This window comes from Eumetopias jubatus, unplaced genomic scaffold, assembly GCF_037043125.1.
Source record: "Eumetopias jubatus isolate StellerSeaLion01/CBP00866 unplaced genomic scaffold, mEumJub1_p1.0 scaffold_9, whole genome shotgun sequence".
Lineage (NCBI taxonomy): Eukaryota > Metazoa > Chordata > Mammalia > Carnivora > Otariidae > Eumetopias > Eumetopias jubatus.
Genome location: NW_028274815.1, coordinates 25,552,405 through 25,810,009, shown reverse-complemented (window position 1 = coordinate 25,810,009; position 257,605 = coordinate 25,552,405). Strand labels below are relative to the sequence as shown.

Here is a 257,605-nt window from a genome sequence, read left to right as displayed (position 1 = left end):
TGACTCAGCTCTAGAAAATAAGAGAAACCAACAGATGAGGGTGGCTCATACAAGTGCAGAAGCAGACGGCTTGAGAGACACGTTAGAGGTAGATAAAGCTTAGATCCTAGGGCACAGAAATGAAAACTCAGTTCCTGTTCTTAAGGAGGTTGTGGTGTGGTTGGAGGAAAATGCAAGAAAGTCAGCCCAGAGCAGGTTATAAGGAACACATTGGGGAACAGACTAGCCTGGGAGCGTTGGAAGCATTCCTGGAGGACATGTACTTAGCGTGAATGCTCAGAGACGTACCCAGGGAGAGAAGGATGATCTAGGGAGGAGGAAGAGCATGGGACAGGACCAAGCATGAGAAAGCAGACTCCTCAGGAGAGGGACACTGGCTGTCAAGACAAGTGGCTGTAGCAGGATATAGCATGTTCTGGAGAAACTGTTCTAGTAGCTTAGCAGAGGACAGATTGGTAGAGGTAGAAATGGGAAGTTTGGAGAACCTAAGTGGCCTACCCAAGGTCTACAGGAAGTAGGAGGTTCTCATGACTTATCTCTTTCTGGACCCTCTGCCCTAGTTCTTAGAGCCCCGAAGGTCCTGACAGGTGCCTTTCCAGTCAGGTCTGCTGCCATCCTCCACCCTCATAGCTGAGGAATGAGCCCCTCTTGGGAAGGGAGGTGGGGCGAGGAGGCTGCCCCATCCCACCTCATGTCTCAGAGACCCAGACAAAGGCCAGGCTGAAAGCGTGATGGGGACAGGGCAGCTGTGGGACAGAGTATATAAGGGGGCCTCCCCAAGCCCTGCTGTCCTGCCCAGGCCATACTCTGTCAGGAGGGTCCCGAGGGACGTCGGGAAGAAAGGGGAGGAAGAAGAGGCTAACACATGATTTCACAGATGCTTCTCAGCTTTGGTTTTCCCCACTCAACCAGAAAGGTATTTCTGTCTAATCTACCTTTAAGATTTACTTATTTATTTTAGAGAGAGAGAAAGAGAGCGTGCGCGTGAGTGGGGGTAAGGGCATAGGGAGAGGAGAGAGAGAGAACCTTAAGCAGACTCCCTGCTGAGTGTGCAGCCCAACTCGGGGCTCACCTCTCACGACATTGAGATCATGATGAGCTGAAACCAAGAGCCAGATGCTCAACTGACTGAGCCACCTGGGTGCCCCTATGTTCCATCCATCCTGTGAGATGTGTAATAGACACAGCCCAAGAAGCAAACAGGGCATTCAGTGAATAAGACAAGGCATTTTCCACCTAGACTCGCACCAATAAGACCAGGCTTTCTGGACAGGAGCTTTTAAAATCACTTTTTACTACTATGGAATCTTACTGAACACTGGGGGGCTATTGAACACAAGACTTCCTTTCCAGGGGATGGGCTTTTGGAGGAAACCATCTTATCAAAGGAGCCACCTGGGCCCAATCAGGAGAGAGAAATGCACAGTACGGCAAACAGGAAAGCTTTCCTATAAAGACTTTGTAACAGGGGATTGGAGTGAGGAGAGATTGGGTGAGAAAGCATAATGAGAGCGCTAAACAATGCAACATCAGCAGGAATAAGGTCACGTGCTACCCCCCTAGGGCTGAGATAGGGTGGGCAAGGGAGAGCCCCCTTCCCCTCTCAGAGCTGATGCAGATTTTGATGAAGAGGGCACATCTGTGGCTCATGAATGCCAGAGAAGTCCCTGTGATGCCATATGGCAGAACCTGTGGAAATCGGAACCCGGGGACTTGCTGGAATCTGCCCTCTAGTGTGCCACGGAAAGCTATTCAGGTGAGGTGTCTCACTAGGGATACTCTGCTGCTCAACTCCCTTTAAGTGTACTTCCCTCACACAAAATATTGAAAAGGCATGAGTTCAAGGGTTGAGACTTAATCAAATTCGTCATTTTTATTGCTTCATCAAAGACATTCTTAAATGAAATTGGCATATTTTGTCCCCTTTTTTACTGCGAGTGTGGGCTGGGGAAGAACATGATAAGAGTATGTGGTTCAGTGACAACTGGAAAGATTGGCCCCAGGGCACCTGCTGTTTACCCACACTGCTTCTGCACCATTGGTGTACATGCCGACACAAGGCACAAGGACAAGAACAGCTTAGCACTATTACTCAAATAGTTTGACTCCCCTGGGCCCTGGAAGGGTCCACAAACCACCCTTGGAGATCTGCAGGGTTCAACAACTTGCCCAAGTTACAACCAGTAAGTAGAGTCAGGATTCAGACATTGGGCTCCTGGCTTCAAACCCTACGCTCTTTCCACCAAAGCTGTTGAGAGCCCCCAGTAAACAGCATACCTCTTCCTTGTCCAGATTCTCAGTAAGTTAAGAGATTAAAAAAAAAAAAAAAAAAAAAAAACTCGAGTCTGAGTGTCATTTTTATTACTGGTAGAGGCCAGGTTGGGGGACGTAGCATCAGGTCTGGGAACCAGGTGGGCTTGCTAACAGCAAGTGCACTCAGCCATGTGGCACCGGCCATGTGTTCGTGCAGGGTGGGGAGGGTGTGGGGAGCACTGCATCAGAGAGACAGGGCAAGACACACAGGCAGTCTGCAACTGCTCCCGCCCAGGAGGGAGAGGGCCTAGCTGAGCTGAGAGTGGCCAGTTATTCCCAAGTCTTGACTTTCCTAAGAGAGGGGAGAAACCCAGCCTTAGGACAGGATTCTCAGACACTTACAGCCTTCCTATTCCACAGGTGGGATGTCTTCCCTCCACGCCACGGCTGTGTCCTCATTCCATCCGGGTGAAGACAGTCTCCATGTAGCCAGTTGCCAGGATTTCTCGTCATTTCTTGGGTATGACTTTCAACGTTCTACATCATACACTAAGAACAATCAGATGCTTTTTAGACAGATGCAGCATGTCAGGAGTCCCCTTAAAGAGATGCAGTGGGAGGCTGGAGAGGAGAAGTGGGCTAGTCTCTAGCTGGGTCTCTCATGGCCTGTGGGACCTTCCCAGCTCAAGGTTCAGCGGGTTGGAAACCCCCAGGTCAGGGCACCCAGAAGTGACCGGTCTCTGGGAACCCATGTCCCCACCCGTCATGCTCACATACTTGTAACGTGTCCTGGGAATTCAATCTATCCACTGTCAACAGAGGATGTTCCTTTGGAGTGACCAGGTGGAGACACCCGCCCTCCAAAAAGGGCCGCCTCTGGGCACCTGGAAAAGCAAACAAATCATGACATGGCTAAACAGTGAGACGAGCCGGAGCCGCTGCAGCGGAGGTCTTGCTAGTGATTAAGTATTTGTGCTGCCAGCCGCGCACTCCCCTGTCCCCCCGGACGGCCCCTGCCCCAGCGGTGAGCTCTGCTCCCTGACTGCGTGCCATCAGCTGTCAGTTACTGTCATCCATCTGCTTGCGTGTGTGTGACACCGCCGTCCTCATGTGAGGTGAGCACACAGAGCTTTCGCGGCCATCCACGCTGTCCAACTTTCCAGGTGATTTTGTGTTGGTTTGCGTCGCTGAGTGTGCAGGGCGGGCCCTCTGGCACCCGTGGGTGCCCTCCCAGGCCCCTGTAGGCAGGGCATCCCCCTCAGGAGCGTGGGTCCCCCTTAGGCCCTCAGACTCTGTGACCTGGCCTGCGAGCTGCCTTTAGGTAAAGCACCACATGGGTGGGTTTATCTCACTAATGACCGCAGCCTTGAACATTGCTAGGAGCTCATGGGAGCTTATACAAACACCCTTTAAGCCAAGAGTTATAGAAAGTGTGCAGGGGTCTTAAGCAGAGCCAACCTTTGACATTAAGTTTGGGATTTTGAAACTGAAAGGTTTTTCTCCCTTACAAAGAATTAAAGAAAAAAAAAAGGTAAGCAAACAGTTGTCATTAATAAGCATTTAAAAGCTAATCTTTAGGAGAAACAAGTAACTTAAGCCCCAGGTCTGTATCTTCAAGTGTGAATCCCTCCTCGGAGCCCCAGATTTCTGAGGTTTCATTTGGGGATTGCCCATTTGTTCCCTGTGGCTTGGTCTCCTTGCTGGTTGTACGAACTCTCACTATGACGGCCCTGTAAGGAAAGGGGTCTGGAAAGCAGTCCGTTTGCTTCAAAACTAAGGCTCTTCGTGACTTCCTTGGTTTCAAACCATGAACCCCAGGGGCATGCGGGATTTACATGATGTGGGGTGCCTGGACACCTCCCTAGCGTGCCGACCGGTGGGGCCTTAAATCAGAACCCCATGGGGAGGTTTGAAACACACATTCCAGGGTTCTTCACTGTAGCACATGGCACTTTCTTCTCTTTTAAGATTTTTATTTATTTATTTGTCAGAGAGAGAGAGCACGCGCGCACAAGCAGGGGGAGCAGCAGACAAAGGGAGGAACAGATTCTCTGCTGAGCAGAGAGCCCAATGTGGGGCTCGATCCCAGGACCCCGGGATCATGTCCTGAGCTGAAGGCAGACGCTTAACTGACTGAGCCCCCCAGGCACCCCTACACATGGCACTTTCATGGCATGTTACGTTCTTCAAGTTTACAGATGACTCTGTATTGTTTTGTCTTAGGGGGGCTGCCTTCCCTGGGTGTGCAGGGAGGCACCTTCATTCACCACTTACATCTGAAATTCTGGGCAAAGATGTGAAAATCCAGGTTTTTCACGAAAGCTCCATTTTCATGAAAAATCACTAAAATGGTTCTGATGTATGCAGAGACCTGTGTTTCAGAACCTACCCACTTTTCTCTGTTAGCTTCCATATGTTCCATCCTCCTCCAAGAGAGGCTCCGGTCAGAGGTTTCCAGGACATACCAGACCCCTGCCAGATGGGCCCTGGCAACTCTCACCTCCTGGCATAATGGAAAACGTTGGTTTGTGCATTTCCTACCACCCCCCCCTCCCCCCCGGCTCATGTGCCGTGCTCTCAGACCCGCGCTTAGTCCAGAGCTCCCCAGTGCCAAGGACACCTGAAGACACTGAATCTGACCCTTCGGCAACTTGTTTGCTTCATCGAGGAGAGGGTGAGGAAATGAGTGTTTGGCTTACTGGAGCTGGTATACACACATTAATTTTAGGGTCTTCATCTGCTTTGGTAGATAAATCACAAACATTTCCATGAATAACCACGTCTGTTATGCAAATTGGTTTCCATCCGCTGATCTGTTGAGAATAATATTCCATAATTACAACAGTTATTTACTTATGGGTAAATCGGCTTTCTTACCACCTTCTCCATTTGAGAGAACCGTCCAGCTGCTCCCGGAGCCTGTGGGTCTGGCCCAGCTGACGGGCTCCGCCTCTGCGAGCCTGTGGTCTTAGTTTGCAGGTCCTGGGGCCGAGGAGGATCCAGATACATTCAACCAATGAGTGGAAATGAGGCCCCCTTTTGGCTTCTCTGTGCAATATGTCTAGGACACGTTCCTCAGGGGTTTTATAGCTAGTTGAAGAAGGAAGTCACATGGAACAAATGGAAGAGAATGAAGGCCTGAGATGTAGGATTCTACCTAGGATCGATGCAGTAAGTATCAACAAAGAAGAGATCCTGACCTGGCTTCCTGGAGGGGAACTCGCCCTGGGCTTTAGAAGACAGGAAGAGTTCCTGGAGGGGCCTCAGGTGGGAAGGCGTCCCAGGCCCCAAGCTGAGGCTGGAGGAAGGAGCTAACATAACATGGGGGGGCCTGTCTAGGGGGACCTTCCAGCCCGGAAGGAACAGACGTGTACTGAATGACTGCTCTCTGGCCCGAGTCTCATCAGATTCACTGAGTTTCTAACGGTGGTGAGGCAGGGAGGGGTAGCTCCAGACAGGGAAGCTGAAGCAGGGAGAAGTTAAGGCAGGTTGCCTGAGGTTACAAAGGCAGGAAAGGACAAGGTTGGAAAAGAAGGCAGGAGCAGAGGACTGCGGAAGTTCTAGAACCCCAGGGAGAGATCCTAGAACATGACTCTCTGGGATCTTGACGTTCAGTGAAACAACAAGAATGTTGGGGGGACAAATCAGAGTAGAGGGGTGGTAGAAGAGCAGGGACAATGATCTCGCTTTCTTTTCTGGATCTCTTGACTTCCCTTCCCAAATATCTTTTTTACCTTGGTTTTGTAAATTGAACCCAAAGAACGTTACCCATATATATATTTTTTTATATTCAGTATTTCACGGATAAGGAAAATGAGACCGAGAAAAAGTGCATCACTAGCCATTTGGGCTTGCTTTCCTAGTTAGCCACAGAGTGTTGACTCCTGGGATGTGATCTGTCCCCCTTAGTTATAATTAATAACGGTACTGATGTCATAGGAAATTCATTCCATACTTTCAATACTGCCAAGAGTGTCTGGTAGAGTATAGTTCTTGTCTTCAAACAGCTTCCATTCCAACAGGGAAACACTGAGTTTCTATTGAGCAGAGGCATAGAAGACCTCCAGGACCACATGCAGAAAAGCCCTCTTTGTTTCCCTGGATGCTCTCTTGGTGGGAACAGATCAGAAATCTCAAAGATTCAGTGTGCTAAAGAGTGTAAGTTCTGCAAAGAGGCTGCTGACGCATACAACTAAAAATCCAACCAGATCAACCAAATACAGGATTTTCCCCTCACTATCTGGCAGGTGGAGGGCAATTGAGAAGAGAAGGGGAGGCTTGTGAGAAAATCAGATCAGCTATGGAAAAATAAAGCAGTAACAGTTTTCTGCGCAGTAGTTACAATGTCAGTAACTCTGTGGCCCCTGCACATGTCACACGGAGTTTACAGAGGAAGCGATTTGTACCTTACTCATTCATACTTTTATTCCATGAGTGTTTATTGAGCACCTACTCCATGTCCAGAACTGTGGGAATAGAGATGAACAGACCTGGTCTGGTTCTCCTTGATTCACATTCTAGTTAAAGAGAGCCAAATACTCAGGTTTGTTAGGATCACTGTGGAGCTCTGAGAAGGGGTGAGTGCAAGGGGTTATGCAAGACCAAGGAGGGCTCATAATCCAGGATCAGGAAAGACTTCCAGGCAGAGGGGACATCTACTCACCATGCTGGAGCCACGCTGGTTTTCTTGCAGTTACAGGTTCCTCCCCACTCCAGGGCACCTTCGTTTACTGTTCCCTCAGCATCATATGCTGTTCCCTCTCATTTTGACTGTCTACTCCCGTACATCTTCAATTCTTGGCACAAACACCACTGTCTCAGAGAGGCTTCCCTGGGTAAACCTCCCAAACCTACATGATGATTCCTTTGTTGTTTTTCTTTTCTACTACTCTATTCCTTTCTCTTAGAACACAAATGTATTTGTGTCTATGTAAATATTTTTAAAAGATTTTATTTATTTATTTATTTATTTATTTCCGGAGAGCATGAGCAGAGGGGAGGGTCAGAGGGAGAAGCAGGCTCCCCGCTGAGCAGGGAGCCCGATGCGGGGCTGGATCCCAGGACCCTGGGATCAGGACCTGAGCCAAAGGCAGACACTTAACCGACTGAGCCACCCGGGCGCCCTCTATGTGAATCTTTAAATAATCATCTATTTTCTCCACTAGCCTGTAAGCTCCTCAAGGTAGACTTATCTCCGCTGTGTATACAATAGTGTCTGTGACACAGAGGACTCTCAATAAATATTGGTGGAACACATGCATGACCCTACCCAACAAAGGCAAGTCAAGTTTCTTCATCTGCAAAATGGGATTTACGGACCTACTTTCTAGGGTTTCTGCAGTGTGGTTGGCTGAGTAACGTCCCCCAGACACTTTCACATCCCTGGAAACTGAGAATATGTTACCTGATAAGGCAAAAGGGGCCTTGCAGATATGATCAAATTAAGGATTTTCAGATGGGGAGATTATCCTGGACTATCCAGATGGGTCTGATGTAATCACAGGAGTGCTTGCAAGAGGCAGGCAGGAGATCGGCAGGACAGGTGATGGGGTAACAGAGCAGGGAGAGACTTGAGGGTGTTATGTGGCTGGCCCTGAAGACGGAGGAAGGGGCCGCAGGCCAAGGACTGCAAGTTAGAAAGGGCAAGAAACAGATTCTCCCCTGGAGCCTTCAGAAGGGGCTCCCACCTGCTGACACATGATTTAGCTCTGGCAGGCTCATTTTGGATTTCTGACTTCCGGAACTGTAAGAGCAAAAAAATTGTGTTATTTTAAGCCTCTCAATTTATAGTAATTTGTTACAGCAGCAATAGGAAACTAATACACGTAGGGATCAAATAAGATAATGTGTGGGAAGACTCTTGGAAAAACAGAAAGCCGGGAATCATTATTAGTTTATGACGGCTCGCCCTTGTTTATTGCATTTCTGTGCGGTGCTTCTGTAAGTTCCAGCTACCATAATGGGGAGAGATGCTTGAATAATAGCCCTACACCCCAAGGAAGGGTATTTTTTCATAGTTTATAATTGCCATAGAGCTTGAAAATCTTCCAGGTCTTATAGTTCTTAATTATGCTCTCATGCATATGCATCAATTACCCACATGCTCCTACCTAGCTTGTTACTGCAAAGATATTTAAAAAATATATATATATTTGGAACAGTTTCCTCTGCTTGCATCTCCCTCTGAAAATATCCTATGAAATATTTCACCTCCACTGCAATAATCTGCTCCAGTTGGGACATGCTTGCCAATCTTCCCTGCTCGACAGAATTAAACCTCCACCCTCATCAGCAGGCTCGGTGCCTGTTTATTCTACCTAACAGTTCTCTCCTCCTAACTCCCGGTGGCTTAATTGCAGGTTTGGTCCTCTGGGTTTGTGTCTGCTTTGCTGGGTATGATCTGCAATCCAGGAGGGGCCGGGGAGTGCCTGACCCAGGTGGTTATATTTAAATGGCAGTGGAGGGGGAGGAGAGGGTGTTGGTGTTTTTGCTTGCTGTTTCTCCCTGTAGAAATGGCTCTGCCGGGAGTTCCGGTGCTCCAGAGGCCATTTTATCTGCAAGTAAATGACTTTGTCAAGTTATAGCATGTGCACTCCCCAAGTGGCCGTTCCGGTGATTTTCAGGCCCCCCGACTTGGTTTACCAACCCGTGAGTCAGTTTTGTTCTTCCCTGGCCCCCCTCTCTTCCTTCTGTTCCTTTCTCCCTGACTGTTCCCCCTGTGTGAGCAATGCCCATAGGAACTCTGCCTGTTTGTCTCTGTTGGGAAGATCATAGATCTTCATGGGGCATTTTCATCAAATGGACCAATGCCATTCTGTTGCTGAGATAAAAGGTGGTGGCCCGTCTCGATTTTTGACTGTTACACTGAGCTTTAAAAAATGTCGTTTGTGAGACAAGAGATCTCACCTTTGGAAACCTCCATTTTACAACGTCAGTCGTATCGTTAGGTAAATTCCTTAGCCTCTCTGCAGCTGTGTTTCCTTATCTGCATAATGGAGGTAACAATAATAGGGTTAAATTCACGGGGAGGGTTAAATTAATATGTAAAATGCTTGTCATGCACAGAGCACAGTCGTTTGGAGAATGCTTGTTTCCTCCTCTGCCCCCTCACCCCACTTTCACACTTGAGGTGCCTACACGCCCTCTGGTGAGGTGGCTTTAAAGGAAGGTTCTGTGGCCTCAGACCAGAGAGTCAGATTTGGTTGGTCTTGGGAGAGGCCTGGGAGTCTGCACTTTGAGCAAGCTGACCACGTGACATGGATGCAGGTGGTGTGCAGACTGCCTCAGACACTGTGCCGTGGGCTGTGAAGATGGTGAGCTTGGACCATAAGCATCCTAAGGGTAGCGCCTCTGTGATGTCAATTTGTGTATCATCACAATGCCTGTCACGGGGGAGACATCCAACACACACTGGCCAATGTTAAATGAATACCTCTGTGCTCTTTCAAGATAACCTGATTGACTTTTTCAAGTTTTACTCCTCACTGGGCAATTAGAAGGCTATGTATAAAGTATACTAGTGCAAGAACCCTAGTACAACAGCATGAACTCTGAGACATGTTCGTGGGGAACATCTGGGGTCCCCAGTCTCCCCCATTCCAGCGTGTCCATATCTAACCTTTATGTTCAATAAGCCTCAGTTCCGAGCTATGTTCTTTCTCCATGATGCCTTTCCTGGTTAGAGCTAGCACTACCCTCCCCTACTTCAACCAGTTTCTCTCTGTCATTTAAAATAGGTTAACTCGAAAAAATAAAATAGGTTAATTCCCACAGGGTATGCATGTATATTAGCTCTCTCAGCAGATTGCACAGCTTTTGATGGTGCTCCCCCCCCCCCCCCCCCCCCCCCCCCCCCCCCCCCCCGCTGAACATCTCTCAAATCCACGTGTTTCTCCCATCTGGGCATAACTGGCCCAGTTCCAGCTCCATCGTCTTGCTCGTATTTACCACATTGCTTCTTTGATCTATCTAAATCATTCTTTCCCCTTCCACATTGTTTTTCTCTTTGCAGCCAAAGGGAGTCTTGGAACACAGGAGTCTGATAATATCAGCCCTCTGCAACCCTTCCTCACCCACCTGCCACTTAAAATCTTCCCATGGCCCTTCTTCCTTGTGCTATTGGGATAAAGCCCACAGATCTGAACAGGACCTCAAAAGTTCTGTGGAGTTGAGCTGCCCCTTGCCTCTCTAGTCTCACTGGGAATTATCATCCCTTCACTCCGGGTGTCTTGTGCTTCCTTAAATGCGACATGCTGCCTTTGGCTACATGGCCTTTGCACATACCAGTCCCCCTCCTCCTCCTGGAGTACTCCTCTCATCCTTGTCCCCTGGCCTAGTTAACTTTGTTTTCAGCACTGAATGCAAATCTCACATCCTCAGGAAAGCCTTCGGTTCAGCCCCCTCCCCAGTCTCGATACAATTCCTATGTCCTATGATCTCCTCAAATTGTGTTCCTTCCCTCATTATCCTCATCTTACTTTATAACCATGTCAGTAGTATAGATACTTGATTAATGTATGTCTCCAGGAGAGCAGGGACTTGTCTGCTTTTGTTCACCTGGGTCTCCTTTGCCTAGAAGGTCAGACTTAACATATACCAGATGAATAGTTGGTAAATAAAGGAAGGAGTTAATGTGCAGCTTTTACTTTGAATGGGGGCTATTGTTTTGAACTCACTCAAAAAGCACCTGGTTTTCTTAAGTTCTAGGAATCAGAATTAAGCCCTTGGTCTCTAGAAAATAAGTTTGAATTAAAAAATTTGTGAAAACTGGTTTATGGCCTAACCTGGACTCAGGGACCATAGTGATCGATGTGTTATGACTATCTTCATTAAGTTTAAGTCCTCTAATTCTCAAAGGAAGTAGATTTTGCTGACTAAATGACTTACAGAATAGACTTGGGTAGACAGATGGCTATAGAGTACTGTGTCAACATGAGTTTTGGAGACAAATGTTTTCCAGTGAGCAGGAAGGAGGCTGTATGCTCAGGTAAGTGGTGTATGGGCAGGTGCGCACGGAGGTGGGAGATGTGGAATGTCTGGATGGAGATCCCATACCACCATACACCATATTGTTTATGGTACCTTCCATCCAAACATGAATCTCAGACTATCATGCGAGAGTAACTGTGTTTGAGGGGCGCCTGGGTGGCTCAGTTGGTTAAGCGTCTGATTCTTGATTTTGGCTCAGGTCATGATCCCAGGGTCCTGGGATTGAGCCCTGCATCGGGCTTCCCGCTCAAAGGCCAGTCTGCTTGTCTCCCTCTCCCTCTGCTCCTCCTCCTGCTTATGCTCTCTCTCTAAAATAAATAAATAATTTTTTCTTTAAAAGAGTAACTATAGTTGAGGGTAGGTGATGGGACCATAAAAGTCATGGTCAGACAAAGGATGCTCAAAAGGTATAAAGAAAATGTGGAAGAACAAAAAGAAGTATTGAATGACAGGCAGGAGCGCACAGAGACTTCAGGAAATAAAAAGGTTCAGGAGACTCCCTATTCCAGAAGCTGCAGTCAACATGGCTTGGAGTTCCTGCCCCGCCAAAGCTTCCTCCTTGGCCAGTTGCTCCCAGCCCAGATTGAGGATGTTGCCCAAGGCAATCATGACCGTAGCATGTGACTGCTCTTGCCCCTTACTCCTCATATAATTGTTTGGTCTAGAGGAGGTTCCTGAGGAGAGCTGAGTCAATAAGATCCCTCTCCCAAAATTTGGAAGTGGAATAGTGAAGGGACTAAGAGAGTTCTTTGTCATAACTTGGGCCCAACGTGTAGATAAAGATGGGGTCAGAGTCAGCTCCAGTGCAGGCCAAGGCTGAAATTATGAGCGCAGAAACTGTGCGTGACAAAGCAGAGAGAAGATAGAACAAGTCGGAGAGAGGCTGAGATGCAAGACTCTTTGTGTCAGAGAGAACAAGAGAGGGTCGCCACTTGGGCCCTGTGCCTTTCAATTACTTAGATCCTCTTTCAAAGAAGCCCAGGTGGGTCAGGTGACTGCAAGTTCTGTATCTTTTCAATAAACTCTCCTTTACGTGGGCTGGCTTAAATGGGTCTCTCTATTCTTTATTTTCAAAAGAAATGTGAGAAGCCATCAGTGATTGAGCACGTGATGGAGTAAACAGTTTCCACTCGAATTTGAGAAGTACCTGGCAGGACTCAACTTTCCTAAAGAGTAGAGCCACAAACACAGCCTCAGAAGAAACAAGCTGGAAAATTCACGCTCGTAACTAAGCTGGAAGCTAGTTCTTGTGTTTATGCATACATTTGGCAGTCTCTGTTATACTTGAGTGAGGGGGATTTTCCTGCCTGGACATCTGACCTAGCCTGAGTTGGGCTAAAGGGCTGCTATGGAGAAACCCCTGAGCCTGAGGTCCAAAGTGGAGAGTCTTCTTTGTTGCCTTGGGAGATGGTAGTGGGAATGACAGGCAGAAAGAATTGCTTTAGCTTTTGCCTCTTCTCCTCTAATCACCGCCTGGCCTACCAAAGTGCTTGTAGTCCCTTCCCTGCTCTTCTATATTATTTCTAAGGTCTTAGCACCGTGCTGATGCTCTTGTAAAATCACACTGGTTGCTATTCCCTTTGGATGGTGTCTCAGCCCCTAGCTCTAAATGCTTCAGATGTTCAAGGCAGCAGATTAAGCACCCTCCTCATTGGCCTTGGTGTTGTCAGCTAGTCAGCAAGTGTTTACTGAGCACCCCCTGGGTGCCCATCTCTGCACCAGGTGCTCCGTGCACTTGGCTTATATGTGTGAAGAAAACAGTTAATTGACTACTGGATGTGCTATTCTGTTGGAAGGGTTCTGACGCTTTGGTGAGCATTGCCAGGGCAACCAGACCAAGAGTCTCTTAATTAATTAATATGACAGTGATTGCACCCAACTCTAGCTAAAGAGAAGAAGAAGCTGGTTGGGATGATTTTCTTCCATGTGAGGGATGGATGAAAGAGAAACACGGAGTTTTACAGCATAGTAGGGGTTTTGTCTCGTTTTAAAGCTAGCTGGGGAAAGACCCTGAAAGAAGTGGCATGAGCGGGGGTGGGAAGAAGTTGTGGATGAAAATAGTTCAGCTCATAACCAAATGGATGACCAGCAGAAAAATAGCTGAAGGCCTTTTTGGGAGAGAAGGAAACCATCACTGAAGCATCTATCAGGAGAGAAGCTCAATTGCTGAGTTGTAAAGGCTTCCATGTAAAGGCTAGCCTTCTGATCAGGGTTCCTGAGAAGATCCTTTAAAAGGGCTCTCATGGAAGAAAGACCCATACACGTGTGTTTTGTGTATTTTTGTTTTGTTTTGTTTAATATCATATGTGTGTGTGTAATAACAAAAACCAATTAGTGATTGTCCAACTTCCCCAATGGGAGCACAAAATTAAATAAAACAAAGGCTGTGCACATGATGGTTTTTTATTATAGATGCAAATTTTTTCTTCCCACAGTTCTAGCTGCTTTTTTGTGCTTTGAGCTCCATTTTGCAACTAAAGGGGGGTGGGGACATAGAGTGGACTCCAAAGGAACTCATCTGTAGGATGAACTGACCCAATCAGATTCTTTCTCTCTTCAAGGATTTCACTAAGAAACAAAATTAGTCAATAATTAGGATCTTGAATGGGGGGCTCACGGGAGGTCACAGAGATGGGTGTTAGGCAGCCATTTTGTTCTATGAGCACCCAGAAGCAGAGAACAAGACTGGGAAGAGAAGGAGAATTCCCTCACTCACTCATTCTTTATTCATTTAAAACTATTCGATGAGCAACTTCTATGCATCATACTCTCTTCAGGGCACAGATGATGCAACATTGCCTAAACCAAAGTCCCTTTCCTCATAGAGTCTACATTCTAGTGGGGCAAGGGAGAGATATAGAATAAATAAACATGGCCTATATGCTCAGGCCATCAAAAGTGCTATGAAGGAAAAGAAAGCCCCTAAGGCCAGATTGATATTGATGGTTGTGAGGCTGCTATTTTTGACAAGGAAGAAGGAGAGGTAGAATAAGGGAACCATCCCTGTGGCTGTCCAGGGGGATATAATGAAGCGAGCCACTGAGAGGATTCACGGCAAAGCTTCATGTGGTCCTAGAGAAATGGAGAGAGAAATTCTTCTGAGGTCTGGCTGTCCTTACCGTCCTTACCGTCCTTGGGTTCTGGTAGACACTTGGTTACACATCCAAAGAATTCCCCTTTTTTCTTAAGCCAGTTTCTGTGGTTTTCCTTTCTTGCAGTTAACAAGTTTCAAAGTCATCTACAAATCTACAAGGTGAGTCTAAAGCAGTGATAAGCTCTCTAGAATTTCTGTTAAGGCTCCCTGGTTGGAGCACGTGGCTCTTTCTCATTACCTGATGATAGCCCTAAAGGGCAGGGGCCTTAACAACGGGGCAGAAACCAACCAGTCAGTGAGTAAAAGAGATGTCAAGAAGTAATAACTCTGCAACTGTTTCTTATTCCAGTTCAGCAAATCTTGAAAATACAAGAGAGCATCAATCTTGAAAATGCAAGAAAGCATCCATCTTGGAAATGCAAGAAAGCATCAATCTTGAAAGCATTAAAAGAGTATTTGTGCCAAGATCATTCCATTTCATCTGGGGGATCTGGGGAAACTTACATTAGCTGTGGGTTTTTTTTTTAAATGAGGGCCACCGTTGGTCCCCAACCTGGATTCATCTCATATAGATCACCGTTGATGGCTCTGAGGTATTAGACATATAAATGTGTACGGTTTATCTGACGTATAAATGTGTATGGGGTACAGTTTATTCCTGGCCTCGTGACCTCACTCTAGCTAGAGAACCAACCAATAAGATGGGATCACTCTAGAACTGTGTGGACCCCCAAGGCACACCAATACTCCAAAGTCAAAAAAGGAACATAAGGTAACAACGCAATGCTGTGCCTGGAGGCTGTGGCTGCCACTGGACTTAGGCTGTAGGAAAATAATATTTATTGAGTCCTCTGATGCCAGATGCTTGGCATAGATTAACTCCTTCTGTCCCTTAGGAATTAACCTCATTCTAAAGATGAGGAAACTGAGCTGCAGAGATTAAGTGCCTTGCTGGATCTGTCAAGTTTGGAAGCTACAGAAGATTACTGTGACTGATAGAGCAGAAGCAGAATATTGAGAGGAATTTGGGTGTAGCTTCCAGGGGTAAGTGGAGCATCGCACTGCAGAGCCGGTCGGCCAAGGACCGGATGCCAGTGTTCACCTGACGGCCATGTCCGGGCAGGTACGTGGCTCCACTGCTCCAGCCACTGTAGCCACCACCATGCCTCTTTTGCCCCCTGAAATTCAACCTTCCTGCTCTCATGACTCCCACCGCTCTCCTGTCTTATCAGCTCCCATGTAAAACTTTGCCAAGTGGCTTCTGAGCTCTTGCTGTAAGAGAGGCTGGGAAGGGAAGTGGCTGGTCTCTTCAACTCCCAAGACAGACCGGTTCAGTCCGTCATGGAGGTGGGGGAATTCGTCTAAAATTGAAAGTGGTTCAGATGTAGGCAGCCAGACACAGGTCACATGCCCACCAGAGCTGTCAATATGGCATATCCAGGGAGGGGTGGACTTGGTGCTCCATTTCCGGATCCCAGCACGTTTCCATACCCTAGGGCTGTCGATGGAGTAGAAGGAGAGGCTCGCTTTAAAAACTGTATTGAACAAACGTGGTGCTGAGTATTTTCATCACGTCACTAAGTGGTGAGGGTTGCAAAGGTGCAGAAGAGATGGTCCTTGCCCTCAAGGTGCCAGCCTATCTAGCCAGCATCACATGGTCATGAGCAGCAATGATGGATGACAAACATATTGATTACCTTCTGTACCAGGTGCTTCATATCCACTGTCCCTAAATCCTGACAACAACCTGCCAGGAGACATTCTTAACACCATTTTGTTTTTCACATGGTGACACCAACGTTCAGCGAGGCTACATAACATGCCCACATCACACAAATAAGAAACAGCAAGTCCCAGATGAGAACCAGAGGTTCTGTCTGACCAACTCCAACCTGGGGACACTGGGGGACAGAAGGATCAGTGGCTACAGCTGCTGCCTGAGCTGGGATTCAAACACAGGCCTCTGACTCGAACCCCAAAAGCTAAACCACCAAGTGAAACTGACTCCACATGAGCCACACTCACTACAGCGTGTATAGGCTGTTTTGCCCCTTTGCCTTCATTGGTCTGGATGCCTTTTATTCAGTCTTGAGGTTATAAAACTTGTCCTTTGCAGTTCCATGTCTTTGAGGGATGGTGACCACCAGCTGATTCTAGGACAGGGGCGTGTCCCTAAGCCAGACCACCCAAAGACCCTCCGAAGGCAGGCTAGAAAGAATCAGGGCACCGTCCAGCTGACCTTGAAGGTCACTTCCCCATCTGACTCTCCATGAAGAGGGCTCATTCCTGAAGTGTGTGACTCCTTTAGGACAGAAAGCTCTAGATTTTAACTCTCCTCTGTGAGACTGTGGGGCTTTCTGATCTCAGGCCAGCCACCCTGACTGCTGGCGAGTTCCTTTCCTAAAGGCTGAGGACAGGTTGCTAGTGGTGATTAAGTTCGTAATGACAGAAAAGGACCTTTGAAGAAGGAACATGCTCAGTGCCTCTGGTGGGGGTGTCGAGAGTGACATTATGAGGGCATGACTCCCAAGTGGACAGGTCTGGCAGTGCTGAGGGTAAGAAGAGCGGATATTCTGAGAGAGGTCATGAGAGGCTGAGAGAGACAGAGACACAGAGAATCAGGGGAATTGGTCCTTAATTCCATGTCTTTCTCCCATCTTGCACCATAGTTACCCAGCCTTAGCTTTCCTGTTGCTCTTCACGTGCACTAACGTGGTCTGTATATCTGTGCTCAAGCATTTCTGTTGTCCCGTTAGCATCATTAGGCCATTTCCATTCAGTTCCTGTAAATGGGAGCCCATACCACCTCCTCACCTCCAACGTACACACACAGGTGCACACACACACCACACCACATCCTCTACACACACTCCCATACCACACATATACCACACCACATCACCCACACCACACTGCCCTACATCCCCCCACACACCCCCCACTACACCCCCATGCACACCCCCCACACCACATGCATACCACCACACACATCACCTCCCCAGATCTCCCCACCACATGCACACACACCACAAACACACCAGCCACCACACCACATACATACATCATACCACACATACCATATCCCCCAACACCACACACATACCACTCACCACACCACACACAGCATACTCCCCACTGCACATACTGCACACACACACCCCACAGATACACCACCCTCCCACATCACACCCCACCCCCACCATATACACACACACACCACACCACACATACCACACCCCCCAACCACGTATCACACACACACACACACCCCACATACACACTACCTTCCCACATCACACCCCCACCCCCACCATATACACACACACACCACACCACACCACACATGCCACACCCCCAATCACATATCACACATACACACACACACACCCCACATACACAGCACCCTCCCACATCACACCCCCACCCCCACCATACACACACACACACAGACACACCACACATGCCACACCCCCAACCACATATCACACATACACACACACACACCCCACATACACAGCACCCTCCCACATCACACCCCCACCCCCACCATACACACACACACACACACACACACCACACATACCACACCCATATCACACACACCCCCCACATACACACCACCCTCCCACATCACACCCCACCCCCACCATATACACACACCACACCACACATACCACACCCCCCAACCACATATCACACACACACACCCCCCACATACACACCACCCTCCCACATCACACCCCTACCCCCATACACACACACACACCACACCACACCACACATACCACACCCCCAACCACATATCACACATACACACACACACACACACACCCCACATACATAGCACCCTCCCACATCACACCCCCACCCCCACCATATACACACACACACCACACCACACATACCACACCCCCCAACCACGTATCACACACACACACACACCCCACATACACACTACCTTCCCACATCACACCCCCACCCCCACCATATACACACACACACCACACCACACCACACATGCCACACCCCCAATCACATATCACACATACACACACACACACCCCACATACACAGCACCCTCCCACATCACACCCCCACCCCCACCATACACACACACACACAGACACACCACACATGCCACACCCCCAACCACATATCACACATACACACACACACACCCCACATACACAGCACCCTCCCACATCACACCCCCACCCCCACCATACACACACACACACACACACACACCACACATACCACACCCATATCACACACACCCCCCACATACACACCACCCTCCCACATCACACCCCACCCCCACCATATACACACACCACACCACACATACCACACCCCCCAACCACATATCACACACACACACACACACACACACACCCCACATACATAGCACCCTCCCACATCACACCCCCACCCCCACCATATACACACACCACACCACACATACCACACCCCCCAACCACATATCACACACACACACACACACACACACACCCCACATACATAGCACCCTCCCACATCACACCCCCACATACCACACCACACATACCACACCCCCCAACCACATATCACATACACCCCACATACACAGCACCCTCCCACATCACACCCCCACCCCCACCATACACACACACACACACACACACACACACACATACACACCACCCCTGCTCCCCACCCCCCACCCCACATCCTACCAATAAAAACCTCGGGGCCATTGCTGCACCCTGGAGATTGCTTTGTCTTTGAGAGTCTGAAAAGAAAACCCATCAGCCATCAAAGCTTTTAATTATTTATTTTTAATTACACAAGCAATGCATGAATATGTTCTACTTGTAAAAAATTCACACAATACATATAAAATTAAAGTCTCCCTCAAGTGAAGAATTTTAAATAGTTCTGGTCTTCACCTGTCAGACAGCAGGCTGCCGTGGACCAGCTCCGGGGAATGTTGGCGAGCCCAGAGGAGGTTTAAAGAAACATGGAGCCCGTGTTATACAGGCATGGGTGAGGACACTGGGGTCCCTCGTAAAGTGAAATGGGGGTCTCAAGCTGAATGGATCCTTTCTGTTTAGAAGCTGTTGACTTTGCCAGCAATACACGCTCAGATTTTTGTAGTTTGCTTTTAAAGGAACGAAGAAAAGGAGGCTCGGACTCCACAGAGATGTGCCCCTTTCTCTTGTATCTGTGAACTTAGGGCAGCCAGCACCACAAGAAAATGCCCAGCATCCTGGCCTGCTTCATTCTGCTCCAGGGGGCTGCCTTCCCAGCCCAGGCAGAAGAAAGAGAATTTTCCCTAACGCACCCTGTCCCATCTAATTCACTGAAGGGGTTTCTCAGTATTGGCTCACACCCTCCTTGAGCTTAAGGGACCTGGCTCTATTTGGCCATCACAAGTGGGAAAATTTTTGTCACATCCATCTCTTTCTCCACGGCATTCTATTAGTGGGTGTTTCCTGAGGACTCAAAAAACCCTCGTATACATTTGCTGCGGATCCCAATGGAGATGAATCAAAGGTTTTGAAAGAGGACTCAGAGATGCATTGAATTGAAGAAAGATAGAAGGAGAAAGAATCTTAGAGACCGTCAGTTTAGTTCTTCAATTTACAGGTGAAGACGCCAGAGAAGTGGGGTCCGATGCCCTGTGTCCCATAGACAGAGTGAGAACCAGGATTCCCAGTGTCAGACCCACTGCTCAGTGCTCTCTCTGTCCACTACACCAGACTAGGAATCCACGCCACCACTATGATCTACCCACAGGACCTGGCAAGTCACAGTGATTCTGGGCCCCATGTGCTTCATCACTTCTATCTACCTTAGAGTAGCCTTACAAAGAATATCAGATGAAACAACGACTGTTCAGTGCCATACGAATCGCCAAGCAATTTCCCAGTGCAAAAAGTGAACCGCAGCTCCGTGATTAGAAAGGCAAGCATTCTTAATTAGTCACCTACAACAGCGTTTCTCAGAGCACGATTGTCGCCCACCTGGATAAACATTTTTGGGAACCTGGACAGGAAAATTTGCTTTTTTGTTTTGGTTTATCTTTTTAAGTTCCCCCAGAAAATTTGGTTAGGGACTGAGTGTCCAGTGATCTTAGGAAATTATTTTTAATTACCTTAGGTGTGATAATGGTGTTGTGGTTATGCCCAGGATGTCGTTAATTTTCAGAAATGTGAGCTGAAGTATTTGTGGGTTATTCAGGGTTATTGTTTTGGTGTTATGTATCATGATGTCTGTAATTTATTTTTTAAGGGTTCAGGAACTGTGGGTGCATGCATGTGCGTGCCCACATATATATGGCAAAACGTTAACTACTTTTGAATCTAGGTGGTGGGTATGTTACAGGTGTGGCAGTTGAGTAGATATAGTCTTTCTGTATGTTTGAGAACTTCTATAATAAAATGACTGGTAAAACATTCTCCAGGTGATTCTGATTCTCTCTACTGGTTCGAGAACCATTATGGAGCTGCACTTAGCAATGACAGTGTATGTGTGAGTGGAAAAGTCTTTTTAATTGCCTCCTTGGTGTCTCATTAGAATTGGAGCCACTTTCCCCTAGCAATACTAGCAAGGTTTTATTTCCTTTTACTTTGTTTTGCCTGTCTGAGTCATCTGCAGAGCCAAAATATTGATCTAATAGGCCATCTTTCTCATTTCCAGGCAGGTCTAAAAGTGTAATGAACTCAATTGGATTTTATGGACTAGACCAGTGGTTCCCAAACTTGGGTGCCTAGAAACAGCACCTATGGAATTTCAGCAGGCTTAGGGTGAGACACAGCTATCTGATTTAACAGCGTTCAGAGGTAATTCTAATAATTTACATCTAGGTTTGAGACCCATATTTTAGATAATGAGCACAAAGCCAAGGTCGCAGGTTTGATTTCCAACTTAAGAGCTATTGAACTTTGCATGAAGAAAAGTGCCATTCCTTAATGACATCCTGCACACCTTACCTTGCTCTACCATTTTTAAATGAAGGTTTTGGTGGAAGAAATGAAAAAAAAGTTAATAAAGAAGGATAAGAAGGATATTTTTATTTACTGTTGCAAATACATATACTATTTCCCCCCTTCTTCTGAGGACCTGCTACATTCTGTTGTAGAGATGGCTGCATTTCATTGATGGGGTGAAAAGAGACCTTTATTTGTCATTCTCAGATTACCCCATGTATCAACTACTTCAGGGATTTTGGATGAAAAGGTAAAAATGTTTTGTCAGGATCAGTGAATTGTAATCAAAATGAATGAGGCTTTTAATGAAAAACACCTGATAAAAAGTTACCCAGCAAGTCTGAAAGGAGAAATTGAACCTCAGGAGACAGAAAAATTAACCACTTCCCCCCTCCCCCCAACCATCTTTATGGTGAACACTTGCTGGGGCTCCTCAGGCTGCCATGTAGGAAGATGGGAGCAGCCCTTCAGTGGAGCCCTGGTTCCTTCGGCACAACAGCAGCTTTCCGTGTTCTTACGTAAGACGTCTTTGCAGCTTAAACCTATAATTAACCAGAGATGTCATCAAGAAAAGTTTGCCAAGGAAGAGGATGCCTGGTTTAATTAAAAAGATCTTTAATAGTTATTAAGGAAATCAATTTGGAAGTTAGGCCCGAGAGCCGTGATGGGGGAAGAAATCGCTGAAAGGAACTTGGCCATCCCTCGGGGTAATGGATTTTAACCCTTGGATCCGCATTGCCTCAGAATCCCTGGGGCAGTGGTGCAGGGACAGAGAGGAATGCTTATCAGCACTCATCACTTTAGATTTGCATTCCAGATCCAAGAGGCAGGTCTGCCTTATGGACGAGAAGCCTAACCTTTCTGGAATGCAGTTATCCTGGCAATTGAAGGAAAAAGGAAACCTTTATAAATTGAAAATCTCCTACCTCATAAGTATAAGCTATTTTTTTTTCGAAGAGATGCATTATTTCTCCCTGAGGATTTGTGCTTGGACTGTACATCAGGCTTCTTTCCATTACCGTGCAAACCCGCCTTCTTCGTATCAAGCTAGAAAAAGGGATTTGGCTCTTTGGAGCACAAGAGAAATGTTATTTTCACTTGTCTCATGAAAATGATGACACAAAAGGTGAAATAGCCAGAGGATGGGCAAAATAAATTGTCTGTGTGGAGGAAAACTGCAAAAGGGAAGGAGTTTTTCTTTTAAAAAAATAGCATTTTGCCAACAGGGGGATGATATTAATACCATCCTCTGACACAGCCCAGTTGAGTTCAAATGCTAAAAGCACTTTTCAAATAGTCTATGTTTAATTAATATTTGTACAGCACTTAGAGAGAGAAACTGAAGACAGGTGCAGAGTACGGTTACAAAAATAATTTTCCTGTTGCAATGTAGCTATTTCTCTGGTGGGCCTAAGAGCCTGTACCTGGGACTCCTGTTATTACTCACTGGAAACTCAACAGAGAGGAGGAACCAGGTCTTTGAACACTCAAGCCTGCTCCCTAATGGCCAGCTTCCACTTTCTTGAAGAGCTGGACACAGGCCTTGTATTTGTATTCCTCACAGCAAATTGCCCAGAATCTGTGCTCATGAAGTGTTTGTTGATTGCTCTGCTGATTACCTGGAAACCTCTGGGCTTAGTAGCGCCCCCACCACCCAAGTGCCTTAGTTCCCTGTTTCACTCGAAGGACATCGCTTGGAGAATTGGGGGTCTGACTAGATACATGATAACCCAAACTTTAGTAATGAACTTATTTTCTCGCTGTAGCTAGATCATGTAGCTTCTTGGGGCTCCACTTTTCTTAATTACAAAATAAGGAGCATTGAACTAGATGTTCTCGAGGGCCCCTTATGACCCTAACATAGTGCCATCTATTATTTCCCCTTTGCCTGAATCAGGTATATCTGTTCTAAGTCAATGGAATGATGATGCATGGGAAATATCAGTGCTTATTAAAACATTTATGGCTCAAGGATGGGTTGTAAACCGGCCAGCACCAGGCTGGACGCCTGTTTAGTTTAGCCCCCCTGATTTTTTTTTTTTCCCCAAGGATGGGAATCAAATTAGTTACCAATAGTTAAAATCCAGGGGATGTGACATTGTTGTCTGGATTTCTGTTTCTGTTGAGAAGTTGGAAAACTCTGGCAATGATCTTCACTGGCCATGATCAGTTAGAACTGCTTCCCTGTGGGTCTTGTGCCCCCTCCCCCAACTGTGTCCTCAGAATGAAGGTTGAATGTCAGTTCCCTTGTTCCCACTGCACTTATGCTGTTGTCTCCCTGACTCTATCCTGTTGGACTCGTTCACGTTTCTTTCATGGCCTGTGTAGGTACAGGGGTGAAAGGAAGAGATGGTTGGAGGGATCATCAGGGTCTGATGTCAGGAACCCCTAACCTCTGAAAAGACATCTGTGCCAGAAACCTGGCTGCTTTCTGGGATGAGTGAGTGGCTAGGTGGGTAAAATGCTTTCAGTCAGTAAATGGGATCAGACACTGATGTGGGCAACAAAATTCTTCTCCATTTAAAGCTCGCTCAATTTGTCCACATGGCCTCATCTTTGGACAAAAGTCTTGAATATCATTTACTCAGAAAAGTGCCCCACATGAACTCTTAGATTATCCTGAGCTCAGCACACACACAAAAGAACTTTTAACAGCAAAGACCCGCATGTTTAGTCAATCTTGTGTTTGGCTCCTGTCCATTAGAGTAGTCATCTAATGTATTGTCTAAAATAGCAATTTCTTAACAAAGGGGGCACTATCAATAATTATGCTGGGAAAATAGGAATAAACCAGAACTTTCTTACACGACCTGGAACTGTGGTCACCCTGCTCAGTATGCCACATCCACTAATGACCTGATCACAGAATCTGCCATTGGCCCCTGGAAGTTGTCCTGGGAAGGAGGTTTGTCCCATTTCTACCCCTGGGGCATGCTTGGTTCCTCTCTTGTTAATGTTCCTGCCAGACTGCAAAGAACCCACACGGTTCTGTTCCTTCTGGGACTCCAGCTCTCTTGCTCCCTTCTACCTTTCACAGGTGCCTCTAAGTGTAAGCCTCCCAAGGACCATCTTTAATAGTCAGAGATGATGCAGGTAGCTGTCAGACCTGGCCGTCTGAAATTCTGGGGACCTGGGGAGTAAATGACAGCTGTCTTTGAATCCCTCCATTTCTTCTGCTTGTGTTCTCCTCTTTCAGAGACCCTTCTAGGTAATTCAGGTTAAAGAATTTGCCTCTCCTTTTCTTTAAGCTGATTGGGTTACCCCTTTATGCAATTAGAACTTTGCACTTTCTGGGGCGGGGTGGTGACTCATGGCTCAGGTCACGGCAGGACACTACCACTGAAGACCGAATCACTTTCTACAACCAGTGGAAGACATATCACTGGGGCAATAGTAAGTTCTCCACTTGGTATTTGGAGAGGGAACAATGAAAGTTTGGGGGCATTTCAAATAATGAAAGAAGAAGCAGGCTTTTGAAATACAAAGATATAAATCCCTTTCTAGGAAGCAAATTATACCTCAGGAAAAAAGGGAGGAGGGGTAGAGGGTAGTAGGATGGTGGAAGGAGTTGTTTAATGGATAGAGAAAGATCCAGAAAGGTGATCCTCAGATCTCTTACATAAAGCCACCCATCTACTCATTAAAGATGAGAGGAAAAGCCAGTTGGCTTTATTCTTCTGACAAAGATGCGCCAACGTGGCAGAGGGAGGAGGTAGGAAGGTTGGTAATGGCTCATGCTCACTTCCCATGCGGCCGAAAGAGTCCTATCTCTCTTTATCAAGAGGCCTTGTGGGAGACTTGGGGCGTATGGTTGTGACAGAATCTACAGCGGCAGGGAAAAGGGAGAAGAACACAGAGGAAAAGGGGCTGATGTATTATTTACAGCTGGAGAACTTGAACAGAGCAGACTGCAGGGGTCGGCCCGAAGACCTGTGTCTGTACGACTGTGGAATAAAGACATCTCTGAATTCTTGGTGTGCTCCTTCTGCTGCCAGGGCCCCCTGCCAGGGCAGGGCCGGCGTGCGTCTCCTCTCTCTGCCCTGTGGCAATCTGCCCTGCTACCCGTTACCTCTCCCCGGGGCCTGGAAGGGGTAAAGACCTCAACAGAAAGCCGCCTGGGCCTCTGTGGGTAGAAATCTCACTGCGTTGGCACAGAGGGCATCTCGCTGGTGGTGACAGGTCTAATAAGCATGCAGATGGAAGACCCGCATGCACGCACACTCTTTCCTTTAAGTCACACAGTGGGCAGAGAGGAAGGATGCAGAGAATACGATCCGAAAGGAGCAAAAGGCTGCCGGCTCTGCGCTGAGCTCAGTAAGAACGGCAGGACGGCTCAAGGAAACCAGAAGGAAAGTGGGAAAGCCCCAGGCCAAAGCTGCTGGAGAGCATGTGCCTTGGACTTCCCAGCTTCCTCTGGATTCCAGCTTACATTTGCTCCATATGCTGCTTTACACAGCTTTCCGGGGCCATAATGGGTTTCATTCCATAGTTTTTATACTAACATGAATGACTCACATCTGCTCCAATACCCAATTTCCCCTGTAATGTCTTCGGCTGTGAGGACAGAACAGCTTACACAGAACTTGCCAACGACAAGGTGTAGCAGAGAAGAGTCCTGATCCAGGGCCGAGGAAGGTTAGGACCCTCTGTGCGTGAGCCGGAAGGGCCTTTGAGAAGTCATGAGGTTACTGGTGGGGAAACTGAGACCCAGAGGAATGAGGAACTTGCTCAGGAATATCAAGACCAGGGAGGTAGATCCATTTTAGGGCACTGGGATATTCCTAATTCCTTATTCCTAATGAGTGTACTTGTTTAATTCCTCTTATTTCCTGCCATGTTAAATCTTTTGCTAGGAGCTTTTCCTTCCCATATAAGCTGTGATGAGAAAAAAGTAACTTGGATTAATCACCAATGATATCTAATCCCCCACTGGGATCAACTCTGTTCTGCATTACTTAAGCTGGTTATTAAGGTTTTAAATATCCGCCAGAGCGGGGGGGGGGGGGGGAACCCCGTGCTGGGTCCTGGGAGAGACCTACGGGGCTGGGTCCTGTGTGGGGACTCACCTGGCTTCCAGGTGTTCGAAGTCCCATCTGAAGTGGATTTCAATCCTGATCTTCTCCACTTGAGTAGAGGACAAAATAGTGATTCAAGAAGCAAACACCTGGGAAGGCAATCCCTGCTCTCCCAGGCATTGCAGGCTCTGCGTGGAGCTGCCCCGGGAAACCCAGGGCCTCAGTTTCCCCAGATGCCCAATGGAACGAAGCCCCTCAGTCCCTGGGCAGCAGGCAGTGTGGTGCCGCACCATCTCTAAAGCTCGGCGGTTGTGTAACTGTCGGCCATCTGTTACTCAGAAGCAGCATCACAAAGCGCTGAGCAATGGACTACGCCGTGGTGACAGCATCTCAGCGGCTTGCCTGGGGGTCCCCTGCAGAACCTGCCACAGCACGCTGTGCGGGCCCGAGTCTGCAGGTCCAGGATGAGTCCCCTGGAAGAGATCCAGGGAGCTCAAGATACTGCAGGGATGGGTTCTCTTTCTGCTCCCCTCACCCCTCCCATTACAGTGATCTACCTGGATTTTTGCCCAGCCAAAGCGGCGGCTGGGGAGCCTACCCTGGCCTTTCCGTGTACAGAGTTCTAATAAAGGCGAGTCCTGGACACCCTCCCACCCCAGGTTCTATGTGATGGTCTGAGAGTTCAGCTGAATCTTAAAATGGGCTGCCAAGAGTGCTCAGCATTTTCTGGGCTGTTTGATTGCCACCTCTGTTCCCAACCGGAAACTTGTTATCCACAGCCTGGTCAAGGACTCCCTGGGGCCGTGAGGCAGGACTGCCCTGTGGCTGAATGACAAGGCACCAAGCACAGGGGGCTTTCGGCAGATTCCTCCCTATCTGACTCCACCTCTTGGGGGCTCCACTTTACTGGAGAATGAATTCCAAAGCCCTCCCTGCTCCACACCTGTCCCACCTCCAGACAGGGTGCGGTGGCTTCCCCTCCGCCGAGCTCTGTGGGGAGAGGCAGGTGGATGGCCGCTATACAGTGGCAAGTACGTCATCCTCACCTTCCCCAGCAATTTGATGACATAAGCACCCCTCCAGCTAAGGCTGCGGACATTAAAATGGCACAGTCTGGCAGCCACTGTCCCCCCAGGCAGGACAGTATTTTTCATAGCCCTCTTAGAGGGATCAAATGATCAGAATAACACCAGCACTTCGAATTCAATTCTCACAACTATTAACTCATTGTCAAAGGAGGTATTACCATCCCCACCATTGTACAGATGAAGAATCTAAGGCTGGAGAAAGGTAAAGGACTTGCCCAATATTCGCACAGCCAGTAAGTCTGACCCAGGCTAGGAACCCCTAGTCCATAGCACCATGATTCCAGCCTAGCGGAGGCCTACATGGGAATCCAATCCATAATTTGCTCTGCCTCTCGACTCAAATAGTTTGAAATTTGCAAAAAGGAGGAGAATGCACTTTCCAAGGGCGTTTGGAAAAAGGGGCTTTCCCAGGGTCATTTTCCAAGTACCCCATGTGGTTGGCGCGACTTTGGACCCCTGCTTCCTTACAAGCACAGAGCCCTGGTGCTTATGGGGAGAGCAAACTCTTAAGGGAGACAATCGCGCCTTAATTTTTAAAAAGACTTCCACCAGCTCAGCGTTCTATTAAGCAGAAAAAGTTGCCAGGCACCTGCAGGCAGGCATAGAAACACCCTGGGGAGTTGGCTGAACTCGGCCTTGGGCCTCACCGGCCAGGAGAGTAAATCACGCTTGGGGCAAGAGCCCCGCCAGCGCCCGCGTGCCAAGGCCCCAGCGCCCCCGTGCCGCGGTCCCAGCGCCGGCTCCCGGAAGGCGGGTGCATTGGCGGCGGGCCCCGGGAGTGAGCGCCACGTGCAGCCCCCGCGGCGAGCGGGAAAGTCCTGCCTTGCCCGGCTCGGCCGGGCGCGGGCCGGCCCGAGGTCCCAGCGGGCAGCTGGGGTGACGGCGCTGCGGGGGCACGGTTCCTGCCGGGTCCCGCCCCAACCCAGGCCGGCCCGGGAGCTGCGTGCGTCCAGGGCTCGGCTCGGGCGGCCCCAGAGCAGCGCGGTGCGCCTCGGTCGGCGGGCGGCGGTAGCGCCCCCTCGCAGAACCCCGCTCGCTCCCGCCCGGGCTCCCTCGGAGTCGGTCTGTCGGGCCCACGCTCTAGCTTCGCTCCCTCCCCTCCCTCCTCCTTCGTGTTCCCCCCGGGGTGCCGGGCACAGCCGCGGATTCCTCCCTCCCCGCAGCTCGAGTCCGTTTCCCTCGCGGCGGCGGCGGCGGGCTAGGCGGCGGCGGCGGCGGCGGCGGCGCGGGGAGCATCTCGGCTGCCACTGAGCTTCTCCGGCGGGAGCGGGTGTCCAGCTTGGCTGCCCTTCGGTCCTTCCCTGCCGCTCTGCGCCCCGAGACCCCCGCCTCTGCTCGCTTCTCTCCGAGGCGGGCGGGGCGCCTAGCAGCTTCCCGCGGCCTCTGCACTCCGATCCCGGGGCCGCCGCTCTCCCGGACTCCTGCCCCTCCGACCCTCACCGCCAGGGGGTGCCCCAGGGGCGTAGCGTCGCGGAGAAGACGAGGCAAACGGGACCATGCGGCGCCTGACCCGCCGCCTGGCGCTGCCGATCTTCGGGGTGCTCTGGATCACCGTGCTCCTGTTCTTCTGGGTAACCAAGAAGAAGTTGGAGGTGCCGCCGGGACCTGAAGTGCCGACCCCCAAGGTACGGGCTTGGGCGGCGTGGTGGGCGCGGGGCACTGGTTTGCAGGAGTGCGCGCAGCCCGCGCGCCGGGCTTGCGGGCTCCCGGGAAGCCGGGGCGGGGGTCTGGGTGCCGCGAGGAGGTAACGGGGGCGCCGGATGCGGCCACAGGGTGATATTTCTGGATTTAGAGAAGCTCGGGGCACGTCGGGACCCGCGGAGTGTGGGAGTGGGTGTGGGTGGCGGGCGCGCGCTCGCGGACAGAGCGGGGCGCTGAACTTGGGCAGCGCGCGGGGGTCCCGGGGCGGAGGGGGCGCTGCAGACGAGCCGCCCAGGGGTGGCGGCCCGTGGACGCCGCGGGCGAGTCGCGGGCGGTGGGGTCGGGTGGCAGGGCCGGCGGGTGCTGGCGCCCGCGAGAAGTCTGGCCGCCGCGCTGACCTCCTTCCTTCCCGCAGCTGCCAGGCCCGACCAGGGGAGGCCGGAGGCCCGGGGTGCGCCGCGCGCGCGTGTGCATCGCGGGCGAGCGCCGTGCAGCCTCCCGCACGCCTGCTGCTGGGGCCCGCCGGCCTGTCGTCACCCCTGTTTTCTGATTGTCCCCGAGCTCTCCAGCTGCGTGGGAAGTTGAATGTGCCCTGAACGCCACTGAGGAGCCTGTAAAAGCAGACGCCTTGGTGTTGGTGGGGAGTTGGGGAAATGAGAATAATCGAAGTGGCTTTTTTAACTCCTGCCCAGTCGGTTCTTCCAAGCGCAGCCAGAAGGTTCTCCCTTCGGGCACACTCTTACCTGTCATTCAGAACCCCCATTCCTCTGTGTCCTCTTCCACACACCTGGTCGCGGGACACAGAAGGAGGCCTCTGGAGGTTCCTGGCCAGCCAGGCACCATTTATGAACGGGGTCCAGAGCAGTCCTTCAGGGACTGGGAAAAAGCCCTTGGAGGAGGTTATGGTCTGAAGCAGGGGGCTAAAAAAACGGGGGGGAGGGGGAAAGAGGGGAGTCTCCCCAGTAAGTACAGTACAGAGGACCCACCTTGTGCCAGGTACACAGTGGGTGCTTCTTCATAAGTAATTGTATAAGTTGGTGGTATCCTAATTTCAAAGATTAAGCAGGTTCAGTTTTTGTACCTTGCCTTAGGTCACTTTGATTTGAACTTAGCCTCGGATATTCAGAATCTTTCCACTATATCAAAGTGTCTCTCAGATCCCCTTTTAGCTAAGTCTTCTGGCACTTATGTACTGGAATGTTGCTAACGCCCAGTTGAGTTCCACAAGCGTTTATTGGTGGTGCGTTGTGTGCCAGGCTGTGTGCTAGGGACTATGGGTACAGAGGTGCAGAACTTGCTCTCTGGACATAGGGGATTCGCTCAGGAAGGGGCCAGGACCGTATTGTTCACTGAGGGCCAACAGAGCTCAGTGCACTGGGTGTCATGGGAGCCTGGGGACTTCCTGGAGGAGGAAGATAGAACAGAAATGAGTTGAGAAGGATGAACAATAGGTTTGCCAGGAGGTTGGGAGGGCGTTCCAGGTAGAGGTTAACTGTACCAAACAGGCTCAGAGGAATGACACAGCAGGTTGTGTGAGTTTGGCATAATTTGAGCATAAACTGTGTGGCTGAAGGCACGAATGAGGCTGAGGGCAGGTGTATAAGGGTCAGATTGGGTAGGACCTTGTGGGTGCTAGGAACCCTTGGAGGGGCAGTAAGCAGGAGAGTGTTGAGATCAGACTGGTGATTTCAAGCAGCCTTTGGAGCACTGGATCAATTTTCTCACCTCAAACCTGCCGGTAGATCTGAAGAGCTTTTCCTCTTTTTCCCCTGGGGTGGGTCTGCAGTTAATGATGCCTGCAGGGACATGAACTCTCTCTGTTTTGCGTTGGACCTCATTACCTTAAGCTTACATATTCTTAGTTTACACCAAGGAGCTGGGACAAGAAATCTCTATCTCTCTTTTGTGCACTTTGTCTTTCGTCCTTACCTGCCTCCTCTCATTCTGGTGTGTGCTGGGCACACAATTATTGAAGGCAGCTCTCTGCTGGGCTCTGTGCTGGCTTTGGAGGATACCGTGTCCCTGCCCCTTTGCAGGGAGGTGGGGAGGCTTTCACAAATTCCTGGCTGAGGCAGAATTACAAACAAATGAGTAGTGGGTGGGGTGGGGGGAGTGGTCTAATATTGGAATTCTGGGCATAGTGCTGTCCAAGCATAGAAGAGGGCGTCTTCTAGTTTTGACCCCTTGCTTTCTGTCTCAATAACGTATTTCCTCTTACTCCCATTTTCTGTATTCTTTAGAAACACAAATTCTATAGACTTTAAAAATCTTGATGCCTTTTATTATTAGGCACCCTTCTTAGTATATTACTCCTTTGTGTTTTTTCACCTGCTTGTATGACTTCGCGTGTCCACCTACATGTGTTGTGTTTGTGAGTGTATTTGTGTCTGGTGTTTGTATCTGAGGAAGGAGATGGAGAGACAAAGAGTCCTTAGCGCCAGAACAATTTTATTGCGGTGACTGATCTATTTAGGAAATGTGCACGTCCTGTCCAGGAGGAGTGCAGTTGGTTCCCAAACCTGACTGCGTGTCAGAATCCCCCGGTGAGCTCGTTTCACGTACAAGCTTTGGGGTTTATTGCAGTGATTATGATTCTGGGGGTTTGGGAGAAGGTCCTAGAATCACTGTCTTTACAAGTGTTCCATGTGAGTCGGAAGCAGCCTATTGATGGATAACGTTTGGAGCTAGATGAAGAATACTGAGTGTGTTGATTTTTTTGTAGTTTGCTTAGCCCCATGTAAATATGGCCGAATGATTTCATTCTTCTTGAGTTCCTCAAGGACCGAGCTTGTGTGAGCATGTGCACTCATGTAAAATAACAGTAGCTAGTATTTGTGTAGTGCTTTACAAATTCACAAACTCTATTTCATGCATATTAGCTCATTTAATCTCCACAACAACCGCATGGGGCAGGTAATACTTTTATGCAGACAAGACTGGTTGATGAAGTTATACAACTGGACCAAGATAATGAGGTTATTATTAAGTGGCAGCGTCAGGGTTAAGAATGGAATGGGGATCACTTTGGGAACTGCCCCCGCACAGACTCCTATGGCGCTATGCTGTGTGCACTGCCCGGGTCTCCACTTGTGGGTGATGGGGGGAGGTTAGGGATATTTATAGCCTGTGTTTCCCAACCTACTTTCCAACATTTCCACGGCTCAACCCTAGGCGCTTGCCTTTGGAGAGCTCCAGGGAGGGCAGAGGGGACTGGTGTAATTTGTGGGGGAACCACCTTGGAAGGGAAATCCTGCTCTGCCCTTGGAGGAGGCCAGCTGGGGCAGAGGAGGCTCCCTTGACGGGACAGAGTGCACTCTGGTGGGGAGGGTCCCATGGGAGGTTGCATCCAATGGTTGGAGCACCACTGGTTTAGGAATCATGGCCAGGATCGAGATCGTTTCCTCAATAGTAGGGATTCGGCTGGGACATTTGTCTATTGTAGGGAAAAAACTCAGTTTTGAGTGAGTGTAGTACCCTAGCTTTTCCTAGGAAATGTTCATTCATAGTCCTGGGGAGAGCTCTTGCCTTGGGCATGTGGAAGCCTTTCGGGAAGTTTTCATCCTACCTGGGCACCTTCCTGCCGTGGGAGAGGGTGTCAGCTTATTTTCCAAAGCACAGGCTGTGGACTCCCTTCCCTTAAAACTATTTGGAGATGTCAGGGGATTGGTGGAGGGACCGGAGACTGTGGCCGGGGCTTCTGGGCCGGGGACCCCTCTGTGTAGATTCCGTGTAGCAAGTTGCCTTCCCTGGGGTCTGGGACAAGCTCTAGTTCCCAGGCCCTTCCTTGTCTCCCCTCCCAGAGTTGGGAAGCATCCTCATTCACCTAGTGATGGGGTCTCCAAAGTGGGCCTGATAATAAAAGAAAACCTATGCCTTGTCACAAGCCAGCTGATGTGGAGAAGGCATGCTGCACTCCTAGTTTAAGGAAATTAATTGGATTTCTTTCTTTCTTTCTTTCTTTTTTTTAGTTCCAAGAAGGGCTGGTTCTATTAATAGCTCAGGTAAAGATTTCTTTAAGTTTGACTTTTTAATGTTGATTTGAATCTTTTGCCGGGCCCCCCACCCCCAAATTCTGCAGAACTCTAATTCCTAATTGAAAATCATATAACAAGTTGGATGTCTTAATTCAAACTGTATTTCAGTGATAAATACTGTACCATTAAAAATACTGAAAAACTGTTTTTATTTCTTCTCTCCCCTATCATTTGTTTGCCATTTGGAGAATTATACAGTAACTGACAGAATTAAAAGAAAAAAAAAAAACAGCAAATTTGTCTCTGACTTCCAAGAAACTAAATTTAGTCCAGGGGCTTAGGGCTTAGTAAAAGCAAAAGAATTTGAGGCCTGAGGTACTTTTTGAGGAAGGTACTGGAAATGTAAAGTCTTTGAATAAAGTGCCTCGGGCCCATGGAGATATATTTGTGCTCTACTAGAAATATAGCAAACACTATTAGAAAAGAGCTTGTCTTTCTGTAATATTTGCATACCACAAATGCTTTGAGTATATGACACTGCTATTTTATTCCCCATTTAGTAGATCATTTCTCCCATTAAAAAAATTATGAATTTTAGAGAGAGAGACCCTATTAATCTGCTGATACTCAGTGCATGTATATTGGACTCTGTCCAGGGAATTTTGACTCTGGCATGACCAGAAGTAGCCCACTGTCAGATGAATGTTCATCCTTTCATTCACTCCTGTGTGCTGGTGCCTGTGCCCTGTGCTGGGCTGTCTTCCCCTCTGCGGAGGTTCCTAGAGCAGATGGAGGGTAGTGTTGCCTTGTGGTCCAGCAGGTGTTGCTATAAGAGGATGGGAAATATGAAAAGTAGCAGGTTGGAATGTCAGGTGTCCAAGAAATGGCATATCTTTGCTTTGTAGGTATCAATAAGCTGCTTTAAAAACAAAACAAAACAAAAAACCCTGAGATCTCCCCCAGCCCCCAAATTCCAGGCCATTAGGCTGGTGGGAATCTTTCCACTTGGGGTTATTTTTGGCCTGCCCTGGGTTGTACCCACGTCCCAGCTTGCTTTCCCAGTGAGCCCTCCCCTCCAGGGCCCCGTGGGAGGCCCTGTCCTAGGGACTGATGGATCTGTTCTGAGGGACTCTCTTTGACTCAGTCTGGGGAGCTCTCTATTTCCCTAAACCCTTGTTCCCCTGAGTGGTCTCGTGCTTTTGGAAACAAAGACCAGGAATCCCTGTCTCAAATGTTCCTGGAGGTGTAGAATGATGCCTGCTCAAATCAGAGAAGGCAAAGGGGCAAAACCAAGAAGGAAAGAGAAATTAATGTCCCCGTCACCAGCCTCCCCAGCCTGTCTAGAGACTACCCTTTTTCCAGGTTGCTTTTGTGTGTCTGTATCATTTAAAAGTGTTAATTTCCACCCATCAGAGGCCATCTGTAAACTAAACAGGGACAGAATGAGGCTGCCGGGGCTGACGCCTGAAGCCCAGGGTTTCCACACAGCCTGGTTCTCAGCCATCTCGTCTACCTCCTTTGCTTGCATCCTCTCCCACAGCTTTCCATCCCAAATTTCCAAAACAGTCTTAGCCATTACCAGGCACATTTGAAGAAATGTGTTGCCGTGCCCTTGTTTAGGGTCTAACGTGTACAGTTTTGACACTCTTCCAGAGCATCTCAAAGTCCCTGTTGCATTTCTGGAAAAGCATCTAAATTAGAGAGCAGGGCCCCATCCTCCCTGCTCCTCTCTTCGGGGCAGTCTGTGAACCCTGCCATGGCTTTTGCACATTCCACCCCAGAGACCAACATCCTAGACCCACCATCTGCTGGGGAAGTGAGCGTGGCTGAGCCTGCTGCCCGCGCGGCTAGCTGCTGACCCTTCCCACGGCTGCAGCGCCCCGAGCGGGTAGTCACCCCCCCCGCTCCTCAGCAGCCTCGGAGCCTTGCACGCCCTGCTTGCTGGAGTCAGAAGACAGAGCCCCCACCCTCTCTTGGGAGCGCCTGTCCTGTAATCACGTGCCACTTCACCTTCTGGCTTTTCTTGTACGTGTGGCAGCCTGTTGGCAGGTGCCAGGGGTGACTCAGGTCCTTTCTCCTGGGCACAGTCTCCCCAGCTGTGAAATGAGGGTGGCGTGCTGTGGCCCGGGGCCTGTCCCCCACTTGCTCCACCAGCAGTCTCCTTGGATCCGGGTGACTTGCAAATAACTCCGAAGTGAGACCTCATGGCTATAAATAATTATGCCACAGATACTCCGTGTCTATTACTTATCTTTTAATTATTTTACCAGAAACACTAGATTAACCAAAAAAATAAATCAGTCTCCGAGTCCTCTGATGTTGAGCTGGTTAAGAAAGAACCCCTTTGGGATATGCAAGAACACACACGCGTACTCGGCTGCCCTGGGGAATTCTGCAGAAGCTCTGGAAATCTGCTGGCTCTGGTATTTTGGTATTTGAGAATAAATGGCCTGATGTGACCTTCTAGGGCAGCAACCTTTGCATTTGGCAGCAGCTGCTGCCATCAGGGGACCTAATGAACGCGAGGAAGTGGAGGGGCAGGGGGGCGGGGTGGAGGGGAAGAGGTCTCTGTGGTGTGAGCCGGGGGTCGGCAGTCCTGCTTCTCTTCCCTCCACCACGTTCTCCCTCTTCTTATTTGTGTCTCCTGGAGAGCTGGTGGGGTCCAGAGCACAGAGGCCCGGGTACTCGGCCAGGAGCCCCAGGAACAAGTCTGGAGGGACGGGAGCCCGGGACATCCCTTGCAGGCTCCAGCCAAGGTCAGGAGCAGCCTGCGTCCCTGCTGTTCTGGATATTCTTCATGAAGGAGGGGAGTGGCTGCCCTTGCCCTGGGCCGCCCTGGACCATTCTGCTCAGATGCCCTGAGCCCTTCCTGCAGGAACTGAGGAGCTGGCCGACCCACGGCCTCCTGGATGCTGCAGCTTCCAAGTATCACGTCTCTTCTGCATACCATTCCCAGAGACAAGATTAGGCACTTAAAAAATAATTAAATTCTCCTCATGTCACTTGTCTTCTTAACTGTAAGCACTACGGTGATCTTTCAAGGAAATGCAGGGGAGAGTGGCACACTCACATGTTCCTGCCATTGGATTTGAATTCCCAGATGAAGAGAACAGCCACCCAGCTGCCTCCTTCCTAATGATCCTGGCTGTTTAAACCTAATTTGCATCTCATTCCGGGCCAGGAGAGAGAGGGAAGCATGTACGGAACGGGTATGACCACCCCATCCTGACAAGCCCTCCCCAAAAGAAGCTCACTGTCTCTTTTCCATGTCTCACTGAGGTTTAGAAATTGGGTTTTCTTCCCCGTGGTCGGGACTGGAGATTTATGTAGCTTCTCTTGTTCCTCGGAGAACACTGTAGTCATTCATTACTTCCCTAACCTTCGCGCCCCCCCCCCCCCCGAGCCCCAAGCCACAGAGAGACTGGTCTAATCAATATTTATGGGCCCATCCTTCCCAGCTGCCACACACAGGCACTGTGCACACCAAATTCCTTGGTGGCCATCGAAAAATTAGCTGGCGCCTATATATCAGGCTCATTGTTTTCTAGGATCTCGGGGAGATCAGAGCACGTGGTGCACAGATTAATTAAGCTGCCCAGATAATTGGCTGTTAATAGATGGCCAATTGATGGCTGCCAGCTGGGTGCTGAAAAGACTGACATCCTCATGGTGGGCCTGGGGTCTTCATGGGCAGAGGAACTGGCTCAAAGACTTGCTTAATTAACGGTGAATCAGGAACAGGACTTTAAGTGGTAGCTCCTTTCCTCCACCACGTCCTGTGATGTTTTATGGTTTACACGGCGTTTGTATTCCCAGATGCCTCATTTGCTCTTTCCTGTCCCCACGTGAGGTAGACGTTATTATTACTCTCACTTTCTGAAGTGTGATGAAGCCGAGGTTGTAAGGGGGAGGACATTCTGGCAAGCACCCCCAACCAGTAAGTGGCCTTGAACTCACTCTTTTGACTTTAAAGCTCATGCTCTTTCCTTCGTAGCCATGCTCAGCTTCTGGTTAGCTTCCTTTTCCAGGGGGAAATGAACTCTATTTTATGTATGTGTATATTGTATGTATATTTCTTATGGATGAAAAGTTAATGCTCGTGCTGGGAAACGACTCCGGACCTCTAAAACACCAGCGTTGCTTTTCTGCATGCAGAAAGGAACTGAGAAGTGGATTTTAGGGTCACCAGAGAGCCCATCTCAGAAGGGCCACTGGAGGGCCAAGAGAACTTTGGGTGTTCTTCCAGGATGGGCCAAGTGTAACTTGCCTACGGGCCCTACAGGACCGTTCCACGGTCCTTCTGCTGTGGGAAGATGCTGGACCAGGGTGGCTCCGTCCTGGTGAGGGTGAGCCCACGCTTACCAGCCAGGTCCCTTCTGGGTTGGCAGGGGGGCTGACAGCAGGAAATGAGGCTCTGCTGTCATTCAGGAGGCTGCTCCTCTCACAAGTCAACAGGATTGTGCAATTAAGATAGACACCGTTGATTTGAATCCCTTTCATGATGAATGTGGTCCTTAAACAATCAGAAGCAATTCCCCTCTAAGAGGAAAAATGTCATTTGAAAGAACCTAATAGGTCCTGTTTGAAATGCACGGCGGGGGGCGGGGGTGGGGGGGGGATGACTCCAGGGAAGTGCCTTTAGGAGATAGGACGCATCACCTGAGCCAGACAGAGGGCTCCCTGCCTGTGTCGTGCTGTTTAACCTTGAGAACCGTTGATGACTGACGGCTCACTTCAGCCCTGGAGTTGGGCCCCTGGCTAGACCCAGCACAGGGCTCAGCTGCTTTGTGGCTACTTGGGAGGATGGGCGTGAGTTATACTTGCTGCCCCGTGTGCATGGTTCAGTATGAAAGCATAAAATCAGGAGCTGCTAATGTCTTCCTGGATATTCTGTTTGCACTTCCGATGACCTACTGGAGGGCTCCTGGTGATGCTTTTCTTATGTTGGCCTGAATGACAAAGTGAGTGTCTACTCCAAGATCCCAAGCAGAAACATGACTTTTTTTCTCCTGTCAATTTCCACGGAGTGTGGCAACATTAAAGGGAACTGTATTTTTAAAGCCAGTGCATGGAGTAAGAACAAAAAAAGTATAAACCTAGTAACTAATATTTTCCCTCTCCACTCGGAGGCCCTCATGATTTTCTAATCATATTTGCTCAATTCTGGATGAGATAACTCCCTGTAATTAAATTCTCCCTGCCTCTCTTAAAACTGACGTTATGGTTTCTGCTCCAGGTTTTAGCTTTTCCCTTAGAACTGAGGGTATATTTTTGGAAAGCTTCTTGGTAGTGTCTGCGAAAGCTGAGCATATGTATATACCTCTGCCCCTGCAGTTTCACTGCTAGCTGTAAGCCCAAGAAAAGTGAATTTGTATTTCATTGAACGTCATGTACCTGGATAGGAGTTGGCAAACTTTTTCTGGAAAGAGCCAGATAGTAAGTATTTTTGGTTTTTTAGGTTATACACTTTCTGCTCTATCTACTCAACAGTGCTATTGTAGAGTGACAGACAGTATATAAACAAATGAGTGTGGCTGTGTCCCAATAAAACTTTATTTATGGACACTGAAATTTGAATTCCATAGATCTGTCACATCTCATGAAGTATTCTCCTTTTAGGATTACGTATTTTCAAATATTTATACATGTGAACTGCTTTCTTAGTTTGCAGGATATGTTAAAACAGGTGGCGGGCCGCCAGATTTGACAATGGGATTCTATTTATAGTCAGTACGGAAACCAGCAAAGCTAATCTATGGTGTTAGAAGTCAGTTTCATGGGGACCCTTGGTTGGAGTCCGTGACAAGAAGGAGGCAGAGCAGGCGTGCCTGGGTGGCTCAGTTGGTGAAGCGTCTGCCTTCAGTTCAGGTCATGATCTCAGGGTCCTGGGATCAAGCCCCGGGTCAGGCTCCCTGCTCAGTGGAGAGTCTGCTTCTCCTTCTGCTGCTCCCCCTGCTCATGCACGTGCTCTCTCTCTCTCTCTCTCAAATAAATAAAATCCTAAAAAAAATAAGAAGGCAGGAGATAATTGGGGAGAACTGGTTCTGTTCAGTTTCTTGATCTGGTTGCTGGGTACTCAGGTGTGTTTACTTTGTGAAAATTCATTGAATGCACCTCTTTTCTGTGTGTGTATTTCACTTCAATAAAAAGTTAAAAAAAATCTGAACTGCGTGTGTGGCTTCTGACTCAGATTTTAGCACCTCATTTGGGGTCAGAGCATAGTCATTTTTGTTCTTTTGATAGCTATTGGTTCCTGTTTCCTGGATAAGACTGTCTCTGGAGAAAGGTCTTGATATGTCTTTCCAGTTTCCCAAATCTTATTTCCCTTTATAATCAGGGAGACGTTTAACAACTGGTGTGGTGGGGGCTCCAGCCAACCACAGTTTTCCTTTAGCCCAACTCATTCCTGACATGTAGGCTCAATCTTCTCAGTATTTGAGTTACTGGTTCAGCAGGAACCAGGAAAAACAGTAGTCAGAATGTTATTTAGCTGTATATTGTGTACACTCTTGTAAATACTGGTAAACAGTGGTCAATAAGTAGTTTTATATTCCTTTTAAAAAAAAAAGCAAAGTATGTGCTGAGTGTTAACCCCTTCATCACTGGATCACAGGAAGATGTGGAAGCTTCTAGGAGAATGGGTATGGTCGGAAGGCCTTCAGGACGGTGGGAATCGTGAGTAGGATGTTGGCTGGTGTTGCTGTCCCAAAGTGAATCCCATACTGCTTCCAGGACTTAGACACATCTTGTTTCGACCAGAAGCTATTAGATGCAGTATTTTTATGTCAGAAGCCAGCTTTTCCAGGACAAGTCATTTTATAACAATACTCAAGGAGAAAACTTTACAACCTTTTCAAAGAGAAATATATTGTGCTTTCGGCACCATTTGACATCCTTATGAACACTTCGCTCCTGCGGATGACTGGGAATGTTTCTGGTCCCAAGGATGGACTTGAAAAAAGGAAGTCTGCAAGGTATCACTTTCTTGCGAGCATTAAGGCGTGCTTCAGGACTGATCAGAGAGGGGACAGTGAGAATCGATCAACAGATGGGAAAATGCAGAGGCCGTAGTGGTTGGCTAACCACTCCCAACATCGTCCCTCGGAGAGGAGTCCCTTATCCAGCATAATAGCACCAATTATTTGGTTGGTTGTGCTGAGGAGTTGAAAGCTATCGTGTGCCGGGAAAGTACTCAGCATGGAGCAGTAATTACGGATCAGCTGATGATAAAGGATGCATTGGATTGACTGCTAATTAGATTATTAGCACCAAAAACAAATACCTGCTATTAATACCATAAATAAGCCACATTTATGATATTTTCTACTGTAAGTGCATATTCCTTTTTATGATGTGCGATTTCCTTTCTTCTCTTTTGGGGCCAAGACTTCCAGTTTTCCCTAGTCATACTAAGCATATTTGTTTATTGAGCTATAATCTGGTCATCTTCTTGTTTTCTTCCAGTCTCAAAGGGGGGTCGTGAGAGCTGGTATGTATTGAGTGCCACACGTCAGGCCCTGAAGTGTGTTAGATTCTTCCAGGGAAAAAGTGGGGCAATTCTAGAGCAGCATCCAGATCTTTCCCACAGGCACAGCATCATTGTGAGGGATAAGTGGGTGTTTCAGGCACCAGCACCCCCCTCCCCTCCCCACTGAGTCGGCCATATTTCTACAAGTAGGTTGATGGTGGGTGCCCAGCAGTGTGAGATTCTGGCTGTCTTCCCACCCAGGGTGGCTATGAGTTCCGTGGGTAGGACCATCTGAAAGAGCCCTCGGGAGCTTCCTGGGTTGCCTGGAGAGAGATGCCCACTCTGGCAAGAGCCAAGGGGCAGCTCTGGCCATGACCTTGGTAAGTGGTTCAAGTGACTGTCAGGTGTCCTACACAAAATGCTAGAGATGGAACTGGTTTGTGACCACTATTATGCCAGGAGTCTTTGCAGAAAGGAAAGTTTTCTGAGGGGAAAGGGGTACGTGACTGCCTGTTGGGAGAGATGCTAGGTGCTTTATCTGAGTTAAGTCCTTCATTCTTTATAACCACCCTATGAGGTCAGCAGGCTGAGATTTAGCTGGTGCTCGTCAGCACAGTCATGCTTTTGCCCTTCCGATTCCACGGTGCCTGAACCATACAGGTTGTTCACATGTTCTCTTATAAATAGTATCTCTGGATGACATTGATTAGCCTTATTTTACTGATGAGGAACTTGAGGTTCAAGTTCCAATAACTTGCCCAAATCATTAGAGCTAGTAAGTGGCAGAGCAAAGACAGGTCTGGGTGATTCTGGAGCCCATGTTGGAGTGCCATCAGGATGGTGCACAAGGGGGCAGTGAGCTCCTTGAAGGAGTTTCTCCTTCTGAGTGCCTTGCCAGTGTGGAGTGACAGAGTGGGCAAATTACCCTGTGCCTGGGTCACACGCATCCGTTCATCCTGCAAGACCCTGTCCCAGCCAGGTTCTGCCCTCCTTGCTCAGGGCAGATTTGGGGCAGTGGTGGAGTATGGAGCTGTGGCTGTCTGCTGGCCCCTGGCCACTCTTCTAGAACTGTCTCCCTCCTGGATTTTACATTATGTTGTGTATTACTGGAAGGCTACAACTGTGTCTCTAGGGTAGCTTTTTCACACTGAAAGGGACTGCGAGCTGAACAGGAATCTTTTCTCTCTTTTGAGTCAAAGTGGAACGTGAGGCCAAGCGGAGAGAGTCTTTATTCGGTTCATGGGATAAAGGTTTGAGAAGATTGCTTTGGAATTTACTAGTTGTTTTTGCAAGGTTGACTTTCTTCCCCTGATCATGTCACTCTTCTGTTAGCTCAGAAAACTCTAGTTGAAGGTCAATCTCATCCTGAAAAGCTGTTTCAGGATGAGCCTGTTATTCCTCAAGGCCCCTTATTAGAAGAAGAAGCATTTAGGGGGCAGTCTTTTAAAGTCCTTTCAGTGATTTTTGAAGAACTACATTTGCTTGGATCTACTCATCCCCAAAGTGTTTGCTGTTTGGAAAGCATAGCACTAATGTCAGGAGGACAGGAAAGGAACACCAACTTCAGGATAGAAAATGGGGTGACTGAGCAACCCGCTTTGATTAAATTTGTCAGGGATGCCTGTTGGGGTTCTGTACTTTTTGGGGCACCCAAGACTGGGGTCTGCCCATTGGCCACATCCAGTTCCTTCTTCCTGCTCTTTATGTATGGCCTGGGAACTGAGAATGGCTTTTTTTTTTTTAAATATTTTTTAATGGTTGGAAAAAAACTCAGAAGAAAAATAATATTTTGTGACACATGAAAATGATATGAGATTCAAATTTCAGTGTCCATAAATAAAGTTTTATGATAACATTCACGCTGGTTCCTTTATGTATTCTTTGTGGCAGCCTTCAACGGCAGTGGTGGAGCTGAATGGTGAGGGAGATGGGGTGGGTTACAAAGCCAGTATTTTACGGGGCCCTTGAGAGAAAAATTCGCTAATCCCTGCCCCAGACCTTTGCTTCTCAAAGTATGATTTCTGGGCAGGGATGTCGGTTCACCTGGAAGTTCGTTAGAAATGCCAAATCTCAGGCCACCCGTACTGATTTTATATCTGCATCTAAGCAGAACCCCTACGTGGTGTCTGTGCAATTCAAGTTTGTGAAATGCTGGGTTAGATGTCAGCTAACTCTTCCAAAAAGCTTGTGTAGGACAAAATGAGGTCTTGAGTCAGTGCCATTATTTTCCTATTTATTGTGAATTCCATTGGATTGGATTATTCAAGACTAAACTCCCATCCCCCTGGTTGGACTGGGAATTCTTCTACTTCTAACTGCACAAAGATGCAGGAGGTTTCCTCCCTGCCCTGGAACAGAAGAGGAGCCTTGAATCTTCCAGCGTTGTGGTCACGGCAGGAACATCATTAAGCAAGCCCTCATCATTGTGCTGCTCCCGGGCTGGTGGGTTCCTTGTGATGCCAGGGGCCCCCACACTCAGGGTCTTGCCTCCCTAGGGGCAGCAGCAAGCCATTTCTTTTGGATCCTGTTACCCTCTGGGCAGCCCCCCTCCCCCCTTAGGACTGGCTGCCTCCATTTTCTTTCCAAGTTGGAGGAATTCCCTTTTTCCATTATCCTCTGGGCTACTTCTTCTTTCAAGGACACTGGCTTTTGCATACCACCTCCCCAGAAGCAAGGGAGCATCAAGTCCTGGTTATGTGCTGAAATGAGGGGTTAGGTTAGGGCTGGGGTAGGAGTGAGTGGGTAGAATGCAGTGGAGAAGAAATATAACGAATGTCTCAGTAAATTATCCTACCACACCTGCAGTATATTAGGATGCAGTTGATGGGACAACCGATGTATCGAGGACAGTAGCAAATGTAGACTGTCTTCCTGTAGAAAAAGAGGCAACTCCTTCAGGAATTTAGAGGGAGACTGTGTGGGTGGCAGGGGCAAGGGAGGTCTTCTGAGGTGCTAGGACTCCAACAAGAGTGACCAGAGGTCAGTGGAAACCGGGAGCAGGCCAGGTGTGGAAGAGTTTGAAAATAAAGTCATTTGCTTATTTTTGTTCTAAGATGCATGTATGTCTGAAAGTAAACAGATATCCCCAGTTGGGAATATTATACCCTACTCACTGAGGACTTGGTTCAGTAAATGTTTTGGGTTTAAGGGTTTTAGCTGCTCAGAGTATGCTCATTGCTCTGAAAGTAGCAATTCTGTGAAATTTGAACTTAACGTTCCCTTTCTTTTACACTTTTGGCCTAAATGAGAGTCACTGTGTATGTTCTGCCTTTCTCACCAGAGTTGATTCTGGTTTTTCCTGACCAACTGTTTTCATCTTTAATTCATGTGGCTGCTCTTAAAGAAATGCTCCCTGGAAAATCCATCTCACCTGTCTACATTCCCTTGAATGAGGCCTTGGCAGGGCTGTGGCCAAAAGTTACCTAGAACAGTCATGTCCTCTGAAGGCTATGCCTGGGGTCCTGAGTCCTGAAGAACTTAGTCCATGCACATTAGTTGGAAGAATGGAGAAGTGACTACATCCTGGCTGGTGTTACTGGGAGGATGGATCACAATCAGGTTCTAGAAGCTTCCCTGCTTATATATACCAGGTAGCCCAAGACTGATGGCCTTTTTGCATTAATTGTGATATGTGGCCGATCCACTGTGCTTCTCTCCATATTACCTTCGTGGGAAGCTAGATTAGGAAAGGACCTAATGCAGTGGACATGGAAATAGGCTCATCATGTACTAAGTTAAACAAGAAAAAAGTAGGATTCAAAATTGTGTCCCTAGTAGGACCTTATTTTAACACAAGACGTATATTGAAAAAAAAAAACTTAGAACATCAAAATGGGTGATTTACCTAAATGGGATATTGTCTAGGCTGTATTTCTTATTGCTCCTTATTAATTAATTATTTGATTGATTGATTTTGGCTTATCTGCTCCCTATCTCCTTCCACTCCCTCCTCCCCCCTTTTACAGAAGCAATGTAGCAACCTGGATATGTAAACTTCAATATCGTTCTCTGTGCACCTGACATCAGTACAGAAATGTAGATAAGCATTTACAGATCTGTTACGGTCATTATTACAAAGGAGAGGAGAAATTGAACGTGTTGTATATGTCTTTGCATTTTACTCATCATTTAATCACATAGCCTAGAAATCCTCAAGTCAGCCAGCCTTTTTTTTAAAAGAATCATTTTATTTTTTATTTTTTTATTTTTTTGTTTTTTATTGTTATGTTAATTACCATACATTATATCATTAGTTTTTGATGTAGTGTTCCATGACTCATTGTTTGTGTATAACACCGAGTGCTCCACGCAGAACGTGCCCTCTTTAATACCCATCACCAGGCTAACCCATCCCCCCACCCCCTCCCCTCTAGAGCCCTCAGTTTGTTTTTCAGAGTCCATCATCTCTCATGGTTCGTCTCCCCCTCCGATTTACCCCTCTTCATTCTTCCCCTCCTGGTATCTTCTTCTTCTTTTTTTTTCTTAACATATAGTGCATTATTTGTTTCAGAGGTACAGATATGTGATTCAACAGTCTTGCACAATTCACAGCGCTCACCATAGCACATACCCTCCCCAATGTCTATCACCCAGCCACCCCATCCCTCCCACCCCCCACCACTCCAGCAACACTCAGTTTGTTTCCTGAGATTAAGAATTCCTCATATCAATGAGGTCATATGATACATGTCTTTCTCTGATTGACTTATTTCACTCAGCATAACACCCTCTAGTTCCATCCACGTTGTTGTAAATGGCAAGATCTTATTCCTTTTGATGGCTGCATAATATTCCATTGTATATATATACCACCTCTTCTTTATCCATTCATCTGTCAATGAACATCTTGGCTCTTTCCACAGTTTGGCTATTGTGGACATTGCTGCTATAAACATCGGGGTGCACATACCCCTTCAGATGCCTACATTTGTATCTTTGGGGTAAATACCCAGTAGTGCAATTGCTGGATTGTATGGTAGCTCTATTTTCAACTTTTTGAGGAACATTCATACTGTTTTCCAGAGTGGTTGCACCAGCTTGCATTCCTACCAACAGTGTAGGAGGGCTCCCCTTTCTCCGCATCCCCGCCAACATCTGTCGTTTCCTCACTTGTTAATTTTAGCCATTCTGACTGGCGTGAGGTGGTATCTCATTGAGGTTTTGATTTGGATTTCCCTGATGCCGAGCGATGTTGAGGACTTTTTCATGTGTCTGTTGGCCATTTGGATGTCTTCTTTGGAAAAATGTCTGTTCCTGTCTTCTGCCCATTTCTTGATTGGATTATTTGTTCTTTGGATGTTGAGTTTGATAAGTTCTTTATAGATTTTGGATACTAGCTCTTTATCTGATATGTCATTTGCAAATATCTTCTCCCATTCTGTCGTCTTTTGGTTTTGTTGACTGTTTCTTTTGCTGTGCAAAAGCTTTTTATCTTGATGAAATTCCAATAGTTCATTTTTGCCCTTGCCTCCCTTGCCTTTGGCAATGTTTCTAGGAAGAAGTTGCTGCAGCTGAGGTCAAAGAGGTTGCTGCCTGTGTTCTCCTTTAGGATTTTGATCGACTCCTATCTCACGTTTAGGTCTTTCAGCCATTTGGAGTCTATTTTTGTGTGTGGTGTAAGGAAATGGTCCAGTTTCTTCTGCATGTGGCTGTCCAATTTTCCCAACACCATTTGTTGAAGAGACTGTCTTTTTTCCATTGGACATTCTTTGCTGCTTTGTCAAAGATGAGTTGACCATAGAGTTGAGGGTGCATTTCTGGGCTCTCTATTCTGTTCCATTGATTTTTGTGTCTGTTTTTGTGTCAGTACCACACTGTCTTGATGATGACAGCTTTGTAATAGAGCTGGAAGTCCAGAATTGTGATGCCGCCAGCTTTGCTTTTCTTTTTCAACATTCCTCTGGCTATTCAGGGTCTTTTCTGGTTCTATACAAATTTTAGGACTATTCCATTTCTTTGAAAAAAGTGGATGGTATTTTGATGGGGATTGCATTGAGTGTGTAGATTGCTCTAGATAGCATTAATATCTTCACAATATTTGTTCTTCCAATCCATAAGCATGGAACGTTTTTTCCATTTCTTTGTGTCTTCCTCAGTTTCTTTCATGAGTATTTTATAGTTTTCTGAGTACAGATCCTTTGCCTCTTTGATTAGATTTATTCCTAGGTATCTTATGGTTTTGGGTGCAATTGTAAATGGGATCAACTCCTTAATTTCTCTCTCTTCTGTCTTGTTGTTGGTGTATAGGAATGTCACTGATTTCTGTGCATTGATTTTATATCCTGCCACTTGACTGAATTCCTGTATGAGTTCTAGCGGTTTTGGGGTGGAGTCTTTTGGGTTTTCCACATAAAGTATCATATCATCTGCAAACAGTGAGAGTTTGACTTTTTCTTTGCCGATTTGGATGCCTTTTATTTCTTTTTGTTGTCTGATTGCTGTGGCTAGGACTTCTAATACTTGAATAGCAGTGGTGAGAGTGGACATCCCTGCTGCGTTCCTGACCTTATGGGGAAAGCTCTCAGTTTTTCCATTAAGAATGATATTCACTGTAAGTTTTTCATAGATGGCTTTTATGATATTGAGGTATGTACCCTCTATCCCTATACTCTGAAGAGTTTTGATCAAGAAAGTATGCTGTACTTTGTAAAATGTTTTTTCTGCATCTATTGAGAGGATCATATGGTTCTTGTTCTTTTTTTTGTTAGTGTATTGTATCACATTTATTGATTTGCGGGTGTTGAACCAACCTTGCAGCCCAGGGATAAATCCCACTTGGTCATGGTGAATAATCCTTTTAATGTACTGTTGGATCCTATTGACTAGTATTTTGGTGAGAATTTTTGCATCCATGTTCATCAAGGATATTGGTCTGTAATTCTCCTTTTAGATGGGGTCTTTGTCTGGTTTGGGGATCAAGGTAATGGTGGCCTCATAAAAGGAGTTTGGAAGTTTTCCTTCAATTTCTGTTTTTTTGGAACAGTTTCAGAAGAATAGGTATTAATTCTCCTTTAAATGTTTGGTAGAATTCCCCTGGGAAGCCATCTGGCCCTGGACTTCTGTTTGTTGGGAGATTTTTGATGACTGTTTCAATTTCCTTAGTGGTTATAGGTCTGTTCAGGTTTTCTATTTCTTCATGGTTCAGTTTTGGTAGTTGATACATCTCTAGGAATGCATCCATTTCTTCCAGGTTATCTAATTTGCTGGCATAGAGTTGCTCATAATATGTTCTTATAATTGTTTGTATTTCTTTGGTGTTGGTTGTGATCTCTCCTCTTTCATTCATGATTTTGTTGATTTGGGTCCTTTCTCTTTTCTTTTTGATCAGTCTGGCCAGGGGTTTATCAATCTTGTTAATTCTTTCAAAGAACCAGCTCCTAGTTTCGTTGATCTGTTCTACTGTTCTTTTGGTTTCTATTTCATTGATTTCTGCTCTGATCTTCATTATTTCTCTTCTCCTGCTGGGTTTAGGCTTTATTTGCTGTTCTTTCTCCAGCTCCTTTAGGTGTAGGGTTAGCTTGTGTATTTGAGACCTTTCTTGTTTCTTGAGAAAGGCTTGTATTGCTCTATACTTTCCTCTTAGGACTGCCTTTGCTGCATCCCGAAGATTTTGAACAGTTCTGTTTTCATTTTCATTTGTTTCCATGAATTTTTTTAATTCTTCTTTAATTTCCTGGTTGACCCATTCATTCTTTAGTAGGATGCTCTTTAGCCTCCATGTATTTGAGTTCTTTCCAATTTTCCTCTTGTGATTGAGTTCTAGTTTCAAAGCACTGTGGTCTGAAAATATGCAGGGAATAATCCCAATCTTTTGGTACCAGTTGAGACCTGATTTGTGACCTAGGATGTGATCTATTCTGGAGAATGTTCCATGGGCACTAGAGAAGAATGTGTATTCCGTTGCTTTGGGATGGAATGTTCTGAATATGTCTGTGAAGTCCATTTGGTCCAGTGTGTCATTTAAAGTCTTTATTTCCTTGTTGATCTTTTGCTTAGATGATCTGTCCATTTCAGTGAGGGGGCTGTTAAAGTCCCCCACTGTTATTGTATTGTTGTCAATGTGTTTCTTTGCTTTTGTTATTAATTGCCTTATATAATTGGCTGCTCCCATGTTAGGGGCATAGATATTTACAATTGTTAGATCTTCTTGTTGGATAGACCCTTTAAGTAGGATATAGTGTCCTTCCTCATCTCTTATTACAGTCTCTGGTTTAAAATCTAGTTTGTCTGATATAAGGATTGCCACCCCAGCTTTCTTTTGGTGTCCATTAGCATGGTAAATGGTTTTCCACCCCCTCACTTTCAATGTGGGGGTGTCTTTGGGTCTAAAAAGAGTCTCTTGCAGACAGCATATCGATGGGTCTTCTTTTTTAATCCCATCTGATAGCCTGTGTCTTTTGATTGGGGCATTTAGCCCATTTACATTCAGGGTAACTATTGAAAGATATGAATTTAGTGCCATTGTATTGCCTGTAAGGTGACTGTGACTGTGTATTGTCTGTGTTCCTTTCTGATCTATGCTGCTTTTAGGCTCTCTCTTCGCTTAGAGGACCCCTTTCAATATTTCTTGGAGGGCTGGTTTCGTGTTTGCAAATTCCTTTAGTTTTTCTTTGTCCTGGAAGCTTTTTATCTCTCCTGTTTTAAATGATAGCCTAGCTGGATATAGTATTCTTGGCTGCATATTTTTCTCCTTTAGTGCTCTGAACATATCATGCCACTCCTTTCTGGCCTGCCAGGTCTCTGTGGATAGGTCTGTTGCCAATCTAGTGTTTCTACCATTATAAGTTATAGATCTCTTCTCCCGAGCTGCTTTCAGGATTTTCTCTTTGTGTCTGAGACTCGTAAGTTTTACTATTAGATGTCGGGGTGTTGACCAATTTTTATTGATTTTGAGAGGGGTTCTCTGTGCCTCCTGGATTTTGACGCCTGTTTCCTTCCCCACATTAGGGAAGTTCTCTGCTATAATTTCCTCCAATATACCTTCTGCCCCTCTCTCTTCTTCTTCTGGGATCCCAATTATTCTAATGTTGTTTCATGTTATGGTATCGCTTCTCTCTCGAATTCTGCCCTCGTGATCCTGTAGTTGTTTATCTCTCTTTTTCTCAGCTTCTTTATTTTCCATCATTTGTCTTCTATATCGCTGATTCTCTCTTCTGACTCATTTATCCTAGCAGTTAGTGCCCCCATTTTTGATTGCACCTCATTAATAGCCTTTTTGATTTCAACTTAGTTAGATTTTAGTTCTTTTATTTCTCCAGAAAGGGTTTCTGTAATAACTTCCATGCTTTTTTCAAGCCCAGCTAGTATCTTTAAAATCATGATTCTGAACTCTAGGTCTGACATCGTGCTAATGTCCGTATTGAGTAGGTCCCTGGCAGACGGTACTACCTCTTGTTCTTTTTGTTGAGGTGATTTTTTCCGTCCTGTCATTTTGTCCAGAGGATAATAGATGAATGAGAGAGCAAAATGCTAACAGGGTAACAACGTCCCCAGAAAATATACTCTAAACAAATCAGAAAAGACCTGAAACCAGGGGAAAAGAAAGGGAAAGAAAGAAAAAAGAGAAAAAAAAAAGAAGAAGAAAAAGATAGAAACAAACAAAAACAGAACAAAACAAAAAAAACAGAATATGATCAAATATGATCAGGCTGGTGCATAGATTAGTGCCACACACTAGATTTTGGGTGTATTTTTGTCTGTTAGAAGAAGAGTGCCTCCCCAAATTTTAAAGGAAGAAAGACATATATGTACAAAATAAGGGTTGATATGAACAGATGGAATATGAATGTAAAGATGAAAATTATAAAAAATGTTATAAAAGGAATTGATAAGTTGTTTGAAAAAAGGTAGAAGAGGATTCAAAACAAAAAGAAAGAAAAAAAAAAGAGGAGAGAATGTGATCAGGCAGGAGACTAGAACAAAGCCATACACTAGAGATTTAGGGTATATTTTGATCTGTTAAAAGAAACTGTATCTCAAAATTTTAAAGAGAGAACAACTTATATATATATATATATATATATATATATATATATATATATATATATATATGCCAAAAATAAGGGTAACTACTATGAAGGGATAAAATATGACTCTAAAAATGAAAAATAAAAATGTTTTTTTAAAAAAGGGATTGATAAAATGTTGGTTGAAAAAGGGAAAAAGAAAAATAAAAAATAAATACAGTTAAAAAAATTAACTTTGAAAGAATCATGGTAAAAAAGCCATGAATTCTATGTGCAGTATTTCCCTAGCGCTGGAGTTCTCCCGTTCTCATTGAGCAGTAAACTTGGTCTTGGCTGGCCGTTCTTGCTGATCTTTGGGGGGGAGGGGGCCTGTTGCCGTGGTTCTCAAATGCCTTTGCCGGAGGTGGAATTGCCCTGCCCTTGTCGGTCCAGGCTAAGTACTCTGCTAGGGTTTGCTCTCAGGAGCTTTTGTTCCCTGCAAGCTTTCGGTACAGCTTTGGAGGACCAGGGTGAAAATGGTGGCCTTCCAATCTCCGCCTGGAGGAGCCGAGAACTCGGGGCACCGCTCCTCAGTGCGCCCCCAGAGAAAAGCAGTCATTCCCATCTCCCCGGTCTCCGGCGGCACTCCGTACTCACCCGGCCTGTGACGGAGCGTTTCTATCTCTGGCACCCGACCCCGTGTGGAGTCTCCAAACCCAGCAGATCCCTGCCGTACGCTCTCGCGCCGCTCCTCCCGGGGGAGGAAGGGGAGTCTCCCCGGCTCTGCCGCTTGTTGGGTCCCTGCTGGAGGAGCAGTGACCCGACTGTGCCGCGGATCAGTTTATGGCAACCCCAAGCTGAGAGCCCGTGCCTCGGCTCCGTCTCTGCAGCCGGCTTCCCCACTCCGATACCTGGGAGCTCTGCCGCATTCAGGCACCCCCAGTCTTTCTGTGACCCTGAGGGTCCTGAGACCACACTGTCCCGCGAGGGTTCCACCCCCGCTTAGCCACTGCAGCGAGTCCCTCAGCGGAGCCAACTTCTAAAAGGTCCGATTTTGTGCTCCGAGGCTCTAGCACTTGCCAGAAGTGTCCGGCAGAGACCCCCTCCCCCGCCGTCTATCCTCCCGAATATCGCCTCGGATTCACTTCTCCGCACGTCCTACCTTCCAGAAAGTGGTCGCTTTTCCATTCAGAGAATTGTTGGTATTCTTCTCTTCGATTTCCTGTTGAGTTCGTAGGTGTTCAGAATGGTTTGATCCCTATCCAGCTGAATTCCTGAGACCAGATGAAATCCAGGTCTCCTACTCCTCCGCCATCTTGCTCCAAAAAGAGCCTGCTTGTTTTTAATGACTGTCTAATATTCTGTGGTATCATGTGCTTTATTTCATTGCCTTGTTTCTATTTGGTGAGTATCCACCTTGTCTCTTAGCTCTGTCACCGAACACGGTGTTGCAGTAACTATCTGTGTACACGTATTCTCACACATTGGGGCTTTTGCTTTTATGGGATGGATTTTGAGGAATGGGAATTCTGAATCAAAGGGAGTCTGATTTTTATGTTAATGGGTATATTAAGATTGCTTTTAGAAATGGTGTGCTCATCCACATTTCCACCAGCAAAGTGTGAGTACTCTTTTCCCAGTATCTCCTTTAGCATAAATGTTGTTCTTTTCCTTTTGCCGATTGAAAGGTTGGGAAACAGGATCCTATTTTAATGTTACATTCCTCTGACCACCAGAGGAGTTGGATATGTTCTTGTATGTTCATTGCCCTTAAGGATCTGCTCTTCTGTGATGTATCCTTTCATATCCTCGGCCCATTTTCCAGTGGGCTGTTTATCTTTTCCTTGTCAGTTATAAGAGCTCTTTGTATGTTGTAGACAACTTTTTATTGGTCATATGTATTAAAGATTTTTTTTTCTAATCAATTGTTATACTGTTGATTTTGTTTATGGTATATATTGCCATATAATTTTTTTGCTTGTTTTCATATATTTAAATATGCTTTTTTAATAGTAGCTAATGAGCATTCTGTCTTATTAAAAAGATCTTTGTGATGCCTTGGTTGAACATCCTTAATTTCCTCTTCTACATGACTTAAAACATTTTTAGATCTTAAGCCCATCTGGAATTAATTTTTATTTCTAGTTTGAGGTAGGGATTCAACTCTGTTTTCTTCTAAAAGGGTAGTCATTTGTGTCAATATCACTAATTAAAGAAAACATTATTTCTTCCAGTGACTGACATACTACTTTTGTCATATATTTGTTTCCCGTAACTATTGAGTTTTAGTTCTGGTAAACCCATTCTGTTCTATTGACCTGTATGTCTCTTACTATGCCAATATCATACTTTTATTGGAATTTTTAAATTAAATCCAGTGGTTACTTGAATAATCCATTGGGTTTCTTAAGTATAAAATCATATCATTATCAAAATGAGTTAAATTTATCTCTTTTTGAATATTTCTTGGTTATTTCTTTATCTTGTTTTGCATTCATGAGAACATTCACAATGCCATCCTATGCTAATATAGGACTTTTTCTTGATTTTGATGCAAATGGCTGTAGTGTTTCATTATTTACTTTATTTATTGTATTTTAGTCGTTTCCTTTTCCTATTTTACTTCGTTTTTTAATTAGAAATTATTTTTTAAATTTTTCATATTTTGATTGAATTATATAATTTTTCTTTTTTGATGCAGTGAATTATTTTGATTTCCTTTTTTAAACCATTCTTGCATTCCTGGAATAAACTCTATATAGTAATGGTTTATTTTTATTTATACTGCTGGATTTTATTTGTTGGTGTTTATTTGGAATTTTAACATTTGTATTCATGAATTAGATTGATTTGTGGTTTTTTGGTACTCTATCAGAGTCTATATTTAAGACTATACTGCTTCCCTAAAATGAATTAGGAAGATTTTTTTTCAAGATTTTATATTTTTATTTGACAGAGAGAGAGATAGTGAGAGCAGGAACACAAGCAGGGGGAGTGGGAGAGGGAGAAGCAGGCTTCCTGCTGAGCAGGGAGCCCAATGCGGGGCTGGATCCCAGGACCCTGGCATCACGACCTGAGCCAAAGGCAGACGCTTAAAGACTGAGCCACCCAGGTGCCCAGAAGATTTTTTTTAATTGTGGGGATAGTTAAATAATTTGGATGTATCTGTTCTTTAATGGACACATGAAACTCAGTTCTGAAATGATCTGGTCCTGTTGACTTCTCCAGTGGTATCCCTTGACTACCTTACATACCTATTTTTCTTAAGATTTTATTTATTTGAGAGAAAGTGAGCAAAAGAGAGAGAGCACGCACAAGTGGGGGGGAAGGGTAGAGGTAGAAGCAGACTCCCCACTGAGCAGGGAGCCCACAATGCAGGGCTTGATCCCAGGACCCTGAGATCACGATCTGAGCCAAAGGCAGACGCTTAACCAACTGAGCCACCCAGGCGCCCCCCCCACCCTTGCATACCTATTTTTATTTTTCAAACCAGTCTGGTAATGTTTGTATTTTAATAGGAATATTCAGCATATCATAATTCATGGAATAATTGATATATTGAATATTTACTATTTTATTTTTATCTTTCTCCTTTATATTATTTTCACTAGTTTGGCCAGTGACCATTTCAACTCCTCTGTCCTTTTTCCATTTGGACATCTTACTGTGCCTTCAATACCTACTGTTACCTTCCTTTTCAGGGCATTCAAATACCTATTGCTATGAAAACAAGGTATCAGCGAATTTTCCCTGCCAACATGTTTTCCTCACCCATTCATTATCAACCTGATGAGTTGAGCCTTTTAGGACAATTTTTACTTCTTTAAGCTTGCTTCCACGAAAGCAGGTGGAACTTCAGAAGGTTTTTACTCCCTTCATCTTCTACCACCCTAATTTCCAGGTTTTGCTGAGATAATTTAACACTTCTAGAACTAAATGTCAGGTTTTCTTTGCAGAATGCCTCTTTTTCAAGTACTCTTATTTGTGACTTACATTACATGTTCCAAGCACTTTATTACTACTTAGATGTAACAACTCACGAGGTTCACCACAAGATTTCGCCTACCTTGAGATTTCTGTTTGAATTCATTCATTTTTTGACCTGAGCATTTTCCTCAGATAGGGTGTGTGGCTTATCTTTTCTGTGATCCCTTGCATACCCACGAATATTCTGCAGATTGGACAGGTGGGTGACATCTGGCTTGGCTACCTGCCAGTCTGTGGATGGCTTCTGTCGTCCTGATTCTGGTTTTGCAAATAACAGGTATACTTGAAGCCTGATTACTTTTCCTTTGTAAGTTACCTGTTTTTTCTTATTGGGGCCTGGGGAGATTTTCTCCTTCTCCTTGGAACTTAGGAACACACCTCGGGATATGTCCTTTTCCATGACTCCAGTGAGCTCAGTACCATTTGTAGACTTGGGTCTTTCTTCAAGGGAAATTCTCTGCTTTTATTAATTTAATTCTGGTCTATTCTTTATGCATTCCTTTTTCTCCTTCTGGGATTACTGTTATCCACAAATTAGATCTTTGGGATGGATCTGTTCTAAAATCTTTTTGTCCCTGATTTTTAGGTCTTTGTGTTTTTGCTCTTGTGATATTTTTTTTCCATTTGATCTTCCAGGCCACTAATTCAGGTCTCTACAGCAATGATCCCTTTTGTCAACTCATCTGATGAGCTTTTTAATATGGAAATCATAATTTTTGTGCCAGAGAGTCTTTTTGTATGTGTGCGTTGTGATTGAATATCAGTAAGTGCTGTGATTTTTTTTTTTTGTTTGTGGTGTTCTTTGGCTCCTCCAGCTGGTCTGTTTCATCAACAGCCTCCCCTTCTAAGTGTTTTGCTCCTTCTTCCCTCTGGCTTCTGGTCCCCTCTGTGGGTGGTTCATTCCCTTTGTCTACTGGATGAGGCTTAGGACCAGCGGTTTGGCTGTCTTCAGGTAAGAGAAGCAGAGAGTGGTGATGGTGTTGTCGTCTTGACTTCTGTTCTTTGGGGTGGTTCCACTTGGTTGGTGTCAGTTCCCTGAGACAACAGAAGGAAGCTGAATCGCTCTCGCTCCAGGCTAGGGAGGACTTGGCAGCCTGTTCAGCTTCCAGCCCCTCCTCTGGGCCAGGGAGATGGAAGGTCCTCTCCAAGTGCTCATGCCAGGGAGAGCTGCCTTCCTCCCTGGGCTCCATCTCACTCTTGGCTGAGCTGTCCATGGGATTTGGGAGCTCTGCTCTTGCTCTGAACCTCTGTGCTCTTGTTCTCTCTGCTCTCTTTCAGTCCTGCCTCAGCTTTCTCCATCCAGCTCTGCAGGACCCTCGGTCCTTCTCACAGACTCCCCACCATACCTGCGTGCTGGCCTCAGGGCCTGTAGGCTCATGAAAGCTCCTTCCAGTTGGATTGGAGTTGAGAGAGACAGCTCCATATGTCAGAGAGCACACGTTCAAGACAGCACTGAACTGCTTCATCAGTTTCTGAATTTTCAACAGTGAATTTTCAGAAATTTCCAAGCAAATTCTGTTCTAAGATTTAGGTTTCTTTGAATGTAATTAAGTTCTGGTAGGAAAGTGAGGAGGTGGAGTCTTTCCATTAACTTTCGTATTCCACTACATTCTGGGAAAGGGGTTTTGCTTTAGTTTTCATTGGGAAATGTTACTGTGATTTTGTAGCAGCTGCGTATAAGAACACACTGGATAGGCCTAACTCATCTTGACTGAAATGGCTTCCTTATGGGGCCATTTGGGAACTTAATAGTTAATCCATCGCAAAGTAAGAGTTCCAGGAGGATATGGTGATGAGATTCTATAACCAGAGAAAGGAGGATTTGGTATAGTATGGGCATCAAAGTGAAGAATCAGGGGATGGCAAAAATGAGAAGATTTGAAGTAAAATCGGGGATAAACTCCATGGCGTTGTGGGCTGATGAGCATGGTATCAGATCCATAGAGTGGACAGAGTGCCAGGTGGACCCTGCATTGCTGGGAAATCAGTTGGCCAAGATGTTATCAGATGTCCTTTCAAGTGAGGAGAACTGGAATGAATGGCCATGAATAGGTCATGAATGTTGGCCATTTTTCTTTGAAGACTGGAGTATTACAAAGGTTAGCTCATGAAGAATTCAAGAGATCCTCACCCTTTTAAAAATGTATTAAACACTTCTTACATACAAAATAGTGTGCCCAGTACTGCCCCATACATCTCACTTGATCTCCACCCAATCCTCTATGTGAAGCCGTGTTTTCCCAGTTTACGTGAAGAATGAGACTGAGAAGTGAGTGACTTATTCAAGGTCATGTGTAAATAGATGCCTGTGGCATGGCTTTGTGAAGTGATCAGGGGGCCTGACTTGGATGGGACAGTGTTGTTGAAAAGCATAGGTTTTGGGGGCGCCTGGGTGGCTCAGTCAGTTAAGCATCTGCCTTCGCCTTAGGTCATGATCCCAGGGTTCTGGGATCGAGCCCCGCATCGGGCGTCCTGCTCAGCGGGGAGCCTGTTTCTCTCTTTCCCTCAGCACCTCCCCCGGCTTGTGCTAGCTCTCACTCTCAAATAAATAAATGAATAAAATCTTTAAAAGAAAAAAAGAAAAGCGTAGGTTTTGGTCCAGGATTTGTTCAAACAGTGCTCAGAGTAAGAAAGCAAGGGCGGTGTGTTTGTGCTCCTGCTCACTGCTCTTGGGAGGAACATTTCGGGGAACACTTCTGCTGAGTGGGCAGGAGTGAGACTGTTGGCCTTCTCTAAAGGGCAGTCTCTTAGGGCATTTGAGACCAGAATGGAAGCTCAGGTCCCCTGTGGAATAGGGAGGGATACAAAGAAGGAAAAGAAGCAAATACATAGAGCTCTAGGGTGAGGAGGCACCCAGCCCCGTGGTTGGAGGAGCTACCTTCTGTGGGACTGTTCCCTTGCTCATGGTGCTTCTGGTGGCCCTTTTGACCTAATGAAAGATAAAGAAGCTAGGAGGAAGAAGTAAAATAGATGGGGGGGGAGGGGGAGGGGGAGGAGGAAAGGATCAAATGGAAACTCATCTTGCCTAGAAAATGTGACTAAAACCGGGTGGGGACTTCCATTTGGAGCAAGGTTGTAAACAGGTCCCTGTTGACCTGTATCCTCTTGCTTCATGTGAGAAGGTGAAGGGCGCTCGTGGTGTACTCATACTCACGGTGATGCAGCCAGGATTCTCCGGAGGGCTGGGCCCACGGGTGAGCTTTGTGCAGCCTGTGGTATTTCATTACAGTTTACTTGCTGTTTGATGGAATGGAGTTTGAAGTCCTGGATAAAAGCCACACATGGGGTTCACACGAAAGATATCCCAGACACGTCAGTCTGGGAACAAGCAGACAGTCCTCCTTGCCCCGCCCCCCCCCCCCCCCCCCCCCGCCTTTGGCTTTCCTGCTGTGGATTCAGTGAACAAATTGAATTCTGCCCCTGATTAGTGAATCTCTATGGTGTGACCAGTGCTGAACTGGGAATAAAAGTGGGAATAAAATTATAAGCAGGCCCTTTGCCCTGGAGTCCTGTGGCGTCTTGCAGGGTGGCCACCCTGGGAGGCCTTGTGCTAGTGTCCTTGGAGCTTGCTAATGTGGAATCCCTGGGTCTGCATGCTGGGTGGCTCAGTCGTGGCATTTCCCCAGCCACAATCCAGAAGCTTCCCTGGGGCTTCAGAGCTGAAGTGAGAGGCAGCGTTGTGTTCTCTGCCTCGCTCTGGTTTGCCGTCTTTGAGGCTCTGGAGTGGGTGCCATTTAAAATTCTCTGGCTCTGCTGGAAGACTACAGGGGTGAGGGGTAGTTTGGCTAACTCTGTCTTACACATGGGGTGCACCCCTCTCAGTCGGTCAGGGATGTGGCGTTCTGGTCCAGGCTCCCACCTTTTCCCTTAATCCACCTGACTCAAGTTGAGTCCTATCTTTGGAAATCTGACTAAGAATGTTTTTCTGCGTGAAGCTAGTGCCTGTGCAAGTTGCTATAAGTCTCGCCAATTCAGTTTTTCCCACTCAGAGAAAAAGACCAATCAGCTTGACATTAATTCCCCTGAATTTGAGAACAGATGGTTTTCTGAGCACTTAGGAAAAAATGGAGTGATTGCCAGGGCTCGCCTGCCTCCTGCAAGAACATAGCATGCTTTCTTCCTTGTGGGGGTTCCCCTGGGAGGTCAGGGAAAGGACAGAGCAAGAGATGACCAACACCTAGCCCAGGGGCTGTCACGCCCTCCCCTGGCCGTCCGAGGAGACCACTCCAAACTGTCCCATGCCAGCATATGTCCAGTTTTCATGGAAGCCAGCACATGCCTGGCATCTCCTGCTATGCTGCGATTTTGCTTGTGGAAGATTGCCTTCTGGGTAAGAAACAGGGTTCCTTTTGTGACTTTTAAAATCCCTGGTCTATTCCATCTCCAAGATGCCTAGTGTTTGAGAGACCTGTCCCCTGCAATCACTACTCGTAGGACAACCTTTGACTTGACGAGCCAGGGAGCGGGGTGCCTAGAAATGGAACCGGGACGAATCTGTGTGCTTCTTGCATTTGTAGGGAACACAGGCATTTAGGAGGTAAGAAGGGGAGAAAGAAGGGTCTCGTCTGGCTCTTCAGAGACCTGGAATATTGTTTCAAAGAAAGACAATACAGAAATTAAACCTTTTTTTTTTTTTTTGAAAGATGGGACTCAAAGACAAGGAAAGAATGGATTTGTTTTTAACGATTTCAAGTCGAATTGAGGCTGTTCCTGCAATTGTTGGAAATAAAATTGGTTAGAAAATGATGTCAGCAGAGAGTGGGGACTGTGAACCAGGAAAATAAATGAGCTCTGAAATCACCTTCTATTTTATAAATATTGTTTCTGGAGCTGAGAAAATTGAGACAGATTATTCCTTTTTCTCTCTCCCAAGCTATGGGTGGAAGAAGCCCTGAGTATCCCATTTAGACCTTGCAAGGAGCATCTCATCTTGTCCTGGCGCGCGAAGTAGCTTTGTCTGCATTTAGACACACTCCATTTCCCCTTCAAGGACCACTATCAGCAGTAGCCAATTACAAACACACCTCATAACACATTATTGAGACACACTGCACGCAAATAAGCTGGAGAGATGTTTAATGATTGTACTGCATCGCGTCCATGACAATCTGTCCGCACTGCCGTAGGACAGAGGGGCCGGGTCCTGTGTGTGCGCATCTCTGTGTATGTGTGCTTATGAGCATTGCATTTTCAGTGCGTCCTAATTAGACATAATTCAAGCCAAACCGGTTTACACTTTCAAGGAAGGAGAAAGGGCATCATTTCACATTCTGACAGGCTCCCTTTGAAGCCTCAGATTCCTCGTCTTTGGTTTTCTAAAGCTATCAGTGCTATTAGCAGCCTGAATTCATCTCAGAACAAGGAGTGATGCATTTTCAGACTCAATGGGTGGCTTCTTTCTGTTATCTGTTTCTCGTGAAGAGGCCAGAGGTGGGCAATTTCGAGAAATGTTACTTAGACAGTCACTTCCTCCCCTCTTTCCTCTGCTGGCTTGGTTGTGCAGGGCGAGTCCGCTGGGTTTTATTTTCTCTGCCATTGACCATTGCTGTTGGTCTTGGAGTAATGACAGCGTTTTGCCATAGTGATAGCGGCATTCTGGGCCTGGGTGGGGTGGCAGCTGGTTCACAAAAGCACAAGACCTTCCCTTATGATGTGAAGGTGTGGGTTCTGGGAATGAGATCACAGTCAGGCTCAGGGGACAGACCAGAGTCTTCATTTGTTGAGGCAGGGAGCCCTTGAGTGTATCAGACCTGCATGCTCCCTGGGTCTGAGGATGTGGACCCTGGGGAAAGGAAGGGACTTCTCAGGAGTACCCAGCTGGTTCATGGCAGAACTCACCTGGCACCTGGCCTCTGGGCCCCTGCTCCAAATTCTTTGCATTCTGTCTGTTCCTAAGCTGGCTGCTTTTGTGTCATAAAATGCAAAGCTTAGTATGGAGCTGGGAGCTGCCGACAGGGATTCTGGGTGCCTGCTGGACCCTCCAGCTGTGAAAACCATCACAGAGCATGCAAGTGATTAACACTTGTCTGGTGCTTATTCCCTTGGGAAACACTTTCCTTTCCAAAGAGCTTTCTGAAGAAGGACATGTGATTTCAAAGGATTATTTTATCAAAGGATTGTTCTTATTCTCACTCTTTTGGAAAAACTGAATGCCCAATGTTCCTACCATTGTTGCCTTTCTTGAGTTTTGCTCTTGTAGTTCTGGGCCTTCTTTGAGGAGGTAGCAGAGGGAAAAGAGAGCTAGCCTTTGTGTTTGCCTTTAAGTCAGCCTGAAGTGTTTTCAGCCAGATGGAAAACTAGGTTGGGTCTTCCAGAGCCTGTTTGTATAGTTGAGGGGGTGACATGTCCAGCCTCCAAAACTTGGAAAAATTTACTGTTCACACTTCATTCATATGTTCCTTAGTCCTTGGCCAAGTGAATTGCTTTTGAAGAATTTATGTTCCCATCTGCCACTTCTATTAGTAAGGGTGGTATTTGTGACTGATGTGGTGATGGTGGAGTCCTGAGGCCCCAGTGATTGAATGTTGCCCATCCGCAGTCTGAAACTTTGGGGTTCATGTGGGGTCAGAGGCAGGAGTCTAGGTTTGGTATTTCCTGAAACACTGGCTGGCTGAGAGAGCCTGTGTTTGCTCACAGCCAGGCGGATGGTGCCAAGTAGTGGCACATTCCTACTGTTACTTTTGCAGCCAGCAAGAGAAATGAGACAGGGCAGCCAGCAAATTGGTATTTTGAAGAATCCGTTGTGTCTTTGGGTGTGAGTGGGGGTGTTGGTGGGGAGGCGGTGAGAGTCTGAGGCGGGGTACGAGTCTAGTCCTAAAGAACCAGCTGTTTCCTGGCTAATGGTTAGGAAAGAACAGATGCTAAAGGAGAAATTGGATGAGAGGTGAAATGATCAGCACCATGGAAAGCGCCGTGCTTCTCGCCTTCCTAGGTCAGCAGGGAGACTTGCTGTCTGTTCGCACCTTCCATTCGCTGTGTTGATCATCTTCAGAAGGGGGGGGGGGGACAACTGTTTCTTCTGTCAGTTCTGCTAATGGGAGATTGAGGCTTAAGGGACGACTGGTTTGAGATGTTGTGGTAAGCCGGTAGAACGGCACACAGGACTTGCAGCATGATACGGTTTGTGCAGGACAGCCTCTTTTGCTTTCGGCTCTTGGATATCATATCATACAAGAAAAACAAGAAGAACCATTAAAAAAAAAAAACCCAAATCTCATTTTCAGTGGAACTAGAGAGTAGAAAAAAATCTATGGAATCTGAAGTAGGTACGAGGGCTGTTTGGGAGGGACCACGGCAGGGGGGTGGGCGGTGATACATGGGTGTGAAGAGGAGAATAGTGGCAGGAGGGCCTCCGGGCAGCAGACGGTCGAGTGCCAGTGGAGTGTGTGACCTGGAGGTGCAAGGGCATCCTGATGAACCCCAGCCGTATCCCTTATTTGCAGACACTGGGCAGGGATTGGTGTGAGCACAATTGAAGAAAGGTACCTCCCCTCTTTTGCTTCAGAGAAGCAGAGGAGGTAGGTTAATACAAAGAATCCTCCAGAGAGGCCTATTTGCAGGAAGTGATGTCTGTGGCAGTAGGAAAAAAGTCATCTCTCCCTCCCTCCCTCCCTCCCTCCCTCCCTCCCTCCCTCCCTCCCTGCCTTCTTTCCTTAATATTTTTCTTGAGGTATAACATATATACATAAAGTATACAAATATTGTTTAGCTTGCCAGAATTTACACATGTGTGTCCTTGTGTAACTACCATCAAGATCAAGATCTAGAGCCTTTTCGGCACCCCAGAAGTCTCCCTGGGCTTCCTCCCAGTCATTAGAGAATTTTCTTTTAATAATGAAAGGCTGCCGTGGTCCTTCCTCTTATCCCACAGGAACTTCCTGCAAAAAAACTGGCCCAACAAAGTCCACCTTGCAAAGTAAGAAGAGAAATTGAGAGCATTGGTAAAATAGAAGCAAAGATATTATAGTGAAAATGTCAACAGTAGCCACAAAAATTAAGGAACTCACAAATAAGGAACATTCCCAGGAAAATGTTCTTAAGGAGCAGATGAAAATTGCAGTCAAGGATTTCATAATGAATTTAAAGACCTCAATGAAGCAATCATTTCTATGAAGAAAAACTACAAAGCAGAAACAAGAATTCTGGGAGAGATGACAGGATGGTAAGAGGTAGGGGAACGTGAACTGTCAGTACTAAAGGAGGAAAGAGAAAGAAAAAGGCAAATCTATCTCAGAAATGAAGATCAAATCTGAAGGGTCTCAAGGGAAAATAGACTGGAAAATACAGTGTGGGACATAGACAATAGAAATGAGAAAGGTGAATAAATGGAATTGAAATAAGGAAAGCATTCATGAAGATTAGAAAGAAAGTAATAGATATAGAAGACAAGCAGTGGAAATTCAGCATACATGTAATTTTAGTCCCTGAAGGAAAACACAAAATAATTAAATAGAACAAATATTTAAAATATAAATTGGGAAATCTTTCAGGATGTAAAAGAAGACTTAAATCTAAATGTTAAAGAACGCAAATTTGGGTGTTGGGGAAAATTACCCAGAACAGTTAACACCAGGATATAGCCTTGCAAAGTTTTGATAGGGAATCATTCTCTCCCTCCCCCTCTTCCCCCCTCCCTCCCTCCCTTCCTCCCTCCCTTCCTTCCTCACTCTCATCTTCCTTCCTTTCCCACCCCCCTTCCTTTCCCATCAGGGTAAAGGGTGAGTGTGGAGGTGGCATGCGTAGAAAGTGGCCAGAATGACTGGAAGATTAGTTATGGGGGCAAATAGATTAATTTATTGAGCAAGTAGATAAATACAGAGAAGATAGGAGGACCCATGTTTTTCACTGTTTGAGAAGAGAGTTATAAACATGTGAAGAAGGAAGGCTGGCAAGAACCTGGGGTGCTGGACTAGAATTAGAAGCATCGGTGTGTGTGAATATACATACATACATTTCCTAACTCATTGCATTGAAATGGTCTAGAAGCAGTGGAACTGCAGTAACCCTGAGTGCACACTAAGTACTTAGATCTGAGTTTTTAAATAATGTCCTCCACTAAAACTTACTGGGGCTCCTCAGAGAGGTGGCTGACTTATGGGGTGGGGCAGAGAAAGTATGAAATGAACCTGCAATGTTCTGTTTTGCCGAAAGTCAGGAAAAGATTAGAACATATCCAAAGGACACAGATGCCAGCTTGGAGTTTCCATAGGCCAAATTGAGGAATAAGAGCACGAGTGTCAGATTACAACCTACTGACTAGGAATCCATGAGTTCATACTGTTATCAATGAATGAGTGAATGAATGAATGACTATATAGATAGATAGATAAGTTAATAAACAAATAAGTAGGGGAGAAGAGAAAACTCTTCCCTAAGAGTAGAGTGGGAATACATTCTGATAAATGTAGAAGGAACAGTGGAAATATCTTGACAACTATCATAATGGTAGTTGAAACAGACAGGAGTTGTCAATGGATGCTAAGTCATGTGGGTGGAGGTGTCTTAGAAGGATCAGTCTATTGGTAAAATATTGGGATAGCCTCCCACAAAATTGTAATGAAACACAATGGAAAGATGGTGAATTGTCAGTGGTGAAACCTGGCAGACACCACTGGTCCAAATTAATGTCACTGGTGGTAGGATGGTTTGACCTGGGGTGCCCTGGATGGGATATACTAACACAGCATCATTTCTGTTGTATTTCTACCAAGAATGTATGCCTTCTGTCTGGTCATGAAGAAATGTAAGATGGGCCCGGACCCTACAGAATGAAACATCTGTAATTTGTTGGAGACCTTCAAGGACTTGCGTAGCAGAGAAGGACTGAGGAAGTGTTCCAGACTGGAGCACACTGATGGAACATGGCAGCTAACTGGGATGTGTGTTGGTGGATAGGATCCTGGACCAGAAAGGGAAGAGAGGTATTGTTCAAGCTGTTGGAGGAATTTGAATGGGTCTGTGGATGGGGCTGTGCTGGACTAGTGTTGGTATTTTGACTCAGAGGGCTGTGTGGTGGTCATATGGGAGAAGGGTTCCTGTCTTTGGGAGGCATATGTTGGAGGATTTAGAGTTGATAGACATCCTGCCAAAAGAAAAATCACTCTCTCTCCAAAAATGGGGAAAGTAGACGTAAAGGTCATCATCCTAGAGATGGCGTGAGGGAGTGTAAGCATTTGTATTGTTCTCGCAAAAAAAAATTTTTTTATGTTTGGAATTACTTCAAAATTAACAAAAAGACCGTGAAAAAGAATAGTAAATAAAAAGAAGGAATTCATTGGGAATTTGGGCAAAGAAATCAAGTTATTTGTGAGGAGAAAAATATCAGGTTGGTCCCAGTTTTCTTAGCAGCAACATCCAATGCCCCAGAGACAGTGAAACATCTGAAAGATAAGCAAAGAAAGAAAATGTGAGCCAAAATTTATATCCATCCTAGCCGTCTTTTAAGTATAAAGAGTTTTGAGCCTGTGATAACTCAGGGAATATTGTTCCCATGAGCCGTTCCTGAGCAAACTAGTAGAGGATGAACTTCAGCCAGCAAAGAGAAGACTGAGGGTGAATGCTGAGTATTTCCAACTGTCAGTCTACACTAAAACGAAGACAAAAACAAATATAAGCATTAGAGCAACAGAGGAGAATGTTCTGTGCCCTGATGATGATGAAATGACACAACCAACACATTTGGGAAGGCTGGGGGAGGGAGAGTAAATTCTCTGAATGCCAGGGACTCAAAGGATATAATTTAGAGCTGACAAAAGAAGTAACATAAGCATAATTATTTTTAACAATAAATGACAAACATTAAGAAAGATAATATTATTGCCTAAAATCAGGCGGTGGAAGAGAGGGGCAGCATAGCCAGAGTCAGTGGTATCCAGGGGCTCCGTCGTGTGTTTATTGTCTCCCTCCCCACGTGCAGCTGCCCCTGTGTTAACCTCTCCATGCTCTTTCCTAACTGCCATCCAGGGGCGTGTGTGTCTCTCTGTTCCCACTCCAGTGATGCCTTTGCTTTGCCTCTGCAGAAAGAAGTGAGGGGGAAGAAGAGAGAATAGACCAATTTTATCTTTGCTTGTAGTATAGGATTAATCAATCATGTCTAAAGACATAGGTTAAGATTGTTATGTAACATTGCAGTTTTGAATGCAACCACTACAATAAAACCATGAACCCTCCCAGAAGAACCACACAGGGGGAAACAATCATAGAAAGACTAAAAATAATGCCAAGAAACCAGAAAAGATGGTATAAAATCAGAGCCAGGAACAAACCTATTTGTCATGTTGCTAAATATAAATGCGTTTAACTCACCTTTAAAAAGATTTTCAGATTGGATCACAAATCACAACCCAATTGTATATTATCTGTAGAGATGCCCCAAAAGTAAAGTGATGCAGGAACGTTGGAAATACAGGAAGGATAAGTAAAGGAATGTGAGGGAAATACAGAAATAAAGAGTAGGAATGATGAGCTTGCATCAAATGAAGTAGAATTCAGGTTAAAATGCATTTAATGAAATAAAGGAACTTTATAATGCTAAAGTGTACATTTCACAAGGAAAAAAAAGCATAGCAGTAATACTGAAAGGACGAATTTCAGGAGATGCATGGAGCAATAGACGAAAGCACACTAGTAACAGATCACTTTAATTCACATGTTTCAATCTCCAGGTAACTAGACAAAGAATAAAAATCAATACTGAAGACCTAATTAACGTAATAAAGAAGACCCCATGGATAAATAGCAAACCCTGTAGACTAAGTGAAGAGAATACATCTTTCAGGGGCCCATGACACATTCACAAATATTAACCATCTATTAGGGGACAAAGATAACTTCAGAAAATCCCAAAAGGTAGGAAAAAAATAGAAGCAGTATTCTCTGATACAATTAAGCTAGAAATTAATACTAAATCAGAAAAGCAAAAGACCATTACACTGAATGTAAAATCAAATCAAATCAAAACAAAACATTTAATGCATGACTTAAAGAGGAAAATAAAAACTGAAGTTGCAGATTTTCTGGAAAACAATGATTAATGAAAACACTATCAGAACAGATGTGCTATAGCTAAAGCAGTACTCAGAGGAAAAATGATGGTCTTAAATATTTACACAAAAGAATGAAAACATATAAATAAATCATCTGAGTCAAGGAATTACAACAAAATAAAACAGATTATAGCAGAGGGAAAGCAGAAGGAAGACATAGATAAAAGTAAAATTAGCGAGTTAGAAAAGAAAGCAGTTGAAATAAATTTCAAAGCTGGTTTTGGGGAAAAGCAACATAAACTACTAGTTAATCTAATTGAGAGAATGTGGGAGCAAGTACAGATACATAAAATAAGAAATGATATGTGGGAAATAATCACATAAATAGGAAATTAAAGGAGTCACAAGAGACTGCTTGACTCAGCTCTATGCAAATACATTTTTAAAAAGATTTTATTTATTTGACAGAGAGAGAGAGAGAGCCAGAGAGTACAATCAGGGAGAGTGGCAGGCAGAGGGAGAAGGAGAAGCAGGCTCCCATCTGAGCAGGGAGCCTGATGTGGGGCTGATCCCAGGGTTAATACCTGAGCTGAAGGCAGTAGTTTGACCAGCTGAGCCACCCAGGTGCCATATGCAAATACATTTGAAAGCCTAAGTGAACTAGATTTTCTTCCAAGAAAATAAAATTTACTTAACTGACCCCAGAAAGGAATCCAAAGTATTCGAAGTGGAAATTAAAAAGTAAAAACACCCCCAAACTTTCAAACAACGTATACCCTACCCCAAAGAAGAAATCACCAGTCCAAAAGGTTTTACAGGGAAAATTCTATCAAGGAAAGACAATTCCAATATGTATGTTCCAGAGCATAGACAAAGAAAGAGAAACAGTTACAAGTCTGACAAAGAAGTCACAAAGAGAAAAACCAAAGACTAATCCCATTATGAATATCAATTCAGAATTCTAAAAAAAAAAATTTCAGCAAGACAACTTCAGCAATACATTTGAATACATATGTCATAATCAAGAGGGTTTTATTCCTAGAATGCAGATACAGTTCTACACTAGTGAACATTAGCAGAAAAAATATTCATGGTTATCTTCATAGATTCTGAAAAGGGCTTTGAGAAAGTTCAATGATCATGTTTTAATAAAAAATACACCCAAGACAACAGGACAGCTGGATACTTTCTTACCATGCTAAAAATACATCCACCGCAGACAAAAAGCCAGCATCAGGCTTCATGGGGAAACAACAAAGGAATTCTCACTAAAGTAAAGAACAGGGATTTACGCTGTTAGTATGATGATTCCTTTTGCATTGGTGATGCTTGCCAATGCACTAGACAGGAGAAATCAATTTGAAGAGAGAAGTGCAGAGGAGGTGAGCGTCACTCTATGTAGAGGTATTGTGGTTGTATGGTTGGAGAACATAAGAGAAATCTCTGGAAAATTATTCCAGACAATGAAAGAATCCCATAAAGTAACAAATTAATACCTTTCATATATACAGACATCAAACAATATACATAGGAGGAAAAGCCCTCAGTTACAATAACATCAAAAAACGTAAAACTGATGAGCTTGGCAGATGTCGGACATGTAAGAGTATTTATTTATTTATTAAAGATTTTATTTATTTATTTGACAGAGAGAGACACAGTGAGAGAGGGAACACAAGCAGGGGGAGTGGAAGAGGAAGAAGCAGGCTTCCCACTGAGCAGGGAGCCCGACACAGGGCTCGATCCCAGGACCCTGGGATCATGACCCGAACTGAAGGACTGAGCCACCCAGGTGCCCCCATGTAAGAGTATTTAAAAGCAGCACTGAAAGCTACAAAAGGAGCCTTGAGCAAATGGAACGATGTATCATGTTCGTGGATAGAAAAACAGTAGATGTCATTCTCTTTAATTGGTAAATATAATGCAATCTAAATGAAAGTACCAGATGTCCCTTTTTTCTTTAATCAGGTAAGTTTTAAAATTCACACATACACACACACACACACAAATAAGAATACTCAAAAAAATTCTGAAAAAGAAAAACAATGTGGGAGGACTGACCCTTCTGGATACTATAACTTATTTTTTAAATTCACATTTCTTTTTTTAAGATTTATTTATTATTTTAGAGAGAGAGAGAGAGTGCACACGTGGGGGAGGGGTAGAGGGAGAGAGAGAATCTCAAGCAGACTCCCTGCTGAGTGTGGAGTCCAATGCAGGGCTCATTCCCATGACCCTGAGATCATGACCTGAGCTGAAATCAAGAGGTGGACACTTAACCAACTGAGCCACCCAGGCGCCTGGATACTAGACGTTATTATAGTGCCTTATTTATTGAAGCAGAATGTTATAGGCACATACACAAATAGTTAAAAAGGAACAGGGTGAAAAATCTATAAATAGATCCAATTGCATATGATCATTTAGTGTTTGGTAAAGGTGGCATCTCAAATCACTGGAGGAAAAGTTTAAATATGTACTATTAGGGTAACTGGTTGTCCTATGGGGGAGAAACGAAATTGGATCCATACCTCACACCGTATATACACCAGGATAAAATTAAAAACAAAAATAAGATCTAAATGTTAAAACTATGAAAGTACCAGAAGATAGCCCAGAGGAGGCCTTTCTAACCAAGATTTAAATCCAGAATCCACAAAAGAAAAATCTGATAGATATATGACTGGATAAAAATGGAAAGAAAAAAACCCCAACAAAATCATCTGACTGGCAAAAATAATCTACATAAAGTAAACTGAAAAGACAAATGACAAAGGACTAATCAACTTAATAAAGAGCTCCAAAGAGTCAATAAGATAAAGCATTTCAATCTAATAGAAAAAAAATAGGCAAAGTATATAACCAGATAATTCATGGAAAAAGAAATATAAAGTGTCCTAAATCTGTTAAGAGATAATGCTCAACCTTACCTCATAAAAAATCTAATTAAATCTATATCTAAATACCATACTTCACCTATCGGATTGCCAGATGAAAAATAAGATGTAGAACAACGTGCATACAATATAATTTTATATGAAAGGTGGTGGAGTGGGAATGGGGCAGAATTAGAATGTATTTATATTTGCATCTGTATGCATAAGAAGTTCTGGAGGCATATACAACAAACTAAGAATGGTTTGCCTGTGGGGGTGGTGATGTGAACTAGGGATAGACCAGGGTAGAAGGGAAACTTTTCATTGCATGCCTTTTTTTTTTAAACCATGTAAATGCATTTTTTAAAAAGAGGATTATTACACTAACAGGAGTTGGACATATTCACTGATATATTTGTCACAAGATATGCATGCCCCCTTGTCTGCACGTACAGAAAAGGGTACGAATGCTTCGACTTTAACTACATGTAATTTGCTTGAATCCTTTCTCCTCCCTAGTAAGCCATGAAGGGTAGAGGCAGAGCTCCTCGGAGTCCGCCATGAGTTTTTCGGGTAAAATCAGGACCATCTAGAATCACTAACTTTTACTAGGCACTAGAGTGTTTGTTTGTTGAATGGAGTGCGTTTGCTGAGTGTGCAGTTTGCATCTCCCTTGACGATTTGGTATGGATCTGGATTGAGTGTGAGATGCTTGTTTTGCAGCTTTTTAATAGAAATGTAGGACGGTGATTGATGCCGGCTTGAGATTACTCAGCTCCTATTGTGATGTACGTCTGAGCAGCTCCTACAAATGGGAGCATAGGACATAACATGATGGAGTGAATGGGTCATAGAGATTGACTCATGAAACTCCCCCGGTTCACTGGTGAGGAAACACTCCAGCCCAGGTAGAAGGTACTCAGCTAGTCAGTGGTGAGCCAGAGCTAGAACCTGTGGTTCTGAGCTGGAACCTGCCAGTTCTGGGTTCTTTCCCGTCTGCCCATTTCCTGTGATTGCAGAGGTGTTGGCTTGGTCCGTGAGGTGTGGCCGTGTGGACAACGCAGTATGGGAAAGGCTCATGGGCCGGGGGGTGAACACCACTTGTGTTAGGAGGCTTGGCTGTGGCCAACAGGAAACCTGATCCAAATGGGCTTACATGGAGGAGGAATTAGCTAGCAAAGCAGAAAAGTCCAGTTAGCAGCACCCTTGGTGTCTCTCTGTAACAAAAACCCTATTTTATTTTCTCATAGACTGTAACACTCTTGAAAAGTGTCTTCTTAGGTCTGTTTGTTTGGTAATGGTCTTGTTTTATCCCCCCGAAGTAATAGATCTTAAAGATCTTCTTAGACTAAAGCCCTTGGTTTTAGAAGAAGGAACCAAAATGACAGGCGGTTTGGCCAGGGTCCTGTGCTTAGCTAGTACAGGAAACTGTTTCTCAGCCTGAGATAGTACTGTGGTAGGTAATATAATTCCCTCTCTCCCCCACGCTCTCACCCTTAAAAGATGTCCTCTGCTAATTCCCAGAAATTGTACATGTCCATTACATGACAAAGGGGAGTTGAGTTGCTAATCAGTTGACCCTAAAATAAGGAGAGGATCCTGGATTACCCAGGTGAGTCTGGTGTAATCACAAGAGTCTTTAAAGTGGAAGAAGGATGGGGCCCTTGGCTGGCTCAGTCGGTAGAGCAGGGGACTCTTGATCTCAGGGTTGTAAGTTTGAGCCCCATACTGGGTGTAGAGATTACTCAAAAAATAAAATCTTAAAAAAAAGTGGAAGAAGGAGGCAGAAGAGGGGGTCAGAGTGATTCAATGTGAGGACTGCACCCTCTGTTGCTGGCTTTGAAGGTGGAGAGGAAGGAAAGAGGCCAAGGAATACAGGCAGCTTCTAGAAGCTGGATGGGGGAAGGAAACCAGTTCTCCCGTAGAGCCTACGGAAGGAACACACCCTTGCTGACACCTTGATTTCAGCTTCACTGAGACTCGTGAGACTTCTAACCTACAGAACTGTAGGTATATACATTGGCATTGTCTTATGCTACTAAGCTTGTGGTAATTTGTTATAGCAACCCTAGGAAATGAATACAGGTACCATTTCTCCTATTTTACAAATGAGAAAACTAGGCAGAGAAAGGTAGAGACTTCTCCTAAGTCATAAATCTCAGCTGCTTTGGGAAATTTTTCTAGAGAAAGGAGTTGATGTGTTGAGTATATTTATATTTAATAACGGCTCTGAGAGATAGCCTGGAAGAGACTAGGATATTAAATAGATGGTCTTGGAAAGAAATCTTCCTCTCTTTCTAGCCAGCCGGCATTCTACCCATGGAGGGTCAAGAGTTTTAAAATCTATTATTTTTCAGTGACCTGGTGTAATCATTACTTGTCCTTATGAGTAGGCAGGTTGACTTTTTTTTTTTTTTTTTTTCGGACCGGAGAACATTTTAATGGGAGGGTAGAGAGTAGGAAGTTGGAGCAGAAACCATTTTTTGTATAATTGGAAATGGAGACTTTGGTGTACATCCTTTTTAAGGATGATTTCCCCTGTGCCCAGTTAGCACTGGGTAGGAAGGAGTAGCTTAATGCAGAGCCCATGCTGTGCAGATACTTTGCTTGCTGTTGTTCTGTTGTTGGGGCTGACGCATATTTGTGAGCACATCTGGAGCAAGGTTGCAATTCATAGACACTGAATGCTGGGTGGGATCCTGGTGGTCACCGTACCTAGTGGTATTTGTGTTGGTGGCATTAAGCTATTAAGGTGACACATCTCTACTGAAATTTTTTTTAAAGATTTCATTTGTTTATCTGACAGAGAGAGAGCCAGCGAGAGGGGGAGTGGGAGAGGGAGAAGCAGGCCTCCCGCTGAGCAGGGAGCCCGATGCGGGGCTCAATCCCAGGACCCTGGGATCATGACCCGAGCCGAAGGCAGATGCTTAACGACTGAGCCACCCAGGCGCCCCCACATCTCTACCAAAATTTAGTCACCTCTGTGTTGTCTCGACTCTTCCATTTATACCTCTTTAACTCAGCACGTTATTTGTACCCTTAGTGACTCAGCTAGAGTATGCTCATTGATCCCACTCCAGACTTGACATTTGCCTGGTGGTTCTTTTGTATCAGCTCTTGGCCTCTTCCTCATTTTGATCTTGATAGTCCTACCCCGTGGCTCTGACCTTGCTCCCAGTCCAGTCTGCTCACTGAAAGACAAACCACTAAGGCCAGAAAGGAGAAACGGCCTGCATGGGGCCCAGTATCTCCAGGGCAGCAATGTGGCCAGAGCCCAGTTTCTCCGACGCCCTTCCTTGCCCCCACCCAGCACATCCCCTACGGCCAGTCTGTGTAGGAACATCACTGCTGGACCGGACATGGCCTTCCAGTCTTCAAGCCAGCCTCATGTCCTTTGGGGAAACTGATCATGAATTTCTGTTCTCTCTATGCTAAATGCTGAGAGCAGAGAAGAAGCTGAGACATCTGGGAGATGGTGAAGTCTGTCTGGCATGTGGAATAAAATGGATCAAGGGAGACCCCCAAGTGCAGAGAGGGATTGAGGGCACCTGGCCACATGGTGCCAAATGTCCAGTTTCTATGGCTTTCTGATCACACAAAGAGCTTTGGCCTACAAATGGAGCCAGGTCAAAGCCCGCAGCTGAGTGGATCTTACTGTACCAAAACAAATGTGAATTACCTGCGTTCTGTGGGTTTCTAGTCAATCAACGTGCTTAAAAGGGGTTTCTCAAGTCCTGCTCAGGGTAGTTGAGCCCGGGCCATGGACTAACCTGGCAGCTTTACTGTTCTGTGCTCACGGATGTTTTTCTTTCTGAGAGGCTGCAAGCCTGCAGAAGTTTCTCGAGCCATTTGCATTCAACACCTGCTGGATGTGACGGAAATAAGATGGTGTATACATGATAGATAATAATAAGAGATGTACCACTTGTCATTTGTTAACAGTGCTATTCATTATTCTTTGCAGCAGCAGGGTGTGATAGACTCATGTTATCTCTTCTTGAAGAGGAGAGACACAAGCTGGGTGTGTGGGAATCACATATCATGTCTTTGCTCCCTGCGTGGGATGTGCGGTTCCAGACCCCCTCAGACACTGCCTAGAGAGGTGGCATTGGCCGCTCCTCTAGACTGGCTAATAGAATCTGAAGTCCCCCATTCTGACAGAGCCTGGCCAGGCCCTCCCTGAGTCTCCCCTTACGGTTGTTCGAGCTGTAAGTCAGAGAATCCACCCCAAGCTAGCTCCTGCAAAATGAGACTCTGAACCCGGGCCTCCTGAGGAGTTGGGAGCCCAGGACCCAAAGTCTTTGAGGAGCCCCCGAAATCGTTCCTCCTCTGTCTCCTCCCTGTCCTCTGTGTATCTGCTGTATTCCTCTTTCCCGGCAGACCAACCTTCTCGGCTCCTCAGCTCACATGGGGTGCAGAAGGGTTACCCTGCCAGCCACACAGAGCCCCCTAGTCCTCTCTCTCCTCCCTGAGCTGCTCTCAAGTTCTAAGGTAAAAGACCTCAGTGGGCCCAGCCCCAGACAGGAGTCATTCCTAGTCCCCTAAGCCCTGGCCAAGGCATGTTGCGCAAACACGGCATCCCAGGATGTCCTGCCCTGTGGATGCTCATGGGGTAGTTAAGGAGGTCTTGGTGAGATGAGTAATCTTCTAAAAGATGACCAGATACTGGTCACTGATCACTACATTTCATTCTCTTGACATTGTACATTCACTACCTCGAATATATGTAGTGATAGGGAACTGATAGCTTAAGACAGCTCAGACAGCCCGGATACTTCTTTGTACGGGGCTGAAATGGGTCTCCGACCCTGCGTTTACTCCTTGCAGCCAGAGCAGGATCCTTATCTTCTTTCCTCGTTGACAGGTCTTGGACAGTTGGAGGCACCCCCTTAATTAGCTCTCTAACTGTTCTTCCTCTGATACATACACGTCCGAACCCCGGCATATTCCTGTTTGCCTTCCTGAATATGATCCGTTTTGTCTGTAATCTCTCTTAAAGTGGAATTCCCAGTCCAGCATCAACCCCAGCTCATTCTAGATCTTTTTCTAGGAGTAGCCTTGGGGCAGGTAGAGAGATGGTCTATATCAGGAGTTGGCGGACTTTTTAACTAAAGGGCCAGTTAGTAAAGAATTTGGCTTTACAGGCCATACGGTCTTCGTTGCAGCTACTCTCCAATAGCTTTCTGGTGTAGCATGAAAGCAGCCTTAGACAGTGTGTAAACAAGTGAACGTGGCTGTGTTTCAGTCTTTATTTATGGATGTTCTAATTTGAATTTCATGTAACTTTCATGTGTCACGAAATACTCTTCTTTTGCCCTTTTTTTTCCCCATCCACTTAAAAATGTAAAAATCGCTCTTAGCTCATCTGTCATACAAAAACAGGTGGTAGGTTAGATCTGGGTGGTGGGCCACATTTTGCTGACCTCTAGTCTATGTTCTGTCAGTAAGGTCCCTCAGTCAAAGCAAAGACAGTTGCTTTCACCCAAGCTTAAAATATCACCACTGCTCAAGGAGGAAAACATTGCCCTCTGCGGAAAAGGAGAAGGGAGGTCAGAGGGACAGGTAATATAGTCTTTACAACTTTAGTATGAATTAGCCCTAATGACTTCCCTTTGTAAAAACACTTGCCAGTTTCTAAAACATGCATTATTTGATTCTGTCCTCACAGCACCTGTGAAGTAGATACTTTCATATCTACCTTCACAGATGAGGAGAAAGTCCTTTAAAGATTAAGTGACTATCTTGGGCTCCATATTTCAGGCAGAGTGGGGGGTTGGGTCACATTCTCTTCCTACAACAAACCATTTCTTGCGCACCCACTTGTGCCTGGCACACTGCTAGAGAAGGAAATACAGATGGGTAAGATACAACCCCAAACCCAGAGAGCTCAGAGCCTCGTGGGGGAAATATCTGATGACAGTTCAGCCCTTGGTTAGAAGCTAAGAGTCAGGTGCTCCTGGAAGCTCAGAAAAGGGGACCCTCCCCTAGCCTGGCTGTGGACTGGAGCACTTCTTGAGGGACACTTTGCTCCAACAGAGAAGGAGGGGTGGGCAGGCTTGCGATTCTGGAAATGATGGAAACTTGGGAGGATAGGTTGGAGGTCTTGAGAAGGCAGAAGGTGAGCACCCTTACATACCTCACGAGTTTACCTGTGGTGGCTCTGTTGCCAAGCAGGTGTTCTCTGGACCAAACCTGTTTTCTCCACACATAACTGGTGGTTGTTAAAGACGGCAGTGTGGGACCTTCTGAAACTGACAGGTTCCTTGAACCAGGGCTTCAAGGTTCACTAAGCCATGGGGCTGAGCCTGGGAAGGCCCTTGAGAGTGAGCTCCCTCTGTTCTCCTTCAGATAGAAATAAAATCCGCGTAGCTGGGATGGAGGGAGCATGCCGGCTGCTTGTTATTTCTGGGACCCCTTGCATGAAATACAGCTCCCTAGCATCGCCTGTCAGATCTGGCAGATTTTGTTTCATTAAAAATAAAACAGAAAGCCCTCTAAGCAATGGCATTAAAGAACATCTGGAAAATAACCCTCTGCTTTCCCAGGGAAGATGTCAGTACATCCAGGGCAGGATTGATGAAAGAATTTTTGAAGCAGTCAAGAAAAGAAAATGGATCAGGCTTCAGGGAAGTTGGCATAAGAAGTGAGGGGAGGAAAAAAAAAAACCAAACCAGAAAACATGTCTGTCTTCAAAAACAATAGTTCTGGTGGCTAACTCTTAACCAGCTGATCTTGCTTGATTTGTTTTGGTCCAAGCGGGCTGTCCTAGCAGACAGTAACAAATACCTTTTCTTCTTGAGCCAGTTAACAAGTAATTAAGCCTCCTTGGCATGACATCAGTGTGCCATTTGTATCGTGGGGGGTTCAGAAGAAGCAGACGGCATGACCCACATGGCTCATCAAGCTCGTGTCCAGGAGAGGGACGGGGTGAATAAGTCCTGCATCAGACAATGAGAAGGCTAATCAAGTGTTGGGCTGGGGTAGAGATTACAGATGCGGTAGGAAAAGGGAAGGGTCACGGTAGGCTAGAGTCCTTAGCAGATACTTTCAAGGAGAAGGTGGGACTTCATAGAATTTACATCAGTGGAGAAAATTAAAAGGACATTTAAAGAAGAGCAAATGGGATGACAAGGTGCCCCCTTCACCCCTCCCAACCACACTCCCCACACTTGACCTTGCCTCATCATTCCTTGAGAAGATTGAGTCCATTCAATCTGAGTTCATCTTTCCCCTCCCAGGCTTTTAGACCTTTTGGCATCTGCATCTGCCTTTCCCCCTCTGACACCAGTGGAGGTACATGCTCCTGCTGATCTAAGGCCGGCTCCTCCACCTGTCCTGAGGATCTCATTCCCTCCTGCTCTTCTCATTGATGTTGCCCTTCCAAAGCTAGCTCACCTCTCCCAGGCACCCAAATTCTCTTTCATTTCAATAGATCGTTTTCCCATTGGCCTATAAATATATCTGGCAACACATATTTTAAAAATAACCCTATCTGACTACACATTTCCCCCTGCCGTCAGTCAGCTCTGTCCTCCATAGTGCTGCGTAATAAAGAACCATGGTATCGCAGGCATACAAGAAGTATTTGGGTTTTCGCTTCTAGGCCTGTGGGCTGGCTAGGGCTCTGCAGATCTAGGCTGGGCTCCCGAGTTGTGGGTTGCATTCTAGTCTGTGCCACTTATCATTCATCCTCCATCATCCAGAAGCTCCCCAAAGTATGTTCTTCTCGTGGAAGAAGACAGGAGCCAAAAAGAGCAGGCCCAGTCAGGCAAGCACATCTCAAGCCCTTGTTGAGGGTATATCTGCACGTCTCGTTGGCCAAGTCACGTCAGATGGCCATGCCCAACATCAGTGGGCTGGGGAACACCCTCCTCTCATGGAGACTGAGAAGGGGAGCGAGTACTTGCTGAACAATAACAGACCGTGGTCTTTCCTCTTCAGTGCCTTTGTTCTGGCTCTCTGGATAGCCGAACATTTAAAAGGGGTTGCTCACGCACAATGCCCCAGTTCCTCCCGTCCCTTTTTCTCTTCATCTCACTCCAGTGGATCCGCCACAACCACCTCATCTGGGCCCATCTTCTCAAGGTCAGCAGCATCATCCATACTGAAAAGGCCAGTGGATGTGGTTCCATCTTTGTCTTAACTGCCTCCACCTAGTGGGTCACTCCCTCTTCCTTTCTCTTTTGGGTTTCGTGACTGGAGCAGCTCCTGGTTTTCCTCCTCCCTCCCTGACTCCTCGTCTGCCCCCAGCTCCGTGGCGGCATTTCTAATAACTTGGTCCAAAGCTCCTCTTCTCTTCCCTGTTTTCTCTAAACCCCATCGCTGTTCACTGAGTTTGAATACCTTCTCTCTGTCGGTGACTCCTGAATGTGTGTTTGTAACACAGGGATCTGATTTTTAGCCTCCTCTCCTATTCATCCACCTTGACATTGACATTTGGATGTCATGGTCACCCCCAAACTTAACACCTCCACGTGGAATTGTTTTCCTCTCTAATTTGCCCCTCGATGTCCTCACCCTCAGCTAAACAGACCATGTTGGCACCTGCCTCAGAGCCTTTGTGAAGGCTGTTTCTTATGCCTGCAATGCCTTTGGCTCTTCTCCCGATCCTTGCTCCCCTGCCCGTGACTGGTGTCTGGTCACCGTCCAGGTCCTGAAGACACATGTCACTACCCTGGAGAAGCCCTCCTTCTCCATTCAGTCCCCCACATGCTGCCTCATTTTTGTATGTGTCCTACCAGTTAGCATAATTGGTCATTCTTTTACTTGTTCTCTTGGATGTTTTCTGTCTCCCTAAGTAGGACGTACACTTCTAACTTAGCAGGCACTCAGTAAATATTTGTTGAATTAATGAATTCGAAAGGCCCTTGGAGACTGTCGAGTTTATTGTCTGCCAGCCTGCAGGCTGTGGACCCCCATAGGGCTGTGGAAATATGACCCTGGGTCTGAGGATCCATAGTACACCAGTCACTCCTTTGCTGTTGGATAACTAAGTAATAAATCTCACTCATAGGTGGATTACGGTTTCTCAAATGATGGCATTATCATGAATAAAGTACAGATTCGTTTGAAGGTATTCCTAAATTCATAGGGCTATTTTATCTCACCTGTGAACATAACTTGTATAACTTCTATCTTTATAACTGTAACCACAGCTGCGAAGGATGAAGGTACTTACTCAAGGTCACATTCTTCTGTAGTAGAAAGGCCTGGAGGGGGTTGGAAAGGAAAGGTCAAGGGGCTGGGGAGCTGTAGAGCCTGGTGATTAAGAGCACGGCTTTGAGGCAGATACTCTGAAGGTCCCTGCTTTGGCAGGGCGGTCCCATGCCCAGGGGCCTGAGCTGGTCTGTGTGGTTGAAAGGATGGGCCTGGGAGGGTAGTAGCAGGTGTCGGGGCGAAGAGCTAGCGACTCTGTGTCCTGAAAACCAAGGGCTAGCCTGGAGTAGAGTGTGGTCCCAGTCCAGTGAAGGCCGGATGGCCAGGGTCGGCTGTGGTGGTGGCAGAGCTGGTGTCACATGTGGGCCAGAACAGAGCGCTTCAATTAGAGGAGCATCAGAAAGGAGGAGAGAGCTGAAGGCTCACGGTAATGCACGGAGAGGAAAAGAAGTGGCTGCTAGTGAGCACAGGGAAAGGCGAGGGGCAGTGATGGCGTGGCCAAGGGGGAGGGTCGGGCAGAGGTGGCAGAGTCTCGTGTGGGCCTTGGGGTTCCGTGGTGAGCCCATGGGTGCCCAGGCCAGGGTGCGGCGGGGACCGACTTCCCTGCCTCACCTGCTGTACATCCTGCTCCATCGTGTTGCTGTCCGGTGGATAAGCCTCCCTCGTCTTTTGGCTTGGATTTGAACTCATCTGTAGCTGTTCTCGGGAGCATCTTTCCGAAGCTCTGAAGGTCATGCTTGAGCACTGGCTCCGTCCTTTCTCTAGAAGTCCTTGTCTTGATCCTGGACCGCCTTTCTGGGTGCCCAGAAGATGAGGAGCAAGGAATGGAGACTCCGAGTCAGGCTCCTGGTCCGACAAGTCAGTCTGGTCAAATGCCATCAGTGGGGGAGTGGGCTCTCTTCTGTTTGTCTTGTGGGCCTGACACCCTGGCAGGTCAGCAGATGTCTGCTTGAAGTGACGGTCCCCACATGTGGAGGGCCGCACTGCACCCCATGCAGTGCTAAGGGTGACACACGCTGTCTTGAATGCTCACACCAGCAGTGGCTGAGCCGGCTTATAGACGAAGTGGTGGAGGTTCCGCGAGGTTGAGTGACTTGCTTCAGGCACTAAGTTTTCAAGGAGCAGAGCTGTTATTCCTGTCCTGATGGGTAGGGCGTCCACACCCATGCTGCTCTTTCACCAGCCCGCCTGAGCAATGTTCCCAAGGAGGTCACCCCCCCACCTCTGTGACCCAGGCAAGCTGAGCTTCAGGTCAGAACATTGAAGCCCTTAATAAATGTGGAGGAGCTGTACATACCTCCTGAGGGGCTTCAAATGCCACACCGGACGGATGGCCCAAAGGGGACGCTCCTTCTGGCCCCGAGGTTTCTGCTTTCTTGCATCAGCCATCATTAGTTTGGTGCACGTTCCTGGTCCCCGTCCAGAGCCACACCTTCAGGGTTCCGGAATCAACTGTTTGAGCTTCAGCCAACACACCAAACCACCTAGCAGTTTCCTTGTCTTGAACAACTCTTCTCTTAGCCTCATCTTCCACTTCTCTGAGACTCTCTCACCAAGAAAAGGAGGGAGTATAGTTATGCTTATTTTGGAGTTTTGTGTTGAGGATAGAGGATGGAGGGTGAGCTGAGGCTGAATTGGAGGTTTGGACAGTGAACCCAGTGCACTTTCCCCTCTGCTGTGCGGTGTGCCGGCAGCCTGCAGAAACGGTGTGCCTCAGTCCATCGCCCAAGCCCCTCGGGGCACTAAGGGGGTCCCTGGCCGCTTCCCCGGCACCAGCCTGTCCCCAGGGTTTTCCAGGCCTTCTGTGTTCCCCCTGTCTGAAGATTCACCAGTAACAAGAGAGGAAGTAGGGACCCACAGCTGGGTGACTGCCCTACCCTTGGGTCACACAGAGGGCTCGGTGACAGGGTCGTGGGGAGGGCCTTGTCTCACAGCTGCCTGACACGGGGGTGCAGGGCTGCCCGCAGAACCACAGCATCCTGAGCTTGTTCGCAGCCAGGAGCCCAGGCCTTTTCCCAGAGGCACATCCAAGGAGGCAGCAGGTGGGCATCCCAGCCCCAGCACTGGGCTTGCTTATGTGGCGGGCGTGGGCAGGGGGCCCGTCACCTGCCAGCTCCCGTGGTGAGGCACGGGGCAGAGGTGAACACTCGGGGAAGGGTAGGGAGACCGGCTGAAAGTCCGTGACCCCAGGCACAGCCAGACCCCACGTCCTCACCATCCCCTCCTGCCTCCTGTTCTGTTCTCTTTAACTGGAACCGTCAGGAGGAAATGATTAGACCGGGCAGCTCGTTAACAGTTATCGATTCAGTACGTTCCCTTCACCAGGTGCCGTGAAGGGATAAGCTAGACGTGGTCCTCAAACAAGAAAATCCTGCTTTGCCTTTGAGAAGATGTGTGTACCTGGCTCCCTGACTCAACTGGCCATTGATCCCCACAGCTAAAGGCTTTTGGGACCACCTGCAGCTTCTGGCCCACCCCCAAGCTCTGTGATCAGTCTCAGGGAGAGAAGGACACACCATCCCGGTTTGTCTGGCTCTTTCTGGCTTTGGCACCAGATGCCCTGCATCTTAGGAAACCCGTCAGTCCTGGGCAAGCTGGACAGTTGGTTACACTAGCAGGGAAATAATTCACCACCACCCTCAGCAGCAATAATTAATACCGAGCACTTTCCATGAACCCAGCTGACCTGTGCCACACGTTCTAAATCTTTGGGAGGCCGATCGATACTCCTTTTTAGGAAGCTGAGACAGAAGTTGCAGCTCATTTATCTGACTAACTACCATTTCCCTGAACCCCTAGCTCGTGTGTTGAGCATCTGGTCAACTCGTGTGGGGCGCCTCTAATCTTCTTGTTCTAAAAACTGGTTTCCTCCTAGCTTCTGCCTTGTCCTGGTCTGTGGCCATCAGCCTCTCCTATGGCTGAGGTCCAGTGAGTACTACAGTCCCCTGTGACCGAGGTCAGCCTTGTTCCTGACTTCCATCCCAGAATTCTATAAGAGCCTTGAGTGTCACACATGAACTTCAGTCCCTATCCTTGGCCTTGACACCTGCACTCTGGATCCCACATGGCTGTCTTCACCTGTGCCTGCTCATTGACATCTCGTGTAATTTATGGAATATTGACCTGAAAGTGAAAAACAGAACGGTTGTCTGGGGGCGGGGGGCGGGGGGGTTGTAAGTCTATAGGTGGTTCACCCTCGTGGTCACGAGGCTGACCGGGAGCTGTGCTCGCTGCCGCTGCCCAGCATCACGAGAGTATTGTACTGCATATTACTAGCCCGAGAAAAGATCAGATTTCAAATTGTAAAGTATGTTTTCTGCTGAATGCATATTGCTTTGCGCCATGGCAAAGTCAAAGAGGTGCAAGTTAAACCATCGTAAATCAGGGACTGTCTGTAGTTGCTGCTTGGTTGGCCTTCCCAGGATTATCTGCTCCTTGTCCTGTTTGCATGGCATGGGGAACACGTCCTTTTCATATCAGCTTCAGCATCATGTAACTAGGCCAGTAGACCACTGAAAATAATATCATGCATTCCGGAGGCGCGTATAAATGACTTTTGGGTAGGGTGGGCTCGATTAAAATCGAATTGATTCAAATCATGATTTGAATCACTAGTCAGGAAGAGTCGATTAAATCAATATTTTCCCTTCAAAAATGCATTCACTTTTGATATAATTTTAATGCGTAGTCTTCACAACTCTGACAGAGATAGATGTGGTTTTCATTTTTAGAAGTTACATACCATGCATTTTTAAGCTGTGATTTATTTTGACATTTCGTTGAATCAATTTTGCAGCCACTTCTGAGTCTTGAGTGATGACTTGGTTATTTTATTTACCAAAGCTAATCAAACAAATGTGTATAATTTTCCCAACAAAATAAGCATGTGCACTTTTGAATGTTTTAACTGTTTTTTGTTGTAAATGTAAAAATGTGTCTTTGCTGAGATAAATTAGACTGTTTGAGGCAGATCCAACCCAAAATACTTATCTATTTTGGAGTTAACTCAGTCTTTACCTTTCCTTTTTGCTTATTTACATATTAGAAGAGAAAGGTGAGCTTTCATAGTTCCCAGATTATTTTTATTTTTATTTATTTTTTAAAAGATTTTATTTACTTATTTGAGAGAGAGAGTGCACACAAGCGGGAGGAAAGGGCAGAGGGAGAGGGAGAAGCAGACTCCCCACTGAGCAGGAAGCCTGACATGGGGCTCAATTCTAGGACCCTGAGATCATGACCTGAGCCGGAGGCAGATGCTTAACCAGCTAAGCCACCCAGGAGCCCCCAAATGATTTTTAAATTTAGAATGAATTTGTCTTCTTTGGAAGACATTCTTGGATGTGTAGAGAAGAAATAGTTGTGATCCCATGAACTTGATTGATATTCCTCTTCATCATTGTTGAGAATCCATGTGCTTGACTTCTGCCAGCCATTGGCATGGCCTTCCGGAAGCCTGACCAGATCTTTTGTGATTAATTGAGATTTACCCTATCTGAAACAAGTTCTCTTTACGAGCATCAGTGGATTTTATTTTAAGAAAGTATTTTCGCAGTAACAAATCATTTTTAAGGTACACATTTGGAGTCAGACACAGTCTTAGAAAGAGCTGTCTTCGGAAGGGCTATTTCTCTTCTATCATCATCAGAATGTTTGGGATGCATACAGCTTTAGAGGCCCAGATAATGTACTTGGGTTTATGAGTTTACCTCTGTCTTTTCTGATCCTGTTTCTGGCATTATCTCTTAGAACTCGGCCATATGTATTCTCTGCTGGCTGGAAAGTCAAGTGTTTGTTGTTACATGAATGGATAAAGAAAATGAGGTATTAAATATGTAGTGGAACATTATTTGGCCATAAAAAAGGAAATCCTGTCATTCGTGATAGTATGAATGAACGTGGAGGATGTTATGCTCAGTGAAATAAGCCAGACACAGGAAAAGAAATCTATGCGATCTTACTTATACTTGGAATCTGAAATAGTCAAACTCACAGAAGCAGAGAGTAGAATGGTGGCTGCCAGGGGCCGGGGAGAGGGAAATGGGGACATGCTTGCCAAAGGATACAAAGTTCCAGATATGAAGGGTGGATGAATTCTGGGCATGTAATGTAGGGCATGATGACTGTACTTAATAATGCTTTATTATATGCTTGGAATTTGTTAAGAGTAGATCTTAATTGTTCTCACGGGGGGGGCACAAAGGTAACTATGTGGCGTGATGGTACATTATGTTAAAAAAAGAAAAAAAGGACCTGTATTTTCCAAGCTCTGTAGTTTTTTTTTGTTTGTTTGGGTTTTTTTTTTTTAGGACTTGGAATATAAATGTGTTGTGTTTACCCTTTTCATATAGTCCTAATTGAATAGAATCATCATATTTTAGAGTTGGAAAGACGCAGTGATTTCCTAGTCCCTTCTTCAAACTAACTCTTTAATGTAAAAATTCAGTGTCTTACACAGGTGACAGGCCTGGGATGGAAAACCGTGTCCTCTGAGTCTCCCAGGAGAGGGTGATTCCTGTAACAAATCATGCCTGACTTGGATGATTTCTCCTCATAGTCTTCCTCTTCTGGAAAGAAATGATTTTTTAAAACTATTCTCCATAGACCAACATCAAACTTTTATTCCTTTACAGGTGTCCTTCGCTGGACTTTGTTAGAGCCACGCGCCGAGGCTAAGTGTGGAATGGTTTCTTAGTAGGGACGCCAGACTTAGCAAATAGGAATAGAGGACACCAGTTATATTTGAATTACAGCTAAACAATGAGTACTTTTTTAGGATAAGTATGTCCCAAATATCACATGGGACATACTTACACTAAAAACTGAACTGGGCATCCTGTATTTTATCTTGTGATCCTATTCTCCCTGTTATTTAGGGTAATGTGTTTTGTTTGGTTTCCTGTGATGTGTGTAAGGTGTCAGGTAACATACATAATCCACCTCACAGGTGGCTAGACATGTTTGAGTTATATTTTCACCATATACTCTACTCTTCTGTTGTTTCATTAAAAACAAAAACAAAACACTTTGGTCTGCTCTGGTTTTGCCCCCTGTGACATTTTCATGCATGTGCACCCCTGCATCCCTTTGAGAAGGGATCCTGATGCTTTCAGAGCCCATCTCCTGCCTAAAGCAGCCTGAGTGGCCCCAGGTTGGAGCGGACTGGAGGGTGCAGGACTGCTGGGGGCTGGAGTGGTACCCTGAGCATACAGCCTGGTCTTCCCTGGGTGCAGCAGGAGGTTCGGCATCAGGGTGACCACCAGAGGGAGGTGAGATGGGGGCTGAGTGACCTGAACCTCACTGTGCCCAGAATGGGAGATCGAGACCCCTGTGACTCAGGAAGCCTGTGCGCAAAGCTCATGGTGACACACTCCCTTGGCCAGTGGATGGGAACCTCACCAGGAAGCTGATTATCGTGAGATGCGTAGTTTTCTCATTGGAGGAGCACCTCTTGTCCGTCTGTCTTCCCTCCTGAGGTGGGGGCCTGGGCTGGGGCTCCGGGTTCAGAGAAGTTGTTTTCCCAAAGGTGTGGTCACCTCAGCCATAGATCCTGGTATGCATTTCCATTTCTTCTCTGTTTCCTCGAATTGAAAATGCTCTGCACCTGAGAGCTGGGCCCGACCATCTCACCCGGAAGTCACCCCAGCCCCCCTGGTGTAGCTCCCCTGCTCTCCTTCTGAGGCCCCGAGATGGGCTGGTGCAGCAGGGCACCCAAGGGGGCCTGAGTTTGCAGCCCTGTTCTCCTCTCGTCTGCGAGCGCCCCGTTCTCTCTCCACGGCCCAGTTCTTGCAGGCCTGAACGTGGTCCCTGGTCTTATTTTATGTGCCAGTGTCACTCCCTGCTGCTTATCTTGGTGGTCTCACTGTGCTGTCCAGCTTCTGGACCTTTGCCATGTGTGAAAAGCCTGCCCTGAGTGGGCAGTGTAGCCCCCAGGAGCTGGGGCCTGTGACCTCCCTGGCTGGGGCACGCTGCAGGGCTGGGCCCAGGGAAGCTCACGGCAACCAGGGCGGTGCTGGGTATGTGGGACTGATTTGATGGGGGCCCGGGGAGGTCAGATCCTTCCAGATGGCTTCGATGAGAACTTCAGGTGTAGGCTTTTAATTCTAAAGTCATCGAGTTGGCTTTGATTCTGGACACAATTTTGGGGGAACCTTTAAAATGATAGGTTTTTGTTTTGTTTTGTTTTGTTTTGTTTTTACCAATCTGCATTCCTTTAATGAGAGAAGGGCTGATTGAGACCAGAGTTAGGGGGCAGACCCAGTGAGCTTCTGACTGACTAATGTTATCAAACCTAATTACTATTTTCAAAGCCTTGCTGAACCTCGGAACGTTGTCGAGTAGGATCATTACTATGTGAGTTTTCTCTGCCCGAGCCCGCGCTTTCCCTGCCAGAGCCCTGCGCCTGGCACGTTCCGCCTGTTGCCCCTGTTGACTGCAGCACGTAATTGGTCCTGGCCTTTGTCCAACCTCTGCATCCCCAACCCAACCCCGTCTCCCCTGGAGCCAGGCTCCTCCACATTACCCCTGGCCCTTCCCATTTCCCTTCTTGTCACTTCGGCTGGGACGGAGCAACATCCCTAGCATCTTGCGGGCTGCCCCAGCCTCTGGGTGTGTGCTGGTCTGTCCCAGACCCAGGGCCCCCATGGGCCTGTTGTGATCACTCCTAGTCGGGTTCCCCGGCCAGGGCACTGCAGCCTCTGCCCCCGGGCTGTCCTTGGACCATGTGTGCAGTGGATGGGAGGCTGTGGGTGCGGCGGCCCTGCCAAATATGGGCAGAAACCCAGAGGTGAGGAAATGGAGTGAGATGTGTGTGTGGGTTTTGCTGGTACTTAGGGAAAAGCCGGTTTAATTAAAGGCAGATCAGGAGGTAAATAAGGATTTCTGGGGATCGTGGACGGAGACGTCTGGGCACTTTTGATGTCATTATTGGATGACAGAACTTTATTATTTTTAAGTTTATTTTACAACTTAGGCTTTCATTTGCCTTCATAGAGGAACTCTTAGACAGCAAATGAGATTAGCTGGTGTCTTTGGAGGTTTGTAACAGGAATGGAAATGGGGAAAAATATTTAAGGAGAAGGGAAAAGTCTATCCTGAGGTAATAGGGGAGAAGAGAGACAGATGTTGCAGAGGGAAGCAGATATTAAAATGGAGAGAAGGAAGCCACTCGAGATGGCAGGAGCTGAGCTGTGGATGGTAAGAGATGGGCGTGGATTTTGGATTTCAGAGCCTCCTTGAGGAATACAGGAGTAACTTGTATTGGCTTGTGCTTAAGATGAGGCCCTTTAAATGCAGACAGTTCTTGAGGACTCACGTTTGTGGCCATTGGCATGTCATGTAACCTAAACTCTGCACCTGCTTTTACAGTGTGTAAAATGGGTCTCATAGTGCCCACCCCGCCCCCATCATTGTAAGAATCAAATGAGCTGATGTTTGTGATGGCCCAGCACAGTATCTGGTATATCTAAGCAATCGAAGCTGCAGTTATTATAAGGGCCGTTGCTATAATAATACAAATAACTAATCATTAATGCTTTTGTCATAAGGGATAGGGTGTCATTGTGCAGAATTCACTTTTGCATTGGACCCTTGAAAGCTGGGTCTTTGTAAGTTTGCTGGAGTTCGCAACCATCCAGCTACCCTAGGTGACCTTATGTCCTGGCTCACTTGGCCAGTCCCATTGATATGTATTGTTCCAGCATGCTTGTTAGCAATGCCTCCTTTCATTCTTTTTTTTTTTTTTAAGGTTTTTTTTATTTGAGAGAGAGAGAGAGAGCACAGAGTCAGAGGGAGAAGCAGACTCCCCGCTGAGCAGGGGGTGCGATGCAGAGCTCAGTCCCAGGACCCTGAGATCATGACCTGATCCGAAGGTAGATGCTGAACTGACTGAGCCACCCAGGCACCCCCCCCTTTCATTCTTAAGTGTTCCAATTGGATAAGTCATATAGTTACTCTATGTATGGCTCTTACTGTCTAAATTGGTAAGACAGTATTGCATTATTCATTGTTTCCTATTTTCTCAAAGAGATTTTGAGTTTCTTGAGGCCACTATATACGTGTGTGTGTGTGTGTGTATACATACATATATGAATCTGGGAATGTGTGCGCACACACACACACACACACACACACACACACACCTAGTACTTCTTTTGCATCTGCATTGGTGCTTCTATAGTGCGTATCCCATGGTGATGTTGGTGACCTCATCCTTCAGAGGTCATCTCTGCAGGACCCCTTTTCACTGCTCCATGGGCCTCTCACAGAAAGCGGTCATCAGAGGATGGTGGGCTAAGAGAAGAGGTGGAGAGAGGGTGTTCGTAGGCACAGAGTTGGATCTAAAGTGTGGAGCCATGGGCAGACCATGGTTTGCTTCCTTCCCTACCACCTCAGAGCTACAGGCTCCTGGGCAGTCAGTGAACTTCTTGGAGGTTCTGTTTATTCATAAAGAAAATGAGGGGCACAAATGAGACCTTGCAGGCTTGTTAGCAAGTCAACATTGCATGACACCCGACTGGGTGCCCCACAGATGGGAACTTTGAGCAGGACAGCCCTCTGAGTGTATATGGGTAGCCTCGCATCCCTGCCTGCTCCCGTTCAGCTCCTTTCTCCTGTTCTTCCAGCTGATCGTTATACACCGCAGTTTCCAGGTCCGTGGGTGACCTGAGTATGCTCGAGTTTGGGCAGCTTCTGAACAGGTAGATGGATGGGTCAGTTCATTCATGCAGTGTTTATGGAAGGTGCATGTGGGCACCGTCCTGGGCATGGGGAATTCTCTGGTGAACTGCCAGATGCAGACTCTTGTGGTACAGAGCTCATGACTGTCGGAGTTCTTTGTAGGGTGCTTCAGAAAGGTTGCTTTCCCTAACTCGTGAATGTGTAGAACTTTCCAGAGTCACAGAGCCCAGCCCTCTGGGAGAAGTTTTCCTACCATAGGCTTTGAACTTCTTGCCTGCCTGGAAGTTAAATCATGTTATTCAAATGGGATATTTGTGATTCAATAATCAATTCAGCAGTGGAAAGGAAAGGAGCAGCTTGCCAGTCCTGGCTGAGTAAATCATCCCGTAAGCATATGAGGAGCAGCAACCCCTAATAGCTCTTGTAAACATGCTGTCACTCTTGGGGTTGGGCCCGGTCCAGCCGAACCTCTCTCTGCCGTGCATCTCTGTTTCTCAGAAGCGCTGTGAGAGCTCACGGTGACACATATTCTGCATCCGTCAAGAAGCACTTTTCAGACCTATGTCTCCATGCCCCAGAGATTGTATCTGATTTTTCCAGATCAGTCAACAAGCCTTTTCGGATGGTGCAGCTTCTGGGCCGGTGGAAGGTGGAGGCTCAAAGATGCGTGAGGCACATTTGCATGTGACAGATGTGTGGGGACGGTGGAACCCCTATTATGTGCCAAGCCCCAGTGATACTCTCCCTAGTGCTCACAGCAGCTGTCCCTCGTTAGCTTCATTTCTCAGGTGAGGAAGCTAAGACTTGGGAGGTCAAGTGACTTCTCCAAGGTTACAGAGCTGAGATTTGGATGCAGATCCGGCTCTGCTGTGTTCTCTGCTCAGCATACTGTGAACTGAACATCCCCATTAGACCTGTCTTCATTAGCTCTGCTTGCAGTGTAAACCCCAACTGATTATTATTATGTGCAGAGAACGCAGGGCTCATATAATACGCAGGAAGACAGGTAGTCTGGGGTAAGGCAGAGGGCCCCATGTGGCAATAAAAAGAGAAGGTTCCACCCCAGATGTTGCTCTTCTGGAACTTCCTTTTCAGTCTCCGAATTTGCTTTATTTTTTTCATAGCAAAGACAGTTTATCGATTTGTCAGTCTCCTGGCTAGAACGCAGGCTCCAAGAGGGCGAAGTCTTTGTTGGTTTTTCTTCACCACTGTATCCCCTGTGCCTAAACCAACACCTGCACACAGCCAGTGTGCAACAAATATATGTGTTTAAAGATTATTTATTTGAGAGAGAGAGAGAGAGAGGGAGAGCCTGTGCACAGGAAGGAGGGGCAGAGGGAGAGGGAGAGAGGAAGGAGGGGCAGAGGGAGAGGGAGAGAGACTCTCTAGCAGACTCCCCACTGAGCGCAGAGCTCGATGCCGAGCTCCATCCCAGGACCCTGAGATCATGACCTGAGCCGAAATCAAGAGTCAGATGCTTAACCGACTGAGCCACCCACAAATAAGGAAGGGGCAGGAGATGTGTATTTGCCGCATGTGTGTGTGCGTGCATGTGCGTCTATGTGTGAGAGACAGACAAAGAGACGCGGTGGAGGAAGGAGCCTGGGAAAAGGGAGGGGAGCAAGCTCCTTCCAGCCTGAGCCCGCCACCCGCCTCTCCTCCCGGCATGCCCATGCTCTCTGCGCAGCACAGGTTCAAGACCAGGCCTCAGTCCTTCCATCCCAAAATGCCCTGTCTGCCCGGCTTCACCTGTTCTTCCATGTGTCTCTCTCCTACCTCCCTTTCTGGCCCCTCCCGATTCCCTCTCCTTTCTCCCACACAAGGGTGGTGCGCCCGCCCCCCCCCCCCCCCCCCCCGCAGCCCTGGCTGTCCCCCGGTGATCTCTCTGCTGGAGTTGCTGGTCGGCCCCTCCAGGCTGGACCCCTGTGTCGGGGCAGCCCCCGGAACACAGCTGGCCTCCTGGGGCATGACAGGAGGGTGCACAGGGTGCCGTGCTTGCTTTCATGCTCTGCTATTGCCATCTCGACATTCGTCATGAGATTTGAACCAGGAGCTCACATTTTCATTTTGCAGTAGGCCCTACCAGTTTTGTAGCCAGCCCTGCGTCAGAGCCCAGAACCCCCCTGTGGGGCCTGAAGAGACAGAGAAGTACCCAGAATCCAGAGGTAAGAGGAAGGGAGGCCCGGACATACCCGGTCAAGTGAGGAGAAAGCAGCCAAGGAGCCGCTGGGAAGCTGGGGGCAGATTCCTGGGCCCTGGGGAGCCAGTCCTGTAAGGTAGGAGAGGCCGGCTAGGGGCCCCAGAGTCAGAGCCTACGGGGCCTCGACCCCTGAGGCAGCAGCACCACTTTGGGTTTGGCTGGGTGGGCAAGGAAGGGAGCTGGAAAGGCTGTGATGAGGGAAGCGATGTCACTTGACACCAGTTTCTGAACCAAGCTGCTTTGTCCACCCTTTGTGTCACCTCCAAGGTGGCTGCCCTCAGAGCTGTGGGCTCTCCATTGGGCTCTGCTGTCCTCTGGACTTTGTTCAAGAAATAGCTGCAGAAGGTCAAGTGCAGGGAGAACTCAGACTCAGGATGGTCATCCTTGGTTGAGTCTGTGTCTGTTTTTTTCCAAGTCCAAGGGGATCATGAGATCTTTTTGCTAATAAAGACAGCCCTCACCTCTCCTGCAAGCCCAGGGTCCAGGCCCGAGGGGAACCTGCCTTTCTCCATCCCTCGAACAGCAAATTACCCCAACTTGCAAATCTGCATTGTTGCAATTGGTTGAAGGATTTTGGATTGCCCGATCAACTCAGTGCTTTGGGCATTCGCCTCCACGCTGGAATTCGGATGCACCTGAGAAAAAACATTCAGAATTCAGGATATAGGATTTCAAATTAAAATTAGAAGTGTGGTTCACAGCACTGCTGTTTTGGCTGTGCTGGCTCATGGCTGTCAGCCACCTCCCCTAGAGCACACTTGATAAATCGCTGCTGAGCGTTTCCTCGGGTTGGTAGAAAATGGATGAATCACAGGGCTTGGGGAGCCTAACTGCAAGCTTGTTCAAGGTCATTGTAAAATGGGCAGGTGGAAGAAGATGACCTTTGAATAGGGGCCCCCCGGGGCAGGGGGTAGAGCTATAAGCATCTCTGTTCCTGAAGACAGGCCAGCCTGGGCTAGGCCAGCAGGGTGTTGCTGTTTCTACGTTCCTTCTGTCATCAGAGGAACACGGGACCTAACACCCAAACTGACCTCCTAGGTTTGTTTATGAGCTCCTTTCAAGACCAGGGACAAGTGCTGAGCCCATACCGGATTTGTGACAGGCGCTTGGTGAAGGAGCGCGTGTGCGGAGCAGTCCCCAGTTAACCTGGGAAAGAAGGCCTTGAACGTGGGTCAGAGTGTGTGTCCTGCCGGATGGGGTCAGGGCCTGCCTGGACTTCACTCAGGCTGTGGCTTACAGTTTGTGTCTTTCCTCCCAGAGGTTCTTGGAGAATGCTTTTCGGAGCTTGGAGGGGAGGTATGGGTGGATGGAGGGAAGATTGTGGCTTTGCTGTTGATTGACTGATTAAGCCAGCTTCTTTTCTTCACCCGGGTTTGGGCCAGCATTGATGGATTTCTCTCCTCCCTGTCACAGCGCCTGCTTCTCACTGAGCAAGGCAGTTCATCACCCCATTGGGATGGGGGAGACAAATGACAGCAGTGATATGAACTGGGGAGGATTAGATAAAACCAAAGAGCTATCACACACAACGGTGGACAGTCATTTAAAAGGAAATCCATCTCGATGTTGCCCGAGGCCTCTTGGGAAGAAAAAGACATCTTCCTACTGCGAGTTCAGTTATTACAGCCGGGGGTCAGCCTCCGGGGAGCCCAGGCCCTGCTCCTGCAGGTAGGCACGACCCTGGACGGCTTCCAGTGCACTCTCCCCAGGGTCAGAGGGAAGAGGGAAGGCTCTGGATGCTGCGTGGGTTCAGAATCTAGGACCAGCGCTCCAGGGCCACCTGTCCTTGGGCGAGGCGTTACATTTAGCTGCTCAGAGAGTCTGTCTCCTCCTTTGTAAGTGGGAATAGTAGTAGAAGCACTTATGTCCTAGGACTATGTGAAGAATTAGTGAGAGACTGCCGGCAAAGAGCTTGGGACACAGCTCGGGTGCAGCAGGTGAGACGTATGGTGTGGATAGGGCCGATTCGGGCCAGCCGGCCGAGAAACACTGACCGCCTCGCCTTCCCTGTGTGGCCCTTGGGCTAGGTAAATAACAAGGAGAAGGCTTAACGCTCTTTCTGAGATACTGACCTTCCTCCTGCCCTTTACCAAAAGGGAAGATTCAGTGGGGAGTCCTTCTAGCATCTTACTATTTTTTTTAAAAAGAGCTCTATTGAGATGTAATTTACGTACCATAAGATGCACCCCTATAATGTGTACAGCTCAGTGGTTTTAGTGTATTCACAGGGTTGTACGACGCCTCTTCCTCCCCAGAGAGGAAGCCCTGTACCTATTAGCATTCACTCCCCATGGCCCCCTCCCAGCCCCCAGCAACCACTAGTCTACTTACTGTCTCTATGGATTTGTCTCTTTTGGACAGTTCATATAAATGCAATCCTACAATATGTGGCCTTTTGCGACAGACTTCTTTCACTGAGCATCATGTCTTCAAGGTCCATCCATGTTGTAGCATGATTCAGTACTTCATTCTTTTTAGTTGGCAAATAGTATTTCCTTGTATGGATGTACATTTTGTTCACCCATTCATTAGCTGGTGGACGTTTGGGTTGTTTCCACTTCATTATGAATAACCCAGCCTCAGCTTCAACGCCCCAGGGCCCCATTGCTGTCCTGGGCTGCCAGGGGCTGGTGGTGAGCTGCTGTGGTCTTGCTTCTGGTTTGGATCCTTGGGGGTTGGGAGGGGAACAGGGGTAACTCTGCACTTCTTACTATTTAAAGCAAGTTTGCCATCAGTCATGGACCTTTCTTGGGCTGCAGCCCTTTCTCTTCCTTCAGAAGCAACCATAATATAAGTGCCTACAGGGCTGTGCCCCTGGTAATGACCAGAGGTTCCGGTTTGGGGAATGACTTGGAGTCCCTGTCTGGGTGGGGAGGGGGCAGGATGGGAAGTAGAGGCTCCTGAGCTTTATTGCTGGTGCAGATGGGGAGAATCCACACCCACAGAAGGGAAGAGCAGACTTGGGGTGGGGCGTCCCCAGCCCTTCTGCCTGCACCTCCCCCCAATGGTGGCTCATGCAAATAGTAATACTGTACACGTCCGGACTGCTGGATTTGGCTCAGCCACAGGGTGACATTGAGCAGGTCACTGAGCACATCTGAGCCCCAATCCTTGTCTGAGAAATGGGGTGAGGCATGCCCACTTCATAAAATGTTAATGAAAATTAAGGGAGCTGGTGATACCGGAAGCAGAGCATGGCGTCAACATGAAAGGTCATTTTTATTGCATGAGTAGGTGTGGACTCCTAAGGCCTCCCTTTGCAATAGGGATAGGCTCCTCTGTCTTTAAAGCTGGTAAACTGAGGCATGGAAAGCAACCTCAGTCTCAGAGCCACTGGGGACAAGCTGGAGACAATGCCTGGTTTCACAACTGATCCAGTGACCTGCAGACACGCTGCCTTCCTGAGTGAATGTGGTGTCTGTCCTTCACAAAAGCCCCCGGAAGGAGGGCTGTCTGTGCTTAGGATGTGGTGCAGGAAGCCTAGGCCTTCCTGGGTCTGCACGGTCCTGCTGCATCACTGTTGTTGCTGGGGTGGGTGTCCCTGCCCCGAGTGGGTTAGGGCTGGTGTCCCAGCACCTCAGCGAGGCCATGGGCAAGGTGAGGGGCGGCCAGTGCCCCTCCCAGCCTACACCCTTCTCAGCCTGACTGGACCTGGGCGTTGGATTTCCACAGCCCCGCGGCTTCCCACTCTGACTTTGTTTCTCTCTTCTGTTTCTGGAGCGTGGCCCAGCCTGGGGGGCTGGTGTGGTGCGGCGCGGGGGGTAGGCCGGCCTTTGGAGGGCCAGGCAGCTGGCGCAGGGTGTCAGGCAGCAGCGGGGAGCCCAGCTGCAGCCTAGCCTGCTGGCCGCTCTGCGCTCCAGGTCTGCGCAGAGACCCCTATTTGTAGCCAATTTTGTCTTTCTGGTGGGATGGTTGGGACAATGAAGTTTTGGCCAAAATGTAGCTGCTGTCCAACCCGTGTCAGCATTTCTGAGGTGAAGAGCTCTAATTAAAGGCTTCCCCGCATGGCCCCCTCCCTGCACGCTCAGCTGGAGTGACATAAATAAGCCCCTTGTTTCTCTTTCACAAGCAAACCGAGACCCAAAGGAGGGCTGGCTGCCCCCCCCCCCGCCCCCGGCCCGCCCCAGCCGGCCCCTGGCAGCCAGCCGGAGTCCTCGGGCAGCTCAGGTGAGTAATGGCCACGGTCCAGGCCACAGCCTCGCTTCTCCAGCTTCTGACAGGCTCCTGGGTACTTTACAGCGGGGGTGGGTGCTGTGAATTCTTCCCCCGTCTTCCTCTGCCGGTGCTGCTCTGGCCCCTGGGGGGGGCCCTAAAAACAGCTTAGCTGAGGAGCGGATGGAAAGCAGCTAACACTGGGCACACACAGAATGGAACTTCCACGGACTGCTGGAAAGGGGAAACAGGGTCATGCAGAGGGGGCACCTGCCTGTGTGGTATCCGACTCTGTCAGCTAGGCAGCTGACAGCTATTAGTCCATCTCTCCTGCATATCCACCGTGTGAGCAAGATAAGGAAGGAGGGCCCAGAGAGGTTGAGCCACTTGTCCTAGGTCACACAGCTAGGGAGATGCTGGCGCAGGGGTTCGAATCTTGAGTTAAAAGCCTCTGGTCAGTGTGCTCTACTCCTTTCCCATAGGTTGTGTTTTCAGCAGTTTGGGGGGGTATTTAGGTAAGTGATAAGGCACAAATGTGTCAAAGCTGGAGCTCCAACCCGGGTCAGCTTCTGGCCTTCGGCCCGGCTGTTCTGCTTTTCCTAGGTCCCCAGAAAAGGTTTGATGGACACCCAGGATTTATTGGGCACCTAGGGAGGATATGCAGGAGGTTTGTTGTAGTCATTCTGAAATGGAGCAGGAAGCTCCCCAGTGCACTTGGAAGGGTGATTCACTTCTCGAGGCTTCAATTCACATAATTTTTAAAATCCAATATGGCGAGCAGGATCTGTAAATCTGAGACCCGGGAGGGCCCATTACTAAGTTGGCAGGGCTGGCACAGGTGCAGCAACATTTGCTCCTCCAGGGCCTTCCTCCTGGCCCCTGACTGGTTCTGGCTAAGTCCACCCGGCACTCTGCCGATGGCACCCACGTCTTGCTCCTTGGGGTTTGCCAGGCACTGAGCTGAGTGTTTTACCTATGGTATCAGCTTTGCCTAAATTCTTACCACTCTGCTGCAAAGTATTCTCCCTATTTCTCCGATGCAGAAGACGGAGCTCAGAGAGAGTCAAAGACTCGTCTAAGTTCACACAGCTATTAAATAGAAGGAAGGGATCTGGACTGATTCACAGCGGTCCTTTTCCCGCGATCATCTTAGGCTCTCGTGGAGGGAGGAGAGAGGATGGGGGAGGCTTGAAGACAGAGTGTAGAACATCAGACATCCTCTCTGCCTTTAAGGGCCTGGGGACTTAGAGCATCCACGTAATAAGAGTTAAAATAATAAAACAAAAGAGAGGATGATAAAGGACCAGGAGGGATGCACAGACTGCAAATTTTGTGGGAGTCCAGAGCGAGGCGGTCGTCAGGGCTGATCTGGAAGGGAGAGGTTGGTGTGGGGCTTGCTTCCAGCCTCCTTCCTTGCCGCCAGTTTTCATCCCTCGAGTTGAAGCATAGCCAGCCTGGAAGTGTGAGCGCTTAATGTGCCGGCAATGAAGGAGGAGATGAATGTCTTTAACTGTGCTAACAGTTTTTCACGACTTTCTCTCTCCTCGTCTCTGTTTATTCTGGAGATCAATACAGACAAAGGGAAGTTGTTCCCTGGGAGGACCTGGCTTCGTGGTTTTAAAAAAGTATCCTTAGTCCTTCTTACCCAGGCTCCTTGCCTTTCCCCCATTGCATTTATTTAGAGAGGAGCCGTTTCTGACAAGTGATACCAAGTAGTAATGTTGAACTGAAAGCTGTCATTGCTGCAGCCTGGTCCATGGCTGGGCTGGTGGAGGACCTGTGGCTGGGCTAGTGGAGGACCCGGATGCCCAGATGGCATGGATATCTGACATAAGGCGCTCCTCTCTTTCCTTTAGACAGGGGTGTTTGCTTTCTGAGCCAGAACCCGGAGAGGGCTGCCTTCTGGGAGGCAGAGGACCCCCTGGTGGGTAGGAAAGGAGACCCCCTGGTGGGTGGGGCAGAAGACCCCCCTGGTGGGTGAGGCAGAGGACCCCCTGGTGGGGAGGTGTTCTAGCTTCAGATCTCAAGGTGTGGGGTTGTCTGGCAAGATCCAAAGGACGATCTAAAGTGTACCAATCCAACAGGAATTAGTATCCTCTGTATCATATATTTTGATGTGTAAACATAGTCTCGGCTGTTCTGTAAGGTGGTTGAATGATCTGGAGAATTGGAATAGACGTTAACTTGGAACTGTTTTCCCTGGTAGAATCCTTTTAGTTTGACAGAAGTCTGTGCCAGGCTGCAAATGTGAACTGGATATAGGGGGGCTCTGGTTTGGGGGGACCAGGGTTTGGGTAGACGCTACTGCCCCTGTCTGTCTCCTCTCTTGCCACCATAGGACCTGGGGCTCTGAGGGAGGTCAGGGAAGCATTGGAGGAGTTGGATCTGGAGGTTTTTTTCCCAGCTCTGATGTTGTAGAAATTGACGATCTCATGTTATTCTCCTCTCAGGTTTGTGCCTGTGTCTAGAGAGAGCCCAGGGAAGCTGCGGTGGCAGAGACTCTGTCTTGCATTTGTTGTGTGTCCTCACACACAGTAGGAACGTCAAAGCAGATTTGTACCCAGCTGAGTTTCAGTCTCCATTCTCCCTCGCATCAAGTGTTTGCAGCAAGCAGGGCTTCTGGGGGAAAGAGCTGCTCCCCCAACCCCAGTGTGGATGTGACATTGTTCTGAGTTCTAGAGGAGCTGGTCTGAGCCTTACCATTCCTCCCGCTGCCATCTGCAAGAGAGGACTCTTGGCCCGATGCGGAGAAAATGAGAATAAAACCCTCATCCTGCATGTTCCTCCTATAGAATTATCTTTTCAAATCTTTTCCATCCAGGCAAAATTACTCATAAGTGCTACCAGGCAGCGATTGAGTTCATTCTCAAGATTTTATTGGAACCATTTGGTTCAGGCACTGCATTAAATGTTGGGGTTATGAATAAACTTCAGCTATGATCCTGTTCTCAGGACTGTTCAGTGTGGGTGGTGATAGGAGGCATCTCAGGGCAGATGGCAGGGTTAGAGATGTAGTGATCAGTGCTCAGAAAAGAGGCAGGTATAGAATAAGTTGCAAGGTTTTACTCTGAATGGCCTGGGAACCAGGCTCAAAATATAAGGGGTAAAGGAAAGAACATTCTAGGCAAGGGGAATAGCATGAGCAATCCCTCCACGCCTGTTCTTTTAGGGTAGCGTGGTGCTCCGGGGTCAATGGAACATCAGGTCTGCTAGAGGTGAGTTCCTGGAGGTGAGCCTGGCCAGAGGGTTTGGGTCCCAAGTGGAAAAAGGCCATATGTGTTACAGGATGAAGAGCTTGTTTCCAGGAGGAGGAATTTATGGTCATCACTGTTTTAGGAAGATTACTCTGTTATTTTAGAGGAGGCATATTGGAGTGGGGAGAAAGGGGGACTCCCTTGTCCTTGGGAGTGTCGATGGGAGCCCAGACTAACACGGGATGCTTTCCTCTCAAATAAGAGAGAGGAAGGGGATGGATGCTGGAGATATCTGGAAGTGGAATTAATACACTCATCAATGAATATATGTTAAGAAAAAAAAAGAAGAAGAAGATAGCAGGAGGGGAAGAATGAAGGGGGGGAAATCGGAGGGGGAGACGAACCATGAGAGACGACGGACTCTGAAAAACAAACTGAGGGTTCTAGAGGGGAGGGGGGTGGGGGGATGGGTTAGCCTGGTGATGGGTATTAAAGAGGGCACATGCTGCATGGAGCACTGGGTGTTATGCACAAACAATGAATCATGGAACACTACATCACAAACTAATGATGTAATGTATGGTGATTAACATAACAATAAAAATTTTAAAAGTAAAAATAAATAAATAAAAAATAATTATGGAGAAGTTGGAAAAAAATAAAAAATAAAAAATACACCCATCAATGGACGTGAGGGCGGAGAAGACAAATTAAGAAAGAGGCCAAATGTTTGGCCTGAGAAACTGGGCAGAGGAAGGAACTTGGTGTTGACTGGAGTCAGGTGCAGAAAGAGTGCTGTGGGAGTGGGAGGTGGCCGTGAGGAAGCCAGAGTTTGTGGGGTATGGGGGACATCCCCGTGGGGTGCCCTGGAGGGGGTCTGGTGGGCTCTGGGACCCTTGGCATAGGGGTGAAGGCTGACTGGGTGCGGATGAGCCATCAGGGAGCACTTGAAGGATGGGAAGAGAAACACCAACACTTAAAACGGAAAGGGAGACGAGGCTGAGAAGAAATGCAGAAGGAAGAGCCAGAGTAGGGGCCTCCTGTGTTTCTCAGAGACCCGCCCTGGGAGCAGCCCGTCACCCCCGGGGTGGACTGGGGCTTCCGTGGAAACGTCCTGACTGTGGCATCGAGTCAGGACCCCGGCCAGAGCAGAGCCAGGAGACCCTGCAGGATTGGCTATCTTCCGGGCCACACTGGCTTCCCTTGAAAATAGGTGACCCGCTGGGCCCAGAGCACTGAAACTAATGGAGAGAGCTGTTTAACTTAAACACGTCACCCCCACTGTGCCGTGGCTGGGCCCTGGGTGGCACGCTGACAGCCACTGGCCCATTAGAGGTGCAGCTCCGTGGGTGAGGCACAGTTGCGAGGAGCTGCTATTAGCCGCATTTAATAGCAGGACTGTAGTTAATGGTTAGCAAATGTTTTATGAACAGGTTCCACGTGCTCTGTGAAGGCGGATTCAATTTATTCGGATGGATTTGCTTTCCCCTATTAAAGCTCAAGAGTGTATAATCAGCTTCTTCCCTCCACTGAAGGGCTTTCTCTCGGGCAGGAGTGGGACCTGTTTAGGTTAAATGGGGAGCCCTGGGGGGGTAGGCGTGTGCGTCTGGGGGACTTGTGTGCTTTCCTGGCAAAGTGGGGCCCCGAGTGACTGGTGTACGCTCTGTGGTCATAATAGATTCTTCCCAGCGCTGGTAGAAAAGATCGTGACCTCCTTGGTTCCGGTGCTGGCTGGAATACTGGCTTCCCTGTCAGTCCTGGGCAAGCCATTTAACCTTTCTGCCTCTGGTCTCTTCATCTGTGAAGTGCAGCTAATAACACCTCTCTTCCTCTCAAGTGTATTGTAGGAATTAATGGCCATGAAGCATTTCAAGTGTTGGGGAGAGGAAAGGCTCCCGATGGTGTCCATACTAAGCATTCAAGGAGAGTCGGGAATTCCTGCTGACGGGGGGTGGGGGTGGGGGGGGAGTATAATTTGATGTTCCCAAGAAATCAGACATTAAATTGAACTTCTGAGGGTATTTATTCAGAACAAGTAACATTCTAGGGTAAGTACGTAAAGCGTTGAGCTGTTTCTGGTCAGGCTAGAAGCGGGTTGTGGTTTCTGTCTTTAATTTGAAGGAGAGGAACGCTTTTCTCATGGATGCTGGACCACCAGGCTGGCTCACCTCCCCCTTAAAACAAAGGTTTTAAAAAAGTGGTGTCTTTTGAGAGATAAAGAGGTTACGCTTTTCAGCCCTTCCACTTTCACGTCAACTAAGATGTTTCTTTGATCTTTCTGTTGTTCCTGGAATTATTTTCTCTCAATTACACAATTAAACCAGAAATGCTCAATGACCAGTAGATGGATGACTTCCGTGCCATTTCTGTTCTTCCGTGAAGGGCCTGTCTTTCCAGAGGATTGCAGGGTGGGGGTGGGGCGGGCAGTTATTGAGTCATTCATACCTGCTATCTTAGGTCTTTCTATTGGGAAAGAAATTGAGATGTTAAAAAATGTGAGAACTAGGTCTGGCTCTGGCGCTTAGTGAATGTATGACTTTGGACAAGTCTCTTAATATCTGTGAAATCAGTCTCATCCAAAAAATAAGTCATGTCGGAAGGCCCACGTAGTGATGGACAGATCAAATGGGGCATCCTCTGTGAAAGATCTGTGTGTGCTCTCAGCTGTGGGGATTTCTTACCAAGGGGAAAGATGAGGGAAATGAAGAGGACATCTGGAGGGGGTCATGCCCCAACCAGGTGACTCCTCTGGGGTCAGCCGGACCTCCTTCTTCGTCCCTCGAGGAGTGGCCCTCTGGCTGTTGGTGCTTGGCCTCTGAGCCCTCTGTGCCACAGACCCGCCCCCCTCCCACCCAGAGTGATTCTGCCATCCTGGACGAGGGCTGTTCTTGATCTGTTCACCAAGGACAAGCTGCAAGTCACCTGACCCTGGAGTTCATTGCTGGGTCTAAAATGGAAGGTGACTCCCCTGGCTTCCCCCGGCTGGGCATCCTGCTACATCCGTGATACACGTTGTCCCACTTGAACCCTCACGGCCCCCTATGATGAGGCAGGTGTTTTGGGACCAGCAGGCTCAGATTGGCAGGGCATCTTGCTCAAGGTCATATAGCTAGGAGGGGCTTTAGCAGTGAGGCTCTGGCAAGCCACAGCCGGCACACATGGACTACGGCTGAGGGGACCTTAATGAAGGGGCTTCTTCATTAGATCATCAGATCTGTGGGCGGGGCAAAGGGAGCCAGCAGAGGACAGAGCAGCCCTCAGGGACCAGGAACAGCAGGAAGCAGTTACCCCCTAGGGCTGGAGCAGCAGGGGAGGGGTGGTGGGCAGAGCGGGATGGAAAGTATCGGAGACAATATATCTGGGGGCACAAATGGAGAATAGCCAGGATGCAAACCCCAGACTCTGACGTCAAAATCAGGGCCCATTCCATTTCACTAAGCTGACCAGTATTTCCCACTCCCAGGTGGGGTGCAGTTGTCATGTGATGTCCTGAGCCTCCATGACAGAAAAGGGAAGCACCTGGTGATCCTTCCTGGCATTACAAAGAGGGCTGTTGCGGCCACCTGGCTGGCTCTTGAGTTTGAGCCCCGCATTGGGGGTAGAGTTTACTTAAAAAAATGAATAAAATTGAAAAGTTAAAAAAAAAGAGGGGGGGGGCAGCTGGGTGGCTCAGTTGGTGAAGCGTCTGCCTTCGGCTCAGGTCATGATCTCAGGGTCCCGTGTCAGCTCCCTGCTCAGCATGGAGTCTGCTTCTCCCTCTCCCTCTGCCCTCCCCCCGCCGCCCATGCTCTCTTTCTCTCTCTCTCAAATAAATAAAATCTTAGAAAGAAAAAAAAAAAAAGAGGGCTTTTGCTTCTCCTGTGGTTCCCGAGAGCCAGGCCCGGTACCCCTTTGGCTGAGTTGGCTCTCCTAGCTGGCCCCAACTTTACACGTACACAGTGCAGCTGCTACAGGTGTTTTGAAATGTTTTTTCCATCTTTGTTACTACCTTGAAATCACAGCAGTTATTAGGCTACTGTAGGATCTTGTTGTTGAAAGCATTAATAAAGAAATACAAGTATTACTGTATTAAGTTTTAAAAAACATTTTGAAAAACCACATTTGAATATGATTTGTTTCCTTTGTACTGCTATGCCCTTTATTTTGTGCATTTATAAGCATTATTTTGAGAGGGGCTTCCGATGGCACGCAGACACATGAAAAGTTCCAGAGGTCCCGGGCTGATGGTCGTGCGTGACCCTACGTACATTGCTGCCTTTGGAGGTACCAGGTTGTGGTCAGTGATACCTCGAAGGTCTCAGTCATAGGACCTGACCAGTGACTCCCCAAGACCCAAGGTCGAGACCCCTGGACAAGCTTTGGGGCTGTTCTGGTGTTTTCTGTCTCTGGATTCACTGACCTCAACACTGATCCTTTCTGAGAATCATACTTCTGAGACAAGTGCTTCCTCAGAGTGTGATCTGTTCATCCCCTGCCTACCTCAGAACTACTGGGGGAGCTTATTAAAATATAAACTTCCAAGACCCCACCTCAGCCCTACGGATTCAGAATTGGGGGAGCAGGGCCTAGCAACCTGCATTTGATGTGTTTCTTAGGTGACTTGGGGGCGCATTGCTGTTTGAGACCCAGAACCACTGCTCTGGATGGCTTGTGCCCTGGGGCTTTTACTTCGACCCAAAGTTCAGAATTGTAAATTGAATTTTCAAGAACACAGCCAACTTTTAAACCAAGCTACACTCTGTTTGGATAAAAGCACGCAAGCGAGGAGAATCATGGCTTTTTGTACCATACGTACACGTCTCTCCTGGGTCCCGTCCAGCATCGTTAGAGGTCTTCTGGTCAGGCCAGGCTAGAAGGTAGGAGAAGTCACAGATCCATTGTCCAGTCCTTTAGGAGACCAGTGGTGGCCAGGGGCTGGCCAGTGGGGAGCCTGGCCCTTGGCAATGAGCCTGCTCAAAGTCCTCCTGTGGCACAGGGAGCCTCCCCTGCCCATGGCCCAGTGCTCTGCAGTGGCACAAACACTCGAGTGGCAGGACACGCGCCAGGGATCCAAGAGCAGATAATGGCATAATGGCCCCTTTGGCCTCCAGCAGCTGGAATATCAGCCGACCTAGGCTCTTCTGTTCTGACCCCGAAGTTTTGCTCTGCAAAGGCCAGTCTGTTGATCAGGGGAAATGACAAGGCTGTGGCTTATCCAGCACCTTTAGTCCTGGTGTTTCAAGTGCTGCCCAAAGGTCAGCTTTCAAGGGATAACTGCCTGTGTCATTGCCGCTTTTTGAAATACTAGAATAAGTGAAAAGCAGTATGCAGGCACCTTGCTAATGGGTGTATGCTTTCCAGATTTTCATTAGCCCTTCTGAAGATTGCCGGTGTTACATGGATGATCCATTTGATAGCATTGAGCCTGAAGATACGTCACGTCTGTGCTGTGAATAATAATTTCAGCTTTCATTTAAATTACTCCTTTTCCAGAGCATGATTTCTTTTATGAGCAGTGTCTTCATGGTTGAATCCTCCTTTGCTCAGATAGTTTGGTGGACAGAACTCTGGCTTGAAGTTTCCTGCTTGTGGTTCTGTAAGGGGCTTGAGCCTCAGACTTGCCACCCAGAAAATAGGTGGATATTCCCTGTCTCTCCACCCCGAGGACCCGCTAGTGCTTTTCATTTTGCTCTGTGGTTTCCTGTCTTGAAGGATGTTATCCACTAAATAAGCGGCTCTGATGTTACAATGCTTTTGTTTTCCCACTTTCAGGAACCAAAAGATATTTACTAATTAGAGTTTCCGATTGGCATGGGAGCCAGTAATACTAACTGCGTCAATATCATTCCAGTCAAAGGCAAAGAAGTGTGACATCTTATTTCTCCTGTGGGGCTTTATCAAGCAGATGAAGTCTGCCAGGCTTTGGAATATATGCAGACAGCTGGCAGTGCCCTGTTATTACATTCAGGGGCCCCTGGAGGTTGGGAACCCCTGGGTGGAGGTTCTCTCTGTTCATTCATTTGTTTATTCATTGATGCAGTACACTTCCATGGCACGGACAAGGCGCTAGGTGCTGAGGATGTAGCATTGAGTGAGCCAGACAGAGAACAAGGATGGAGAGGCCAGGCAGCGAGAAAGGCCCTAATAGCAATAAAATGGGGTGATGGGATGCAGAGTGGCAGGGACTGCTTCAGATCAGGCAGATGGGAGAGCCTCTCGGAGGAGGGCACCTCTGAGACAGGAATGACAAGAAGGAGCCAGCCATGCCAAGGTTGTCTTTGGTCACGTAGACAGAATGGCGAGAGTAAGTCCATACATATGTAAATGGGACTTCCGTCATATCGCAAACGACTAAAAAAAGAAATCAGAGCAGCTATTAAGTTGACAGCTCACCCCAGGGAATTCAAGCATTTGTCATACTTCCTTGAAGTGGCTAGTTTACTTGTCTCTCTCCCTAAATCAGGCAGGACACTGACTAGCTCTCCTCATATGCACAGAGCCTAATGTAGTACCTGGCTCAGAGGGGGCCTGCACTAAATTCGGCAGGTGGATGAAGGACGGAGGAATGAATGGTGTTGATTTGCACTCTCTTTGGACTTTGCATAAAGACTCAAGTGGTGGGCTTCTTACTCAGCAGTGACAGGCACTCAAAGGTGGGCAGGAGCTAGTAAGAGAGGTCTTCCTAGCCTTGATTGGATTTGCTAGTCACTCGAACACTATGGTCCGAAGACCAGCATGAGAAGACAAAGATTAGGCCTTTGTAAAATAGGAACGCCCTGCCGTGTCTCTTGTTCCAGAAGCATGGTAGCTAGGAAGCTTGTGTAATCCGAAGCATTATTGTGTTTGGATTCAGGCCACAGATGGAACAGGTGCCTCGAGGGAAGTGATGAACTATCCCAGGTGGGATGGTCCTTCGATGCATTTTTGTGGGTCTTTTTTGAAGGGTGGTCCTGCTCAGGAACCACACCTGGCCAAGATCTGACCTGTGGCTATTGGAGGTGAGCAGACAGGAGGGCCTGACAAAGCTGGTGGGGAAAGGTGGGCTGAGAAGAGTCCCACTCACCTGGTGGAGAGCTTACCCAGCTGTAGGTGCTGGTGGGTGAGTTTACCCCTGCAGCCAGCACAAGGTTCGGGGGCTGGAGGTGTCTTCAGTCACACATCCACCGGAAAGGATGTGGTACCCAAGGTCAAGTGGCTGCTTGTGCCGGCAATTAAGGCTCTCCACCCATTATGCTGGGGTTTAGGCACTGGACCTGAGGATGGGCAAAGGGTCCCAGAAAGGTCCTGGGCAGAACACTAGCACAGACTGGCAGGTACAAGAAGTGGAATGCAAGACTAGAACCTAGAGCCCAGAGAGGGCTGGTCGGGACTTCTGAGGCCCTGCTTTGGTATGTGTATCAGACTCAGTCCCTCAGCTCTGGGTTGGGCCCGCAGCTGTGAGGAACAGGAAGGCGAGGCCCAGAAGCTGGCGACCGACCACATAGGGCCTGATGCTGTAGTTCTCAGGGCTCTCTTCTACCGGCTAAGATAGAGGGGGTGGGGGGAGGGGTTAGCCTGGTGATGGGTATTAAAGAGGGCACGTACTGCATGGAGCACTGGGTGTTATATGCAAACAACGAATCATGGAACACTACATCAAAATCTAATGATGTGATGTATGGTGACTAACATAGCATAATAAAAAAAAGACGATTACCAGTTAGATGCTCTGAATTTCAGAGAAATGACAATTTTCTAAAATTTAAGTGTGTCCCCAATACTGCATGAGATGCATTTGTAGTTGATCTGAAATTAAAATTTAATTGGGCATCCCGAATTTTTATTTGGTAAATGTGGCAATCCTGATGTGAAGGCAAAAGGCAGAAGCCCCAGAGAGGACCACATTTCTAAAGTGTCTGCTGCTCGGCCGTCCACCTCAGGCTAGGTGCTTGGAGTTGGTGTGTCTCCTCTACCTCCTGAGCACACGTTCCTCTGAGTCAGCAGTTGAGCTGGGGGAAGGGGCCCGAGTGGCTTGCGCTGATGCAGAGGGAAGGGGTGTCTTGGCCAAGTGGAGGAAGGGTGTCCTGGTGTCTCCCAGGGGACCAGGCTTCTACGGAGAGCAGGCAAGCCGTGCTTTGCTGCCCATCCTTGAACAAGTGAGTGAAGTGAAAATGCTCAGCTTTCCACCCTGTTATTTGACCTTGAGTATGTCCTCTGGCAGCACGTAGGATGTGACCTCGAGGATGTCATGCACCCAGCGGTATGGGTCAGCGTTTCTGTAGGGTGAAGGTTCTCTGCTTCACAGAGTGGGGGAGGGGGTGCCCATAGCTCACAGGAGCACAGGAAGCTGAGACGCTTGGGGTTGTGTGGGGGTGCTGGGGACGCAGCCCAAGCCTGTGGCCTCCTGGGTCAGCTTAGCACCCACAGGCCCTGGGCCCCCTCACAGATGCTACTCCTTTCCTCAACCCTGCGAGAACTGTGGGCGGGACAACTTAGAAGGACCCGAGGCCTGCCCCCCCGGGAGGTGGATCTCTGGCGTGCTGTTGGATAACTCAGCACCTCAATGAGCGCATCTCCTTGGGCAGGGGGCATATTTGTTCTCACTGAGGAAATTCTGTCAGCCCCGGGGCACATGTGAGTGGCGGGGAGTAAGACATTGAGTGATGTGTTGTTATATTTGAGTTGAAAATAAAAGGCGGGGGGAGGGGAATGTCCACTGAGCTATTTTCTGAAGTGTTTGTCACTTACTGTCACTTTTGAGTTCAGGGAAAGACATCCTCTTAAGACAATCAATAGGAACTCTTTATTTCAGTGACTGAGCAGTGCGGCGTGGAAGCACCCGTGATGGAATGTCACAGTCTCTAAACCCCCAGAGGGACATCAGCAGGCTGGTGAAGGCAGCAGGGGCCTCTGGCCCTGCCTGTGATGTTCTGGACTCTCTGCTCCCCTTGTGTTCGTCAGGGCTTTCCAGAGAAGCAGAGCTGCATCTGTGGGTGTCTGTAGATCCACATCTACAACTGTCTGTCTCTCTGAGAGAGATTAATTTTAAGGCCTTGGCTCACATGATTGTGGGACTGGCGAGACTGAAACCTACAGGGCTGAAATGCAGGGAGAGCTGACGTGCGGTCTAGGGTTTGAAATTCATAGGGCAGGCCAGGCAGGGTGGAAATTTAGGGAAGGTTTCTGGGTGGCTGTCTTAAGGAGAATTCCTTCGTCTTTGGGAAACCTCAAAACCTTGGTCTTTGTTCTTTAATTCACTGGGTGAGGCCCACCCATGTTAGCGAGGGCAATCTGCTAGACTCAAAATCTGTTGAGCTAACTGTTAATCTTCACTCAAAGCCTACTAATTTAAATGTTAATCACATGTTTAAGATACCTTCTCAGCAACATTTAGACTGTTGGTGTTGACCCGAAGACTGGGCGCCATAGCCTTGCCCAACTGACACAGAGCAGATACATCACAGTGAGCTTGTCCAGATGTGCTGAGTGCAGAGCCAGCCAGAGATGCAGGGGGCATGTTGGCCACTTTCAGGCGAACATTTCTCTCCAGTAAGGGGCTGGGCTTTTCTACAGGAAATTTGCAAAGGTCAGAGTGTCCATCTTGATTTCCCCTTCTCTTCTTATTACTATGTCACTTTTTTTTTTGTTTGTTTTTTTGTTTTTTTTTTTTTTGCTTGGGAGCGATTTCTCTTTGTTCTCTTAAGGCCTTCAACTGATTGGACAAGGCCCACCCACATGACAGTGTCATCTGCTTGACACAGCGTCTACTGATTGTAAATGTGAATCACATCTAGAATGTACTTTCACAGCAACATCTAGGCTGGTGTTTGACCACCTGGGCACTGTAGCCTAGCCCAGTTTAAACACAAAATTAACTGTACACCTTCATCCTGACAGTTGAGAAACTCTGCTGTTGCCTTGGATGAGAAGGGTATGACCACGTGTATTCAGAGCAGAGATTTGGCATGGTGGGAGCAGACCAGGAGCTAGAGAGATGGGGAGGGTACATACTTCAGTGGTCATATTCACCTGATCCACTGCCCCTGCCCAGTAGAAGTTGGCACAAGGTAGGAGAGATTGGAAAAGCCCAAAGCCGCTTTCAGCAGTGGGGGTGGTGGGGCGTGGGGGTTTGGGAATCACTTGGCCGGCCTTCCTCTCCCTGGTCAGGGCTGTTACTGTTCCTTCATGGGCCAGTGATGAGAATTCCAAACATGCCCAGCTGGGTGGAGGGTTTCTGTGAAACCCCTGGAGGCAGGTTCAGAAGGCTTCCATCGATGGGTTGCCTGATGGGAGCCCAGAGTATTCCACGTGACTCAAGGCTTTCTACCCAGTTCATTTTAGCCTCTGTTCAGGGGCCTTTCCTTGGGATGAAGATGGTTTCTCTGCACCATCTTCCTGCCTGGTTCCTTGGGCTGCCCCCAGAACCCACCACCACCCGCCCATGATATGGAGACCACTTTACCTCTAGAAGGGCTGCACATTCCCTTTGTAAAAAATTAAACATTTTGGTTTAGAATCCTCTTAGACGCACAGAAAAGTTGCAAAGCTAGTACAGAGAGTCCCTGCACACCCCTCACCTAGTCCCCCCTAACGTGATCATCTCACACTCCGGGGAACATTTGCCACAATTCGGAAACCAACACGGGTGCAGGACTGTTCACTCCAGACCTGATTTGGCTTTCACTTGTTTTTCGGTTCCAGGCTCTGGGGCAGGATGCCACATTGCCTTTAGTGCTCGGGCAGGCGTGGTCTGCGTGCCACTCGCTCTTTCCCACCACGCCCGGCCCCGCTCTCCCCTCCTCTGCTCCCCAGCCCGCATGTCCCTGGTTGAGCGGTCACTGACCGGAAGCTCGTGGTGCTGTCTGTGCATCTTCGTTCAGAGGCCTGACCGGAGCTTTCTTCCCTCTGGCATGCTGGGAAGCCATCCTGGCCACCTGGTAAATATTTTACAACATCTAATGGAATCGAGTTGTTGGCTCTGCAGAAAATAGAAAGGCATAAGTTAAAGAAAGTAACAAGCTGGCCGGTTGCTGAGTCTTCAGGTTTCGCGAGAGGCCGGGGAGCCTGAATGATTTGCACTTAAGGGGTTTTAGTGTTGGCCTGCAGCTAGAATATCCCAGAAGTGATTGGTTTCTGCTGCTTCTTGGGCGCTGCCCTGGCTGCCAGAGCCCCAGGGGCCAGGATTGGGAGCCAGGCTCCTGCAACCTTGAACTCACCAGAGACCTTGCTGGGCTCTGGCTCAGCTCTGTCCCCAGAATGTCCCCCCGCAAACCTCATACCCAGGTAGTTCTCCCCTCGGCTTCTTCCTCCTCAGCTCGACTTCGGTCTGTGCCCCTTGGAGGTGTCTTGTGGGGCTGTGGACCCCATCCCGAGCCTGTCATGCCTCTGCCCTCCTGCAACCCTGGTGAGCTGGGCCCGTCCATCCAACCCCTCACCCACAGGACCCAGCCTTCTCGTCTGGAAGGAGGAGGGTGGCACTCGGTACTTGGCCCAGAGACAGAGCGAAACAGGGCCACTGGTGGTGGCTAAGACAGTGGGAAGCCCCACATCCCACAGGGCCGCATGTGGCATCATCCATTTCCTATTCCCTGGAGCCCCTCCCCACCTCCCGGTCCCGCTTCTACTTTTTCATACTTTGACCCCCAAGAGTTTCATTTCACAGAAGAGTGAGATAAAAATGTTTATTATTTAAACCAAGGCATATAAAGGCTGTAGTAAATTGTTTTGATGCCATTTACAAGCTGTGCATTGTAATAAAGTTTAATGTGAAGTCAGAAGGGAATCAGTGAAGGAGCTCTGAGTAGAATCTCGAATGAGGGGAAATGGATTTTACAGACCCACAGGTCTGCAGTTTGCTCTCCTCCTGGTTCCCCATTCTGAGAGGGGCACCATTTGCTTCGGTCCTCCTTGCTTTGCCCTGTGGCTTCCTCTGCCTCCCTCAGCCTGCAGACTTCCTCTGCCCTGTACCCCCTCACGCCCTCGATGCCCCCTGCTCACCCCCCGAGCCCCTGCTACATACACACCACAGTTCAGGGGTTCTCCGTGACCAGGGGCCAGAGACTGAGCTGCCAGCATGGTTCCAGGCCTCTACTCAGCGCCACGCTGGCCCCACGGGCCCCTGCTCACCTGGGAGCCAGGGCCTGGAGCCAGCTCAGCCCTGGCCTGGAGCATTAAGGAGCATTTGACTGGACTTCGGAGATCTCTGAGGAATCTTGGGTCATCTTTCTTGGTTCGATAATCGTTCCCACTTTGAGCATTTCATAAGTTTTGTGTGTGATACCTGGATGAGCTGAAGACACAGACCCTAACCTGAGATGGCGGGATCTGAGGCAGATGACACCTAAGTGGACAGTCAGATGCCCGGAGTAGGGCAGACAAAGACTGTCAAGGAAGCAAGGAAGTGGGTATGTGCTTTCCACTGCAGAGAGCTAGCTGGGTAAAATGCACTTTATGAGAAAACGCAGGTTTGCAAGGATAGCCTAGGATATTTGTAATGGCTCTGCTCCACCCTTCTCATTTGTGAGGGAGGGCTGGCTGGGCAGGGGAAGGGAGGGGAGGGAAAGGGGGAAGGGGGGAGCTGTGGGCTGGAGGGAGCATTTGTCTAGTGAAGGGGTCCTGGCGGGAATGAGCAGGTCAGGGGAAGGGCCTTGACTTCTGATGAGTAGTAGGTGTCGAGTTCAGTCCTGATCACGAGGGCAGGAGGGGCTTCTCTGGGGTCTGGGGCAGGGCATTGACTTGGCCCAAGACCGAGAGGAATAGCAGCAGCATAGAGTGAAGGAGTCAGCTCAGAGCTCTTGCACCTCGAGTAAGAAGAGGATGAGACCGCGGTTCCTAGTGGGCATTTCCACCTGGGGAAGCAAGGGCAGAGCTCCACAGGAGGATGCAGATAGATGTTGGTGCAGGAAGACAAACGAGGCAGGAGCTAGTCTGGGAGGCTTTTCCTGGGCCTGGTCATCTCTGGCACTCTGACTCTCTCTTTTATTTCTGCTCCTGAGGATCTGGCCACTCACTGCTTTCGTTTCCAGAAGGCAGGTGAGTAGTCAGTGTTGGAATTGGATGGGGGCGGGGAGAGGTCCTCCCTCAGCCTTGGGCTTTTAGAGCAGGTTTTGCAGTCTAGCTCCCATTAGGGGTTATCAGCCAACAGAGAGGTAGAGCCCTATCTTCCTTTGTCAGTGTCCTCATAGGGGAGAAGTGGCTGGTTTGAGGCACAATGGGGCATTCCTACGTCCCCTAGCCAAAAGCCACAGACAGAGCCAGCAGGGCCTGTGGTTCCTAATGAAAGCAGGAAAAGCAGAGCGTCATGGGTCTCCTGACCCCCACCCTCCTGCCTGGTGTGGGCAGTACCTACGCCCAGAAGTCCTCCTTGGGTGGTGATGAGGTTACCCCTGACCCTGAGCATGCCCCTCTGGACCCTGGCCAGGTGGTTTCAGGGCCCTCAGGGCTGGGTGGTTTCTCACAGAGGGCCAGGAGCTGGTTCTTGGATGTTTGGAGGCATCCTACATGCTCAGCAGTTTTGGATTAAAATGTTCTAAATCTACCTATTATAGACCCCAAGACTGGAGCCCCGAGGGACTGGTGCTTGGCTGTCAGCCTGTGCTCCCAGAATAGGTCGGGCACTGGAACTGGAAACGAGCCTGGAGATGAGGTGGGTGGGCATAGCTCTGGTTCCCACGGCTCGTCTCTGGCTGGATGTGCCCTCTTTCCAGTTGCGGTGAGTAAGAAGTTTCTGGCACAACTTTGTCCCCTTACGGTGTGAACCTCATCTGTGGAGATGGTCAACACGCGGATTCCAGGGCCCGCTTGCCAAGTTTATGATTTGTTGGGGGCCCTGGAATCTGCATTCTGGAAAAACTCTCCTGGGTGGTCCTGTCCTGCAGCCAGATTTGGGACCCCTGGCTCGGGTGCCCCCTCTCCTCAAGAAGGGAACCCTTCAAGGTCACTAGACCAGGCTCTCAAGAATTTGGATATGGAAGGGAGGCTGGGGAATACCTTGGGCTCCTGGTCCTTGTTTTGAGTTATGCTGAGGTAAGACCTGTTATCTGTAGTGCCCACCAGATCTCAGAGTAAGGGGCCTCAGGAAGAGCCAATTCCAAAGCTGCTGGAGCCCAGTGAGGGGCTGCAAATGGGAGTCCCGCCAACAGGACTCCCTGTCGTAAAGTGGTAGGGTAAGGAGCAGCATAAGGAAGGTAAGGGGCTCTAGGGTTGCAGTGACATACGATTACCACAGCGGGTTCACCTCCTTCCCCAGGGGATGGTGCCATGCTGCAGAAGAGCCTGTAACAGCCCACATGCTGACTTCATGTCAGATGTTTGCCTCGTGCCTTCCCACCTTGCCTCACTGGGTGTGACTGGGGGTGTGCGGGAGGTGGGGCGGCAAGGCGGGCCTCCCCCATGCTCCTCTCAGCAGCCTGAGGTCTGCAGCTCAGCCTCCTGCCAGGCAGGCCCTGCCCTGTTCTGGAGGCGTGCTCATTCTCCCAGCTGATGGCTGGCACGGTGCACCCCCTGTGTTCTTGAGAGCCCTACTGGGGGGATGGTCTGCCCAGTGAGATTAGCCCTGCACAAGGGGGAAGACCTGAATGGAGTCTTGTTTCCCACTGCGCCGCCTCCTTGCATCTGAGCCCAGGTGAGGTGAGCTTGAGTTTCTCCTTTTGCAAAAGAGGATTTTGATGTTTGTCCTGCCTTCCTTCTAGAAACATTTTAAAACGAGCTGGGACACTACTTCAAGAACTAATGGTGTACTGTATGGTGACTAACATAACACAGTAACAAAATAAATAAACTGAGCCGAGAGATGGGAAAGATCTTGAAAATTCTAAAGCTAGGCCTGTGAACTTGAAATGCGGGCCATCCATGAGCGGGCTGGGCAGTGAAGAATGGTGGGAGCAGCGAACTGGAGAGCAAAATTAGATTCAATTAGAAAAAATAGGTACCGTAGCCTCCAAATAATGCAAATTTAAGGGCCAAAATTGGCTTATAGGCCAACAACGAACTCCTCCTGTAAAGCATCATTCAAAAGCCAGGTGGCCATCATGAATTTCCATACCACACTTACGACCTTTTCCAAACGATGCCCTATAAAGTAGTTTATGCCTGGATGTGCATGTGTGTAGGGGCTCTGAGAGTCTGGGCTCCTGGGTCAGCCTGCTGAGATCCAAACCTCTCTCTGGTGCTTGGGCACATTATTTCAACTTCCTCTGCTTTCTTTCTCTCTCCATGTAAAATGTAGATGGTAATAGCACCTATTATCAGTAAGGATTAAATGAGATACTCCATGAAAAGCTTAACCCAATGACCGCTTGTAACTTAACCTGCCCAATAAAAGTATATTATTATTATTATTATTATTATTATTGCTCTTGTATTGTAATATTATTCTCCGCTTTGTTGCACAAAGGATGGGAGGGCCGTATGCAGTAAGAGCAGCACAATGATAATACAGAATAAGAGATGGAGGTAGAGAGTAGGAAGTTAAGAGCAGACAGAGGTCACCATGGAGGTCTTTAGGGGTTCCTGTCGTAAAGTGTGACCTTTTACTTTCAGTTTCCAGATAACCACAGAGAACAGGGAGAAATAGCCAGTTAGAAGCTTCTTATCAAAATGGAGGGATCACGAAAGTTCTTTCTGGATCCGGGCTTGTATTTTGTTCAAGAAGTAGAAAAGACTTTCATCCTTGATTCACGGGCAGTGCATGTTCCTGGGAAACTCAGGGACACGGGGTTTTGTTAACTGGCGTTTCCTCATTGGTGTACCTGAGCCCCACTCAGCAGCTCGAGTGTTGTTGAACCTCAGCTGGACCGGCTGGCGATCCAGGCCAGAGATGATGGTGGTGCCCGTGTTCCTGGATGCTGGGACGTAGAAACGGCCCCCTGTGGCTACAGCTTCAGAGTTCAAAGTTTGGGCCAGTTTTCTCCTCCACCCACATGCCCTAGATCATGGGTGATGTTCATAGAGTCATAGATTTCCCATCCTTCTTTGTACCTGTACCTAAACCTCTCCCTGCACAACCTGGTTCTTCTTCTCATCCCAACATGCAAATAGCTCCTGACATCTGCCTCCTCACCTCCCTTCTTGAAGCCCTTCCTGAAGGTTTTCTAGATGGTGATTTTCTGTGACCATATTGGTTTGAATTTCCAGTGCCTTTGATGGATCAGACAACCCATACTTCTAACTACTCAAATGCACTTGAGATAGAGCGTAGCCAGGATGTCATTTCTAGAAGACTCATTTCTGATTTGTCACTGTTAATGTAGAGTATTGAACTAAAAGCTTCTAGAATATAGAGACCATGGCTCTGTTTATCTTGCTCTGAATTATATCCTAGGCACAGAAGGACACTTAATAAATCAATGTCTTGATGAAAATGGTGGTGGTGTCAGTAAATGATAATAATCGGGAATGCGAAAGAGAAAATGTTACTTGATTTGAATGTGAACCTTGGGTTTTCAGGGGAATGCAAGCTCTATGCAAGTTTCAAGGGGTGCATATTTTAAGGGGGCGGTGTATTGAGTTTGCAAGCACAACGCCGTTGCTGGATGAAATGAGCCCTGTGCTGTTTATTGGTGAGTCCTTGCAAGTGTTTCTGCAAACTCCGATGTGTCAGGACAAAAGGCTTGTCTTTTCACAACACTGTGTGGCTTTCAAGGGTTTACGAATGCGAACACGAAGAAACAATTCCATGAAAAATTGATCTTCGAATGATTAAATGGTCTTATGATAAGTTGCTAGTCCTTTGCTCTGTTGTAATAGAGGCTAGTATATGAAGTCGGCAGTCAGGAAACTTGACAGAGGGCGCGTCCTCCTGGTACTACTCTCCAGGATGCAGCTAGACACCCTACAGCCTGACAGGCCCATTCCTGGTCATCCTTTACCTTTGCCCACCCCCCCACTGATTTCATCACTGTTGTGTCTGTGATTCCATGGCACCTTGTAGAGACATGTGATACTGTATTGTGTTACCATTCTTTGTCTACAGGTTGGTCTCTCTGGACTGTGGGAAGGGACTGGTGTGGTGTGATGTCTTATGAATCTTTATATGCACACGGGAGGTCCTCACTGCATCTGTGGAATGAATGAAATAACTTTGGGAAAGCACTAAGAATAAAATCACATGGTCCCTTCTTTCCTGGTAAGGTGGAGGACCCCAGCAAGTTTTAAGCCCTTGTCTGGACCCCCACGGGCAGACGTGGCTCTGCGGACATTGGGTCCTTTGCTTTCCGTCTCCAAGGGCAGCGATTTGGGCTGAAGTTACTGAGCTGCGGGTTTTTCTCCTCTTGTTTGTCTACATGTTTTTTTTTCTTCTTCTCCTTCATTCATCCATTCATTGACTCATTCGTACGTTTATTTCTTGAACAGCTTACATTGAGCTAGGAACAAAGCAACATAGATAAAGAATGCTAACAGAGCTTTTATTTTAGCAAGGGAAGATAGCCAGTAAATAACAAGCATGTTCAAGAAGGAAAGTATACGGTATGTCAGAAGGAATCAGAAGGAAAGAAGTGCTGTGTAAAAAAGAGACAAGAGAGCAAAGTGGGGGGTTGGAAATACTGAGGAGGGGCAAGTGGTAGGCTGCAGCACTTCATGGGGTGAGAGTGACACAGGTTTGGGGTTTGAACAAAGACTTGAAGGAGGTTAGGGATTCAGTCTTGCCAATACCTGGGGGAGTGTGTTCCAGGCAGAGGAAAGAACCAAAGCAATGACTCCAGTGTAAGAGTGTGCAGGAGGGCTCGAAGAACAGCAAGGGGCTGGCGTCACTGCAGTAGATGGGCCAGGTGAGGGTAGGGGGAGCAGGGGCAGGGGCGACATGAGACAGGTCACCAGAACCATGTCAAGTAGGGCCTTGTAAGCCAGAAAAAGGACTTTGGCTTCCATCCAGAGGAAATGAGGAGCCACTGGTGGTTTGGAAGAAAGGAATGAGATGACCTGACTTGTACTGGAAAAGGACCATCCTGGCTTTTGCACTAAAATAGGCTTTAGGAGGGGAAGGTAGAGGCAGTGAGACCTCTTACGAGGCTGTTAAAATAATCCAGGCCAAAATGGTGGTGGCTTGGCTCAAGATGGCGGCAGCAGTGGAAGTGGAGAGAAGGACAGATCCTTGATATGCTTGTCAAGAACCAGCAGGGTTTCCTGATGGGTTGGATACAGGGTGCAAGAAAGAGGAAGGGAGTGAAGGAGATTTCAAAGTTTTCACCTCAGTGGGTGAGTGGATGGAGTTGCACACCTCCCAGCCCCTCCACCCACTGGTTCCATGTCTGGGGTGGAAGAGGATCGAGGAGAGTATGGGAGGCTCTCCGTCCCAGTGAGACTATGGTTCACCCCTGTTTTTTGAGCCCTCAATCTTTCTTCTTCACCAATTCAAACACCACCCTTTTAGTAATCCCTTTAAGGTCCATCACCTCCTTCACGACATCTACCTGGATTAATTTTACCTGGCTGAAGTCTCCCAGTTCATTTCATAGTCATACATAGATATGCTTTACTTAACACAGTAGATGAGTTTTTGAAAAGAGAGGTGTAAGTCACCTTTCCAAAAAAATATTAAAGCCTATTTTATATTCACCAGGGGAGCTAACTATTTAAAGTACCCTATTATTAATGCTTTTGTAAGGTGAAGAATCCTTTTGTTAGATGACTATGGGTCTCCACTAATTTATCAGTTATGAAAGATCAGGGTATAAATGTATAAAACTGAGCACACACTTGTATAATATGTCTCTATACATGAGGTACCTGCTAAGCATCTCATCCGAGGGCCTCTTGGGACCGCAGGCTCAGTGTACTCTTACCTGAGCTCATCATTTTCCTCCTAAATCGTATTCTTTTTGTACTCCCTGTTTCATGCAGACCTGAAGCCCCAGAGTCATCTCTTGACATCTGCTCTCTTCATTCTCCCCCTGCCTCCAGCTCACCTTCTCCACATTTGTGAACTCTCTTGCATCTCCTGCATTCTCTCCAGGACCCTCTGCCTCTGTTACGGTTCAAGTGCCCAAGACGTTTTCATGGACTTCTTAACATTTTGCCCTGTAACTGCTTCATCCGTGTTCTCTAAGGAGGCATCATCCCACACTCAGCTATTCAAGTCAACTGCCCAAAGCATCCTTCTTACCATGACCCTTCTCTGTTCAAACATCTGTAACCTCCCCATCACCTTGCCTGGAGCTTACAGTCTAAACCCCTGAGCATGGCCTCCAAAACCCTGTCTGTGACCAACCTGCATGCACCTTTCTGGTCTTCTCACCACCATTTGTCCCATTCATCCTCACATACCATGAGGGGCATCCATGAAGAAGCATTTCCCACGCCCCTACAGCCCTGAGCATGAGCAGGTGGGGGCCCGCACCTTCACCACCCCTGGCCTGCAGTGCCCCCCTCCGGCCACCTTATTCTTCTCAGATCCTTTCCATTTTCAAAGACCAGCCTGAACACCCCTTCCTCTTTGATGCCTTCTCACTCTTCAGACAGAAACGGCCCCTCCTTTCATATCACTTTATGCAAGTCACTTTTGTAACGCGTGTCCCTCTTCTGGCATCCTTCCTGCCTGCTGGGTGCTGTCTTAATCCTCACCTTTCTCTTTCATGCCTTATGTGTAGTGAGCACATGATAAAAATATATAGCATGACACAATGGCTGTCCATGTTCTTACTGTGTTTTATGGTTGACATGGGAGGCCCACATTCAGTTGTAAGTCTTGTGAAGTCTGGAACCGTCTTTGGCTTTTTTTTTATCCTCAGCCCTTACCATACAGTCCCCACAAGTGGCATTTATTGTGCGAAGTGCCAAATTCTCCACTAGCCCTTGTGTTTCAAGGGTGCATGATTCTAATGGTGGAAACACAGCAAATTGGGAATTCATCCCAGGTACTCTGGCCTCTGGTTTGTTTATTTATTCATATATTTATATCTCACGTAGCAGGTATAAATTTTAGACCACAACAGTAGGGTGCAAGAAATGTCACATTTCTTTATTTCTCTAAATCAAATTTAATCGGTGCCAAGCTTTCACCTGCTGAGCTGGCAGGAAATTTAATCTGTCTTTTGAGAGACCCCTGCCCCCAACCACACCCTGAGGACTGTACAAAAGCCTTAGGGTTCTCACTAGTTCTGAAGAGCTGCGGCAAGGACCCTTTTGTTTGGGATCCATACTGGTCGTATCCTACCCCATGCGGTCTGCAGGCCAGTGAGAGCTTAAGGGCCCAGGCTGGAAGCATCAGTTTTTTTCCGAGAGCCACTCCCACAGTCCCAGGGCACTGCAGGGAGAAAAGCTCCAATGTCCACCACTCATTGTACCTTCACAAACCAGACCCATCTCAATTTCAAAGGACATTCTCAACTTCCTCCAGATGAGAGAGGGAAGATATCTCCCATTCCTTTTAGCCTCTTTCAGTATGGTCAAAAATTTAATTACAGAATGATGTTCCTATCTTAATAGAATGATTTAGGCTCAGTACACATCATAAATCCATGACAGTAGAGAAGAGAAAGAATTTGGATCAGGGAAAGAATTCGAAGTTTCAAATAAAAAAGTTCAAATGAACTATAATTGCTATAGTTAAGCTTCACGTTTGACTTTAAGCTTCCTGGCTGCCAAAGTGAAAAGGGAGATTTGGTCTCATAACTGTTATCAGAAAGGGAAAAACAGTTAGTTTCTCAAGAGAAGCAAAGCTTTTTATATTACTTGGTTCTAAAATAGATTTCTCATGTGAAGCTTTTATAAAGGGAATATCATCAGTCAGAGGTATTGCATGCAGGCCTCTGTCTCTTGTAGCCTATAGCTCTCAATAACCACTCTCAAGGATAAGTATGCCTGCGGGCCTGCACATAGGAGCATTGACCACACACATTGATCTGTACTTTTGCTACCTTTATATGTGCTGTTCAGACTTTTAAATATGACCAGATTTTACTGACATCACCAGTGCACCATAGCCTAAGCAGAACAAAGATTGAAATAAACATCTACTAAAGATCATAACCTAAGTGACAGAGAAGTATGATTGGTGTGATCAAGTAGGTTTTGCTCTTGATATTTCCTTGGTTTGTTAATGGTTTTGGTCATTTCTTTCTCCTGCTGAAATCTCTGAGCAAAGGGGCTAAGACTTTCTATTCATCACTGAATTGCCAACGCCAAGCATGGTGCCTGATTTTCACAGGTGTTAAATAAATCATTGTTGAATTAATATGCTTGTTTATTGCCTCTATTTAATATCTGTAACATGATATTTTAAGTTAGTCTCCTAAATTTCGAGAATAATATGGAGCTAAATGAGAAAAGAGTTCCTCCAAGGTGGACCCTTCCCCGCCTCATACATGACAGAACTAAAGAAATAGGCTTAATGATCCATCAGTGACTTAGGGGACATGGGAGGAAGAGCACATTATTACTGTCAGGGAGGACAGTGAAAACTGGTGGGCTGCTGGGTAGAAAACATGAAGCTGTGGTATATAAAGGAATAATCATGATATTAGAAAACATGAAACCTGAGTCAAATCTTAGAATATATCTTTACTTGCTGTGAGACCTTGGTCAGATCATTTCATTTTCTCATCTGTAAAATGAGGAGAGTGTTATCTATTTCAGTGGTTCTTCTCTGCAATAAAAAGTATCCTTATAAACTGAGAATTACTAAGGGAATGTTGCTTATTATCCTTGTTGTTACCAGTTGTAAGTGAGGGGTAGGCATCTCAGGCAGAGAAATTGTACGAGAGGAATCTCACTGGCCAGAATGAACATGATATATTCAAGAGTCAGTGATTTAGTTAGAATAATGAATCCAGCAAAGTTGCGGGATACAAAAGCAACACACAGAAATGAGTTGTGTTTCTATACATTAACAATAAACACTTTGAAGAGGAAATTAAGAAGACAACTTTATTTATAATAGCAACAAAAAGAATAAAAAACTTAGGATTAAACCTAACTGGGGTGAAAGACTTGTACACTGGGAACTACAAAACGTTGCTGCAAGAAATTAAAGAAGGCACAAGTAAATGGAAAGACATCCCATGTTCATGTTCATGGACTGGAAAACTTAATATTGTTAAGATGTCAGTATTACCCAAAGTGGTCTATGAATCGGTTGGGTCAAATCCTACACAATTCTCATCAAAATCTCCATGACATTGTTTGCAGAAACAGAAAAACCCATCCTAAAATTCGTATGTAAGGTCAAGGGACCCTGAATCGCCAAAACAATTTTTTCAAATCTTTCACGAAGAACAGAATTGGATGACTCATGGTTCTTGAGTTCAAAACATATTACAAATCACAGTAATCAAAACAGTGTGATACTGGCATAAAAGACATATATGAGCCAACAGAATAGAATAGTGGGTTCAGAAATAAACCCTTCTGTATTGGTCATACGATCTTCAGCAGTAGTGCCAAGACCTCTCAACGAAGAAAGGACAATCTCTTCCACCAATGGTACTGGGAAAACTGTACACCTGCCCACAAAAGAATTCATTTGGACTCTTACCTTACATCATAGATAAAATTTAACTTAAAATGGGTTAAAGACATAAACATAACATCCTAAACTATAAAACTGCTAGAATAAAACAGGGAAATCTTCATGACATTGGACTTGGCAGTGAGTTCTTGAATAGGAATGAAAAAAACAGGCAACAAAAACAAAAACAGACGAATAAGACTACATCAGCCTTAAAATCTTGCGCATCAAAGGACACGACAGAGTGAAAAGAAAATCTACAGAATGGGAGAAAATATTTGCACATCTTTTATCTCATAAAGATTTAATACCCAGCATATACAAAGAACTCTTACAGCTTAACAACAAAAAGATCAAATAACCTAATTTAAAAATAGGCAAAAGACTTGGATAGACACTGCTTCCAAAATGATATGCAAATGGCCAACAAGCATATGAAAAGATACTCAAAATCACTAATCATCAAAGAAATTAAACTAAAAACCACAGTGAGACATCATCTCACACCTAGTGGGATGGCTACCATTAAAAAAAGAAAAAAAAAAAACTCTTACAAAACCAGAAAATAACAAATATGGTTGAGGAAGAAGAAGTTGCACTGTTGGTGGAATTGTAAAATGGTGCAGTCACTATGGAAAACACTATGGTAGTTCCTAAAAAATTAAAACTAGATCATGTGGTAATGTGATCCAGCAGTCCCTCTTCTGGATACATATCCAAAAGAATTGAAAGCAGGGTCTTGAAGAGATACTTGTGCACCCGTGTTCATGGCAGGCACTATTCACAATAGCCAAGAGGTGGAAGCAGTCCAAATGTCCATCAACAGATGAATAGAAAAGCAAAATGTATACAGTGGAATATATAATTGGAGTACCGTGCAGCCTTAAAAAGGAAAGAAATCCTGACACATGCTACCATATGGTTGAACCTTGAGGACATTATGCTAAGGGAAATAAGCCATCATGAAAAGGACAAATAACTTACGATTCCACTTATGTGAGGTATTTAGTCAAATTCCTAGAAACAGAAAGTAGAGGGGGAGGGGAGAGTTGTTTAATGAGTTTATGATACAGAGTTTCAGTTCTGTGAGGTGAAAAATTTTGAGCTCTGTTTCACAACAGGGTAAAAATTCTTAACACTATTGAACTGTGCACTTAAAATAGTTAAGATGATAAATTGTATATGCTCTTTATCATGATTAAAATAGCAATTAAAAAAAAAAGCCAACCATTGTAGCACTTTCAATATGGCAGATAGTTATCTCCAAAAAACTGTTCTGCCATAAAAACAATGAGAATGCTGGCAAAAATTGTCAAGACCAACTTTTCCAGAATTCTGAAATTAACTGAAGGCTTACAACAATTTCAGGAAAATTTTTTCAAGAAAAATGGCTAAATCTTAGTAAGAACAATGAATTTTGTGACGTTTTAAATTGTCCTGTTCCCATGTGCTTCAGCTCTGCAGTATTCTTAAAAACCAACAGCCTAGAAACTACAGTAGCTCTGAAAACCGGCAGACTAGCAGCTCTGGAGAGGGCAGAATGGAGTTGGAGCTCCCCCCAACCCCACCCACTGTAGCCCCATCTCCTGGGAGTTATCACTGTGTGACCTGTCTGGCAGCTTCCTGGAAATGCCCCATTCCTGGAGCTTGTCTTTATTTGACCTGACCCAGGGAGCACTCCATGCAAACATCCCTATCACTGGAGCATTTGTCAAAAAAACAATTAGTGGCAATTGTTTAGCATCATTGTGGCATGAAACAGTGATACCAGTTGGGGAAAATAAGAAGTTGACCAAAATACTTAAAAGAAAAATCTGGGGAGTGAGATGTCAATAGGGGGTGACATATTCTTGCTAACCCATAAAGCCACACACATATGCAAAGCTGTGTGCATGGCCAAGAAATATCTGAGGAGGCCTTAATTTCTCACCCTTGGCTAATTTTGAGGCTTTATGCAGGCAGGAAGTGAAGGATGAAGCAGAGTTGTAATGTTGAAAGCATGCCCCAACACACACACACACACACACACACACACACACACACACACACACACACAGTCTCTCAGGAAAGGCTGGGACTTCAGTGGCTGCAGTGATAAAAATACAGATTTTATAGACTTAGTCCAAGAAAGTCACTAAACACACAAACAGCCACAACAGCAAACCCTGAGGAGGGGAAGTTATCTGATTTCCAGGGTTGCCACATTGTATTATTTAAATATCCAATTTTCAGTAACACCAAAGACTGTAAGAAGTGCATAGGAAAACATGGCTCATACACAGGGGCACAGAAGGAATCAATAGAAACTGCTTGTGAGGGACCACAGACTTTGGATTACCAAAGACTTTAAATCAGCAGTTATAAATATGTTTAAAGAACTAAAGGAAACTGTGTCTAAAAAAATTAAAGGAAAGTATGCAAACATTGGTTCATTAAATAGAGAATATCATAAAAGGGTAGAAATTATCTAAGAATGAATAGACATTCTGGAGTTGGAAAATGTAATAACTGAAAAATAAAATCACTAGAGAAGGTCAACAGTAGGTTTGAGTGGGCAGAAGAAAGAATCAGCAAACTTAAAATAAATAAAACTTAAAAATAAGCCAATCAAGACTATCCTGGAAATGCCCCATTCTTGGAGCTTGTCTTTATTTGACCTGATGCAGGGAGCCCTCCATGCAAACACCCCTATGTTTGAGAAACAGGGTAGAAAAAGAATTAAGAAGAATTGACAAAGTATCAGAGACCTGTGGGACACCATAAAGAATACCAATATACGGATTATAGGACCCCCCCAGAAGAAAAGAATGTGGCAGAAAGAATATTTCAAGAAGTGATGTCCAAAAATTCCAAATTTATGAAAAACATTAATCTGCACATCCAAGAAGCTCAACAGATTCAAGTAGAATAAACTTAAAGAAATCCATGCCTAGACACATCATAATGACACTGTCAAAAGACAAAGACCAAGCAAGCATCTTGAAGACAGCAAGAGAGGAGACTTGTCACATGGAAGAGATCCTAGTAAGATTAACAGCTGACTTCTCATAAGGAATCTTGGAGGTTAGAAATCCATGGTATGAAATATTCAAAATGCTGAAAGAGAAAGACTGTCACCCAAGCATTTTACATCCAGGAAAAACTATCATTCAAAAGTAAAGGAGAAATTAGGATATTCTCAGATAGACAAAAACTGAGGGAGTTGGTTACTAGAAGACCTGCCCTATGAAAAATATTAAAGAGAGTCTTTCAGGCTGAATGAAATGAAAGCACACCTGATGTAATTCAAATCCACGTGAAAAAATAAAGAGTAGTAGTAAAAGCTACTATAGTATAAGTGTATTTTTATGTTACCCTTTTGTGTTCCTATTTCCTTCAAAAGATAACTGTACAAAGCAATAATTATAAAACCATGTCGATAGGCTTAATAATGCATTAAGATGTAAATTGTACTGCAAAACTAGCAGCAAGTAGTGGGGGAGGATGGAGCTATATTGGAGCAAAGATTTTCTATACTATTGAAAATAAGTTAGTATTAATCTGAATGAGGTTGTTATAAATTAAGATGTTAATTGTAATCTCTAGGGAACCCACTAAGAAAATAACTTAAAAAAAAACCCGAAAATGAAAGAAAGAAGCAGAGAATAAAAATGGTGCACTAGAAAACATCCATTTAACATAAAAGAAGGCAAAATTTCAAAAATAGAGGAATAAAGACATGACATATAGAAAAAAATAGCAAAATGGCAGTCATAAATCCTACCTTGTTATTAATTACATTAAATTTAAATGGACTAAATGCTCCAATAAAATGGCAAGATGGATTTTTAAAAAATCTTCCAACTATATGCTATGTTCAGGAAGACACATTTTAGATTTAAAGACACAAAGAAGTTGGAAGTTAAAGGATGGTTAAAAATATAAAATGCAAACAAGAACCAAAAGGAACTATACTAATATTAGGCATATTTAAAACAGCATTTTTTAAATAGAGACCAAGAAGAACATTTTATAATGAGAAAAGCATCAATTTATCAGGAAGACATAACAGATGTAAGCATATAAATCACCTAACAATACAGCCCCCCAAATACGTGAAGCAATAACTAACAGAATTAAAAGAAAAAAAGAGTTTGATGATAAAATAGGTGGAGAATTCACTACTCCACTTTCAATAATGGATAGAGAAAGTCAGCATATGACCAAAAAGGAGATAGAAGGTTTGAACACTATAAGCCAGCTAGGTCTAACATATCTGTAGAATGCTTCACCCAACAATAGCAGGACACACATTCTTCTCAAATGCACATGGGACATTCTTCGTGACAGACCAGATGTCAGGCCATGAAGGAACCTCAGTGCATATAAAACTATTGAAATCGTACAAAGTAGTTGCTTCAACCACAGTGGAGTGAAATTGGAAATCCATTACAGAAAGGAATCTGGGAAATTATACTCCTCCATAACCAGTGGATTAGAGAAGAAATCCCAGGGAAGGTAGAAAATATTTGGGAAGCATGAAAATGAAAACACAACATATCTGGTGCAGCCACTCTGGAGAATAGTATGGAGGTCCCTCAAGAAGTTAAAAATAGAGCTACCCTACAATCCAGCAATTGCACTACTAGGTATTTACCCAAAGAATACAAAAATCCGAATTCAAAGGGATACATGCTCCCCGATGTTTATAGCAACATAATCTACAATGGCCAAATTATGGCAACAGTCCGAATGTCCACTGACAGATGAGTGGATAAAGAAGAGGTGGTATATATACATATATATATATGTGTGTGTGTGTGTGTATATATATATATATATATATGCAATGGAATATTAGCCATAAAAAGAATGAAATATTGCCAGTGTGCAATGACATGGATCAATCTAGAGAGTATTATGCTAAGCAAATAAGTCAGAAAAAGACACATACCGTATGATTTCACTCATATGTGGAATTTAAAAAACAAAACAGATGAGCAAAGGGAAAAAGAGAGAGAGGCAAACCAAGAAACAGACTCTTAACTATAGAGAACAAACTGATGGTTACCAGAGGGGAGGTGGCTGGGGCGATGGGTTAAACAGGTGACGGGGATGAAGGAGTGCACTTGTGAGAAGCACCAGGTGATGTATGGAAGTGTTGAATACCTACATTGTGCACTGGAAACTAATAAAACACTGTATGTTCACTAACTGGAATTTAAATAAAAACTTTAAAAGAATGTGTGAACGCACCTAAAAAAAAAGAAAAAGAAAAAGAAAACACAGCATACCAAAACTTAGGAGATGCTGCTAAAAACCATTGCTTAGAAGGAAATTTCTGGCTGTATGTGCTTATATTTAAAAAGAAGAAAGATCTCAAGTAATAACATAAGAAATTAGAAACCTTAAGAAATTCGAAAAAAAACCAAAACAAACAGAAGGAAGGAAATTAGTAAAGATTAGAGCGGAAATTAATCACATACAGAATACAGAAACAATCACAAAGATCAAGTCAGTGGCTGGGAGAGCTACCGGAGCTCAGGGGAACTCCCCAAGCAGAGCTGCGAAGGACAGAGGGGCCATTTTGCAGGGCCCTGGTACTGGACTAAAGCACTGTATTTTGACATGTGGGCTGGGAAGAGTCCTTGAAACTTCCTCCTCGAAGAGTAACAACATGAAATAAGTGTTCTAAAGGATTATTTGGTGTCACTGGTCGTTACTTGGAGGTGGTGTTCAGTGCATTATAAGGGCTAAGTAATGAGAGGGGCAAGGTGAAGAAGCAAGCAGCCACTGGGATAATCCAGGCAGCTAGAGACAAAAGCCTAGAGTAAAGTCATCACCAAGAAGGACAGGTTCAGTATAAAAGGGTTAGGGAGGAAAGTAGACTTCACAGGATTTTCTTCTTCTTCTTCCTTTTTTTTTTTTTTTAAGATTTTATTTTTAAGTAATCTCTGCACCCAATGCGGGGCTCGAACTCACAACCCCGAGATCAAGAGTCGCCTGCTCTACTGACTGAGCCAGCCAGGTGTCCTGACTTCATAGGATTTGATGGCTGTTTGGGTCTTTGATCTGAGAAATGGGAAAGGAGAAAAACTGAGTGTAGTCTTGGCTCCATAATTTACTAGCTGTTTGATCTTAGGCAGTTCTTCAGAGCCCTGGTCCTTTCATCTATGAAATAAGACTAGCAATGCCTGCCTGGCCTACATTTCAGGATTTTGTGTATGATTTAAATGGGATAATGGGTATAAAAGAGGTGTAGAAGCCACTTGTGAATGCTCAAACTCTTGACAAGTATGAGGGTTTTGTTTGCTATTATCATATAATGAGTTCAGGTTCTGATGTGCATTGTCAATAATGAGAACTTCTCAGTGGAAATGTGCGGATGGTTGGAAATGTGGGAGGGCATTCTGCTGAGAAATTAGTGCCAGAACTAACATTTGGGCATCACCTGCCTATCTCAAGGAGGGGAGAGGGATGGGGGTAGCATGGGCAAGCACACAGCCAGTGGAGAAATCCAAATGGTTAGGGGCAGAGGCAGGCCAGGGTGGAGCCGGGAAGAAAGTACTGGGATCCCCCACTTGCAGCTTGCCGTTACCCCTGAGGCATGAAAGAGAGGATAGTGGGTCTGGGATGAGCGGATGTCTGTGATCTGTACCCGGGAGTTTCCTTAGAACATCAAGCAGGCAAAACAGTATTGTCAGAATTTACTGGAGAATCGTGAGTAAGGCAGCAGGATAGCCTGCCTGTTCATTCTAAACGATTGGCTTTGGAAGAAAGAATTGGGACAGAGTCTTGCATTGAAATTGCATGGTTTCTTATTTTGAAATAGAAACTCTGTTGTGGTTCTGCTGTTGGAAGTGTCAGGGGACCCCCTCTTGTCCCTGCCTCTGGTGTGTTGCATTTTGCAAGTAGGAGCCGTGCTACACATGATAGGTAGATGGGAACCCTCTCCATGAAGGCAGGAAGGAAGTGCCTGGCAAGTCAGAGAGACTCCAGAGTCTCAAGAGCTCATCCTCTTTTCCGTGACTCAGCCTGAGCACCTGCAGAAGCAGCCCACCCGAGCCAGCAGAGCTCATTTCAGAGACCTGATTCCTTTACTGCCATCTGTCCCTTTACGTGCAGCACCAGCTAGATGACGCCCAGTCTGGTCCCCAACCCAAGCATGTCCACTGATCACCGTGTGGCACTAAACTTGGGGTGAGGTGTGACTCTGGGCCCCTCCCAGCTCAGGACTGCTTTGGGGGCCGACTGATCCAGGGGTCCCTTAGTGGATGGGATGCAGCCTTCCCTGGCACCCTCTCCCACAGAGCCCAGCTGTGTTTCCAGCACGAGCTAAGTGCCGCTCAGCGCAGGGCTTCCTGGCTGCCAAGTGTGGGACACATCTTCTGCTCTCGACAGCAGATCTGTGGGAGGCTGATATGGCCTTAATCGCTCAGCAGTGCTGCTGAGCTGTGCTGAGGAGGGGCTTCCTGGCCTGGGAAAGAGAGAGAATCTCGGGGTGGTGGCGGCAGCAGGAATATTCTCAGCAGCTACCCCAGCAGGAAGATTGCAGAATCAAGTTGTGCACTTGCTTGCACAGACCTTGGGCTGCTTCATTTACTTCCCAGCCCCAAGATGCTTCTTAATGTGCTTGACCTCAGAAGGCACCAGAAAAGTAAAAGCAGGAAAAGTCGAGCCCAGCTACCCGGAACTGCCGACTCCATCGGTTTCTTGCAGCCTGGGATGAAAATGGCCCTGCCTTTGGTTGCTATTCAGGATATTCTGGAGCCTGGTGCTTCGGTCCTTGTGCCTGTGGTCCCTCTTGTTCTCCCTGCACCCCATCCTGACTTTCTCATCTGCAGCCCCGAGCCCAGATGTGGATGGTCCTTCTGGGATGTCTGACTGGGGGTATCTCGAGTAGGTGAATCCTCAACCAGCCATCCCCACCAGTTCTCTGGGGACCACGAGCACAGAAGACTTTCTGAGAAAAATCACTCTTATACAGGTGAGGGCTTTGGGCCTGAGCCCCTGCTGGGTCACCCATCTTGGGGAGCTGGCCTCATCGCGATGGGCCTCAGGGACTCCTGCGTATCCATGAATCTGGCCCCTGGGTATTCCTCCCAAAATCCCACCCTGGTTTCTGCATGACCTTCCTGAGGGACAAAGATGCCTTGTTCCAAATGAAGGAAGATCCCTGGAAGGTTAGTATGGCAGCTACAAGGACTTCCTAAAGGTACAGGAGGAGGGAGCAGGGCACAGCTCAGCAGTGTCAGAGACAGAGCCCCAGACAGGAAGACATTTACTGGAGAGAGAACTTACTGTGTGTCTGACCCCTGCTCTGCTCCTCCATGAGGGTGTGGAGGGGGAGGAGAAGGCCTCTGTCCCTCCCTACAAGTTGGAAGGTATAACCAAGATCCTGCACCCAAAGCCACATCTCCTTATGGGATTCTAAGGGTGGTGGCTATTCCCAAGGCATAGGCAGGGCATTCAAAGACTTCCTTTTTCTCCATATAATGTTGTCTGGATGGAAACCAGTGTTGTGAATGTGTACCAACAAGCTGTAACTTCTGGGGACTTGGTTTCCTTAACTTGGTGAGTTGAGTGGGGAGGAGGGAACGGGTGAGCCCAGTAGAGGGAGGCGCCGTGGCATCAGTAGATGAGCGGCTAATCAAAGACTGTGCAGCGCCATATGCAAAGGTAGATGGGGTCAAAGTAGTATTAATTACTTTAGTGAGCCTAAAAAGAGTTTCCTCATTACCAGTTGTGATGACGGTATCATACCTAAGTCTAATTGTTTGGAAATGATGCTCTGGTGACCTCAGAACCAAAGTGTGTCCAAGTCATGTGCTTTATTTTGTTATTATTTAAATATCTTTATTTGTTATTTGTGTGCGCTTTCTTTTAAGAGCATTTCCAGTCAGCTGTGCGAGGCAATGGTAGGCAGGAAGTAACGGGACTTGCTCCCCAGCCCCGGGGCCACATGATGGGACTCCTATGGCCGTCCAGGCATTCACCCCGGAAGTGATTTCCAGGTGTCAGGACCGGACTTGGATGTCTGCAGTTTTGAGAAAGGGCTTGCAGTCCCTTAAAGGTTATGACATTAAATTCCCCAAATATAGAGTGATCTCCGTTATAGGAAACTTCATTCTTGTGTAAGCATTATACATATAATTTGAGCTCGCGGCCTTGGGGTGTGAGGTTTTTGCCAGCATTTCTGGATGTCCTCCTGTTAATGGTGACAGACATATCCTCCACTCTGCACCACAGGCAGCAGAGACCATCGGTGGCAGTTTCTAAAATTCCTGCATTTTCTGGTTTTCTGAACACCAGTTATGATTTCCTTAACTTTTGCTTTCTCAGCCTTTTCAACAATTTTATAAGCTTTCTAAATGGCTCTGTCTAATCCCTTTTGCTTCCAATCCCTGGAGTGGTCTCTGATGCAGACCCTTGGTTTCTCTCTTCTTCTGTACCTGCCCTGGTACCCAGCCTCCCCCCAGGAGGGCAGTGGGCAGATGCTGTCATGTCAGGGAGCCTCTCCTACATGGGTCTCGTTGGCTCCATTCCCAGCACATCGTTTAGGTGCTCGGGGCCCCACTGCTTCCTCCTGTGCTGTTCTGAAAACTCAGAATGGGCAGGCCCGTCCATACGCATTGGATTTCGGATAAGCTTCTGCAGCGATGAGGACCCTTGAAGTGGTCTGACGGGGACTTTATTCATTCATTTAGCTGCTTTCTGGCTACTCACCATCCAGAAAACACACATGTAATCATTCAGGATGTTTGTATGATACGCTCTCATGGAGTGGTGTCCTCGAGATGATGAGCTGTGGCAGCACAGAGCAGAGGACTCCCTCTCCCTGGAAGGACAGTGGGAGGCGTATTGGTTAGGATATGGACTAAGCTGCGGTAGCAAAGATACCAAAACTCGTAGTGGTTCCACCAAGATAGAAGCTTCTTTTCGCTCTGTACAAGCCACAGGTGGGCCAGGTTGGGGGCATTCTGCAATATGAGGTCACGTGGAGAGCCAGGCTCTGTCTTCTCGCTCCTCTGTGCCTTACAGGGTCGTCCTTGTCGTTACATCCATGTCCCGGGGTAGGGGTGGAGTGGGGGAGGAGCGAGGGATTGTCCGTATCCTTTTTGAAGGCCAGGACCCGTACGTGGCCCACATAACTTCCATTCACCTTCCGTTTGCGATGTGATTCCGTCTGGCTGTGGGGCCGATGGGGGAGTACAGTCACTGGCCGAGCGGCCATGCCTCGCTGGAACTCAGGGGGTTGTTACCAAATGGACGACGCGGGGCAAGATTCAAGGCTGGGGGCTTCACCGGGAGGGGACACAAGACCTGCTCCTGTCTTCTGCGAGGCCGGCTCGGTGGAGGGCCCGTGGCCGGTGATGGTGGTGAAGGCCGAGGTTGGTGGCCAAGGTGGTGTAGGGGCATCAGCCTATGTAAGAGCCACAGACCTTCCTTTTGACAAATGACAAGACAGTCCCAGAGACTTGAAGTGACTTGCCCGAGTCCCCCTGCCAGTGAGCTGCTGAAGAGAAGCTGAGATCCTACTCTGCGCACGTCTGGACCTATGGTCTTCGCGGCATGCACCTTAGCATTTTTCTTGGGTGGGACAGTTTGAGAAGTGGGGGCTCTCCACGAGGGCTGAGGGGAGCAAGAGCACGTGAGAACTGCGCACAGCCCCTCCACCTTCGTTCTGGAAAGCAACGTTTCTGGTTTGGTTTTGTTTTTCGGTTTTTAACCTGGCCAGTCTCCCCACTCTAGGCTCCTCCCAGCCATGGCTGCTTAGCCCGCGAGCTGTCCTTCCCTCTCCCCTGCCAGAGATCGCGGCAATGAAATATCACCTGGGCTGAGTTGGGGCATTTGTCATTTTTACATCTCTACGTCCTAGTGTCTTCTGCTCCCAGTGACAAATAAATCCCTGGGCTGATGGCTGGCCCCAGCCATTCATTAAGCAAATAAAGCCCCAGTGTGTGAGTCGGAGACTCGTAAATAATCCCTGGTGTTTTATCCCAGTCGCCTGCTGCCTCCCCGGCTTTGCATATTTATAATACAGGAGCAGTATTTCTGACACAGACTATTACGTGTGGGAGACACTGGAGAGAAGGACAGACAGCCGCCGGCTCTAACCTGGACGGAGCTGGCCTATTCACAACCTGGGCGCCGGCAATGGCCCCGAAGCTCTGAATCGGTTGTGTTCAGCCCAGAGCTGGTCCCAGATGGACTGGGTTCCAGTCTGTCTCCGAGTCGAGGTGAGGAGCGGGGAGCTCTGGTGCAGAGGGCGGGTTGAGCCTGCTCTGTCGTGGAGGTAGAGGACAGTCATCTTGGAGGAGGGCAGTGGCTGTACAATGGTGGAGGCCTCCGTCGGCAAGACGGGTGGTCAGGAAAGGACATTTAGGAATGTGTCCCCCTCGGAGAGGCCAGGCACCCTCACGCCTGTCTCTCTGGGCAGCCTCCTGTGTGAGGGAGTCAGGTTTCTGGCCCTGAGGAGCCAAAGGAAGATGAGGAAAATATTCACGCTAGCAACAAGGAAGATGGTGAGGATCAGTAACAGGAACATTTAACATTAAAGGAGGGGTTCATATGCATTATGCACCTGACTACATACGCACATGAACAGTGGACTCAGCAAGCCTCATTCACCTGAGGAAGAGGCCACTGACGCAGCCACCTTGCCCCCAGCGCACACACACCATGACTCTCTTTAAAGCATATCATATCCCCCAGGCAGCACTTGTTGCCCAAAGCCTACCAGAGTCGAAGATTATTGTGTACAAAGGCATATAGTCTCCATGGGTTCATAATGGTGGATGTGAATTTTGTTCTGACTCCCATTTAGCCATGTAGGGAGGGCGCATGAGACTGTGGTGATAAATGGAGACACACAGATAATGTGCATCGAATACTATATCCCAGTCCCAAAAGGGATGCTTGGGAATACTCTTAACCCACTGGAATCCATGTACCAGCTTTCTTCCTAAATTTGCCAAGAATTGGCCGATCTCACCCATCACCCCATTTGTCTGGGATCTGTGTGTACTGTGCTAGGACCCCCAAGGTTGAAGATCTGATCTCTGACTGGGCCCCATGACTTCTCAGAGTAAGAAAATACTGAAAGCAGAGCCTGTCTTTAAGCCCCCAGGAGACTACATGGAGGTCCGATTTGCCATTGGGCCCAGAGGTTGTCACGTGGATCAAGGTGTTTTTTTTAAAATATGGATGATGGCGCATCAGTGAATTGTACATTTTAAGGTGTGGGACAGAATGAGAAGGCATTACAAGCAGAAAGGGTGAGTGTCATTGATAAAAGGTTAGTCTCTCTTATACTCATCGGTGTATGTGCTGTATGGATGTCCTGGTCACGGTGAGAAATGCATTTCTCACCTTAGGTTGCACTCAAAAAAGTGGGCAGCATGGGGAAGACTGGAGAGGAAAGGGTTCTAGACTCAGAGCTGAGGGTCCTGGGTTCGAATCCTAGCTGTGGCCTTAAGTCCTTGTGCACATATTCGCAAACCCCGCCTCGGGCCCTACCCCTTTCTTTATACATAAGCACGGTGGGAATGACCAGCCATGATGGCATGGTGGGATGCTAGAGCTGGATGACACCTTGGAACTTAGCCAGGTCTTCGTGGGAACTCAAGGCTGGAGATCGGGAAGGACTGGTCCATGGCCACCGGGCAGGTTAGTGACAGAGGCAGGACTGGAGCCCATTGTGATTCTTGGGGCAGGCCCCCTTCTGATAAGTGATAGGCACAGGAGCCTTGGGAATCTCCTTAGAAGCAAACGTCTTCATGTGGTAGCCAGGGTTGGAGCTGGTGTCTCCCCGTTCTAGGTCCCACTCATCTCTGAGCCAGGGCGGGATGGCCCCTTTAGCCATCACAGGCCACACTCCAGCGTCTGGAGAAGAACACAAGATACTCTGCGCCCGATTAAAAGCAACAGGAGGGTGTCCGGGAGACAGAACATAGCGCTCCGTCTTGGAAGGCAGCCAAGGCATCCTCATGCCAAGATTAAGAAGGATAATAATGACAGCCATAAGAGTGGGAAGAAAAACACTTCTACAAGGCCTCAGGGACCTGGCAAAGTAATAGGAGAAGGGAAATCAAGATGGACACTCTGACCTTTGCAAACCTCCTGCAGAAAAGCCAGTGGCCCAGCCCTTTACTGGAGAGAAGTGCCCTCTTGAAAGTGCCTGATACTCCACGTGGATCTCTGGCTGGCTCTGCACACCCAGGACATCTAAAGATAAGCTCACAGCAATGGTTAAATCTGTGTGTCCAGTTGGGGGAGGCTGTGGGCCCCAATTGTTTGTGAAACACCAGTCTAGATGTTACTATGAAGGTATTTTAAACATGTGATAAACATTTAAATCAGCAGACTTTGAGTCAAGCAGATTGCCCTCCATCGTGTGGTTGGGCCTCATCCAATCAGTTGAAAGCCTTAAGCACAGAGAGTGAGGTTTAACCTCAAGATGGGAGCATAGAAACCCTGCCTGAGTTTCCAGTCTTCAGACTCAAGACGGCAGCATCAACTCTTGCTGGAGCCAATTCCTTAAAATCTCCATCTCTGTCTCCGTATTACCAAATGTTGGTGATGGGAGGGCTCCTTGCTGATCCTGATGCCAGCCCCTCTCACAGACTAGCAGAATGAGGTGGGGAGGGATGCAAGCTCTGGAATCAGACCTCCTGCAGGAGGATCTAGTCTTGTCAACTTCTTGGCATTATAATAAATCTTTCTGCCTCAGTTTTTTTCACCCCGAAATAGGTATAATAGTGAGTTATGAGAAGGATTAAATGTATTTAACCTAAGTACTTAAATCACTGGTAGCTAGTTTCGTCATTATCACAGAATTAAAAAAAAAAAAAAAGTTGCCCCAAATGGATCAAGTGTGTGGCCTGCCTCATATGGAGCGTCTGCGGGATAGCTGAGCCCCTCGTTCTATATTTTGACTTCCCGTCTAGGAACTGCGGTACTGCTCCACGAGCTTGCTGTCACTGCTGGGAAGATGGTCACAGAGCCTGCTGTGTGGGATTACTCTCCTCAGAGGTTTTTGGTGTCTCCCCACTGCTTCTCCAAATAAAATCTGTACTTTTGGGCCTAGAACTTACTCAGCGAGTGTTTATTGCATAGGATCATGTACCAGGCTCTGGGCTGGGTGCCAGGGATATCCAGTGAAGCTCCTTCCCTATGGGGCTCACATTCTAGTGAGAGAAGATAGAAAGCAAAGGGATACATAATCTATATGAATGAATATGTAGAAAAACAGAACAGAATAAGGGGAAGGGTGGTCCAGATGAGTCTTCTAAAGAGGTGAGATAAGATCTGAGCAGAAAGGAGTGAGCTGGGCAGATACCTAGGGAAAGGCAAGGGCAGATACCTGAGGGAAAGGCAATCCAGCTGGAAGGAACAGCAGGTGCAAAGGTCCTGAGGTTCCTGGGACCTTGATGGGCACCAGAAAGGAATAGCGAGGAGCCCAGGATAAATGACTGGAGCAGAGTAAATAAGGAGAGAGGAGAGAACATGAGGATATTTGGACCATTGTTAGGGCTTTGTCCGTGAGTGAGATGTGCAGCCAGGAGAAAGTTTTAGGCAGAAGTGCAATGTAATCTGCCTTATGTGCTTAAAGGATGACCCTTGTTGGTTGCTGTGTGGAGAATAACCTCTAAGTAGAAAGGGAAGAAACAGGGAGACCAGTTAGAACTCAGGTGAGACAGGCTGGTGTGGGTACAGGTGTAGTGGTAGAGGCACTGAATCATGTGGGTTATATTGCAAGTTTGTCGACAGAAAGGATGTGAAGAGGGAGACAGGAGAATAGAGTGACCTGTATGTTGAAGGCTGGAGAAGCGGGATAAACGGATTCACCTCTTACTGAGTGGAGAAGCTTCAGAGGAGCAGGTTTGAAGAGGAAATCAAGACCTGGGTTAGGGACTTAGGTCAGGAAATATTTTAGACCTTCCAGTAGAGGTGCTGGGTGAGTAGTTGGACATGAAGAGGTTGAGAGGTTGGAGGTAAAGATAGAAATTTAGGAGTCCTCTCTATGTTGAAATCCTTGGTACCAGAGGAGATCATGAAAGGAGTGTGTGTGGATACAGAGGAGAAGATGGCAGAGGGCTTCAGTGCTTAGCAGGGAGGAGACTGAGAAAGGGCAGCCAGAGAGGTGGGAGGGAAGCCAGGGCAGAGCAGTGTCCCAGAGGCAAAGGAGGAGTGTGTCCCAGTGGAAGTGCTGGAGCTACCATGCAATGGGTCAAGAATGAGAGAATAAGAATTGTGGATTGACTTTAACCATGTGGAAGTCATGGAGGACCTCCGTAAGGATCATTCATAAATCATGGAGGACCTCCGTAAGGATCATTCATAAATCATGGAGGACCTCCGTAAGGATCATTTATAAATCATGGAGGACCTCCGTAAGGATCATTCATAAATCATGGAGGACCTCCGTAAGGATCATTCATAAATCATGGAGGACCTCCGTAAGGATCATTCATAAATCATGGATGACCTACATAAAGGCCATTTCGATGGAGGCATGGGGAGAGAGCCTGATGGGCTGGGGCTCAGCAGAGAAGAGGAAGAGACAGTGAAAGCAGGACTCTTTCTATATAAGGGCAAGCCAAGAAAGGTGGTGTTTGTTGGAGAGGGATCTGGGGTCGAAGGAGGGTTTTTTAAAATAATTTTATCACTTAAGTATAGCTGACATACAATGTTACATTAATTCCAGGTGTACAACATGGCAGTTCAAGAGTTCTATACATTATATGATGTTCACCATGGTAAGTGTAACTACCATCTGTCACCACACAACATATTACTATGGTATTGACTGTATTTCCTATGCTGTACTTTTTCATCTCTCTGTGACTTATTTTATAACTGGGAATTTGTACCTCTTAATCCCCTTCACCTATTTCGTCCATCCTCCCACCCACCTCCCCTCTGGCAACCGCCAGTTTGTTCTCTGTATTTATGAGTCTTTGTCTTCATTTTTGTTTTTTAGATTCCACATAGAAGTGAAATCATATGTATTTGTCTTTCTTTGTCTGACTTAGTTCACTTAGCATTATACCCTCTGGGTCCCTCCATGTTTTCAGCAAGATCTCATTTTTTTTTTAATGGCTGAGTACTATTCCATTCCATTCCGCCACATCTTCTTTATCCATTCATCTATGATGGACGCTTGGGTTTCTTTGATATCTTGACTATTGTAAATATGCTGCAATAAACATGGGGCTGCATAGACCTTTTCAGATTAGTATTTTCATTCTCTTTGGGTAAATATCCAGTAGTGCAATTACTAGATCATATGGAATTTCTATTTTTAATTTTTTGAGGAACCTCCATACTGTTTTCCACAATGGTTGCACCAATTTATATTCCCACCAACAGTGCACGAGGGTTCCCTTTACTCCGCATCCTCACCAACATGTTATTTCTTGTCTTTTTGATACTGGTCATTCTGACAGGTGTGAGGTGATATCTCCTTGTGGTTTTGATTTGCATTTCCTTGATGATGAGTGATGTTGAGCATCTTTCCATGTCTGTTGGCCATTGGTATGTCTTCTTTGGAAAAATGTCTATTCAGGCCCCTGCCCATTTTTAACCAGATTATTTGGTCTTTTTTTTTTTTTTTTTTTTTTTTGGTGTTGATTTGTAGAAGTTCATTACATACTTTGGATATTAACCCCTTATCGGATATATCATTTGCAAATATCTTTTCCCATTCCGTAGGTTGCCTTTTGTTTTGTTGATGGCAAAGGAGGGTTTTTGAAAGGTGGGAAATATTATTCTAGGGCTGTGTGCTGATGGATGCAAATGATCCAGCAGAGAGGGGAAATGCGATGATGTAAGATGGAGAGGACAACGAAAGAATTCCTGGAGGAGCCAAGAGGGGGAGGAGAGCTAAGTAATACAGTTGGTGGTGAAGACCTCCCGTACTCTACCTCTCACTAACGTTATTTTTCAGCCACCAGAACCTTTTCCAGGCAATATTTAGAATTTTACTGTTCCTTCAAAGATGTCTTTTTTCCCCCACCATACTTTGGCCAGACCCTTAACTAGAAAACTGTCTCCCACATCTCAGTCTGTTGAAATGTTCCTGTTCTTCAAGGCCGGATGCAAATGTGCCCCCGCTGAAGCATCCACAAGTCCCCTTCCAGAAGTGGTCCCTCTTGACCGTCTGTGCCCTTTGCTGGGGCTCTCTAGAGCACTTAGCATCAGTGTTGAGTTCTCCGCTACATGGATGGCTGCATAGCAGGGCCGCCGGGGGCTGGGGGGGTTGGGGGGGCGCGAGCGGAAGAGGTCAGCTCCCATGAACTTACTCCGACATCAGAAAAGCTCCAGAGAACCTCTGTCCATTTCAGTGTACTTGTAAGCCTTGGGCGTCGATGTGTCATGTTTTTATTTAGAGTTATCTATGAGGAGGAGCACCGTAATTTCTTCTCTGCTTAGGTCCTAAAGATCCTTAAAGATCCTTGCTTACTGGGCCCCGCTTGCTCCCCTTCTGCCCCGAGGAGGCCAGAAGCGCCTTGAGCAGGCATTGTGTCCCACCAGTCTTGGGAACACTCGGTACTTCCTTAGTCCTTCAGGACTCATTGGCTAAGTGGAGTCTTGTACAAGTATTACATGGCAACTGAAGGCCCATGTATTCTGACTTTCAGGAAGGTGGGGTGTTGCTAAAAAAGTGGCCTCATTTGAGAACCGGGGTTGGGGGCAGACTGCAAGCTGAGTATGTGTTCAAGATCCATAATTCTCAGCCCAAGGGGAAACTGACCCCAAGCCAGGTAGTACACAGGGCTGGGGGCCCAGCATCCCATCCCCTCCCTCACTGAGGGGGCCCCTGGGGGGGCTCAGTGGCCATATTTTGGGTCTGGCAGCATCCACATTAAAAAAGAAAGCAGGCTTTGATTCACCTGCTTTATCAGTATTTCTCTTGGTCAACTCAAGTCGGTGACAAAGAATGGCTCTCCCTTCATCTCTCCTTTCCTCCCCTTTCTGACCCATACCTCGCATTTATACACGTATTTGCAAAAACACGTGCTGGGTCTCTGAAAAGTCCAGCCATGAAGAATAGGATGCAAAAGTTTATTTCAGAACCACAGAGGAAGAACACCTACTTACTTGTCGATGCACCTGCCTTTGAGGCCATCACTGGACACACAGCTTGTCCAATTTTTACTAATTATGGCAACAACCCTGTAAAGTAGATATTATAGCCCCATTTGATAGTTGAGAAAATCAGCTACTGATCTGCAGAGAAGTGAAGACAGCTCCCAGGTGTACACAGCAAGGGCAGGACAGAGTACACGTTTTATCTCAAGTCTTCCACTTCCAGGCTCAGGCTCCGGTGCCTTTCTGACTACACCAGCGGTTGGCAGGCTTTTTCTCCAAAGGGCCTGATAGTAAATATTTTAGGCTTTGCAGGCCATATGGTCTCAGCTCTGCTGTTGTAGCAAGAAAGCCCTGGACAGCGTGCTAACGAGTAGATGTGGCCGTGTCTCCATAAAACTTTGTCAGAGCAGGTGGCAGGCTGGATCTGGTCTGCAGGTCTGAGAGGGAGGACCTCAGACCGCCTCCAAATCTGCCCCTCACTTTGATGCCCTTTTGTGACCCCCGCTTCACATGACTCCCGGAGGATCCCTCCCTTGCCTGCAAACCAGCTCATCTGTGCTGTGCCCGGGTGCTTTTCCAGCTTTTGCGTGAATCTCTTTTGGCTCTGGGATGGGCATTCACGCTCCTGCCTTCCCTCCAGGCCCCTTGGCAGGTGATTAAGAGCCCAGCTATACATTTCTGACAGCAGTGGCTGGCTGGAAGGGACCGTGTGGCTGAGATAAGCAAGTGTGTGCTGGGGAAGGCGATGGCCATGTGGGACGTGGGTTTCATTCCTGGAGAGAAGTAATAAGCATGTAATTGGCTTTTCAGAAATGCTCAGGCTGCTGGAAAGCCTGTTTCTCCTGCACACTATGAGCTCCTTAGAGCAGTGGAGACTGGCTCACCCAGAGCAGGGATGAGCCAGATGAATTCTGCATCAGCAGGTGGGGCTGCCTTGTCCCAGATGATCACTATAAGCTGCATGATGTTTGGGAGCCAAGAGGCAGAGAAGGACAAGACGGAGAATGTAGGCTGATCCCGCCGGCAGCACACTTCCCCTCCCCGATGGGGGCAGAAGCGCATCTCCAGAGGGCCAGTCTCAGAGCCAGCACGACTGTTGAGGAGTAGAGAATTCAACAGGGGCCACTGTCTGGCATCTATAGATGAGACCGTCCTTATATGATGCCGAGACCACCTGGAAATCGAGGCACAGGTAGGAATTATCCAACCTCCAGCTTTGTGCTGCCCAGAGTGGTGTTCTGATGGTCTCCGAGGCAGGGAGAGCAGGGGCTGCTGGAGGTCCCCTGCTTCTTTCCAAACCTCTCTGTTCCCTGCAGTATTGTTGACCCACATGGAGGTATTAATACCAGTAGCCAGGTTTTAGATAGAACAGTTACAGAAAGATCAGCTTTCACTTTCAGTTCAATCCCCTTTTAATGAACACAAGTAAAATGTACAGGTCTGTAGATTGAGTCTGTTTTCATGTGCCGGGAAATGATCCAACACTGCTTTGCTGGGTTATAGTAGCAAAACACATCCCTCTGGCATGTGTGTTCCCAAATCCCTGGCCGCTTCACTCGTTCATTCTGCAGAGAACGATAAGATAAGATAAACAGATAAGCTGTTTATCGGGGGGACTGCCCGAGCACCTCTCCCGCCCAGCTCCAGTCTGGCTCTGTACTGAGTCTCTGGTACATGTGTGATGCTGCTAGGTTGTCAAGGCACTTTTATATGCATCCCTCTACTCCACTCCCCTGATGACTCAATGACCTAAGCGGGTCAGGTATCACGCTTTCTGTTTTACAGAGTGGGGAATGGAGACTGCAGGCTCAGTATTTGGAGTCCCAAAGGAAGCAGGTGCAGAGATGGGACTAGGACTCCAGCACTCTTGCCTCTGTCCCAAGCTGCCGTTGTCGGGATGGTCTGGGCTCCCGGCTGGGGTGCGGGCCTCTGGACAGGGAGCAATATCTACCCAACCTCGGTGAGAAACCCTGGACCTACCCGGTCGTGACTGTCATGACGTGTCATTGTTGAGGGCAGGCTCCCGACGTGGGACTGGGCTCTGTGTTCGGGTGGGGAACCCTGCAGCCTCCTGCCTAGCCCAGGCCCTGCAGGGCGCAAACAGAGTCCCTGTGAGTGGTCATTAAATGAGTGAATGACGAGTGACCCTGGGTCCTCGCAAATGACGACAACGTTGGGAGCTGGTGACATGTGTTAGGTGTCAGACCCTGAGCACTGCTGGTCCTGGAGGAAGGGCTCTTTACCAATGAAAATGAAAGCAAAACCCACTCAAAATAAGCTCTGGGGCCAACACATTCTCAGCCTGAGTCCCATTCTGAATTAAGACTGTGCTGTTTTGTGTTGACCTAGAGCTTCAGCTGTAGGGAAGCATGGAAGCTTCTGCCTCTCCTCCCCTCCGTCCGTCCCCAAGGCCCTCAGTCTTGCAGATGTCGTTCGTGCCAGGTTCCCAACCCTGCGGACTCTGTAGCAAGAGTGAACTGTATGTGGCCATTATTCCTTCCGAGGCCTTCGGAGCTGGCGCTCTCTGGTGCTGGTGACAGGCGGCCCTCGGCCGGCAGAGCTGGAGCTGGAGCTGGTGGCCTCCCCACCCCGTCCCTGCTCCCAAGGCTGCTGCCCCCCCCCCCGCCCCTGGCCGGTGCGGGCCCAGAGCCATGCCGCCCCTGAGGCCCAGGGCCACCTCACCCTTGTCGCTGTAACTACGGATGCCCTTATTACTCACGCAGACGGCTCACCCTTGTTTAACAACATATTAAACCATTAGTCTCTGTGCCAGTGGGTTCAGCTAGTTCACAGTGGCAAAAGCTGATCATTAAATCCCCTTTTCCCTGCTTAATCTCTTTTAAGTTAGTTGCTTTTTAATTTCATCAAGCGCCCTCTTTCTCAACCATTCCATCTCCCGCTCGGCACAGCAGCACCAGCCTATTCCCAAGTGAGGGGGCCGGGCCCTCTGCATCTTCCCAGGGGGTGGGAGGCTCTCCGTGACTGCAGGGTCACCAGGGCAGAGCCTAAACAGGACCCTCTCCCTGCAGAATGGGCCCCCAGGCCAGGTGCCATGAACAGGTTACCGGTCCTGCTTCCCTCTCGCTCACCTCTGGCTCACTCCTGAGGCAGGAGATTCCAGTCTTGAAACCTTTGCTTCATCAAGAACCTGGGTCCCCTGCAGGTAGAAATAAAAATCTTGTGTTTTCTCAGCAGGAAATTCAAATACTTATAAAAATGGGTAGTGTGTTATGCGCATTACTTGCAGTAACTTCACATGTCGTTAAGGCTGTAATGGAGTCCAGAGAATTCGTATTGCTGGGCCTGTCGGAAATGCTTTTGCGGTGGGCGGGGATGGAAGGTGGGGGGTGCTGAGGGTCCACTGTGACTCCGAGCAGGCCCTGTGGGCCACGGGAGAGGAAGTCCCAGCTCTCGAGGTTCCAGGGCTCAGGCCATAGGGATGGGGGGCGCTTAGAGTCGTAGGGACTTCCTGAAAATGCGGAGGCTGAAGGGATATGTGAGACAGAAGTGCCATTAGCAGGATGACCACGGGGGCCAGAGAGACTGGGGTGCAAATGAAGAGTCCACCATGGTTAGCTGGGAGGCCTTTGCTCATCCAGGAAATGGTCATGGAGTTACTCCCGTTGCAGGGCTGGTAGGAGGGGTCAGGGAATAATGAGCATAGTGCACCTAGCGCGGAGCCTGGCACATTGCGGTGCTGATGGCTGACATCCACTGAGCAGTTACTGCATGCCAGGCACGATTCTAAACGGGACGGGTATTACCTTGTGTTTTGGGTCAGGATCCACACTGCAGAGCCTTGTAAAAGTGAGGTAACCCAGAGCTCTCCCAGGAGCAGGGGTGTGAGGCAAGGTGGTAGGGCAGAAGAAGGGTAATTGCCCTTGCTGTGCAAGGCTGGGGCCTTGCAGATGAGCTTGGGCCTGGTCCCACGGGGAGCCCGGAGCACAGTCCGCTCCACTGGGGCACTCGCTTCTCCATGGACCTGGGGATGGAAGCTCCAGGAGAGGCAGGTCCTGCTTGGCGGGGGAGGGGGCGGTGGGGGGGCGCAGTTCACTGAGGGAGTCGGCAGCCAGCGCCCTCAGCCATCTCTGGGATTCGGGTTGGGTAGTTTCTAGGGAAACCTTCGAGGTAGGGGCTGGACCTGATCCTCATGTCCCCATCCAGGATTCCCCCCAGTCCACCTGTCCGGAGGGCCGGGCTAGGTGGCCTGCCTGGCAAGGTGACCCAGACTCTCATCCCCGAGGCCCTGGTTACTGTGCCTCTGGCAGTCGGGGCTTGCACTACCTGCTTATTACCCATCATGGCTGAGCCAAGAGGTGCTCCAGGGAGTCACCTGAATGCCACGCCTGTGCCTCCCGCCCCTATTACACAGTGGCCCCACCTCCTCACCTCACCCCAGGCCTTCTCTGGGAGCTGTCTTCTGGGCCTGCTGGTCTCCTGGTAAGAAGAGTCAAAACTAAAGAGGTGGTAGCCATAGCTTTAAGTCTAAGGGGACTCTGTCCCACTAGGTGGGACCAAGAGGTAGACGTGTCCCCGCTCTGGGACCCAGGGGTTCTAGACCCTAAGAAAAAACCACAAACTCCCAGAGTGCGGGAGTGGTGAATCTGTCCACTCTCACCTTTACTCCTTGGTACCCAGGCCCGTAAATCTCACCCACTGACTTATATAAAGCCCCATATCCTGGCCACCAGTGCCTGGCAGCTCCCTGAGGGACGGTGTCTTGTCCTCTCGGGGTATCATCTCCATGCTGGTGTCTCGGTGACACTCCCAGTGGGCTGGCAGATTCTGGATGGCATGGTATATTTTAGGACCAGTGGATCTGTAGTCTTGCTCCTACTGCTTTCCCCCTCTTTGACGTGAAATGGGTCCCTTGGTCGGAGACCATGTTGTGGGGAACTCCGGCTGAGAGGTCAGACTTCCTGTGAGCTGCCTCGAATGGCATCTTTAGCTTTGACCCCTAGACACAGCCCTGCTATTAACGAGACTCCAGTCTAAAACTTCACCAGTGTTCCCACTAATGCGCTTTGTCTTTTCTGGGATCCGATTCCAGATCCCACGTTGCTTTCGGTTGTTATGTCCCCTTAGTCTCTTTCCGTGTGTGACAGTTTCTCTGTCTTTCCTTGTCTTCCTTGACCTTGATGCTTTGAAGAGTACTAGTCGGTTATTTGGTACAATGTCTCTCAATTGGGTTTGTCTGATGTTTTCTCCTGATTAGATTGAGCTTCTGCGCTTTTGGCAAGAAGGCTATGGAGATGATGCTGAGCCTTCCTGAACGCATCATTTCAGGGGATACGTGATACCGGTGTCTTACCTACTGTGGTGTTCACCTCGATCGCTTGGCTAAGGTGATGCCCGCCAGGTTTCTCCATTTAAAATTATCCTATGTTCCCTTTGTAGTTAATGAAAGTCTTGGAGGAATGTGCTTTGGAACTGTGCAAAAATCCTGTTTTTTCTCAAACTTTAGCCCCCCTATTTTAAGATAGATGGATGCAGTTTTTATGGACCGTTTTCAGAAGGTGGTATTGACTTCTTTCTGCAATGCTCCTGTTGAAAGAGGAATTTGGGGTGCCCCAGGCAGGGGGAGGCAGCTACCTCTGCTTTCACTGGCACAGAGTGCCTTGACACCCCTGCAGAGCCTTTGCTTCCTGAGTCCTTTTCTCACCCCCTCACCTGCTAATTTACGCTCCGTCTCCTATTTCCCTTGCTGGTCTCCCTCTTCCCTTCATTTGCTTGTTGAATTATTTGTGGTCCAAAGACTTCATGCTAGGGATGCAGCCCGCTCAGAAGTCTGCACTCTATAGGCATGTGGTAGATCCAGAGAACATGGGAGATCAGTGGCCCCCATTCTCATATTTCCCTGATGAGGAAATAGACCCCGATCCGTAAAGAGGAGCAGGTGGGTCTGGAGGACCCAGTGCCACGTCTAGAATTTGGCTTCCCTACCTGTGCATGCCGTGTTCCCCATGGCTCTCCATTCCTCAGGACTGGTCAGATGGAGATTCCCTCTAGACCCTCAGGAGGTGGCTGCTCCCTGTCACCCAGCTCCTCGTGGGAGGTGAAGTCTTCCCATTCAGTCTTGAGCTTCTCGACCTCTGTCCTGATGAAAGGGGGCTGCTGTTGTCCTGGTTGGAAACTGGGGGCCCCACACCCCTCCGTGGGGAAAGCTTCTCCCTGCTCTGACTTACAGCATTGGGATGGGGACCTTCGTGAGAGCATCCCCTGAGCTCTCTAGACCCAAACAGTGGGTCATCCTCTTGCCTTTTCCTGGTGGGGGGGAGTTGGGGTGCCTACTTCCATTCTAGTTTTTATCCTCATCTTTGGTTACCTTCAGCTCTTAGTGAATTGTTATGTGCTAGTCACTGCTTTTCGCAGATGGTGTTTTCATTTAATCCTTAAACCCTGTGAGATGGGCATGATTCTTCCGCTTTTCAGGTGAGGGAAACTGAGGCTCAAGTAGGTTAAGTAGCTTCCTCCAGATCACATAAATGTAAGTTTAATAACCACTCCCACAGCAGTTTGGGTTTGTTTTCATAGTTAAATAGACTGTTCTACTGGTTCTTATCCTTCATTCCCTTTTCATTTTGAACCATCTCTTCATTGGCCAGAAGTTACCATCTAGCACGTTCTTCAAAACAGACTCACGTGTGCTGTCATCCCTGAGCTCTCTGATGGCCAGAATATCAGCCTCTTGCTTTCACACCCGAACAACACCCTACCAGGGTAAGATGCTCTCGGGTCACACGTGGAGTTAGCCTCTGTGGCATCTGCCCGGCATCTGTCCGTTGTCCTCTGGTGGTGAGCAAGTCTGAGGTCAGCCGGCGTTCTCCCTTTTGTAGGTGACTTGGTAGGTCTGCCCGGATGCTTGCTGACTTCTGTCTTGATTTTCCGAGTTCAGTACCTAAGCCGGGACATGCCTTTGTGTCCGCTGGTCTGTATCGGTATTTCGTGGAACCGTGTGGCATGTTCTTTTCTTGTGCGTGTTCGGGCTTGATTTGTTTCAGGAGTGTCGTTTAAGAAAAAGACGAGTACCTTGTGTGTGTTCCACCCGTGTCTCTGCTTCATGTTCCCCAGCTTTCTGATGTCAGCTCACCTTTGCTGTTTCTACATGGCTTTTCTCTCCCCTGGTCGCTTTAATAACGGAAGCCTTTCTCCTGTGCTGTCACAGAGACTCACCCGGGGACCCAGTGCTAGCAGGTGGCAGACCAGAACTGGGACCCTTTCATCGATATAATTAATTAGATTCTCCTCTGTGTCTGCTCTGCTTCTTGGAATTTCTACATTTATTTATTGGCTCTGAAAAAGCATGTTGTGGTTCTCAACTGTATAAATAACCCTTCATGTCACTTCTTTGTTTCATCATCTAATCTTTTAGCTCTTAGTGAATTCGTGTTCTTAGGTTGTTCCAGAACATGAAGCATGTTTGAGTAATTTCTGTTCCTTAGGTCATGTTTTCTTTCACACTGGGGTTTCTGGTGTGTGTGGGGGGGTTATTATTATTTTATTCATGCTGTGGTCCCTTTCCTTGTTTTGTTTTCTCCTCCCCAGCAACGTGACTACATCATGGCCATGCCATTGATCTTCATCTTGCCTGACCTCCTGACCCTGACTTAGGGCAGGGCATTTTTTTTTATTTTTTATTGTTATGTTAATCACCATACATTACATCATTAGTTTTTGATGTAGTGTTCCATGATTCATTGTTTGTGCATAACACCCAGTGCTCCACGCAGAACGTGCCCTCTTTAACACCCATCACCAGGCTAACCCATCCCCCTACCCCCTCCCCTCTAGAACCCTCAGTTTGTTTTTCAGAGTCCATCGTCTCTCATGGTTTGTCTCCCCCTCCGATTTACTCCCCTTCATTCTTCCCCTCCTGCTATCTTCTTCTTCTTCTTTTTTTTTTTCTTAACATATCTTGCATTATTTGTTTCAGAGGTACAGATCTGTGATTCAACAGTCTTGCACAATTCACAGCGCTCACCATAGCACATACCCTCCCCAATGTCTATCACCCAGCCACCCCATCCCTCCCACCCCCCACCTCTCCAGCAACCCTCAGTTTGTTTCCTGAGATTAAGAATTCCTCATATCAGTGAGGTCATACGATACATGTCTTTCTCTGATTGACTTATTTCACTCAGCATAACGCCCTCCAGTTCCATCCACGTCATTGCAAATGGCAAGATCTCATTCCTTTTGATGGCTGCATAATATTCCATTGTGTATATATACCACATCTTCTTTATCCATTCATCTGTCGATGGACATCTTGGCTCTTTCCACAGTTTGGCTATTGTGGACATTGCTGCTATAAACATCGGGGTGCACGTACCCCTTCGGATCCCTACATTTGTATCTTTGGGGTAAATACCCAGTAGTGCAATTGCTGGATCGTATGGTAGCTCTATTTTCCACTTTTTGAGGAACCTCCATACTGTTTTCCAGAGGGGTTGCACCAGCTTGCATTCTAGGGCAGGGCATTTCTTGACCTCTTTCCTAGCATGTCCGAGCCCGTTCACTTCCCTCTATAAGGCATAGTTTGAGGGCCGGGAGCTCTGTGTTCTACTTCCTGCAGCCTGAGTGTGTTGGCCGGGGGAGGGTGGAGTCACAGAGCTGGTCTGGGGCTGTGAGCCATCTTCATTAGGGCACCCCCCTCCTCTGCCAGATGCCAGAATGCACAGGGAAAACCCACGATCATCCCTCTACAGCATGTGCAGCTTGGGGCGGGAAGACCCAGTAAGCAGGTAATTATAGTGCCGTGACACAAGGCGGGGGACATTTTTAGATTGCTGGGCTCAGGTTCTTTCCACTTCCATTGAACACAGGTGGTGGCCATTTAAGATTAAAAATGCCAGTAAGGATACCAGTGTATTGGGGACCAGGATCGAGCCAGATGAGGCCGGAAGTCGAGCGAAGGACTTGCAGCCCATGGTGAGGGATGGGACCCAACTATATTTTAGAAGAGTCACTCCAGCAGCACTGTGAAAAATTAAATGGCAGATCTAAAGACTTCAATCCCTGGAGCATATCTTTTGGACAGCTCTGCAAAGATATTTTGTGCTCGGACCTGAGGCACCAAGGAGTAGAAAAGTTCCTGAAACTGGTTGACATCGCCACCCTTCTTATCCTCACCCCATTTCACACACCCTCACCTTCTGGGCAACAGCTGAAAGACACCCCACTTTCTCTCCCAGGGCTGTTTCCTCGTGGACCTCTGGAGATGTTTTCTAAGGCTGCCCAGACGGCAGCCAGGGCTGGGGCTGCACATCTGGATAACGTATCTCTAAGTTGTTGTCTTCTTACAGCAGAGGGCAGGGACCAATGATGGGGTCCCTCTGCACAGCATGCCTCATGACTGTGCTCAGCATGACATGGGCAGAATTTGGCAGAGCCGGGGAACTGGCTTCCACCCCCTAAAGGGTAGCCGGGAAGGGGGGAAGGAGGGCATCACTGATCTCTCAAGTTTGCCCATGTGAACTCATCTTTTCAGGAAGGTACCCACGCCTCCACGCTGGACCTGACAGCCAGATGCCTCCTGGGGCTCCAGGGTAGCACAGGATCTTGGATACTGTGAGCAGAAATTTACACCTTTGTATACAAGGACGTTTCTCTGGGGAGAAGACCCGTGGCTTCCATCGCTTGGAAAAGGGGGTCGTGTCTGGTCAGAATAATTAAGAATACTTTCTCTCTCTCACCCCTGCACCTGATGGCTGGGGAACTAACCAGAGACCCAGAGAGCAGAAGTGATTTGCCCAAGGACACTAGGTGTGGTGGCAGAGAATGATATAGAAGCCAATGTTTTCTGGCCAGCACTCATAGTGTCTTCTTCACTTTACTAACACGTAAACATGTGGTTGCTATTTGTTGAATGCTTGGTGTACGCACAGCACCACACTCAATATTTTACTTACGGTGTTCTATTCCATTCATAAACCAGCATCATGGTTTCACAGAGTAGGCCACTGTGATGCTCTCCGTTGCCAGGGGAGGTTTAATCACTTGCCCAAGGTCACAGAGATAGAAACTGGAGGAGAGAGATGGCAAAGCCAGGCCTGTTGGGCATCTACTCTTCCCATTCCCCACTCGCCCCTTCTGTATTAGACTCCTGTCAGCCTGGCCCATCCCTGCAGCCCCAAGCCAGGATGTGCGTGCTTCCCAAAGCGTTCTGACAAGCCCAGCCCTTGCTACCTTCCCTCCTCTGGACAGATGGGGCCGTGACAAGTCCTTTGTAGGCAGATGGCCCTGACTCCCCAGCCAGTCCCGCTCCCTCCTTGCTGCTGCCCTTGGGCATACCTCCTTCTCCTCTAACCTCTGCTTGTGTATGACGTGGGAATTGTGGTATCCAAATCCTGGGGCTCTTAATGAGATAATTCGTGTCCACAGAGTCATTTATTCAACAAATATTTGAGGATCTCCCATGTGCCAGGAACTGTGCAAGTGATACCGGTGGTGAGGGAGAAGACACGGTTCCTGCTCTCAGGACTGCGATGGCCTGGTCAGAGAGGCAGACAGGAAAGAGATACTTAGAGGTAGCTGGTGCAGGCTGGGGCGTCCAGATGACTTGGAGGAGAGGTACAAGGGTCTAGGAGAGTATAAGGAGAGACTGATTCAATCTGAGGTCCAGGGAAGGCCTCTTTAAAGAGGCAGTACTTTGTTTGAGGCTGTTGGAGTAGGAGTGGGTCAGATGAAGACTATTCCAAGGCAGAGTCCAATGGGCATGGGGGCCTGTTGGCTAGGGCTGCTGTAGCAAAATACCACACACTGGGGGTCGGGCGGTGGGTAGGCTTAAACAACAGAAATTCCTCTTCTTGAAGTTCTGGAGGCCTGGGGCCCAAGATCAAAGTGCTGGCAGTGACATTCCCCCTTGAGGCCTCTCTCCTTGGCTTGCCACCTTCCCGCTGTGTCCTCACATGGCCTTTTCTCTGTGTGAGGACTCCCCGGGGTCTGTACCTCTTTTTGTAAGGACACCTATCATGGGGGATCAGGGCTCCACTCTGATGGCTATTTTGACCTAATCACCTCTTTGAAGGCCCTAGCTCCAAATTGTCCCTTGAATTAGGGCCCCCCAGATGACCTCATTTAACTCGCGTTACGTCTTTAAAGGTGCGGTCTCCAGATATGGTCATATTCTGAGGTCCTGGAGACCTCAACAGATGAATCTTGCAGGGGAGAGACAACTCGGCCCAGAACAGTTGGGAAATAGCTGGTCTTGTTTTAGAAGCTGAAGAGGCCAGTGTGACTGGAGTAGAATAACCAAAGGCGAAGGGAGGGTGGGATGAGGCTGGAGACTTGGGAAGGCCTGGGGGGGGGCGGGTAACGGCAGAGTGGGGACAGTATTGCGAGTGCCGAGGGAGCCACTGGAGAGGTTTGGAGCTAGCATGGGAGAGAGAGAGGATCGGGTGTAATTTTTAAAAAGGTGACTCTGTAAAATGGATGTTTGGGGCCACGAGTAGAAGTGCAGAGTTGGGGCTTCTCGCAGTCAGCGGTGGTTGGGCATGGCTGTAGAGATAGGGGAGGGCAGGGGAATGGATGGAGACCCATTTTAGGACGTGGTGATGGGTTAGATATGGGGAAGGGGCAGTTCAGGTGATCAGGCTGAAGGCAAAGGTGAGAGAGAAACAAGCATCAAAAAGAAAGACTGTCAGATTCCTCTTTGAGCCCCTGCATGGATAATGGTACCGTTCCTTCCTGTGGGAAGAACAGGAGGAGGGGCCAGTTGGGACGGGAAGATGGAGCATTCCATTTGGAACCTACTCGGGGTGAGATGCCCAAGCGGGCATGTCAGGTCGGCTTTTGTTTAGTGCAGAGGTGGAGCTCAGCAAGGAGACCCCGTCACTGTGGATCTCTTTCCTTGCCGCTTTCTCCTTCTTACTGAATTTTGTCTCTTATTTCTGAGTAGCTATTGGCCCTTTCCCTCAGGCGACAGAACTCAAGAAATAATGAGTGAAAGAACGAACGTGCACATGCACAGAGCGAAGGAACAAGTGCAGCTCTTATGGGTGGGCCTCGGTGGGGGTGGGGGGGGCGTGGAACTACCCTCCTCTCCCTCCTGCAGCCCCAGGCATTGATTCTGTCCAAGGGGCTAGGCTGGGTGCGAGTTTGCTGGAAACCCATGGACCTGTGCAGCAGAGGGCCCTCTGGGGAGCCACGTCTCATGCTTGCCAGGCGTCCTGGCCTGAGCAGGACTGAGCCAGTCCCTTCGGCTGCCCGTGCAGGGAATCGCCTCCCCCAGCAGGTCGCTGGAGTCCCTGTCGCCTTTCCTCCCCCGAGCAGTGTCGACAGCACTGTAATCACACAATTATGATGCCATTAAAATGTCACATTTGGAGAAATCCATATAAACAAAGCATTAACAACCCCTTGAAAATTGCAGTCTTTATCACTAATGACCTACTTTCTCTACACACCGCGCCCTCCCGCCACCCCGACTCGGCTGCCGCTTTGCGCAGCCTGGCTTTCGGAGGCACACCGGAAGGTACGGTCTGCTGTCTTGGCTGCCTGGAAGGCCCTGATGTCTAATGTGTCGGGAGTAGCTCTGCGATGGGGCCAAAGATAGCCAGGCCAGGGGAGCCCAGTGCTGAGCCACTTAGCAAATGAGACCGGAGGAAGCCACACCCAGGTGGAGCGAGGGTCCCGCTGGAAGGACCCTCAGAGAGAAGCCGGCCCTTGAGAAGTTGAAGAAAGAAGATGGTGTTGAAAAATCTGAAACGTGGCTTCGTGCCTTGGCTTGGACCTCCCCTCCCCTTCGCCATCTTGGGGAGCAGAGCTGGAGCCAGACAGGTGGTGGTCACACTCACAGCATAACCCAACAGAAGAGGAAAGTGTCCTGCCCAGGGTCTGTGGGCCTGAGTCTTCTGGATCCCTGCTGCCGTGAGTCCAGGAAGAGACGTAGGTGGGCCGGGCAGAGAGGCCCGGACCAAGAGCCTTGAGGGTTTTAACTTCGTTTCCCAGAAGAGTGCTCTGGGAAATTTCAGATACTGAATTTTCTTTGTCACCAGAATCTAATTTTAATGCATGAAGAAAATGGATTACTTAGAGGAATGTTATATATGAGTGCTCTTATAAAATAAAGTGAATGAGTGCTCTTATAAAGTAAAACATAAACCAAAACAGCCCTGGCAAGTAATTAATCTCTTCCAATGTATCTGAATTGCAAATCTGGTTTCCCATAGAGTCCCGGATGTGATTAAAGCGAGAGGGTGCCTAATTCTGAAAAAGCGAAGAGGGGGCCATGGGGGATTAAAAGAAGTAGAGTTAGCGTGTGGGAGGGGTTTTAAATAGCGCTCTGGCACTTTCCACCCCCTCACAGTCCAGGGCTCACCTGCAGAAGGGATCAGGCCCCAGGCACTCTGACGAATGGACAAGAATGGTTGGTGACAAGCATGTCATCTGGGGGAGCAATTATTGGTGCTTCCTAAGCGAGGGGAATGGGGGTCTTGCTTACAAGCAAGTGCATCCTAAACCCCCTTTTTATAGTTCCTGTGACATGGTGTGGACCACGTTCCCACTGTGTCGTAAAGATGGCCAGGATTTAGGACAGGCTCGGGACGTTCTGTTTTTCAGCCCATTGCGATTCTCACTTGCTGTGTCACCTGCATCACTCAGTTTGCCCTTGGCTGAGGCAGGCCTCCCACCCTCACCCAGATTCAGCAGGCAAGCTGTCTGGGTACTCTGGGTCTGCTTTTGACATAAAAAGAGCCCCTTTCATAAAAGCCAGCCAGCGGCCCCCTGTGGGGTCCTGCCAGATAAAGTCATTTCAAAGTCATTCGCTCCAATCCCACACCTACATATTCAGCAGCTGACCTAGTTTTGAGGAAGCTAGAGGGTATCTGGATGTCACCTTATTTACAGAGCAGATAGAAGATGCACTAAGCTCTGGGCCCTTGCTGCACACAGTATCTGGGGAGATCTAGCCTGCACATATCGGAGGCGTGCAAGAGAAGGGAACAAATTCTCCTTAGCCGAGAGCTTGAGGCTTCTTGCTAATGTCACCTTTGGGGAATGAATGACAGGGCTTAGGGGATACTTGAGCCTGAAACTCCTTTTCTAGCCAGAATGCAGTTTAGCGTGCAGATTAGGAGAGGTGTTTCCAGGCTAACCTGGCAGAAAGTGTAGGACTGATAGGGTGGGATCCCTCTTCCCACCTCCCCCCTTGTCCCTCTCCAGGCAGGTGCCAGGTTAGCAGCCACTCCGCCAGTGACCCCCTGCCATCACACGTCCCACTTAAGGACCCAACAGAGCCCACCTGTCTGGGCTTCATCCCAGCATCTCCACTTACTTGGCCAAGTCCCTTTAGACTCTCAAACCTCAGTTTCCCCTTTAGTAACCTAGGGTTCGTAATAGCACCTGCTTCAGGTTTGTCCTGAGTGTGGGATGATTTTAGGACAGAGCCTGGTGCACAGCAAACATTACAGACTATTAGCTGTGGGTCTTCTGAGCTGCGTCCGGTGTGAGAATTGATCCCCTTCTCAAGTCAGCCCTTTTCCCTGGCTTCCCATAGCCGTCTCCATCTTGATTTCTCCAAGGTCACCTTTGCCTGGGCAGAACCTAGAAGGAGATTTGGGGAAGCTGCAAACATTTCTAAACACATTCCTTGGGTGTATAGCTATAGGACTGGCCATTCTAGCCCTCAGAAGCCAAGTCCCAGGAGGCCTGGAGAAGACCCTCTGGGGCTGATGTGTCCAGTGGAGGAAATGGGCCCGCAGTTGAGCAGAGAGCCCTGGTGACCAGGTTCCTTGGCCTGAGGGGAGACTTGGGGTGTCAAGCAGGCTCAGGCTTCTGACCTTACACCCGAGATTCCCCAGGTCTCTCCCCAGAATCGCCCACATCGTTCTGTGCTGGCCCCAGTTCCCACTTCCACACCTGTAGAAAGGGGGTTAACTCAGAGGTCTTGCAAAGCCCCGTTTATACCCTTCTAAGCTAAAGGGAACCCTTAGCTATTACACTTCTTAAAATAGTTTTCTGTCTTATCATTTGCATAGCCCTGAGCTCAAACCCATGTTTGAGATGGAACTTTTGGCTAGACCCACCCTGCCGAGTCCCAGGACATACCGGCGTTGGTAATGACCTAGTGCTTTCATCCCAGCGGACAGCCTGGTGATGCATACAGCCGGTTGCCTGTGGTTGCTGTCAGAGACCCCATTTCTGCCACAAGGAAGAACGAAGCTAAACATAAATTGGCTGACTATAAATGGCTTTTTCTCTCCATTAGCATTCAGTCCCCCAAAGAAATAATAGTAACTGGAGCAATGTTGACAATAATAATATGTTACATACGCATTATGTTTTGCCAAGCAGTTTTTCAGGCCGTATCTCATTTCTGCCTGTAAAGTTGCATGGGGTGAAGATTAGTCCTACCCTCAGGATGGAGGGAGAAACTGACCACAAGCAGTTGAAAGGACGTGTGGAGCAGAGCCAGGCTCTGGACCCAGCTTTTCCTGACTTGCGATCTCTTCATGACATCAAAGGAACGGCAGAGAAGGATTATAGGGTCATCCCTGGTGCAGTGCTCCCCCTTCTCTGCCCACCTCCACTTTCCCACACACAAACACTCTGGTGGCTGCAATTCTGTCCGGGGAAATCGGGTTGAAATATACAAGGGGCCCCTTAAAGGAGAAAAGAAGTCCAGAAGTGTAACCTGTGGTGCAAGCACCCTTCCCTTCTGGTCACCCTTCCCTCCTTTATCTTTCTTTACCTTTCTCCTGTTATTCCATTACTGCCCCACAATTCGGTGGCCTTCAGGCCAAATCTCACCCAAAGGGGAGATTTAAAGAGTGTTAAGTAGGTAGGTTTTGTGCGGCACGTACAAGGTATTACACTGGCATTTCTGTTCTCAGTGACCCTGAAGACTTGTTCATTTGTGACCCCGGCTTGATTACCTTGGTTCAGTAGGGCCCCTTGACAATTGCTTGGCTCCATAGCTGCTCCTTGAGGCAAAAGAGCTTTCTGAGGATGCTTGGAGATATTTCACAGCCCTGTTAGGGCAAGGGATGGGGAGAGGAGTCTGACTTTGGGGGAGAGATTGCTTCTGTCACTGAGAAATGCAAATCTTGTTTTTAGTGCTTTATTCTTTCTTTCTAGAACTTGCTTCCCATGGGGTGAAGCCCTGACCTTGAGGCCCCGTCTCAGTCCTGCGGGAGGCCACCGTGGCCATGTTGAAAGATGGCTGCAGCATCCCCCTTGCAGGCCCGCCCTCAGGCTGATGAGGTGACCATGCACCCAAGATGACTCACTATCCACGCCGGAGACAGAGTGTTACTTGTCTTGTTCTGTCCAGCTGGAGGCTTCCCTTCCCAAGCCACTTCCGGCTCTGCTCAGTCTCTCCTGGGCATGCTTCCATCTCTTGGTGCATTTTCTCTTCCAGCATCAGCCTCCTGGTTGGGGGCAAACCCATCTGTCTGTGTCACTGTGCGATCCACCACATCCTCTCTCTCCTGAGCCCTGTGGGAGTACCTGGCTCCCTCCCCTCCTGATCTCTTGCTCTCTGGATTCCAGACCTGGAAGGAGGAGGCTTCTGCTCTAGTCTTTGAACACAAAGAAGAGGATGCAGAGATGAATGCTATGGGTAGGGCCAGCTCTCACTCAGTCCTCATGCCCACCAGCAATTGGGAGGGATTCTTTAAGCAAGCTGCAAGTTATTTGAGATGCCTGTCCACGTACAGGAGCTCTGGGTTTAGTCGTTCTTTGGTGGTGGAATTTATAGGGCTTTGGGTAGGAGGAGAGCAGACATACCGGCCTTGCTCACGCACCCTGGCACCTGCGGGGGAGCCAGACCCTCTTCCCACTCACGCAGACTTAAACTTCCTGGGTACCTCCCTCTCATGCTAATTAGTAAGCAAATTAATCTCCAAAGAAGGTCCACATTGTGTGAGTTTGTTTTGTTTTGTTTTGTTTTCTCTCCCAGAAACAAACCTGGGCTGCTGTCCATTCCATTAATCATATTATATTTCACAGTTGGAGTTTTTAGGCAATTATAATAATTATCAGAACTTCTCCTCTTCCCAGAAAGCTCGAAACCTCCACCAGAGCCGTATTTGCGTGTGGTGTGCAGTTGGGATACAGGTGGGGTGTGTATGTTGGGGCAGTGGCAGGGAGGAGAGAGCTGGGTGGTGGTGGCTCTTGCTGTCAGAGCCTCAGTGACACTAACTGGAGAACCCTAGAGAGGGTTCTAGGCGTGGCATCCGGGCTGACAAAACTTCCAGGGGCACAGAGAAACCATAGCAAACAGCTCCCACCAGACCCATTTGGTAGGCGCCTGGCTCGAGGGCGGGGGCGGCGGGTGAAAGGAAAGTAGGGAAGAAATGGAAGGAGCTAGACTAGAAGAGTCAACTCAACCCTGCGGATTACATGCTACCTCATTTGGTCCGGGAAATAGCCTTTCCCCTCCATTATATGCCCATTCCACTCCTAAATTCTTTAAGGAGTGACTTTCATATAATTAATACTAACCATTAAACCACAGCATTAAAGGAGCAATTGCCTAATTCTGAGGAAAATTTAAATTTATTACCAGTACCCGAGATGAAATGAATACTGAAGAGAAGGAGAGAAAACCCCGCAGAAGATAAATAGAAAGCCAAGTGGGATATTGACTTGATCCTTCTCCAGTGCAGGGTAATTTGGCTTCTAAAGTGAGTTAGATCATAATAAATTAAATTTAGATTTCTGCACATCAGTTAAATAACTCCCAAGACAGAATTCCAGTGAGAGGAAGAGGTGATAATACATGGTGGAAATATTAAAATGAAGATCTTATCTAATAATCCGTAATTGATGTGCTGTCCCTAGATGAGGGAAAAGGATTTTCCAGCTCTTTTCTTTGCCATGAGCCCAGGTGAGCGAGGGAAGGGCTGGCTGGCCCTTCCTTCTTCGTTGGAGTTTGTCTTACACGCCGTGGGGGGGCGCGGTGAGGAGTCCATTCTCAGCGTCATTCTTTTCCCAGCCCGTTCACTCTGGGCAGGACTTACATAGAGATGGTGCTGTCCTCTTCACTGCCTGGACTGGCCCTTGGAAAAATAAGGCCCATCCCCAGCTGGGTGGACATTCGAATAATACTGGCGTGAACAGATACTTCTACTTGTTTATGACCATCCAGCAAGGGGATAAAAAGTGGTCCTGGATGAATGAAGCTCCTGGTGATGTTGAAGCAACGCGAGCTTTGAAGCCAGAAGGCCTGGGTTAGAGTCTCAGTAGTGGACTCACTATCTCTGCAGTCTTAAGCAGGCTCTTTTGCTTCCTTGACCCTCAGTTTTCTCACCTGTGAAATGGGAACAACACAACTGGCTTGCCTATCTCACAGGGATAATACAAATGCAGCATTCCAGTGAAAAAGCTTTGTAGATAAGAGTAAACTCTTCTGTTTGGCCTGTTTGATACTGACTGTCAATCATTATTATACTTTTTCATTTCTAAAAGTGATGCTCAATTCTTTTTCAGTGAACTTTTGTTCTTCGCTAATTTTTTATTCCATATTTTAACCGTTTTATCTCCAGTTATGCTTTCTTTTGTATCTGTAATTCCTGCATCTGAAGTCTTTGGAAGATCTAAATCTGTTATTTATAGTTTCCACTAACTCTCACTTAGTGAGAGATTCCTTCTCTGATCGTTTTTTAAAAAAAGATTTATTTCGCCTCTTTTCTCGGGTACCGGAAGGAGGCGGGTCTGTTTTCGTTCCCAGCACAGCCATGGCTCGTGGTCCCAAGAAGCATCTGAAGCGTGTAGCAGCTCCAAAGCACTGGATGCTGGATAAACCGACTGGTGTGTTTGCTCCTCGCCCATCTACTGGTCCCCATAAGCTGAGAGAATGTCTCCCTCTCATCACTTTCCTAAGGAACAGACTTAAGCATGCCCTAACAGGAGACGAAGTCAAGAAGATCTGTCTGCAGCGTTTTAGTAAGACTGATGGCAAGGTCCGAACTGATATAACCTACCCTGCTGCTTTTATGGATGTCATCAGCACTGACAAGACTGGGGAGAATTTCCGTCTGATCTATGACACCAAGGGTCGCGCTGCTGTTCATCGGGTAACACTTGAGGAGGCCAAGTATAAGTTGTGCAAAGTGCGAAAGATCTTTGTGGGGACAAAAGGAATCCCTCACCTGGTGACCCATGATGCTCACACCGTCCGCCATCTTGATCCCCTCATCGAGGTGAAGGACACCATTCAGACCGATTTGGAGACTGGAAAGATGACTGATTTCATCAAGTTTGATACTGGTAATCTGTGTATGGTGACTGGGGGTGCCAACCTGGGAAGAACTGGTGTGATCACCAACAGAGAGAGACATCCTGGTTCGTTTGATGTGGTTCACGTGAAAGATGCCAATGGCAACGGCTTTGCCTCCCGACTCTCCAACATTTTTGTTATTGGCAAAGGCAACAAACCGTGGATTTCTCTTCCCCGTGGAAAGGGTATCCGCCTCACCATCACTGAAGAGAGAGACAAGAGACTGGCTGCCAAACAGAGCAGCGGGTAAAATGGTCCCTAGGTGACGTGATTGGAAGACATTATATATACTTAATTAAAGGTCATACAGCACGATGAAAAAAAAAAAGGTTTATTTCACTTATTTTAGAGAGAGAGAGAGTGCAGTGGGGAGGGGCAGAGGGAGAGGGAGAGAGAAACGCAAGCAGACTCGTGCTAGGTACGGAGCCCAATGTGGGGCTCAATCTCACAACCCTGAGATCAGGACACTGAGATCAGACCTGAGCCAAAACCAAGAGTTGGACGCCCGACACACTGAGCCACCCAGGTGCCCCGACCTTTTTTTTTTTTTTCATTGTGATTTCACCTTTCAGTGAGCTTTGTGGAAATCCTGAGGATCTAAATTGGAGATGTTTTTCTCCAAATAGGATTTACATTTGCTTCTGAGAGGAGACAGATTCTGGTTTAATATTAGCAGGAAACTTCTAGAAGTTGCAGGCCTTTGAATTTTGGGGTGGGCTCCTTGGGACCTCTGTGTCCCTGGCTGGACCTAGGAGGGATGTCCATTGGACACTGGAATGTTATGCTGGAGTGTCAGACATTGAATGGGTAGTTGAATTCTGTCATCCTTAAATAATAAGTTCTATCATTGTTTATAATTCTGACCTCCTGTGTGTTAGCCTGGCATCTTCCAACTTCCTAAAGAAATCTGCCTGCAGAGTTGTACCCTTCCTGCCCTGGCTGGGGGAAGACTGGGTACCCAGGAAGGAGAGTGATGGACCGGTGGGGTGATGGTGAAGGGGACACAGAGATCCTCTGAGGAGGGAGATCGCTGTGCAGAGAGAGAAGCTGGCTGAGAAAAATGATGGGAAACACATAGATAGTCCTTGAAGGTGGCTCAAGGAAATGGCAGGGAGGCTCTGGAAAGGCAGTGTCATCTCATGGTCGGAAGCATGGGAGTGGAGCCAGGCTCCATGGGTTCAGACCCTGGCTGGAGCGCTTACTCCCTGTGTGACATTGGGCAAGTCACCTGATCTCTCTCTGCCTTGGTTTCTCCAGGTGTAAAATGGGAATGGCAAACTTGACATCTGTGATTGTGGGGATTAGATGTAAATGTTTATGACACGTGGTAGGTACTCACAAAGTGTTGTTTTATCATAGGGTAAGTTTGAGAAGTGTTATTAAGGATCAGCAGAGTTCAGGGTAGGAAAGAACTTTCTTCAAGGGATAGAGACTTTCTCATTCTAATGGGGGCGGGGGGGGAAGAAGAGACTTAAGGCAATGAGAGAAGTAGTAGCTGGGGAAAGAAGAGAGGGAGACAAACACATTAAAATCATAGAGAGCCCCATAATGAGCTCTAATAGCATTAGAGCCCAATAGTCAGCGTGAAAGAGAAATGAGAGGAACAGGCCAGGGAAGGTCGGAGGAAAGGGGACTTGTGGCATCTCCTGAAAGCACGGTGGGAGGAAAGAAATGAAGCCGCTCAGATGTGCTTCTGAGCATTCATTTTTGGCGCCCCATTATTTAAGCCGGGCTTTGGCAGATGTAATCAGATAGATTCTGTTGAAAAGATTGTCTTGGTTTTCTGTGCGTGGCGTGGTGCTTACGGTTGGAAACGCACACACTCTAGATTGAGTAAATTCTGGTCAGAGAGTCAAGTGAGACCTTGCTTGGGGGCCGTGGGTGTTGGGGGGCGCCACACAGGAGGGGGCCGAGGCCTGGGGTGGGACCTTGTGTGGGTTCCTGGGTGTGCATTCTCATTTGGGAGAGCAGTGTCATCACTTCCCGGAACGGGAAAGTCTGCGAAGCTGCACGTGCGTGTTCAGGCCCTGCCCCGGATGGTCACAGGAGCCAGGAAGCAAGGAATCCAAAGCATGGGGACCATGTGCCGCCCTCTGGGCTCTCGGAGCCTGAATATGGGGCCTCATGAATTGAAGAGCTTGGAAGCCAACTCCAGATTAGTACTGGAAATACCTGGGGGAGTCTGGGGCCCTTCAGAAATCCTGGGAGGGCCACAGCCACTTTAATCCGGGGACCGGCAGGGAAAGAGTGGCTGGTCCTTCCTGTGGGCATGGCCCCCACCTCGCTCCTTTGTCCACTCGCTCTCAGCAGAGGACATGCCCCCGATTGGTTTCCTGGTTTCCGTGGTAAGACAGAGGCGTTGCGAGGTTCTCGGAAGGATTCGCTCAGTAGCCCCTTCACTTTCTAGCCATCAAGCTTGGGCAAGCCAGCCAGCTCTCCTCTCTGCCGATTCCTCCCCGTACAGATGGGTTATGTGTGTATTCTGTGGCAATATGTGCGAGCAGCCTTGTAAAATAGAAATTGTTATTCAGATGGTAGCGTTTATATTTTAAACACAGCATCACTATTATTCAATACATCCAGATATTGTTGTAGGAAAACCAAGCTCCCAGGACAGGGGGTTGCCCCCAGCGGATCTCAGTGCAGCGAAGTGTGAACCCGCTCTGTGCACGTGACCATCGGAGGGAGCGGTCCCCTCCAAGGAGGCTTTGACTGTTCAGTTTTTCTCACCAGCCAGGCTGTTACTCAGGCTCTGGACTTTCTGGGGTTCAGAATCCCAGCTGAGTTCCCATGGCCCTGTCCTGAAGGAGGCGGATTCTGCCAGGGATGCTTTGCTGCCCGTAGGGTGGTGATTGCCAGGCTGAGCAAACAACCCGGCCTTATGCCCTCTTGGCCCTGGGCCTGGTCTGGTGTGAATAGAGAGTAAGGGATGAGGCCAAGAGGTCTTTACCTGCCCTTTCTCCAGCCTGTCTCCAGGGCCTGCCCCTCCATCTGCTTCTCCAGCTGATTCATGGAACCTCCCCATTCAGGCCTCCCTTCCCACCAGGTTCAATTCCTGCGCTCCCCTCCCAGCTGGGCTTCTTGTGGCAGCCTCTTCCCTCCACTTCATCCTGCACGTGCGGCCAGCAACCCTTCCACTTGAGCGGCTTCGTACAGACCCAGCTGTGTTCCAGAGTCGTCTTTCACTCACACACTCTTTGCAGCCCACTCTCTGGCCGCCCCGTTCCTGAGCTAGCTGCGTCCTGAACAGATTCTCCCTCCTCCGGGTCTTCCTGCTTTTTATCTGGGTTTTCACTACACACGTATACATGTATTTCCCTTCCCATTTCCTCCTAAGCAAAGCAAACTCCCTGCTCATCTTTCAAGCACAAACTGATCTGACACCTCTTCCGGGTAGCCCTTCCCGTTTCCCTCACTCCTCTGGTATAGGTGTTCTAGGTGTCTGCATGCACGTCTCTCTGCCACCTTGCAACCCCCTTGAGGGCTGGGACCTTCCATCTCTGCCTCTCTCCTCCATAGCACAGAGCACTGTGGGAGCTCACCACTGACTGAGAGAACTGCAATGAATCTATTTGGGAATGAGCCAGTGGGAGATGGCACAAGGCCCCTTGATGTCAGGGTCACCCTGTGGTGATGTTCCAAGCCTGGGTGACAGCTGTCAGGCTGTGACATTGCACAGCACAGGCTGGTGGCGGAGGCGGGGGGTTACACACCGCCCCCTGTGTAGCAGCAGTATCCCCGGACATTCATAAAATCAATTATTGGATAAAAATCGCTGATTTCCAAAGGTTCATTTTGTGCTATTAGCAAGAGAATGCTGTTTCAAAAGGAGATAACAGAGAGAGAGAGAGAGGGAGATCAATTACCAGATAAGATCGAGTGGTGCGTGAGATAAATGTGCACACTGGTGAACCACCCCTTGGAGTCCTCTGTGGGTGGAGCACCCGTCCTGCCATCTGCGGGGCCTGCCCTGGGCCTTCCTATCATGTTCCCCATGTCCAGGAGGGTATCCTGGTCAGCGGCAGGAGGGGTGGTGTCCGGGCAGCTTTTCATATTTGCACAGTGACTAGGGGTCAGTAACACATGAGTGAGCATCTCATCCTTTGGGACGTTGCTAGCCCCAGGGCCCCGGCCCTCACATTCTAGGGCAGAGCCTGGTCAATAGGTTTTTCCCAGAGATACAGAGTTCTTTTTGCTTTGATGAAGCTGAAAGTTCATCAAAGGGGAGTGGCTCTCCCCTCAGGGCGAAAGTGCCCGCATCTGCTGGGTAGGGGCCATCGAGGGAAGCATCCAGCGTGCGGAGGCTCTGAAGCCCACAGCTCCGGCCGGCTGTGCGGAGAGCCTCTGCCTGGCCGCTGAGCTGGTGTGGGCAGGGCAGAGGAGGCAGCCTGGCTCTGAGCATGAGCCATGCCCTCCCTATATAAATACCCTCGCCTTCTCTGCTGTGCGAAGGCACTGGACGGCCCAGGAGCCTGAGCTCTGCTTTGGGCTCGGCCACTGTCGCACCCGTGCAGACAAGCCCAGAACTTGGGTGAGAGCTTGTCTTCCCAGCTCAGCACAGAGAGTCTGGGGAGAAGGAAACAAGATCATGAATACAGAAGCTACCTTACACATTCGAAAGTGCTGTCTCCACGTATGGTGAGGATATTACTTGTTCCTGCATTGATGCTTCTTAAAAATAATCACAGATTTAGGGGTGCCTCCGTGGCTCAGTCGGTTAAGTGTCCGACTCTTGGTTTTGGCTCAGGTCATGATCTCAGGGATGGAGCCCCTCATCAGGCTCCACACCCAGTACAGAGTCTGCTCGAGATTCTCTCTCTCTCCCTCTCCCCCACCCCCTCCACATGCTCTTTCTCTCTCAAATAAATAAATAATCTTAAAAAAAAAATAATCACAGATTCCTGGGTTGGAGGAAGAAGGGAACACACAGGCGTCTATCCGGTGGGGAGCACACTATTACAGATGGATCGCCTACCTCCCAGCTCTTCCTATGGCAGAGGGCGCAGTGACGGTCATACAGTCGTTCTACCTGCTACGTTCCAGCTTCAGTGCTGGCCCTTTTCAGCCAGGTGTTGTCAGAGTGCCTTGGCGAGGAGGCCTGTGGGCTCAGGATCCTAGAACCCAAGTTCCAGGCCTGCCAGCTTCCTAAAGGTGGGATCCTGAGCAAGGTCCTTGGCCTGTGGAGGCTGTTTTCTTGTGTTCATCCTCAGACCATGAGCACTGCCCGCCTCCTGGGACTCCCGGGGAAGGGAGTAGAGGTTCTCCGCACAGCGCCTTGTACATAGCACTCCATAAAAGGCAGCTACCCTCATTGTGTCATTCCGTGTGTTATTGTTGCTACTGGTGGTTTTATTAACCTCTTCCCTCTGGCCCCATCCTTGGGCAAAAACTTTGCCAGGACAAACCTATTCTCTGCAGTTGGGCAGCAACAGACAGAGAAGGCTGGGGAGGGCCGGGAGCTGTTCTCCCTGACTTCCCATCTGTGCTCCGCAGACTTTGGATGCCGACTGGGAAGACCCGTGGGACCAGTTTGATGAGCGGCAGTATCTGAATGCCAAAAAGTGGCGCCTCGGTGACGATCCCTATAAGCTGTATGCTTTCAACCAGCGGGAGAGCGAGCGGATCTCCAGCAGCCGGGCGGTCCCCGACACCCGCCATCTGAGGTATGTGTGACCGCTCCCACTTGTTACTCTCTCCCGTTCCCTGTGGTCATGACAGAGCAAGGGCAGGCTTGATTCGGGCAGGGCCCAGGCCATGGATTGGGGCAGGCACGCACTGTCTGCTGCCGGCCGGATGGTAGCTGACGCTGTCTGTACCGCTCACTGCTGTGAGCCATCCCCAGGCACCTCCAGGGAGAATGTGGGAGGCCCCTCTGCCTGCACCTGGCCCCCTCACCTGGTGGTCACCCTGAAATCATGGAGCACTAAAGACCCTATAGCCTGGGCCTGGTTTCCCTGGCAGATTCCCACGGCCAGGCCTGGCGTGGCTTTCAAACGGAGGGAGGGCAGGATGGGCAGACCCCTGGGAAGTCAGGTTGGTGGGAGGGCTCATTTCCTCAGACAGCCAAGGCACGTTGCCTCATTACCAATCCTTCCTAGAGTCAGAGCAGGCCTTTGCGTCCTCGTGAGGCCTGAGTAAGCAGGTCTGTCTCAACCCCAGCTCCTCCGTGCTGGCCTCCCTGCCTACAACTGGGAGGCCCAGCTGCACCAAAGGCGCACTGGGGTGTGTTTCTGTCTGCTGCAGGAAATTCACTTGGCACCAGCTCCAAATAGCAGACTGGCATGTTTGGGGTGGAGGGGCTTGAAGGCATTGTTAAATTGAGAGGCTGGGGGACTGGTGTTAGCTTCTTAGCGTTCTATCTTTGGGTCCGTGGGTACCCGTTTGTGGACACTGGGGTTTATGAGCAGGGCGGTAAGAATTCTCATGACTTATGACGTTGGTCAACTTGGTGGTGCTTAAGTTGTCAGTCTGTAAAGGGGGGTGGACTCAGTTTCCTCACCTAGGCTGTATGTACAAACTCAGAAACCTTGACTTACATAGCACGCATCCCATGGAGGAGCTCATGTTAATCACCATCGTTTGTAAAAGGAGCCGGTTTCCCTATAGAAGTGATGCCAGGGCCATGAGCTATAAGGCATCTGTGGCTTCAGAAGAAGTCTTCAGAAGAAGACTGCAAGAGTCTGCAAACTGAACACTTCTGAGCAGCAGGAAATCCCCCACAGCCAGAGATCCGGGGCACTGGCTATACCTCGAACACTCCCTGCTGCTGGCCTGAAAGCCTCTTCAAGTCAGAGTCTTGTAATATTGCTATCAAAATTCCCCTGCACTTATCCTGGTCCTTGGCATCTGATAGAATTTTCGTTAAAAATTGGGTAATTTGGGGGCGCCTGGGTGGCTCTCTCGGTTAAGCATCGGACTTCGGCTCAGGTCATGATCTTGGGGTCCTGGGATCAAGCCCCGTGTCGGGCTCCCTGCTCAGCGGAGAATCTGCTTCTCCCTCTCCCTCTGGCCCTCTCCCCTCCCACTCGTGCTCTTTCTCTCAAATAAATAAATAAAATCTTTAAAAAGGAATTAGGTAATTTTATTTCCCTGAGCAGAGACGACAGGCGGAACAGGGAGGAAGGCTGAGAAGCGCCCCCTGGTCTCAGGTGGTGGTCCCGCCCTTGTCCTGAGTCCAGATGGTGAGACCCTCCAAAAGGACGAAGGGCCGCCTCCCGGCCAGGAAAGAGACCAGTGCATCTGGGTGTGAGTTCTGCTCCCGCCCGCAGAAGGGAGGCATGGAGTGGGGGATTCACTGAGCAGGCCACTTCGAGGGGGCACCCTGAGCAGGACGGATTTCTGCGTTCACCCTCGTCTGTGATCTGAGAGGCCGAAATGAAAGTGGTTTACGAGGGCTGGACATATGTGTGGGTTGTGGGGGCGGAACCGAGACCGTCCCCAAGGATCGGAGTTTACCAGGTCCTGTTCGGGGCCCTCTCCGAGTGTGTTGTATCTATCAGGTAAGTGTGATCTGCTGCCAGGGAGGCAAGAGGGGCAGAGAGGATTTAGATGCAATCTAAGGCCCCCTTTGGGAAGACAAAAAGGAAAAGTCCATCAGCCATATGTCTGCCTCCGGGCACTAACCTTGCCCTGTGGGAGCTGGGATTGTGTGACTTAGAGAATTTCAGATCTGTGGCTCCTGATCCGAAAGAGCAGGAAGAGGAGAGGACAGGGGATTGGGAACGAGGGCAGGCGCACGGGACCAGGCAGCCGTGGCAGGGCTGTTGAGCACCGACCGTGTGCAGAGCCCCAGGCTAGCACCAGCAGAGGCTAACAATCGGATCAGCCATGTCCAGGCTGAGTGTGGTATGGGGCTGACCCTGTGCACAGAACACTCTTGCGCTAACGAGAGTTCCAGAGACTGCCAGCGAAGCCCAGTGTGCTTCCCTCCCATGGGCCCCACTGGGGGTTGACCTTCTGTCTGCAGGATCTCCTCCTTCCAGCCCTTGCCTCTCAGGGAATCGGTGTCCATGAGGTTAAAACGAACAGCTAAGTCCCTTCATCCTGTGATTCCAGCCTCCCTGTATCCTGACTTCCTCCCAATGTAATGCCTGGGGCCCTTCTTGGGCCCTGCCGACCCCAGCTCCAACCAGCTGTGGCTGCTGGTGACCTATCTCCTGTCGCCCAGGGATTCAGTCAGTGGCTGGCATTTGGGGATCACAGTTTGCTGTGAGGGCTGTCCTGCGCATTGTAGGTTACCGGGCAGCCTCTCTGGCTTCCACCCACTAAATGCTAGTGGCGCTGCCCATGTTGTGACACTGCCGACGTCTCCGGAGGGGCGAGTTGCAGTGAGAGCGAGCCCCTGCTGTAGAGCCAGCCCCGCCTGTTACCTGAGTTCTCAAGACTGAAACATCAAAGTGCATTATGAGCCCCAGCAACGGGACGAGGCCTTCCGCCCTCTGGCGGAGGGGGGGGTGGTGGACATCTTTTCTGGCACCTAGTACAGCATCTGATGTGTGACAGAATTTCAAGAAACATTTGTTGAACAAAGGAGAGGGAGAGCAAATCTGCAAAGACTCTTGACTACTTTCCCCCATCTGCCTTTCATACAAAGAGGCAAAGAGGGCGGAGAAGCAGCCGCCTTCCTCCACTCCCTCCATCCTAGGGCGCTTTAGATGAGGAGCCAGGAGAACGGAGTCTATGAAAGGAGTTCTCATTACTGGGAAGATAAGAGTGAAGAAACAGCATGGGGGAGTGGCCTGAGCTTATTAAATTTGCTTCCAATTTTCTTACCACCGTAATTGGATTCTGATTTATAGGACGCATGTGGACAAGCGCCTGAGACAGAACTATTAGCTGAGCATTAGAGCACGCGCTGCTGGGAGGCGGGTGTTGGGGGGCATCGCTCAGGAATCCAAAGATGCCGTGAGGCTGGAGGAGGCAGCGGGTCGGGGGAAGGGGACAAGGCTGTGGAAGTTTTCACCCAACAGGCAGCTGGGCCGATGGAAAAGCCAGGTGCATTGGCAGTTACAGAAGCCTTCCCAAGCATGTCGTGGCCCGGCACCGAGGGAAAGCAGCCCCACAGAGGCCGGGGGCTTCATTTCCCCATGTGGAATGGAACTGTCACATTGTTATCTCGGTCCTCTGTGCCAGGGAGCCCGAGGCATTTTGTGGAGGTGGCTGGGTTGACCTGGAGAGTAGGGTGACCAAGGCGAGGAGGCAGGCTTGGAACTCCCCATTCCCAGGCTTTATGGGGGTGGAGGGGCAGTGAGTGATGTCCACACCCAGGCTAGTTTAGAAAGTGAGTACCTGTGGTTTCAAATGGATCCCCTGCACATTCACCCTTTGGGGTTGACAACGGAGCCTTCCCATGCGCACCCACCACCCCTGACCTAACATGTGACATTTCCAGTCTTGAGATGGGAAGAATGCTATCATCGGCCTTTCGACACATCTTGGCCGTGGCTCAGTTTCCTCATTCCTGATCCAGGGCCCGTGGGAGGCATGGGGACCGGGTGCCCAGCAGTGGCCTTCCGCACGTCCCTCGGCATGTCCTCTCTCGGCTTCGTTCTCTCATCGCTTCGGACTAGATGGCCTCGAAGCTCTATCAGTGCGGAGTCGCTGCAGCCTCCACGCCCGCGCACTCTTCGTGGTCGGTCTTCCCTTCCAGATGTATCCACATCCACGCACGCAGCTCTCCCGCCCGCCTCCGTGGGAATCTCATGGTTGCACTGGCGTCGGGCCCACCTAGTGCCACGTTGTCCCCTGAGACCCACAATCCTGTTAACATGGACAAGAGCCTTAACTCCCGGGGCCCCGCCGAGGTCTGCTGGGGTGGCGAGGACGAAGACCTGGCTGTCGGTATCGGGGTAAGTGTGCCGTAAATAACTATGTCAGTGTACGGAAGGGACAGCGTCTGTGGGGTGAGTCTGAGCACGTTTCCCAGCGGAGTTCTCCTGTTTATCAAGCACTGACTGGTCCAACAAATAGTCCTTGATTTCCGGCTGTCCTGCCCCCACCACTGTCACCACATTTGGGTGACAGCAGCTGGGTTTGCCATCATCGGAGGAGCACGGAAAACATCTGGCAGACGAGAAGTCATTCAACGGAGACACACCACTGGAGAACGGAGGGCAATATTTTGATAAAGCAAATGTCTATTTCTGCGGTTGCCTAGCAATACTTAGGGGGTGGCTTTGAGCGCAGGGAAGCAGGTGTGAGGGTAGACTGCACCCAGGAGCCACGAGCAGGAGGGCGTTGCAGCTGGGAAGCCTCATTAGGTCACCTCCCCTGGCCGGCTGGGTCCATTGTTCCCCTCAGCCAACTCTCCTAGCCTCTGTCCAGGGCGGTGCTAAATGGTTCCAACAGTGGGATACCCATCGCTTGCCTGGAGGGAAAATTCCACACTTCGATACGTCTCACCAGGAAGACATTTTTCCTTTGCTCCTTTTCATCCTGGGAAATGAAGGGGCAGCGGCCCAGTCTGGGATTGCCTGTCTCCCTCCTTGTATTTACTCAGTTGGAATGGCTGCCAAAGATCATCATCATTTCTCTCCTTGTACTCGTCACTTAGCAGTAATAGGATAAAAATCTTTACGGCTGGAACAGCTAAGCATAAAAAATGTTCATATTCCCTCAGAGGCGAGGCTATTCCACTAGCTTAGCACAGAGTTGGTGATGCCACATCAAGGCGGAGGGGAGGAGAGAGGAAACCCATCACAGACACTTAGCTTTTGCAAACAAGCTCGCCCCATCTGCTACGTTCTGGTCCCTCCTGTGCACCATTTTTCAATACAGGGGTTTGTGAGCCTGTTGATAGGAGCTGTGAGTGCGCTTCACTCCAGAGCATCCCAGAGCCCCAGGGAGCCTAGGAAGGGGGCAGCAGAATGAGTTTCTGCACATCCTAGAAGTGGCTCTGTGGAAGAATGGCATCCTCTGCCTCGGGGCTATCTGAGTACCTGATGCAGGGCACAGGAGTGGGTTCTCACCCGGGGCAGGAGGGGAAGAGAAACCACAGAGACTAAGATGGAAGGTGCCTCTGGGCCAGGATTCCTTCCCCTCCTGGGCCCCTGGGTCCTTGCATGCTACCCCATTCCCTCCACCCTGGCGCACTCTGTGAGTTTCAGGCAGATTTCCCAAAGAGGTGGCATCTCAGCCTTTGAAAGGGGACCAGTCAAGAAAATTGCTGATGAGAATTCATCTGAACGAACCTGCTTGACTAATGTCTTCTCACACCTTGTTTGAGCTCATTCCCACCAGCTTTGACTTTGTGCGTTGCATTCATTCGTTCATTTTCCTGTTCTTTCACTCACTCATCCACTTGAGACGTTTATTGAGCACTAACCACATGCCAGGCTCTATGCTGGAAATTGGTCCCCGCTCCCTGGGAGCTCATGGTCTATGGAGAAAATGCGCATGGGACTGATTCTTGATGTTCAACTGTGGTTTGCTCTGAGGCCCTATTGTTGATTCTGGAGCTAATGCATGGACTTCCTGTCCTCGATTCCCAAGTACTCATCTCCCGCCCTGTCCTGGTTTTGGTGTCACTATTTCTGTCTTGGCCGTGGAGCATACCAAACGAGTTAGGAGCTTTCCTGTAAAAAAAAAAAAAAAAAAAAAGTCAAAACAGCATTAAGCTGGCCTACCCAGGAGAAGGCATTTATGCTTGGATGGGAGGCAGAGGCTTTTTGAAGGAAATGGCATTTGAGCTGGAATTGGGGGCGACAGGTAGGATTTTAGCTGGTGGCAGGCATCCCAGATTGAGGGAACAGCATAAGCAAAGACAAGGAGGTGGGAGAGCCACATTGTTTTGTAAGAGTCAGTTCAATTTTCCTTGGAGTGTGGGTGATGGAGGGGAGAATAATTCTGGATGGGAAACTTGGGGTCATGTTGTAGCCAAGTCTTGAATTCAAGATAAGGAGCTTAGAGTCAGGTCAGTCAAGGTTGGAATGCTTGGACATTCACCCTGTCATGGCCTCATCATCTCAGCGACCCCAGGAGATGTCCTAAGGAACACATCCCTGGCCAGTCCTGGGTCAGCGGAGCTCCTGCCGAGGCGGGCGTGGGGTGGGGGGGAGTGGGGAGTACCAAGGTAGGTCCGAGCAGAACTGTGCCAGGCAGCAGTGATGCACTCCCCACCCCCAAAACCATCCCAAGGGAGTAGAGTGCGAGGTGGGGTCTTGGCTTTAAGGCACTGGCATCCTCACGGTGGGGGTGCTGGGTCTTACACTGGGGAGTTTGCTCTGGGGTGAGGTGGGAGAGATGAGAAGCAAGAACTGGTTCAGAGGGAAAAGGAGCTGGTGGGGATCAGTAAAAGGAGTCTGCCCCATCTGACTGGTGGGTTTGGGATTGAGCACCAATACTGGCTATGAAGACTTGGGCAGAAGAGCAAGACTAGCGGATTGAGCACATACCCAGGTAAAGAGATCCAGGCTCAGAGGGGTTAAGGGACATGTCCGAGATCACACAGCTAGTCAGTGCTGGGCAACAGCAAGCTGCCCTCGCCTACAGCCAATAAGAAGCCACCACCACCTCAAACTCTCATTCTCCTCCAGTGAACTTTTGTTCAGAACAACCCCTCCAACTTCCTCCTTTCTCCTACAGAAGGATGTTCTCCCCTTTGGTCTCTAGACTTGCCTGGGGTCCCCCAGAGTTTGTATATCCCGAACTGCAATTTCCCTGCTCTTTCTGAATAAGCTCACTTGCTGCTCAACAACCTTTATTGTTCAATTTTTAAGGTTAACATCTAATAACCTAAGACTCAATAATTTGCAGGATAAATTTTGCAGGGGAAATATTTAATTCCAAATCAGTTTCCCAGTCCTGGGCACTGAACACACTTCTCTGTGTCTTTCCACATTTCTTTCCATCGTCTCCTTCCTCGGGCAACGTGTAACAAAGGAGGCCGAAACTCAAAATCAAGTTTTCAGATTCTAGGTCTATATGTATGTAAATATGTTTAGAGAGAGAATCCCAAACATGAAGCCTGTATTATGTCTAAGTTCACTGAGCATGTGTGTGTGTGTGTGTGTGTGTGTGTGTGTGTGTGTTTTATTGGTACTTGTAGGGCAAGGAGAAGAGATGATATGTGAAGATTCAGTTTCCCAATTAAGGCAGTTTGATACTTCTATTTGAGTTTTGTTTGGAGGTGTGGATATAATATATTTCAGTTAGCTAACAGAGTCCATAGTTTCTTGTGTTCTGTCGCCAAGACCAAGGAGAACCTGTGTGCCTTTGAAAGGCATTAAATGGCTTTAGCTCTGGAGGCACATTGCCCTCCCTCCCCCTGGGTTTGGAGACCAAAGGGGAGAACATCCGTCTGTAGGAGAAAGGAGGAAGTCGAAGGGGTCGTTCTGAACAAACGTTCATTGGAGGAGAATGAGAGTTTGAGGTGGTGGTGGCTTCTTATTGGCTGTAGGTGAGGGCAGCTTGCTGTTGCCCAGCTGAGAGGAAATCTTCCTTCTTCCTGCCAGACTGTGTATTTTGAATGAGGTTTCCTTTATTCATTTTCACTTCGGCAAAGATCAGTAAACAAGCAGTCCAAACACTTGCTCTTGTGGAGCTTAGATTCCGCAAGGAGGCAAACCTGCCAGCTCGGTGACTGGGGACTCCTTACTGCCCTCCACAGGCCACCGGTCCCTTCTCACCAGAGGGCCACTCCCCCTGGGAAGAATGTTCCCTTAGCCTTGAAAACAAGCCCTGACCCATGCAGTCGGGACCAGTACCATGAAGGGGAAGGTGGCATCATTGCTCTTTCCTCTAAATTATCCTTTTTCTCCCCACTGTCGTGGGGTATACACTTTTAAGAAAGCAGAAGGCTGAAGAGGAGACCCTGGACTTGCACTCTGCATTCTGGAATGTTCTCTTCAGTGCTAGACAACTGGTGTGCTCAGGGAAAGAGAAAGCATTGCTGAGTTTGACTGTGGCTCTCGCCTCTAGTCCTGGGCTGTATTGAATCCTTCGACTTCGATGGCTTTGGAAATATCCCTGCAAGACCAAAATATTTCTAAAGACCCAGAACCTCTCTTCATCCTAAGTAAACTTTGAATCAGAGTCCCACATACATACAGAAAAGTGGACACTTCATTCATATACCACTTGAAGAAATTTCCAGAGAGAACACACCCACATTCCCACATCAAGCACCTCCATCAAGGGAAAGACGACTCTCAGTTTGCCAGAACCACCCGATGTCCCTGCCCTTACTCCCCACCGTAGGTAACACTGTCCCGACTTCAAATGCCATAGACTAGCCTTGCTTGTTTTTGAAGTCTATATAAATGGACTTACACAGTATGTGCTCTTGTGTGTCTGGCTTCCCTCAAAATTATGTGTGTGAAATCCAGCCACGTTTTCCAAGACGTGGTATGTTTATTCTCACGCTCTATCGTATTCTTTCGTATGAGTCTATTGCAAGTTGTATATCTGTTCTACTGTTAATGCTTATTTGGGGTTTTTCCAGTGTGGGGCTCTTATGAACGGTGCTCCTTTGACTAATCTTTACTTGTCTTTTGGTGAACACACGTTCCCACCGGCCGTGTACGTGTCTGAGAATAACCAGTGGCTCCACATCTTTTTTTTTTTTTTTTAAAGATTTTATTTATTTATTTGAGAGAGAGAGACACAGCGAGAGCGGGAACACAAGCAGGGAGAGTGGGAGAGGGAGAAGCAGGCTTCCTGCCGAGCAGAGAGCCCGATGCGGGACTCGATCCCAGGACCCTGGGATCATGACCTGAGCCGAAGGCAGACGCTTAACGACTGAGCCACCCAGGCGCCCCAGTGGCTCCACATCTTTGTGGTCAGTCTCTGGCTGTTGTCTGTTTCACCTGAGCCTTTGAGAGGCTGAGTCGTGGTATCTTCCTATGGTTGAGGTTTGCCGTTCCCCGCTGATCAGTCAGGTAGAGCACCTTTCAGGAGTTCAAGGGCCACTCCCATCCCCAATCAAGTATTTTACACCAGCTGTCTTCACATTTCTAGGCCCTTTGCCCAAGAACCAAGCACAATGCCTGACTCTTAGTCTGTCCTCAATAACCTGCTTCTCTTCAGAGTGTTTTTGACATTTTCTCCCACATCGTGGTGGTGCATGGTAAAATGGGGGGAAGCTACTGGACGGAGCATGAGAAGCTGTGGGTCTTAAGATAGTGCCCAACCCTTCAGCTCTCCAGGTGTCTGTTTCCTCACAGGTAAGAAGACAGAAGTAGCTCAGAGATGCTTATTAAGGTCACTTCCAGCCCTGTCTGCCGGTTGAAAATACTTGTGCTGGTAAGAGTGTGCAGGAACTGACTTAGGGACTGAATCTGATTGGAGGCTATTTCCAGAAGCACGACTCCCTCCAGCTCTGCTGCACCTCCCCTCCCCCATGGCCCTGGATGAATCCTTCCCCTCACACACTTCTCTTCTTAAGGAGACTCAAGGGCCTGCAGGACCTGGAGAGCTGTCCTTTATTGCCACCTCGTCCGTTTCTTTGGGCCCTCATGCCTTCTCCTGGGTGGAGGTCACCGGACCACCCCACCCCCCAGTCCGGCTTCAGATGACAACATAAGCTGCTTCCATACCATCTGTGCACTTGAACAGCAGAGCTCTTTGCTCCTGGAGTCGGCACATCATACTGATGGCAGCTTGACTGAAAACTGGTGACCTGCCCACGGTTTTCAGTGTAGAATAAGGAGTTGGAACATGTGAACTTTTCCCCTTTATAACGCTGAGTGCTGTCATGTTGGCTTCCTGTTACCCGCAGCGCTTTGAAGAACCATCGGCCGGTATGACGTGCCCCTCCCCTGCGCCTCTCGTGCCAGAAAGAAACGGGGCTGGCAGAACGGGCCCCAGGACCTCCTGAGAGGCTTGGGCACCTGGCGCAATTCCCAAGTAAAATCCGAACCTTGGCCATGCTCAGAATAAGAGTAACCACAACTTGTAGCTCTAGGAGACTTCACGGAGCGTTCTCACATCCCCTTCTTAGCAGCAGTTGGGGTGAAGGGGTCACCGCCGTCACCGCCATCCGGCTGGGGGGCAAACGGAGCCCCAGCACTGTAGCTGGTTGGGTGAGTGGCAGGGCTAGGCCTCCTTACCCTGTGAGCTTGGAGATCGGGCATGTCTCTCACTTAGCAGCTACTTCTTGGGCGAGTCACTCAAACTCCCCGAGCCTCAGGGCCTCATCTTGAAATGGGAATAATAATGGTAGCCGGGGTTGCCATCAGGGGGAGGCGAGGTAATCCGTGCAGGAGGCTGAGCACAGTCTTGAGCCTCCAGTCAGCGCTGTCTGTTAGCTGTGGCACTGAGCCCTCAGATGGGCCTGAGTCCCGGGATCACCTGGAGCACCCGGGCTCTGTGCTCTTTCCTCAGCTCCACAGCAGGTCTGGGAGGCAGGGCAGAGAGGGGGCCAGCCCTGAAGGAGCAAGGAGCTACGTGAGTGAGTTTGGAGAGGCCCTGGCTCTGTGCCTGGTCCCCCACCTCTGAGTTGGGGTGCGCTCCAAGAACAGGGTGGTGCGGGGGCGGGGAGGGTGCGGGCAGAGAAGTTCTGCACAGCGCTTCCTGCCTCAGCCTTGGCTCCTGGCGCCAAAACACTTAACTTGCCTGAATGTCAAACTTAACTTTAAAAACCGGAGCGCAAAATAAGCAATGAGGCAATCGCGATGCCGCGTCTGGTGAAATGTGTACTTTTAAAATAGTGGGGAGAGAAGCCAAGGCCAGCAGAGGGACTGATTTCAGGGCTGGGGGCCAGGAAGCAGAACTGCGTCTGACAGCAGATGAAAAGAGCAGAGGAGGTGACAGCTGTGGGCGGGTGGCTGTGGAAAGCCGGTGCTGGCCTGGGTGACAGACAGTGGGATGGAGTGACGCGAGCGGTGGGCCTGGGGGTGGCTGGAAAAGCAGCTGAAGTAGGCATGATGTGACAGAAGAAGGGGGTCCCGTGGAGTCACGTAGCAGCCGGGGTTCTGTCTGGGCTAGCAAGGGCAAGATCGGCTAATGCCCCTGTGGTTGTCCTTGGTGTCCCTGATGCAGCAGGAGGAACCCTGATATTTGACTGAAGCTTGGGTGTCCGGATGGCTCTCACCTTCTGCCCCCACCTGATTCTCACCATGACCCTGACACCAGCCAGAGCAGGCATCGTTCCATCTGCTCTCCTGCTTCCCTGCTCTGCCACATCTCCCCTGATTCGTCCTATGGACACATCATTTTTTTTTAAAGATTTTATTAATAGAGAGAAAGGAGGGGGGGAGGGCAGAAGGAGAGGAGAATCTCCAGCAGATTCTGTGTTGAGCACGGAGCCCGATGCAGGGCTCCATCCCACGACCCTAAGCTCGTGACCTGAGCCAAAATTAAGAGTCGGGCATTCAACCGACTGGGCCACCCAGGCGCCCCTGGACACATCGTTTATTCCTTACCCCAAGCTTCACTGAGCCTGCCTGTTCCACCTCTCGAGACAGGAGACACCCACTTTGCGCTCACCTGGGCCATCTCAGGACAGCTCCCACTGTTGACCTTGGAGGTCCCACTCCAAACCACTGGAGTCCAACTTGTCCCACCTTCATTCCGTTGAGTCTGCCTCCTAGATAGCCCTTGCACCCTGGCCTTGCTTGCCATCCTCAGCGGCTGTCCCCTTTCGCCGGGGTGACTGTAGCAGCCCCCACCACCCTCCAACACGGCTCTGGCCCCTTACCAGGCCATCCTCCGCTCTTCCTCCGTGGAGAGCTTTCCAAATGCAGACACTTTGCTTCCCATCTAAAATCTTTCAAATGTCGTTGGCTCACTACTTCCAGAAGGCAGGTCCACCCCAGCCTGTTGGGGCTTTGGCTGCCTGACTGTGCTCAAGGCTTCCTGCGTCTTCATCTTTGCTGCTCAGGGAACTCCTTCATCTTTCGGGAACCTAGGGCAGGGTGAGGGGTGTTCTCCAGGAAGTCACCTCACCCCTCAGGCTGAGTTAAGTGGCTCCTCCTCACTCCTGTGCTCCCTTGTGAGCCCTCATTACCCCGAGGGGTACACATCAATCTCCCCCCTGAGACCTGGAGCCACCTGGGGCAGGTGTGCCAGCATCGTGCCTGACACTCAGCCTCTCATCGGTCCCCGCTGAGGGGACCCAAAGGGCACCTCACTGGCTTCACTGTCAAACTGTCTACTGAAAACATGAGGGTTTGGGAGTGCAGGTGTGGGAAAGAATCCTCGAAACAGAGGGAGAAAATAAAATCATGGGAAATTTAAAACCACCTTCACTCAACAAAGGATTCTCCGTGTTAGCCCATAAATCTGGGACCATAATCAGCCAATGTTTATCGATCAAACTAGTCCCCTGACACGTGGTAGGCACCTTGTATATGTTCTCCAAGCTCAGCCTCCCAGCAGCCTTGCTGTGATTCCGGTTTAGAGATGAGGACATGGACTCCAGTCGGTTGACTCACTTGCCCTTAAGAACATAAAGAAGTAGAAAAGTGGGCCCTGCCCACCGAGAAGACAGCACAGCTTTGCAGACAGGGGATTAAGTCCCATGAGAAGCTTGGTGGCAGACACTGATGTGGGTGTCACAGGGCTGTAATTTAGGCAGCCCTGGACAGGAAGATGGGGGGTGGGGGATGGGGAGGTGTGTGGAGGTCATGCCAGAGGGAAGTGAGTGGACCTGGTTGGCAGGGCTAGAAGGCTCAGGCAGGGGAACTGTGGGGCAGGGCTGGGGGTGAGTGTGAGGGGGAGGCCTTGGGATGCGGTCAGGGCTTGGCTTCAAGGCACCAGGTGAGGCTAGGGAGAGTGGTGTGGGAAGCATGTGTGGAGAGCAGGGAGGAAGGAGATGGAGGGGCAGCTCTGCAGGCGGGAAGAATAGTCAGGGGGCTTTGCAGGGGTGCAGACCTGGCTTGGGCAGGTAGAAGTGAGAATAAAGGAGGGGTGGAGGCAGAATGTGGGGCAGGACTGACTCAGGATGGACGGATGAACTGGCTAGGAGGAGGGCACGGGAAGGTGCGAGAAGCCTTTGCTTTTTACCTCCCTGTCTCAGACCTTCCAGAGGGGCATGCCGTTGTGAGTCCGTGGGAGAAGAAGTGGGGGAAACTTGGCCCTCAAGCAGACCGTTCCTGAACTCAGTGGGCTGGGCCTGGCCGCATCCCTGGATGCACTACGGCTACAGGTCTTAGCTGCTTCAATCTGAGGATTGAAGGCAAAAGGTAAAAGGAAAGACTATTCTCTGATCCTTGAGCTGGAAAGTCTGAGAAATATCAGGAAATGGCTCAGGGAGCATCAAAGGGAGACACCATTCTTTAGCAGGTGAGGGACAGCCCAGACTTGTGATCTTCCATCTTTCCAGAACCTTCCAGCATATTGCCCTTCAAGACCAAAGGCAGAGAGAAAGGCCAGTGTGAAACAAAGGCTGAGAGCCAGTGAGTCGGATGACCATCTGGGGCACCGTGTGAGAGCACAGAGTCGGGAGCCAGCCCATCTGGTTTTATCTCGAGGCTCTGCTGCTTCCTGACTTGCCCTCATAGTCCCCTCCACAACGAGAGGGGAGGAGTCCCAGCACCTACCTCAGAGAATCATTGTGCAAATCTAAAGCTCTTGGAAGAAGACCTGAGACAGAGCCAGGGGTCAGTAGGTGTTATTACTATTGTGTAATGTGATTCAAGCAGGGCTAAAATAAGACTTGAAGGAGCCCTTGTCCCAGACACTGAGGAATCTTTTTCAGAAACATTGCAAATATAGGCCTTGGCCCACCTCCACACTTCCTGGTCCCAGCTACACTCTGCATTTGCCTTTTGAGAACATTCTCCCCTGTGTGTGTGCATGCACATGTACGCACATGCACACACGCCGCACATGGCTGCCATCTGGGTGGCGTTCGGTACCAGCGAACACAGATCCTGGCTGCGTCCCAAAAGAAGCCTCTTCGCTGCCTCTCGAGAGCAGTTGCTCTTCCTAGACAGAAGGTACTGCTGCCTACCTGTGGTGTCCCCCAAACTGCAGGGTCCCACTCATCTCAGAGGAGCTGGTCCACATAACGGAGCAAAATCAGTTGTCTCGGCAAACGGGGCCTCTGTGCAGAGGGGAGCAGTGGCAGGCTCCAGGGGGCCTAAGCTCAGCCAGAGGTGTCTGCATTCCCCAGCCGGGCGTGTGTTCTGAGCCAGCTTGCATGGGCAGCAGAAGGACGTGAGGAATTGGAATCAGAGATCAGAAAAACTGTCCCGATGTGTGAGGATCAGCAACACCAAGAACAGACCTGGGGCTGCTGGTTCCAGAGCAAAGAGTGGAGATGTCCCGTCTTCCATGTTTGGTGTCCATGGCTCAGGGGGCGGTCAAACACAGGCGCATCATAATTTAGTGGACGGACCTTTGAGCTGCACTTTCATGTGTGAATTAGTGCAAATATGATCCTTGGTGTTGGGAGAAGAGGGGATACCATGAGAGAGATGTCCTTAAAGCTTAATTTTACAATTTAAAGGGGTTTTAATGGTTCTGAAATTGCAGCCTTTTTTAGGATTTAAACACCCTTTTATGAAAGGATGATGTTAGATGATGGGAGTTTTAAAATGTGTTCTGTCATGCAAAATAAAATGTTGCAAACCTAATAATGGTCTTTATAATTTTTTAAGTTTTATTTTACTCATACAAAAGAACCCAACATCTAGAAACCATTGTCTGGCACTAATGCTGCAATTTGAAATTGGATTGTATATAAGCTAAGGTTGAGGAATATCGAGGACAACAATGTCCAGTGGAAATAGATGTAAGCCGTGTAGGTAACGTGAAATCTTCTAGTAGTCACAATTGAAAAGCAAAATAAACAAGTGAAATTAATTTTAATAATATATTTTATTTAATTCTGTATACCTAAATATGACCATTTTGACATATGGTGAGTGTGATGAGCTATTTAACATTCTTTTTCATACTAAGTCTTTAAGATCTTGTGCGTATTTTACACTCCAATGCCCAGTGGCTACTGCATTGGACAGCATGGGGTCTGGACGAAGAGGGTGTCTGAGCCATGTCTGGCAACCCCGTCCAGGTAGGATTCAATCTCTCTCCTCTCACTTGAGAGAACAAGTGTTCATCGTCCTTGAACAGTGTCCAATGGACACCTCAATGAACAGTGTTCATCATCCCTGGGACTTTGGTAAACAAGGAGAACATCTCGGCCCTTTAAATACAGATGGGTATTCCCAATTCCAACATGGCAGAGCTCTCCACAGCCACCAAATGACTGTCCCGGCTGTCTCCCAGGACAGCCTTCACCCAAGGCTCCCTGTTTTTGCCACTGTGGCTCCATATTCCAACTTCAGTCTTAGTGACTTGTTTGGTCTCTCTTCTGTGTATGATTGACCTTGGCACATTGCTCAGCTTATAGGTCAGCAGTTCCCTTGAGCTGGTGTCACTCATAACTTGGCAAGGGACACTGTCCCCTCTGACTTCACCCCTGTGGGAGCTCACCTGCTTTTTCCCTCATGCATGCATCCACTCATGCTTCAGACATGTGTTGTATGTCTTCTGTGCTAGGTTCTGAGGCCTCAACTACAAATGGGTCCTTGCCTTCGCTGCAGCCAATAATAGAGAGGACAGAAAAGTAAGTTCATAATGTTTGGGAATCGATTACGGAGATGTCCTAGGAGAGCACCTTGGAAAAGCCTGGGGAGATCAAGAAATGCTTTCCAAGGAAAGTAGCATCCAAGCCAAGATTAGAAGAGAAAATTGCCTGACCTTGGAAGAGAGGAGAGTGCATTTCAGACACGTGGGAGGGAGGCCGTGCCTGCAGAAGTTCAGAGAGAAAAGAGTGGGTCAGGCAGAAAGTGGCCAAAACTTGGGAGCGTGCGGGGGAGGACTCAGAAGTGGGGCCAGGTCACTAGGATAGGAAGCCGTGATCAGGGGTTTCAACTTCATTTTGTGAGCAGTTAGGCAGCGTTGAGACATGTTAAAAATGTGCAGTTTGGAAAGATCATTCTCACTGCAGTGCGCTGGAGAGATTGGAAGGGGATAAAGCCAGCTTGGAAGTTGCTGCAGTAATACGGAGAGGACATGATGGGAATGTGAAGAAACAGCCAGGTCGAGAGATAAGAAGGATTGACAGGACTAAGGCTTTAATTATGTTAGGGGGCTGGGGAGAGGCAGGATTCAAGTATATCTTTGGAGAGACTCCACCCCAAAACTTCTAGAACTCATACAGGAATTCAGTCAAGTGGCAGGATATAAAATCAATGCACAGAAATCAGTGACATTCCTCTACACCAACAAGACAGAAGAGAGAGAAATTAAGGAGTTGATCCCATTTACAATTGCACTGAAAACCATAAGATACCTAGGAATAAATCTAACCAAAGAGGCAAAGGATCTGTACTCAGAAAACTATAAAATACCCATGAAAGAAATTGAGGAAGACACAAAGAAATGGAAAAACGTTTCGTGCTCATGGATTGGAAGAGCAAACATTGTGAAGATGTCAGTGCTACCTAGAGCAATCTACACATTCAATGCAATCCCCATCAAAATACCATCCACTTTTTTCAAAGAAATGGAACAAATAGTCCTAAAATTTGTATGGAACCAGAAAAGACCCCGAATAGCCAGAGGAATGTTGAAAAAGAAAAGCAAAGCCAGTGGCATCACAATTCCGGACTTCCAGCTCTATTACAAAGCTGTCATCATCAAGACAGTGTGGTACTGGCACAAAAACAGACACAAAAATCAATGGAACAGAATAGAGAGCCCAGAAATGCACCCTCAACTCTATGGTCAACTCATCTTTGACAAAGCAGGAAAGAATGTCCAATGGAAAAAAGACAGTCTCTTCAACAAATGGTGTTGGGAAAATTGGACAGCCACATGCAGAAGAATGAAACTGGACCATTTCCTTACACCACACACAAAAATAGACTCCAAATGGTTGAAAGACCTAAACGTGAGATAGGAGTCCATCAAAATCCTAAAGGAGAACAGAGGCAGCAACCTCTTCGACCTCAGCTGCAGCAACTTCTTCCTAGAAACATCGCCAAAGGCAAGGGAAGCAAGGGCAAAAATGAACTATTGGGATTTCATCAAGATAAAAAGCTTTTGCATAGCAAAAGAAACAGTTCACAAAACCAAAAGGCAACCAACAGAATGGGAGAAGATATTTGCAAATGACATATCAGATAAGGGACTAGTATCCAAAATCCATAAAGAACTTATCAAACTCAACACCCAAAGAACAAATAATCCAATCAAGAAATGGGCAGAAGCATTTTTCCAAAGAAGACATCCAAATGGCCAACAGACACATGAAAAAGTGCTCAACATCACTCGGCATCAGGGAAATCCAAATCAAAACCTCAATGAGATACCACCTCACACCCGTCAGAATGGCTAAAATTAACAAGTCAGGAAACGACAGATGTTGGCGGGGATGCGGAGAAAGGGGAACCCTCCTACACTGTTGGTGGGAATGCAAGCTGGTGCAACCCCTCTGGAAAACAGTATGGAGGTTCCTCAAAAAGTGGAAAATAGAGCTACCATTCGATCCAGCAATTGCACTACTGGGTATTTACCCCATAGATACAAATGTAGGGACCCGAAGGGGTACATGCACCCCGATGTTTATAGCAGCAATGTCCACAATAGCCAAACTGTGGAAAGAGCCAAGATGTCCATCGACAGATGAATGGATAAAGAAGATGTGGTATATATATACAGTGGAATATGATGCAGCCATCAAAAGGAATGAGATTTTGCCATTTGCAACGACGTGGATGGAACTGGAGGGTGTTATGCTGAGCGAACTAAGTCAATCAGAGAAAGACATGTATCATATGACCTCACTGATATGAGGAATTCTTAATCTCAGGAAACAAACTAAGGGTTGCTGGAGTGGGGTGGGGTGGGAGGGATGGGGTGGCTGAGTGATAGACATTGGGGAGGGTATGTGCTATGGTGAGCGCTGTGAATTGTGCAAGACTGTTGAATCACAGATCTGTACCTCTGAAACAAATAATGCAATATATGTTAAGAAAAAAAAGAAGAAGATAGCAGGAGGGGAAGAATGAAGGGGGGGTAAATCGGAGGGGGAGACGAACCATGAGAGACGATGGACTCTGAAAAACAAACTGAGGGTTCTAGAGGGGAAGGGGGTGGTGGGATGGGTTAGCCTGGTGATGGGTATTAAAGAGGGCACATTCTGCGTGGAGCACTGGGTGTTATACACAAACAGTGAATCATGGAACGCTACATCAAAAACTAATGTTGTAATGTATGGTGATTAACAGAACAATAAAAAAACTTAAAGATAAATAAAAAAGAATGTCTTTTGGGTTGGGGCACACGGTAGATGGTGAGCTGGGGGACACAGAAAGCACAGCAGGCTTGGTCAAGGTGCTGGAGGCACAGGGTGGGTGAAGAGGTCACCTCATGGGGCCATCCAAGGGCAGGTGCTCATCAGGATTAGGGGTAGGGTTGGGGTCATTAGCAAACAGATAGGAAATTGAAGCCTTGGAAAAAGGTTGAGTAATCCAAGGAGAAGGAAGACTGAGAAGAAGATGGTTTAAGAGAATTTGGGGGCAGACACTAGAATTTCAGCTGAGGGAAAGAAAAGGAAAACCCAGAAGAGACAGCCTAAAGAGAGGATAGCCACGCTAAGGTGATTTCACCAAAGCCAAGTGCAAAGAACCAAGTATTTAATGAAATAAGTGGCCCTCCATGTCAAGTGCTACAGAGATAACAAGTAAAATAAAGACTGAAAAGTTTCTGTTAGTTTAGCAACATTGAGGAGTAGTAGGGATGTTGGTGGTAGGATTTGGTGGGGAGAGGACGTGAAAGGGCACTGGAAGGCAGAGGTGGACAGGAACGCTCTGTGGACTGGAGCAGGGACCTCTCTGTATCATCTGACAGGGGTCCCAAGCTTGGTTCCTTGAAGGAAGCGGCAAGTTCAGTGGTAAGACCCAGAAGATCCTAGCCAGACTACTAACTAGCAGGGTGGCCTTGGGCAGGTCGGTTCACTGTTCTGGGCCTCAGTTTCCTCATCAGTGAATAAAGATGGAGTAGAAGTAACGTCTTCTAAACGTGTGTCCCACAGAATTCTCTTTGGTAAATGCTATGCTTTACTCACTGTATATCCGATAAATATGTGAGTTCTCACTATGTGTAAGGGATTGTGTGCTAAGGAAAAAAGAAAAAATGCAAGGATGGGGAGGGGGCAGGTTTTGAGGTCAAAGCTGGGTAAACAATAGGCTAGCAGGTCTCAGAACCTGTAACATGTTCATGTGTACTGGTGATCACCAGAAAGGTGATCTCGTATTTTTCCAGCATTTCTCATTTGCCTAGCTGATTTGTGTCCACTGTCTTCACAGAGCATGCATAGGCTTCTCCTGGAGACACTGTCCACCAGCTGGTGGTGTAGGGGGTGCCCAGCCAGATGCTCTCTGCGGTGCTTTCTAGTATTGCAGCAACTCAAGGGTTTGTCTGGAGTCAAAGAGAGAAGGGTCTTCCAGCTGCCGAGGGCTGCGAAATAAAAGTAGAAGCTGAGACTGAGCCTTTAGGGGAGTCCAAATATCATGGCCTCTTTTTTTTTTTTTTTTAAGATTTTACTTATTTATTTGAGAGAGAGAATGAGCAGGAGGGAGAGGGAGAGAGAATCCGAAGCAGACTCCAGGCTGAGTGTGGAGCCTGATGCAGGGCTTGATCCCACAACCACAAGATCATGACCTGAGCCCAAAACCAAGAGCCACCCAGGTGCCCCGATATCATGGCCTCTTAGATCATAGTGCCCTGTTCCCCAGTTAGCTTCCCAGTTTGTCAGCAAAGACCCCTGTGGGGCCTTCTTACTTTGCCAGGAAGATGGGCTTACAGAGCTGTTTTCTGGGAACACTGTTCTGTTCTATGGGCTGCAATTAATCTGATGGCGGAAGTTCCCTCGAATGGTCAACACATAGATTTTCTGAGAAATCTGATGCCACTCGCAGTTGGTGGCTGAGAAATCCAGGAGGATACTCTGAGGAGGAAGAAATGAACTGCAGGTCCTGACCTGGACTGACAGAGTCAACCAGGAATATGGTGGTGGTTGGTGCATGGGAAGGCATTTGTTGGCCAAGTAGGCTCACCCTGAGATCATGTCCTCTGTTAAATGGCCTTGGGTTCATGGAAGGGTGTCCATGATACCATCTAGGTTAGCTTTTCTGCAGGAGAATTAAGGCTTAAAGCTCTGGGACATCCATTGTAATGAAATGAATTAACTTCTCCTTTACCCATGTGGAAGGGTACTACTGTGTACCATCTATGGGAGAAGTGAGCAGAGAGTCAGACAATTTCCTATGTATTGTATGATTCATATTAAGAACCCCTGAGGGAGTTGAATCTATAAAGATCGGGACAACCCCAAAAGGTACTACTGGAGAACTTCTCTCTGTGTGTAGGGCCCCCAGGCATCCATACCTAGCATCATCTAGGGGAATGGAGGCCACCAGCGGGTCCTGTAGGGGCTCTGGGAGCACTCTGTGGGGACAGCTACCAACTGCTCAAGAGGATTTACCATCAACCCCAGGGGAGTGAGAAACGCCGCTGACCTTGTTTCTTCAGGTAGCTAGGGGTGCCTGTATTCATTGTCTATTGATGCATAACAAATTACCCACGATTTAGTTAGGCTTAACAGGACGTTTATCATCTCAGTTTCTGTGGGTCAGGCATTTGGGCATGGCTCAGGTGGGTCTCCGACTGGAGGCTCTCCCAGGCAGGAATCCAAGGGTCAATTCTCACAAGCTACTGACCCGAAGCCAGGCTCACTCAGTTCCTTGCCGTGGGGGTCCCCAGCATGGCAGCTTGGTTCACCAAATTGTGCAAGCCGAAAGGATGGATGTCCCAGTCTTTCCTAACCTAGTCACAGAAGTGGCATCCCCGTCACTTAAGCTATATTCTGTTCCCGAGAAGCCACTCACCTGGGTCTGCCCACACTCCAGGGGAGGGGACGACACAAGGCCTTGGGGGTTGGAGGCCATCTGCTGCCCACCACAGTACCCGGCCAGGCTGTGAGGCCCCTGGCCCACGAACCCCCTTCCCAGCATGAAGGAATTTAATAACGCGTTCAGCAATTAAAACGTGGCAGCATAATGGAGTAGCAGATCTCCCTGTTATTCTAAGTATCTTTTATGAGATGCAGGATTTCTGTAATCCTAAATGAGGACAGCTGTTGAGGCAAGACCTAGGAGCACTATACGTTTATGTGGATGAACAAATTAATCTGCATGTGAAATCCCAGTGAAATTGACACGAAATAAAAATTTCATGCCTTACAGTGTGTCCGTGTTGCCCAGGAAATGAGATTAAAAGGAATTTCTGATTCTACAGTTGTCATACTTTTCATACTGCTTGCATTTTTCTCTTCTAAAGACTTGAGTTTGGACCTAGGAGCCAGGCACAGGTTTGGCATTTTATACCTTTTGGCCATCTACCTTCTCTGCTTGGCTGGGAGCAGGTGTCCTTACAGAGAACTGATCCGGGAATGTATTAGATGTTCTCAGCTCTAAATACAAAACCTGTGATTCTCAACGCTGGTGGCATGTTCACTGTCCCTGTCCCAAGGCTGCTGACATTCTGGAAAGGTCCCTGGGCCAAGAGCTTTGCCCCCCCTCATCCTTCCGCACACACAGCAGCTTTGGGGCGGGCGTTGGTGTCCTTGGAGAATGAGGGGGGGAGATGCTGTTCTCCCTGAGGCCTCATCAGGGCTGGAGCCATGACACGGTGAGAGGAGACAAAGGTGTGGGAGGGACAGAGGATGGGCCCCCATGCCCCTGCACCTGGAAATCCACGGATTGTCACTCCCTTGGGGACAGACAGTGTTCTCCCAGGAAACGGGTCCTACCTCCCACCCCCACTTTATGCCTATGTTTCCCTTGGCCCTTGTGGCCATAGAGTTCGGGAAATGGAACACACAGAGAAGGCAACCCATTTGCTTTCTCTGCCTGAGTCTGTGCTCTGCCACGTGTGCGGGACTGTAGGAGCCAGAGGGACGGGCACTAGCTTTCTGTTTAGGAACAGGTGTTCTCGAATTCCCCTCCCAGGGCTTCATTGAAATCACACCTCTGCTGGCTCCATCTGGGCAGGAAGTGGGAGCCCCTGTTGGGGTCCCCCAGTGGCGGCTCAAGCTGTCCCTTCCCTCCAGGCAGGTCGCTGCAACAGCTGGGTTCCAGAGCTCAGGACAAACTGCTTCTTGGGTTGGTGACTTGAGTGGGGCCACACGGGTCGACGGTGCACAGGGCACAGACGGGGACCTGAGCAGCAGCTGGAGGCTTATGGGTAGCCTAGTGCTTGGAACAGTGCTGGCGTGGAAAGGTTGTGGCATGGTGACAAGGACGTCTGGCAGGCCTGGGTTGAAATCTCTGCACTGGCTGTGGCGAGTTACTTAACCTCCCTGTGCCTCAGTCTCCTCCTGAGTGAGTCCTCAGTGGCCCCTCATAAGGTTATTGTGAGCATTAAATATGCAAGGTGCTCCGCCCAGTGCCTGCCAGCAGGAGTCACTAAGTAGTAGGGTTTTCCTTTGTTTTTGAGCGAGAGAGAGGGCGAGTGTGTGCACGCGGGGTGGGGGGGGGCGGGGGGTGGGGGTTCAGAGGGAGAGTCAGAATCCCAAGCAGGCTCCGCGCTGATCTCTCTACCCTGAGATCATGAGCTGAGTCGAAACCAAGAGTTGGTTAACTGACTGAGCCACCCAGGTGCCCCCGAACTAGTAGTTTAAAAACATTATGACGTGGATATTTTCATCACTGTAGACCAGGAGCCGAAGCTTCGAGAAGTGAAGTCACTGCCAAGCTCCCGAGGGGTGACACACCCGGGGTGTCCCACCCCAGGCCTGTGTGATCTCTGTTACATTCTGCCATATATCTGTGTGACCTTTCCCCTTTCTCTAACTGCCCTCAGTCTCCCCTCTGCGACGCCAGAGCCCCCCTTCAGGAGTCTGTCTTCTCACACTTGTTGCCCTTGTCAGTTGTGGGGGAGTCCAATGATCTTCCTTTCCACCATCGTTTTGGTGATAATAATTATGCTGTCCTCTGCCTCACGGTTCCTGGGTCTGCCTCTCCATCACTCCCTCCTGTTTTGACACTCCAGAATCAAACCCCAGATGTTTATAATTTATGACCACGTCTTTTCTTCCATAAGCCTGGCATGCTGTAGGAGGAAGACGTATGTCCAGGAGTCAGAGGACCTGGGTGCCAGCCTTAGCAGGGACCCTTGGGACCATGAAGAGCCTCTGTTGCCCACTGATAAAATGAGGATGATGATGCTATCATAACAGCTGCTTAGAGGCAGTTGTCTGTCTCATGAGCTCATGCAACAAAATAAAAGGCATGTGCATGGGACACCCGGGTGGCTCAGTCAGTTAAGCGTCTGCCTTCAGCTCGGGGTGTGATCCCAGGATCCTGGGATTGAGTCCTGCGTTGGGCTCTAAGCTCCGCGGGTGAGTCTGCTCCCTTTCCCTCTGCCCCTCCTCCCCGCCTTGTGAGCTCTCTTTCTCTCTCTCACTCTCTCTCAAATAAACAAAATCTTTAAAAAAGCATGTGCACATTACATTTCTGTGGGAACTGACAACGACCCTCACTTAGAATGTTTCTGACATACCGGCCTTGGCACCTGTTGGGGTGCAGGGGTGGGGGGGTAGGGGAGCAGGAATTGATGATGGAGAGATGGAAAGAGACGGAAGAGGAAGAAGCTCCTGCCTGTGCCCTGGGGCTAGCTAGCATCTCAGAACCTCTTTGGAAGCATCCTCGGCCGGTAAGTGGCACTAAACGCTCAAGAAGTTGAGGGTTCAGGAAGCACTTTGAGACACACCTGCACTTGGGGAAATCAAGAACCTCAGCTGAATTTTTCAGAAAGCAAAAAGAGAAGCCCAGAACAGAAAAAGGCTGCACGTGGGGAATGAGCTCAGCGGAGCATATGCTCTTCAGGAGGTGCTGGGGCGGCCCCGGCGGGCAGGCTGGCGTCAGTCTCACCACACCTACACCGTGTAGTCCACCCGTCCTCCTGGCTCGACCCCCACTGCGATCCTTCCTGCTCACGCGCTTTTCTTGCCAGTAAAAACCCTGAATCTTTAATAAATTATAAACATGCTTTCCCGTCTGTCTGCGGGCGCCAGATCTCAGCATTGGCGGCTTTTGACATTCCCCTGGTATCCCTAATAGATCTTGCCATTTGATTAATCTTTTAGAGCCTTCTCCCAGAGAGCCCACCATCTGAGCCGACTCTCCTCACAGCATCCAGTTTGAAGGATTTTTCTCCAGCTCTCGGCCTGGTTGCCTCCAGTGCCACCTGCTCATCCCCAAGCAGGGCTGTTGGATGCTGGGGACAGGTGGCAGTTAGAAGTCACGGGACCTGGGTTCAGCTCGCCTGAGTCACTCCGTAGGGATGTGACCCTGAGCGAGATTCTGAGCCCTGGGTCTGCTCTTCTGGGGAATGGAGGTTCTCAGAAGCTGTTGTGAGGGTCTGATGAGACAGCGTGACCAGGGGCAGAAGGAAGAATCTGTGAAGTCCCAGGAGCCAGGCTGCCCAGGCCATCAAGGTGTGAACACTGCCCTGCTGCCTGCACTCCCTGGGCCAGTGCACGCTGGAGCTCTTGGGGGATCCCTGCCCTGCCTGGAGAAGAGACCCCTGTCCTTTATCCTGCAGGAGGGTGGAGGGGAGTGAGGTCCAAGAGCACTATCTCCTAGGCTCCCGCCAATGCCTGTCACGCCACCAAGTTCTGCCCAATTTAGAAGGTTGACTGGGTCATCTCCAAGGCCCCTTCTTTTTCAGAATCATGAGTTCATGGTTCTAGTCCATAAGCGCAGAGCATTGCATGGAGGCTGGTTCAGGCCCTATAGCCGTGCTAATAATAATTCTAGCTATCATTTACTTGGCCGCTGTTAAACACCTGGTGCTTTGCCTACAGTCTGTGGTCTTCACAACAAGCCTGTAAGGGAGGTATCTGTCTGCATTTTATAGGTGACACATCAAGGCTCTGAGAAGGCAAATGATGTGCCCAAGGGCACACAGCACAGTTTTCGGCAGATTCAGGATTCAAACTGACATCATAGCCTGGCTTCCTTTCTCTAACACTGATGCTGGGTGCTTTGCTCTTCTCCCCCCCCACCCCCATCTCTCAGGGCTTCTCAGGGCCCCTCGACCTCTGTCCAGACAGGACAGAACCACCCAATGGGAGCAGTACTCTGCACATTTGAACTTGCTGTTGGAAGATAATGGTCCTGCCGGGTTTGTCAAGCATAGACTATTACCTAACAACATAGTAATAATCTAGGGGGGAACATCTGCAAGTTAAAAATTACTGTCTGCACTTTCCAGATAGAGAAACGGAGGCTCAGAAAAGTCCATTTGATGTCCAGCCACACAGTCAAGCCCAAGCTGCAGAACGGTCTTTGTGGCGTTCTGTCAAATCAACCATTTTTATTCAGTGTCTGCTACAATCAGAGCTTCTGATTACTATGCCGTGGGAACCTTGAGCAGCAGAGCCCAGCCCCTGTCCTGCAGATGAGCAGACAGCAGGCTGGAGAGGAGGTGACTGGCCCATAGTCCCACAGCTGCTCCGTGGGGTGTGACCCCCCCCCCCCCCCGCGGCGGATATTCTCAGGATACTCAGCCTGTGAGTCCGGAACCATGCCGGGACTGGGACGCTGTACCCCATTTCTCTCCGTCCATCCCTACCTCATCCAGCACCTCCTCATCCGCGAAGACGTCAGCAGCTCGGGTGGAGTCGTGCGGGCCTCTCTGCTCTGCGAGCCCCGTGTGTGCACGTGCTGCTGGGGCATCCTATATGCACACGCCCAACCTCCCAGCTGCATGTGGCCGAGACAGGAGAAATGGCCTCTGTCCCCAGAAGCTCTCTGAGCGGCGGCTCCCACTACCAGCCTCCCACACCAACTTGCCCTAAAGAACTTCCATCACCAAGGCTAAGGTTTGGGGTCCCTTTGCCATCCCCAGGGCAGTGCCCAGCGCCTGACCCTTGGCGTAGCCCTGCCAGTCATCGTCTTGTGAGTCACTCAGGTTGGTCGTTCTTTTTGTCTCCTCTCTCTGACAGAGATGAGGTCCCGCTAAGCTCTCAGCTTTATTACCTTCCTGGAAAAGACAGATCATCATCCCTCCGCTCTCTGACATCCATCTCCTTCCTTTTGGTGCTCACCGTGCTCACTGCTGCCTCCCCCTCTGCCTGGGTCTCCCCAAGCCCCTCCATGCCCTCACGGACCCTGCAGGACAGCCACTGAGGGCCTCCCCCCACCCCCAGCAAGTCCATTTCAACCAGCCACCCACCCTCCTACCTCATTGCTCCCAATTTGAACTCAGCTCTGTATATAAAGGTAGGCAAGTTCAAGGCCTCTTCTCCCTGGGGGCCAAGTCAAGGCATTTTCCTTCCCGTTTTATAATAGTGGATGAGTAGGAGCTCATTGGGTGGAGAAAGGAGGAAGGACACTGCTCCATACTGAAGTCCTCGTGTGAGCAGTGGCGGAGAAGTCTGGCCACATACAACGCTGCCACTGTGGGAGGTCTCGAGGGCTATGGTAGGGAGTTTGGACATATTCTGCATCAGGAGCCACTGAGGGCTTCAGGCCAGAGGAAGGCCTGGGCAGAGCTGTGTGGTGGACAGGACATGAGTGGCCGGGGCAGAGGGTGGAGGCAGGAAGACTGGTCAGGAGGCTGCCGCAGGGATCCCCAAGAGGAGTGAGGACTCTGGGAGCCTGGCCCATGGGGACAAGTGAAGAGGAGTGGACTCTGGAGGGTTCTCTTAGTAGGTGGCGCTGACATGATGTGGTGAGGCATCATCTCTGAGGGTGACCACGGGGAAGGCCTGAAGGTCATGACTCACCTTTCTACTGTCCCTTCACCTGGGGCCTTCCTTTCCTAATTCTTGGCTCCTGGTGGGTTGACCCAAGCTCAGCTCTGCTCAGGCCCTGAGCACAAGGGCCCCTCTTTCTCTGTGTAAATTCTCCTGTTCAGCGTTTGCTTCTGGAGGAATGTGTTCAAGTCTCAGGTAGGCCAAAGGGACGTCAGGCTCATTGGGCAAGGATTGAAATGAAGTGTTTTCCGCCAGACTTCTTTGAGAATCTAGTGAAAACTATGAATCATCTTCCCAGAGAAAAACCAAACCAAACCACAACAACCCACACATTTGTATACACTGCTTCGCAAAGAGTTTCAGTGGGCTCACGGTCCCCTGGAAGTCCATCCTTGGATCTCTGGACTCCACATGCAAAGCCCCGAGCTAAGGACGAAATTGGAAAATGAAGAGAAGAAACGTTTGACTCCCCAAATGTCTGTTATTTACTTCCTTGGTTAATACCACTCCCCATAACTGGGCAGCCCCTGAAAGACCTGGAAACAGGAGGAAGCACTTACCCGGGGATAGTCCCTGGTGGCACCAGCATCACTTGGCGGCTTTATTTTCATTAATGGTAATTTTCGGGCTATGGGCTACAATTTTCCCTTGCAGAGAGGTATTAAATTGAAATTACCCCAGATGTAATTGTCATACAAAATGATCCTGGACACGTGGAATGAATGCTTTTTCAAGATGGGGTTTTATTGTCTATGCCAGGGTTTTAGGGCTCTGCCTGGTTAAACATGCCAAATTTCTGCCTGTATGGCAGGAGTTCAGGAGTCAACATGGGCGGGGCGGCGGGGGGGGAGGGCTGGAGCTGCTGGCCCAGGACACGGTGAGGCCTCTGCTGACCCGGATCGACACAGACCCGGGAGCAGAGCCCAAGACTTGGGGGTGGCTTGGTGTGACTGCTAGGACCCTCTGTGCATTAACTCGGGCATGTGAGAAATCCCATATTGATGTCTTGCACACTAACATAATTTGAATCCAAGCGCAGGTTCCCCTGTGGGGGTGGGAAACTTAGCTTCATTCTGGGCACTCCCTGCCCTGGGGTCTTCACCTGTGCTGTGCAGCTGGGGCAGTCCTTCCCAGACGCCAAGCCTCTGTCCGTACTGGTGATGGCCACAGTGCCCCTGGTTCCAGCTCTTAAGATCTCCTTTGCCCCCCCCCAAGGCCTTATGTGTCCTCCTGCCTTTCCTTCCCCAGATGCACCCTGCTGGTGTACTGCACCGACCTCCCCCCCACCAGCATCATCATCACCTTCCACAACGAGGCCCGCTCCACCCTGCTCAGAACCATCCGCAGGTAAGACAGCCTTCCTCATGGGTCGGCCCTGCTGGGAAGAGAGGGTCTGCTGACGGAGGGGACTGGCCCTGAGGTAAAAATGTCAGGCATTTCTGACTCCATGCCCGCGTTGTCTGACACACTTCACGCATCCATTCAATCACTCCTCGCCCTCCTGTGAGGGCAGCTCGTACTCTGTTTTATGGGTGGGGGGGGGTAGACAGAGGCCCAAGGTGGTCAGTAGCTTGTCCGTCACCAGCAGCCACAGAGAACCTGGAGCTCTCGCCCTTAACCATCGTGCTAGACTGCCTCTGGAACGGGTTCTAACTACCACAGCTGCCAAGGTTGCTGAGGCCCCGTGAGGCTGAATACACACCCCACCCCAGCATCAGGCTGGGATTAGAACCTGGGTCTGCCAAGTGCTACCTCTCCCAGCACCTGCCTCTCCACAGCCTCCCACGGGGCCAGGAGCCGCGGTGCAAATCAGAGCAGCCCAAAGGCAGTGGCTGACCTTTGCTTTCCCGGCCATCTCCCTTCTGTTCCAGCCCCGACCCCGCTCCTCCTCTCCACCCACCCTCAGCTCCAAGTCTGGGCCCTGCTCTTGCTCTGACAGGTGCATCCTTCCTTTGTCTGGCCCGTGACCTGCATGAATCTGGGGCGTGCAGAAGTCCCAGCACCAGCTCCCGGCAGAACTTCCCTCAAAACACAGGCGGGGCCCCGGGGACTTGGCCCTGGTTGCTTCAGCTTCCCCTTCCCCATGCCATGTCCTTCGGCAACTCTGGAGCCCCCATGCCCATCCTCCCCCCATCTAGCCCCCCTACCTCTTTCAGGTCTCGGTAGCATTGACTTCTCAGACAGTGGCAATGACAACCATCAGTCGTGAGGCCCCCCCCCCCTGGTGTGCAGACATGCCTCGGCTCATGCTCTCAGCTGGGGAGGTGGGGGGCCGCTGCTGTACCCACTCTACAGCTGAGGGAACTGAGGCTGGGAGATACTAAATCAAAGCCTCCTGTTGCTCAGCCAGCGGTGGTGAAGCTGGGTTCCAACGCTTGCACTCTGACCTCAGTTCTTCTCAGCAGCGTCCATAGGCCAGGCTAGTCTCCGGGTGGTGTTCAGCAGCCCTGGTGTTGGGGCCGGCCCTGCGACAAAGTGCCTGCATACCTCCATGCCCCTAGGACATGTGGCCTGCCTGAGCCCATCCCTGTCTGGTAGGCAGCACAGCACATGGTCGTCTGATCCCACAGAGAGGGAGGGCCTAGGAGAAGACAGCCCAGCATGGCAAAATCTCTCGTCGTTTCCATCACGAAGCCACACCTTCCTATGCCTGGCGGTGGGCAGACAGGGAAGCTCCAGGTGATGGGAGGGGGTCAGCAATAGGCTCACCCTCATGGCGGGTACCAAGTCTTGCAGGGACGTCCAATGCATGTCTGCTGTGCAGGGTCCCTGCATCCCATGGAAAAGCAGGGACGGACCTGCCCAAATGTGCTTTGTTTCCGCCGTCCGCAGGGGCAGCTCTGTCTGTGGCCCAGATGTCCCTGGCAGCCAACCGGCTTGTTCCTTCTGCCAGCTGCTTGCCCTGCCTGTCGCATTCACCCCACAGGTCACCACTATCACATTTGGTTTCCCAAAGACGCTTCAGTTCTTAACACGCAAAACATCCTGAATCAGTCAGGAGTCACTGTGAGTCTCACAGTAGACTAATACAGTAACTTTCCGATTTGTAAACCCAAGCGGGTATGTGTAGGGGCCAGGGGTACAGGGTGATCCGGTTCACCTGGGTCTTTTCTGGCGAGGGGAGAACGTTGTTCCTGCGCCGTGCGGGCTGAGCAGGTGCACCGTGGAGCAGAGGTGGCTACCTTGAGAATGCCAGACCACAGCCCCGCTACCGTCAGGGTCTGCTTGGGCACCAGGTGGGGTTTCTGGAACAAACTTAGGGCAGTCTCTGCCTTTCACCACGCATGGCGGCTCTTCCACAAGGTCATGTCTGGGCATGTCTGCCAGACGTTCCCATGAGGACACTATAGGATCAGAGAGAGGCGCTGGCCTTTCTTTTTCCTTGTAGGAGTCCTCTGACGCCATACACCTCCATCCCCTCAACACACACACACACACACACACACACACACACACACACACACACACACACACACACACACATATTAGGGCCTTCTTTTGGGCTCCTTACTGCACATCTCAACTCTAGCCCTTAATGCATTTTTCCCAGATGTCACCTTTAATAAGCTTGTTTAGGGCAAGGACTACGTCTTATTCATCTCTAAGTTCCCTGTGACCCAGTTGCCTGATCAAGGAAATGGGAATCATGACCATAGCTACCGTATGGAGTTGCTTTGGGTTCAGTCAGGTAAGGGACTGACCACTGTGACCAGCAGAGGGTACGTGCTTGAGCAACATTAGCTATGTCCTTATCTGCACAGCGACTGGGCTCTCAAAAGAAAAGAGGCAGTGGGTACCTGGGGTCAAGACCTTCCCTAACCACTTCCTAGCCGTGTGACCTTGTGTAGGTCACTGATTGCATCCGTAAGGACGGGGATAAAAATATCTGTCATGTTTCCAGTGCTCCCAGTTCTATCACATTTCCCACAAGAAGACATTACCTTGGGACATTTGGGGGTGTTCTAATATCCCATGGGGCTCCCAGGCCCCCCCCATATTTCTCATACAGGGTCATGTCAGCTGCTACCTGTAGACTCATCCCTTTCAGCTCTAAGACATATTTTCCCTTCTCTTCCCGCCGCTCGTCCATCTCTTTAGAATTGTAATAATGATACTTTATAATAATATTATTAATATTTTAATTGTCTGCTGAGCTTTATGGTCTCCAGAACACGTTACATCTCACGTCAGCTGGGACCTGTGAAGTCAGGGGTGCACGAGGTGAATGGAGGCCCAAGGCCACCAGGCTAGGAAGCACAAGGGCCAAGACTCAGGTTTCTGACTTCCTGGGGGGACGTGGGGGGCAGCTTGGGGGGCAGCTCTGGGCACAGCCCCAGCACCTCGGTCCACCAGCCTGATGAGGGCTGCCCTGAGGCCCTGGTGTACTGTGCTCCAAAAGGGGGTTGAGGCCCATCAACACCATACTTTTCAGAAGGCCCCCAGAAAGTGCCAGACCATACACCAAACTGCTGGGTGCTTTGCCAGGAGAGCCCATGGACCTATTTCCTGCCTCTGAGGAACTTTTGATATAAGCCAGGCCCCCTGGCTCCAACCCAAGTGTGACACGCGAAGACAGCAGAATGAGGGGAGAACTGTGTGTGAACAGACAGGCTTCTCTACCAGAGGCAAGGTGAAGGGAAATTTTAAAGGGTGGAAGCAAGGAAGATTATTTCTAGAAATTCCCACGGCAGGTATAATTTGCCTTGGGATTCTTCACCTTCCTCACGGTCCCTATCCCGATGCACAAATAAATCACCAGGACAAAGATGGGACTGAATGAGGAGCACTTCCTCTCCCACTGTGTCATCAATGGAAGGGTCTTCTGTAAGGTGTCTTTCATCTTTCATGTTCCAGAAATCTGATGGCTTTGCTGCCAGGCCCTCACAAAAAGACGCTCCAGGGGAGGATTGTACCCCCTCCTCCCGTCTCTTCCCCCAGCTCTTGGCCGAGCCGTCATCCCTCTGCCCGTCCCTGCCCAAGCCCTCTGGCCCCCTGAACTCCTGAGTTAGCTAGGGGGCGGGGGGCTGGAAGGGCACACCTGGCGGCACTCAGAGCCAGGCAGAGGCCTAGTAGGGGTGGGTGATGGGGGGGGAGGGAAAGAGTCACAACCCAGATCAATGAGGGGACTTCTGTCACTTACAGAGAGAGAAGACAAGCCCTGAGGAATGGTTTATCTTGTCTGCTACTGCAGTGGGTCCCTGTGTATATGTGAGACTCAGGGCCATCCCCTTCGTTTTGGGGCATCCTTCAACCCTCCACCTCCCATGGGGGCTCTAGAGTATGTGCAGTTGATCTGTTTATATCCTGAATCTCCTTACTGTTGCTTTTTGTAAAATCCTGGATTTCGAGGAGTGATTTCTTAGGTTAAGGTGGATAAGAAATGGGACCCCGGGGCCAGATTTGCCTGTTCTGCTACCAACTCTATGACCCTGGACAAGCTCCTTGACCTCTCTGCCTCAGTTTCCTTTTCTGTAAAACAAGAGCTACTGATAACTACCTCACACGATTATGAGGGAGAGTGAGTTTAGGTAGCTAAGGCCTTGATGCGCGGCACGGAAGGAACCTGTGTACGTGACAGCAGGTGTCATAATGGCTCTCCAGCCCGGGGAGGCCGCCGTGTTGTGTGGCTCTCAGACCTGAGCCCACATTAGAAGCCCCGGAGCTTCCCATCCCCAGGTATTCTAACTCAGTAAGTCCAGAGTGGGGCCCAAGCATTTGCCTTTCTCACGAGTCCCCGGGTGACGTAGATGCTGCTGGCCCGGGGACGACACTTTGAGAACCAGTATCATCCTTACTATCCACACCCAGATTCTGAAAGCAGCCACGGGGCCAAGCTCAGTGCTAAGCACCTTTCATGCAGTTGAGGAAGTTGGGGTGCTGCAGGTTGAATAGCTAAGTACGTAAGCACCTCAGTACTGAAGCTCTTTCAAGCCCGCGTGGATCGAGTACTTGACTCCAAGTCAGCCTGGCTCCAGAGCGACCAAATTTGACTGTCAGCCGCCCTCAGGTCTTCATTCAGCTGGTATTTATGGAGCATTTCATAAACCCTGCCTGCATATAGCACCGTGGAGTTCACAAAGCAATCTCAGATACGTTTCCTCATTCTGTACGCACAAAAGCCTGTGAAGTAGGTTAAGTATTAATATCGCCCGCCTTTACAAGGAAAATGTAATTACAGATGAAAACGAAGGCTGGGAGCGGCCTGGCGTCTTGTTCAGGATGGCGGAGCCGCCTGGCCTCCCACGCTGTTCACATGGCCGTGCCCGCCGCCTCCCAGGATGCTCCGCGTGCGCCCCCCGTGCGGGCCCAGCAGCAGAAAAGCAGAAGGTGTGGGTGGACGCTGGCTGCACAGCTACCCTCTGGCAGAGAAGTGAGCTGTGTAGAAGGAGACTCCGTTCTAGAATACTTCCCAGGCAGAGTGGGACACGGGTATGCCAGTGAGGTGAGCACTCACTCCCATGCTGAGGCTGTAGGGAGAGGACATGGAACCGCCATGGGAGAGAGAGGCTTATCCTAAGCTGGAGGAAAGGGAGGTTTGGCTTTGTGGCAGAGGGGCTCGGGAAGCGTCCTGGTGGACAAACTGGGTACAGAAAAGTGGGGGTGGGGAACAGAGCAACCAGGGCCGGGGTGGTGGGAGTGGCAGTGGATGTGCCGAAGGAGGGCCCTAAAGGGAACCATCTGGGGCCAGGCCAGCTCCCCTGGGCTACACTTGACCTTTCTCCTCCGGCCACCCCAGGAGCCCAGAGCACCTGCCCAGTCGCAGGCCCTCCCAATCCAGAGCCACGTTCCTGGCGCCCCTGCGATCCCTCCAATTGCTCTGATTAGAAGAGCAAAAGCAAGCCAGGTGTTACCAGGAAATGGTCGAATTAGCACTGAGTGCTGACGATTTCTGGGTTTTTTTTTTTTTTTCTTTTTTAAATCCTGGACATTTTTTATTCGCTAATCATCTCTCAGTTCAACCAGCACAGAGCTGCATGCGATTTACCTTTTGATGTTCACAGAAGAGAACTCTTGAATTTCAAAGAGTCGTCAGGGATTTAGGGGGAACCGCATGCAGAAGCTGCCGCCTTAATCAAACCTCATTAGAGGGTATTCTTAAAGCAGGTTTTCCCTCTCGCGCTGCCTCCCTCCCTCCCTTCTCTGATTAGAGGACTGGTTATTGGGTTGGTGTGTGTTTTCTTTGGGACTCTCAATTGATCCTATGTGGTGAGGTCTCCTCCCACCACCGCCCGCCCCTCCCTGTCCCCACCTCCCAACAGCGAGCTCAGGGCTTGGAGTCAGGGTTCCTCTCCCACCTTATACTAGTTGCCATGGTGAGAATTAAGGCTTCATAAATAAAAGTAGCTCCAGGCAAAGTTCTCCTCCTGGAGAGTCTCTGCATCCTGCTTAGACAGGGCACCTCACCAGAAGCAGGGCTCAGATCGGCCCTCCTGAGAGAACTCACAGCGCCTCCACCAGCACTGTGTGAACCCCTCCCTGACCCACGCAGGGCCACGGGCACCCCACGGTGGGCGATGTGGCCCTGGAAGGTGGTCTGGGGCGTTCAGAAGTGGAATAAGGCCTGAGACCCCAAAGGAACGTGGAAACCCAGCCTCACCCTGTTGAGTCCAGATCCGCAGCCCAGGCCGGCACATGAAGTCAATCTTAAGATCATTCCTGCCACACAAAAATAGCAGTAATTGCCACTTCGAGCCAGACATGTTGCTAAGTCCTCTAGAAACATTTTCTCTCCAATTCTCCCAATGGCCCGGTGAAGTAGGTGCTGTTGTTCTTATCCCCATTTTATAGATGGGGCCTCTTACTACACAGAGCAGTAAAGTAACTTGCCCTAGATCACACGGCTTGTGGGAAGGAGCTCCTAGACTGCGAGCTTCTGGCAGAGTGGACGTCCCCCTTGTTCCTCGTGGACCCAGTGCTGAGCTCATAGGGGGTGGGCAGTACACATCCCTGGAGGGAATGACAGGCCACGGCTCTGGGCTGGCCTCTGGCAACACAGAGAGTACTGATGGGGCCCCTGCCCCTGACAGGACCGTCCAGTGGGGCCAGCAGACCAGTCCTCAGAGTCAGGCATGATGAAGGCCGCAGGAAGCGGAAACAAGTAGTGCTCACGAAGAAGCTGGAAGCTGTTAGGAGGTGCGGTGAACAGGTCCTTGTGGCAGAGGAGGGATGTCAGGCCACGGCATCGAGGGTGACCGGCCTCTCCCTTACGAACAAGCAGGATGCCACCAGTTGAGGGCCCTGGGCATGAGGAGGCTGCAAGCAGGGGCCATGACCAGATCGTGAAGAGCGAGCGTGCTGAGGGTTTGGGGGGAGATGGTGACGAGCCACGGTGGAGGCTTTGTCAACTTATTTGTCTGCATTAGTGAGGAAAGTCACACAATGAGAGATCAAACTGAACCTTCAGAGAGCTCACTCTGGAAGCCCTGGGAGGACGGCCGGTCAGGTCAAGGCTGCTACAAAATATCAGTTCAAAAGTTGAACCGGGACAGAGGTGTAAGAGGTGGACGTGGTTTGAGTGACCTTCTCTCGTAGAACCAGCAGGTGTTGGTCACTGATTTGGTATGGGGTTTGGGGCGGCAGCGGGGGAAGGCAGTCTCTGTGGATGACTCCTGGGTTCCCATCTCGGTGTGGAGTGCATGCGGCGGCATTCACTAGGAGAAGGCAGGGTCCCATCCCAGGGGCTCACAGGTGAGCAGTGTGACTACGCAAGCCCTTGGGTTGCCCCGAGTTTTCATTCCTCAAATGCGATGGTGTCTATTTAGAGCGTGGGTTAATACGAGGGTTTGCCACTAGACGTCATAATTATCTCCCCTCCTTCCACCTTGCAGCGTGTTAAACCGTACACCAATGAATCTGATCCAGGAGATCATATTAGTGGATGACTTCAGCAATGATCGTAAGTATCTTCACCCCCTTGCCCTGTAGGTACAAGTTTCTGTTCCCAGCCCCTGCATAACAGGCAGAGGCCAGTCCATTGGTTCTCCGGGGATGGAGAACAGCCTGGGTTTGTGGCAGGTGTGGAAGACTTTGAGGGTCTATGAGGGGCTCAAGAGGGAGATGAACCTTACATTTTAAAAATAATGCCTTAGATTCTCTGCTGCGAATCTTTGAGGACCTACATAGTAAATTTAGTAGATCCTTGGTTGGGTTGGTGTGTGTATGTGCATGTGTGTGCACACATGTGTCACTGTCCCCTACTTACACTGGACATGGAAACCTTTGGAGGATTGGCCCGGGGACCCAGAGCAATTTATATCACTAGAGGTTCCTGACTTAGCTGTGGTAATCTGCTAGCCTGAGTGCAGGCTGAAACACCCCCTCCTTTCACTCTCGCGGGAGGGCTGGGTGGGCTCTGCGGGAGAGAGGCTAAGGTTAGTAAACCAGTGAAGCAAAACCAACATGGCGGGGTCCCAATGTGGAGTTCAGAGGATTGGTAAATCGAGCAAGTGATGAGGTAAGCAGGCAAGCCAGAGACAAGTCCGGGGTGATGCTGAAGACGGGATTTCTTCCTGCGCATTCTGCACACTCCCCCGAATGGGGGAGAGTTCAGCCAGCTCTGTGTGATGGGGTACAGTGGACAGATCACTTAACAGATAAGGTCTCCAGTATCAAAAGTCTGTGATCAGAAAGGAAAATCCAAAATTCATCTCATCTATTGTGGGGTCTCCCAGCAGTTTTTGCTAGACCCCACTAGAGTGAGCAGGACTCTTGTCTCATGTTTTTAATGGTCTATAGAAAAGGAGTCTCCAGGTGACCATACCAAGAATTCCCATCTGGAAGTGCTTCCTGATAAGAACACAGGTGCTTCTGTGCGACTGACCCGCTCCAAAAAGGTCCCTTTGGGCCACTTTGCATGGACTGGGCCACATTGCATATCGATAAAAGTGGTCAGTCAGCCTCATCCAAAACCCACAGTCACCCTGGAGTTGGGACAGGGCTCTGCGGTTGGGGACAGGCTAGGCTGCCTTACCTACTCTTCGGGTTCACGTCCATCCCAGGGTGCTCACACCACATAACCTTTTGTCTTCGCAGCTGAGGACTGCTTGCAGCTCATCAAGTTGCCCAAGGTGAAGTGCATACGCAATAGCGAGCGGCAAGGTAGGTCTGTGCAGCTGGGTAAGACCTTGGAGCGTGAGTGTAGGGGCTGGGGGATGTGTGTGCATCTGGCTGTGTGTTCAGTGTGGAGGGGATGTCGTGTGGCTCCTCCGTGAGCTCTCTGGAAGATGGAAGGACAGGAGCCCCCACTTGCCCATTTGTCCCTACCGCAGGTCTGGTCCGGTCCCGGATCCGGGGCGCTAACATTGCCAAGGGCACCACTCTGACTTTCCTGGACAGCCACTGCGAGGTGAACAGGGACTGGCTCCAGCCCCTGCTGCACAGAGTCAAAGAGGTGAGTGGGGCAGACAGGGTCAGGGTGCTGCATCCCCACCTTCTCTAGGCTCTCAAGCCAGTACTTCACATATACCCCCCGCCGGGCCCTCTGGGAGGGGGGGTGGGACTGATTGCTGTCCCCATGTTGTAGATGGAGACACTGAGCTAGAGCACCCTGCCCACGGTCACACAGCAGGCGGTGAGGGGGCAAAGCCGGGGATCTGTTCTTTGTATCCCACTGTCAACCTACAGCGGGCCTGTGAGTGGGGCTGCCGGCCCCCTGCTGATAACCTGACACTGGCAGCTTCCTGGGTGAGAGAACCATCCAGAACTATTTCTCCCAGATGATAGAAGGTTCCAGAAAGGGAACCCTGTTGAGTGCCTTTTGTGACAAGGAGGCAGCAGAGTTAACCGGGCCTCGTCACCCAATTCCTGAGGCTTCTGTCTTCCCTGCACCCATGCATCACCCTTGCCCAGAGGCTGAGGCAGGAGGCAGGATGCTGAGAAACCTGAGTTCCTGGCCTTTGCCTGCCCTTAAATTGCTCAGGGATTCTGTGTGCTTCCTCTCTCCATGTCTGTTACTCCTTTTGAAAGTGAAAAAACCTTTCCTTAATGTTCCCATTGGTATTATATATTCCACAAAGACCATCCACCTCCGTCCTGATGTACAGAAAGTGCTATATTGTAGGAGCTTAGCATTTGGGCCGTTCCTGTCCTCCCTGAGCTACTGACTCCCACAGCTGCTCCGTGAAGTACAAGGCCGGGTATTTTTCATATACCCATTTCACGGATGAGGCCACGGTGTCGGGGGAGCGGCGTGACTTGGGCTGATTCTCCCTAGCTGGCATCACGTGCACCAGAGCCCCCACACCATCTCCCCTGTGCCGTGGTGATTTCCTTCTTGCTCTTTGGGGCGGCTACCTTGCCCCTCCCCGCAAAACGACAACGTTGAGGACGGAAGAACCCGTACGTGTCAACTGCTCAGAGAAGTAGGAAGCCCTTCCTGACTCTGGTCATTCTGATGAGAGCTCTCACACGTGGGCCCAGATGTGAATCCCCATCCTGTAATTGCCTGCCCTGAGACTGGGGCGGACACCCAGCACCAGTTAGGAAAATCCTCTCTCCCCTCTTTCTGGCACAATCCGAGTGAAGAGGTCTGCATTGAGAAATAGTAGACTATGAACAGACCGTTTAGTTGAAGGGCTTTGCCTGGCCCTAGAGGCCCTTCCAAATCTTCCCCTCGCTGTGTCCCAGAGGAGAGGGGCCCTGGGGGGTAGGGCTGAAAGTGCCAACCCTCTGTCATGTGCATGGTCCACCCCCCACCCCGGGAACAGTCATCTCATTAGCGTAAACTCAGGTTTGATGAGAGAGGATCGCTGTGAATCACGAAGAGGCCCCTGTCACCCCATCACTCAGGAAATCCCAGGGGTTTCAGAAGCTCTTGTGCAATGAACCAGGAACAAAGACCAGGGGTAGATTTCTTCTTATATCACAACATCACAGTATATACCACATTTTTAGTGAAGTTTTTTATTTTAACTCGAGTGTAGTTAACATACAGTGTTAGTTTCAGGTGTACAAGATAGTGATTCAGCGAGTCTGTATATTGCTCAGCGTTCATCACGACAAGTGTCGTCTGAATCCCCATCACCCGTTTCCCCCATGCCCCATCCCCCACCCACCTCTCCTCTGGTGACCGTCAGTTTGTTCCCTGCAGTTAGAGGTCTGTTTCTTGGTTTGTCTCTCTCCTTTTATTCTCCTTTGCTCCTTTGTTTTGTTTTTTAAATTCCACATGTGAGTGAAATCATATGGCATTTGTCTTTCTCTGACTGACTTATTTCACTCAGCATTATACTCTCTGGATCCATCCATGTTGTTGCAAATGGCAAGATTTCATCTTTTTATGGCTGAGTAATAGTCCACTGTGTATCTACACCACATCTTCTTTATCCGTTCATCAGTCGATGGACACTTGGGCAGCTTCCATAGTTTGGCTCTTGTAAATAATGCTGCAATCAACATAGGGGCGCATATATCCCTTTGAATAGTTGTTTTGGTATTTTTTGGGTAAATACCTCGTAGTGCAATGACTGGATCATAGGGTAGTTCTATTTTTAACTTTTCAAGGAACCTCCATACTGTTTCCCAGAGTGGCTGCCCCAGCTTGCATTCCCACCAACAGTGCACGAGGGTTCCTATTTCTCCACATCCTCTCCAACAATTGTTGTTTCTTGTGTTGTTGATTTTAGCCATTCTCACAGCTGTGAGATTGTATCTCCTTGTGGTTTTGATTTGCATTTGCCTCATGATGAGTGATGTTGAGGATCTTTTCATGTGTCTGTTGGCCATCTGTATGTCTTTTTTGGAGAAATGTCTGCTCAGGTCCTCTGCCCATTTTTTAATTGTTTTTTTTTGTTTGTTTTTTATCCTTTTTTGGTGTTGAGTTTTATAAGTTCTTTATATATTTTGGAGACTAACCCTTTATCAGATAGGTCATTTGCAAATGTATTCTCTCATTCAGTAGCTTGTCTTTTTGTTCTGTTGATTGTTTCCTTCACTGTGCAGAAGCATTTTATTTTGATGTAGTCCCAATAGTTTATTTTGGCTTTTGTTTCCCTTGCCTCAGGAGACATATTTAGAAAAAAATTGCTGTGTCCGATGTCGGAGAAATTACTGCCTGAATACTACAGTTTGTTTATCCATTCCTCTGCTAATAGACATGTTGGGTTGTTTCCACCTTTTTACTATTGTGAATAGCACTGCTATGAACATTAGTATGTAAGTTTGAGTACCTGCTTCCAATTGTTTGGGGTCCATACCAATGAGTGGAATGGTGGGGTCACATGGCAGTTCAGTGTTTGACCTATAGGACCCCACCCCAGGCAGATGTGGCCCTGTAGGGTATGTTAGGGGGCCTTGCTTTCCTTAGACAGCTTTAATGAACCCTTTCCACCCCAGGGCCTCAGGGACCTTCACAGAAGCTCTCTGAAAAATGCTGTCATTGCTACATCCCTGGCCAGGCTCACCTGCAGATCAGAGAAGCCTTCATTTCCTCCTTCCTCCTTGTGAGTGCTCCTTGCATCCCAGGCTCCTGTGGGAGGCATTGGGCTCCACAATAGAGCTCACCCTCCCAGGCTGAGCTTCCAGTGCCCACCACTGTCTGACCTAAAGCTTTGGTAGCAGAGAACTGGTTGGACAGACCCAGGGCTGTGGTCCGACTCTGCTCCTTGCCGGGGCCACAGCAGCCTCCATGGTCTGCAGAGGTTTCTACCAGACCCTGACTCCTGTTGATGGAACATTCTCCTGAGACATCCCCTTCAGGACAGGGATGTGGGTGTGTGTCAGGCTGTGTTAACACGTGTCTTTGTGTCTTGTCTCAGAGTAAAACGTGATTTGTCTTGTGAGTGGAAGTGGAAATTTTAAGCTGTAATTGGAGTTGGGGATTTTCAAAAATAGAAAGAGATAAGAAAGAGCTGGGTTTGGGCTGTCAGAAGCCGTCCTCAGCTGGTCTCGTCCACATGGAACCCTCTCGATGTCCCGTTTCTTTCCTTCAGTTACTCGAAGATACTTGAAACAAGCACCAGGTTGGTTTTAATTTTTTGAACAGAGGCCTCTTTTCCCCCCCGCTCCTTATCTACATATTTCTTTAGTTGGAAAAAAGATTTTGAGAAATTTCAATCCCTGTAGCATTTGGTAAATTCATATAAATAATGGCTTACATATGCTACAAAGCCTTTCACACGCCTCCCTCCCATGTTCCGTCCAAAAGCCCTGTTAGGAAGGCGAGATGGTTTTGCAAATAATAATTTGTCTTCGCTTTATAGATGAAGAGACAGCTCCTCAGTGTGTGCTGGTGTGTTTAAGGTGACATGTATGCTAGATGAACCAGAACGAGAACCCAGGTCTCCTGTCACCTCGAGGACCGCTCCTTCTCCTGCACCCCTACCTCCAGGCTGCCCTAGAAGCCCCATTGTAATCCTCTGCCACCTGTCCCTGCCTTCCCTAGACTGTGAGGCCTTATTCGTCTTGGTACCTGCCACAACTCCTAAACTATAAGAGGTACTCCGTAAAGCTGGCTGACCAAATGAGTGAATGATCTCTCTAGGAGGTTTTTTTTTTTTTTTAATTATTATTTTTTTAGAGGGGTGGGCAGAGGGAGAGGGAGAGAGAGAATCTTAAGCAGGCTCCACCCTCAGTGCAGAGCCCGATACGGAGCTTGATCTCACAACCCTGAGATCATGACCTGAGCTGAAATCAAGAGTTGGACGCATAACCAACAGAGACACCCAAGTGGCCATCTCTTGGAGTTTTTTGAGGGCCCGTTCCTAATGTGGTTTTAGTTATTTGAATGGGTGGAGAAAGGAGAGGTGTACTGCAGGGATTATTGATGGCCATTGCTGGTGTGTTCAGCTCCTGTCATTGCTGGGCTCCTGTCCATGGGGCAGGGCCCAGGCTCAGATTCGTGTTGGGGAGTGGGGAAGAAGGGGGTGTAGTCCTGGGTCTGTCAGGGGTTCGTCCAGCTGCCTGATTAAGCCTACCTGTGGGCCTAGCCTTAAAGGCCATCCTCCTGGAGCACACAGCAGGGACCTGTAGTGGGTCTGGGTATCTTTATGGAGAGTCCCTCTGTCCCTGAACCTGTAGGAGGAGAGGCCATCTTTCTCAGTGGTAACTGACCCACCTGCTTTGCTGCCGGCCATTGACATAGTGTCCTCAGAGGGGGTTAATAGACAGCCTCTTTAGCCAACACCAGTGGATTACCCGCTGCCCAGCAGGCTGTGGGCTGATGCTGAGGGCTACACAGGTGGAGCAGTTACTGACCCCCTAGGTCACTCAGAAAGGTTTGTGTCCTGGCTTCAAGGTTCATGTATAAAGTCTCATGTAGCTTCTTTTAAAGGTCATGGCTCCACACAGTACTTATCCCCAAATGTCCCTGATCACCTATCTGTTCTCCATGACTCAAGCAGACACCACACATGAGCTTTGGCAGGAATAAGAGAAGGGCAGAAGCCCTCAGAACTTATAGGGAGAGGTTACCAGAGCTGGTGCACCCTGGAGGCAGAGTCCGTGGGTGACTTCTGGGGAAGGCTGTGGCTGAGGTAAGCAACCAGCATTTTATTTCGTATTTCAGTTTCCAAATATTGAGGAGAAATTAAAAAACCAGGATTGCCGTTTGGGGGCCCCTGAGACCACCCTCAGGTTCAATAATTCACTAGAAGGACTTGGAACTTAGCTATTATATTCATCATTGCTGTTTAGTATAGCCAATGGATACAGGTGAGACTCTGCAGTGGGAAAAGGTGCACAGAGAGAGTTCCAGACATGAGCTTCCAGTGGACTGCCCCCAGTGCGGTTACACAGACAGCACTTCCTTCTCCCAGCAACAACGTAGAACAACACGTGCAGAGCGTTGAGAAACAGGGAAACCCACCCAAGCCTTGGTGTCTGGGCTTTCTGTTGGGCATCAGTCACATAGACATGGCTGACCTGCCATGGTCCCCATGCCCCTCCAGAGGTCAGTTTGAGCTGGTACCACACAGCCCAAGGCCCTTAGCATAAGTCACACTGTTAGCATAGACTATCTGGTTTATCCCAAGGCTCCCAGGTAAACAGAGGCAGGACATCCTGAGGGCTTAGAAGTTACTGCCCAGAAGCCAGGCAAGGGCCAAACATATCTGTGGGCAAGGTGAATCCTTGACTGCACAAGCGTCTATGTAAGGACTTAGTGAAGCTACAGAGACCCCAAAACTCAACCGGCAAAGGCGAAATGAGAACTTTGTCAGACTCACAGAAGAAGTTCAGTCTCTGACCTTGTGAGAACACATCAGAATTCAAGTCACAGGAATATCTTCGGGGTTGTGTCCATGGGTAGGTATCGGTGTGGGTGGCTGGGTGTGTGCGTGCGCGCGCGCAGGATGACAGTGCCTGAGAAGAGCCTGGAGAGCGGAGGCAGCTGGGCAGGTGCCGTGTTGACTGTGGAAGAAGCATCTGTGCACGTCCCAGTGGTAGAAGCAATGCACTGAAAATGAGCATTTCTTTCCACACGGGCCACTCGGCTTCTGAGGTACCTTGTCACTGTCAGGATGAGTCACGTGTGGAAGCTGAGGGCCAGATGAAGTCTGTGAACATAAAAGCTGACACCCGGTGAGTCTGAGCTTAAAATAAGAAGACAGCCTCGTTTGGGAGAGAGATTGAACCAGGAAATGAAATGGCTGCAAGGAGCAGCAGAGGCTCCTGCCCCTGCAGGCTGGTGGGGGAGGGGGAGAGGTGAGGAGGACTACAGAAGTGTCCTTGCTTGGTGTGCCCACACCTGCCGGTGCTCTCGGGCTGCCTGAGCCCCGCTTGCCTGTGGAGTGGCCTCCCCGCTGCCCCCAGTCCCCCCTTCTGCGAGCCAGGTACAGGGTGTTCACCCGGAGCAGGGAAGGCTTTAAAAATCTACGCGATACCTTGACAGCCGCCAAGCACTGGTGAATATGTCTTGCATATTCTGAAAACGTTTCCCGAGTGGCTTTGATGCCTGTGGACAGTGTGGCCTGCAGGATGCAGCAAGTGAGGAAGCCAGAGAGTGAGCTACATGCCTTTTGTGGATGGTCTTGAATGCCAGGCTAAGTGAACTTTATCTTCCAGGCAGTTCAGGATTTTAGCGGCTGAGCTGCCGAGTGAGATTTTCCCATTGGAATGACAGCTTCCCCGGCCACCAAAGGGAAGAGGGTGAGATAAGATTAGGAGTGTACCGTGGTATGCCAGGCGTGAGGGAAGAGGAGAGGCACGGCATGCTCAGAAGGGCAGTTCCGGAGTTAGAATGAGCAGGACTGATCAGGGCAATGGGCAGAGGCGAAGCTTCTTTGTGCTGGGGAGGCAGAGGGCTACCTGATGGTTCTGTTAGCAGAAATGGGCAAGTGAGGGAAAGGAGCACATTTGGAGAGAAGACGACGAAGCCATCACTGAACGCTTGTGTGAAATTCACATGGAAGGGGCCAGTGGCCTAGTGGATCCGAGGCTGGGAGCAAGGGGGTAAGTCAGGGCTGGAGGCACAGATCTGTGAGGACCGCAGGTGACATCTGAAGGTAGGAGTCTCTGGAGATGCTATTCATCGACTTGCCTAGAAACAAACGCATCAAATGAAAATATTTGGAAATTCCAAGGTGTTCTTCCTGTGGGTGTGTGGCTTTGCTTCATGCAACTGAAGGCTGAGGTCACCTTCCTGGCTGCCTGTGGCCTCTGCCTCCCGCAAACCCACTGGTGGTGAAGGTCTTCTTCCTCCCTCCTGCTTCCTCAGCATCCTCACTCTCCGGCCACCCCTGCTGTGTCCCCGCCATGCTCAGATGGCTCTTGGGGCTGAGAACGCCCCCAGGAGTCAGAGAAAGTCTTGTTAGCGTTTTAGACCTTGAAACGGGAGAGGCCACAGCGTCCAGTGCTCTATTTTATAGATGAGAAAATTGAGATCCAGAGATGGCAGTGCTGGGTCAGGGCCACAAAACCAGCCTGGCATTACCAGGGCAAGGCCCTCCCATGCCCGCTGATTGCTGGCCTGGCCCCTTGACGCCACAGACTGAGCCCGGAGTCTGCTTTCTTACAGGACTACACACGGGTGGTGTGCCCGGTGATTGACATCATCAGCTTAGACAACTTCAACTACATCGAGTCCGCCACGGAGCTCCGAGGGGGTGAGTGGGACCAACACCTTCTCCCCAGCGAGGACTCACTGCTCTCCCCCTGGTCGGCATTTTCTAGGGGGAGAGTGGGGAGACTGGAGCACCCAGCCCTGCGTCCTATAATGTCAGTAGCTCCAGTGTGGTCTTACCACCGAGACTGTGAATGGAATGACCAGGGGGGTGTGCAGGATGCATCCAGACCCCGAGCTCTGGCTCCAGTATGGGCTCACTCTGGGAATGGAGGGAAGCCAAGGACCTCCTGGCTAGGTGGGGCCTGACCTGTTCTGGCACCGCAGCATTGGGCACCATGTGCTCTCGGAGGCCCACCACGGTTCGGCTTAGGGCCTAGTGCTGATCCCCCAAGACTGACTTGAGGTGATTCAGCCCCATAAAAACCTGCTTGCACCTTCCCAGGGCTCCTGGTCAAGGGCCACACCCATAACTGTCCGTCTTGTCCCCCTTGGGCTCTGTTGAGCCTGACTCTGTCTTCTGCCTTTTATCCCCTAACCGTGCCCAGCAGGGAAGGCTCAGAGAGGCAATAGAAAGAAACTGTGAGAGGGAAATCCAACGGCCTTCGTGCTGATCAGCCTGGCTGAGACCTGCTGTCTCTAGGCCCAGCTTCCTTGGATGTGTGCATGAGCTTCTAGAAAAGGGATGTGTCATGCAAATCAACTGAGTGGGTGCTGTGTTCTAGGGTTTGACTGGAGCCTCCACTTCCAATGGGAGCAACTCTCCCCAGAGCAGAAGGCTCGGCGTCTGGACCCTGCTGAGCCCATTAGGTGAGTCAGGGCAGGGGGCAGGGGGCAGGGGTGGGTAGGCAGATCCGTCACCACTGGGTCCCTCTCACTGCCACATGGTATAGGAGGCATTCCACATTAAACGCTCAAAAGATTGGGCAGAGACCAAGAGAATCCTTTGCCAAGCTAGCCCCACTTCGCCCTTTAGGAGTTTCTGTCTTCAGAGAGACTTCTCCTAAGGGGTCGGAGGCCTGATAAGACCTATACTGAGAAGTTGCCCGGTGTCGTCCTCCCACACACGTGCCACCGTGTAGTTACACTTCCCATTAAACGTTGGAGGGTCCCAGATGGTCCTGCTTGAGCCTCTGACAGGGAGAAAGAGGGCCCTTTCAGGCCAGAGCAGAACCACTAGGTCTTAGATGTCAGGACTCAGCCCAGGAAGGTCAGGTCAGCATTGCTGTAAGTAGAGGCTGAGCTCGAGGCCTGGCCACTGCTGCTTAATAACAAACATGTCTGCTCCATCCTGTGTGACCACGCGATGGTCGCCTCAACTCTGGGCTCTTTTGCAGAGCTGCAGATGCTTTTTCCTGGTCTGCATTCTCCCTTCACGTGGGACACTCCCAGCACGTGGTGGCAAGATGGCCGCCTGGGGTGCAGGGCTTCTCTGAGGGCTGGGCGTAGACTAGAGCATGGTGTCCACCCAGTGGGGGGGCCTGTGTTCTCAGCTTGGAGGGCATATGGTCTGGATATTCCTACCTAGGACCGGTGCACCTGTCCCAGACCTGTTTGGGATCTCCACGCTGACACTTGTCGGCCTCAGGTCGGGTATCAGGAGGGTCAGAAGTGCTTGGAGAAGTACAAAAAAGGCCACTGGGGTGCAGTTTCTCTGGCCAGTGACAGGGATACCCCGGATTCTTTGTGGGCATCTCTGTATCTCTGGACCTGCCGTATAGTAAACGTTGGATCATTTGCACTGAATTAACTTAAGTCAGATAGAGAAGCAAGGAGCTAGGAAGAACCGAATGCTGATGCTTCCGACAGATGTGTGTGGTTAGGAGAACTCTGCCGGGGACCAATGCCTCACCCACCTGCCGGCCCCTATCCCCTCGCCAGCCTTCATGAGCTGGAGTGGTGCCAAGAGGGAGATTGGAGCCAGACGCATGCCGGCTAATGCCCTTTACTTCTGAACCGTCTTACCACACCAAGCGCCATGCAGTGCACAGCAGCTTCCGTTACTCCCCTCGGGCGGGCGGCCTCTGATGTGGCAAGGGACCGAGTCAAGGATAAGGCCGGTGGTGCTGGTGCAGCTGACTCTGGGTTTTTAGCTTCTCTGGCCCAGTGGTGGGGTTCTCAGGGCAGGGTCTGTTTTTGTGGGAATAGCCCCCTCATCAGAGAATGAGCGTTTCCCAGGATTAGGTCAGTTCTCAGGGAACGGCCTGGGGTCATGGCATTGGGAGACCTGGTTTCTTGACCTGCTGTCCGTCAACTACCTGACATGGGAGAAAACTCCCTTTGGCCTCCGGACCCGCTGGATGAGGGGCCAGGTCCCTGTGGGCTCGCCCACCTCTCCCTGCTGTCGATCCTTCTGGATACAAGTCTCTATGCTCACTGGATTATCCGATTGGACTCTTCTGTGCTTGCCTGCCTTCCTCTGCAGCCCTTTGCTTTCCAAGTGGCTTTTCTGGCATCCGTCTCAGCAGTCAGAGGCGGGGGAGGTGGGGGTGGGAGCCCAAGGAAGAAGACGAAGTTGAGGGTGTGTTAGTTTGCTGGGGCTGCTGCAGCAACGTGCCACACACAGAGCAGCTTATGGACAGAAATGCGTGGTCTCGCAGGTCTGGAGGCTAAAAGTCCAGAATCAAGGTGTCAGCAGTGTTGTTTCCTTCTGAGGGTGCTGCCGGCCTCTCGCCTTGGCTTTCTTTCTTTTTCCTTTTTTTAAAAGAATTATTTATTTATTTTAGAGAGAGTGCAGGAGTGTGGGGGAGGAGCAGAGGGCAAGACAGAAGGGAAGCGGGTTCCCTGATGAGCAGGGAGCCTGAAGCAGGACTCGATCTCAGGACCCTGCGATCATAACCTGAGCCGAAACCAAGAGTCGGATGCTTAGCCAACTGAGGCAGCCTGGTGCCCCTCTCCTTGGCTTTCCAATGATCGTCTTCTCTGTGTCTCTTCCCTTTATGGGCTCTCTGTGCATGTCTGTCTCTCTGGCTCAGCGTTTCCTTTTTATAAGGACACTAGTCACATGGGATTGGGGTCCACCCTAATGAGCTCATTTTAACTTGATTAGCTCTCTAGAGACGCTCTCCCCAAATAAGGTCACAATCCGAGGTACTGGGGATTAGGACCCCAATATATTATTTTAGGATGATGTAACCCCCCACAGAGGGGTACAGAGGGAAGTAAAGGGAGAGAGCCCAATCTCAAAGAAACGGAGGTACCATTAATGGGTGCTGCCTTAGTCCTCCTTCTCTGCCTGGTCAGCGGCCCGCTGCCTGGGCTCCCAGCAGTGGAGCCCCAAGAGAGCCACACTGGGCAGGGCCTGTGGGAGAGGCCAGCGGAGGATCCCCAGGCCGTCAGAACAGCGGGCTTCTGAGCGAGTCCTGGGCGCCCACAGAAAGCATGCTGATGAGTAAATTAGCCTGTCTGTGAAGTCTAGAGATTTAAAATCAAAAGGCAGAACCCTGGAGCATGTTCTTGTTTTAGGTAATGCATTGGCCCTCGTAAAGAGGAAAAGCAATGGGGAGAAAAGAGCATGGGGTTCTGCACGGCCAGGACAGATGAATGGGCTGGTGGTCACTCCTCCCTCTCCCATAACTTCCTCTGTCCCTTCCAAATGCACAGGACTCCCATCATAGCTGGGGGGCTCTTCGTGATGGACAAATCCTGGTTCGATTACCTGGGGAAGTATGATACAGACATGGACATCTGGGGTGGAGAGAATTTCGGTGAGTCACTGTCTCTGCGTCCTAGGGCCGCATGTACCCGGGATGAGGGCCTGGGAAGGGGGCAGTAGGTCACTCCTTGGGGGCAAGGGCAGGTGGGGCACGAGAGGAGTAGTTGCTGGGAGGCTGGAGGTAACAGGGCATTTCTCCGTGGGGAAAGCCTCCCCTAGGAAGACCCTCAGGAGCGAGTTGACAGCAAAAGCCAGGAAGGCGAAGGAGCCCGTGTTCTAGTCCCCGCCCCGCCCAGGGGCCCGCCGGCTGGGAGCCGGGAAAGGAAATGAACATTGGCTGGGCCCGGATGGGGTTTCGAGTTTGACAGACTCAGCTCCACGGATTTTCACAAAAACCCCTAGAAGCGCCCCCGTGTCACACTTTCACACTCAAGGCAACTATAGGGTCGCTCAGTGTTATGAGCTCCACGGGTGGGTCCTGGACTGCTCTCTCCTAGGGCTGCAGAATGCAGCTCGACGCAACTGCGGCCAGACGTGTTTGCAGTTTGGGAACCTGTGACCCCTTCCACCCTCACCCCTTTCTCTCTCACTAAAAGATAAGGGCCAGACACTCCCAGGCTTCCGTAGCAGCTACCCCCAGACCCCCGTCATTAACCCACTGCTGAGTACTGTGTGCACAGAGCCACCAGCAGATGTTTACCAAATGTTACGGGGGTCGCTGTCAATCGTCTTCATCCCAGGCTCCTTCTACCTCCAAATAAATCCCCAAGTTCGGTGCTCCCAGCTCAAGCCTGCCTCGGGCAGGGATGCAGCTCTGTTTTGTTCCAGCTGTCTCCGGTGCTTCGAATAGTGCCCCCATGAAGGAGGCTTCCGTAACTACTTGTTGAATGAAGCACCGGAGAAGAGCAAGAGGCCGGCATGTCACCGGGGAGCGTTCAGCATGGGTCCCCGAGCGGTGGTGCGGCCCCGAGAATGGATGATCCGTGGGGCTCGTCTGGGCATTCAGCAGTAACTCCATGCATTGTCCTCTGCCATTGTTTTCTCCTGTCTCTGCCTCCAGAGTGTTTTATGGCTTTCTTCCTCAGTCGCTAAGAGTTATTTTCCAGAAATTTATGGCTGCTGGCCTGACCCACAGCATCTGTTCTCCCAAAATGGGCAGTGTAGAGAAATCCATCAGATAAGTAGAACTCTTGCCATTCGGGGGCTGGATTGGAAGCTCAGCAAACAAGCAGAAAACCCCAAGCCCCCAAACCAAACTGATTCTCCTTGCTGGCACCCAGTCCTGGAACAGAATGGGGAAATCTAGTACAGGTTTGAGATCAGCACTGCCTGCACGGGCCCAGGAGCACTTGGGACCTTGTCATTCCCAGTGGGGACAAGACCGCTCTCTTTCTGGGCAGAGCCAGTGGGACATCCTGCGGCGCACGGCGCCTCTCGTGATCCGTAGTGATGTGCTCTGGCCTGTCCTCCCATCACCAAGCGAATCCTTTCTGCAGTCCTTTGGATAGACAGAAGTCATCTCATCTCTGTTCCAATGCCGTTTATGACAATTGGCGTTCACTGCTTCACAGTTGGGCTCATTCTGTTGCTGCGAATTTTTGCGTTGAATTGTTAGAAATTTCTTCTAGGTTGAAGCCCATCTCGCTCTAGCCTCTGTCTGTCGGGGCTTATGCTACCCCCCCCCACCCCCTGTCACCCTTACAAAGGGAGTGCGATCCTTCCTCCTTGTGGCAGTCACACTGGGATTCAGGCAGCACGTTATTTTTAATGATGGCACGTTCTGGTCCAACCTACAGTCCTTGCTGTTTACGGCAGTGTTGACACGCATCTGCTCCTACCGAGTGGCAGTCTCAGCTAGTTGCTACCCAGTCGTTGGACACTCACCAGTGCTGATTTGAATGGGGAAGGAGGGAGGGGCTTCTGAGGAGGTGTGGGAGAGGCATTTTACAGTCCATTGCAAAATTTTTTAAACCACAGAAAAGCACTGCAGACAGCTATCCCAGGAGACGCTGTTTTCTCCCCTCCCGACATTCCGTTGTGTTATAGTTGGCTCCCGGCACTTTGAAAGCCGTTTCTGGATTTTTTTTTTTTTTTTTTTTTTTTAGCATTTTCTATGCCAGAAGATGCAGTGCTTTCCAATGGTACATAGATCATGTGGGGCAGTCCAGCTCTGCGGGCGAGCATAGGTAGGGACCTGAGGGCATGAAGGTGGAGATTTGGAAGAGCCCGTCAGGATGGGGTGATGATCAGGGGTTTGGTGGGGTTGGGGGGCACTGCTTCACTTTCAGAGGAAAGATGATACTGAGGGAAGGAATTCTTGCTCCAGGGGGTGGCAGGGGGCCCTCCCCATCGCCCAGCTCACCACGTCCTGAGAGCCACATCCCCAGCATCGTTCACGTCCACCCCTCTCTCCATCCCCAGGACTACTCTGCTCCCCTCAAAGCCAACCTCCCACTGGGCCAGAGAGCACTGTCTGAAATGCAGGTTCTCTCCCACTTCCCAGACCAGGCAGACACGTGGTTGCTGCTTGTCCTATTCCATAGGGAGTATGGGAAGTTAAGAACACCAGCTTGGCATCTGCAGTTGTATGGCCTTGGGTGACCATGGTGGGCCTGTGGCTAGTCCTTGTTCAGCAGCTGGGGGGCTGGATGCAGCCTGATTGCCCCAGATGGCATGAAGTACAGTGTTGCAGACAAATAAGAGGCTCTCTACTCAAGTCCACGAGTTCATGGAAAAATAATAACAGAGCCCAGGAGGTCCTGCGAACTTAAAGATCATTCAAAGAAAGGGTCTCTGTTGGTGCATTTATATATGTGGACTTAGGGATAACAGTAGCCACCCAAGGGCTCACCGCTGCCCACTCCACTTCCCCTGTCCTGAGTTGGTCGAAGGTACAGTGGTTCTGCTGCTGTGGGTACAATGTGTGTTGGTACACAGTATGTGTGGCTCCATGCAAGCTAGAATCATCGCATTCGGCAGAGCCTGTGTCCCAAGCTTCCTCCATCTTTGTTCAGAAACCAGACTATGCAATGAAATTGGAACCTGGGTGGGTCTGGCTGAGCAATGGTGTATGAATAGCTGTGGTTTGGCTTCTGGGGAGAGAGCATCCCCTTTCCCGTCCAGCAGTTGTTGGCTTGGCAGGTAGACACTGGGCTGGTGGAGGGCAGGGGCGGGGGACCCACGGGGCCCTGGTAAGACTACCAGTGGGTTGGTGAGGACACAGGAGGAAAGAAGTGAGGATGGAAGGTGGGGAGGGCAGTTTGCCTCAAGTAGGAGTCCGATGTCTAAAGAAAATAAGATAGCGGTGCCCCCAGTGAGGGTGGAATAATTACCCGTCTCCCTGCCTGGAATTCAAAGTGGATTAGGGCCTGTGTGACATTCATCCCCCGGGGAGATTGTGCTGGCGCTGACTCAGCGAGAACCCCCTACAGATTCCCTACATCGTCTTTTTGCTCCGTCCCCCTCACTTAAGAAAGTGATGACTTGGCAGGAGCCGCAGACGTGGAAAGCGGAGGGTCCAGGCAGTGCCTGGAAGGCCGGCTGCCCCACGCCTCCCTGCGCCGCGCTTCTGTTGCATGAGCCCCCGCTGCACGGCGCCTCTGGATTACGAGACTTTCCCAGGAGTCAGCACATCCCCGCCAGGACAGTTATCCTGACGTCAGTGGTGTAGACGAGGGCAGGGCGACTCCGTGCCTGGGTGTTAAATATGCCACACGATACACCTGTGAACCTTCACGCTAACTGCACACTCCCGGCTGCACCTCCAGGCCGCCCAGGTCAGGCCCAGGCCTCCGATCACCCCAGTTACAACACTCAGGACCCTGCTGCCCAGAAGCTGTGACCTCATCTCGGGCTGCAGGAGCTTTGGGGAGGCATCAGCTGTACTAAATGGGTGCAAAGGCGGACATTTGCCAGGATTGGATGGAGGTGCAGGGTGGTGGCTGGTCATAGAGGAGCCACTCTTGTTGGCCACTAAAAGACCCGAAGTCCGTGTCTTTGCTCCCGGAGCAGCGTTGGCCCAAGGAGGCTGTTGAGCGCTGAGGACAGGACGAGGGCGGAGTTCTGGAGTGGGGAGATGTGCGTCAGCCCCCAGGCACCCGCTGACAGGGGTCAGGTCAGAACCGCTTCTGCGTCATCAAATAAGGACGTCCTTGACCATGAGCAGGGTTGTTAGGATGACTAATAAGCTACCACCTGAGCGAGGAGGGCCGAACAGAGCGCAGCCCAGGGGTAGAAGAAGAGCTCATTTTCCTCCCATGGCTCATGTTTGCAGAATTGAGATATGTGGTGGTTTTTGGCTAAAGCACCAGATGCGGGGAAATGAAGAGGAGGAGGGCTGGTTTGACAGGCGGGGGAGAGGAGGCAGGCTGCAGCAGGCTGTGGATGGGTGGCCGGGGACAGAAGATGCACCCCCATCTGCTGGTGTCCAGCATTCCTCGGCAGAGCATCACATGGCCCCTGGAAGCCGGTGCTGGAGCTGGGACAGAGCTGGAGCTGGGGGGGATGAAGGGGAGTCCTCAGCTTCAAGTGAACCGTGGGGTCAGCTGAAGAAACAGTGTCAGGGAGACCCTGTAAAGACAGAGCCTCGGGGTGGAAGACTGCCAGGGGACCAGAAGGAAGGTGAAGGACCAGGGTCAGATGACTCCTTTCCAAGGTGGGGACCTGTGGCAGAAGGCGGGACTCGGAGATGCAGAGGGAAGCACAGAGAAAGAAAGAGGTTGCTGGGGTAGGAGGGGGTAGGGGAGGGAACTGGGGCATAGTTTGGAGGGATTCGCTTTGCAAATGAGGAGGGACATATGTCTTATTTGAATACATGGAAAGGAAGAGACCATAGCCAAAACGTATGCGTATTTTGGGAAGAGGGCTGGCACAAAATTTGTAGGTTATATCTAGTAAACCAGATCTCCGTCTCTAGTTTTGAAAGATGAGATGGTTTTCCTTTTTGGGAACTGGAGCAGACCGTATTTTGAGATCCTGGGGGGGAAATGATTGGAGCACAGTAGACTTTTGGAGCACACTGTTAAGGAAGATGTCCTGAGACTAAGGTCACACATGCACTAATAGTCCCACGGGCTGACCCCTGCGGCCAGCCCCTCAGTGCACTCACTGCGAGGCAAAGCGACGGATGCTGGCAGTCAGTTGCGTTCACTCACTGCTCCGTGTCCCCGCCCCCCCCAAACACCAGGCTGGGACACATGATCCCAACAGTGTCCCAGCCAAACGTCACACTGCTATGTATCGGGGGCTTGATGGAATGTCAAAATCGCGAATGTTAGGTCCACAAATTTCAAGTGACTTTGGTGGCTGAAGAAGGAAGCTGGAAGTGGGCACAGGAGGGCAGTGCTAATAGGGTCCGTGTCCCAGAGACTGGCTTCAGGGGTGTCTGATCATAGCTATGGCTCATCTTTCCACCCTACTTAAGTGTTCCCCATATTCTCAGAATTCTGTTTCATTCGACCTGGATGGCTATCCTGTGGCGTACAGCCTCAGTGAGGTGAAGCAGGTGTCCCCAGGGACACGACTCGGGGGCTGTTGCAGACTCAGGGCTGCAGACCCCAAAGCCAAGCTCCTTCCTCCCTCCATGTTCTTGCCATCGTTTGGAAGCAGTCTTGAAATGTCCTTTCCTTATCCTAGCACACACATTGTCCCCACCCTGTCCCGGAGCTTCCTGGGAATGAGCCCCCTCGGGGCAGCACCTGGGCACGCAGAAGGGCAGGTGTAGAGAATGTGGCAGCAGCGGGGTTGGCATCCAGGGAGCCTTGCCTGCCGCTCAAGGACACGGGGCAGGGCGCAGTAGGGGATAGGGAAAGTCTGGCTGAGGACAGCTGAGTGAGAGCTGGTGAGGATCGCGATGAAGACAGTGTCCGGGCACCTGCTTGGAGAGCTGGAAAGGAGGGAGACCGAGAGCCAGAAGTGGAGGGACAGAAAGAGGACCCAGGTGAAGGAACCCAGGGAGGTGGGGCCCGGCGTGCTGGAGGGTGCGGTGCATGTATGTGGTAGGAAGGCACCAGAATGCTCACATCCTCCTCCCCTGCTCCTGGACCCCAGCCTGCTTCCACATGCCACCCCCCCCCATCTCCATAGCAGGAGCAGTTACCCAGAGGCAAGGATTTCCCCTGGGCCAGCCTACCCTCGTATTTGAGCCTGACTACAGAAGCACGAACCAGGCAGGAATTCCCAAATGGGAAGCTTGACATTTCCTACCAGGGGCATACCCAGCGGGGTGCACGGGGTGCAGTCAATAAGGAGGTGCACTGGCCGTCGAGAAGTTAAAAGCCATCACAACACTGCCTAACAGTCATTCAGCAGTCCTAAACATCAGCAGTGACAAGATACTCCCCTCCACCACCTTGGTATGCCGCTGCTTCCTTCTGGGGCAGAAGCACTGCCGCAAGCCGGCTAGGACACCGCCCCAGGAGAGATCTGCACACCCCAGCCTAATCCCGGCTGCCTCTGTGGACTCTTCTCCTCCTGCAGCTACAGCAGCCAACGAGGGGGAGAAGTGGGCATGTGTGCAAAATCCCCGCCCTGGGGAGCGACCCCAGCAACAGCTTAGAGGCTTCCAACATTTTCTGTCCCTGTTCTCGGTTACTGCCCAGATGTCTCCTCCTGAGCTCCAATTCAGGTGCCCTTACAGAGTGGCAGAATTGTGGTCCGGGTGTTGGGAGGTGCTCTGCTGGACGCCTTGCCCAGGTGCTTGCTGGGAATCCTGCCCATGGGTGTTGCTAGCCGGTCAGAGTGTGGGCCTCACCACCTCCATGACAGCCCCTTCTACCTGGGCCTTGACTGTCGGGAAATTCTTTATTCTTGAATGGGAAATTCTTTCTCCTCGGTCCTGACTCTAGCCCTCCGGGGTCATACGAGCACGTCTAATCCATCTGCCATGTGTCCGGAAGCAGCATTCTAGGTTGCCCCAATGTTGTAGCAGGGCCCTGTGCCAGGCTGGTCCCCGAATGTGGCCCCTCATGAATGTGCTCCTCCAAGCCAGCCCCCCGTTTCTTTCCATATGCACTCGCATCACCCTCCCAGCTGTGAGTTATCATCAGCCCCATTTGCAGAAGGGGAAACTGAGGTTCCCCAGCCAGCAGGGCACACAGTCTGACTTCACCCCACCCCCAGCCCCGGGCGGGATGCAGCAAAAGGGGGAGAAGGCCCTGACCACTCCCTTGGACCTGGTGCCCGATGCTGCCATCCTGTGTCCCCGCCCCCCTCCGGAGGGCACAAGCCATGCTGAGGGGGCACGACTCTCCTGCAGAGATCTCCTTCAGAGTGTGGATGTGCGGCGGCAGCCTCGAGATCGTCCCCTGCAGCCGAGTGGGCCATGTCTTCCGCAAGAAACACCCCTATGTTTTCCCAGATGGAAACGCCAACACGTATATAAAGTAAGTTCGAGTCCCAGGGGCTCTGTGGGGGCAACAGAAAGCCGAGTGCTTTCCTGGTGACGGGTTGTGTCTGTCCCTGGTTCTCTGGTAGGTTGCCTGGGTGTTCTGGGTGCTCAGGAGCCACAGTCGTGCTCCCTGGGACTCTGCCTAAGCAGGGGAGGTCGGACTGGCCCGCCCAGCATTAGGAGGAGGCCTGACGCTCTTCACCACTGACGTCCCCGCAGCTTGACAAGGCCCACAAGACACTGGGCGGCACTGTCCTGCAGGGCTCTGGGTGTTTGGGGTGGTTTGGGATGGCAGGAGGAGATGCCGTTTTTGCCTCTGAGTTCTAGAAGATCCAGTGCTCCCACTTTCAGGCCAGGTCACCAGGGGAGAGGTCGTTGGAAGGATCTGTGGATGGGGATGCACAAGTGGCCACAGCTCACAGGCCTGCCCCAGGCCCTGCAGGTGCACAGACAGGGTCCGGGCTGAGGCCAGCCCCAGGACCCTGGGCTCCTTCCCTAAGGTGTTGGCACCTCTTGCTGGATGAAGGAGGAAGATCCCGGGGTCTCAGTGAGCCAGGGGTGCCCACTTGCTTATTCCTGCTCCGTCCTTTCATACACCTTCTCCTGTGATTTCTTCTCCTTCAATCTTCTCTTCTGTTTTAGAAACATTTCATGTATCTCCCTCTTTCCTCCACCTTCTTCTCACCTTTTCCCTTATCCCCTTGTCGCTCATCATCTGACAGCTTCACGTATCCATTCATTCTCTTTCTCCCTTTTTTCTTTTCTGTCTGGTCCATTTGCGGGGGGGGGGAGGGGCGGGGAGCTAAGCATTTCTTCATTTGGGACGTCGTTTTCCTCATCAGTGTTCTTCCGTCCTCGGTTTTCACACATATGAGCAGATATGGGTCACATCCTGACACGAGCATCTCGGGGCTGGCATGACCCTGAGCAGGGGAAAAGTTAACACCTTTTGCAGAAACTGGGTGGGCAAGGCTGGTGCTGGGAGAAACCCAGCAGGCACCAAAGGCAGGGCTGCCTCGACCCTTGGGTTTCCGGGAAGAAAAGGTGAGCAGGGGACACCTGGTGTAAGAAAGCGAGGGGGCAGCAGTCCTGGGCTCCAGAACATTCACTGTCTTTGAGTCTGGGCCCTGGCCAGTGGGTCAGTCGGTGGTTTTGAAAGGCAGCACAGGTGTCTCCTAAGCAGCGTCCAGGTTGCTGATGGTTAGGCCGGGGCAAGGAGCCAGCAAGGTGCTGGTAACTGCCTTCCCTGCACCAAGAACAGGCTGCGCGTCGGGTCCACCAGCTTGGAATCTCTCTGCTTCAGACGGAACCAGAAGTCTGCAGGCGCATGCCCTGTTCGGTGAGGCCCCGGGTTCACCGACGTGGGCCCTGGTGAGGCTTGCTCCCACACCACCCCCTGGCATCTGTTTTCTGATGACCTCTCTCCTGCCCTGGGGCTCTTCCTGGTTTCGCTGCCTCCCTGCCTGCTGAATGGTGGACATACGTCCTCCATGTCAGTCTCTCTCATTTTCTGTGACCTCTGAGGTCAGCGCCAGAGCAAACTCCTGATAGAAAAGACTAGCGTGCTGGCAAAATCAAGCTGACAGCCGGCTTGATTACTTGATTCTTGACGCCCACCCCATGGTCTGGGCCGCTGTGCGTGATCGGCTGTCCTGCCCAGAGCGGGGACCCCAGCACTCGCCGTGCATAAAGGGGGGAGCACCTGGAGTGGGAGTTTGTGGGCAGCGGGAGAGGTGGCCACTGCAGGCCCTGCCTCTCTCGTCTTGGTCCCCACACGTGGGGATGTGGAGGCTCGCCTCTCCCGCCCGCCCCCCCCCCCTTTTGGAGCCACGTAAGTTCCATTTCGGGCACAGTTTTTCTGGTGTGTACCTGTTGGAGAAAAGTTTGTCCTCACTACTAAAGTTCTGTGTCTTGGAGTAAAAAGGCCCTTTTGGAGATTGGGTGGGGCTTGGCTGGGCTCAGCACCCATGGAAGAATGCTGTTACTGGATCATGGGGGCCCCCAGCTGGGTAATGCTGCCTGCGTGTGCATGTTAACCACTCTGGGACACCCCCTGTATCCCCAGGAACACCAAGCGGACAGCTGAGGTGTGGATGGATGAATATAAGCAATACTATTATGCTGCCCGGCCGTTTGCTCTGGAGAGGCCCTTTGGGAAGTAAGTGTCCCTTCCGCCTGCTTTGTGCAGAGGGTCAAGAGGAGCGCCAGCCCCTCACAGCCTGTCCGCTTAGCTGGTCACCCAAGCCATGGCCACTGTCCCTTATATCCCTTCTTGCTCCTGCCCTGTCCTGGGTGTGCGGGGCTTTCCGCAGCTCTTGGAAAATGACGGCCTGGCAACCTGGACCACTGCCCTAGGGGGTGAGCTGTGCCTTGCACCACGGAGCGAATGTTTCTAGCTTTTTACAGAAAAGTGGGGTGCGGGACACGATGGCCTTAGCACCTCCAGAGCTCCTCCTCCTAGTTCTGAGTCACCCAAGCCCAAACCACCCTCCTTCCTCGGAGGAGCAGTATCCTACGGGTGTCCCCTTCGTAGGGGCACGTAGCTGGTGCTCCAGCTTCGTCGGGGTAGACGAGGACAGGGAAGGAATTCTGTGCCAGGGGCCGTAAAGGCTGTCCTGGGAGTGCTCCCCAAACTCTGAGAAATGGGTTTAATTGCCTCTATTTTACAGGACAGGAGACAGGCTTCTGCAGGTTAAGGTACTTGCCCTTATCACATCACGGTACCAGGGGCATGAGGCTCAAACCACACCTGTCTGATCCCAAAACCATATGTTGCCTTCTCCAACTCAGAGCTGATAAGAGAAAAATGGAAACTGCGTCTGTGTTAGCATCTGATTGTTTTGAGGAGCAACCAATGGCTTTTTGTCATGCTAATGTCCCTCAGTCAAACTAAGGCTGGTGAGCAGATGGGTTTCTGCAGCCTACCCCTCATAGGTGGGGCCCATCCCTGCTCAGGAGGATTAAATAGACTCAGCCAAAGTGGCCTGCGTCTCTGAAATTATAAACCTGTGCTGTCTCCCCCAGTTCAATCACTCAGAACCTCACAAGGCTTTTGTCCTGAGTCCTCATCAAACTCCTGGCCCCCTGACCATGGCCATGCACCCCTCTTTCTTCGCCTCCCTCCCTCCCCAGCTTGGGTTCTGCTCTCTTGCTTAGAGAGAGGGCTTAAAAGGCCTCGTCCTCGGATCTTTCACCCTGTTGTGCATCTGTCAGCACCTCAGGCAAAGTTTTCTCAACCCTGCATGAACCCGACTTTGTGCCTTTCCCTCCCCCGTGCACAGGCTGCTGAAGGTTCTGGAAAGCATCAGCCAGTGCTGCTAACGCACCGCACCGTGGCCATCAGCCTCAGGCAGGCCGTTAGTAGGCCTCCCAGTCCTACTGCCTTTCCTGGCCGTCATTCTCCGCAGTCCCCGTTTAAACCTCTCCTGTCTCCCCACCTCCCGAGTCCACCCGTCACTCAAGGCAGATGACACCTTCTGTTTTATAGCTGAAATAGATGCCATTGACTTCCCAAGACAAACCGACTTGGCAACTTCGCTCTCTCTGCCCCACTCTTCTCCAAAGACAGGTGTGCCCCCTGCTGTGTTAGACCAGCCCTCCACCTGTGCTTGGGATCCACCTTTCATCTGCATTCATTTGTAAATCAACATTTATCGAGCTCCCTTGGCCTGGATTCATCCTCTCCTGCCTCCTGGCTCAGGGCTTCTTAAACCTTAATGCACATGGATCTCTTGGGGCTCTTGTTAAAATGTGGTTGCTGATTCCGTAGCGTTGCATTTCAGTAAGCTCCCAGGTGGTGCAAGGCTGCGGGTCTGAGGGCCTGTCCGGGCAGAGCAGAGCTCCAGGGTGGTGCTTCCCAAACTAGCCTGCACATTGCCATCCCCCAGGGAGCTTCAGGAGCTACGGATGCTACTCCCAGAGAGCTGATGGGGCCTGGGGTATGGCCTGGGCTGGAGAATTTTTGAAACACAGCCCCCTACCCTCACCGCCAGGATTCTAATGTGCAGCCAGTGTGGGAACCATCGTTCTAGGGGACGCTGCCCTCTGCTTCCTCATCCCTGATCTGTCTCTCCTAATGCACGGTCCCCATCAGCATTTAAACCGATTCAGGGTCTTAAAACTTAAATGATTTAAAAAGGAAGAGGAGGAAAGGAAAGAAACTCCAAAAACTTTCCTTCAATCCAACGTCGTTGGTCCCCTGCACCCCTTGCCGCTCCTTCGGGGCGCAGCATCCTGAAACCCTGCCTGCGTGCCTTGTGGGCAGCTCTTGCCCGCCTCTCCTGAGTGTGCTCGGAGACCCGCCCCTGTCCCCGACCGCCCCCTCCTGGCTCACCCCCCCCCCCACCGCATTGGGCTCATTACCCATCGTCCTCCCCCAGCCAGCCCGTCGGGCGCCCCTCTGACCACCGAGTCCGTGCCTGCCGTCTCCCTTGTGCTGCGTCTCAGGCTCCACCTCCCTGGCCCCATTGCTGCCTCGCTTTCTCTTTCCTGCCATGTTTCTGGTCCTCCCCAAGGGTCTGTCCTCACCGGCTCCGTACTGTGCATTTCCCCCTGGCGTCAGCCACCGCTTCGGTGCTGCTGACTCTTGTGTCTCTGTCCCTGACCTGGACCTCCCGTTCTGAGCCACAGTCCCTTCCCTCCCACGACAAACTGGACATCTCCACCTGGACACCTCCCCGGCTGCTCCAACTGCACTCCTAAAGGGAACTCAGCCACTTTGCTTCTAAACGTGCCCCGCAGCCCGTCTCCCACATCCCTGCAAACACTCTTCCTTGTGTCCTGTGGCCCAAGTCACAGGTCTGGGTGTCAGCCTTGTTCTTTCCTCCCCCAACCTTCCCAAGTCAAACAGCTCCCAAGTCCCGGTGCTGCCGCCTCCTTCATGCACGCAGCACCCAGGTCTTTGCTAAACGCTGAACGTTCAGCTTAGAAAAAAAATTGATGTCATTTCTCTGCTCAGGCTGCCCCCTTCCTCTGGGGAGGAAATGTGGTTAGCGCTAACTAAGAAGTCCAGCGCGGCGTGGAAGGAGGTGAGGCTGGCCGAGCAGGGCCACCCGGGAAGGAAGGACAAGGGGCAAATGGAGCCAAGGAGGGTGGTGGCGGTGGCGCTGGAGAGAAATGGAGGGCCTTGGCCTGTGCCTTCTCTCCATTCCGCCCCCCCACCCCCTGCCTGAGAGCACCATCAGCACCACAGGGGGCTGTCTGCAGTCCCCTCCCACTGCTCCCTGTCTCCAGCCTTGCTCTGCCAGACCCGTTTGCCACCAGTGAGATGCTCTCAAAGTGCAGATGTCGCCACGTCACGCTTTGCTCAGAACCCATCTGTTGCATCCCATTGCCTCAAAGTCCGACCTCCACAGTGGCCCCCAAAACCCTCTGTGGTCTGTTCCTTCCTCTCTGCTCCCGCTCACTTCCCCTCTGCCATCCCCCGCATACATTCGTTCGTGCGTGCGCACGGCTCGGCCTTCTGCAGTGCCGCTCCTGCCACGGACAGTCTCCCCTCGCTCTTCCCCGGCCTGTGCCGGGGGGGCCCCGACCCCACCCACTCTCTGGTTTGTCTAGATAGCCTCCACCTTTCCTTCCAGATACCAGCTTCCGCGTGACCACCTTGGAGACCACTGACCTGACTAGCGAGGGCACACACCTCTGAGATGATCCCGCAGCCCCCACAGGCCCCCCCCCACCACGTCCACACAGGGCTGCGATGGCTTGTTTCATTACCTTCCTCTGTTGTTCAGAAGCTCACCATCCATCATTCCCCACATTGGGCACAATGCCTGGCACAGAGTAGGTGCTCAATAAATATCTGATGAATAAAGGCGTGACCAGGCCCCAGAACCAGATGATTCTTTGAGAGTGGGGTGGTCAGGAGTGGTATTTTGACTGCAGAATCCAAAGAGATTTGTGGGTAAGTAGACTCAGAGCCCCAGTGGTGAATTATTAGCAACACACTGCGTGTTCATGTAGCCTTGTTTTTAATGAAAACTAAAAACACCCCTAAATTCCATTTTCAAGTAAAAACACAAATCGTCCGTGTCGTTACCACACCACTGTGAGCTATTGCTCCGTTTTCCATAGCTCTGTCTGGAGCTCTAGAAATCTCCCTTGGTTAATTTCTCCAGCACCCTCGGGAGAGACGTGGGCACAGCGTGTGCTTTTGTCTCTCAGCCTTGTCCCTGTCTCTGACCCTCGGCTGTGCTTTTGTCTTTGTGTCTCCCCCTGCCCCGCTTCCCCCCAGCATCGAGAGCAGGCTGGACCTGAGGAAGAATTTGCAGTGCCAGAGCTTCAAGTGGTACCTGGAGAATGTCTATCCAGAGCTCAGGTACCTGCCCTATCTTCTGAGCCTTTGCTGGCTTGTCAGGAAAGGCCCTCCGCGGACTGGGTCTGGAAAAGGGACATCCTGTGGCCAACTGGATAAAGGTCGTTAAGTATAGGGAGGTCTGAGGGGACCAGGTGGCTCCCCTTTTCCCTGAAACCAGAAGAGGAATTAAGTTAATCAGCGGCGTGAGGGATGGCAGTTCTCGGGGAGCAGCGTAGTGCAGCTGCTGGGGCTTGAGTCCCGGGCGCGACCTGAGGCTGATGCTGTCTCCACACCCAGCTCCGTCTGCCATGGTGGCTCCTGGGTCTCTCCTCGCTGCCTTGTTCCTGGTGGCAGCCCCCCACCGTGGACGGAATGCCCCTGTCATCCTCAAAACCCTGTCTCCACTTCTCCAGCGGCTGGTGTCACTCAGCCAAGGAGCAGCTGGTTCTCATCTCTCTGTGGCTTTCCTCCAGAATCCCCAGCGATTCCTCAATCCAGAAGGGCAGTATCCGACAGAGGCAGAAGTGCCTAGAGTCTCAAAGGCAGAAAAACACAGACACGTACAACCTCAGGCTAAGCCCCTGTGTCAAGAACAAAGGCGAGGATGTAAAATCCCAGGTACGTAACTGGCTGGGGATGTGAGAACATGTATGGGCCTCAGCCTCCAACCCCTGCTTTTGTAGGACACCCGGTGTCCAGTTATACCCAGAGCCTAGCAACAGAGCAGGAGAAGTATGATTTCCCCTCACTCTGAGACCGGGGTCACTCCACTGGGTTTCCAAATGGGTCCGGTTTCTCTGAAAGGCAGTTTAGCAGGCGACATCATGCCTCTAGGAAATCGCTGTTAAATTAGCAGGATTTAATGAGTACGTCCGTGGCGTCCAGCCTGCTTGCAGGTAGTGGGGGCTGGGTCAGGCAGCTCAGGTGCAGCTGCTACCTGGAAAACGTGAAGGGCAGACGGAGAAAGGCGTGCCTCTGGGTGATGCTGCTCCAGGGTGGCAGGCCCGCCCTGAGTCTCCCCGCGGCTCTAACCCGGACTTCCAGGTGGGCACGTCCCATCTGGCAAAACCATCACCATTGTCCGCACCCCCGCCCCCGCCCCGGCCTGTCCTCGGCAGGCCTGCACTCCACCTCTGCTCTCTCCTGCCTTGCCCAGGTCTGCAGGAAGCCTGGGAATCCGTTCTCACAAAGGTTGCCTCGTGCCTTAGTCCATTCATCAACGTAGCACGCCCACGTTCTGTGGGTCAGTGTTCTTCCCTCTGAGGATGGAACTCTTTTAAAGGTCACTGGCAAATCCGCAGCCTGTCTCTCCCTCTGTCACACTTGTGTGCTGGATACCTTACAGCACATCCAGCTCGTGGCTTCCTCCTGGCTCCCATGGCACTGCCTGATCCGGATTCTCCTGCATTCCTGTTCTTTCTGTCTCTTTTCTTTGCTGGCTCCCCTGCTCCACTTTCGTGTGCTCCTGGTGAGTATTCACAAAGGTTCTTAGGACATTGTTCTTGTCTCTGGAAACGGTGTCTTGGAGATTTTGTCCAAGCTTCCAGCTTTGGCCCCATCCTCTGTTTCACTGATGCACAAATTCTAGTTTTCATCCCTCCCAGAACTCATCCATTCACTCCATAAACATCTCTCTTCTCTGCTAACTGCAAAGACACTGAGATGAATGGCTAGGTTGCAGGTCTCTGTGGTCCCTCGAGGGATCTAATGCAAGAAGAAGCAAGTAAGCAGCTGTTCTGTTATAATCTCTGTCCTGGATGGTAGCACCGAGGGACAGTATCCACCATATGCATGAGAGTCAGGGATGTCTTGCCAGAGGACTCGAAAATGAGCTGCATCCTGAGAGAGGAGTAGAAATAGACCATGTGAAGAAGGGGAGAAGGAGCAGCCCAGGAAGTAGAGCACGCGGGAAGGTCTGGGCTGTGGCTGGGTGACCGGTGTGAGCCCACAGCCACCACAGAGTTGTCTGTGGTTCTAGTAGACAGACAGGTACAAGCAGCTGCCAGGCACCACAGCCACGTACGTCCCTGCCCCACTCCTTCTCTCCGTGTCACTGCCCTCTCCCAAAATGACATAGTTTGTTCAAGCGGCTCCACGGCTCCAATGCCACCTGTCTGCCCTGGCTCCGCATTCTCCTGGTCCCCATTTCTGCAAGTCCCTATGCCTTCTCCCCTCAAATAGCTCTTCTTGGACCCTGCTTTCTCTCCTCCATGCCCGATCAGCCTTCCTCAGCCGTGGCACCGTTGATGTTTTACGCTAGATGGTTCTCTGTGTGGGGGGCTGTCCTGTGCTCCGAGGCCTGCCCAGCAGCATCCCCGGCCTCTGCCTGCCAGGAGCACCCCACACACGCCAGTCGTGACAATGGAACTGTCTCCAGGCTATCCCGAACACCCCTGGGGCGTAAAACTACCCAGACTGGGAACCACGGTGTTAGGTTAGAGCCACAGCCTCCAGTCCCTGCCCCTCGTCCCCCTGCCGACATGTCACCATCAGACCATCGTTCTCCACCTCAATACAGCCTTCAGTGCTCCCCGCTGCCTGCCGCAGAAACCCGCACCCACAGCCTGGGGTTTGAGGCATCGCAACACTGGCCTCCAGCTTGCAGTGAGCTTTCCCAGACCCATCTCTCTGCTCCAACAGGACACGGGAAGGGTAGCCTGAGTTACACAGGAAAAGGGAAAGCAAGCAGAAGTGTCGATTTTGCTTTAGATACAGCAGCCCGGCTGGGAATGACATAGTTTGTTCAAGCGGCATTTTGTAAAATGATGTGAATAGGTGAGGCGCATCCCTCTCTTCTGAATTTGTGTGTGGGCGCTGTTCATAGGGGATCCCAATGGCCAGAATGTTGTCACGCCCCTTTCCCTGGGACGGGAGCTTGCTCGATCTATCTTCAGCGAAGCAGCGGCTTTTCTGGTACTTAATGTCTTTGGCTGCATAAGGAAGTGGGAGGAGGGGGGCCATAGGATCTCTGGGTCTTGAGGCGGGGCTCCCCAATCTCCAAAAGATTTCCAGGGCTTTATTTGCCTGGAGAATAATAGTACCTTTCCAGCTGACCTTCCAATGGCACGAGAAAGGGGTGGAAAAGCAGTCATCTGTGGGAAACTAAGGGTGATCATAGTAACAGTCTTCAAATGAGCCAAGAGTTCTTTCTAGAAGCTAGTGCCAAGCTATCACTCCTTCTCGCTTTGGAGAGAACAGTTGGGTTTGTGTAGCAGCAGTGTGAATTCGGGGAAAATGGAGGAAGACCCTGAGATCCATGTCCCGCCTGCTTCCACAGAGGACAGTGAGTGCCCGCAGTGCTCCTGGCCCCAGGCTGCTTGCCGGGGACAGGGCGGGGCTGGGCTGGATTAGACTCAGCCCCCTTCTAGAGGGGTCCATGGCCAACAGCAGAAAACGTCCAAGTTTTCTGAAGGTGTAAACCCACTTTAGACAGATAGAAGTCTACATAACTGTTTCAGCTGGAATAATCCCCAAGTGTGCGTGTGCGTGTGCGTGTGCGCATGCGCATGTATGTGGGCCATACACCCTTGTAGGACTGACCTATGTTACCTTTCTCGTCCTTTCGGTAACTTTCCCTCCTTCCTGTGTAAGAAAGACAGTTCTGTCCTGCTCGCCAACCCTTTCTGCTAATGCATTAGGGCATCCAGGGGTTCTCTCCTCCAACCCTGCTCTGCTCCTTCGCCTCTCCTACATGTCATTTCTCCTCTTGCGCTGCCTCTTGGCCTGTCCAGATGGGGTCACGTCTGCCCCTCCCGCCCCTTCCCGTGACTCATTCCGCCCTCTCTCCAGCCACCTCCTCTTCTGCCTGGGGGAGGCCGTATCAAGGAAGGGACGCAAGAGCCCTGTTGAGGAGGTGTTACTATTATCCTCATTTTACAGATGAAACCAGGGCCTGGAGAGATTATCCAAGGTCCTAGACAGTAGGCCCCTCCTCGACATGGATGGGGACTGGGAAAGAGTGTGAATGGAGGCCCACATTCTGGGCTCCACGCCAGACCCGGGGGCACACACAGCACCGGCTTCCAGCCTGGACCTCCTCCCCTTTACTTCCTGCCCTGGCTCTGTTCCCTGCCCCCCCACTCCCAGGCTGCATATCCACCTCGGTCACTCCCCTCTAAACGAACGTTCCCCTTTGGGCCCAGCTCTGTGCAGTAGGGACTCAGTCTACCCTTGGGAGGACTGACCCAGGGTAAAATCTACACAGATCCTGAAATCAGGTTCAGGCCATTTGGGTGGAGGATTCCAGGGTTCCACATATCTGGAGTAAAAGAAAACCAGCGGGTTCGAACCAAGAGTTCAGATTTGTGCTTCCAGCTGGTCACACACTCTCCAGCAGTATTATCCCCCAGCACGTGGGTGCCCTCATTGTTGAAAGGAGACAATCAGAGCATGGTTGCTCTCTGCCTTGGATGAGGGCTCATATCTCTGCCCCACCCCCAGCCCATCTATCCCTCCCCCTGCCTGCCTTCTCTTTCTTGGCCAGCTTGTCAACCTTGGGAACAAAATGTTTAATCTTGATGTGTACTGAAGATGTCGGCAGGCTGATGCCTTGGGTGAAGTACAAGAGAAATACATCATCCGTTTGCAAACGTGCAAAGCCCAAGAAGCCTCCAGGTTAATGAGTTTCCTCTTAGCTTTATTGGATTCTCTAGAAAAATACTTGTGTGAAAGATGGAAGGAAGACAGATGCACTAATCGCACTGCTGTCCCAATTTAAAGAAGGGGAGAAAAACAGAAAAACTTTTCAGTGTGTCCATCTACCTGTGTTCCGGTCAGTTTGGGCCACTGGCTTGTGAAGGATGCACATACGCAGCTGGACACTCAGGTGGGCAAGAGAAGGTGAGCGCTCTTCCCCACACCTGCGCTGCCCTTGGCGGGTGGGCCAGGACTCCAGGGCTCGGCAGCAGGTCCCAACAACAAATGTCCTGGGTGTAGGTTTTTAATCACATGCATATGAAGTGTATCCTGACAGCTTGGGGTGAAGTGACAGGAGGGACCGAAAATAAAAGACCCCAACAGTGAGTCCAGCGAAGATCCCAGTCAAAGGTGGGGAGCGTGTCTCTGAGCCTACCAGATCACCCTGCTGCCGCCTGGTCACCAGGGAGAGGCAGAAGTCTGTGTCCGTGTGGCCCGCTCTGTCCCCAGCACAGCCAGTCGGTGCCTTTGCATGATCCTTCGGCATCCGTGTGCACTGAGAGGCTGGCTGAACTGAAGTGTGGCTTGCGCCCACTTGTTCGTTCCAGACACTGTGTCTGAAGAGGGCTTCGGGGGCGTGTGTGGCCTTCAGTGTGGCCCTGGATGCTCTCAGCTCAGATCCAGTCTCACCAAAGAGGCCCCGCGTTCATAGTCAACCCTGTGGTCTGCTCCTGGTGTTGCCCAGAGTGACTCCTGATCTCTGTTCCCTTCCATAGAGTTGTACCTGCCTCCAAGGATCACCTTGAGGATGAATAGACTATGACTGTGAAGCTTCAAGAATCAGAAGCCCTTAGAAATGAGCTAGTTTGCCCACCTAACCACAACATAACCTGCAGTGCCGCTCAGCATTTGCAGTCTCTTCCCCATTGTGTGTAGTTCCCCTACGCAGAAGAGTGCGTGGATGGGGAGCTCACCACCATCAGTAACTGACTCGGGCTTCTGTGCTCATGAAAACACAGCCCCTGCCTTCTCTCCACGTGGGAGTGTTTGTCTCCTCACCCGACCATTGCTCCTCCCATGTGTCGCCAAAATCCTGTCCCCAGAAACCGCGCCGGAGCCAGCCACCGGCCTGCAGATTCCACAGGCCTCGTCTGGGTTAGTCATCCCAAGGCCCCATGAGCCATGTCCTGTTACCCCGCTGTCTCACAGATGGGGTGAGCGAGGCTGAGAGAGGCCAGTGCTACCCCAGTCATACACGAGTACTGGCGGGCTGGCTGCTTCCAGGGGCCAGGCCCTTCACACTAGGTGAGGGTGTCTCAACCCCAGCACTGTTAGCATTAATACCAGATAATTCTCTGTTGGGGGGACTGTCCTGTGCCCTGTAGGTGTTTGCCCACATCCCTGGCCCCACCCACTGGGTACCAGTAACAACCACCCCTCCCAGTCATAGTCATCAAAAAGTGCTTCCAGACACTGCCACATGGTGGGCGGGTGGGTGGTTGGATGGATGGATGGATGGATGGATGGATGGATAGATAGATAGATAGATAGATAGATAGATAGATAGATAGATAGATAGATAGAAGCAAGATCAGCCCAGTAGAGAGCTGCTACCCCAGGCTGGTTGCTTCTTGCCTACTAGTGGTGGTCCTGGGCCATTCCTAGGTCAGCTCTGTGCCTGGGCCCTGACTCCTCTCATGCCTGCCTCTTTCAGAACTTGGGTCCTTTAGACGTGTCCTCTTAAGACCATCTTTCCTCTCTGCTGCTCCATCCAGTACTAGACCGTGAACCCTGGGCTGGGTGCTGCGGCCTATTTCATCCCAGGCCTCAAGGCTGCCCCCAGATGGGCATTGCCCAGAGAGAATTCTACTGCCCCCACCTGCCAGGCTGCTCCCTTCTCTGCACGCAGGGGCTGTCCTCCAGAAACTCCCGCTAAGCACAGAAGGCTGTGAGGCTGTCCAGCCTGGACCCCCCCGCCCCCATCACCAGTTCCCCTCTTCCAGGGCAGGAGCAAAGGGGCTAGAGGGCCAGGGGTGGACCTCCTCCTCCTCGGCCCCTTACTGGTCTATCTGTGAGGGGGTGAGGCCGCCCACACCGTCTCTGGGTTACCTCCTGTGGGTATGACCATGTCTGTGTGCCCTGGGGGTGGGGGCTGCGACTTGGCCAGACACCCCCAATAGAGCTGTCAGCACATGGCCCAGCATGCACCGATCTCAGCAAGGCCAGCCTGAGCAACCACTGCTACCTTCCCGAATCCATTTCTGACTCCGGGATTCGTTTAATAAACCCATTCATCACTGGCCATTCTGGAAGCCTGACAGGCTGCAGAATGGGAATCGGAAAACCTCTCCTCACTTCCTGCCCCACCTGCTTCGGTGTTCTGCTTCTCTCTCTCCTCTCTCGCAGATGTGGCCAGAGAGCTGTGTTCCTCTGAGAAATTGTGAGGCTGAATTATTTCAGTGCCAGTAAAGCACCAGCTAACGGAAAGTCCACTTAGTGTAAAGGCTTCGATCCCCTGTCTGTGCATGTGCGCATTCTCCCCCTGGGGATCTTAAGGTGATTTCCTCCGAGCCCAGCCCCAGCCGGGTGCCATCTGCGTTTGTTCCGGAAAGGCATGAGCGGATGGGGCGTCTCAGATGTCAAAAGAAGTACCACTCCTCTCCCACCCCCACACCACCCTCAGGACGTCCAGTTTTTAAAGCCCCTAGGATATTATAAAAGAAGCAATGCCAAAATGAGCTTTTCGGAAATTGTGGTATAACTCAAGTTTTTACGTTTAATTAGTTAATGCTTTTAACATAAAAAATACAAAGTGTGTTGTAGTAATCAAAATAATTACAGGATTTATTTTTTGAATGCTAATTCACGGTTCACAGCAGCTAGTGTGGGTGGGCAGTGGGCCAGAGGGGTGGACCTTATCTTCTTTCCACATCGCTGAGTCCGTTTAGCCTCATTTCTCGACAATGGCAGAAATCTAAAGCTGAGGCCAGTTGTATGGCGGGCCTGGGCAGCGGTTCCCTGGCAGCCCTGCCCTTGGGCTTGGGCCTGGGCTTCAGGCCTTTCTCTCCCTTCCCCACGTGGAATTCTTTGGACACGTACCCAAGACCAGCTCCCACCTTCTAGATCACACTCCAGAGGTCCGGAGCCCCAGGACCCCCATCCAGATGGCCCTAACCTGACGTCAGGACCTGCACGGATCTCCCGAGAGTAGACTGTGTCCCTAGCACACACCTGGGCCCAAGGGGGGCCCTGTAAAGGGGAGTGACCGAGTGAGCATGGATATGCAGACAGTGGAGTGGATGATGGGGGATGGCAGACCCCGGGCGGGAAGAAGAGGGGAGCAGGCCCAGGAAGCCAGCTCCGTGTGTGCCCCGCTCTGATGTGGAGTCCGTAGAACGTGGGCCTCCATTCGTACTCTTCCCCAGTGTCTGTCCGCATCTGGGAGGGGCCCGCTCTCTCAGCTGCCCCCTCCCTAGTCCCCTACACGGGCTGTGACCTTCGTTCCCCTTCTCATAGGGGCTGCCAGTGGGAACACTGGCCAGCTCTCTGCTGTCGAAGTGGGGGTGATCTAGAGTTTTCATATTTACAACGTGGAAGAGGGATCTCAGTGACAGACATTACCTGTGATTAAACCGGGGTAGAGGGAGCCGGGACCCTGGCAGCGGCAACAACAAAGGAGCTACAGGGAGTCGGTCAGGGAGAGTTGCATAACTTCTGCGAGGCTTTCGTCATGTAGAATGGGGACAATAATAATAATAGCTATCTAGTAGGATTCTTATGAAGACGAACGTCCTCTGTGCCAAGGCCCCAGGACAGTGCCTAGCACATAGTAAGTCCTCAGGAAATGTTGGCCGTCAGTAACAGGGTCATGATTACTGCATCACCCCTGTGCATGCAGACGTCTTTCCCTTTCAGCTAATCCTGGAGGGAAGCAAATGGCATGCATAGTATGGTGATGTTCAAGGCCAGGGGAGAACTTCTTGATACGTCCCAAGGAGTACATTTCATTACATTTAGTATTAAAAATTTTAAATGTATATAGATCTAGAAATAGATAGGAGAGTATAAAGAGCCCCTGTTGCCATCCCCAGGCTTCAAGAATTTTTTTTTAAAGATTTTATTGATTTATTTGAGAGAGAGAGAGAGAGAGAAACAGCATGAGAGGGGAGAGGGTCAGAGGGAGAAGCAGGACCCCCGCTGAGCCGGGAGCCAGATGTGGGACTCCATCCCGGGACTCCAGGATCATGACCTGAGCCGAAGGCAGTCACTTAACCGACTGAGCCACCCAGGTGTCCTATTTTTTTTTTTTTTAAGATTTTATTCCCAGGCTTCAAGAATTTTTTTTTTTTTTAATTTATTTGACAGAGAGACACAGCGAGAGCAGGAACACAAGCAGGGGGAGTGGGAGAGGGTGAAGCAGGCTTCCCTCTGAGCAGGGAGCCCGATGTGGGGCTCGATCCCAGGACCGTGGGATCATGACCTGAGCGGAAGGCAGCCGCTTAATGACTGAGCCACCCAGGCGCCCCAGGCTTCAAGAATTCTTAACGCACAGCCTGTCTTTTATCCATCTGTATTTCCATCGCCGCCCCCCCCCCCCCCCCCCCGCTCTGCCCCTGCCCCAGGGAGTGCCTTCTGGTCTAGGTCTTCTCCCAACACCGGCAATTTGAAAAGGGACATGAGAATCCACACGCAGGACCCTAGGGGGACAGTGGCTCCCCCTGGGCTGGTGGCCTCATCCAGGTATCAGGGACAGGGAAAGTCCCAGATCAGGAGAGGCAGGGTTCTGCATCTAGGTGGCCTGGTGAGGCAGCAGAAGGACCCAAGCCTTTGGGCAAGGAGGGGAACAAGCCAGGGCACAGAAAGACACCGAAGATGTCACCAGATGGCAAAAGTCAGGAGGGGTGCCAGGGCCAGGAGGGGGCTGCCGTGAGCTAGGGAGGGTGCAGAAAAAGGAGCACATGAACGCCGGCTCAGCTTACGGGACACGTGGTCCTAGAGCAGGGGACTGGCCAGCTAACGGATCCTTGATTCATTCTCAGGCCAAGGAGAAGTAGCTGACGAGCAGCCTGGTCCAGAGGCTGGGGGTCAGCTGGTCAGCAGGCGTGGAGTGGAGAAGGGGTTCAGCCCTTGACGGGTCCTCTCTGCAGCTCCCCCCAGGGCATCCAATTCACCAGTCACCTTCTTTGCCCAGTGATGAGGCCCCTACTTCACAGCCTGGGAAGGACCTCATGTAGGCTCACATTTTCATCCCTCTGACCTAAGAACTCGAAGTGGTTTGAGCTCCTTCAGCAGCTCCTTGCTCTCTGATCTCCGGCATTTTGTGTAATAACCGAGAAACATTCCTTGTGATGACCCTCAAATGGAATGACCCTTTCCTCTCCCCACCCTCCTTGTCTGCTCGCTTTCTCAGTTTCCCTCCCAGCGGGGGCTCTGGGGCCCAACGATCTGTTTCCCTAGAGTGCTGGAGTGCACACGCCTGTGGGGACCGTTTTCTGTCTCGTGACCTGCTGTCCTTCTGCTTTTCTTCCACTCCCTCCCTCGGCACACTCCCTGTTCCCTTCATCCCACCGTCTGTCCTTTTCAAAGAAGGGACATTCTAGAGCCAGCTGGGGATGATCTGCCAGGTAGCTGCAGTGTCAAGTGTGGGGACTAGATACAGATCCCAACAGAGAAACTAGAGACCACACGGCTGGGCTGGGGTGTGGTTGAGGCTTCCCCACCTCGAGCCCAGAATTGTTCAGCACCTCCCAGAGGTGGCCTGCGTGCCCGGGCCAGTCCCCTTCCCAGGTGTGGAGATGGAGACTTCAGTGGGGGCAGGACCTGGGAGTCTCTGACTAGTGGATCCCATTTTCCAAGGTGACTTTGTTGATGGTCTGTTCCTGCTCGGACCTCCAGTGCTTTTTACCAAGCTGTGCTAATTCTCACACAGTCCCAGACATGCCCCAGACGTGTCCCAGCACGCTTCCAAGGATCCTGATGTGAACCTTCTGGCCTCTTCCCCTCCAGATATGGGCCTTCACATACACCCAGCAGATCCTCCAGGAGGAGCTGTGCCTGTCTGTCATCACCATGTTCCCGGGTGCCCCGGTGGTTCTCGTCCTCTGCAAGAACGGAGATGACAAACAGGTGAGTGCTCGGTGGGTGCACTGGGGCATGGCCACCTTCAGTGACGGGACTGCCTGTGTGGGTCCGAGTCTCGTGTGCAAGACCAGGGAGAACCTCTAGAAGTGGAGGGGCTGATCAGAAAGACGTCCTTCTGGTCAGGAGAGGAGAACAGGGGCACCAGCTGCAGCGGTCAGCTTGTCCCTGAATGCTGGCGGACCTGGCCAGGCCCCAGTGGGCACATGCATCTTGTGCTCGCCCGTCTAGCTCCAATGCCCACCTGGCATCCCAGAGCACGAGAGCACTGGGACAAAGCCTTCAGGGCCGCAGGATGAGCGGCACTGGAATCTTGGCCTGCGGGGGGACTTGGGCTCTGGCAGGACGTGCCCTCTGGATGCACCACGTGCCCCGTCGGGCCCACGCTGCTGACCCCATGCAGTCTCCTGCCGATTGGGTGTTGGCATTAGAGAGATGGACATCCAGATGCCCTTTGTACGGTTCACTAGCCGTGGGATCCACGGCAGCTCACTGGACTTTGGTTCCTTCCTCTCTGAAATGGAAGTAAAGATGCCCACCACACAAGGGAGTCACGGAAGTGCGCCCTGGTGCCTGCGCCGTGGCAGTTCCCCAAAACGCGTTCATCCCCCCCCTTCCTTGTCATGTGAGGTAAAGTCTGGGGAGCAGCGGCACGAGACCCCCTGCTCTGCTTGGGCCCTTCTTGAGCTGAAGGGCTTTGGAGGAGCAGAGCCTGCTGGCATTGGGTGCTGCCCAGAAGCCTCTCTGCCCCTCTGCGCCCCATCCCCCCGCTCGCTCCCACATCTTCCTGATGTGCAGACGCTGAGTGCTCGTCTTTTCTTTGGTTGCTCCCGTGACTCACGTGCTTCACGTTCTCTGGCCTATTGCTTGGAAAGTTATTGCCTTCTAATGAGTTCTCCTAGTAAACATACTGATTTTGCTTTTACTTTTTTATCCAAAACAAAAAACAAACAAACAAACAAAAAACAAAAAGAACAAAAACCAACAGTAATACCTGGCAAAGCAATTAGTTGCAGTTTTATTCCTCCGTGAGACCATGAAGTCAAGTCTCTGGGTGACCCTAGCCATGTGGTGTAAACATGTCTGATTATTCTGGAACTCCTGGTATTATTGATAGAACCTGGGCCCTTAGCCAGAGAATTCCGGTTCATGCTCTCTCCTCTCCGTCTTCTCAGCAATGGACCAAGACTGGTTCCCGCATCGAGCACATAGCCTCCCACCTCTGCCTAGACACGGACATGTTTGGTGATGGCTCTGAGAATGGCAGGGAAGTCGTGGTCAACCCATGTGAATCATCACTTATGAGCCAGCACTGGGACCTGGTGAGCTCGTAAGGACCCGAGCCAGAACCAGCGGGACTGTGGGTGATGTTTCCCCGGATGACAAGCAGACTGGAAATCAGGCTACGAGCAGCCCACAGCTACTGCAGATGCTCTGAACTGGGAGGTGGAGGGAGAACCCCCCGGACAGGAGCAGATGTCTCAGGGAGGATGGAGGAAGGGAGTGTAAACCAAGTGGGGCTCGGAGACAGATCCCACGTGTTCTCCATGCTGTTCCGTTCCAGTCCTGGCCCGGTCTGCCCCTCCCTGGAATCTGGGGAGAGAGCTCTCACGGGGAGTGTTTATGTTGTTTCCTTTCTTGCAGAGGAGGCCAGAGAGAAAAGCGTTTTTTTTGTCACGAGGCCTGGACTAAATTGAGAAAGAGTGGAGGTTGTTTTCCAAAACAAATAAAGGAACCTTAGAAGTTTTCTCTGCGTATCTCTTTATTTGTTTCTACTGTTAGCACAGCACTGAGCTGTGTTCTCCATTCAGAGGGGACGCTGGCTGCCACAACAGGCTGTGTGACCTTAAAAAGACACACAACTTCTCTGGCCCTTCATCTCCCAGTACATCACGTTGGGGAGCAGGAGCAGATCCATGGTTCTTACCCAGGATTACAGCCTCTCACCCGGAGAAATCATGTCTGCTCTGGGCTCCAGGTTCCAGCTTCAGGGGATCCCGGTGGGGCCCAGGCTCCTCAGCTGATTCTGGTGCCCCTCCCTGGCTAGAACGACTTCCCTAGATGTCTGTCTGGGTCCTCGTGGCTTTATGTCTGTGGCCACTAGCTGGGAGTTTCTTTAATAAATCCCCAGTAAGCCCTGGGAATTGGGTACTGTGTTTGTCCATGCTTATTAACTAAGGTTTAAGAAAAGAACCAAGCCAGGGGCGTCTAGGTGGCTCAGTCGGTTAAACATCTGCCTTCGGCTCAGGTCATGATCCCGGGGTCCTGGGATCGAGTCCCATGTCAGGCTCCCTCCTCAGCGGGGAGTCTGCTTCTCCCTCTGCCCCTCCCCCTGCTCGCGCTCATTTTCTCTCTCTCTCTCTTTCAAATAAATAAATAAAAGTCTTAAAAAAAAAAAGAAAAAAGAACCAATCCATATTGTTTTGAAAATTCCCAAAATAGGCCCATACATTCTCTGCTGAGGGACATTCTCTGCGAGCTGTTTGGTAACGGTCTTACTTATCTACTGCTGAATGACAAATTACCCCCTTAAAACAACACACATTTGTTATCAAATGGTATCTATAGGCCAAGAATCTAGGCATGGATTCGCAGGGTCCCTGGCTTCAGAAGGACTGAAAAGGCTGCAGTCAAGGTGTTGTCAGGGGCTCTAGTCATCTCAAGGTTCAACCAGGAGGATCTGTCCCAGGCTCACTCAGTGGCTGTTGGCAAGGATTTGGTTTTCACAGCCTGTTGTCCAGAAGCCGCCCCCGGTTCCTTGCTATACAGGCCTCTCCAACATAACAGCTCACTTGACTAGAGCAAGCAAGCCCCGGGAGCTGAGGGTGCCAGCAAGATGGAAGTTATAGTCTTCTAGAACGTAATCTCAGAAGTTACCATCCATCACTTTTACCACCTTCTATGTGATAGAAGCAAATCCCTAGGCTCAGCCCACACTTAAGGGGAGGGAATTACACAAGAAAGCTGATGCCAGGAGGTGGGATCATTGGGAGCCATCTTGGATTCTGACTGTCACAGTAACTATTATGCCCTAAACAGGTGTCTGTCTCCCCTTCATCCAGAAAGACTTCAGTGAAGGCCATTGGTCAAGCCCATCATTACTGAGGACCACTGCAGGGGTAGGAAGTCAAGGGCTGAGTGTGCACACCCAGAATCTTCTCTGCAGGTTGTATTTGTGTATACAGTCTTCCTATTACTTTCTTTAGTTATGATTTGGCTCTTTTGTGAGGCTATTTCATTCCCTGCTGTGAAAAGGAGAGTAGGCCATGGGATAGATAAAGATGTCTGTTGAAGAAGAGAATCTGATGGCTCCTTGAGCTGTGTCCACAGGGTTTAAGCTGGCCTTGCGGAGAAGGAAAGACCAGATAGGTTCAGCAGCACCCTCTCCCCGGAGTCAGGGAAACAGGCAGCACACTAAGGGAACTCAAGGAGCTGATGTCCTCACCTGTTCTTGGTCTCCCTCTGTGGCTCTGCCTGTCCTTGAGGCCCCTGGGGGCAGCAAGGTTGTCTCTGCCTGATCCCCACCACTGGGCTGGGCACACCGAGCTCTCCGTGAATGTTTTCCTAAATGGATGATTGGAAAAACTATTCCTTGTCCAAGATGAAGTAACTTTACTCATATTTTACTAACCTTATAAATTCACAGAGTGTAGGTGGCTCGAAGTCCCTTCTTGAACACCCAAGGACATGGGGAAGCATTGTCCCAGGAGGACGAACATTTTTATCTTTATCTGCTTTGATGTGGCCAAAGAGCTAGCACTTAGCAATGCCATTGACTTCAGCGATCCTACCGACCTCCCTCTTACTAGTGAAAGGCCTTGGATAATAAGGAAGCATGTGGACAGTAATCCGCTAATGGAGACATGGATGGTTCACATGTGAACTACAGGGCATGTGTCTTAAGGCTTCTCTAGCAGGTTGTAGGGATTATAGCTCTGATGAGGCAAATGAATCATGACAACCATGTAGAACGATCCATCCTCTGTTCACTAAGCTGATGGTGGTGAAGCCAAAGCAAGAATAATTTATGATTTGAAAGCAGAAATAGCAGTAGTTCCAAACCTCCCCCAGCTCAGGACAATGCTGACGATGCCCTGACGGGACCTCGACCTGCTCTGGGACACCTCGGCCTACAATCACACTGTGGCCAAGCTTTGCCTGGGGGTCAGGTCCTTGGGTGGACGCTGAATCAGAGCCCTCAGGCAACTTGATCACTGAGTTCGATGCCAAATTTTAGGAACCAGGAAGAGCTCACTCAGAAAGCCACCAGTAGTTGGCAAATGACATCAACCTATGAAAACAGAAGGGACCTACACTCTTCATATTCGAAGGGCTCACATAATTGAGACCCCCAAACCAAGCTTGGGGTCACTACCCTGGAGCAGTCTCACCACACTGCCAGGTGAGGAGGTGACCAGGTGTGGCAGAAGCCCCCTCACCTGGGATCACATCTGGCTAGTGGGCTCAGATACAAACAATACGGGCTACTAAGTAAGGGAGCGCCTGGGTGGCTCACTTGGTTAAGCGTCTGCCTTCGGCTCAGGTCATGATCTCAAGGTCCTGGGATCAAGCCCCACATCAGGCTCCTTGCTCAGTGGGGAGCCTGCTTCTCCCTCCCCCTCTCCCTTCTGCTCCCCCTGCTTGTACTCTTTCTCTGTCAAATAAATAAATGAATAAAGTCTTTTTAAAAAAAGTAAGGGTGGCTAAGTATCTTAATGGTGTTGTGTGCAAATTAAGTGGGAGGGATTTTATACATATGTTTTTTATATATACTGGAAAGAAGAGAGGCAGGGGCTCTGGGCACGCTCAAGTGTCTGGATTAGAGTTGGAAGGATGATGATATCAAGTGGATGGATATCAAGTGGGAAGAAATGGGAGCTTTTGGGTAATTCTAGGAGCAGCATAGGTAGCCAAGCTGGGTGCCATATCGAATCTGAGCCTCGCTCTCTTGCCAGTTTGTTTCCTTAGGTGCCGTGTAATTCCTTTGTGTGAGCTCATCTTCAGTAGGAATCATTTTCTCTGGGCATCCCAAGTGCCCGGGTTGTGGAGGCATATCTCAGGGAAGGTTCGAGTCTGCCTCTGTTGGTTCCCATTGATGTTAAACCAGTTTATACATTGATTTCTCTGATTGTGGTTTCCACTCTGTGAAAGCGATGGGAATTTGGACCCCACATATTCACTTGGCACCAGCTTGGTTTTCGATCTTTTGCAAATTATCTTTTCTCTACCCAAATTATTATCCTGCTGTCATGCCGTCACCATTCGCCCAGCTGGTGGGTGGGGACTGTTAGCCCTTTTAAGCCACCAACTGTATGTAGGGTCTTGTTTCTGGTCCCAGCCACCCAGGAGTCCATGGCCTTCACATCTTGCCTCTTCTTGGGGCTTGGGACTCCAGCCATCTGGATTCGATTCCCCTTCACCCTGGCTTTGAATTTGCACTCGTCTTTGAAATCTGGGATTCCCCATTCCTTTCAAGTGTAGCTGTGATTTCCAATTATTTTATTTTATTTTATACAATGTGTGGGTATATACATATGTGTGTGGGAGGGGGCTGCCTATATCAGCTCAGACCAGAATCCCTTAGTGTTGTAATTAGTTGTCACCACTGTCTTTCCCACTGGCTTCAGGACACCATGTCTTAGTGTAGACACTCAATAAATTTCTGTGAATGAGTGAGAGAATAAGCCTGTGATTCTTTAGTACCACTTCCTAATTATCTCCTGGCTATAGCTATCAGACATTAGGGTTTTAAAAAGACAGCAAAGACAGAAATGGAGGACCAAGAAGACAAATTTATAACAATGAAATCCTGTTATAATACCCATAGATTTAGGGATCATGCATATTTTACTTCCTAATGACAGAATTTAATACTGAAAGTACTAACTGGAAAGAACTATCAGTAATGGAAATCTTTAATACTGCCATAGAGCCCAGCAAGAGAGAATCTGTTCTCATAAACTCTGAGGGATGGTGACAGAAGAGTAGACCGGCAGCGCTTGCATTTCATCTGCAAGAATCCCGGGCATTTTGCTGCGTGAGTCGTGGCTGGCCTTCACGGACAGGCTCGCCTTTTACCTCTGGTCCGTGTGGTTTACTGTACAGATTTAAGGCCCCTCCCTCCCCCACCCCCCCCCCCCGCTCCACACGCTGAGCTGCTGCCCACCATGCCCTCCCCCACCCCGAGAGCCAGTGCCCTAACCTGTTCGTTCCCTTAGCATGTGACCACACCTGGGCAGCATTGGGCACCCAGAGGAGACAGGGAAGGTTTAAGGGTTCCAGGAAATATCTAGCAGCTGCGGGGACACGGAGGCCTCTGGGGCTGGGCAGGTGGTGGGCGGGAGCCTCTTCTCTCCAACACGCAGAGCCAAACCTCCCAGGCTCCCTGGTGGTGTGAGGTGTCGGGCAGCCCGACTCGGATTAGCACCATCCGAAGCTCCAAGCGCTTTTCCATTTGCCATGGAGTCGACTAATTTAATGAAGCCGTCACAGCGCACACCTCAGGGCTTATTGGAAAAGGACTGGAGCACAACATTATTTCACAGCAGTAGATTGCATCATTTTCATTTCACGGCCTTCCAGTGGGAAATAATAAAACAAAATTACAAACATAATGAAGAAAGAAAGGAGGGGGAAAAAAAAACCCACAACCAAAACCTTGGGTGAGAGACGCATCCTCCGCGCTGCGACAGGGCTGGTTACCTTATTCATTTGCGCCAGGAAATATTATCTGGCTTCCCTCGGCAGGAAGGAGCAGCCCAGGATGCCTTCACCTGCTGCTGAAGATAACAGGCTGCAATAACTCAGCGTCCAGCCAGGAGCGCTCGGCACCCCTGCAGAAGGCTCATTGCTTGGCCTTGAGAGAGGCTCCAGCTTCCGAGGGCACTTCCCGCCCTGGGCCAGCCACGGCGCCAGGGTGAGGGGCCTTCGGTGACGGCAGGGCAAGCTGGCGGGCTGCGGGGGTGCACTGTGTGCCCGGTACCTCCCCACTCCCACTGGGAGACAGCATCCCCAGAACCAGAGGAAAGAAAAGGAGTCCCCGCCGCCATCCTTCTCTGCAGGGTGCTTGGGTGTGACAAGGTGAGCTGACAGCCAGAGGCTAAGCAGAAGACAGACAGAGCAAGCTCGGCTCCAAGAGTGTTCTCATTCATCACAGGCGGGGGTGTAAGATCAAGGGAGGCAGCCGGCTCAGCTGGGCCTTTTATTCTTTCTGGCAGGCCTGTCCTTCAACTTGAGGAGATGCCCTGGGCCTGTCCCCACATGGAGAGACTGAACCCCTTCACTCCACCCACACCCAGGTCCTCTCCTGACCTTTACTGAAAATAACTTTTCTCCTCTGTGAATGCAGGCATTTGAGCCGTGTGGAATGAGCTGCTGCCTTCCGGCCGGTAGCCTCCTTTGAAGCCAACCCCTCACCTGTGCCTTGGGCCCCCGCCAGCCCTCTTGCTCCTGCAGGTAATGCTGCCCCTTCAGCCAACCCTTCCGCATTCACTGCATAGTACCCTAATTTCTCCTACCCTGACGTAGAAGAAAAAGCCTCCCCTTGAGCCTGATCTCCCCCTTTCCTTTGATCAACATGCTTCTCTAAAGTACCGCAGTTAGCCCCACGGACTGGGGTCAGATAAAGTAGGTTCAGATCCTCGCTCCTCCAGTTCCTGGCTGTGTGACTAGGGACAAATTACTTAACTTCTCTGAGCTCAATTTCCTCTTCTGTCAATTGGGCAATAGTCCTACCTATCTCATCATTTTAGTGTGAGATGAAGTGAAATGTGGAGTTCTCAGCACAGAGCCAGGAACATAGCATATAAATTTTTGTTGTCATTATAGTTTTATTGTGAGGTTTGAACATCCATGTGCAGAGCAGAGAGCAGAGTGTTGAAGGCTGAGCTCAATCCTCAGAGGTCACATTGAGGGCAGGCTGGACCTGAGACTTGCCTGTGGGATTGCCCAGGGTCACGGAGGACCCGACCCCTGGCAGCACGGCTCTTGGGTTTGGAATTGGTGATGAGCCCAGGAGGGGAAGGAAGCAGAGAGCAGTGTGGGAAATGCGGTCCCTCTCGCCAGTCTTGGCCCTTTGCTCCCTGCAGCTCTTTGCTGTTCCCCTCACCAGGTGTTTCGTCGGCCTCTGTGTTCGTTCCCGCCTGTACCCACTGCTCCACTCTGTCCCCTGTGTGCCAGCCCATGTGTGCCACAGTCCGCGCTGAGCCCCGTGGGGAAGCTGTGCTGCCAACAGTGTCCTGATTCAGGAGAACAGAAGACAAGCATGCGAATCACAGAGGCTGACCGAGCATGTCCGGCCTGGCCCACGCCCCCAGAGGCTCCCCCTCGTTCTCAGAGATGGTCACATCACACCCCAACACCTGGAAAATAGCTCAGCCCTGCTTCCTACCCTCGGCTCTCATAATGACCTGAATTCTGCCTCTCTTCGTTCGCCAGCCTGGCATCTGCACGATTTTCAGTTTGGGAGGTTCTCCCAGAAGCTGTCAGAATACTGCATCCAGCACCCCATGCCCTGGGCTTCCACCTGCCTTTGGGTGGGGTCCCCTGCTCAGGGAGTGGGGACTGATCTCTCACTAACTGGGGGTGCAGGTGTTCTAGAGCTACTAATGGTTTCATAGGACCCTCAGTCTTGAACAAGGAGGTGGGATGTTAAGGACCCAAAGCAGTGCAGACAGAATGTTGTGTCAGAAAAGAAGTTCAAAGAAAGAACTCTGAGGTTCAAAGGATGAGAAGACCCCATGTGAGATGAACTTGAAGCATATGTGAGATTTCAAAAATGATGGAGAGGGGGATGCATGCTCGGTGATAAAAACAGCTGAGCAAAGACACAGAGAAGCAAGACAAGACGGGCCTTTTTCAGGGAGTATGGAGAAGGTCAACCAGCCCGTGGTGTAGAAGACACAGAAGAGAGCGTGGGTCAGAGAGGGGGACTCAAATGCCAGGCAGAAGATTCTGAACTTGATTGGGCAGGTAGCTGTGAGCCACTGAAGGTGGTAGAGCAAGAGAGTAATATTGACCAGAGTGGACGAGGAGGAAGATGGATTAAGTAGCAGGAAGTAAGGAGCTTTGGAGGTGAGATTCTGTGAAGAAGGGTCTATTAGAGACTCCAGAAATAGTCCGAGACAGATTACGAGGCCTAAACCATGTCACCGTCAGAGTGGAAGGTAGACCGTGATTCTGAGCGACTGTGGTGGCGGCCATGGGAGGAGAGCAGAAAGTGAGGGGAGCAAGGGGGGGAGAATGGCCTCCATGCCAAGGGGATCCCGTTCTGCCTGCTGAACAAATGCCCTCAGAGTCCCATATTTAACTGTTCTATTTGAGTATCTGATAACAAGGCTTAATTAGTTAATTATAAAAAACATTTTAGACACACAAAAGAAGAACAGTGGCATAGCAAACCACTTACACAGCACTTAACTCTGGCCTCGGCATTGTTCTAAGAGCTTTAAAGATTTTAACTGAGTCAATCCTCGTGAAAGTAATAGCTACGTGATAACAGTACTACCATGACCTCTCTGTCTTAGGAATGAGTACCTTGGGGGCCGAGAAGGTTAAGTCATTTACCCAAAGTCATACCACTGGTAGTAGACGTGAGATTTGGGTCTAAGGAGTCCGCCCCAGAGTTCTGGGCTCCTAACAACTAGGCTCTGCTGCTCCTCACATTAAGGATAAAATCACAAATACTTGTGTTCCTGCCAGAAAGAAGATAGTGGGGGGAGCTTTAAATTTAGTAGTTCTGCACGTTGAACAACTGGTGAGCCACACTGACCTCAGATTCATTCACCCACCAACTATTTGTTAGGTAAAGAAGGGAGAAAGGAATTAGCATTTAGTGAGCTGTTATTATGGCCAACTGTACGCCTATGTGCTCTGCAGTCCCTGTTTTATTGGATGCTAACAGCAGTCCGCTGAGATAGGTATTATCCTCATGATTTCACAGATGAGGAACGTAAGTCTCAGAGAAGTTAAATAATGGGTCAAGGTTGCCCAACTTTTATAAGTGGCAGAGCGCCTGCCTCTTCTCAGTGGCCATGCTGCCTTGCAAAGTACATGGCAGGTCAGCCCCCCAAATGTATATGGAGATCACCAAGCAATAAGTACTTACTAGGCACCTGTTATATGGCCGGCACTATGCCCGGAGCTGGCCACCAGGCCTTGCCTTCAAGAACAGCAAACGGAGGAGAGAAACAGGTTTCATTTTCAGGAGAGCTGGGACAGGGGGACCATATGCTCCCAGTTGTAACAGAGGCCACCGGGGTGCAAGAGGCACCAAGGAGGGAATGAGAAAGCTTCGTAGGGGCTGGGATGGCCCAAGAGGACCAGAGGAAGAGAGGGTGCAGTCCCGGCCCCAGGAGCCCACTTTGGCTTCCCCACACTGTCTTTCAGTACCTGCTTCAACCTTGGCTGTAATAAAATGGACTCATTATTGGGCGCCTGGGTGGCTCCGTCGGTTAAGCGTCTGCCTTCGGCTCAGGTCATGATCCCAGGGTCCCGGGATCAAGCCCCACATCGGGCTCCCTGCTCGGCGGGGAGTCTGCTTCTTCCTCTCCCTCTGCCCTCTGCTCATGATCTCTTTCTCACACACACTCTCTCTCTCAAATAAATACACTCTTTTTAAAAAAATGGACTCATCATCTTTATGAACTTTTGACAATTTGGAAGTTGGAGGAGAACGTGGAACTAAAGGAAGACAGAGTCAGCCCCTAGGAAATCCCTTCCAGGCTCCCCAGCACGAGGGGCGTGGGGAGGCTAGCTGTCCCTTGTGTCCCCATGGTACGCTTGTGCCCTCACGGAACACCTCGGGTCCGCCTATGCTCCCGCGTTCCCACGGCGCCCTCTGCAAAGCTGATGCAGCCTTCCCACATGAGCTGCACTCCCGTTGATGTTTCTGCCCTCCCACTGCCATTTCTTTGTAAGACCCTTGAAGGATGGGGCCTGCACTGCATCTGGCAGGATCTGGCTCTCAGAGCAGGCTTGCTGAACCTTCTGAACCACCCTGAGTGGCCTGAACCAGATTTTCGGGATGAAGCCACTCCTTTGTTTGCTCCCCGTGTCTAGTAGCTAGCGGGGATCGGATGCATCTTTCTTTCCAGAACAGGCCTTTGGCAACTTGGATGGCACAAAGAGGCCATTGTTCATTCTAAGCACCAAGAATTCTCTCTGTTGGATCATGAAGCAAATTAAAAACTCTCAAATCTAGTCTCTGCTGATGGAAAGTTGGCCCTTCTGTCCTGCTGCCCTGGGGAATTGATGCTACAAACTTAGGAATCTAGAGCTTTCAGAAGCTGCCTTGAGGGAATTCCCGGCTGCCTTCGGGGTTATACGGCCCCCCTGAGCAGGACTGGCCCATCTGAGAATGGCAGGGTAGTAGGCCCAGAGTCCGGAGGGATGACCGCTGACCGCCCTCCCCTTCGACAGGTGGCTTTGGGACATCCTGACCAAGTGGGTTTCGGGGTAACAGCCTATCTGTGAAGTGGGGCCTTGGGAGGGGAACTTTTAAGAAGGCAAGGAGGGCACTGGCACACACATTCCAACCACAAGACATAGTCCGCCCTCCAGAACCAGAAGCTCCCTAGCGGGAACACTTCTTGAAGATCAGGTCCCTGCACCTGCTGGCGATCCCGTGCGGCCAGTCGGGAATTCTCCGTTATAATACAAAGTCATTCCTTGGAAAAGGAGTTTGATTACCTGTGCCTCTTCTCTAGCTGTTCTTTCTCACTGCAACAGCCCAACTGCATGGCCTTGAATTCTGTATTTCTATAGTAGAATGGAAGAAAAGTCCAGACTCCTGAGCATGAACAGAACTTGGAAAGAGTGTTTCCAGTCCAACTCCACCTTCTTGGCAAACCTGTACCCAAATCATCACAGCCACTTTCATTTTGAAATGTCTTTAGAAATTGCACTCAAACCAGTACTTAGCAGGTGCCTACTTCGTGCAGGTAGCCAGGTCTTCTGAGGCTGCAGTGGAATAAAATGTCCCCGCGCTGCCAGGGACGGCCCTGCAAGGAAGGTGTTGCTTTCTGTCCTCGCCTGCAGAGCCGGACTCCGCGTTTCCGAGCAGTGCTGTAGCCGGTCCGAGGACGCCCAGTTAAGCGCCGACAGCGGGCCCAGCAGGGCTGAGACCCACTTCTTTCGGTTCCAGATCCCAGGCCCCTGTGCTGGTTCCCTTTTTTCCCAAGAAAGTTTACCTTTTGGAAAATCTAGTCAAGAAAAACAGAACGGTGTTCTATATAGTGTTAGAAGTTCAAAATGTCACATACTGTGTAAGTTATCTTTTCTGTTCATGATGAGAAGAGCTGAGGTTTTGAACTGATAATGGCTGAGCCCGCCAGATTGCAAGAGAAAAGAGAAGTCGCCCAGGGCTATACCAGCTATCTTTGTCTTGCTAAAACATTTAATTTTTTTTTTACATTTAATTATTTTTTTATCAGAGGAATACCAGTTTGAAGTAATGTTTACATACAGAGATCTCCTATCCCGCATGCACTCCCTTTCCCCAGAGGCATCCATCTTTCACACTTGTAGGGTTTTCCCCTGGCATTTACCTCTATAATTGAATATTATACAGCTGTTTCTTGAAATATCAATTATAGACATTATCTATTGACTTTGTGCCATGGGAGATAAGGACTTCGTTTTTCCACACCACTGCTCACTTTTCTCTCCTTTTATCCCAGTGACATATTTATAAAATAAATTTTGGTAAAATCAATAATCAGCACTTATACACTGAGCCAAATGGTAAGTTACGACCAAGCTCCTTTCTTATACAATCTTTTGTTTTTCCTAGAATTAATAATTGCTTCATCTTTTTTATTTCCCTGGTTTTCTGTGAACCTCTCACACTTTTCTCCAAATCTTCCAATATAATAATACTTGCTATGATTTCAAGCAAATCCTCATTCCCTTTTATTTCCTTCTTCTTTCCTTAAGAATTATCACTCAAGAGGCTCTCTGTTCAAGGGTCCCAATGTTTCTGGTTGCGCTCTCTACAGGTTGCATGACATCCTGAGGATTCTCTTCTCTAATCTCTAATTTTGGTTCCCCTCTTTCCGGGATCATGGATCTTATTTCTTGATTTCCTTCCTTCCTTCCTTCCTTCCTTCCTTCCTTCCTTCCTTCCTTCCTTCCTTCCTTCCTTCCTTCCTTCCTTCCTTCCTTCCTTCCTTCCTTCCTTCCTTCCTTCCTTCCTTCCTTCCTTCCTTCCTTCCTTCCTTTCTTTTCTCTCCCTAGACAACCTCCTAGAGTACATTCCTGAGAATGGGAGGTTAACTTTCCGAACTTGAATTGGTAAAGGTAAAATTCTTGAATTGTAAGAATGTCTTTTTTCTACTTCACATGTATTCCATACTTTGGTTGTGTATAAAATTGTCAGGTGAAAGTCATTTTTCTTCAGCATTCTGAAGGCACTGCTGTTAAGAACTGTCTGAGGCTTTGCCCTACTTCCGAGCTGACAAGCCGGCCTGCCACAGTTTCAGGGAGGCTGACAGGAGGCACAAGACCCCTGGGTCAGAGCTAAAGGATAGTTTATTACTCACAGTGATGGGAGAAGCCAGAATATCAGCAGTTTTTGCCCTGGTTCCCCTAACCCCAGTTCTCACAGGGGACAGAAATAGGGCCAAGTGACACCTGTCCACACAAGGGTGGGGGGTTGGATTACAGCAGAGGAACCCTGATCTTAGGGAACCTAAATCTTTTTTAATGGGCATGTCTGCCTTTGGCTCTGGAGGGAAACGCTATTGCCATCTTCCAAAGCTGTTCACTCCACAAACATGCTTCAAAAGATAGCCCAAAACAAGGAGAAGTCAGTGCCTCCCTCACGAGACATTCAGAAGTGCAGGAGACACAAGGTAAATCTCTGCCGAAACTTGTTTCCTTGCCTTCTAGCTTCCGCTGCTCTCCTGAGTTTCCACTGATATCGGTGCAGTCATTTCCTTTAGTTTCTTGCCTTTTTTCTCCCCCTCCCTGGAAGATTTTGGACCATCTCCTTATACCCGGTCTTCTGATACTTCCAAATATCAATTTGGAGATTCCTATATCCTACACTTCTGGAGATTTTTCTAATACTATTTCTTTGGTTATTAGATGGTTTCTTTCTCCCTTGTACTCCCTCATGGAATTCCCTAGTTTTCTTCAGATTTGTTTGCTTTGTTCTCTGTCTTGTAGTTTGGAGGGTTTCCTCAAATTTCCTCCCCACTGTGGATGTAAGGGTATATTTAAGAATGAGACACTAAAACAGCCTGACATCCTGTGTGCATGGACAGGGCATGCCACCTAGTGAGCTGAACCACAGGGTGATCAAAAGTGATCTGGTCTTTTCATTGTGGGGGGATTCCCATGGTCAGTAACAGTAGGTGTGTTTGCTCTTGGTTCCTCTGGTTTCTCTAAAGAACAGTCTAACGTCAGGCTTGGATTTCTGGATGTAAGTCAGGGGAAGAGAGCTGAGGCTACCACATTTCAGTAAGCATATTTTTATGAAGGGAAAGAAAGAAGTATGTGCGATAAACCAACTCCCCGTAACCCTTGTGTCCTCACAGTAGTCCTACCCCTGTCCCCGCTGTCTCAGGGGGTGGACCTTAGCTTAGAGCTTGAGACTCTTATTATGGTGTAGAGGAAATTTGCGAGGAATTGATCTAATCAGCAGGTTGTATGATTCAAATACGACTGACGCTAACTGTGCTCTCTCACGCAGACATTTGCCAGTCTTCATGGGTCAGTCTGGGGGGAGTATCCTGTGCAGGACATTCTCAAGAGACATCCCGAGGTCCTGGTGGAAACAATTCTGCCTGGAGCTTTCTGAAGAAAATGACTGCTTTTCCTTTTTCTTTTTATGTCATTTGACCTTGGTCTCTTGATCTTCAAGGTGGCGTTTGCCCCTTTTTAAAAAAATCTTTCTTCACAAAGTGTTTGGGAGCTCCTCACACTCTACTTTCTGAGCTCCTTGCAGACCTCCTGCCTCTTGTTAAAACTTCACTAAGTCTTAAGTTTCAAGGTCACTTCCTTAGTCATCACCTGCACATGAGCTCGCAGAGCGGGGGAGTCCATAATCTCTTCCAGCAGTGCATCTGACTTACTCTATCCGAATCTCAGTGGCTGGGGTCTGGGAACCAGGATTTGAGAAAATCCGCTAAGTGATTCTGGTGTCCCCCTAGTTGACAGGGATCTGTGTACTCTTGCCTGTCATGACTAATGCCTGAGTTTGGAGTTCTGATGACCTACGCCACATGTCCCTACCCCACATACCTGCCCACTTGAACCTCTGCCAATCCGCTGCCCTGGCTGGACAGAGCCTAAATGCCCGACCCTAAACTTTGCATCACCACCTCAACTATGGTCCTCCTACCCTGACTCTTTTCTGTCCTGACCCCGGCCCCTGGTCTCAGGTTGGCTTTGTGGACTCACTTGTCCTCACCCAGACTCACGTCCTCCCTCCCCCTCCCCCCACTACCCCCCAGCTACCCACACACCCACATCCTGGCATCTTGCCCCACTCGGTCTGGCCCATCCGGATCTGCCCATGCCACTGGTCCCATAAATAGAAAGGATGCTATTGGGTGTTTCAATATTCAGTCTAATGAGAGATGCAGACAGAGAACGCTAAGGAGGAAGACACGGCTTCCGGTTGGCATTGCAGGGGTCGTCACACTGAAACAGGACCTCGGCCAGGCTTTTTGTATATTCAGAGATGAGAGCAAAGTCAAATCTAGAAAATACTTGCCGAATGCCTCCTGCTATCACAGTACAGGTACAACTGTAATTACTGTTCCTACTGATAATCATATATGTTACTGAACCCTCCTCTAAGACAAGCCCTGCATACATGTATGTGTGTATACATGTATACCTGTGTATATATTTACATATATTACTAGGGATTTTTCAACAACCCTGCAAGGCATGGTTATCCCCATTTTTGAGATGTGAGCAATGAGGCACAGAGAATTGTTCTCTCAAGGCTAGTAAGTGCTCAAAGGAAGCCTGACGGCCCAATCTCCTGACTGGTTTCTTTCCCCCTTGCCATGGGCTCCTGCCGTTTCCCTGTAATTAAAGCATCAGCTCCTCCCTCTGAGAAAAGCAGCCTCCCCTCTCTCTTCCCAGGGAGACATCTGCAAATAAAACTCAAATCAAATCACTCCGTGTCTCCCCCTCAGCATGTCGACCGCAGGCTCCTCCCTTGCGGGTGTCCATTATCCCGGTAGGTGAAGTGTGGCTAATCGTGATAGTGATAATGGGGTGGCCAGGAGAGTGGTGTGAAAGGCGAGGTGGCATGGAAAGGCTGCAGGCCCGTTTCACTCGACACCCTTTCTTTTTGTCCCCCACGGCTGTCTGAGGCATTTGCTCAGAAGCGGAAAACGTTCATGGTTCGATGCAGCCCCAGATCGGAATTACTTTGTAAAAATTAAGTGCTTTTAGAGTTAGGCAAGCAAGAAAATATTTGACTTTTGTTCTACTGAAAGCCATTGTTAACGTTTAAGGTACAGAAAATAACCATACATTTGCACATCAGACTCTAGGATTTGCCAGCATGCTGGGGTACACAGCCTTTCAAGGGTGCAGTACATGAAAATCTAGGTTTCTGGAAAAGTTAAACTACAGGAGATTATTTAACTCTTGACAAAAATGCCTCTGTACAGGAATTCCCACTGTTCGAAGACCTGAATCCTTCATCAGGCCCCACCACTTGCTGGCAGAACCTCTCTGCACCTCAGTGTTCGTGTCTGTAAAATGGAGAGATGTCGGATGAGGGTGTCTCACCTGTGCTGTGAGGCTGGCATGGGAGCCGGCGGGGAGGCTGGCCGGCCGGAGGCAGAGGAAGTTCTGGTCTGGAAGTGGTACCCCGGGTGGTTGGGGAACCAGCCTCCCATCTAGATAAGCCACGCACAGTCTGCCCTTAGCCACCAGCAAAATATGAGCCATTCCATTATCCTGCACAGTATCACCCTGCCACCCTGCTATTCAGTTAAAAGTAAAGCTCCTGAGTACATTTTAATTTCTGATCATTAGTTACAAGATTTTCTTGTTAATTCTGATTCAGCAGATTTTGCTGAGCCAGCTCTATTTTTCCCCCTTTTATTTTGGTCATGCCGCACAGAGCCTGTTCAGACGGACAATAAATCCGGGTGGCCAGCCTCCCTCCTGGGGATGAATCGTCTGCAACTCCATGTAAAGGACACAGCCAAGAGGCTGGTGATAAGCAAAGGAAGGATTCTCCTCCCCGGCTCCTTTACAGGTGACTCTGAGGGACCTTTGGGATTCTGGCTCCAGGATACACACCTGCCCCTGGATTACATCAGGGATAACAAGATTCCCTACCAGAGCTCAATAGCAGGCAGATCAGGGGGAAAAAATAGAAAAACCCAGGACAACTCAGCAAAATCAGTTCCTGCTTTCTGCTGCTTTTATTAGATCACAGGTATCATGCATCTGAATTTGTTGTAGATTTATCTAAGCTGGAGGCACCCACAGAATTTCGCAACCAGCAAAATTGGTTTGGGGCCCTGCACTTCCTCCTCCTTTGCTTCCTCATGTGACTCCGTGTGGCCACTGACAGGAGTAGGTTCGTTGTTCTCCCGGGGCTGGGAGGTAACCTCCTGACCTCGGACCTAGGACAACAATGAACTCATCCATGCGAAAATGTTGATCGGGTCAGTTGTCATACCCTTCCCAGGGACCAGGGGTATTTTGAGACATTCTTGAGAAGAGCTAACACTCGTGGAGGTTTCAGCTTGTGCCGGGCACCCTTCCTAACCCTTTTTATATATTAACTCACTGAAATGCCATATCAACCCTGTGAGGTAGTTTTAATTATTATTCCCGGACACAGATGGGGGAGCTGAGGCACAGAAAGGTTCCAGAGCTCTCTGTAGTTGCCCTTGTAGTGAATGGCAGAACTGGGATTTGGTCGACCAGTTCCAGAGTCCATACCCTTAGCAATTGCACTTTACTGGTGAAAATTGATTTTGTCATAAGATATTTCTGGAGTGGCCTGTTGGCAATAACAAGAGAGCTCCATCTCAGGGGAGAGAGGGGACCTGGGTTAGACCTGTGACAGGAATGAGACTGGAGCTCGAGGAACAGACCTCCCTGGTCGGCTGAGAGGAAATCCTGTCTAATGGCATCCAATCCAGGGCAAGAGGGAGCGGCGCAAACAAGCAACCCACATCACGGAGGCTGAATAGAAGGAAGGGTGTCCCAGACAGACAGATAATCTAGGGCAAGTGCCACCAGGCTGTGCAGCCGTCAGGGACCACTGCGAGCAGACCACGGGACCCAGGTCGGACCCCAAGCTGAGGTGGGCTTGAGCGCAGGAGCGAAGAGTGAGTTCGGAATCTCTGCCTCACCTCATATACGAAAATGAACTCAACATGAACCAATGACATAAATATAAGGGCTGAAACCATGAAACTCCTAGAAGAAAACAGGGTAAATATTCATGGCCTCAGTTTTGGAAATGATTTCTTGGATAGGACACCAAAAGCACAGGTAACACAAGAACATAGATAAATTGGACTACATCAAAATTCAAAGCTTTTGTGCATCAAAGGGTACCGTCAAGAAGGTGAAAGGAGGGCCCCTGGGTGGCTCAGTCGGTTAGGCGTCTGCCTTCAGCTCAGGTCATGATCCCAGGGTCCTGGGGTCGAGTCCTGCATCGGGCTCCCTGCTCCTTGGGAGCCAGCTTCTCCCTCTGCCTCTCTCTCTCTCTCTCTCTCTCTGTCTCTCTCTGTCTCTCATGAATAAATGAAATCTTTAAAAAAAGAAAAAAAAGAAGGTGAAAAGACACCCTAGAGAATGGGAGAAAATATTTGCAAATCACATATCTAGTAAGAGCCTGGTATCCAGAATATATAAAGAACTCTTACAACTCGGGCGCCTGGGTGGCTCAGTTGGCTAAGCGACTGCCTTCGGCTCAGGTCATGATCCTGGAGTCCCGGGATCGAGTCCCACATCGGGCTCCCTGCTCAGCAGGGAGTCTGCTTCTCCCTCTGACCCTCTTCCATCTCATGCTCTCTCTCTCTCATTCTCTCTCTCTCTCAAATAAAAAAATCTTTTAAAAAAATAAATAAATAAATAAAAATAAAATTAAAAGAAAGAACTCTCATAACTCAACAACAAAGGGGCAAACGATCCAATTTTAAAATAGAGGAAGGAATTACATCAACATTTCTCCAAAGAAGGTCTACAGATGGCTAACGAGCACATGAAAAGATGCTCCACATCACTAGTCATTGGAAACTACAAATCAAAAGCACGAGGAGATAGCCCTTCACACCCACTGGGATGGCCATCATCAAAGAAACAGAAAACAAGTTTGGACAAGGATGTGGAGAAACTGGAACCCTTGTACCTTGCTGGTGAGAATGTAAACACTCAGCTGCTGCAGAAAACCGTTTGGTGGTTCCTCAAAATTTAAGCATAGAGTTTATCACAGGACCCAGGCATTCTGCTTCTGGATATATACCCCAAGGAGATGCAAAGAGCTACTCAAACAAATACACGCACACACGTATTCATGGCAGCCCTATTCACCACAGCCCAGAATGGGAATGATAGGAATGTTCGGCAGTGGATGAATGGACGCACAAATGGCATTACTTGTGTACAATAAGATGTTATTCCACATAAGAAGAAATATAGCACCAGTACCTGCTACAATGAGGATGAAGCTCGAGAACATGACGCTAAGTGAAAAAAAGCCAGACGCAAAAGTTCTTATATTGTGTGATTCCATTTATATGAAATATCCAGAATAGGTAAATCCATAGAGACAGCAGATTGGTGGTTGCCAGGCAATGGGGGGAGAAGAAAATGAAAAGTAACTGCTTAATGGGTATGGAGTTTCCTTTTGGAGTGATGAAAATGTTTTGGAACAAGATAGTAGTGGTTATACAACATTATGGATGTACTAAATACTGCTGAATTGCTCACTTGAAAATGATGAATTTTATATGATGTGAATTTCACCTCAATAAAAAAAAAAAAAAAAAAGAGTAGTTTAGGCCCCTAGAATAACCATGGCACCAGGCAGGGACCAAGACAGGTTGCCAGGTACTTGAACAGAGGTATAAACGATGGGGGCCAAGTCTTTGACACCAGGCAGAAGCCCAGGGTATAGGGCCAGGGCTCCTGACCAGGTGTAGCCCTGGAAGAGGGTCGGGTCGGGGGCATAGCCGGCAGGGGAGATGGACTATGCCCAGCTGGGCAGGGAGGAACCTGGGATCCCCTTCCAGGTGGGCAGTTACCCCCAGCAAGGAGAGCAGAAGTGCGTAACCACGGGGGGACACGGAGCTTCCTGTGATGTGGGGCATTTCTGGCCTCCCGCCCTCAAGTTGCATTAGCCTGGAGGTTTAGATGAATGCATTTGGCTGATAAAGGATCCCAAACACAAAGAAACAAGCGGGAGGAGTGGTGAAGGAGGGAATGTTCTGTTGTTGTTTAGAAAATGAACAAAACAGCTGGAGGTAAAGCTTTTGTTACAGGCTGCCATCTCTGATTCATGCGCCTTTGTAATCCTGACTGGGGTTTGAGGGAGCTGGGAAGAGCCATTAGTACCTCGCTGCACCCACCAGCATGGGGTTTATGGGAAGTAGACGGCCATTTAGCAATGTCAGGAGCGTGCTTGTCATGCCCCGATGCCCAAGGTGGCGTTTTCACAAAGTGTGAGGCCCGAATGAGGGACTCTGGCTGCCAGCAGGGACTCGGGGGGAAGGGGGATCAAGCCTGAGCCATGCGGGGAAGCTTCCGCATCTGAGTGGAGCCTGGCTTTGAGGGCAGTGAGTGGGAGCCCACTAAGTTCTCTCCTGGCCGTGAGCTGGGAGGAGCAGGAAAGGCTGGGAATTTCCGAAAAGGAACAATAGGCCTTGAACACCTCCCACGCACCCCCCTCCCCGCACCCCTGCTCCTGCCCTTCCCCCACTCCTTCCTATGCCTCTCCTTCTTCTCACGTACCCTCAGGCTGTCTTTGGCCCGCAAAGCTCTCCAAATGGGTCAGCTTCTTCTTTACCCTGACTCTAAAGCCAAGCGGAATGTTGCTGTTCCAGGGTGGAGGGCCTGGTGAGACTCCCGCCACTTCTTCCCGGGCCTGCGCTGGTCCCTCCCCAGCGGGCCCTTCTCTCGGTCCCCACTTGCTGCCATCCTACCCCGCCCGGAAGGCCAGCTGGCATGGTCCCCGTTTGGAAGTCTTTCTTGATTGCCAACCCAGATGTGCTCTCCCTACCTCTAAATAACCTAGAACCTGCTTGTGTCTCTCTGTAGGCTTCTCCTGTTCTGTGTCACCTGGTTATTTCTGGACTTGTCTTAGGCTCTTCGGTAGGCTGTATGGGTCCACCTCTGAATCATCTCCGAAGGCCTAGCACACAAGAGATGATATGTGATTGAATGAAGGAATACAGAAGTGAAGGAATCCTTCCCACCTGATTAAGTGCAAG

At 49.4% G+C, this 257,605-nt stretch overlaps 2 protein-coding genes across 3 annotated transcripts; both read left to right on the top strand.

Moving 5' to 3' along the window:
* The first annotated feature begins 28,905 nt into the window (after positions 1 to 28,905).
* GALNT14 (polypeptide N-acetylgalactosaminyltransferase 14) lies at positions 28,906 to 237,514 on the top strand. 2 transcript variants are annotated; one of them, XM_028099468.2, is made up of 15 exons: positions 28,906 to 29,034; positions 162,856 to 163,025; positions 191,327 to 191,425; positions 198,907 to 198,974; positions 200,111 to 200,176; positions 200,347 to 200,468; positions 208,026 to 208,113; positions 208,796 to 208,880; positions 211,674 to 211,777; positions 218,981 to 219,107; positions 221,178 to 221,270; positions 225,345 to 225,428; positions 225,881 to 226,025; positions 236,049 to 236,168; positions 237,356 to 237,514. In XM_028099468.2, the coding sequence occupies exons 1-15, from the start codon at positions 28,906 to 28,908 to the stop codon at positions 237,512 to 237,514; spliced, it is 1,659 nt and encodes a 552-aa protein (XP_027955269.1). The 2 variants fall into 2 exon arrangements, with proteins under 2 accessions (XP_027955269.1, XP_027955270.1); XM_028099469.2 differs by lacking the exons at positions 225,345 to 225,428; positions 225,881 to 226,025 and having other exon boundaries at positions 237,356 to 237,392.
* LOC114205887 (small ribosomal subunit protein eS4-like) lies at positions 156,812 to 157,684 on the top strand. The gene has a single exon (XM_028099470.2). The coding sequence runs from the start codon at positions 156,821 to 156,823 to the stop codon at positions 157,610 to 157,612; it is 792 nt and encodes a 263-aa protein (XP_027955271.1). The 5' UTR covers positions 156,812 to 156,820; the 3' UTR covers positions 157,613 to 157,684.
* Positions 237,515 to 257,605: the final 20,091 nt, after the last annotated feature.

Coding starts and splice junctions, on each gene's coding strand:
- GALNT14 (XM_028099468.2), top strand. CDS start 28,906: ATGCGGCGCCTGACCCGCCGCCTGGCGCTGCCGATCTTCGGGGTGCTC. Junction 200,177..200,346: donor ACGCAATAGCGAGCGGCAAG/GTAGGTCTGTGC, acceptor TCCCTACCGCAG/GTCTGGTCCGGTCCCGGATC. Junction 236,169..237,355: donor AGAACGGAGATGACAAACAG/GTGAGTGCTCGG, acceptor CCGTCTTCTCAG/CAATGGACCAAGACTGGTTC.
- LOC114205887 (XM_028099470.2), top strand. CDS start 156,821: ATGGCTCGTGGTCCCAAGAAGCATCTGAAGCGTGTAGCAGCTCCAAAG.